Raw genomic sequence first — 288,358 nt, 5'->3', positions numbered from 1 at the left:
CTAAGTCATTTTAAGATGTAATTCTTTTTGTTTTTTAAAGTCTCAAGTCAAAAACAAAGAAGTCTCACCAAGGATAAATTGAATTGATCAGAGAATACAGTAAAAACAATAACATTATGAATTACTCTTACTATTTAAAATAACTGTTGTCTACTGTAATATATTTTAAAATGTAATTTAATCAAAGCTGAATTTTCAGCATCATTACTCCAGTCTTCAATCTCATGTGATCATTCATAAATCATTCTAATATGCTGATTTGTTAATTATTATCTGCTTATTATTATTATCATCATCAATTTTGAAAAACAGCTGCTAAATATTTTTATGGAAACAGTGATATATTTTTTCAGGACTCTTTGATACAAAGAAAGTTAAAAAAGAGCAGCATTTATTTTAAATGGAATTAGTTGTACAACATGATATTTATAATATATTTAAGTCTTGTCACTTTTGATCAATTTAATGCTTCCTTGCTGAATATGTATTCATTTCTTAAAAAAAGAAAAGAAAAGAAAACATACTTACCCCAAACTTTGTGAATTGATAAGCCCCTATAACATGAAAACAATAGCTATCTACTTTGTATATTGTGCATAATCTGCTACAAATATGTTAAATGTATCATGTAGAGCTTTAAGAGTTGTTTACATTTTAATGCCAGATGTGATGGTCATGATAAAATAGACATGAATGTTAAAAATGACTATGCAAAATGAGTAAAAGAAGGACTAAGATGGGAGGAGGGGAGACGTCCCTGCTGAATCTTTCCCCTGCTGACAACATACTGCTGACGAAGCAGACACAAGCACACACACACACACACCGCAGAATTCTAGAATAAAAGACAACAGATGCAGATTCACACCATATCCATATCTAAAGGTGTCTAGTAAAACCATCACGGCTTTATCCTTGAATTCCAACCACGGAAAGTAATTACAAACTGTGGGGAGAGACGCCAGTGTTTTATTAGCCATATCTGGGTCTAAAAGGCGTGTTACAACAGAAGTGATCTTCCTGGAAACTAAAACTTTAAAACACTCTATTAAAGCGCTTGCCCACAGTCAAAACTCCAATCCAGTTTAAAAAGACTGTAAAATGCACGCTAAAGTGAGCCAGTGACATATGTAAAAGTCACACCCATCTATGGATATGAAATATTGATCTGGATCGGTGCTTCCCATTATTTTTAATGCTTCCTGCGTATTGATTTTTTTCTCTCTGCTTTCAATTAAATGCTTTACAGACTCTTTGTATGCAGGTCAGGGATTTGGTGATGGGTGGATAAGAACGGCAGAGGAGTAGAGGGCTTCTTTTCTGATTTTATTGCGCCGACTGCCTTTCAATCACATAGCAAAGGACTCCTCATTAGAGAGAGCGAGAGTGTAGCAACAAAGACTGAAGGGCAAGGTAGAGCATTAAAAATCCAGTGTCTTTTGACAAGAGGCCCTTGATGGATACTGGTGTCGAGGAGAAGCTTCCTGTGGTGTCAGCCAGAAGAGATGATAGACACTACCCACAGGGGTCGGGGATCTTTGACCTTTTGCACGTGCCCACTGGTGCACACACTCGCAAAGTTACCACTTCACATCTAGGTTTAACACATCAACAAACGCCCAGGAGCGTGCAGCTCAAGGGTGCGCATTCAATTTTACACAAAACCTGCTCAGACGTGAACTGTCGACATGCGACTGACTGTGGTAATGCCCCTTGCATAAACACACACACACACGTATGTCTTCAGAGCTGGGTAGATACTGACAAATTGTAGTAGGTTACTAACTGCAAATTACATGACAAAAATGTTAGTTAGTCATATAATCTATTACAGTACATATTTGAGATAATATAATCGGACTACTTTTTTGACTATTTTTAAATTACTTTTGACCTACCTTATCTTGTAAAGTCTTGTACCATATCGATTTAAAAATACAAAGAGAATTTAGAGCTGCATTATTAATCGCTAAAAAAAATAGCGATCTCAAATTCAAATACCCACACGATCTCATTCTTAAATGACAATGATTCACTAGTGTCTATTAAACCTTTGACAAAATCACACCAGAACATTCAAATATGCGTTTGTGCTGCCATTGAGCAGTTTTTCTATCAAGGTATGAAACCGTCTTGTCATCCATCGCTATTTCCGTGTTCCAAATATTCAAATTATCACAGAAGCACTGACATAAAAGTTTGTCGTTTTTTTATAAATATATATACACTACGGAAGCGACCAAAATAGAGCAAATAACCTTTTAAAAGTAACTTGCTGCTTCAAACAACATTACATTGTTACGCCAGTAGGTGGCGACACGTGACTGTTCAATTTTTTATTTGTCATTGAATCATTCATACAAACTGATAATTCAAAAAAATAATTTATTCAAATTAATCAAACATTTCAGATAGACAGCAGACTCTAGTAAATTACATGTTATTTTGTTTAGTTGTCTGTTCAGAATCGTGATCTCTATTTGAAATTAAAAACTATCCAGAATCATGCAGCTCTAAGAGAAATAACATATATCCCATTCTTTGTTATCAACAACATGAAGCGCATTACGTCAGAATTTCGGAAACAAAATGGACCATCAATGTGCAAATGTGTTGTTAAGTTATTGACTTAAAGGTTGTATCAGCGATTTCAGGCCCAACCAATCACCGACAGGGGGCGGGTGTTGTGAGGTTTTGCGCTTGTGCACGGCTGCACGCGAAGACGGAGCTGAAGAGGAAGCCAGCGTCTATCAACGAACCCATGGTTTTAAGTGGTTGGTGAAACCAATTGTTTTTGTGTGCAGATCTCAGAGCCTAGGCTGCCTACAGAGACGCGGTTTTTGATGGCCTGCTTATGGGGCGGGCAGCTAGTGGATCGTTAGGAAAGATTAGATGAATGTGATCATTTATGTTTGGGCCTGAAATCGCTGATACAACCTTTAAAATCTCAAATTAGGTCAAAGATGTTCAAATGAATGAATAGTTTGCATTTTAATATATGAAAGACAAAAGCCTTCCAAAGACATAGTAATACATGGTTAAATGACTCTCTAAGTGAAAATTAAAATAATTATAATTAACACGAGATTGTCAGGAGGTGATTAGATATGCAATGTTGCAATGTTGAGAAAACATTCCTTATAAGTGAAATGATTTCTGTAAATTCATTGGTCAAATCATCTCCATTTTCAACGTAATTACAGCTACTTGACTATATGGCTGGTCTGTGTGTACAATTCCACAAATCTAAAAGAATTTCCAAACATACAGCGGTTGGAGAATGAAACAGAAACACCTGGTTTTAGACCACAGTAATGTATGGTGTAGGGCCTCCTTTTGGGGCAATTCATCTTGGGAATGACAGATACAAGTTCTTCAGTCATGGCCAGAAGGATATTGATCCATTTCTCTTGAAGAGCAGTGGCCAGGTCACCATGTGATGCTGGTGGAGGAAAATGTTTCCTGACTTGTTCCTCCAAAATACCCAAAAGTGGCTCAAAAATATTTAAATCTGGTGACTGTGCAGGTCATGGGAGATGTTCAGCCTCACTTTCATGACCATCAAACCATTCTATCACAAGTCTTTCAGTGTGTATTGGTGCATTATCATGCTGATACACGGCACCCCCTTTAGGGTACAATGTTTGACCATTAGGTGCACATGGTCCTCCAGAATGGTTTGTTAGTCCTTGGCAGGGATGCGCCAATCGCGCAAAGTAGAGAAATGCCATGATATAGCAGCCCAAACCATCACTGATCCATCCCCGTGCTTCACTCTGGACAGCAACAGTCGGGTGTTAAGCCTCTTTGGGGCCTCTCACACCGTAAGTTAACTCCCATGGAAGTGGGAAAGACAGTGAAGGTGGACTCATCAGAGAACAATACATGTTTCACATTGTCCACAGCCCAAGATTTGCACTGTTGCCACCATTGAACAATTTGGCATCGCCACAAGTGGCCAAAGGTTTTACTTAAGCTGCCTGACCACGAACAGCTCCCGACGAACCGTTTTGGTGGAAACAGGAGAGTCAAAGAGTGCGTTTAATTCTGCAGTGAGTTGGGCAGCTGTGGTTTTATGTTTTTTGGATACAACCTGGCTTAGTACCTGAACAGACAGCTTTCTCTTGCGTCGACAGTTACTCCTGTTGGATGACGTTCGTCCTACGTGGTGGTATGCCGACATTACCCATAGCTCTCGATACACCACAGAGACTTGCTGTCCTGGCCACAGGTGAGCCAGCGAGACGTGCACCAACAATTTATCCTCTTTTGAGCTCTGATATGTCACCCATTATGTTGTGTGGATTTCAATATTTTATGTACAGCTGTGCTATTTCTCTGCTGATTCAACCTTCACACTCTGGTCTTACTGATGGAATGTGAAATCAATGAAGATCGGCCACCAGGCCTCACATATATAGGCATGAAACCCCCAACACTATATTGGCCAGTGTTTCAGTTTCATTGGCCAACCCCTGTATATAAGCATTAAGCAATAGGCTTTTTTAGAAAGGAAAACTTAAAAGATAAATAAAGAAGAGTTATGGAGAATCGATAAATTATTAATAATTTACTGCCATTATACAAATATGAAATCATTTAATCAATACAAAAGTAACTGTAGACTGACTAGGCGCATTATACAACATATTTTAATACAATTAAGTACTCAATTTTTGGAACCTGATAACCTAATCCAGATATTATCAGTTACTACCCAGCACTGTTTGTCATGGTGGGGATTGGGAGTGGGGACCTTTAATGATTTTCTGCTTTTTTTAACATTTTCATCAAGACATTATATAGTATGTTTTAAGCAGCTATATATATTTGGTATTCACAATGCAAGCAAAATCAGAGCCACACAAACAATATATAATTCAAATGGAATTCAGAAACAAAAATAATTATATTATCGGAAGTCCCAACCCTTCCTGAAACAAATAATGAAGTGCCCTTTCATTTCTGAGAAGCTTGGGTGAAGACAATGGGGAACTGACTTGGGTCAGAAAGTTTGAACATTGAATGCTGTGATGCCCAGTGGCCAGCCTGTCTTCAATAAGAATAAAACATCTGTTCTGATTTTGATGTCAAATGTAACTTCTCATAAAACATTACCCAAGCTGATGTAACAGGCTGTTACCATTAGAGGTTATCTAAACGTGCAATTTAACCAGACCATCTCAATTTCTATAGAATATGATACCACTAATAGAAGTACAAGGACAGGATCTGTGAGTGTACAAAGGCGAGGTTCTGTATAACAAAAGCTAATGAGGGCTGGGACAGGAAAAGGAAACACTGAATTGTGATGTCCGCCATGTTTCGTTCATCTGCTCACCCACACAGGCTATTATATATGAGTAATAAAGGATCAACACATTTCCAAGCCTATATTTCAGTGCTGTTACGGCAGTGGTGAAAGGGTCTGTTTGTTCAATTTGTTATGTTCCATTTCCAGCCAGACTTATTGCTTGGGATGCCTTTTGCCATGCTCATTAAGCTCACATGATGTCAAGAGTGTCCAAGAGCAACAGATTAAAAGGGAAATTTGGCATCTGTGAAGTTTTAGCCTTTATAACTTCTCTCTTGGCTGTAATTGGTGACATGATTCATTATGATTCAGTACAATGGTAATATGATGATAATGCAATTAAAATCATATTCTCACATCATTTATCCAGAGATAATTATGGAATACAATAAAAGCGCATATTCATGGGCATCATCAAATAAATGTAATATTGGTCAACTACTAATCTAAATATTTAATAGTCCCCTTCAATGTCTATGATGGTTACAGCCCTGGTTAGGAAAACCAATTGATACAACATGGTAACTAAAGATTTACACTAAATATGTCACAAACATTTGAACACAGCAACTATTTACATGCTTAAACCAGCCTAAGATGGATTGTTGGTCTTAGCTGGTCTTCCCATCTGGTCACGATGGTCTATTGGCTGGTGTTTTTCACATGGTCAGACTGGCAGCTAAAAAACAACTTAGCCTGGTTAAGAGACCAGCTTAAACCATCAAGATCAGCAAACCAACTTATGCTTTATATATTCAACTGACTAAAATGGAAGACTTAATTTAAGGTATCAATTAAACAAGTTAAATCTAAGTGGTACTAAATATAAAATTAGAGAATTTGCAGGTGATGAAATGGATAAAAAACAAAGATGCTGTTGTAATGATAAAAACATCTACAATGCATCTGTTCACAAACTGGATGAACTTCTTAAAAACTTAAATGCATTTTTCTACAAATCAGATTAATTTCATCATATGCACAAGAATACAAGACATGCACGCGAATTAGGCTACTGAACGCTAATCTTCCAGCCTGATATAAAAAAGACAGAAATAAAATATAATTTAAAATTAAATTAATTAAAATAATCTAAATAATGGAATAAATAAAATAAAATTGTTAAATAAAAAAAAGAATGCAAACAAATTGCAAAAATAAAAAATAAAATAAAAAAGGAAATAAAACATTTCATTGATGGAAGTCAATTCTATGAGTTTCTGGATACCATTCATCATAGCCTGGATGACATCACCTTGGGAACAATCAAGTCCGTGAGACCAGACGAGCTATATTACTAAAGCCTTTAACGTTACTTCTGTCACAAAGCACTGCGAAACTGACCTTCAATCACATGTGCACCTTTTAAAAACAGTGAATTATAGCAGCTACAGTTATGATCCTTTTGCTTTGCAATGCACATATTTGCCCTAAACATTCACAATCACTCTTAATACCTTATGATCTCTGACGTGATCGACACGAATGCACCTGCCCGTTGAACATAACTTTTTGCAGAGAAATCTCCCACAATCACCGTTCCGATTATAAAATAATAAGCACAAAGGCCTCTCTTACCGGGATGACAGCTGATGGGTTGGATGAGAAGCGCTGATAAAGTCAAACACAACATCCCTAAACGACACGTTCCTCGCAGTCTCCACATGTCCAAATGCGCAATTAGAGCAACACGGAATGGCGGATCAAATTGAGCGTCAAGGAAGGAAACACACTAACTTGACAAACCAAAATAATTACGAGTGACCAAGGCGATTTTAATGACCGGCGACAAATCTTGTGCCTGTTTCGTGGGACATTTCGGACAGCCCACAATCCGCGCACACTTCTGCTCTCAGTGGCGTCCTTTACATTCTCTTTACATTCTCAACTTAATCCCAACCGGAGGCACTTTCAGACGCTCGTGCTCGTTCAGTTCCTTTGCTGTACGGGTGGCTCTCTCTCTCTCTCTCTCTCTCTCTCTCTCTCGCGCGCGCGCATCTACAAAGTCACTCGCTTCAATCACATTCAGCGCGGTCCGCTTCTCTATCCAGGAAGTTGTGCATAAGAGCGTTTCGTGTTTTGCCAGAGGAATTAGTTGAGAAATCAAAGCCCTGCCCTCTGGATCCTAGCGCCGAAGCCTGTGATTCTGTATGACTCCCGAAGAAAGACGAGGATTGGTTACTGGAAGCTGAAGCACAAGACTGTTCTTCTCAGTGTGTCTTTCTAAAACAGTTAGTTCCGGTCCTGTAATCTGATTGGTCAAAGCGGCGTTCCAGGCATGCATATTTAGTAGGGTCGATGACGTGACGCTTTTTTTTTATTTTGTGTCTGAATTAATGATTTAAAAAAACTTTTCTATAATGAAAATGAAGTTTTCGCTGGGCTTAATGTAAAAAAGCATAATCTTTATATAAATTATATTTATATATTTTTAATATATATATATATATATATATATATATATATATATATCAAATGTAATCAACTATTTTGATCTTTTTATGAAAAGGCTTGTTTTTCCAGGTCAAATTGAGTAACTAAAAACGTCTTGATAAATGTATTTACTCAAAAGTCATGATAAAGCCTTTTTTTTTTTTTTTACCATTGTTCATTATGTTAGTTACACCACTTCATATTTTGTGTCATTCAACCAAATTATTTGTTTAAAATGGTACAAAAAGGTACGAAAGCAGTATGAATATAGATCTATAAGAACTTGTAAGGCTTTAAGAGTTTCACATTCTCTGGATAGTAATTTTGGAAATGAAAATTCCAGACTGGAGCTGGAGCAGTGATTAGGATCCTTTGAGCGGGAAATCTTTGTCGCTCCACTCCACTCCTATCTACTGTTCCAGACCGGCTTTCAGTCTGACTGTGTGTTGTTAGTAACCACGGCCGGCATACCATTTCAGTGCAACAGCACTTTGAGATATTGCTTAATTGTACGCTTCTGTATAGGGGCAGCTCTTTATTTGTATACTGACATATCATATCAATATTTATTTCCATCTAATTTCATGAACCAAAGGATTTGGGGACATCGCTTTATATCATGTCACCGTCAGCAGAACTCAATAGACATTGCATTGTCATTCAGCCATGCACTCTTCACTGGGAGACAGGAGAGTCAAAATTGCCCTGCAATGTAGACAGGAGGTTTACATGGCATATTCTGTGCTTCTCAGATTTCACCGGTCCTCAAATGTCCCACTTGCCGACAGTTCAGTTAAAACATTGTACAGCTATATTCAGTAATCCTGTCAGAAAAGCCATTGCTTCCATCCCTGCTTCACAGCCTGGCCTCAGACACGGCTGCTCTCCAAGGTGCTGAAGGTTTGCCAAGCTGTCATGCATTATCCATGGTGCTGGCGACTCCCCTTTCATGACAGTGTCACTTATTAGGAAACTGTATGTATCATCTTTTGTAAATCACGGTGCAGTTGTTAACTTACAGAGATATTTTTTCTCGAGCTGACCTTTCTTTCACTGGTATGTCCTAATGTTTATTATTATTTTGACTAAATAAAAACAGTTTATTTGTATGTTACCACAGGAAACACATTTAAAGGTTACCTTAAATAGCTCTACATTTGAGTATTAGATGAGGACTTCTTTATTCACTTTACAATAAGATCTCCTTATATTGGCTTATTTTGTCCTAAAATAGGTTTACATGCATCAAAGGTAAAAAAAACACACAAAAAAAACACTTTCATTCTCTCATTATATACATTGCACATCACCTCATTTCTCAGTCTCAAACCGATTTGTTCGAAGATTCAGGCTCTCTAAACCCCTCCTAACCGAGAGCTTACTCTGCTCTGATTGGTCAGACGGCCCAGTCTGTTGTGATTGATCTACCGCTTACAGCACTTGTTGGAACCGAAACGCTATTACCATAACTGAATTTCAGCTCTGAAGGCTTCCTCAGGGCTTGATGCACAGCGATATGAACAATGCCTTCGGTTTTACCGTATCAATTCCTCGTCCGACAGCGTCTTCTCGACATGTCGATCACACGAACCAAACTCTTCCAGGCCTCAGCTACAACTAAGTTTGAGGGCGGGTCAAAGTAGATGTCATTCACAGGCAGCCAATGAAGACCATAGGCTGGCATTATGCAAACTTGTTAAATAAGTATGTAACAGGAAGTGAGACTGGAATTGCTTACGACTCGTTTCAGCAGTTCAGTATTGCTTCTTTCTTTTAGGAGACAATAACTTTATTTGTTGTGCACTTTGATCTTTAAAACTTCACAAACACTGCATGAAAGATAATAGGGACTTTAACATTAGTTCAAGTATTAACTGAACGGTAAAAAATAGTCTGTATTAGTAAATGCTGTAGATTTATTGTTCATTCTTAGTTCAATTTAACGTAGTTCACTAATGAAACCTTGTTCTAAATTGTTACCTTGTTTTTTTTTTCCAGAAAAACATAAAATTTTACATGAGAATGAATTAATTTTGTCATCCTTGTTGTGAGGTCAAGTTCTGAGAAAGCTCTCATGGGCCAATGGTTCTCCATCACCCTGTCAGAGCTGTGAGTTGAATGCTTTATCGCTAATTATCACTCCAAGGTTTTCTCACCAGTGCTCAAAGCCCATGTGTTTTTGTGAGACTCTGGTTTTCTCCTAAGACAGCCACAAAAACGGCTACGGGACAGGGAACAGCAGGGGAGTTTGGGAGAGCTGCCCAGCTGGACTTTAATTTGAAGAATCTGATTAAATTCGGTATTTAATTACCCTTCTCTCAGAGGAGCTGTTGGGGATTGTCACAGTGTTTTGAGCGTGTAGGGTGTGAGCCATCTGCCTGTACTTCTGGAGCGCTCTCTGGTGACCCCTGGAAAAAGAGGAAGAAATCATTTTCTCTTTCACTTCTCGGCTCTCTCTCTCACACACACACACACACTCACCCCCGGTCCTTTATATATAGCAACTCTTTATTATTTTTTTCAGTTGATTTCACATGTTGACAGTTGCTGCATAATATATGGTGGAGTGCATCAATTATGTCGCATTTATTCAGGCAACAACTATACAGTATGTGAAATTCATTGAATCAGTGCAACCCTGCACATTGTAAATCTCAGACATAGTCATAACTCACTGTTATGTACCCCAAATAATTCTTCCCAAAGGGGTCGTGCGCACATAGTTTATGGCACAGAGGGTAAAAAACATATAAAAGGATATAGAAAGTGCATGACTGGATTTGGTGGCATTCATAAAAGTTTTAAGACTCAGGTCAAAAAGGAAGTGCTAAAAAAAAAAATCAAGAGCCCACTTGAATCCAATGATACTTCATCCCATCATGCATTTTATATAATGGCATTTATTGATGAAAACTTCTTTGCGGCATGGCGCAACGAAAAACCACGTGCAGGCTTCGAGAAAGAAAGAAAAAAAGAGCTTGGCCATAAAAAGAAAAAAGCGATTGTCTGTTTACCTTGACATCAATGTGGCCTGCAATTAAAATATGAAAAAAGCTTTAAAAAGACAGAGAATCTTTTGAAGATGAGCATTCGATGAGGATCAGCACAGCGATTCAACACTAAGGTCATTATACAATTGAGAATGGCTCAAGTCAACCTAACAGAAAGGCATGTTAGAAAATTCTTAATGATGTTCGGATGATTCTGAAACCAAAGGGGGGCGGCTTGTTTTGTTTTTTCCATGAATTATTATCTTGCCTTTCCCTTAGTGCTGATACTAATCAAAAACAGACATGAAACCCTTATTAAGGACTTATCTGAATGTATCTTGGCAATCAGTCTGCCTCAACTCCGAGAGGGATATTTATGCAAATTGGATGCTTTGTCACCACGGTTTGTCATACATTGTTTGTGAACTTCATAAAGAGCGCGGTTGCGGATGAAAATGTCTATAGCTTCTGGACGGCTGCATAATAACGCAGCCTATTTGTGAAGCCTAAGGTATCACGGCAGCCAAGATAGGCATTTCTTCTGGTCTGAGATATGCACACATATCAGCTTAAACGGAAAATGCTCCATTTGCATATATATGCAATTTAACATATTGCATCATCACACCAGTGCATTCAACCCGCAGGAAAATCTACTTATCAGAACAGCATCCACAACCCGAGACACTAACCTGAGGAGGCTTGTCAAAATAAGTAGGAGATAAGAATAGGAGCTTTTCCTCTGCTTTCACAAGCCATAGCCCATAATTAGGCCATTTTGGGATTAGGGAATTTGAATTTCAGCAAAAATCTGCCGTGCCACTGCTGTTCCAAGACTGTTTTACATTTCTGCTTCAATGTGCCAATAGCCCTAGGCAGTGTGAGTTAAACATTTAGAAGGTACTGACTCCCAGACTTAGTCGTGATATGATATAGAGAGAGGTTAACCCAAAGAAGAAAGTATGAGGGGCAAGAAAGATGGCTTGGAAAATCAACAGTAATATACTGTGTCAGTTTAGAAGCTGTGTTGGCATGGTATTACTTTTTTTAACATAAAAAAAGCATTTGTCATTCAGACTATACAACATAGCTCTAGCAATTCCAAGGTCATGGGCTTGAATTCCAGTGAATGGATGAACTAATACAACGTCTACCTTAAATGCACTGCACGTCATTTTGGATAAAAGCATCTACCAAACCGGGCTGGGCAAGCTACTCAAAAAATGAAAATGGCTAAGCTACAAATTACTCTATAGAATCATTAGCTAAGCTGAAAGTTTCACTTGTATCTTGCTACATTATTTTGTGTGTGATCTATTAAATACAGCAAGATGGGATTTGTTCACATACCAATTACAGATATTTTATTGGTCAGGTCATTCACAGTCCACACATCACTGAAACAAATTCTACCATACCCTTAAGCCTAACCATAACCTTAGTATAGTGCTAGTAGCACATTCTTATAGATTCTATCAGATCCATCCATGCTTTTTCTGAAGTCTGAACTTTTGTTGCCAGATGACTGCATAATTGAGTTGACAAATGAAATTGGATACAGGGTGGGGTTTGTGCTTAACTGATTTGATGAGCACACTGATCGTGAATTTAACGGTAAAAGACTAAACGGTAAAAATGCTACAGTGCAAAACTGTTAATTGGTTAACAGAAAGTTTCCTTACTATATACGGTAAATAACTGTGATAGATCTAACGGTACATTTAATGTAATTTTACTGTAAAATACCGTTAAATTTACAGTTTTTGAAAGTGAAAAGAACAACTCATTTACTCAAAACTGTAAATTGACATTCCCACAATTCCCTGCATGACACTTCACATTTGATTTATTTTTGTTGAAATAACAATGTTTCTTCTTAGTTTTCTTAGTTCTTTTCTAATAAGTTATGTACATTAGGGTTTTGTTACATTTAATGTTGTTAAATTAATGTTTATTGCATTTTTAAAATGTCATGTGTGTTACCATGATGGTGTTTAATGTTTGTGTGAATAACACTGTGCAGCTTCAATATAATAGTATTAACTTTCTAGTGGAAGATTGCTTGTGATGAGCTTTGATTTATCATGTGACTCTCATCACTGTTGTGATGATTGTTGGTTGTCAGTGTATTACAATGGTACAAAACAGATATTAATACTTCAATAGGTTGGTAAATTGTCATTATATCAGATAATGAATTACGGTTTATTACTGTAAATTTTAAGTTAAGTCTGTAAAACCAAAGACGTTGATACCGTATTTTTGACGGTAAAGTTCTGGTAACCACAGCTGCCATTTTTTTTTTCGTAAAAACAACGGGATTTTTTTTACAGTGCACTAGCCAATGGGATTAACAGTTGTGCCGTAGTCCCGCCCACTGCTCAAATAGCCAGCTTTCTGATGCAAAATAAACATCTTAATTTATAATAATTTATCCTCAAAAAGTTGGGAGAACAATTCATTTAAATTATAATGGTTCCTGTGCACAAGATGTGCCCGCCCGATTCATTTGAACGAGTGAGTCGTTTACGCAGACATTACCTGATAACCTGTATGTCGATGATTCAGACTAGTTCAATTGAGTCACTGCTTTATAGCGGATTAGTTGATTTCATAATTGACGAATTTTGCAACATCAACACTTTTACTGAAACAACATTAAACCAACACAAAATGAATAACGACCCTATTCCCTTCTGTAGAGCTGCTTATAGCTGAATCACACTCATTTCATAACTGATGAACTGTACATAGTTATTGAAATTAACTGAAATGATTAAACACTGAACTGTCTTTTTTAGAGCTGCTTTACAGCAGAATTTGAATGTCTCAAATTTGATAAGGTTTCCATCATTGATCGTTATATAATGTTCATCACTGTAAAGCCGCTTTGAAACAATCTCTATTGTATAAAGTGCTATAAAAATAAAGGTGACTTGACTAAAAGAATCAATACAAATTTAGATTTTAGACACCCAACAAAGAATGCTTTATGTGCATCTTCATTGCTTAAATATTGTGCTTCATTGCTTAAACATTGAAGCTTTCATAACACTATCCTGCTACTTAATACAGTAGCTTGTATACTAAAAAGATACACGATTTAAAAAGTAGCAGCAACTGCAAATCACATCAATGATGCCACATGCATACATGTACAATGCACAATATAATAAAGCATTTGGCAGTGCACCACGGATCATTTAAAATTGCTACAGTAAATAGCCAATTGTGATAAAGCGAGAAACTAAAATTAGGACTATATGGACTTACAATAAATGCTTTGCTCTCACACAGAACACTTTGAGCCGGCTTTAAAAGGTCAGAGGTTTCATGAATGGTGGAACATCAATGAATCTATAAGCTCTGTTAGTGTCATCTCTTCCGAACACCCTTTCCTCTCTTTTCTCACCCCTCGCCACCCCTAAAGCAATCTCTCTGTTTGTCAATATCTGTAACCATCAGTTCTCCCAAGGACATGCGAATAGGGGGGTCAAATGCTGCCGCTCAACCTAATTATGCTGATGGCGGCAGGCAGCTAAAAGCCGGAAGGTTGTTAGCTTCCAGAAAAGTCCCTTTACTGTCCTCTGAACAGACACTCAGCATTGAGATTTCAATATGTTTGCTGTGCCAAATGGGCCCGCTGGGGCTGATATACAGTTTGAGACAACATCAGAATTATCAAAGGAAATGTCTGTCGAATGCGCAATCAAAAATGCTGAGCTGATTTCATTTTATAAACTCGAAATGCTGTGATATACATATTAATAAATCAATATGCATGTAAATGGAGCCATGAATATATATATATATATAAATAAATAAAAACAGTTACATTTGCACATTTTGAAAGCTGCGGCTCATACTTTCTGATGATAAACGGCCCATTTAAAAGAATCAGAGGCATTTGATACAACTCCACTATAAATCAGTTTAATAGCATGTGACTGATTGACCAAACCTTTGATGTATGACTACAGGACCTTAGCCACAAATCCTCCCTGTCCACAATGGGTTCAGTTTTCTGGATCTGTAGAACCGCACCATGACACGTACATTTTTGCGTTCTGAAATGAGAAAAATGATTCAGTGAAATCAAAATTGAAATGAGGCCAAAATGTTACAAAAAAAAGACTCGTGGTAAGAAAAAAAGCGTGGTAGTCTTTAGTTTATATATCTATATAAATCATGACAGACATTACTTGGTAATGTCAACCCCCCATGTACCGTATCTTGACCAGATTCATAACATAATTAAAATGAAGTAAAGTAAAATGAATAAATGAAGATGAATCATTCAATTGAATAATTCACTTTTCATTAACTGAACTCAATGTCTGCAATGATGTGATGTGATTTGCCTGAGCGAATTGGATATTGTATCTGCAAAACCATTCTATTTTACCCAGCCTTTTCCACTTTATCAGTGTATTAAGCAGAACTGATTGGAACACCTGCTTGGAGGTTGCCATTGTCACCATGACCCTGCCAACAAGGTCAGATGAAACCGTCAGTTCTTTTCCCTCCAAATACGACTAAAAGAAAGTTGTGGAAAGCCATGTTTATGATTTTTTCGAATCTAGGACATTATGCATTGTTAATGTGCAATCTATATTTGTTTATGACTGCACTTGGAGGAAATGAATAATGGATGTTGTACTTGTATTCCCTTTTGAAAATAAACAGCTCTAAAAACAATTAGCACCTCAAGTAGAGATGAGAATAAAATAGCCTGAGGGACAGTCATCACTGATTTTTATAAATACTTCTTCACTTTAGTTTAGCTGATATATTTCTGTACATTTATTTTAACTAGTATGTGATCAGCATCCATGTTTCCTAAAAGACATCAAACAATACAATTTTTTGGTTAAATTACTGAACAACACATCTTAACAACCATTTCCCTCCCTATTTTCCAGTGTAATAGTCGCCGTATTTATGAAAATTCAATGTGATTTGTTCCTGCAGGCTAAAAAAACTAATACTATACTAACATAATTCCCATATACCATTGCATTTGTAAGTGGCCAAAATTGAAGAACTTTGCTCTTTATTGTTTGATTTTTTTTACTTTCTAACATAATTCAGCATCCCTACGACCCTACTGTATAAGACAAGCAGTTTGGAAAATGGATGGACTTTAAACACCCAGTTTATCAGCAGAACTGAGCTTTTTGGCCTCATTATGGCACTCAGCAATAACCATTTTCTACCCACCATCCACTTTATTAATTATAAAACTCTATGACTGTATACTTTGAGAAAAAGCACCACCTGCTCTGATAGGATTTTTTTGTGGGCCAACACATTCTAAAACAAACTGTTCATCTCTGAACATTAGCCGTGGCAGTTCTTCAATAAGCTTATAATTATAATAGATGGTGTTTGTCTGTTCTGAATCAATTGATTAGTGAATTGTGGTGTATTGTATTAACGCAGGAGTGTGGCAGATGATAAATCACTGAAACAAGATCACATTTCAGGTTTTGCTGCCATATTTCCTCAGCTGAATTTTCTGTTAAGCACTGGGTAAGTTTTGCAGCAATTTAATATCAGTGCTGCATGGTTAAATATGAATTATTATATCTAGCATTTTAATATTGCTGTTAGAAGTGAACATCATACTGTAACATTATCCTGTCATTAAGAAGATGCAATTTAGGATCTTTACTTCTGATGCAGTGCAAGTACACCGTTTAATTTCTGATCTGACATTTTACTTTTGTTGTAAAGCAGATGCTAAAATTTAGCCACTTATAAATGAAGAATGAAGCACCCAAGAAAAGAAAACCTATACATTTCCTTCTAGCTTTATACTGACAGAAGAGCACTTCCCCTCTACCCCCATCTTTTAATCATCTAATTTCTGCCAGACTCTCAATTACATGTGACAGTTGGCTTTCTGTTTCAACGAGGGCCACTTTATCTTTGTATGTCATGGTTTGTTAATCACATCTTTCTTCTATTCATGTCCAACCAGTTGAACAAAATCAAGAGGGAGGTCTACACAATCAAGAAAGCTATTTCAATATTTAAATGGATTGTTAAACTGCATTTTTCTGGCTGCTTCTTTTGCCCCTTTTGCACAGGTGTCCATCACACCACTAAAAGCAATAGAGCATTCAAATCCCTTGCACATTTTAAAGGGGTGGTATAATGCCCCTTTTTACAAGATGTAAAAAAATATGTCTCTGATGTCCCCAGAGTGTGTATGTGAAGTTTTAGCTCAAAATACCCCACAGATCATTTTTAATAGCGTGTTAAAATTGTCCCTTTTAGGGTGAGCAAAAACGCGTTGTTTTGTGTGTGCCCCTTTAAATGCAAATGACCTGGTGCTCCCGGCACAGAGGGCGGAGCTTCAAGAGCTCATGTACTTCCTTAGCAGCTTGCAGACACGCACTAAAATATCAGAATCTTTTCTGCCTTTTATGTTCAAACTGGAGTCGGACAAAGATGGAGAGACTCAAGAAGAAGTGACAACATGTAGAATGCAACACAACATTTCTGAATGGTAAGTTGATGAATTTATGTTGCTGATGTGGAGTTAACTATCTCCAAGTCATTGATTAGCATATTCTGTCATGATAACCTATAATTCGCTTGTTTGGGAACTGTTGTACAATGCCTACAGAGCGACATGCTAGTGCATTTGTGTCTGTTTTGCAATAAATGTGTAAAGACGGATGCGACAGCTTGAGCAGACTCCCAAATGTGCTCTACTACAACAACTCTTCCTCTTCGCTTTGTTGCGCGTTCCCGGGGGCGGGGTTTATGAAAATTTTAGGGTTTGTGATGTCACTAACCCAGGAGGAAGCTATGTAGTCCCTATCAGCTGTTTGTTGTAGTCCTTAAAAAGCCATTTCTGTAAAAGAAAATATCTCCCTTTGCTTTGAACTTTGAGCGTTGTAACTTTGCAGATGTTGTTTATGCTCAAACAGCAACATTACACACTAACTAAAGTTAGAAAAGTGAAATCATAATCAACCACCGCTTTAAGTGCAGGAACAACAAATACATTGTGAATTTATACAACAGCTCAATAAACAAAAAAGTAATACTAAGAGACTTACATTTTAGAAACCAATATTACCATTTGCTTTGTCTAGTTTTTGCTCCGTCAATGAAAATATGACCAAACAAATCCACAACAGAATTAACCATTTCTGTATACACAAATGTCCTAGACATGTTTTAAAATGTGCTTATGGCAGTATTTTTTCTGCAGCACATTTCTAAAACTTCAGTTCCCTTTTTGAGTCACTTCATCAAATTTATGATAGTAATGTAAAATATTTTTTTAGGCTATTTCATACTGTTGCAATATATTTCTAACAACACACACAGTAGTGGTGTTCTTAAATTAATTTGTTTGAACGAATCGTTGAATGATTCAATGACTCGCTCATGAAAACAGTCGATTGATTCATTCCTGAATAAATGCGTTTTGTTGTTGTTGTTTTTTTAACTAATGATTTGTTTCATTCATTCCTAAATAAATTGGAATCAATTGAGTTATTCACTGACTCACTCATAATGTTTAATTCTTGAATGATTCAGCATGTTTAGACAAATTGACTCAATGACTCACTTATTAAGACGTCACTGGTCACCACCTACTGCGTAACAATAACCAGCAGAAAAATAAAAAAAAATAAAAAAATAAAAAAATTCACAAGGCCGTTTACTGCAAAGCCTATGGGTGAGGCTTGACGTCCCTCTCATCTTCCCCTCTCTGGATATAATGGGTGGAGCTTGAAGGTCCAGCCACACCCTATCCCTAACCCTATCCCTACATGTAATTAGGTCAAGCTCCAACCATTACGTCCAGAAAGGTGGAGCTGGACGTCATTTGGCTCTTCAGTGATCACCACATGGAACAATCACCAGCTCTAATGAACAGACTGACAGACAGCCTGTCTTTTTTAAACATTTTTTGCTAGGGTTTTGCTTACTCTCCCAAGAAAAGAGCCCACCCAAGCCTCTAGCTCAAGAACCACTATACATTCAAGACTTTATTCTTGAATAGAAATTATATAAAAATGCCACAAAAGAGCATTGCTTAATTATTGTAGTGCTAAGAAAACATATATCTTGGAAGAGGTAAAAGTGTCACATCAGACTTTAGTTCTTTATAAGAAAGCCTGCACTCATGGGAAGCTTTACTGAAGCTGAGCAAGTCAGCTGGATACTGGTCCATAGACCTCTGTATCTAATATCTCCTCAAAGCTTTTTTAAATGTACTTGCTCCGCAGTCACCAGCTCATGCTAATCTAATTCTACAAGCTCAATGTCTTCACTGAAGTTTGTGATATGCTGACATGGCATGCTGGTAATGATTTATGAACATGCCTTAATTGGAACCTTTGCTTACTCTCAATGCGCCAGAAATTCTGCTGGCATAAGCACATTTTAATCACCAAAACATGTATAAGTTGTCTGGGACATTTGATTGAATTGTTAAAGCTGCATATACTGTACATGTACTGTAAATACACTGTATTTTAAAAATGACTTGTGATATATCAAAAATGTAATCACTGTGGTTTAGAAAAAGTTTTTACTTGACATGAAAACCGTTGAGTTTTGCCATGACTATGTGCTGCAATTGTTAACTCTAGCAAAAAATCAATATTTATGGCTGATCTTATATACATTGTATTTTGAAACACCTAACCTTTAGGCTTATGAAAGATAAGACATAAGAGAGTTCTTTGCCTGAACAGGAGACTGAGGCAGGACACGTTTATGGTTTGTCTTAAACATGATGGATTGATGGGCAATGGTTCTGTTCACTTTTTAGTTACTTAAATTCATCAGATTTATGATATCATTATAAAATCGTCATTTAGTCTATATTTCTCACCTTTGCAATATATGTCTAACTTTTAACTTTAACTTTTCTAACTAAAACCCCATTCGTGTTTATTACCACGGTCGAAACGTTGGGCATCTTCTCCAGTTCTGATACTGATTGATGGCATTCAAAGTTATTTGCCAGTAAAATTGGTTTCCAAGATTACATCATCATTCTTAATTACACAGAGTCGTTCATGTGAGGTGGCAACAGTTAATTGAAAACTAATTCCCTTAAGTGGACAAGACTGATTGCTGCCGAAAGTGTAGGTCAGCAGAACTTCTAAACCCCTCTCTAAGTACAGTTGCCTTTGCCTTATAAATCACTTTTTAAACCACATACCTGAAATATAAGAGTGAAACTGGGTTCTGCAAAAGCTTTAGGGCGAATCTAGATTCTCTGTAGTGATCTTTTGTTGCATAACAACCCTTAAACTACAAAAGCAAAGTTTGTCAAGACTAACGTGTTCGATTTTAAAGTGTTGAATTACAGATGTTAGGGACGTCACTAATTGCTAAAGTGTTCTAAAGGCCCCAATACACTTCAAGCGGATTTTTTGTGAAATAATTTCAAAAGCCTCAGCCTTCTTTGACATTGAAATCTTCTCTGGTTCATTTCTTCTGTTAAGTCCGTCAATGTCAGACGCGAGTAAACATTGGCACACTGGAGAGTTGCTTTATAGTTGGGACTGAAGTTGTAATTCTAATCAAAAAAGTGATTCTGACACTTTCTCTTTCATGTTTAATACAGCAATGTATTGTATAGAGTGCTATATAAATGAACATGACTTAACTTGACAGGATTGCCGAATTGCAGAGCTTGTGCAAACATATCCGCATTGCTATGATCAGATGCTTTCATAACTGTGGTTTTATCACCCCTGTTTTTTTGTTGTGTTTATTCTGTTATTAAAGGGATAGTTCACCCAAAAATAAAAATAATGTTATTAATTACTCATGTCGTTCTAAACCTTTAAGACTTTAGTTCATCTTCGGAACACAATTGAAAATATTTTTGATGAAATCTGAGAGCTTTCTGTCCCTCCATTGACAGTGTAAGACTGGAAAAACTGGAAGAGAGGGCAACTCTCTGAGAATACAAAATAAATGAACATTCAAACTCTCTCTTGTGAAGTTAGCATCACTATTTGAGTCTCACCTCAGAATACATCTCTTTCCCTCGTCCCCCACTCCTTCTCTCTCATGCTGAGATCCCCCAAATTCATCCAAAAATCTATATGGTTTAATGTGAATAATTATCATACAGTATTATACATGTTTGGTATCGTTTGAAATGTCTCAGTGCGACTGGTACAAATGTCTCATTCCCAAAGAAGTAAACCAAAAGGTAATAAAGTTCTTAAGAGTTTAGAAGGTAACTTGCACAGAGGAGGGTGTGTCTTCCAGGCAAATGGCATTCTGCTCCCAAAAGGTGTAAACTCTGCATGCAAATTCCCATTGTTAGCAAATGTTTCCATGTGAAAGAAGTTTCTGTCTATAAAGAAATGCAACAAGAGGCTCAGGGAGATTCTATACCTCAGATCAGCCCATAATGTTGAAGGACCTCAAAAATTAAGCATTATGTATTTTCTAAATGTTGGGTTTAGCCTGCACCTTTTACTCTTTATCTCTGAGCATTACCTGACATAATAAATCGTTACATTTGATTTTATTCTGAATTACTCTGAAATTATTTTCTCAAGTAGATTACGTGAAGTCTAATGTTTCCTGTACTAGTCATAACCTGCGGTTATTGTTTGGGCTTTAACTCAGTTGTTATATGGGCGTCTGTAGGGGGCTACATGGGTACTTTTTAACAATAGCAAGCGTGTATGCGGCATTGTTGAATCGCTTTAGCCATAACCTCTGGTTATCTATCAGACTGGAGAGTTTGTGACTGTGAGATCCGTGTAAACGGCCAGCGCGAGACTCTCTGTGCGACATAGCTTCCTAATGAACGAGTTAAATAAAGTAAAGAGTTAAATAAAATAATCAAATGTATTACTAAACTATTATATAATTGACCAATAACCAATTGGGCTATCTAACCTAAATTCGAGGTCATAATAAAATGGAGTCAGATAAAAGCTTAAATGGAATTAAATTACTTTCCCATGCGGAAAGACAGTAACGCGCAGAGACCTTCACCCATCCTATCGGAAACCCCCATTTTGACCTATAAATGGGCTTACAACAGCTACGCAACTGACACTTTGACGCTTCAAAAAGTTCATAAAGAGGTTTAATTAAATATTTTCTAAAGAGACACGATCGCTTTTTATCATGAATAGAAATTTAGGCTTTTATTCACATACAAACATTCAACTCACACATCAGTTGTGGTAAACGGAAAGCTTAAGCAAGTTTGCCTGACGTGGTGCGAGAACCAGTGAGGATCATTCTCGTGTTACGCAGCACATTTGAGCTTCAGCAAGAACCAATGAGGTTCATTCTCGTGTTACACAGCACGTTTGAGCTTCAGCAAGAACCAATGAGGTTCATTCTCGTGTTACGCAGCACGTTTGAGCTTCAGCAAGAACCAATGAGGTTCATTCTCGTGTTACGCAGCACATTTGAGCTTCAGCAAGAACCAATGAGGTTCATTCTCGTGTTACGCAGCACATTTGAGCTTCAGCAAGAACCAATGAGGTTCATTCTCGTGTTACGCAGCACATTTGAGCTTCAGCAAGAACCAATGAGGTTCATTCTCGTGTTACGCAGCACATTTGAGCTTCAGCTAGAACCAATGAGGTTCATTCTCGTGTTACGCAGCACGTTTGAGCTTCAGCAAGAACCAATGAGGTTCATTCTCGTGTTACGCATCACGTTTGAGCTTCAGCAAGAACCAATGAGGTTCATTCTCGTGTTACGCAGCACGTTTTAACTTCAGCAAGAACCAATGAGGTTCATTCTCGTGTTACGCAGCACGTTTGAGCTTCAGCTAGAACCAATGAGGTTCATTCTCGTGTTACGCAGCACATTTGAGCTTCAGCAAGAACCAATGAGGTTAATTCTCGTGTTACGCAGCACGTTTGAGCTTCAGCTAGAACCAATGAGGTTCATTCTCGTGTTACGCAGCACGTTTGAGCTTCAGCTAGAACCAATGAGGTTCATTCTCGTGTTACGCAGCACGTTTGAGCTTCAGCTAGAACCAATGAGGATCATTCTCGTGTTACGCAGCACATTTGAGCTTCAGCAAGAACCAATGAGGTTCATTCTCGTGTTACGCAGCACATTTGAGCTTCAGCTAGAACCAATGAGGTTCATTCTCGTGTTACGCAGCACGTTTGAGCTTCAGCAAGAACCAATGAGGTTCATTCTCGTGTTACGCAGCACGTTTGAGCTTCAGCAAGAACCAATGAGGTTCATTCTCGTGTTACACAGCACGTTTGAGCTTCAGCTAGAACCAATGAGGTTCATTCTCGTGTTACGCAGCACGTTTGAGCTTCAGCAAGAACCAGTGAGGTTCATTCTCGTGTTACGCAGCACGTTTGAGCTTCAGCAAGAACCAATGAGGATCATTCTCGTGTTACGCAGCACGTTTGAGCTTCAGCAAGAACCAATGAGGTTCATTCTCGTGTAACGCAGCACGTTTGAGCTTCCGCAAGAGGTTTGTTCTCACGAGGTTCCATTGAGCTTTTGTTTATGTTCACTAATTGATGATTAATGTTCATCATATAAAGCAATCGTGTCTCTACAGACAATTTGGACTAAACGTCCAAACCAATTCATGTGGATTAGTTTTACAATCTCTTCATGAACTTTTTGAAGCGTCAAAGTGTCAGTTGCGTAGCTGTCAACGGAGGGACAGAAAGCTCTCAGATTTCATCAAAAAGTTTGGAACGACATGAGGGAGAGTAATTAATGACAGAATTTTCATTTTTGGGTGAATCATCCCTTTAAGAGAAAAATGTGCTGAATATATTTACATATTCAGCTAACAGTATACAGATGTCAGCTAACAGTACTGCTTGCATATGTCACACTTCTTTACCTTAAGCGTAGAACAATAATAAGAATTTGAGTATATTGGGGCCATCAAGTGGGTTCTTGGAGTTGCTAAGTGGAGTTGCTGGGAGGTTGGCACACTGATAGGGTCTGGAGGGGTCGAGGGATGTGGGTTTGGGCGCTGATAATGGACTGCACATGGACAGAGGTGATCTATAGTCCTGCCTGTTTGAATTTATGAGAATTATGTATGAAACTGTCATACTTGAAATGTCAAATTCCGTAAGACATATGCACGGAGCTATAATGCTCTAAGTGATGGATTTTAATGGTCATTCCAGGATTAGAAAGAACCAATTTTCAAGGATATGAATAACAGAAATGTTCACCAATAGAGAGGCGGTAAGACATAATTGGTGTCTTGTTTTCACAGCTAAGCTTGTGAACGACCAAAGCTGAGCTTGAGGACATAAGACACGGCCAGGAAGGGTAATAAATGAGACCATCTTACAAATGTACAGGTACATTTCTATGCTTTATCGACAATTTGACTCGGAGGCGTCCCTTACACGAGGCGGAATTAATTGCATGGATTATATTGAGACCAAAGTTAATTGAGGACGTATGAATGTGACATATCTGTTTTTGATCCAGAAGAAACAAAACCCTCTATCTGCAAACAAGTCATGAATTGTTAGATTAAAAAAACAACTGCATGGATTCAGGGCAAAAGCAGCACAGATAGCTTTCCCAGAGTACATAATAATAATAAAATAAGATAAATAAAAAAAAAAGGGCATGAGTCTAAGTGTGTAATTAGACAATTCTTAAAATAACAAAGAGACAGTCCATCATCTTGTTGTCTTCAGCCTCTCCTCCGTTCTGCATCGGCAAGACAGCTTATGTGGGAGTATTTGTTCTGTTGTCCATTCAGATTTTCACAGTGAGCACTTAGTGATGAGATGTTTGCTCTGCCTTAAGTCAGTGTGGCAATTATGAGGTTGTCACACAGAAAAACTGAAGGCGGTATGAGAAGAAACTTTCGTAGATATGGAGCCGCAGTGAAAAAGCCTATAAAAGATTGTTTTCCTGCTCTTCTGTCACATTTATGTCAACCAAGTGGAAATGTCATTGTGATATGTTTATTTAATGCCTCATTGTGCCTTTTTTTTTTTTAAGTTGTGCATTTTTCTTCACATTGGATGCTAATATATGTTGACGGATTTCAGACCATATGTCTCAGCTCTTAATGATCTGTAAAATGCATGAAGGCAGAATATTATGACAATGTCTTGATCTGTTAATTCTGGAATTGTAATTGGGATTGTCTAATGAAAGGTTGGTTGTGCTTCCCAGTGGCCATATTAACACACAGAGTATAAATTACTTAAACAATCTTCACAAATAACTACCATTTTAAAATGGGTTAAAGAACAATTTGTTTGATGTAAAAATAACTGTTCGGGATGGGGAGCTCATTAAAACAGGTGTGCTGATAAATTACAGTTATGCCTTTTCCGTTATCCAGCACATTAAGCAAAGTAATGCAAAAGCACCTTTTACCAACTGGTTTATTCCCAAAAATACTATTAAAGCGCAAAGGTAATATAAGAGGTTAGTTATTTTACATTTAGTAATGATAAATGGACCATATGAATGCAGAGTTTTGCAAGAATTACAGAAAAAATTATTGGTGTGCATTGGAAATGTTTTACCTATTATTAATCCTGTTATGGTTATGACAAATCCAGAACAGTGCAGTTAATTCTCATTAAAGCAGCAAATGACACAACTCTCTCTCTCTCTCTCTCTCTCTCTCTCTCTCTCTCTCTCTCTCTCTCTCTCTCTCTCTCTCTCTCTCTCTCTCTCTCTCTCTCTCTCTCTCTCTCTCTCTCTCTCTCTCTCTCTCTCTCTCTCTCTCTCTCTCTATATATATATATATATATATATATATATATATTTGTTTTTAAATACATTTTACCATTACTTTTGTAAAGTAATTATGCTTGTGGTTTATCTTTCATGCCACAGAAAATCTACACATCTTCCACCTTGAAGAATATCCTGGTTGTGTAATGCAAGTAAAAGGGGACTGGGGCTGTCAAGCTCAAAAAATGACAAGTAATGCAATAAAAATACATCCATACACATTGTGTGCAAAATTCCACATCTTCTAAAGCCATACAATAGCTTTGTATGATACTTCTATAGTTCCTTTGTTGTCACTTGCGAGCTTGACAGCCCTAGTCCCAATTCGCTTACATTATATTGAAAGGAGCAGCCAGGGTGTTTAAAAAATTTTTTTCACTGTGCCAAGATAGCCAATGATGGATAAAGTCTATCAAAAATGATGTGCTTTTTAGGTTACCTTTGAAGGTCATATATTAGAAAAGGCTATGAAATTATGTGCTTATAGATCAAAGTTCTCTGATCAAAGATCATACATAAATCATACAAAATGGGGTATACACTGTATGAGGCTGCATTACTAATTGTGGAAGCACATGTATTTGAACACATATACTGGAGTCCTGCAGCAAAGAAAACCAGAAAATATTGTTATCATAGTAAAACTATAACTGAATAATCTAAAAAGAAAGGACAGGTTGACAAAAATGCTGCCAGTACAGTAGCCTATCTTTGTATTTATTTCTTAAAAAAAAAAAAAAAAACATTTTCTATACCTATGCATTTATCTTGCTTTTCTATTTAAGGCTGTTTTCAATAAAAGTAAATATTTTTCTGAAAAACATCATTAAAGGAGAACTCCGGCGCAAAATGAACCTTTGGTCTAATTACACATTGTTACCTAGTCAACCGTTATCTGAGATTTGTTTTCATGATTATCGAATGTAAATAGTTTTATCTCTAAAAACAGTTTAGCCTATAAAGCTAGTATAACGCTAGTATATTGGGCATAGTGTAATGACAAATAAAAATCGCTTGTTAATACCACTAACAAGGCTGAAAATAGCCCCACACTAACACGGTAGCATAATGAGGCTCCCTACCTTCAAACCGAAGCATTGAGAACTTGGTAAGTGTACAGACAGTTTAATAAGAAGATATTTTAAACATACAGTCAACTTCGCGAATACAGGCAGGAGCCATCTTTGAAATACAGCCTTTACCAGTCGATCTACGAACGCCGATCCAAGTGCGCTGGTGAGATGTGAACGAGCTATAAGTTGTGATAAGGTGAGCGCGAACAGCAGGCTTGGATCGGCGTTCTGGATCGGTTTAAACTGTCTGGACACTGACAAAGTTCTCAATGCTTCGGTTTGAAGGTAGGGACCCTCATTATGCTACCGTGTTAGTGTGGGGCTATTTTCAGCCTTGTTAGTGGTATTAACAAGCGATTTTTATTTGTCATTACACTATGCCCAATATACTAGCGTTATACTAGCTTTATAGGCTAAACTGTTTTTAGAGATAAAACTATTTACATTCGATAATCATGAAAACAAATCTCAGATAACGGTTGACTAGGTAACAATGTGTAATTAGACCAAAGGTTCATTTTGCGCCGGAGTTCTCCTTTAATGTATGACTTAGGGTTTAACATGCATGCATTTTTGCTCGTGTACAGCTGGGAAAAAAATCTGGCAAAAAAAAAAAAGAAGCACTCTCATTACCAGAATGACCATGAGCTGTGTGAGCTTTGTGTTAAAGCCGATCAAATGCTTTGGTGAAGAAATCCAAAGGCAGTATATGGGTCATCAGCAAAGTAATTAGAGTGTGAAACAGTCCCTGAAAACAAATAAGGACTCTTGATCCTGTTCTCGCAGAGCTGCATTCCCAAACCAAGGTCTTTCATAACTGTGTTCTCATGAAAGGAACGTCAAGTTATTGTTGATTGAAAACCAGCAATAACATCTTTTTTATAAACTAGAATTTAATGACTTGCTTTCATATATCAGGTTGCAAAAAAAACAAGATATTGAAAACTTAGTTGTAGTCAAATAAATTGTCCCAAAATTGTAACATGGACAGTACAGTAGTGCACTGAAAAATGAAAATTCGGTCATGATTTACTCACGCTAATGTTGTTTCCAAACTGTGTGACTTACTTTCTTCTGTGAAACACAAAAGAGTTTTCCCACACAATAACAAGGATTGAGGACTAAGGCTTTCAAGCTTCAAAAAGGGAGCACTGTAAAAGTATTATAAGTGGTCCATTTCATACAATGTGAGAAACAGATCGAAAATTTGTGGGAAAAAAGACCTGAAACGCCACATACTTCAATTGGTGAATCTTCTGGAATTTGTAATTTAAAAGAATTGTCCAAACAAACCAATTTAATAGAACTAATTAGACTTTCCAAAGTTACATTTCAGAGAGAGAGAGGACCGTTTAGGATGAAGTGATTCGCCAGAATGAATTAGGTTTTCCAGAGCAACATATGAGAGTGAAGTTGAAAACAAATGTGACAATAAAACAGTGAGAGACCCTTTTCACATTTCAGTCAGGAGTCAGGACCACTTTTGTCAATTGTATATTTATTATAATGATAATGCATACAGTTAGTGTTGGCGGTATTATTCTGTTCTGGGCAAACTCCATGCGCCCGTCCATGCAGCCATGCCTGGACAGAACGGGGAGAGCAGCAAGTCAGATCCCACTTGGGGAAACAGACCAGATCCAGTTATCATGCATACATAATTACAATTCACAAATTTAACATGAGTTGTTGTAAACAAGCCAAAATACACGAGGAAGGATGATTACATTGAAATTTACTGTATGTTGAAGACAATAGCGAAACAGATATCCGATTAGATTACAGATTTCTAGCTAGGTGGATTTGGGGATGGAGGGGGGAGTTAGATGTAGCGTGCAGCCAACCAATAGAAGAGAGGCTGAATGAATGGGTATTTAAAAGAACCGCTGTGATAAGTGTTGAAACTGGATTGGTAAACGTCAGAAACGGCTGACTATTGGCTAATGCAAGCTTGACTGACATGGCTCCGAGCGGGATTCAAACCGGGGTCTCCAGAGTGTGAAGCGGGCGTGCTAACAAGAATGCTAAAGACTGCAGCCGCTACGTCAGTTGCTAGTGCACCTCTTGAGATTAGGAGAGTGAGGTTTACACGCACAGCTCTTACTGGCCTACGTCCGTTACACTCACCCCCCTAAACCACACTCCCATCTGGGTCACGGCACCATATGTCACCAGTCCTACTCGACCTGCCCAGAGCGGGATTCGTACCGAGGTCTCCGGCGTGGGAGTCGCTAGCACACCTCTTGAGGCCAGGGGAGTGAGGTTTACACGCACAACTCTTACTGGCCTATGTCCGTTACACTTGATTTCCAGGGTTCTAAGAAGCAGATGTCGTCATACTTGGGTAAACGTCTATAGTGGTGAACAAGAGACGACAGCAAATATAATTTTTGAATTCCCATTTGCTCCAATGGCAAACGAAAAAAAATCCATGATAGCATTTCCACGAATTTCTAAAACAGAGAGATTGATTACGGCAGTCAAACGAGAGAATGATGTGAAATTTGCCGTCACTTTATTAGAAGAACCCTTGCTGCAGGTTTAATTAGCTTTTTTAAAGGTAATATACCACAAAGTATAGGGTTATAAATGTATATTCAATTTCTTGAAAATAAAAATATGAAAAACTGTGGAATAACTGTGGAAACACAACATGACTGTGAAAAGGGTGTTTGGTCGCTACACTGCTAATAGTTGGAAAAAGTAGCTTGTTACTGAAAAAGCTATATTGTTCTGAAAGTGTTAGTCATGCTACTTATTTATGCGGTTGGAGTGTCACTATCAGTGTTGATAAGCAAAGTTAACCTAGTAGTACTTTGCCAGTTTGATTTGAAAGTTTTGATTGTGTGCATTTACATCAATCTGGTTGGTACTTTTATAGTGCTTTTAAAGCTTGAAAGCTTCAATTTCCGTTCATTGTAATTGTATGCAAAAGACCGGCCTGCAAAGTCTTCAGTATTCCTCCTTTAGTGTGCTGCGGAAAGTCATATGGTTTTGGAAAGAGTACACAATAACAGAATTATCATTTTGAGATAAACTACTCTTTTAACTCTATTGATTTACGAATTTAAAGTGACTAAAAGTACACCGGTTCACAGCATACAGTGCTCATCTTTCCTGGATACAGCTCTGATCCAAGGACATCTTCGGCACAGATTTTGCAATAATCCTCAGAAAGAGGTGGTCAGATGCGGCACAAGCTACTCTCAAACCACTCTAGCTGCCAGTCATCTAAAGATTATTCTCAAATAAAGCAATTCCATATACACTGAGCTGCAGTTACGTGTTTGTTCAAGTACTTTAGTTCTTTCAAAACGCTTTATACCCAGCCGAATGTACTGTTAATTGTCCGTTAATCTTGTTCAGTCTGCTTCCATATTCCAGTCTCAGTTATTTTCTGAAATTAATCATAATCTTATGCAAGTCTGGCAAAGAGTGTTAGGCCTTGAATTTAAGAGCATTATCTCCTTAGGTGCATACAAATTGCGAGGAAATATTTAAATGTTTCACAAGACAAAACATTGCGAATATAAATCATAGGTTAAGTGAGAGCCACATACCGCTCAAAATAAAGCAAATGAGTGACATAATGAGACCGTCAATAATAGGCTATATCTGGCAGCAGTAAACACACTGACCTATATATCACATATTGAAAAGTGATAAGGCAGACATGGAAATAACAGACCATGAACATCTCATGAGAACCAGAAACCCCATGAGATTGAATTTGCAGTTCAAAATGTCACTTTATAAAAACGATCACACCTCAGCAGCAAGGCTGCAATAAGACATTGGCAACAAGACCACATTTACAGAAATATAGGCTATACATGATCGTTTCTTCGCTTCTTGGTTGTTTATTTTGAGGTAATGCTAAACTGATATTTAAGTATATTTCTTTATTATTTTAATGTTTATTCTGATGTGTAACTCCTGTTATGTTTCTCTATTAGCTACTCCTGCCTTTTTAAAAGGGCTATGTGTAGGTTTTTACTTGTACAAATGAAGACTATCTTAAAGATTTTTTATTTATGAGCCAACCATAATGTAATAGAAAGAACGACACCTTGTCTGTCCACCACGGTTGCCTCTATCAGCCTGTAGGCTCAATTGTGTGTGGAGGAGTCGGGTCCGAATTTGCGTGAAAATTCACAAAATGTGACGTCATGCGCGTTCTCGTCTACTTGGGCTTACATCCGTACGGCAGCCATTACTAAGCAGCGGCAATCGCTAGCAGTAGTGTTTCAAATGGACTCTGCGGACGGAAAGAAGCGACCAGCCTCCAGCACAATCCAGATACCCACGGAAACTCCTCGTAAGTTTAAAAAAAAGCCTTATCTAGTGCGGCCAACGAGCATGCGCACCGAGAACGAGCATGAGACTGGCTGCAGTTTCTCTAACGGCCACTGGTGTCAGTAACGGTAAGAAATTTCAGAACGTCTGCAATGCTATGGCGTTATTTTCCTGTCAAATGTCGAGAGCGCATTATTGTAGCGCGAAAGTACATTAATTTAATGCGCGACCGCGAATCTCTCTGCTCGCACGCGGGAACTGATTCGCGATTGCACTGAACACGTTTTAAGTGCAGGCATATTCTCTGAGCGAGCCCAGAGAAAATTCTTACAAGAGCAGCGTGTATCTGGGAGCGCGCGGGAACTGGTTCAGAGAGATTTGTGCTCGGCACATTATATTCCGCGCGTGAGCAGAGATTCACGCTCGCGCATTATATTAATGTACTTATATTATGTACATTATATTAATGCTCTCGACATTTGACAGGAAAATAACGCCATACAATGCTCCTTTAAATAGACCAGTTTATACAGGTTGAGATCGGTTGAGATAAGAGTAAGAAAAAAGTTATCTTTCCGTCTTCCATCTGACTTCAGGTTTGAACTTTTGTTTAAGGTGTACAAGACAATGCAAGTAAAAAATATCAGGTCTATATTCGCATAGATGTAAGGAATGTGTGGTTTTGTTTTGGATTAAAGTATTACTCGTTCACTGGCTTCTGGAGAGTTTTGACTAGTAAGAACTTTTTCTCCTGCCTCAGGAGAAAAGGCCATTTGAACTTTTGATTTTAAAATATACATGGCACCAAATGTAAGGTTATACTGAGCATTGTCTGCAAAGGATATACAGAAATCATTAAGGAACCAATTTTCTCTAATGGGCGCCTGAGGCGGCCAGAGGTCAAATGGACAGAAATGTTGCTGTGTTGGCTGTGGTGTGGTGAAGAAACTAGCTGGAACAGAAGGTAACTGAGGTCAAAAACATTCTGTTCTTGTGTTTCTGCTTAAACAAAGTCACAGAAAGCTTTCAAGCAACATCTACACAGAAAGCCATAGAGATGAAGGGTTTGAAAACAGGCTAGGACGTACAGTCCCAGAATGCATGGGGTCAGTTGCATCATCCATGCATCATCCATATTCACAATGTAATAGTTTAGTATTATTACATTTTTGTATTGCATTATTCATGTTATGTTTTTGTTAATCTTGATTTCTCACAACTTGTGTGCTTTTTCTGGGTGAGACTGAGTGAACTGCAGTGCTAACAGTGTTTTTGTTAATCTTGATTTCTCACAACTTGTGTGCTTTTTCTGGGCGAGACTGAGTGAACTGCAGTGCTAACAGAGTCACACGAAAGCACACGCCGTGCAGAGGGGACCAACGTCCGTCCATGGTCAAGAATTTCGTTCAATAATACATTTCAGTTTGTTTTTCTCTATCGTCATAACCCCAGAACACTTGGAATATACGGCACGTGTCGCATGGGATCATTCTGTGATACGTTTGCGTCTTTTTTAAAAAGCTTGATGCTGGTCGCTATTCACTGCCATTATATGGACGAGCGTGAGTGGGGCATTTTTTTGTTCCATAAAAGAAAGAAGGGCATACGGCATTAGAACAACTCCAGGGTGAGATATTTTGAAGAATGTCGGTAACCAAACAGTTGATGTACCCCATTGACTTCCATCGTTTTTCCTACTATGGATGGAAGTAAATGGGGTACATCAACTGTCTGGTTACTGACATTCTTCAAAATATCTTTCTTTGTGTTCAGCAGAAGAAAGAAATTCATACAGGTTTGAAACAACTTGTGGGTGAGTAAATTGTGACAGAATTTAAATTTTTAAGTGAACTATTCCTTTAACGGTTCTACTGTGTATAGAACCTTTTCTTCTAAGAGTATAGTCACTGGATTATTGATAGGAACATGTCCCTCTACTAAATTCTACGCCCTTGCATATTCAGATTTAATTAGAACAGCCCCCCTCACTGTGGTGTAGAAATTTATTATTGGCTGTTGACTGATGTAATCGGCCCAGTTGAATGTGCTTTTGCTGAATTCTACACATTCTGCACCATCTCAAATGGACTGATGGGACATTTTAGAGCCTGAAGGGATAGTACATGAAATCCAATTAAGGCCATGCCTTAAGGAGGCGGGCCGGGGGAGTGGTGGACACGCTTCAATCTTAATGTGCGTTTTTCTCGAATAAATGTCTGCAGGTGGTGAGACAAGACTTCTCTTGTGTTTAGTAGAAATGGCGTGGTTGGTTCAACCACGCCCATGGGCAAAAATGCAAGAGTTAATTTAAAAGCCAAGCAAAAAATTCATGCCAATCCAAACTGCAAGGAGACTTGATCTACATTTGTTGTTTGTTGTATTTCCAAATGTTCACCTGTTGCCTTAGAATCAACATAATCAAATTAGCTGCCTCGCTTCTAGCAACGACGCTTTTTAAAAGCTGCATACTGATTGGCTCCCTGCACTGCGATTACCTTAGGTGAGTGTATATTTCAGAGGCTTCGTGGGATGTGATTTGCATGTGCGGGCCATCCTCAGCCGGACTCTAAAGACAGGTGCTCCACTGGCTGCTATTCTATTACTACAACAATATAGCACTCCCCCATGGTGTCAGCTTCTGAAGACTATTCATCTGCGTCTTATAACCCTGCATTTTGTCAACAACACTTAGCAGTTAGCTCCCAAAGGGCTTTCTTGCATCAAGCTATTATTAATCTTGTTTGTTCCATTCTTCTTTTTTTTTTCACTCCCTTCCCGGTACCACTGACGCTCAATTCCCAGAGGTCCCAGCGATCCATGGATCAGTGTAATCAATGATTTATCTGCATGCAGATGGTGACTGTGACCGATGTAGGACATGCAATAGAGGGTTACGCTGCTGTCCTTCAGTTCTAATGGGTTTCTTGTTGTCTGTGATCCTTGTATCACTCAAAAGATAGGCTATCGTAGGGGAAAAACTGGGGCCAACTGTAACGCATGCTAAATTTCGTCAATCATGGATAACTAAGAGTTCAAACTAATATGTATTTTATTGTTATGCTGTTGATAAAAATGAATACAAGATTCTAACACCGCTGCATGTTGCTGTTTTTTTAATGAAGTTAGGAAATATGACTGAACTGATAAAATATGACTGAAATTAATATTTTTAAACAGACATAAAACCATATAAAGGTAAAAAAAACTGCACTAAAGTACTAAAGCAATGATATTATTACTACATACTGAGATATGTGTGCTCTTTTTCAAATAGAGTTCATTAATATAATTTATTTTCAAGTGCTAAAATAGCACAACCGACACTCTTGTATTAAAGGCACAATATGTACGATTTTGGGATTAAAATATCCAAAACCACTAGAACAATGCTATATATTTTGTTGAGTTATAAATATTTTTGGAAACATTTGGAATAATGTTTTTATGCAAGTCTGCTATTATAAAGATTTCAATGATTTATATTACAAGCCATCAGAATCTCATTTTGCCATATAAATATCAGCAGTTGCATCAAATTTTTGGGACTCTGAAATTAATAAGACTGAGGTGTTTTTTTCCTCCTCAAGTATGAGCTCCATATTCTCCTATATCATGCTATATAGCCATACAAGCCTGATGTATAAAATATGATACTCAACAAACTTTTAAAGATTTTTTACAAATATTTTGTCCAAAGGCTCAATACATTGTTTCATTTTAAATGTCAGGCTTTACAGAGTTAAAAGAACCCTGCTGTGCTGATATGCCTACAGTGTTTTGCATTTCTATTAAATAAAACCGACTGAAAGCTGATATTTACATGATTACACACATTGTATTATAAAGTGAACAGTTATTTCCTGGAATCAAACACTATCGAATGTAAAACATTCCGAGACAACATGTTGGATGGCTGAATATGTGTATTAATTTTTTCAGCATTCATCTCAACAAGAATAGTAAGCTATACCTCGGAACATAATGCAGTCAGTGTTACCCACCGTTGTAGTTGCCATTTGAATACACTGACTTAATTTAAATATATTTGAATAATACATGTACGCATTTGATTTGCTGCTTTTACAGCGGAGGGAAAAAAACAGAATCCACAGGCACATGGATAAAATTGGTTTTCAGGTTCATTATAGTTTGCCTGTCACATCACTGTAAAATTAATAATGTGTATAATGTAGTTTGCTTATTGTTTATTCTGAACCCGCAGAACTAACAATACACAAAGGAGGAATTATTAAAATGTGAGACAACAGTGAACAGGTTGATTCGACTTAATTTTACAGCAAACACAGAATGAAGGTGTGATTCTAAAAACAGTTTTATTATGTACTAGATTAGACAATTTCTACAAAGCCTCAGATAAAATGTGTGAAAAAATAAGCAACCAAATACAGTATATTTTCTGCAAAAAGCAGATTATTCAAATTGTTCCATATCAATATTCCCTGTGTCCTCATTACAAATAAGTTTAAGGAACAGTCCACCCAAAAATGAAAGTCAATCGCATGTTGTTCCAAACTCGTATATGAATTTCTTTCTTCAATGGAACAGAAAACAAAATGTTTAGCAGGATGTTAATTCTGCTTTTTTCCCATACAAAATAACAAAAGCAGTGAATAATTGCGTAACTGTTGGGCTTTTCTTCACACAATAACAACCGCATGGCTTAAAATAAATAAATAAAACATCATGCTTGAAAAATGCATAAAAGATATTGGTTTTGAAATTACATGAGGGAAGTGCTGAGTAGATTACTTACAAATTACATGACAAAAATTGTAGTTAATGTAATCCATTACATTAAGCATTTTAGGTAATATAATCTGACTACTTTTTGATTACTTGTTTATCACATTGAATTGAATAGGGTAATATTGTACCATTTTAATGCAAAAATACAAAGAGAAAGAAAATATATTCCATTCTTTGTTATCAGCAACATGTAGTGCGTTAAACTTTACATTATGTCTGAGGTTCTTGAAGGAACTGAAGAGTTTAATGAAAGGCTAATAATTAAATAAATCATATATTTTTTTATAATAAATAATTAAAAAACAAAATTATAATGTGTGTATATATATATATATATAATAAATACATTATAACTATTTTATATAATGTGTAAATATATACAATGTTTGAAAGAAAAAAAAACCTGACTGACTGGTCTGTGTGAGCAATTTCACAAAGCTAGAATTTCTGAATGTATATAAGCAATATGCTTTTTAAGAAAGGAACATTTAAAACACGAAAAAGAAGAATTAGGGAGAATCAATACATTATGAATGATTTGCTGCCATTGTGTGAATCACATGTAATCATGTAATCAATAATAAAGTAAATGTAATCTGATCCCAAGTTTTTAAAAATGTAATACAATCTAATTACAAGTACTTCATTTTTGGAAACTGATTACATGCAATCAGTTATACCCAGCACTGCATGAGGGTGAGTAAATGATGGCAGATTTTTCATTTTTGGGTGAACTGTCCCTTTAAGAACAGACTTCACCACTCCAACATGAAGGACACACTTAATTAATTAATGGAAACTACTGACAATTATTCTCAGTTTCTTTCCTGTTACAGCAATGCGCATATCATAAACATACTGAATGCAAATTGCAAATTCACAAGAGAGGTACAAGCTGTTGCAATGTTCCAGTAAACTCTAAGCCCATCAAGGCACAAGGCTGTCTGTAAGTCAGAAGCCTACTTCTAGTGAGGGCTTTAATTAGCCTATAGTGTTATGGGGGAAAGCAGTTTTGATGGTCTGATCTAAAGGTAGAACTTGACAAAAAAGCACACAATTATTAAAACATGTCTGGCCCCAGAGAGAGCTCTTACGCAAGTGCATTTAGGTTCTTGACAGATGCTGTCGTCTCAGCTTAATGATTTATTTGAATTGCAGAAACACTGTAAAGTTGTAGTGCTACATATGAGTACCTCTATTGAAATAAAAGAAATTAACGAGGATGTGGCCGTCATTATCTGTAATGGTCACAATTACAGCCATCATGAGGCCTATTATTTGAAATCAAAATAGCAGAAAAACAAAAGCATTGCATAATAGGATATTTCCACTGCTGTGGCCTTTCATGTCCTTCTGTTCTTAGTTTTTATTATAGATAATTATTGATGGAATTACATGATATGCAGATTCATTAAATCAAATGAATCACAATTATTTGTTTTGTTATTATTGCAGAATATCAGACTCAGAGGGATTGATTCCAATTTTTATCACATTATTTATCATCAGATTTTTTGAAACCGACCACACTAACTGGACATGTTAAAAACCCTTATCATAATACAAACATCTCAGTATATTTTTATCAAGTCTGACGACCAACAAATCACGATGCTGTGCCACTCCGGGTTGGGGAACATTCCCGGCTGACCCTACACCTCTTACTGGGCTGCTAAATAAAAACCAAAGGCTCGTTATCAATCTGCACTTAATTAGTCTCCTTCACACAAAATCTGGCATGACAGATTGTGATGGGTAATTATGCATGCTGATGAACAAATATCACCCATGCCAAGATATGAGGAGACAGAGGAGCATGTCTGTGTATGAGACAACTCAATGAGAGAGCGACACGACACAAGGATCTCACCGTGGCCTATTCTCACAGTTTGCTTCACAAACTATTCTTCCAAAAAAATCTTCATAGGCTTTCATCATAATAAAATAACCTTTACAAGAAAAACGAAGCATGTTATTTAGAAATAACAAATATACAAAAAAGTATAATAATTACTATTAGTAAATACAGCTATATATATCTATACACTCACCTAAAGGATTATTAGGAACACCGTAATACTGTGTTTGACCCCCTTTCGGCTTCAGAACTGCCTTAAATCTACGTGGCATTGATTCAACAAGGTGCTGAAAGCATTCTTTAGAAATGTTGGCCCATATTGATAGGATAGCATCTTGCAGTTGATGGAGATTTGTGGGATGCACATCCAGGGCACGAAGCTCCCGTTCCACCACATCCCAAAGATGCTATATTGGGTTGAGATCTGGTGACTGTGGGGGCCATTTTAGTACAGTGAACTCATTGTCATGTTCAAGAAACCAATTTGAAATGATTCGAGCTTTGTGACATGGTGCATTATCCTGCTGAAAGTATAGCCATCAGAGGATGGGTACATGGTGGCCATAAAGGGAGTAACATGGTCAGAAACAATGCTCAGGTAGACCGTGGCATTTAAACGATGCCCAATTGGCACTAAGGGGCCTAAAGTGTGCCAAGAAAACATCCCGCACACCATTACACCACCACCACCAGCCTGCACAGTGGTAACAAGGCATGATGGATCCATGTTCTCATTCTGTTTACACCAAAATCTGACTCTACCATCTGAATGTCTCAACAGAAATCGACTCATCGACTCATAACATTTAAATGCTATAAGTAAGTACTCTATTTTTTTTAATACCTGAATATTCTTAATATTACATAAAAGATAAATACATGGATTAGGAAGTGAAAAGTTCATTTGCAAAAAAGCTTCTTTTTTTTTTATGGTGTATTCCCTAACCAATATGACTGTTTTGCATCTATCTGTAATACAGAAAGTTTTTGCAGAGCTACATATCAGCAGTGCATTGAATATAAATAAATGCCTTTTAGACGCATTGTTATTCTCGCAACCCATTGTAAATTAATGAACAACACATAATAGCTATCAGCACGTTTTCTCTGCCTAAATGTTTTGCTTCAGCTCAATTTTGCAGCAATTGCACGAACAATCAACTGTGGCCTTCAAATGGCATTTAAAGCTGGCTTTTATTTACTTCGTGCATAAACAGTAATTACACCTCACCACTTCTTCAAACAACAGCGTAGGCGAAGATTCAATACCAATCCAAGTAAATAAATAAATAATACTAGATAAATAATAACTGTAACTGAGCGAAAACAGAATACTGAATAAATAGATGTATTCATTAGTGAGTTTTAACATTTTAGTCAGAGTAGCACACAGAGCAAGTGACAAAATGATGTTTGCACTTCTTTCGCTATTCATTTGGTCATCTTATATTTTCTGTCTGAAAAACAAAAGCACACATGAATCATGGCTGTTTGAAACACACAGAGGTGTACAGCACAGATGTATTTAGGACTTCACACAGCTTGTGTTTCAGCTGAGCGCGCGGCAGATAGCCTAAGTCTCATTGATAATGTAATCCTTTAGAGGTCAGAAACATGCATCATGGCTAAGAGAACTGGTGTATCCATCATGTGTGCGCCTCAGATAAACGATCTAAGAGAGAGGCGCACTCTAATGGCTGCTTTTAATGGGAGTTCTCCCCTTTCTTACTTAGGAAATGCCTGGTACGAATAAGTGTTTCTGAACAAATTGGTTGAATGAATCATACATCAATACATCAAGCATGTGTTTTCTCTAAACAACGTCAAAACTTGTTCTTTCAAACTATTATTCAGGCAAAAGTTGTTTGGGACCCTACAGTAAAACCTAGAGAATTTTTGGAGGACATTTAAATAATAAAAGTCTCATCCCGAAATGTGATGATATTTGAACTTTGTTAAGTGTAACCTTGATTTGTTATGTTTAAGTGAAACATGGTTACATGATAAAAATTTAACCCTCTGGGGTCCTTCATTTCAGGGTCACACTCAGGGTCTTCGGGACCAAATGGTCCGGAAGGGTTTGATTCATATTTATTAAAAGAAAATCATATATATATTTTTTTACTTGTTTTTTATAAAAAAAAATCTTTTATTTTTTGGTGTTTTGAGAAAATTTTATGATTTATAATTAATATTTATGCAATAATTATGACCCATTTTTTCCCATTGAATATAATATAATTTTTTTATAAATATGTTTTTTTTTTTTTTTTTTTTTTTAAAGCTGTATTTCATTTTAGAGTCAAGCCTAGGCCTCATGAAAACAATTTTTGAAATGAGATGGATGCCATCTGCTGGACACACTGAGCATTTTTATCACGCAATAGCACATTTTTACCACTAGTGGATTTACAGCTCTCTGTAGAAAGGGTTCAGAATTCTTGTGAGTTTTGCACATCTTTGACAATTTTTTTCAGGTTGTTGATTTTAAAATATAATAACAGATTCTCAAAGACTATTTTTTGTCTTTTTTTTTGTTTGTTTGTTTGGTTTAAATGGTAATTTGAACTGCCAGTTTTACTTTATAATACAGTCAAACCTGAACATTGCATTAGAAAGAGAACAAATGGAAAGCATTTTGTTACCCAATGTTTAATTCTAACTTAATTCTAACTTATTTGATTCATTGATTTGATTTCACATATTTTCACATTTCTCTGTTACAGTTTCACATTACCCTATGTCTGTTTGTGTGTGTGAGTTTGTCTATTTTACAACCTTGATGGCTTACAGACTCATGCTTTCATTGCTGTGCACTTTATGTCTTACATTGATGAATAATTGCTTTTATTTCAGACATTTCCCAAAATTAGCTTTCATTTGTGTGTGTGTGTGTGAGTGTGTGTGTGTATGTGTGTGTGTCTGTTTTGCACTCTTGATGTTTTAGAGATTCACCCCTTCACTGTTGAGTCCTTTTTTCTGCATCCTGGCTGATTTGTAGATTGTATGCAAAAAAAAAAAACTCTGACAATTTCCCATTCATTTCCTATGGGGGTCATTTTTGACCAAAGAGCAGAAGTGTGAAGACCACTTAGCATGCTTGGATCATGACCTCAATATTTTTTTTTTTCTTCACATACCTAATACCATAAAAGTCACCTAGTTTCGTAACATTCCGATGAAGCTGTGATTTTTAAAAATTCAAAACATATTTATGTAATCTGAATTTATTAGTGTGTTTGTGTATAAAAGTGTGTGTGTGTGTGTGTGTGTGTGTGTGTATGTGTCTGTTTTGCACTCTTGATGTTTTATAGATTCACCCCTTCACTGTTGTGTGCTTTTTTTCTGGATCGTGGCTGATTTGTTGATTGTACGCACAAAACAACTCTGTATTGTCACATTTTTGTCAATTTCCCATTCATTTCCTATGGCGGGTCCATTTGGACCCGAAGACCCTGAGTGTGACCATTTTTTTACAACCACTTAGACTATTCAAATCCTGTCCCCAATTTTTTTGGGTGTTCATATACCAAGTACCAACAAAGTCACCAAATTTCGGACCATTCCGATGAAGCTATGATTTTACACATTTTTTTATTTAAATTCTTCGGGTCCATTTGGTCCGAAGAACCCCAGAGGGTTAACTAATATGGTTGATGTTCCAGAATATATGCGTTTCAGAAAAGATAGAGTTAAAGGTAGAGTTGGTGGTGTGTTACTATTCATTAAGGATTCATTTAAATCTATTGAGATCGTATTACTTGAAAATGTTTTGATAGAATGTTTGGGCATAAACGTTTCTCTTTCTCCGCATAATATAAATGTACAACCCCCCTTCTGGGTGTGCTGTTTTGTTTTATGGCAATATAGAAGAATTATTGAAGAGTTTTAAACGTAACTGTGAAGTACTCGTTTTCTGAGATTTTAATATAAATTGGTTAGACAAGCACTGTAGAAAAAAGTTATTTATGCATGGCAAAAATCGTGTGGAGGCTGAAGAAAAGTTAACAAGAAACCTAGAAAAAGTGTCAGCTTGGCTTGATGCCTCTTGTTTAACCTTAAATACTAAAAAGGCAAAGTCTATATGTTTTTCAATAAAAATAATTACCTGTAACAGAGTACTTAAACGTTAGAATTAAAGATAAGGTTGCAAATTGTGAGCAGCTTCTACCCATCATGTGAAAAAGATACGTAAAACGATAAAGGCAAATCTTGATAGCTTTAAAATAATAAGAAATTGTTTAACATGATCATGCCCTTCTGTTTTTAAACTCAGTGATATTATCACACGTCATCTATTTGGTCTGTAATTAATCAGATCGAATGTCTGAACCTAAAAGGGGTCTTGCCCCTCAGCCCGCCCCTCATTTAATTTTTTTGAGAGATTGCAGGGGCACAGCAGATCCACCAGAGTGGCTTCTAGTGGAAATTGTCAAAAAGAATTTTGTAAAACATCTTTTGCTCAGACTGCCTTCTCAGTGAAAGGTGTACAATTTTGGAATTCATTACCTGATTATTTCAAATCTGCTGCTAGTTTTAATATTTTTTAAAAAGCTACCAAGTCTTGGTTAATTCAGGAACAAACTTGTACTCATGTGTAGTTTTTTTCTCTCTCTCTTCTCCCTTTTTTTGTTTGTTTGTTTACTGTTGTTGTTATTGTATTTATAAAAGCCCTATAGGGACGTGTTGCAAATTAGCTTTAGCATACAATGGATGGCTGTTGTCCCAGTTTTATCTATGTTTATTGTATCTGTCCCTATACAAACAAAGCATTAAATAAAAAATCATTCAATGACTCACTCATAAAGAAGTCCACTTTTTTATGCCCTTCCCTTAATCTCGTTCACTCGGATGTACGTCATTGCTTATGCTGCACGCGTGCCCACTACTGGCGGATACCTTGCAATGGGTTTAAATGGAACGCCTTAAGCCCTTGATCACTTGTGGGTAAATTAAGTGCGAGCACTGCGAGTTTCTGTTGTGACGTCAAAATTGTGTTGCTTTGTGGTCTATGGAGCTGCAAGAAGTGTACATATGAGTGAACTTGCTCCCTCTGTTAAAATTGAGGGTCTGTCCAAATAAACTTCCCTCGTCCACTTGACGAAGTTGAAGGCACTTCAAAATGGCGGCGGGGATTCCCCCGAGGGGAAGCGCTTAGAGAAGTTTGCGAGTTAATCGCAGCCTACTCTTTCCCGTTATTTTTTGGGAGGGGATAAATAATTAAACACACTACCCTCTACTCCAAACTCCAAAGAAGTTTTTGCATCTCACAAATGTTTTGTTTGCTTCTTCATATTCCATCACCGACTTACTGGCAAAACACAAACGGAACTCATTAACTGCAAAGCCAAAGGTCCTTGAGCAGTAGGCACTCTCTTACTCCTCTGTTTTGTACAGTAATCTAAAAGTGTACAGTAATCCACGGGAACGGCAAAAGGTCAGTATGTGAGCGGGAGCCGTCGCAAAGCCTGAGGCTCCAGACAGAGGGATTAGTCATCGCTATATGAGAGCGAAAGCGAGTGAGAGAGACAGATTCGGCAGCTTGTTTCAGATGAGCGGGGGGACTAGGAGCTAGGAGTGAGAGCGAGGAAGAGAATTAGAGTGATGGACTTGCCGGCCTGCTTAATTAAGGTGGACGAGTGCAGAGATATGATACAAGCCTCCAGCAAACTGAAAATCCCATTTCACACAACTTGCAAAACATTTCGGTCACTTTTTCCTTCACTTACTGGTACTTTAAAGAGATTTTTTTTTTTTTAAGAAGGGAAAAAAAGCTGTGTTATTGCCAGGTACTTTTTCTTCTTTAAAAAGGCCCATAGTTGAGTTTGTTACATTAAATGTACTGTCTTAATAAATATTCCTGCTCACATTGTGCACATTTAATCAGGGTTCATTATGGGTTCAACAAAATGTTTGTTTTCATAACCTTTCAAAAAATATATAGTAACATAATATATAGTACAATTCTGAAACTAATTTCCATTTTGGCTGACATCACAGGCCGTATAGACGGGAAAAAAGACAAAGTTCTGTCATGAAATTTTAGATGGCGCAGGCTGTCCTTAACTCAATCTGCTTGCAATCACATCATTATCTATGGGGCAAAGCTGATTGGTTACTGCTGTATCATATTCAGTAGCCAATGAGCTCGCTACTCAACCTTCAAATACTGGTCAGCATTTTCTGTAGCAGTTGCAGCATGCTTTCAGAAACCCTCCACCTTCCCCAGCTCCACCTGTATGCGACGGGTAATTCATATATATTGTACAGCAGAAGCATGTCTTATTTGCTCACAGCAGCATGTTGTGTATGTGTTGGCAGTAGCAAGTCCCATACTTGCTCTGGAGCTGCAGAAACAGCAACAGCGTAGCAGATCTATTCCACAAATACAGCAAAAAAACAATATATAAATATTATAAGACAATCTTACCTTGAAATGTTACCTTGGCAACTAACTGAAATAATTAAACTAAAACTGAAATAAAGGTAAATCGAAATATAAAAATAAAATAAAAATGACAATAGCACAACAAAATACTAAGACTAAAATTAAAATGGAAAATATAAAAATAAAAGCTAATTCAAAACAGTAATAAATACATTTAGTTTAATACTGAAACAACACTGTTCTGACACCAAACTCCAAACACCGCAAAAAAACAAAACAAAAAAAGAAACAGTGAAAAATGGTTATAATTATCTAGTTTATTCCCACGTGCATTGGCAATTCGGGGTCAATCATATTATTGTTAAAACACTGTATAACAACATCCTTGAGTAAATTCAACCATTTATGTCCCTTCTGAGAGAACAGTGAGAGCTGTGTTTGTTACTGCGGCATATTTCATGCGAGTGAGCAAGAGTTTCAGTGTGTTCCTGGCCTGCCAAAAGGTCAGTTTAATTCTCCTTGAGAAATCTGTGATTAATGTCCTCTTCCCTGTATTGGTTTTTCGGTGACCTTTCCCGTCCTATTTCAGGAACTTACAAAATGAATCCTATATTTAGTCAGCTATTAATAGAGAACAATAATTTGCAACATTTATATGCATTGCTAAAGTTACTCATGCTCATGACTGGCGCTTAAAGGACAAGTTCGGTATTTTACACTTAAAGCCCTGTTTTAAGATCGTTTCTGATGAAATAGAACGGTTAAGATTGAAATTTGGACACATGCTGCTGGTGCTGGCCCGAGAGATTTACTTCATAAAACGCATTAAACTTTAGTTTACAAAGACGTGAAACTCACCGAGTGGTCTGGGGTGTTCACTGATATGCTCACACAAAAATCGGGTTTTATCGTAGTTTTTGTCCAAGTCAAGTCAATGGAGTTGGACAAAAACTACGATAAAACCTGTTGGAAAGCATCTTTTGCAGTGATTTTTGTGTGAGCATATCAGTGAACACCCCAGACCACTCAGTGAGTTTCACGTCTTTGTAAACTAAAGTTTAATGCGTTTTATGAAGGATTGTTCCAGTGCACCTATGCAACCATTGTGGAGGTGGGGGGGTGCAACCACAGAAAATTCTCGGGTCAGCAGCATGTGTCCAAATTTCAATCTTAACCGTTCTATTTCATCAGAAACGATCTTAAAACAGGGCTTTAAGTGTAAAATACCGAACTTGTCCCTTAAAACCGATGGAAAATACATTTGTATTTTATGTGCAACAACATGTGTTTGCATTCCCCCCCCCCAGTAAGATGAATGATAATAGTCAAAAGTTTGTGAGTTGAAAAAATCATTTAGATCATTACCATCTGGTTATTGTTCTCATGATTCTCAATACTGTACAAAGGTTGTTCAAACCAAACAACTGGTCTAGAGTGGGAGTTGGACAAATGGTAAGAGCTTGTCATTGTAATTCTGAAGTTAGAAATAACTTAAAAAGCAGCTTAGCTTCCCATATGTATAAATCGGTCCAAAAAATAATGCCACGGTTTCTGTGTTTCCAAGAACTGTTGCGTGAGCAATTCAAATAGTCTCGTAGTGCCTACTGTGGATTTCATGTGCCATGTTCAATAATACATCAAATTCCTCTGAAATGGAGAAACATTCTTGTAGTTCTAGTTTTCCATTCGGAAGGATGCAAGCTATTTTAGGATGCTACTATGAGGGGAAATCTCAGTTCCAAACTGTTCCCTTCTGTGTTTTCCTTCCAAATAATTTCTTTTTAAATTCTGAATTGTATGCTTGTATAAAAATAATCTTCTATACAGGGTTACTCTGACATCTGTCAGGCAGCTTTCATCTACACTCCTTCTCAAACCACAGAAATCTCTTATGTGTGTCTAGATATAAATCTGCATAAACAAACTGCTACAGCCGTAAATAATTATAGAAACATAAAATATAGAAATGTTCCAAATAAAATACTTTTATCTACCTTAAAATTAAATGACAGAACTGTAAATCTAAAACACAAAATGGAAGATAATAGGTGCATTCCTGGAATAATTCTCCAATACTGTTTACAAAGCTTGTATTTGCGTAAAACCCACCAAGACCAGTCTCTGTGTTCCATTATCACCCACAGCTATGTTAACATCACAAACCTAAAGAGATTTGAATGCATCTAATGAACAGAAACAAACATAATGTCTATACTAAATGACTGTAAACTGAAGTGGAAGCGGTTTATTGATTTTCTGTGCTTGCCAGACCATGCTAACAAAGGCAATCCAGAGAACTTTGGTTGGTTGAAGTACTGCACATTCACTTAATAGATTCCAGGTAAAAAACTCCAATGCCTTCTAAAACGGCAATTTTAGTTGATTTTTTTTGTTGGTGATGATTTTAAGAAGTTTTAAATGTGTACAATTACAAATGTTCATTATATCTCCAAAACACCCTAGAAACCACTACCAATGCCCTAGCAACCAGAACACCCTATCAAAACCACATAGCAACAAAGCCGTGCCGAACACCTTAGTAACTGCATAGCAATGCCCTGTCAAATAAATGCCATGTTCCAATTTGCTAGTTTGGATTTATTCATATTCATTATAGTAACTTGGGCTGTGTAAAAGACATCCACTGAATATCAGAATGCTTTTCCATAGCCTCTCCACAGCTCATGCTTTTGGACATGCTGTAATGGTATTGTCATAACAAAGAAATATCACACACTCACTCAGTGAGCAACAATGTCCATGACATGTGTCACAATTCATGGCAGGGCCACTAACATTGCATGTCAAGGCAGATTGCTTTCTAATGTATTTTGGCCTCTGAGTTTCACTCCATCGACTGAACCCTTGACATTTGCAGAAAAGTAGATCCGCTCAGCTCCCTTACCAGTAGACCTACCAACACATGCTCATATTTATTTAATAAAGAGGACCATGAATAATGATATTACAAATTAATGGAATTCCACAATGCATTTTCTGCTGTAATATTAGAGCTTTTATCTCATGCTTTAAATCTGAATTCAGAACAAAGCAAAATCAATATGAGCAAATCACATGGCATATAAAAGAGTATCCTAATTATCTTTTCCACTTTAACACGTCCAGACATATCTAGGTCATTTTTTGATAAAGAAGAACAATGTATGCTTGAGGAATCAGAAGAGATGTGATGTAGAAGAACGTCTCATTAATACTAGTTTAGCACTACTGGAGTCTTGACTTATTTATATCATAGTTTCAAACTGAACTCCTACACTTAGAAACACAATAAAGGCGCAGCCAGTCACCTTTACCTTTGTATAGGTACACCTAACACGAATATTACCCTGCACTGACTACACATCATATTCAAGTTTGTTGATCTTCTAACACACAAAGTCGCCAGGCTTACTAATATAAAGCTGCTTGGTTTGGAAGCGATCACTGAGTATGGTGTCATGCATCACTGCATTGTAGACAATTGACCTACTGTACTTAGCCAGTGAAATTTTGCCCAAGAATCTCTAATTTGATCGCGCTTTACATGTGCTGTTTTTATTATTAGATATGCCTGGATAAACAATATAAAGTTGGATCCCAAATGATTATACACTTAGGCCTACACATGCAGTCAGCACACTATGAACTATGTACGTAGTATACTATGTTTAATACTAAGTAAAAAACTGTATACAGTATAGGCCTAGTGTTATATCTTCTCAATTGGACACAGATGCGTAAAAAATGAAAATGGATTTCAACAAGAAACGCATTTGGTCTCGAGAGGCGTTTTTAAAGGCCCCCTGAAATCAAAATTGACATTTTTTTAGCTTTTAGTATGAATATGTTATTGTTAGGCTCTCTCTTCCGCTAAAATGGATCACGGATTTTAATGACGTCACTTCTGCTTCTCATCACATCTTCTGTCCAATCAAATGCTCTCTAGAATCTAAAGCGTCACGCTCCCTATGCTAATAAATAAATATCAGCTAAAATACCACCTGGCCAAATCGGCTGGCGAAATGTTGCGGAGCAATATGGGTTTTTGCCAGGGTCGATATTGTCCCGACCACTTTTTGAAACATTTCGCGGCACGGATGTAGGCTACATAATACCAATAAATAAAACATCTCCAATTAACTAGCAGGGCATTCATATTGTTAGTTTGTCAAATAAGAGGCGTTCTAGCGCTGAAATGTGTTTTTTTTTTTTTTGCAATCAAGCTGCTTTCGGTGAAATCACAAAATGCAGACAAACGTGTTCCTGCTTGATATAGGCTAGGCTACAACCACTGATTAATTCGGTTTTAGACTTAGACTTCGAAAACTTTAATGTCCCCGAAAGGCAATTTGTTGTACAATACAGGCATATTGACACATAATCCACAACACAAACATTATCCACATGCACAATGTCATAAGTAAATAAAATAAATAAAACCACTTCACATTACTTCACATATATTCTCCAATCATACCCCTCCTCCCACCTTATTTGATTGGGTTATTGCCATAGGAATGAATTAGTTTTTTGCTCGATTTGTTCTAACCTTAGGGTATCTATATCTACGACCAGAAGGGAGCGGCTTGAACTCCACTGAAAGTGGATGGGTTGTATCCATAGAAACCTTGTCTGCCTTCTGTGCCAATCTGGTCAGATATAGTTTGTACAGGTCTACCTGTTGTAGACAGGTATTTTCTCAGTTTTGATGAGAAAATGAGAAAAAATAAACTATACGAGTGCGGATTAGAACCCAGAAGGCTACCTCTGACACGCTTGGCAAAAGTTCTGCCACAAGCCCATGGAAGCACACAAGATAATTTTGTAGATCTTATTAAATGGCAAATTAAACCCAATTGTAGCCTACTATTGAAATTGGTTTCTGGACATCATAATGTTATTTTTTTTTTTAACAATTGTTATTGTACACTCATATATTGTACATATCTATTGTACGAGTACGATTGCAGTCTGTGAGGTAAACTAAACGCTATTGGCTATTTGAAAAGGGGGAGGGGCCATTTAATATGTCCCTCCTTAGCTTCCTGTTTCAGTGGAAATTACATAATACAAAGCTGCGCGTTCCAAGGCACTTCAGCGGACCCTTAAAGCAACACCAAGTAACTTTTCCTCTGCGGTCCCCCTAAAGGTTGGAAGCGGAATTGTCCATTACCGCTGTCGTAAATAATTTAGCCTACCGCAGTCTACTGTCACACGCACGCTCGTTGTTTATCCAGCACCGGCTTTGGAATGAACGATGTCCACAGACAAGGTAGAGTATGTTGCATGATTTCATGAAAGTATGATGTATTGCGACATCAGAAACGAAGAAAAACAAAATAATGACTATTGTAACGCTTGACGTAAAGCAAGTCAAATTTGTAGTTTTCTTATGTCTCATTAGAACTACAGAAACGCGACCCGATCTGGCAATCTTACATAGCGTGGTTATAGCAGATATAGGACCGCAAAGCGAATCCAGAAGTGCCTTTCACCCTGTTACGACTTAAAGGGTTAGTTCACCCAAAAATGAAAATTATGTCATTAATGACTCACCCTCATGTCGTTCTAACCCCTTAAGACCTTCGTTCATCTTCGGAACACAGTTTAAGATATTTTAGATTTAGTCCGAGAGATTTCTGTCCCTCCATTGAAAATGTATGTACGGTATACTGTCCTTGTCCAGAAAGGAAATAAAGACATCATCAAAGTAGCCCATGTGACATCAGTGGGTTAGTTAGAATGTTTGAAACGCGGATTGACAACAGAACCGGAAGACAATACAATGCTGAATAAAGTCGTAGTTTTTGTTATTTTTGGACTAAAATGTATTTTCGATGCTTCAAAAAATTCTAACTAACCCACTGATGTCACATGGACTACTTTGATGATGTCTTCATTTCCTTTCTGGACAAGGACAGTATACCGTACATACATTTTCAATGGAGGGACAGAAAACTCTCGGACTAAATCTAAAATATCTTAAACTGTGTTCCGAAGATGAACGGAGGTCTTACGGGCTTGGAGCGACATGAGGGTGAGTCATTAATGACATAATTTTCATTTTTGGGTGAACTAACCCCTGAAACGATTTTGGAAACATTATTTTAAGGTAAAAAATCTTACTTAGTGTTGCTTTAAAACCGACATGAAGCGAAAGTTGTGGTAGCATTTTCTTCCCTTTTTAGACGTTTGAAACGGCTTCTGGAAAAAGAGAACTTGATTTTGTCCACCGAGAATTGATTTGATCATTGTGGATCCCATGTGAGTGACCAGTTATCCCTACCTCGCGCTAGTAAATACGTCATCAGAGAAGAGAAGACATGTCGCTGCAAGAGGGAGGGGAAGTTATTTTGAAAAAAAAGGTTATGGCGGCACAAAAATGTAAAAACAAAAATGATGTGCACTGATAAATCATTTATAATAAATACTTAAATATTAAATAAAAAAAATTGAATTTTCGATTTTGATTTCATTGTGACTAAAAGTTAAACTTCTTTGAACTTGAGGTGACTCCTTGTCGCTCTCATTCGCGGAACTTTGAAAAGCAGTGTGACGGGGAGAAAAACATTATAAAAGCAGACAGTGCGGTACAACAACGCAAAAGCCCATTTCTTGAGGCTGAAATTGCATTTTCAATGCGATTAGATACAGCTAGCCATGCTGTAATACAGAGTAGTAGCAATCTGATTTCAGACCAACAGCATAATTGTGATTATTACTAGCCTACAGTTCACAAGAAGTTAATAAGTAACTTACACAATATTTGCTCCTCCAACGAAAATCGTACCTGAGTTAAAGCAGAATAAACCGCCTCCAAGCCACACACAAAGTAGTGGTGTTTTGATCCTGAATGAACTTGTTTTTGAACGAATCGGTTCGGTTGAGTGAAAAGGCTTGTTCGACTTGAACCGGCGCTGCTCAGACCGTTCGGTGAATGACATCAGAGTACCGCGAGAGCGATTAGAGAGCAGACGCGGCTCCGTATGCTTTTCAATCGCTCTCGCGGTACTCTGATGTCATAAACCAATAGGTCTGTGCAGCGCCGGTTCAAGTCGAGCAAGCCTAAATGCAATCCGATGCAATCACTCATAAAGAGGGCTTCGTTCCTGAGAGATTCCGCGTTTGGGAGCGAATCGGTTGAATGTTTTATTTAATGATTCACTCAAAAACGCAGTCCTTTGCTGCCACCTACCGGCGTAACTGTGTTAATGTGTACATACCAGCGCAGACTTAATAAATTGAAAACCATGTAATTCTGAAAAATATACTGTAAAAGTTTAATGTGTTGTTTTGCATGTATAGGTCATCAGGAACAGTTGCCAGAAGTTTTTTATTCATCATTTAATTACAGGGAACATTTACACCTCAATCAGAAAAACGAGACAGTGATTAATTGTTCAAAGGGACTTGATTCCCTGTTGAGCCACTCTCCTATTGCCTTACTGTCTGTGAATAATTTGCAGTTTATTAGCAGCTTGTTTACATGTGTATTGCAGAGAGTGAAAAAAACTTACTCTCAGTCTCTGCATAACACCAAGGGACGGACATTCTAAAATAGTTTTACAGCACAATTATTTTCTCTATAATTGGTTTACTTGGGAAAAAAAGCTGTTACACAGAAAAGTTGTCAAGCTGTTGCCACACAAAGAAATCTTCATATATCCATGACAGTGAATTGATGGTTACAAGTATATGGTTTATAAGTTAATTGCTGAGTCCATTCTCCACTGCAAAGACAATATATTATAGTCAAATAAAGGTATATTTAGTTATCCCATTCAGCAACCTTAACCTTAAGAGAAACACTTAATCCAAAATTGCATAATTTCATAATTTTCATTAAACACTTAATCCACTTAAACATTCTCAATTTTTCATCAGTAATGTGCTAGACTAACTGAATCAAATAGACTTCATTTTTTAAAAGGTCATTTTGTACTGAAAATAATATATTAATAGATTACAACCCATAAAAAAAAAAAAAAAAAAGTTAAATTTTGGCCTTCAGATAACCATAGAAACATTTCAGCTTTATCCGAGTATTAAAATAAACCTTTCACTGAGTAAATGTAAGCCTCAGTGCTCTCTGGGGGTTGGCCTTTACATTCCCATATTAATATATAGCAATGATAATAATGAATGATTTCTGCATAGCAGAGAGTTCTTCTTGTAACTGCTTATTAAAAATAGCTTAATTAAATGCTAAATGGAGTTATTTAACTCCTTTTTATGGAGTTATTTAAGTTATGAGATTTTTTTTTATTTAAAAAAAAAGCTTCCTAACCAATATGCAAAACGCATAACAGAATACACAACTCAACATTATTTAAAGACATCCACACCAAAACAAACTGATATATATTTTTTTATATATATAATTTTGACAGTCAGTGCGCAATGTTTCATTTACATGCTGAAATAAATTAACATCAGGAACAACACTAATTATAAGTGCATAGTTTAAAGGGACTCAATAAAAAATCTTATGAACTCTGCAAATGTATTAAGCCAGAAAAATTATGTAAATGCATGTTTTCATCCATAGACCTAAATAAGGCTATTCTTATAGGAAATGACAGCTCAGTGGTCATCTATCACCTAGGGAATTACAAAAAAATGGGGTAATCATTTTCAGTATTCAACAGATTGTACATTCATAATGAAGTGGCACTATTTGTGGTTTTGAATAGTGTTGTTAGCTTATTGATTGTAGGGTGTCTATTCAGGTATGTTTCAAGCTGCCATCAAATTACATATTTGACCTTCAGTGACAATGGCCTTAATTTACATTGCTTAGTAATAGACTTATTAAAAACTGTCCAAAATCCAATTTGGAGAGCAGTTTGCAGTTGCTGCATCATTAGTATTGAAATGCATGTAAAGACCCACCATCTGCTCAAAGTTAAACCTTGTCACACACAAACGTAAGACACGCTTCTCTCTCTAAATTATCATGGATAGGAACCTAACAGATAATATTTCTTTCTTTCTTTCTTTTGCACATTGCACAATGAATACTAATTCTCTGTTGGTCCCAGTCTCCATAGTCACACAGGGTAAAATACTGAAAGTTTAATCTCTGACTTACAAAAAACGCATGCATTTGACATTCACCATTCAACAATGATGAATGATTCACAATACACTTAAAGCAGTAGGTCTAAGGTGTTGCAAGACTTTGGGGAAGATGTTATTTCCAACACATGGAATATGGCACTGTCATTCAAACTTCACTAGTCAACTTTTGTCTACAATATTTAGACATTCTCCATGAGTAAAGAGCACTGTTCAGGTAAAATCAAGTTAATTAATAGCCTATACATTTATCATTTAGATGTACCCCTTCTATGTAAAGCGCTTTGAGTGCTGAGAAAAGGGCTATATAAATGTAATGAATTAATATAAAAAAATATATAATATAATAATATGGATAATTCATACTAAAACAATGACAATTATTAATAAAACTACACGTAGCAATTATATTAATTGCTTAGAATTTAATTCTATTTCAATTCTATTTCCGTAATATTCAAATTCACGTTACAGTTTTGCATAAGGAATTGGAATATAAAATGCTTTCTATTCCAGAGTGCCACGGTGATAGCGTCCCGTTGCCATGGAAACGACCTGCCGCTGCACTTGCCTGAGTATTAGCTAATCAGCTAACCAACTTAAGTGTTTTATTATTAAAGCGCTCTAACAGCCTAAATGACTAAACGAACCGAGAATTTTTAACACTGTTTTTCGTTCTGCTGTGTGAATGTGGTTAAGATGTGTTGTGCGCTAGTCTGATAGTTACCATTATGAAGGCGACTGCTAGCTGATATTAGTTCTATAGAACCGTCATTGTGCTGCAGTGGTTATGAATCATCTTTTGTTTATCTCGAAGAGGACATAATAAAGCAACCTTCACAATTCAATCTTTTGGCAGCATGTTTAGGAACGATTATCAGGTACTGTGAGTGGGCACTGAACTGTAATTCTATGCTGTATTCTGCAATTCCTTTCAATGCTTTCCATTGTGTGTGTGTGTGTGTGTGTGTGTAGGGTGGTCTCACGGTTGACATCTTCAGTGCACAAGGAAAAGATCCTGTGGCAAAATGGAAACTATATGGCAGGAAACCTCCAATAACTAAAGTATGTATGTTTCAATGACAGATTTTGCCATAATGAAAATAAGAAAATATGAAAGTGGTCATAGAAAACATATAGCCTACAATATGTTTCAATATATTTTGCTGTGTTTCATAATCGTTTTATTCTAAATTTATCTTAAAAGCCTACAATATAAGCCATGTAATGATGGCCTCCCATTTTGACAACTTACCTCATAGTAATGGGGGCATGTTGTCACAAAGTCAGCATGTGTTTAAATAACTGTATCCCCCCTCCCCCCCCCCCCCCCCCCCCCCCTCTAGGCAATTATATGTAGCCAAGACTCTAAGGCATGTCCATATAAAGAAACTGGCCTTCAAAAATAAACATAAAACGAAAAGAAAAACCTTGGAAAAAATTTATAAAAACCTTATTCAGTGGAGTAAACAGGGACTCGCATTCATAGAAACACAGTTTGCATTGCAGAATCTGCTAAAAAATCTCTTGAATTGGATGATGGCTATTATTTTACATTCTCATACATGAAAAATACCATGAGTAGCAGCAAAAAGAAGAACTAAACTAATACCATACCAGAGAAACCTGCACAAACGCTTGTAACTTTAAAACGACAATATCTGCAAAAAGTCCATGCATTGCTTTTATGTTTTTATATATATTCTGTATATGTTGAGATATCGTGGGTACATACAGTAATACTACTGAGGAGGATTATTTGAAGCATCTGTCTTATTATTTTATCTTCTCTTTGTTAACAGGTGTTTGATAAAGAAGTGAAGGGCTTTGTATACAGTCTTGAAGGCAGCAGTCAAACACACAAGATGCAGTTACCTAAGGATAGCAAGATGGCTCGTAAGTGCTGTCAAAATCAGAATAAATCAGATTCAGTGCACTTACATTTCACATTTTATATTTATAGCTTACGAATGGCTAGCTTTAGGGCTTAGATTCATTTTAAAGATGACTTAAGTATTATATTATAGTAAGGCCTAACGTTTTTTTTAGGTCTACTATAGTTTAATCTTTAAGATTAAAGTTAAACTGTATTCAAACATTCGTAAAAAAAAAAAAAAAAAAATGGAAAAAAAAGGCAAACCTCACAGAAAATACAAAAAGCTTGCATAATATATTGTTTGATTTTGGTTGAAAGTCTGAAAGTTAAGCACTTTCTTTCACTGACCCTTTGTTGAAAGTGCCAAATTCAATTTTTTGAAGTTTTAGCCTAGATCTGTTACTGTACTTAAGCATCTTCACAACATTGCTTTCTCATTGCAACAAAAATATCAGTTTAATAATGCCAAGTGTTACCGTATTGTCACATAGGGATTGATTATTGTTGAATTACCAATTATATATGTGTCTCTTTGTGTGTATCTCTTTCATAACTTAAAATCTCATGTTTCTTGTTCCTATAGTTGGTCTGATTCAGAAGTTTCTGATTCTACAGGTCAACATTCCTTTGGGAAAAGACTTTTCCACGGAGTTTCTGTAAGTGTTTCTTTCAAAAATTAATTTAAAATTTAGTGTCATTGTTAACAGGTTCATCCGACATTTATCTTAAAGCTACTGAAAATAATCTTGTTGTTTCTCTGCTGTGATATAGTTGAAATTCAGGGTTTATTACCATGGAGAGTGAATTAATTCACACTTTCATGCATGCAGACACCACTCCTACACATTCTTGTTCAAACACACACGAGAAAATGATTAAAGATCTTTCCATCTGCTTCACAGAGAAAGCTATTTAGTTAACTTTGCAATGCTGTCTTCTAGAGTGACTGACGAAGAGCACCTAAAGAGGAGACTCTACTTGTCGACCGTTCATAAAGAGCTCTCAGCAACCCCGTTGCATGCGAGAATACCTTTAACGTGGCTCAAACGAAATACTGTAAGTCCTGAAGAACATTATACGACTGTCTGCAAATGAGCAGTCAGATCATTCTGTCTTAGCTCAGTGAGATACTTTGTAACATGACCAAAAAATGACCTGTAAAAAATGTTCTGGAGCTAGTGTGATAAGGTACTCCTGTCTGTGTGCAGTGGTGTAATCTGTGTATCGATCTGGACTCCCTCACCACTGAGATATTCAGAGGGAAGCGCTTCCTGTCTCTGGATGGCATCATCATCTCCGCCTGCTGTAAGGTTCGCCGCATCTTCACGATGAAGAATGAACCAGCAGACTGCGTAGATGGAGGTTGGGGAAAGCTTTACTTGATGGATACCATTTTGTAGCCCACTTTTTAAAGTGTTCGTATTATGCTTTTTTTTTTTTTTACATTTTAGACTTTCTTTAATGTGTAATGTTTCTGTTTGAGCATGGAAAAGGTGTGCAAAGTTACAAAGCACAAAGTCACTCCAAAGTTGAGCTATTCTTAATATAAGTAAGCACTGTTTCTGAACTCCCTGAAACGCCTCGATTGTAGTCTTCTTCTGGAAACTCACACATCACAATATTCCTCATTTAAATAATTCCCCCCCAAGGCATATGCAAAAAAAAAGTGCAGAGGCCTGGTTGAGTTAGTTTGTGGTGTGTTGAAACTCACGGTTATGGTAAGGCACGTGAAATTTCCGAAACATACTCGAAGCGTTTGACCAATCACAACACACTGGCTCAGCCAACCAATAGGAGCACATTGCGCTTTTCGGAAGGAGGGGCTTCATAGAGACAGGAAATCAAGCCTAGCATTGGTTCTGGCAGGTCACGTCAGTCAAGCTCGCATCAGCAGACTCTTAGATGATCCACGTCTACCTATATAATGCAACCTCTTGCATCCCTATATAAGGTCCATTCAGTATTATTAGCAGCTTTATGGTGTTGCTCAGGAGCTAATTACCCTCCTCAATCCCTAGCTCCTCCTCTCGTCCAGACAGGACTTGGCCTTCTGATATTCCTCTTCGAATCAGACTAATTTATAATAATAATTTGTTGCATTTATATAGCTCTTTTCTGGGTACTCAAAGCGCTTTACATATGGAAGGGGGGAATCTCCTCAACCACCACCAATGTTCAGCATCCACCTGGATGACGCAACAACAGCCATATTGAGCCGGAACGCCCACCACACACCTGCTTATTGGTGGAGAGCAGACAGAGTGATGAAGCCAATCAGTGTATGTGGATGATAAGAGGCCATGATGATGTACAGAGGCCAATGGGCACATTTTTGGCCAGGATGCTGGGAACGCATTCTCATCCCAAAGCGTAATATATTGACTCTTTTGCCAAAGCGTCTATATCCAACGCATATGGCACCCTTTAGCGTCAGTATAACACGCTTTGGTTTTGGGTAGGTTTAGGTCTGGGGTAGTGTTAGGGTTAGACCACTAGGAGGCGCCATATATCTGCGTCTCATATGACGCTAAAGGGTGCCATGTGCGTTGGATATAGACGCTTTGGCAAAAGAGTCAGTATATTACGCCTTGGGATGAGAATGACCGTGCTTGTTACAGTACAGTGTACTCATCAATATACTGGGGCGTTAGAACTGGGGCCTCACTAACACCTCTTAAAAATTGCTCCCTCATTGCTTAAAAACATTTACTTTTTGTATTTTACTCTAGGTTTAGGTTTAGAAATGGGAAATGGTCCAAAAGAGGAGATTCCCAGGAACTGTCAGTTTCCTAGTGAAGTTCAGCATGTTGTCCAGCTGGTGAACATGAAGACACTGGGACAGACTGATTTAAAGGGAGGACCTGCGAATTCAGATACTGGTCAGTTCCACATGCAAATACTTCATCTTTCAATGTAATTTCCCTTCTTTGCTTAGTTTCTATGCATTTCTTTTTGAGTGTTTAACTCAACTGAGTCATAAAGTGTTGTGCTTTTCTCCTGTTCTTTGCTAAACAGAAGGTCAGTCCCCTCTGCAGAACTCTCCTGCTATTTGCTGTCTGTTAGTTTGCTGACAAGAGACACCTCTTGCCAAGAGAGCTCTAATCATCTCTCTTTAGTCACATACCTGTCCACTCTGCCACCCCAGTGAGACCTTCATAGCTGTTCTTAGGGCTTTTATTTATCCAGACATCTGTTAGCCTCACATCACAGTGCCAGACTGCTGTCATCTCATCTTTACATTCTAGAAAAATAATCAAATAATGCCCTAGCAAGATAATAATATAACAAGAGGTCAACTGGCAAGAGGTGTTGGACTGTAATGAGATCATATAAAATGTTTCTACATTTACAAATATTCCAACAAAAGACTGCAATCTCTAGTTGTACATTAATTATTTTTTCACTGTTTTATCACCAAGCAACAATGTATCAAAACACCGTGGGCCGTGTAAGAAACCGTGTAGTTGTGGCTTACAGCTTTGGATCCTGAGCTGGCTGTTATGCTGAAATGACAAATGGCAGTATTTTGTGTTTTGCTGCCAGGTTGCCATGACCTTAACACTGCTTTTTCTTGCAGCGTTGCGCTAAGTAACAATTGAAAATATGCCAATTCCAAACCAACAGATGGCAAGGGCCTCACAATTACAAGGATTATGAATATGAAAACAGTCGTATTGTCAGAGAATGTCGTGATATTGTTAGTTTAAATACAAACAGTATTACATTAACTATTTTAACACATCGTCACTTTGCTTGAATGGCAGATGTTAGAAGACTCAGGGGTTGATTTGGGTTGAATCAATCCACCTTTGAATAGAAATTCTGCTTGATTTATTAGAAGTTATGCAAGAACTTTACATAGACAAGAACCATAGATGCTTTTATTTTATTCTGATTTTATGGTTGATTTTTATCAGACATATAAGGGATAAAGTCTGACATATGGGGTAATAGTCAGAAAAATCTAATTTTTCAAAATTGAAAAGTTTATTGAACCTTTAGACATTATATGTTAATAATGTAAACAAATATATATTGAGTATTATATCTGATACATCAGGCTTTTATGGCTCATATATTATGATATTGTGAGAATTTGGAGCTCATACTCGAGGAGGATTTTAACAATTTTATATGCAATTTAATATGCATTTTAGTGCAGAAAGTAAAATGAAATTCTGTAAATCAATGTAAATCAATAAGATTTATAACAGTATAGAAGACTACTTACATAAAATGCATATAAATATCAGTTGTCATTCTATATCTCCCAATAATACGTCTTAGTAAGATGATTTACATGCTTAGTTTTATGATCAGAGCTCTGTAGTTTTAAGTTGTAGGGGCTAAACATATAATGCAGTGCAATACAATGATGATTTACAAAATAAACATTCCTCGAAAGCCTGATGTATCATATTTGATACTCACATTTTAATGATTTTTCTTTTTTTATAAAGTAAACGTAAGAATAACTTTAACGCAAGAATATATATATATATATATATATTTTTTTTTTTTAATCAAAGTGTTGATCATGTTGATAATTTAGAGGCCTTAGAAATTTGCCTGAGTGATGGGCTATGTATATCATCTAGGACTTGGTAAGCGTTTTATGCATGTCTGTTTACTAGAAGAGACAGGTGGCGTCAAGGCATCCATCACAAGGTGTCCTACAACCCAGGACTTCTCCCATATTGCTTTTGGTTCAAAAGTTATCGGACCTCCTCCGCTCACCGCCAGGAAGAGCAGCACATCTGCAAATAGAAAAGAAGAAAGATCCAAGTCTGAATTGAGCCTCAACATACCATCAGGCAAATACATATTTATTTATTTTCTTGACACATAACATCTAGGACCAAGTGAGAGTAATGAATATTTTAGTTCAGAGATTAGATTCTAGTAATGATACATGAGCTGATGTAGTCTGGGGAAAGCAATCATTTTTGTACTATTATATTATGTTTCCAAATATAGGCCGAGTTGAAAATGTACAACCACGACCTCCACATGAAAGGCCATCCGCTGAGAGAATGGGATCTAGGATACCACAGAGAATCCAAAATGCAAGGAGAGAAAAATCCAACACAGGTGACTTTATTAACATAATATTATATACCGAGCCTGTTGGAGCTACCACCATTTAAATGTTTGGGGTCGGGACGATTTTTTTTTTTTTTATGTGTTTGAAATGTGTCTCTTATGCTTACCAAGGCTGCATTTATTTGATCAAATATACAGTAAAAACTGTAATGATGTGAAATATTATTAGAAATTTAAAGTAACTGTTTTCTGTTTTAAAATATCTCTTCAGTGCCACATGATCCTTCAGAAATCATTCTAAAATGCTGATTTAATTCTCAAAAACATTTCTTATTATTATCAACTTGAACACCGTGATACATTTTTCAGGATTCTTTGATGAATTAAAAGTTCCAAAGGACAGCATTTATTTGGAATATAAATCGTTTGCAACATTATAAATGTCTTCACTGATCACAATAATGTGAATAAAAAAACTGAACTCACCCCAAACTATTTTTTTTTAAATATTTTTGGTAAGATGTTAGGTCACTCAGCTTTAGTATGTTCATGTTTTCGGGGACTTTAAAGATTCTTTGTTTAAAAGAGCACTTTTTATGTTTTTCAGTATTGATGTTTTGCATTTGGCAATCAAAATGAGCACTTTTTTTATTTTAAAAAATGTTAATCAGACAGATTCCCCCCCAGAATATAATTCCTTGTTGACTTTTGAAGTCTGTTGCTACTACAAAGTCATTGGATTTTATTTTAGTCTCATATGTTCTCCCTAAGATAAAGAAGGTGGCAAAATTAGCCTGAACCCAAAGGGGCCTGAGCTTCAAGGAAAAATTGCATTATCCTCACTTCAAACTCTGGGCTCTGATTTAACAGTAGAAGATGAATTAACCGATCCAATTCTACAAGGTGAGTCATTATGTTCATTACATGTTATAGTGCTGATAATTAAACGGAAGTAACTCATAACTTAAATAATACCTCAGTTGTTTGGCTTGTTTAGGAGAGGTGCTCTACTATTAAACTTATTAATTCAATTGTTATGTGATCAGACATGATTTTTTTACCTGATGGGTGATAAAATGTGTCAAAGAAAATATAGACTTGTAAGCCTGTAAACATCCACATAGCAATCAACCACCCAGAAAACCATAGCAATTAACTAGCAACACCCTGACAACTACCCAGAACACCCTTAATAACACATTGTTATGCCCAGACACCCACCCATTGTGATGGAAATTTGTGCACAAGAAGGCATCATTCAAATTTTCTAAAGGTAGGGTTGGCAATTTCGGAGAGGCTAGCAATAGCAAGCTAGCTTCGAAAGCATAGATCCGACTCTCTCTCCAGAGTGCCCTCCAAAGTCACGCCTCCTTCAAAACAGATGAGACCACTTCTATTATTAATTGCTATCAGGATTTGAAGAGAGTTACAACCAGTGTAACAAAAAGTGTTTATCAAAAACATTGCCTACCCTAGCTATAATGCACAGATAATGTACAAATGTAGTTTTACATTAATACAACTCCAATTATGGAATAGTTTGTGAACAATTAAGATCAATCTAAATGTAAATTAAACATGTATACAACTACAAAATGTTTCTAAAACTAGATTTGTGCATCCATCCTGATCTCTCAGAGTTCAGCTCTACTTGTCTTGAAGTACCAAAGGCCTAGCAAACTAAACATACCAAATGAGTGATTCTGGAAGCCGCCTTGATGCCAGCACTGAGAACACGAGCAGTTGTTCCACATTAACAATCCTTTCCTGCGGAGTAGGTCTAACTCTAACTTCCCTTTAGCAGAGGAAAGAGAGTTCATTAGTGGTAATGGGACATTAAGTACACTGTGTAGGTCAGAAAGAAGTCTCTGGGGTTCAGGCAAGCTTGCACCGTGGGCAATTAGAAAAGGTGATTACAATATAAGCCTGTTCAAAAACGTGCCAGGAATCGAAATATGCAAAACCCTTTGGAATGGCAAGAGCGAAGGCAACTCTTGAGAGGTGCTCTGTGAGCTTGCATGCTTTAATTAGATGAAATGATACTCTGTGAAGAGCTTAATAGAGCCTTTACATCACTTTATCTGACATGGCCATTATGTTGCCGTTTTCGTATTTCATCTTGTTTAGCTGACAACGTCATTATGATCCATGCATGTGAGCAAAACAAACAGAACAAAACGCAGGCCATTCAAAACAACCCATTAGAGCTGAATCTCAGTATCAGTTGTTTCTCTTAGACAGCAATGAAGATAAATGGAGACAAAGATGGAGATGGATGAAGTATCAAAGACCTTAGTGATAATTCATAAGTCTCTGCTAGACCTTCAAAAGTGTCTCAATAGTCTCAAACTGTGCTCAGAATCTTTGCCAAGATATCAGGTGAAGTCGGATTTCAATATAAACGTGAACATTTTTCACGTTTTCATACAAAAACCAGATTATTTGAAACATTTTTTATTAAATTTTATATTGTTATATTAATTGTATACCTCTGTCAACAGTTGTCCCATTTGCTTCTATATCTCATAAGGAATCTTAGGAAAAATAAGTTAATAAATTGTCCTATTATGCTTTTTTACATTTTCAAACTTTTTAGTGTGTAATGTTGCTGTTTGAAGATGAAAAAGGTCTGTAAAGTTACAAAGCACAAAGTCACTCCAAAGGGTGTTATTCTCTATATCAGTAACACTGTTTCTGAACGAGGTGATTGTAGTCTCGAAGTTGTTGACCAACCAAGACACAATGTTCCAACCGACCAATCAGAAAACACTGTGCTTTTAGGAAGGAGGGGCTTCATAGAGACCGGAACTAAACAGAGCATTACTGCCAGACTAAGAATAGAGGTGCTGCAACAATGTAAAAATAATGTGTGATATGTGAAAAATAATGTTTTTTTTTTTAAAATGCATGAAAACCTATTCTAGAAGACCCCAAAAAAACTAAATCAAGACTTTGAAAATCGAGCATAATAGGTCCTCTTTAAATGAAACAGCTTAGAAGTCTTATGAGCTGCAAAAGAGCAACCACTGAGCAATAAAAACATTTATTTGCTGTGATATGACATTGCATTCATCTAATAGTTCAGAAAACATTATGAGAAATGTAGTGTCATCTGTATGGCCTGTGCATTTGTCGTGGATGATGATAGTCATCAACCGGAGTAATTTAAAGCGCAAAACAATTTGTTCGGCTTTCCGATGCCCTTTATTTGTCCTTGTCTCTAGGTACGAGAAAGTACAGCTCAGGTTCACAGTTCACACAACTTCACAGCGGTTTAGTCAGACTTTTTGCTGCTGTGCATTTTGCTGAAGTAGATCAAAGCTCTGTACACTCACACAGCAAATTCATCACTTGGTCTCTGCGGTGTCTTTTGCTCCCTGCTCTCTGGGTGTCTTCTCTTTAGTATGAGGGCATGCAGACCCCACAGGCACACATCGCCCGTCTGAATTATGATCTTACTGTACCATTGCTCCCTATCTACTAATGATGCTGTTTTTGTGTCAGTGGGAAAGCCAGAAATTACCCCCCCCCCCCCCCTTCTCCCGAACCCACACACACACACACACACTGGCAAGTTAATACTATTTTCCCTTTATTCTCTTAGGACCGCACATGTATATTCATGCCATCCACATCTTTAAAATATTATTTTAATGTATCTCCCCCATTTATGTATATTTTAAGGCATAATTAAAGCATAATGCTGCAGTTATAAAATCCAGCACAAATGACAGAGGTTGGACGTATCCTATAAATTCCTACTCGCACACAGTTGGCAAGCGTAGTAGAATCTATCTCAATCTTCAAGGTTTCTGGTTCTGCTCTTATTTGCATATGCTCATTAAAATGAACGCAAGGCGAGGAACATGAGTGCCAGTATAAAAAATGAAAGACGAAACATTATGTTTAGTAATTACTAATTAGATCTCCATTATTGATCTTTATAGAGACAGTAAGTCAATGGAAAAAAGAGGAAGAAGTAGTAATTGTTTTCTCAACGTTATTACCATTGTTTTCAATTGGCCTTTTTTACAGAAAGGTTGCACTTAAATAAACAAGAAAATTCTCTCAGCTCAAATTATTTTCTGTTTCCTCTAACTGTTATTGTCGAAGAAATTGTAAATACCGTACAAAAATAATAATATATACACTGCCTTTCAAGCATCTGGGGTCGGTAAGATTTTTTTTTTAAAATCTTACCGACCCCAAACACTTGAAAGGCAGTGTATATATATTTTTTTGTTTATTTATTTGGATCCCCATTAGCTTCCACAATGTGGTTGCTAGTCTTCCTGGGGCCCATAAAAGTTCTGAAACATATATGTACAATTAAAATGCACAAATATAACATGCATAAATATAACATTCATATAACATTACCACATGTATACATTTATCCACATACACACATTCATACTCATACAACATTTGACAATATCAGTACCCATAAACAGTCACAAATTAACTGATGTAATACTATTAATTGTAATCTGTTTTAAAGTCTTCTTAAAATTACATATGTTGGATATATGCCTTGTTTTTAAATCCAATTTATTCCAAGCAGATGACGATCTAACTAATACTGTTCTTGCCATACAATTGGACCTTGCAGATGGAACCACTAACACACCTGAGCTCACCTGACGCGTAACATGTCTGTGACAATACCCACTAAAAACCAATTTATCTACAAAATTTTTTGGATTGTTTTTAAATAGAGCATTGTGCATATAACAGAGAAGACTTATATTAAGTTTTTCCTCCACCTTTAGCCAGTGTATATATAATTTGTATATAAAAGACTTATGCTCTTGTGATTACATAGCTGAATTTTCAGCATCATTGCAGTCTTCAGTGTCACATGATCCTTCAGAAATCATTCTAATATGCTCAAGAAACATTTCTTATTATCAATGTTGAAAACAGTTGTGCTGCCTAGAATTTGTGGAAACAAATATTTTTCAGGATTCTTTGATTAGTAGAAAGTTTAAAAGCATTTGTTTGATTTTTTTTTTAAATGACTTCCATTTTCTGTCACTTCTAATCAGTTTAGTTTGTCCTTGCTAAATAAAAGTTTTGAATGTAAGTCTATGCAGTTGTCTAAAAAGTATTAGGACAAGTTTGAATGCTTAAAGGGGTCATCTGATGCAAAATTTACTTTTACATGGTGTTTGCATATAAATGTGTCTTTGCAGTGTGTGTGGACACAACCACCATACGATGAAAAAAAATCCATTCACTCCTTTTTTTTATCTTCAAAAAGCCTAAACACTCAATAATCAAGCCGTTTGGATTTTCTAAGCAATATGATGTCATATTGCTCATGCTCCGCCCACGACCTCTGACGGACTGTCCCGTATTAGCATATTTCTGCCCTCAGCCATTTGTATACTGTCTGCCAAGGCAGCACTTTATGTGTCTTGTGTGGACATGCCCCATGGAAGAGAGGGGTGGAGTGAGCAGTTGCTCATTATCATTTAAAGAGGCATGCACCAAAACGGGTCGCTGTGAACAGAGCTGTTTTTGAGGAGGTAAAAGGGTGTTGTTTTACATAACCATTGTAGAATTTTAGCCAAAGTATGTTACAAACTTTACATGAAGACCCTAAAGAATCATACCAACTTGTGGAAAATGTGCATCCGATGACCCCTTTAAGTCACACAAATATATGACTTTCAGTGCATACGACTTGGTTTGACATCTTGAAAGTGTCCAAATACTTTTTGTCTTAATTTCAAACAATATATTGCTGTATCAACTTAACAAAACGTCTTTGTGAAATTATCACTTGAAAGGGGTTTCAAATGTATTTTTACTGTAAATTACACTTTTTATATATATAATCATATATATCTATATATGATGCACAGGCCTAAGACCTGTAAATCAGCCAAGTAAAGCCAGACAGAATTTCAGAACAAAATACTAACACATACAAAGTACAGCACATTTAAAATGGCAACAAATGGTGATGTTACCTGTAAATCTTCCTGTCATATTTCTGCAGACTGTGCTTCTAGTGCGGATACATCTGGGTCAGCCTTCAAGCCTCCATGTGCTGCTTCACCTCCAGAGCGTGTGCTGACTACAGATGATCCTGACCTTTGTGACACAGAAACCGAGCTCTCTCTCTGCGACGAGGAACACGAAGAGGAAGTCTTCACTTTCTCCTCATGCCCTCACTCAGCCAGACGGAATCAGGCTAGCAGCAACCCTGTTGAGGATTTGACCTTTGGGCTTAAAGGTCACAAGCTGGTAACCGAAGGAGAGCGCAAAGATGCACGTCTGGAGGATGATTTCGTGTGTAGTGAAAGTGAAGAGGTATGGGCACAGACAACTCACACAATTCAAAATGCAGAGACAGCAATACATTTATGGCTTTGAAAATAATTGATTTAACAACTTGCTTCTGACATGCAATTAACAGATTTCAAAACATTCAGAAAGTTGCTCAAGTAATTTGAGTATTTACTCTACTGGGTTAACAAGAGCGGCTAGCAGAGCTGCACAACTGATAATTAGAGCTAAATTGTGTACAAAATAAGTTTAAAAAGTAAAGTAAGCTTTTGGTCTTGTCCTACTCAGCTTATGAAATCACTAAGAAAGTTTCTGTCGGATTGGTTAAGTGAAATTACTATTTCAGAGAAATTAGACAGATAGATAGATAGATAGATAGATAGATAGATAGATAGATAGATAGATAGATAGATAGATAGATAGATAGATAGATAGATAGATAGATAGATAGATAGATAGACAGACAGACAGACAGATAGATAGATAGATAGATAGATAGATAGATAGATAGATAGATAGATAGATAGATAGATAGATAGATAGATAGACAGATAGACAGATAGATAGATAGATAGATAGATAGATAGATAGATAGATGACAGATAGATAGATAGATAGATAGATAGATAGATAGATAGATAGATGACAGATAGATGACAGATAGACAGACAGATAGATAGATAGATAGATAGATAGATAGATAGATAGATAGATAGATGACAGATAGACAGATAGATAGATAGATAGATAGATGACAGATAGATAGATAGATAGATAGATAGATAGATAGATGACAGATAGACAGATAGATAGATAGATAGATAGATAGATAGATGACAGATAGATAGATAGATAGATAGATAGATAGATAGATAGATAGATAGATAGATAGATAGATAGATAGATAGATAGATAGATAGATAGATACTAGATAGATAGATAGACAGATGACAGATAGATAGATAGATAGATAGATAGATAGATAGATAGATAGATAGATGACAGATAGACAGATACATAGATAGATAGATAGATAGATGACAGATAGACAGATGACAGATGACAGATGATAGATAGATAGATAGATAGATAGATAGATAGATAGATAGATAGATAGATAGATAGATAGATAGATAGATAGATAGATAGATAGATAGATAGATAGATAGATAGATAGATAGACAGATGACAGATAGACAGATGACAGATAGACAGATGACAGATAGATAGACAGATAGATAGATAGATAGATAGATAGATAGATAGATAGATAGATAGATAGATAGATAGATAGATAGATAGATAGATAGATAGATAGATAGATAGATTTTCTTTCTTTTGTGGAACATAAAAGATATTTGAAAATGTCCTTACCATGAAAGTACTTTTTAAGCAATTCAATAAAATAAAATAAAAAATGTGCATATAAGGTCATCTTAATTTTGTCAATCCTGTACACTTTTCCTGAGACACCTGAAGAAATGATCAACTCTTCCTTTAATGCCACCACGGATGCATGTACTGTAGACATATGCAACCACAACATCAGAAACAATTCCCCAACTCCTTAACACCTGTTGCCTGCATTGTTCCCTTTCCAAGTTTCCTCTCAAGGACGTACAATCTAGTGGAATCAGCTGTTAAATATACACACACAACTTGATTGTTCCCCCCAGGGTCCCTGCCACTCTGTTAAGTCAATAAAGAAAACCATCAGTTTCTTTCAGTTCAGTTCATTTCTGACGAGACGGCATTGAGCTCCAAGGTGCTCCTGGGTTCTGCGTCCAGTGAGAGGATCATCATTCATTTATTTGCAGTCTGTTTCGTCTCCTCTTGGGAAATCATTCTCATCTTTGGCATACATATGTTCTGCTGCACTTAATTAGAGATTTTTGATTGATACCACTGACAGATTTATTTGTTGTTTATTTCCCCTTCCGTTCCCGCCCTTGATTTTTTTTTTTTTTTTCATGGATCTTTGTTTTTCATTTTCCAAAAAGCAGATGTCTGCATTTGTCTACTTATTACTAAAGGGAGTTGAAAAAAATAAATAATGACTTGTTTGAACATTCTGAACATTATGTTTATGTTATACCTCTAAAACTTGCACCTGTGTGATATTAAATCATTTCCACTGGAAGCAGAGGTGATTATATTCGCCTAATGACTTCCATTAATGCCACAGAGTTGTCAAAAGAAGATAGATGAAGGCATAACATATTGAAATTCATCTGTAACACATCTTAATAACCACTAAACACCCTGAGAACATTCACTTTCTTAGATAACCTGCTTAGCTTAAAATAAATTCATTGCAAGTAGATATAGGGCCGTACCAGACTGATGCGTGTTTACCAGATGTCAGCACTACTCATGGTGAGAGGAGATGACACTTTTTTTTTTTTATCCAAATAAATGCTAAAATATTAAAACTGGTCCCTCCAGGGGATATGAAGATGTAAAGAAAGAAGACAAAAACTCAGGCTGATCTGATGGCTCGGCTGGCCGTGCCCTTTTAGTGAGGTTGTCATCATTAGTGTGAAGCTTGCTGTTTAAGACCATTAGTGTAGATCAAAGCCTCACTAGTTTAAAGACCTTATCTGTTCCAAAACAGAGCAGAGACAGACAACTTTCCGGGCACAGTGTCGCCCTGATTAATTACAGGTAACTGTGATGTTACCCCGCCCGCGCCAGACTGTCTCGCGTTGTGGCTATTAATGCGTTTCATCTGTGACAGCGTTGGCGTTCGTAGCTCTGAGATCCTTGCAAGAGATTTCATCATTCTCTTTATGACTCCATCACAAGTTTGTTGTTAAAATTGATATTTGTAGTTTGAGAAATTTGATTTATTAATGCCTTTCCTTCCTTGTGTTAATATCCCAGGCTGAAAGAAGATAACCGAACGGAGTGCCGTTATTAATCTCATGATTGCTAAGGGAATTTATTTTCATTTTAAATGAAGCCTTAAGTATCAAACTTCAGTGCATATAACTCCCCTAGTGAAAAAGAAATATACTAAAATGTAAATTAAATATATTTATTTTATGCTATATTTTATGTACTTAATATAAATACCCTGCAATTGTACTTTTAGTATACTAAATTCGTATACTTAAAGTCTGCTAAATTGGAACAACTCATTTTGTACCTAATGCACTTTAGTTATCTGGAAGTAGTGCTGACGTCCAACTAAAGATATGCTTAATTATATTTGATTGTGCTAAAGTGGAACTATTGCAAGTATACTTTATGTGCACTTTAAATATCTTGCATTTAAAGACTGATGTTATACAGAGATCATACTATCCTTATAGTGATATTAAAACACAGTGCAGGCTTAATATTAAGAAATGTGCATTGTGCAATAAAGAAATACTCCAAATAAAGTTTAATTATAATATTTATATCAGTAAGTCTCAAACGATATGTCAGTAAATATGTTAATGGATTTGTAGTACTTATGAAATAAATGTATTTTAAACACACTTTGGTATATTTTTTTCACTAGGGTCCTTTGTGCAACAGATATGAATAATACCTCAAATCGTGTTGTTTGTTGAGGACAGGTGTCCTATTACGTTCTTTACCTGGTGGATGATAAAACGAGCAGAAAATCCCATAGATTATTTTACATTAAAACCAACCGGGATATCATAAAGTCTTAAAGGAGCAGCCAGCAATTTCTGAGAAACGCTGTTGATATTTGAAATCACCAAAACAAACACGCCCCTATCCAAAAGGATCACACCCCTAACTTGATAAATCCGCCCCCAAATTCACGAACGCTATGCAGTACAGGTACCTCCCCCTCATGAGTAGACACGCCCCTTGCTGCTGATTGGCTACATGTGTCTTTTTGTGCTCGGTCCAATCCACTTTTTTTAGAAATCCCTTACTGCACCTATAAGGCCCATTCACAGCAAGGATGATAACTATAATGAAAAAAATGTAGTTCTAAAAATCGTTTTAAATATATAATAAGTCCACACCACACCTGTAACGATGACAGCACAGAGAAACGATATCATTGGAATCACTTTCAGAATGTTATTAACGATAAAAACATTGACAGAACACCTTTACAACCTTGTAGCAAGTCTAGCAACTACACCCATTTATCTAACATCAGCCTTGTATCCTGTTTTTTTTTCTTAAATTTTTTAAAAATGTCGTTATTTCATACAAACTATTTCTTATAATAACAATCAATTCTTTTTTCTTTCACAGGATGAAATGCAGACAGAGTTTCTCCATAGATGTGCAGTCCATTCCATTACTGCTCCCCCACCACCTCCTTCAATACAAAAACACACAGTCCTACCAGAGTTCTCTTATGAGCCAATTAAGACTCAGGCCTCCACAGTCCGGCATGTCTCTAAAGGACCAAAGAAGCATGAACCCATGCGAATAGCACCAACCCGCTGTCTCTCACCAAGTACCTCCAGTAGACTGGATCGGTCCGAGGCTGGCAGACCACTGCCTGATGGAGATACCAGCATATCTATCAACAGAGCATCTGTGCGAGAGATCTCACTGAACAATTCTGGGCTCCAAAAGGTGAGCCTGTTCACTTGTCTTAGTGTTTTTTTTTCCATAAAAAAAAAAAAAAAAAAAAATCAAATCTATATATGTACACAAAAGAAGACATTGTGAAAAATGTCTGTTTTTTTGTCTATACAATGAAAGTCAATGGGGTCCTATGTTGTTTAGACTTAACATTCTTCAAAATATCTTCTTTTGTGTTCTGCAGAAGAAAAACATACTTACAGATTTGGAATGACATTCATTGTTCGGTGAACTATTCCTTTGAGGAACTGACAAAAAGTTGCAAGCATAATTTAGGTAAGGTAGAGAAATGGGCCTCAAAATAAAGCATCCACATGGGTTTTGTGGAGTGAACCCACACAAATCAGATGGGCTGTGTTCATGTGGATGAAGCAAGCATTCAGGGTTAGAGGGGATCAAATCAAGCACATACTTCAGCTGAATTAGTGCACTCCAGCAGAGTGGCTTGTTTATGAGGGCCTCTGTTTCTTATTGTAATTTCAGAACTGGTGTGGTTCTTATCTTCCCCAGTGGCTGGATATTTTAATCTGAATCCATTCAGATTGAGGGGAGTGGGTTGTGCCCTTGTAATGCAAATGGCTTGGACATAATATTATTTTGTCTCTGTGATTTTTAAAGCATTTTTTTAGGGGTTTTGAACTCCCAGAGGAATGTTTTTGCTCAGAGGTCGCTCTTTCTTAGCTCAGGGGTTATGTTACAACAAAATTACTTTGCCTCAGACATTTGACCTATATAGAAATAGACACAAATGAGACAATTGAGTCATGAGTCAAAACTTTGGAGTCTTGATCAGTGGGACTTCACCAATATTGATGTACTAATGTGATCCTTCCATTGAAAAGCCAATGAAATAATAATAATAATAATAAATATATATATATATAGGTAAAGGAACCAATCAAAATTTTTTATTTTATTTTGTAAACATTTACTCACCCTATATGTCGATCCAAACACAAAAAGATATTTTGAAACACTTGCAGGAATAATCTACTCCCCTCTATCATTCGATGCATGTGAGCAAAACTCTAAACAAAAGAAGATATTATTTTTAAAAAATCTATTTTTTGTCCATTCAATGAGGTATAATGTTAATTTTGACTTCTGCTGTATGGACAAAAATGTTGTGTTCAAAATATCAGAATATCAAAATAATAGATGTTTTCGTTAATCCCGAAAAGCAGTATAGACTTCAGCAAAATCTTTATTTTCTCTCCATTTCATCTCATTGAAGCCTAGGAGAAACAACTAGGAAATCAAAGAGAACTCATTAGTGTTCTTTCCTCTCTTAGAGGTTGGAACATGTTTGTTAAACAGAAACTAAAACTGGTTCAAGCATTCAGCACAACTACCAGACTCTCGCCGCAGGTCTGAAATGGTGATTAACTAAATGGTTTAAATAGAGTTTGATGTGGGAATGACTGAGGATCATTACGGGTGCCCAATAACACTACTTTCCCCCATTTAAACATGGCTCATAACTTTGATGCTGCTGAAGTTTCTGGAAGGTCGCTCCTAGATCCAGGTAGGACTTCATATAAGTGGATTTCTAAGCAGCAGGCAGCCGTCCCTGCTGATGTCTTGGCCTTAATGGGGGTGCCAATTAGCTTGCGAGCTATGATTGATTACTTGCTAATTAGCTATACCCAGTAACGATTTGTCTCACTGCAAAGTGGCACTGATGAAGTAATGAGATTTTTGGGCTTTACAGGTGAGTGTCGATGGGAGAGTTCAACCTTTGGGCTCCAGCAGGTGTGATCTGAGGAGAAGTCAAGATGAAGAGGATGAGGATGAGGAAGATGAGCTACGAATATTGGCAATTTTGAAGAGAGAGCAGGAGGAAGAAGGAGATGGAGACATGGGCAGCCCAGGCCTTAGTGCATCACAGGTAGGATATTCATATATCACCCTAAAATCAATATTATCAATATAATTATTTTATCTATTTTTTTTATTTTAATATAAATATTTTAAATATTACCAAAAATGTGAAATTTAATATACACGCTATTCAAAAGTTTGGGGTTAATTAGGATTTTTTTTTTTTTTTTTCAAATACATATTTTTCTTTGGAACTTTCTATTCATCAAAGAATCCTGAAAAAATATATCACAAAAATATTGAGCAGCACAACTGTTTTCAACATAGATAATAATAAGAAACATTTATTGAGCAGCATTTTAGAATGATTTCTGAAAAAGCATGTGACAATAAAGACTGGAGTAATTGCTGCTTTCAATTGTAATAATTTGTTTCAAAATTTTACTTTATTTTTGATCAAATAAATGCATCCTTGGTGAGCAAAAGAGACTGTTTTGTTTTGTTTTTTACAAAACCCAAATTCCATATTTTTCTGCAGTTGTGTGTATAAATATATAAAATGGGGGTCTTAATGATACTAAAAATACTTTCTGTTTGCAATACTGATTTCCAGGTTTTGTGAGATTCAATCATATATTAAAATATTAAAAACACAATACCAGTAAATAAATACTTTTATTCTTTTAGGTTCACCACTGCAACATAAGTCTGAGTGCAAGCAGCGATGACACCTCAACCTGGACTCAGTGTATTCCTTTGGTGGGCTAACAAACACACACACACACACACACACACACACACACACACACACACACACACACACACACACACACACACACACACACGGAGGACAGATTGGAAAGGTCTAAATTCCTCCTTCATCATTAGGCCTCTCAGTTATCCAGAGTAATTTGTATGGATGAACTGTAGCTAGCGGGCAAATAACAGAGTGAATATTAAAAACTGGTTTCCTATAAAGAAGGGCAATCAAACAGTTTATATTAAAAAAAAACACACTAATTAGAGTGAAATAAACTCCCATGGCATTGCAATATCAGACCCTATCCATCAGTTGTTGATGTGGTTGTCGTCTGTTGATTAGAAAGATATGCAGCAACTGCTAATCATGCCTGGTGTGCCTGGTATTGAAAAACTGCAAATTATATGACCGTAAGATTGTGAAAACATAGCAATACTGCCACCATCAGGTTAGAAGAACTTGCACAATACTCAAGTGCTTATTAACTGGTTTTGCTGCAGGACCCAGATTTTACATTGTAACAATTTATTTGGCTGAAGTAAATAAAAATGTTCTTAAAATCAAACACTAAAATGTATCAGTATTACTATGAACTGCATAGGCCCAACAATATGCAACATTATTAAAGTGACACATGCTGAATTGGACAACTGACAATTTTGTACATGCATAAACAACAGCTGAAGTGCGACTCTCCAGCCTAACACATGGAACGACATTAGTATTAAACTCAGAACAGACCTGCAACCCGATTTTGATTTAGGACCCACCAGTTGAGAACCACTGCTCCAAACCATAGAGGCTTAAGTCATTATTTTACAGCAAGGTATACGGTTGTCCAGAACATATTATATTTTCCAACTAGACTGGAGCTAATAGTGGGAAGAAATGACCCCTGAACCAGATTATAAATACACACTACTTATTTTCTTTGTGTTTTACAGCCAGTGGATCAAGGCCAGCACTATCAGAAAGAAATGAACCCTCTTCTTCACTCTAATCCCAGGTAAGAGAAAAATACAGGGTTTTAGCCTCACTATGTCTGTACATTTCTGTATAACTCTAAGCCATTATTCTAAGCTCTTAAGTGTTGAGGCTCAGTCGTGAATGAGTCATTTCAGGAACTTTATCATGCAAGTTCATAGGAGAACTTTTGTCAGCCCTCAGGCTCATGCACTTTCAACAATTCGGACTTCTAAAAAGTGGTAACGAAATGTGATAGGAATAGGGTAGCTTTTGGGCACTGAACATTTTGATGTTTCTATTGACAATTTTATCCAGTGGTTCCAGGGTACTACTAAAAAGAACTTTTGAACATCAAAGCATAAAAAAAAGAAAGCATGTGGTGTGCTTCACAAAATTTGATGCCAGTCTTCAAACGATTTGGCTGCCATTCATTATATGATGAAACTGTCAGACTGTCTACATTACGGAGCATTGCAACTTTTCTCAAAAGTCTCCTCATACTCCTCACTCCTTAGTTTTTGAATTACTTGAGAAATTTTAATAATAACAATAACAATAAAACGTTTTTATTAATTATAACTATTAAGACCATATAAAGATATATAAGATAAAACTCAAAGAATAAAGAACCTACATTTAATAATGAAAACATAGATTAGGACTAGGAGGAAACTAATTCTGTTATAATAATAATTTTATTATTATTATAATAAAATTATAATATTATATTATAATACAATTATAATATACTATTATAATAGTAATATATTTTTGTTATTATTATATTTTATCATTAATAATATTTCATGAAGTATATAAACAAAATTATTATAAATAATAACAAACATTACTATTATTATTATTATTAGTAATAGTCATATAGTCACATGGTTTATGAGGAAACTAATTCTGCATAATGTAGGACCTTTAAATGTAAATTAACTGATAAAAAAAAAAAAAAAATATTGGAGGTCATTTTAATATTTTATGTACACATTTTGTACAATCCCACAGCATAACTATGGCTAGTTTCCTACGCAAAACTTTTCCTGTCAAGGGATGCTGCCCACACTGCCACGCCTCGGTGATTAATTAAGCATGGTTGTCAGGGACAATGAATAACCAGGAGTTATGCATGCGCTCAGAGGCTTGCATGTGTCACCTAGCTGTCACCGCTGCAGCAGAGCTCACTGGGAGGTCATCATCCACCTCCCTCCCGTCCCACCAGGGAGCCTGTCCATCAACACCACATGGTGCCTTGAAAAGTGTCATGTAAATGAGAGAATATGAAAGAGAGAGACATGCAGAAGGGGGGTCTTTCATTCACAATAAGAGGTAACCCGTTAGCGGCAGAGCAGGAGTTTCAAACATGGGCTTTGGTGCAGCTTCGTACAATGATTCCAAAAGCTTTAATATATAATTAAACTATATATATCATATACCATAGTGTAAGTGTACATATAATATAATTCATATTTTAATATTAGGACAGATGCTCATGCCCCTTCAAGAGCTGTTTTATTTTAATATTGTAATGGCTATATGGTTAACCCTCTTGTAGAGAATGGATGGATGTCCTTAGCCCTCCGATAGTTCATCCAAATCAACAGATGGCCAATGAAAAAGGAGACCACAAGGGCTCCACCAGAGGTATGACACCAGAAAAATCCACTTCCTGGGCGCATATGCTTTGTTGCTAAAAATATATCATGATCTAAATTTCACTCGCACAGAGAAGATTTGTGCTCACGTACAATTACTTTCATGATTGATATTTCCTTCATCTAAAACCCACAGTGATATTTCTTTGACAATACTAAAACAGCAGGGTCTTAAATTGCAATTGTTACTGCTCAGGAAGAAGAGATTTCATCTAGACTTTATACACTATATGGGGTAAATTCACAATGCGAACCTGCTATTAAATTGCCTATGAGAAATCATTGAATGGCTGTAATGTAAAAAGTAAAACAATTGTGAAAATAATAGGAGAAATGCAAAGGGTAGCATACATATATAAAAATATGAAAACACAGATAGAGGAACATAAGCATTTATTTTATTTTGTGTAATTGAACTTTTGACTCAAACCTTTGTAACAACTTCCAAGCTTTCCCTGACTTTATTTTCTATATGTAACTTGTTTCTCTATGCTATCCACAGGGTCTATGTTACACGACAACAGTGGAGAGGAAGAGTTTCTCAATTTAATGTATGATTCCTGCCTCAACTGTTACTTTGATCCACAATCTGGGAAATATTACGAACTGCTCTGATCCCGAGATGAGCAACATGTTGATCAATACTGCCACTATGTATGGTTTTAATTCAAGCACTATACTGTCCTTCCTAACAATGAATTTATGGGTGTATATTTCTTGTAACTGTTTCTAATGTGATATAGATTTTTAGTGATCAATTCATATTCAAGCATATTTGAGCTCATAACTGAAAAGTTAATAAACCATATGATTGAATCCATTTCAGAGTTTATTTTAGTTCCAACTTTTTATTCAAATTTATAGAATGGTTAGACAGTAAAATGTAAAACTAACTTAAATTGTAGATTTTTTGTTTTCTAGTTTAATCCACAGGTTTTATATTAATCTCACTTTTTAATTAAAATGAACATAAAAGCAAATCCACCATAATAATAATAAGACAATCTCTGTCTGCAACAAGTTCTGCAACCTTTAATGTTGACGGAAGTCGATCGCGTTCACGATCGACCAATCACACGCCCGTTGCTCCTTTACGTCATTTGACAGGTAGAATCACTAGTAGGAAGTAAACATCTATAATGGCGAGAAAGTGTTTGAAGCTAAGCCACTACTCAAATATGTTACTAAATTTGATTTTATATAGTGTTTTTGGGGAGCTCGCCTTTGCTTTTCCGTCATATCGCGAATCCAGACTGGCAGAAAGTTCGGAGAAACCCACCACAGCAGCACCAAATGTTCAACAGGTTCGTTATCGACTTTCTTGTAAGTCACTTCCCTGTCAGTTCGCATACCACATATTTACTCTCCCTGATGTCTTATTTTTCAGGTTATAAGACTCCATTCAGGGGTGGTCGCGTCTGTTGTGGTCGTTACTGTTGCTGCAATAGCAGCTGCTGTCTTCATCATACGAAAATACTGCTGTCTGAAGAGGTATAGAGATATAATATGTAACACTGCGTGCTAACCTTTCAATCCTTTCACCCAAAACATATTTTTCAATAATTTACACGAAAGTTAATAATAAACTTATTAGTCCCTACTAAGTGATAACTTCATTTTGTGGAACCTGGTTTATTGCACACACACACACACACACACACACGCACACACACACACATGCATACAGTCTGTCTGTCTATCTATATATGTATGTGTGTGTGTGTGTGTGTGTGTGTATATATGTATGTACATATACATATCTCAAAATATTGTTAATATGAGTATATATAGTATATTATATGCATATTTATAATATTATGATATATATATTTTTTTTCTTTAGTAATGCAACATATAGATACTCAGAACTGCGAGAAATAGAAGAGCAAAATGCAGCCAGAGAAGCGGACGATGATTCAGATGAGGTTAGTACGTTAACAGTGTGGCATGTTAACAGTAGTTTATAATGGCTTTCAAAACTATATATACTTAATCACTTTTTATTCTTACTCTAGCTTTTCTTTCCACAGGACCTTTTGGACTGAATCAAATAGCACAATCTATCCTTCAAGTTTCTCTTCCATTTTAATACTGTGACTTTATATGGCCAAAAGCATCACATGGGTCATTTAAAAACCACCAGGAGTTCCTGAAATATTTATCTCTGTTCCTCCATTTTTCAGCACGCATATGTCCACCAACCAGTTAAATTTAGCTGGTTACATTTGGGAGGATTAATAGGCCAAGATCCCCTACATTAAAGAACTATGGGAAAGGGGTTCAGAAACGTTAAGATGCACATTAGAGATGAGAATTACTGTGATTTAATTTCAGGCAAATAACTTCTGAAAAGAGCTGTGGCAGTTGACGGTTATGGTGCCCATCGCTTAAAACTTGGTCAGTAGTACTTTTTAAATGCACTCCTTGAAACATGTATTTAGTATTTTCTTGAATTTCTCAGTGAACGAGGGACATTGTACCAAAGTCTGTTACAATGGTTGTTCCTCTTTATTTATTGTGTGTGTGTGCCTGATCTTTGCTTGACTTTAAAACAGCTTCTCATTTTAATCTCAGGGTTGTTCCCACTGGATACTATGAACAGTGCCACTAATACCAGAAGCACATCTTAATAAGTGGTTAACTGTAAACTGTCTTATCAACTGTAATGTTGCTGTAGAGTTTGCACTCCAGTGCCTTACTGTGTAATTTAACTGTGTTATGTGAATGAACAATAGTCTGCTTTCCTATACTGGTAATGGTATTTACTAATGGCAGTGTTTGACTTTACCTGTTTGTTAAGGTGATAGTGTTGATAAAGCAATATTATGTGGGGCCCAGAGCTCCATAACTGTGTTTTTCAGTTCTTGATTTTTAAGTATTTTTGATGATTGAATTCTATATCTTTTGATTTTCATGCTTTCACCTGAGACTCAGATGTTTCCCCATTAATGTGGTTTATTTAACTGAGCAGGAATAAAATTATATACATTCATATTCCACGTGTGTTTGATAAGTATGCATTTGCTGTTTTGTCCACAAGAGAGCAGTACACAATTGTAAAATCAGTGCATGCAATGACACTTCTCATCTGCCTAGTTGACAGTTGGTTAGTTGAGAAATTAGATTGTTTGAAACAACGCCCGGTACATCCTGTTGAATCATGTTTCGGGCTATAGCCCTGTGAACTTTCAAACAGGTAACAACTCCAAAGTGTGAGAGAGAGAGAGAGAGAGAGAGAGAGAGAGATAAAACACATTTCTTGTGGTTTGAAATCATTTTAATGTTGCATCGGGCCCTTGAGAAGCCCAAGAGTATTCTGTGCTACCAAAAATGAGACTTAAAGGTAAAGAAAACGTTTTTGGCATTTCTGATTAATTTGTGTGATCGTTTGTGAGTATAATGATGACATATTAATTGTGATATATTCATTTACAGACTGTTTATGTTCTCGTAACAATGCTGATCATCTTACAATCGTGTTTCTCCGTCAAATGGTCAAAACAACAAGAAGCTGCCAAACGATCATGTAATGTACTGTATATGACAGCTTGTGTCATGCTGCATGCATGATAATCCATTTCAATTTTATTACTCTGTTATATTTTAATTTGTCTAAAATGAGGGCCTTTATATTTCAGATGAAATTAATGGTTTTGTGACAGACTGTGATAATCCAGGTAAAATTCATTTGTATGTTTTTGTGGGTGAGAGTTGCATGGGTGATTGCAGTACTGTATTTTTTCATGCAACTTGTTTATTTCTCTGTGCAGGTCTGTTTAAGACTCATTTAAATTGCTGTCCACTTAAACACTGCCCTGTCAACTACTTCCCATTCCACCTTTACAGCGGTGTAGCCGATGTAGTGACTGCAAAAATTTGCTTTAACAATAGAACCGTAAGTAAGAACCGTTACATCATGTAGCTTATTCATGAGAGATTAATACAGCGTTAAAGCAATAGTTCAATATTCATAGTTTATCTCATGTTGTTCCAAACCTGTATGAGTTCTGTTCTTCTGTTGGACACAATCTTTTATTTTAAAGAATGTTGGTAAACCAGACATTCTTCAAGTATCTTCTTTTGTGTTCAACAGAAGAAAGAAACTCATACAGGTTTGGTGCAACACGAGGGTGAGTAATTAATGACAAAATGTACATTTTTGGGTGAAATATCCCTTTTAGGAAGTTAAAAATAATAGTTCACCCAAAAATGGAAATTCTGTCATCATTTACTCATGTTCATGCTGTTTGTCCATTATTTGTTTGAAAGCTTACAGTGGTACAGCTTTCATATATTAAAATATTTTTGGTGAATATGCTAATTCATCAATTGCTTAGTTCATTGTGAAAACCGGTCAATTTAATCATTTAAAAAGTATACTGCTGTCTGAAGAGTCTTGTTCGTTTACTACAAATAATTATGCAGGATTTAATTTTTTTTCTTGTTTATTTCAAAACATTTGAATTTTGACATGGAAATAATACTTTACTATTCTTTTATATGTATTTTTTATACATGTTTACAAACAATTAATAATAATTATGGACATAAAATTAAATAATTGACTCTTTTTTTTTTCTTAGGTGGAACCGGTGAGGTTTTAAGAAATGATTACTTCAATGTGAAATCTAAAGGTAGGTCTCTTAAAGGATTTGTGCATGCAAGAAATTGTATCTATTAAATCTAAATTTAATTGAACAAATAAAGCTATCTTGACATACGGAAACACTTCTTTTATCCTTCAAGATCCCGAGGAATTACTTGCCTATCTAAAGACACTAAAGCCAGGAAATATAGTGCTTGTGGCCTCACACATCGACCCTACACCACAGTAAAAATCTGACAGCCTTCAGACACCATCAACATGATTAACTTGGGTTTTGAGTTGAATAATTCATACATGTCTGACTTCCACTGCCACCATCTCTCTTCTAGGCTGACTGATGAAATTAGAGAGATGTTCACTGCACTGGGCAACACCATGGTCACATCCCTGAAGCCCAGGGATAGCTGGGTATTCGCCGGCACCTTTGGAATAATGGAAGCTAGACCTTTTGAAAAGGTTGGAATGTCTTGTTCTTTTTTCTTCATTTTTAATTGCTTTCACAAACTGAGCAATGAGCTATTGTCTGTGTTAATTTCAGTCATGACAACTCTCGGGATAGTGTCAGGAATGTTATACCATGTTATACCATTACCACAACTTAACTCTCTCTCTCTGCACACACACACACACACTGTATGGTAAATACTGTAATGGTATAACATAGTATATTGCATAATACTAAAATAACACTGAACAATAGACGTTAAAGGAATTCTGGATTCTATAGAAATTAATAGTTCAGCCATGAATCTCTACTCGCATTCTGATTGGCTGCGGATGTTACAATGAAACAACAAATCAGAATGCGAGTAGAGATTCATGGCTGAACTATTCATTTCTATAGAATCCAGAATTCCTTTAACGTCTATTGTTCAGTGTTATTTTAGTATTATGCAATATACTATGTTATACCATTACAGTATTTACCATACAGTGTGTGTGTGTGTAGAGAGAGAGAGTTAAGTTGTGGTAATTTTTTTTATATTTTTAGTCATTTTTGTACTCTAACTTCAGCCTATTTCAGTTAGTTTCCAAGTCAGCATTTCTATTTTTGTATTTAACATTTCATTTAAATTCATTACATTTGTTTTCATTGACATTTTCATCTAATATTTTTATTTTATTTCAGCTTTATTTCCATAAATGAAAATGTTTTTGTTTTTTTAAATAGTTTTAGTTTTATTGTTAATAATATCCACTGCTATTGTGCAAAACAATTAAATAGGTTGTTTTCTGTTACGTTTAGTTGATTCAAAATGATGTGGGGAGAAACGCGTATGGAGACTGGCCTGAGTTGAGTTGGGGGAGGTCATTGGCTGCTTACCTAGAATAACTGAGACTGAATGAGTCTGCCACTTTAGCCAACCTTAGATCACCACACTTCTGGGACATTTGAAAATGGTACATTAACAACTCTTTTTGCTGACTTCCCTCCCTTAGCAAATAAAACTGAAGGAATAGTTTACTCTCATGTTTTTCCAAATCCATATAACTTCCTTCCATAAAACACACAAGGAGAACTTTTGCATATGTTCACATTGCTCTTTTCCAAACAAGAGCAACATTCTGTCATGATGATCATATTATAAAGCAAATAAAAATGTGAAAGATAATAACAGAGCTGATTCTTTTCTCATACTGAATTCCTTCACATTGGTTCTTTTATATGAAGGTAACACTGTTGCTGTTGATATTAACAATGAACGGAAAACGGGAAAGTGACATCAGTTTTAACACAATTCCTCTTTTTCTCTCCCCCTCCCTCTGCTGGATTGCAGTACCAGTTAGGGCACTGTATGCAGTCTGGGATTGCTAAAGTGTGTGTGTGTGTGTGTGTGTGTGTGTGTGTGTGTGTGTGTGTGTGTGTGTGTGTGTGTGTGTGTGTGTGTGTGTGTGTGTGTGTGTGTGTGTGTGTGTGTGTGTGTGTGTGTGTGTGTGTGAGAGAGGGGTTTGCTTGGAGGGATGTAATTTCCCTCCTGCCTCTCCTCTGGCTCTGCATGAAGATAGCAGGTGGAATCCCAAAGTAGTTGTTTCTGGGACAGTCCTGAGGCAGTGAGTGCTCGGCACCTTTGGAATCATGGGAGTGACCCATGGAAAGAAAGTAAGTAAGGATATTTTATTCCATTTTGAAGAACCGGTCTATTGCTATGCGTGTAAGAACGATAAAGAACTCTTATATGTGTTGATTGTAAATGGACAATAGACAACGTTTAAGACTTAAATTTGTGAAATGTATAAGTTGAGAATGTTAGTTTTGTTCTGTTTATGTTATTTTTTCCTATTTTTGTGGCTTCTAATCATAAAGTTTGAGCATGAGGCATTTAATCCAAACTAAAATACATGTATATAAGTTCATTAGTTTCAGTTCTTAAGAATATGTGTGAAATCAAGGCATGCAGTGTTGTTGTTTTATTATTATTAATATAGTTTTATAGTAATAGTTTTATTAATGTTTTTAATTCAAATGTAAAAAAAAAAAACTGAAAATGAAAGTTTTTTTAATATTAATTTTTTTTTTATTTCAATTCAACTTTTAGTTCAGTTTTAGTTCTTATTTATTTCCAATTAGTAATTGTAACTTATTTCAGTTAACTGCCAAGGAAAGTTTTTCAAATAAAAAATCTTTTTTTCTTCTTTTTTTTTTCAGATTCATGTCAGTGAACTAAAACGGCTTTTAGTAAGCCGTAATAGCAACTAAACCTGCATTCTTCTCGGCTCCAGACATGTTAATCTGCATAGCTTACATGTGACTTTTCAGTGTAAAACAGGCATATATTTGGTTGCAGTAACTTTAACAATAACTGATGTACTTTTCATTTAGTCCAAGGACTCCTCGTGACTTTCCTGACACGATCACATTCTAGACAGCAGATTATGAAGGGAAAATGGAGAGTTTGTTTGGCAGGCCCAGTAATGAGGTGGCTAAATGCCAGCTGGTCCCAAAACCATTTTAGTCCAATATGATCAACCCAGCATGGTGTTCACACACACACACACACACACACACACACACACCCACAATGCCTCCCTTGTGTTAGTGCAAGTTTCTCTCAACACACAGGGCTATTGTCCTCTTCATCAACAGCTTTAGTGATTATTTTCGATCGTTTGGATGGATAGATAAGGATGAGACAATATAGCGATATGCAATATAGACTTATTAACATAGTAATAGTGATAGCATGGTTTTTGGATACTGCTATGATGGTAATACCATGGTATTATTTGAAATACCATGCTATATAAATATGTTAATCACACAGTAATATGGTATATAGATCACTATACAGCTCTTCACTGTGAATAGCAGAAGGAAACTGCGAAATAAATGAAAGATTTGTCTTCTGTAATTTGTGTTGTGGTTAAATATTATGACTAAATATAATATCCATATCCTCCCACAGGCAGATCATAATCATCAGAGTCATAATTCTGCCTGTGCTCAACCACTTATTGGACCTGGTGAATCAGGTTTTCTGTTTTTTATATTATTTGTTGCAATTTCATGGACTAATGCACTGAAAAAAAAAGGAAAAAAAAGATGTGATCAATAAGTCAACATGTTTTTGCTATTAACTCATGAAAACAATTTAAACAAGTTTAACTTTTACAAACAAACAAAAAAAAGAGTTGAAATGACTTGTACAGCCAATTTGATAAATTAAGGCAGCAACTGAATAAAGTTGAATTATGTGGATTTTCGTTACACTGATGCTTTTCATTAATATTGCTCATTCTGTCTTAAAGCTGCAGTCCGTAGTTTTTCCTCTTTGTCGCCATCTCTGTTCGAAATCTGCAATTGCAGTCATTGGCGGAATTATCAACTTTACGTGGGTTGTGCCTCGGCTCGGCACTGAACAATGAATCCAATGTTTTGAGGGGAATGTGCAGCTGTCAGTCACCGCGCCAGTGTGGATACTGTCATTCGGAATCACAGATTCTACTTTTTGGAAGTATGACCAACATAAGAATTTTCACCGGAAAATATAATCTGAAAAAGTAAGTAACATCCACTTTTGTTCTGACCAACTAAGGGGAAAAAAGCATTGCAGGAAATCGCGCTGATTAAATCTAACGATCGCTTATCATATCACGTCAAACCATGCAAATTATACTTTTCTTAAATTGTTAATGTTCAACATCAGCATTACCTGACTACATTTAATGCCCTTCCGATATTTTTTGTGTTTTCGAGTGGGCCCGGTTGCAGTCTCTTTTTTTCTGTAGGCACTCAGAAGTCTTTTGCATTTTACAACGGGTGAGTCTCCAGTTGTCACTGGTGATTGTCGTTTGAACCTTTCTGGATCCGCGATCAAATTGATAAGTTTAATTATATCAAGTGCTGTGAGAAAAGGCTATAAATCTCCACCTCCAACATCCTCACACGCAATATAGCCTACTAGCCGAGACTCCTTCTTTATGTGTACAGATGTGACGTAATGACGCAAAGACGTGCTCGAATTCCACCAGTACCACTGGAATTAAAAACATTACAAGCTTACCGTTTTGAATCGAGCTAAGGCAAGCAGATAGTTTTGAACACTGGCTGGTTATGTACGTGCTCAAATTTATTTTGGATAATTTTAACCCAAAAAAGTTACGGAATGCAGCTTTAAACAATTTATTAAACTTTGGTGAATTTGATGCTTCAGTCATGAGAGGAATCCTATTATTTTTCGATGCAAATTGGCTTACGATTTTCACCTGGTGGATGATATTGGCTGTTTTGTAATAGAAGGCTCTCTTTTGCTTTTTTCCCTCCATTAGATTTAGTCTCTGATCTTGGATCAGTGATAGATCCTGATCAGACGTGGGCCAGAGAAGAGGATTTAGACCAGAGCAAGTTGCTTCCTGAGCAAACGGACAGTGGTTACTATGAGGAGCTCATCAGGCCCAAAAAGCTCCACAATCCCATCAAAGCGTCCAAGTGCCATCGGGAGCTCCAGCGAGAGCTGATTATTACACACAAAAGGTGCAAACTGACCCAGATTTTGAGCAGAAAGCATGTTCACATTTTGAGGCATGAACAATAGCTTAGTTTCAGCCTTAAATTATCACCTGACCTAATTTCTAATCTCACTTCAAACATGTGCCCGCAGCTGAGTGTATGTCTCCTTTGCATGTACATGTTCTGTCCAATAGATGTCAGTAAAGTCAAAGTTGTGCTTGCAGTTAAAGTCACCATGAAATCAAAATTGACAATATATATATATATATTTCATGGAATATTGCAGTTTTATAAAAGATTTTTCCATGCACATCATTTTTAAATGAATGTGCCCTCATAATCTTAAATAAAAATAACCTCCTCTCCCTCTTGCAGTGACATCTATTCTCTTCTCTGATGATGTGTTTACTGGCGCAAGGGCGGGGCAACCTGTCACTCACATGACATCACAGCAGTAACAAACCACAACCGTCCAATCAGTTTGCGATGGACAAAATCAAGTCCCACCCTACATTTTTTCTTGTTCAAGAAGCTGTTTACTCAGATATACTTCAGGGAAGAAAGACTATTTCAACTTATGTTTAATGCTGACTTTAAAGTAGTTTGTGTAGAGGCTTTTTGGCGTGGATACTTCCTAGTCCTAAAGCATTTTCTGAAAAATTATCGCTACATTTGGTGTAGGCTATTTGAAGTGAAAACAAATGATATCAAAACTGACACTATTTAATTCCTTAAAACACGCTCCTTATAGCAACGGTTCATCAGTACATGTCATTACGAAAAAAATAATCCATCAAGATGCCATAACTGGCTTTACCGCTGAAAAGGTTTCCTTTTTAATGATGTGTTAACCAATAGCTAATCAGTTGAGGTGCGTTCAATCCATATCAGAATTACCATAATTACAAGATTCCAACTTGTAAACAGTGTTTACGTGGTTCACGTCCTCATAGAATTATCTTCTGAGAGCTCCAACTGTTACCACATGACCGCTGTAGATCGTTTTGCCCTTGATAGTGTTGCCATAGAAACACATAATTCGAGTCTAAGGACTTGAATGACTTCGAGTTTAACACCATGCCTTGTCATCATATAATCAAGGCAATTACGACATGGCGCAAACTCAGTATTATTATTATTAGGCTGTATTTGCACCTTTATAAATTGAGATGGTCTTTTGTTCCCTATTGTGACGTATATCCGAGTTAAACTGCTTCTTGAACGAGAAAAAATGTAGGGCGGGACTTGATTTTGCTGTGATTTGCCCTGTAAAACTTTAAAGTAACTTCCCCTCCCTCTTGCAGTGACATCTCTTCTTTTCTCTGATTGACGTGTTCTTTGGCATGAAGGCGGGACAAGTTATATACATGGATAAATCACTTAAAATAAATACCGCCATATTCCATTAAAAACAAGAAGTGTCTATTTTGACTTCATGGTGACTTTAAGGATGAACTTGATCTTCAGCCTCCACATCCTGATCATTCCCTTTTTCAGCCAATTACAATGAATAAACTATTTCTATAAAGAAATATATATAAACACTATAAGTAACAATACCGTAATGTGAGATTTAGTAACACTTATCCTATCTATCAGAGGAGCAGTGATGGAGGAGAAGCCAGAGTTACAGCGAGTTCTTGAACAGAGGAATAGAGCTCAAGCTCTGAAACAAGAGAGAAAACAGGAAGAAGAAAAATCACCCCTGGAGCAGGAGTTACTGAAGAGGCAGATGAGGTTAGAGAAGGTAAACCCTGAAATAACACCCCTCAAACTAAATTGATATGAGTTTTCATATACAGTATTAATTAAATGCTAGGATGCTATTCAAATGACACAGAATATGCCCTGATTTTGTCCAGAAAATATTGATCTTTGGGGTTAACGTGATTTCACCAAGTAGAACATTTCAATCAACCAATCAGATTTGAGGGATAGTTTTTTAGTTTATGTCAAGTTTAGGCTTACAACAATGGTAAGGGGCTTCTACACCAATCCTATTCACCTATCATTTTCCTCTGATTTTAGGGATATATTCTGGGTAGGGAAAGGGTTAGGACTATGTTTTTGGACAGGAATGTTGATCCAGGAGCATGTCTTACTTGGCAAAATCACAGCGACCGATCTTTTGTTCCAAAAGTTGTATTATGGATCATAATGTATATGACCATTTTCTATAACTTGCTCCTGTAGACAGAAGTGTCCAAAAGTGATGTCTGGAGGGGATATTTGTGTTTAATGACCCTACAAGTTCAATTAAACCATCAAAATATGAGGAAAATATATTTGTTAAATATAGCTAATGTAAGAGCAAAACACTAAACTCGGTTAAGGTATTTATCTAACAAAATTATTTGACAAAAAAAAGGCAAACTACAGCTACATGTTTTATTTTACTATGCAAAAAAATGCATAGAAAAACAAAAAAGCTCACAGCAAAAAGTATACAACATATACCGACTACAACATCATCAGTTATTAATATTTAGTTGGTTCTCTCTTTTGTATTTGCATTTGTTCATAATTTCTTTGTGAGACAGCCTGACCAAAAATTATGTCCACACAATTTGGCATGTTTCATTGTGTTATCACCAAAAAAAAAAAAACTCCAAGCACAACTACACAATATGCTTCTTTAACACATTCTAAAGGGATGGTTCACCCAAAAAATGAAAATTCTGTCAGTAATTACTCACCCTCATGTCGTTCCAAACCCGCAAAACTTTCCTTCATCTTCGGAACACAAATGAAGATCTTTTTGATGAAATCTGAGAGCTTTCTGTCCCTCCATTAACAGCTACGCAACTACCATTTTGACGCTTCAAAAAGTTCATAAATAGATTGTAAAACTAATCCATATGAATTGAGACTCAATTGCTTTACATGATGAACAGAGTTAATTTAGGATTTCATTCACATATAAACACTGATCAGTGAACATAAACAGAAGCTGAACTGAACCTGCTTGACGGGCAAGAACAAACCTCACTGGTTCTTGCTGAAGCTCAATCGTGCTGCGTAACACAAGAATGAACCTCACTGGTTCTTGCTGAAGCTCAATCGTGCTGCGTAACACGAGAATGAACCTCATTGGTTCTTGCTGAAGCTCAATCGTGCTGCGTAACACAAGAATGAACCTCATTGGTTCTTGCTGAAGCTCAATCGTGCTGCGTAACACGAGAATGAACCTCATTGGTTCTTGCTGAAGCTCAATCGTGCTGCGTAACACGAGAATGAACCTCATTGGTTCTTGCTGAAGCTCAAACGTGCTGCGTAACACGAGAATGAACCTCACTGGTTCTTGCTGAAGCTCAAACGTGATGCGTAACACGAGAATGAACCTCATTGGTTCTTGCTGAAGCTCAATCGTGCTGCGTAACACGAGAATGAACCTCATTGGTTCTTGCTGAAGCTCAATCGTGCTGCGTAACACGAGAATGAACCTCATTGGTTCTTGCTGAAGCTCAATCGTGCTGCGTAACACAAGAATGAACCTCATTGGTTCTTGCTGAAGCTCAATCGTGCTGCGTAACACGAGAATGAACCTCATTGGTTCTTGCTGAAGCTCAATCGTGCTGCGTAACACGAGAATGAACCTCATTGGTTCTTGCTGAAGCTCAAACGTGCTGCGTAACACGAGAATGAACCTCACTGGTTCTTGCTGAAGCTCAAACGTGCTGCGTAACACGAGAATGATCCTCATTGGTTCTTGCTGAAACTCAAACGTGCAGCGTAACACGAGAATGAACCTCATTGGTTCTTGCTGAAGCTCAAACGTGCTGTGTAACACGAGAATGAACCTCATTGGTTCTTGCTGAAGCTCAAACGTGCTGCGTAACAGAGAATGAACCTCATTGGTTCTTGCTGAAGCTCAAACGTGCTGCGTAACAGAGAATGAACCTCATTGGTTCTTGCTGAAGCTCAAACGTGCTGCGTAACACGAGAATGAACCTCACTGGTTCTTGCTGAAGCTCAAACGTGCTGCGTAACACGAGAATGAACCTCATTGGTTCTTGCTGAAGCTCAATCGTGCTGCGTAACACGAGAATGAACCTCATTGGTTCTTGCTGAAGCTCAATCGTGCTGCGTAACACGAGAATGAACCTCATTGGTTCTTGCTGAAGCTCAATCGTGCTGCGTAACACGAGAATGAACCTCATTGGTTCTTGCTGAAGCTCAATCGTGCTGCGTAACACGAGAATGAACCTCATTGGTTCTTGCTGAAGCTCAAACGTGCTGCGTAACACGAGAATGAACCTCATTGGTTCTTGCTGAAACTCAAACGTGCAGCGTAACACGAGAATGAACCTCATTGGTTCTTGCTGAAGCTCAAACGTGCTGCGTAACACGAGAATGATCCTCATTGGTTCTTGCTGAAACTCAAACGTGCAGCGTAACACGAGAATGAACCTCATTGGTTCTTGCTGAAGCTCAAACGTGCTGTGTAACACGAGAATGAACCTCATTGGTTCTTGCTGAAGCTCAAACGTGCTGCGTAACAGAGAATGAACCTCATTGGTTCTTGCTGAAGCTCAAACGTGCTGCGTAACAGAGAATGAACCTCATTGGTTCTTGCTGAAGCTCAAACGTGCTGCGTAACACGAGAATGAACCTCATTGGTTCTTGCTGAAGCTCAAATGTGCTGCGTAACACGAGAATGATCCTCATTGGTTCTTGCTGAAGCTCAAACGTGCTGCCTAACACGAGAATGATCCTCATTGGTTCTTGCTGAAGCTCAAACGTGCTGCGTAACACGAGAATGAACCTCATTGGTTCTTGCTGAAGCTCAAACGTGCTGCGTAACACGAGAATGAACCTCATTGGTTCTTGCTGAAGCTCAAACGTGCTGCGTAACAGAGAATGAACCTCATTGGTTCTTGCTGAAGCTCAAATGTGCTGCGTAACACGAGAATGAACCTCATTGGTTCTTGCTGAAGCTCAAACGTGCTGCCTAACACGAGAATGATCCTCATTGGTTCTTGCTGAAGCTCAAACGTGCTGCGTAACACGAGAATGAACCTCATTGGTTCTTGCTGAAGCTCAAACGTGCTGCGTAACATGAGAATGAACCTCATTGGTTCTTGCTGAAGCTCAAACGTGCTGCGTAACAGAGAATGAACCTCATTGGTTCTTGCTGAAGCTCAAACGTGCTGCGTAACACGAGAATGAACCTCATTGGTTCTTGCTGAAGCTCAAACGTGCTGCGTAACACGAGAATGATCCTCATTGGTTCTTGCTGAAGCTCAAATGTGCTGCGTAACACGAGAATGATCCTCATTGGTTCTTGCTGAAGCTCAAATGTGCTGCGTAACACGAGAATGATCCTCATTGGTTCTTGCTGAAGCTCAAACGTGCTGCGTAACACGAGAATGATCCTCATTGGTTCTTGCTGAAGCTCAAACGTGCTGCGTAACACGAGAATGATCCTCACTGGTTCTCGCTCGTCAAGCGAACATGCTTCTGTTAATCATATAAAGCGATCGTGTCTCAACGTGATCAAAAAATCTGTGCATCATATAAAGCAATCATGTCTCTTCAGAAAATTTGGTCTAAACTGCTACATTTATATGGATTAGTTTTACAATCTCTTTATAAACTTTTTGAAGCATCAAAATGTCAATGGAGGGACAGAAAGCTATCAGATATCATCAAAAAGATCTTCATTTGTGTTCTGAAGATGAACAAAAGTCTTACGGGTTTGGAACGACATGAGGATGAGTAATTACTGACAGAATTTTCATTTTGGGTGAACTATCCCTTTACAAATATTTGAATAAAGGATGTAGATTTTCCTAGGCTGGACATCACTTTTGGCTATTACTGTATACCAACACCTCATATAGAGATGATTTCACTCTTTTAAGCTTGAGAGAGAGGCCGGTGAGCAGAGGGAAAGGTCAAAGGGCGCACCTGAGTTCATTAGGGTCAAGGAGAGTCTGAAGAGGACAGCGATCGCAAGTGCTGAGGAGAAAGAGCTGTAATCACACATCACCGTCAACATCATAGATCTACACGAGTGTTGATGCACCTCCAGATGATGATTTGACAGTTCTTCATTGTTTAGAAAGCTTGGGTTTGGATTTTGAATGAAATCAAAGAACGTGAAAGAACAATATTGAGGACAAGAAAGTTGAAAATGTTGGCTAATGATATGTCAGTGTTACAAAATGTTAGGTACTACTTATAAGTAGGATTTCATGTATTGCACATTAATTGCTGATTAAGCGGCTGTCATTTGCACACACAAGAACAGAATAATTCCAACTGGAACTGTATCTAGTGTTTGTGTATAGAAATGATTTGTCTGCCATATTTATAGATGATGCACTTTTATGCTTTTTAATGGAGTTCCTAACAAACCTTGGGCCATGTAATCCTACCAACACAATGCAATGTGTATGTGAATAGACAGAAGTCATGCCCACTTTTTCCACATGTATCTTTTGTTGTTTAAATATTTTTTAAATAATTTGGTATGTTCAAATACGCATACTAGTTTTGCGGTATGTATACAGTGCACAATATTCATGTTTTCTATGTGCACGTTATAACATGGATCTCCTACTACGTTTAACAAAATGTGCAGTATACAACCAGAGCATAGGACACTGTATCCCATAATACAATGCGTTAGACTTGATTTTCCATTTCTAGCATGACGAATGAATTGCCATTGTTAATTGCAAATTTTAATATTTCCTTTTCTTGACTTACCATTTGATCAGACAGGAAAAGTTTACACAAAATTAGATTCAATAAAAAAATAAAATAAAAAAATATATATTTTCTTATGGTATAATGCAAATTTCTTTACAATTAAGTCATTGTTGATTTATACCTTTTGTACAAGTGACTTTTTTACTGTTTTGAACGTCTTTTATCTAATTTACAGATCAAAAATGACCGGCCTCTTAAATTGCTTACCTCTCATAATGCAATATTATCAACAAATATTGTATTGAATCTTTTTGTCTACTTGTTTTCTTTCAATTTGCACAGGTATTGTATTTCTTTTTGAAACTGATTGAACGTAGGCCTCATTGATCTGAGCAGTTCCAAAAAGAAACCTGTGCAAAGTGAAAGTGAAAACAATTGATAAAAAGATTGAATCCAATATTTGTCAATAACATAGCATAAAAAAAGATTTATAAGCAATTTTTTTCAGCCATTCATTTTTGACTGGGAACAAGCTGGGGAATAAGTACGAAAAATATAAAAAAATATTGTGTTATATAATATGTTATACCCTAAGTAAAGTCAGTAAGTTTTAGTCCAATGCTATAACATTAAACCTAGGGTAGGAAATATCAGAGAAGTGAAAAATGAAAGGTGAATATGGATTATTGCATTTTTAATAATGAAAATGTGTTTTAAATGTTTTGCATTGAAATATTCACAGCTTAAATATTCAACCATGCTGAATTTCAGCCCATAAAAATGCAAGCCCTAAAAATACAATGCATTAAAATGCAAGCATGGTTAATGCAATGCATCTTTTTTTTCCAAGTATTGGAACAGGCTTTTTTGTTTCAAAAACATTTGGCATTATTTTACTTTTCCATTTTTTCAACCAGTATAACAAAAAGTGTTCATGAAAAACACTGCCTACCCTAGATTTAACTGGCATTTTCAGGAAGAAGATAATCCTCTCTGGGTTAAAACGACCGGAACATAACATGAGGGTTTGCTTAAGAGCTTTTCCACTCATATGATGCTGACATCATACAGCACATGATGTTGATCTCTCAAGGTGTAGCCTATGTTTTGGCTAACAACACAACATAGTTTTTTGTAAATATGTTTTGTACATTTTCTTAGTCTTTAAATAAAGAGATTTTGACATGTATTACAGTTTGAGTGTATTTTCTGAAAGTACCAACCACAGTCTGCCTTTGCATAGCACTTTGATGTGAACTTTATTTGCATTGTACACAAAGATTTTACTGAACACACACAATGCATAGACAAGGAGTGTTTATTCATAACGTGCTACTACCTGTATATCTTTAAGGGTACAAATCATTGGCTCTTCGTAACTCCATCGATAACACATGATGCATTGCATCCATACATTTGTAGCTTTTACAAAAAAGATATACAATATATGTATACATCTTCTTGCTGTATAATACACATACTGTATTTGTGTCTACTCTACACTTCCTGAACTTTCATGTGAAAATATAATGGAAAAAAAAAGGTCGGAATTGATCAAGGGAGGAATTATCTAGTAAAAAACCCAGGGTGTAGCTTTCTTTAGTACTTTTCAAAGCCAAAGTAATTCATAGATGACTTCTAAATGATATTTAATCAGCCCTTCTGAGGCAGTTTGCATAATTACCATAATTACTATAACTGATTGCTGAACTGCTCATTAGACTGATGCATTTTTATACTTATTAAATCACTTATAGCACTTGGGTTTTAAGCAGTTCTGTTCACAGGTTTAAGAGGAAAATGTCTCTAATATCAGGGATTAGCTAAATAAATACCTTGTTTGGTCACACTCTACATTAGGTGTCTTTAATTACCATGTACATACATCAAAAAAATAAGTACAATGTACTTATGGTGTTCATATTGTATTGCAAAACCCTTTAGCTGCTATTGAGGTGGGATACGGGTTAGGTTTAATTATAGATTTTAGAAATTAATTATAGCTGTAATTACATGCAGGCATTTAAAAAAAATATAAGTACAATGTAAAAACATGTAACATGTATGTGCATTGTATAAAATCATTCATTTAAATGTTAATACACAGTAGTTAAAGACACTTAAAGTGGGACCCATTGATTTTTCTATTATTATTTTGTTATTATTGTTGGCTTCAAGTAAGTCGTGGTCAAATTGGCACGCATGCTGTATACTGATGAACAAGGTGTGAATGTTCTTGCATTGTTCTTTTTTGTTTCAATCCAGTTTGAAAGTAAGGCCAGTATTGAGTTCTTAATATAATGCTAAATAAAAAAAAATTGTTTTTAAACATAACATGTATATATTTTACAAAGAAAAACCAGATCAAGTCAAGTGACAATAACTTGTTTCCTCCGATTTCAAAATGACATGACCGCATAGTCTGTCTCATTTTGCAATTAGCATAGTGGAAAAGATATGAATATGTATATTTTATCTGTATTATTTTTGATCATTGCTCTTGTAAACATATTTTTACGAGGTCATGCAAACATTAGACGTCTTCTGCAAACGAGAACAGTGCAGATTATAGCCAGCGACCCAAACAAAAGATCAGCTCACACAACATGCACTGGAAAAACTGATGATAACCATAGACAGATAAATCATTTTGGTTGCAAACTTAATCAGTGTCACGACAAAGAGTAATCAACAGCAGTTCCAAAACCTTCCAAGGCAGCATCCTAATTTAAATATAATCTCATAAATCACTGATTCAAAGCAACAAATAGAGTCTCTCATGTGAAGCGGATACAAAATACCAACTCACGATTGATTGAGGTTTGACGCCAGCATGTTGCTAAGCTAACTTTTAAAAAAGCATTAAGTCCTAAAGATAACTATATCAGCTGCAGTTTTTCGCTTTAAATGCTCTTAAAGCAGGATGGATTCTGATTGGCTATTTTTATCATTCATCAGCTGGACAAAATCATTCTGAAAGTGATTCAAACGATATTGTCTCTCTGTGCTGCTATCGTCATAGTTGTGGTGTTGACAGCTGCTATTCTTTTATATTTAGAAAGATTTTTAGAACCATCGCTAGTTATCGTCCTTGGTGTGAACAGGCCTTAAATCTAGATTGCTTTTCCAAATATTGGGTTAAATAGTAAGTACCCTCGAACAAAAATATAAGAATGGTTTGCTAATGTTCCCATTAAGTTGTGAAAACTTTATTTTGAATGTTCTCAGAATGTTCAGTTTAAAAAAAAAAAAAAAATTCATGGTTATATAAACGTTAGAGAAAACAGTATGGGAATATTTTTTAATGTTCTCTGAACCATCTGAAAAAATGAGTAAGTAGTAACTTTTAGTAAACAGACTAACATCTAACTAAAATGTTTCCAAAAGATGTTCCATGAAATAACATTTTTGTGCTGATGTTTTGATAATGTTATTAAAGACCGGATAACTTCAAATGAACATTCTATTAACGTTACTGGAAGAATTCATCACAACTTTAAGTTATCTTGCCAGAATGCCCTATCGGCCTGTTAGATGGGTATTTTTATTGATACTTTTTGGTATTTAATCAAATATATTTACTGAACTTGTTGCACTGCATTATGAGATTGCCTTCTCCGCAAAGATTCTTGTCCAAAATAAGGTGTCTTAAAATGCAGCATAATTTTGGACCAGGAGTGTTTATCTAATGCATCCTCACTAGGTTTTGAAATGGAGCTACAGACTACTTTTGCCCCCTAAAGTCGAAAACTGGAAATGAAATCTTATTTGAAAACGTAAATTATCCAGGTTTGATACTGCATTTAATCTGGGTGTAAAAAAAAAAAAGCTTTACTGTGGCTGTGACTGTGGCTCAAATCTCTTAACCCCATCACGATTAACCACTGTCCAATATGCAGTTTTTTTTACCACCAATTTGCACTACAGAGCCAGTCTGAACCAGAACACAAAATCAACGACATGGGCATCTACCCAACAGACTTTATAAAACAAAACCACAATGGATTAAGCCGTGAAAGTTTAGAAGCTTGTTTGAATAAAAAATAAAAAAGGTAATTGAGACTTTTTATCTCGCAAATCTCCGAGTTATAAAGTCTGAATTCCGAGAAAAAAAGTTAGAATTGTGAGCCGACTTTTATATCACAATATAAAATATTATATAACTCACAATTTATATCTCACAATTCTAACTTTTTGTCATAATTACGACTATTGTGATATGAAAAATGTCAGAATTGCGAGATTTAAACTCGCAATTGTGATAAAAAGAGTCTGAATTGTGAGATAAAAAGTCGCAATTGCCATTATGTATATTTTTTTCTCTGGTGGAAATATGAAAATGTATTAATGATGACTTTATCTTGACTTCAATGACTTTATCTTGTTTCCTCGTGAATTTATCGCCTGAGCAAGTGGGGCTTATTGAGACATTAATAATTATTAAGACATTGTATAACTAGTGGCTTTCCAAGAAAGTCCAAATTGCTACAGGGTACAGACCTGAACGTTTTCTTTAAAACAAATCAAATAAAATAAAATCATTAAACCTTACATAAAATATACAACTTAAACACATTTTTGTCTTTGGTCGGGGTACAGAAATATTAATCAGATCAAATTAAATAATGGTTTAAATAGAATTACATATATCTGTCAATGAAATACCCAAGTGTGAATGTCTGGAACAATCCCGCTCTCCTCATGTCATGTCCCACCAGCAGCACTAGTGCATGTTACCAGGAAAGCTCTGTGTTCCGGGTCAGACTGGAGCCGTAGACGTGCATGTGTGGGTTCCTCTGGGCTCAGAGTTCTGCTTCAGATCCTGCTGGTCGGTCGGCAGCAGTAAGCACAGCTTCTAAGACTATCCCGGTCGGCACTGCCTCGACGCCCGTCTGCACTGGGGGAACCTAAACATAAAAGTTATGTGAAAATGAATAGCAGTAGGATCTTATAGTATATAAAATAGCATTTAGCCCAGTGTTGTTATTGTAAACTATTAAAACTATTTACCCTCTGGTGCTGCTCGCTTTATTTTTATTTGAACCATTTGAACTATATTTTACTTCAATAATTATTTTTTATTTAATATTTTTAGGGGATTTTATGGTACTAAATTATATTTATATACCCGTTTACCACTTTTCGAGCAAACTGTCGTAAATCTGTCGTAAATCTTGAATGCTTTGGAGTAAAAAAAAAATCTTTAGGGATGAAACAAAAAAAAAAAAGTTTATTATTATGAAAAATGCCTAAAAATACAATCAGATGAAAAGCCTGCGTGCTAGAAACATAAAATGTGTGTGAGTCCACTATTACATTTTTTTTTGCATTATTTACAAAGCCTCTGGTGCTGTTTGGTCATTTTTGACCGAAAATGTTACGTTTTTTTTTTTTTTTTTTTTTTTACTTCATCAGAAACTTGATAAAGGTACGAAACTTGATAAAGGTTTTGGCACTTGCTTTGTGAACACACACGCACGCACACACGCACGCACGCACACACACACAAATCATGGAAATTATTAGAAAAGGTTAAATGGTCTAAAAATAGCCACGCATGTACGAATGTCTCATGTATGAATGGGAACTGGTGGAAACGTTTGCTACTGTGTCCAAACTAAATCTTACCGAAAGCTAATGTTTTGAGATATCAACCTCAAATTTGGAACACGACTTCTTTAGATTTATGGCTTTGATTTTCCCACAGTTTTAAAGTAAAAAAAACTGAAAAAAGCACACCAAAGCTCATAAATTTTAACTGGCTGATGGAAAAGTAGCCTATTCATTCTAAAAATGCATTCTAAAAATCTAAATAATTAATTCCCATAGTACCTCATATAAACGTCTTGCGGCAGATTTAAGACCATGTATTAAAATTAAATGCCTTGCAGAAAGAATACAAATATTAAAGACTTTTTATAGCCTTAAAATCAGGAGACTCTAATTTCAGATTTTCAGACTTTTTAATGCCCTGCGGGAACCCATTAATTCTTGCATACTGTTTGGGATGGATTGTATGCGACTTTCATTCGAGAATGATCTCAAACTTACTGCTCTCCTCTTCCTCCTCCTCCTCCTCCTCCTCCTGGTCGAGCTCTTTAGCGGGGAGGAGCAGGTGTCTGTGGTAGGGGCTGGTGCTGGTGATTTGGCTTGGCCCCTCTAGGCTGGTGCTCAGCTGCAGTCTCCGCATGTGTCGAACCACTGCTGTCGCGTTGAATGCTTGCTACAAAGACAACAACAAACGATAGCGTGCCTCTAAAATATGTTTACACATTAGATTAATGAGGACAAAACGTCACTAAACATGATTTGTAGCAGCCTATGATATGTTTCATGTCTCGTGTAATCAGTGTTTCAATCGCAAAAAGACAACAGCTTGTAAGCAATGTCACGTAACATAAAATTTACCTCAGGAAAACCATTCAAAGCCCATAGCTTGGTAGTTAGCTAGAAAAAATTACTCTAGTGAGGAGCATTTTGCTAAATATATGCAGTATATTACATATAATTATATTTTTACTTAACCTGTTCTTGAATATTTAATACATGTTTGAATAAATCCATCCAATGTAATTATTATATCATTGTTATTATAAAAACTGACTTATGTGCAATTTAAATGTTTGTATGCAAATCAGTTGTTAATTTAAACCTGAAATATTATAGTAATGTACCAACTGATATGGCTCCCTGTATAATTTACAGCATTAGTTGTTTTTAGAGATTAATAGATTTTTTTTTCCTTTAGAAAAACTGACAAGTACTGTACTTGATAATTATCCGGAATTGAATGAATTTCGAATGATTGCATGTGAATCGAAATCGAATCATATCGTGAAATTTTGTCAATGCCCAGCCCTAATAGTTATTCTTTCTCCTAAAATACCCTATGTTTATAGCAAGTTCTTCCTGCCTATTTCAAAGAACATCACCAGGATCTGTCGGGATGGAATTGCAAATATGGAAGAATTTAAAAGAATGATGTTGTGGGATTCTCACCTTCCATTTACTCTTTGCAAAGTTCTTCTTGATCTGAGCGCTGACAGACTCATGAATGTTCCTATCGAGAGCTGTGTCTCCGGAAATCCTTCAAAAGTAGAGATGGGGGATGGATTACTAAAGCAATTTTTGTAAAAAGATGTACCGATATAGTCAAAACACGCAGAACACTTATTTTTAGGTAATCCTACCATGGATGCTGTAAAGCCTGATCACATGTGTATCTCTGAGATGAATCTTTCTCCATCAAGTGACTGATGAAATCCTTGGCTGGAATATGATCGACAATATGTTGTCAAACAACATTCAAGTGGCCAGAATAGAGCTCAACAGCAGTTTCAAGAAAGTGTTCTTCACTGTCTGCACTCCTATTGGTAGACTCTGCATCTCAACACTGTTGCATCACTAATGGTATTTTTACTTCTGAAAACCTTCTGTTAAGCTCTATAGGTGCAGGATTTAAGCTTTTCTTTCACATCAACGCATCTCAAGATAATGATACTGGATTATGATTACAATTACATAGAACTACCTGAGTCAGAGATGTCGTCCCAGTACGGAGAGTCAAACTCATACTCTGCTTTGAGAATCTGCTCGAACAGCTTGGCATCGTTTTCATCGTAAAATGGAGGGTAGCCACATAAGCTGCAAAAGACAATGCTTTGTAAGACCAGCTGACTGTAATTTATCCCTCTTATAATTTGGCTATAAATAAATAAATATGAAATATTGATTTAGATTGAAATATTAATGTATGTTGATTCTTTATACATATCTAACAACAAAATGGTATGAATGAATACATAAATAAATGAGGACTGACAATCAATACTAATAATTCAATAAATAAAATAAAATAAATATATTTGTCAATGTAAAAAAATGTACCTTAAATAAACAAATAAATAAATATGTTGATTCATTACAAATATCTGTCTTTAAAATGGAATAAACGAGCAGTGACAATAAATACAAATAATTAAAATGAATTAAAAATTATGTTCGGAATTAAATAATTTACCATAAATAAATAAATAAATTCCTAAAATATAAAATATAAAAACCTAAAATATTCCATTAAATTAGTAATAAACATAAGTAAATCAATCAATCAAACAATGAATAAATGACTGACCATACATACAAATTTATTAAATAAATTCAATAATTAAAATTCAATAAATAATTATAAAACTGACAATAAACAAACACTCAAATAAATACAAACATCAAGAAATGCTTACAGAATATAAGAAATCACTCCTATGGACCAACAGTCTACAGCTTTACTGTATGGTTTTTGTGCCAAGACCTCAGGAGCTGAATGAAAAAGTGAGTGAGAGAGAGAGAGAGAGAGAGAGGTTCACTTTCCTTTTGAGCGCTGTACAGAATGAGGGCAGCATCAAAGAGGCAGTTTAAAAATGTAAACACTTGACATTGTGCAGCATTTCAAATGACTGAGAGCCTCTAAAAACAGACACATTACCTTACTAGAGACGGTAAGAGATTGAAAAGGACAGAAAATATAGCCCTCATTCATACCTACGTATCCAGGTGTCCCACAGGCAGTTGACATCACACTTCCAGAGTCCTCGATCTTAGACAGGCCAAAGTCACTGATCATAATATTGGAGTCCTCCTCTATACTGTAGTACAACAGATTCTCTGGCTGCACAGAAAGAGAACGAATTCACATTAAATCAAGTCATATCTTACTACATTTAATGCACAGCCATTTTCATATGCATAACACTGTGACCTAATCAGATGAAACAAACGATAAATCATATATATTCCATGTTTAATGTGCAATATAAACAGTGCCGCTGCTAGCCATTTTGGTGCCCTAAGTATAATTCCTTTACGATGTCTTTAATCCCTTTATGAGTCCTTTAAAAATGCAGCCATGGTGAGCTGCATTAAAAATCTTACCGACCCCAAACTTTGTAATGGTAGTGTACATATTGTCATATTTTCTTGACTGGGAAAAGTTTAAGAAATCTATTTTTAAAATACAAAATAATAGTTTTTATCTAAGAGCTGGTAACAGAACACAAAAATGTGGCGTATTACAGTTTAAAACTTTTATTTTGGCATAATGTGTACTCTGTTTAATATACTATAGTAAAAAAAATGCACTAAAGGCAGTATACAGTATGTGGTAAGCAATAGTATACCATTCCGAACAAAGCCTATTTCTGTCATATTGCTAAGCAATAATCGCCTACTGTTAAAATCTCATTGCTCTGAACTTCTGCTCCACACAGCTGAATATTAAACATTAAATACTTTCTAATTGGCAGTGATTTTGTCCCTTTGTGGCAGCATTTGGCTTTCACCGAGGACAGAAAAAACATTGCATGCTGAATAATTTGTCATATTGCGCCTGCTTAGAAAGGCAGAGTGTGATTATTGGGAAAGAATATGTAAGCATTACCTTCAGGTCTCTGTGCACAATGCCCATATCATGCAGATACTTCACTGCATCTAAAATCTGACGTATGAGTTTGCTGGCGTCTCTCTCAGTGTAGAAGCCCTTTTCAACAATCCTGTCAAAGAGCTCTCCCCCTGATACACTGTGAAGACCCACGCAAACAAACTACAATTAGCACCTCCACTATAATGACATAAGCATTCAAGACTGCAAATTAAACAACATCTTAATAATGTCACTATCATGGTTGGTGTGAGCTTGAGTGGTGAGATTTTAAACTCACAGCTGCATGACCAGATACAAATGTGACTGACTTTCGAAGATGTCTTCCAGTGAAACAATATTCTCATGTTTTATTCTGAAAAGAAAGAAGAAAATACAGCAATGATTAGAACTAGAGTTGTCAAAAAGTACCGACTTCGGTACCAAGTCGTCGGAACCGAAATTTACAAAATGTGACGCTTTGAGCGCTGTTGAGCGGAATCGTAAACACCTCTGATTGGCCATTGTGTTCACGTACTCATCGGATATGTCTGTGATTGGCTACAATGATCAGCACTTCAAAAACGTGTTCATATACATCAATGACACTTAAATACACACGGGAGCGTTTAAAAGAAGGCGTCTATCAGCTTGTGCTTTCAAACCTATGTTTCAAACGCTCCCGCTCCCGTTTTTCAAACACTTCCGTGTGCTCTCAAATGCTCCTGCGAGTTGATCATTGTAGCCAATCACAGACATATCCAATGAACGCGTGAACACAATGGCCAATCAGAGGCATTTACGATTCTGCTCAAAGCAATTTTACAATTTCTGTACCGAATTCATAGACAGTAAAAGAAATGGACACAGCGGCCCCATAGATTTCAACGGAGAAAGTTGAAGCCCATTAGAAGCACTCACTTCCTGATAGCCAAGCGCACTGCGCAGGCTCAAACTGAGCTTGAAGACGGAGATGTGCCGTGAGCAACCGTTCTGCCCTTCTAGTAGCTGTGCCGAGACAAATCTGAATTGAAATCTGAAACAAATCTGTTGTTGAATGTTTTGTCCCGGTGCTTTTATGGACTCTCTATCTATGGGCTTCTCCCTTGAATTTATGCCTCCATGTCCCCCCGATTGCCTCATATACAGTAAAAGATTGCCTACGAGCTTCTCCTTCTGTCTATACGGTAATTTATCTACTGTGCGACAGAGAGTCCCGTGGTTATGACGCAATCGTTAGCCTATTTTTACCATAGACAGTATAAGAAGTAGGCAGAGTCATCTCATTGGAACTCAGTTGAGACAGTTGAAGCCCATTTTTAGCGATTTTTGAGCATTTCCGTTCCTGACGCGCAGACTCAAACCGACTCAAACTAAGCTTGATGATGTGAGCAACCTGTCTGACAGACGTTAATCTTCTAGTAGCTGTGCGTGAAAATTGCCAACGTTAATCTTGCAGAGACGGGGAACTTGAGCAAAGAGTTCTTTGGCGTGAGTGAGCAGGAGTAAGTATTCCGTTGCTTTTATGGACTCATTATCTACGGGCTTCTCCCTTGACGGGACGTCCCCCCGATTGCCTGCGAGCTTCTCCTCCTGTCTGTACGGTAATTTCTGTACAGCGCGACAGAGAGTCGAGTGGTTATGACGCAATCGTTAGCCTATTTTTACTAAATCTGTTTCTGCGGGGCCATAATGTAACATAGAAGGAAATGGAGCCCTTTATACATTGTCGTGTTTCTTTAGAAATAAATAATGGACAAATGGAGTCTTTAAACGCCTCAGATGTAAAGTTATTCGCTGTCAAAGTGACGCCAAAATGAATGGGAGTCAATGGAAATGCTAACGCAAGTGAAGTTCTGCTACAAGATGGCGGCACCCGGCCGGCTTCAACTTCCGGTCGATGGATTACCCCCTTGATTTTTACAAAAAACCCAAGCGAAGCTTCAGTTTCAGGCTGGCGGATTACCCAAGGGGCTAATCCATCCGCCAGAAACTGAAGCCTCACGGGGGCCGCCATTGTAGCTGACTATCACCTGCTGTTAGCATTCCATTGACTCCCATTCATTTTGGCGTCACTTTGACAGCAAATATCTTTACATCTGAGGCGTCCAAAGACTCAATTTATCCATCGACTCTCCGTCGCACAGTGGAGAAATTACCGTATAGAGAGGAGGAGAAGCTCGCAGGCAATCGGGGGGACGTGGAGGCATAAAGTCCGATAAAGTCAAGGGAGAAGCCCATAGCGAGTCATAAAGTTGATCCTGCTGCTAGCTCATGGACAGCTAATACTCACTCTCTCCGTCTCTGTGAGATTCGGAAGGGAATTATTCAGATTTCACTCGGCACAGCTACTAGAAGACATACAGGTTGCTCACGTGACAGGCTCAGTTTGAGCCTACGCAGTACGCCTGGCTATCAGCTTTTAACGGGCTTCAATTTTCTCCGTTGAAATCAATGGGGTCGCTGTGTCCATTTCTTTTACTGTCTATGGGATTACCCCCTTGACCGAATTGGTACCGAAGCCGGTTCTTTTTGACAACTCTAATTAGAACAGAAAATTGGCATTTAGGCTTATCATATTCGCCGGACAGACAGTAAAACAGCTGAAGATCCAAAAATCGTTTAATGCTCTAAATATCTTTTTATGCTCTATCATGATGGCTTTCCTTCCGTCTCCCCTATTTTTATATCATTTTCTCAGTGTCTTTGATGAAGCTACACCAGCCATACTGTAATCAGACATTTATAATATTCTGCTCCATCTCCACTTGACTTCCACTCTTTTGGTTTCCTGCTTTCCATTTGATTACATTTTTTCACACCAATGGTGGAATTCTCTCTGTCTCTCTCTCTCTTTCTGTCTCTCTCTTTCTGTCTCTCTCTTTCTGTCTCTCTCTTTCTGTCTCTCTCTTTCTGTCTCTCTCTTCTCTCTCTCTCTCTCTCTCTCTCTCTCTCTCTCTCTCTCTCTCTCTCTCTCTCTCTCTCTCTCTCTCTCTCTCTCTCTCTCTCTCTCTCTCTCTCTCTCTCTCTCTCTCTGTCTCTCTCTCTCTCATTTCTATTTGTATTCCTTCTCTTTGGTCCCTCTCCTTCACATACTGCTGCAGGGAACCTCCATACCATCTCAGCCTCTGTGTGTGCTGTTGCCCTGGCAACAGAGACACTAAAAATAGGACTGTCTCCAGTACTCTTGACATTTCCGGTGCACACTTCTACGATTTCTCAAACTATAGCACATTTTTATAGGACATATAGCATTTACAAGAGCTTTTCTTCTCTCAAAGAGCAATCTGGCTCTTAAGAGGAAAAGGAAGAGACCTTTCAGGATCTTGACTGCCACTTATCCTTAACACTATACCTCACAAAGATTTAAGATCTCGGCAGCATCTGTCCTGGCTATAGACATTATTCACAGCAGCGCCATCTTTGATTTTTAATGGGAATGAAAGCGAGGCTTTGAGGGATAGACATACATCTCTTCAGTGGAGACACTAGAGGGACAAGTGAAGGCCAATCGGGGCTTAATGTTCACTGAAGATGAGTGTGAATTTCAACGCGACACTTTTAGTTTTTTACAGTGAATGAGTGGTAAGATAGAAGTAGCTAAACACTTCATATTTGTCAACTTTTTTTACGAAGGAAATGTTTAACGACCCATTTAATGTAATTTCGCTATTTTGAATTGAAAATATGCAATCATTTAAATATTTATATTAAAAAAAACATAATTGACCATAATTGTCAATGAAAATGTACTATTATAACGTTTTTATTGTGTGTATTTTAAATGTAAGTAGCCTACAAATCAGTTAATTGTAACCTTTAATATTATAGTGATGTACCAACTGGGTTTCTCTGTATAGTTTACAGCATTATTTGAGAGATTTTTTTGGCGAATCGGATCGAATCATGAAATTTGTGCCAAAGCCCGGGCATCCCTTATGAAAAAATGATCTGGTCTTCAGCTGGTTTAGATGTTTGGCATACCAGTTGCCCATCCTGCCAAACAAACCAACTTAGACTGTTTTTTTTATGCAGTACTTCATGAGAGAGTCGGTTCTGACCTGTGTAACACAGCGATCTCATTCTCAATGCTGTTCTCCTTTCCCTCCAATGCTTTCTTAGGGATGCATTTAATGGCCACGAGTCGCTGGGTCTTCTTCTCCTCAGCCAGGAACACCTCAGAGAACGCCCCCCTGGAGAAAAGCAAAGATGGAGTTAGTGCAGCTGGACATTTAACTTTCCCCATTGGACCCTAATGTTTTTTATACATTGACTTGAGAGTACGGAGAGTAACGATAACCCAATATATCAGCCAGGGCTGCATTTCTCAAAAGTAAATGCACCAATGGTCTCTATGATCTACTTAGGCTGCCAATGCTTTTGATAAACGCAGCTCTGGCTGACATATTGGACAATATTTGGCCATTTCAAGATGATCCACATCAGTCAATAATAATCAAATTCAAGAATTTTAAAAATATATACTTTTAATAATCGTAATTGTATCATGTATATCAATTATATTAATTATACATATACAATTTTAAGAATTGTAAATATTTATTGTAAATGGTAAAAACTGCAATTATTATATGTTCAGTACGAATTTTTAAATATTTGTGAAGAAAGTCTCTTCTGCCCACCAAGGCTGCATTTATTTGATTAAAAAACCCGGGAAAAACAGTAATATTGTGATATATTATTACAAATTAAAATAATTGTTTTCTATTTTAATATATTTTTAAGATTATTTTAAAATTCTTCACCATTCCTATGATGGCAAAGCTGAATTTTCAGCATCATTACTCCAGTCTTCAGTGTCACATGATCCTTCAGAAATCATTCTTATGATTTGGTGCTCAAGTAACATTTCTTATATTTATCAGTGATGAAAATCATTTGTGGAAACCATAAAACATTTTATGATTCTTTGATGAAATGTATTTAAAAAGACATTTTTTGTAACATTATAAACCTTAACTGTCACTTTTGATCAATTTAACACAACCTTGCTCAATAAAAAAAATCAATTCCTCTAAAAAAATATACAGGAAAAATGGACTGACTCTGAACAGTATGCCTAGTGTAGCTCTGAACAGCTCTAAAAGTTAATGCACATGTTTTTCTAAATCTGGAAAAAGCAGGGGGGAAAAAAGTACATTTTTACCCTTCAGCGGTAACTCAACCCAGGCTGTTGTTCAACACAACACAAAAGGGACATAAACAGTGCTAACACCTTTTTCCCGGTGTATTTTTTTCTTTGTGTGTTGTTTGTGCAACAGAAATATTGTGAACAGCTGATATTTTATCAGGTCATACTCGTCAGGTAGGGGAAGATGAAACAGTGTGCTGTAAGTCTGCACTCTCCAGAGGGACACAGGTTGTGCCAGAAAAAGACAAACAGCACAAGCTGTTTAATCATCCAAGCAATGTTTCCATGTGTTTAGGCATCTGTGTATGTTTTTGTCTTATTCAAGCATCCTTTCAGGTTTTTAGCCTTATATGCAGACAAAACACATTAATTCTCATACTCTTCCTTAAACACAAAGCCTGTGTGTTAAAACAAGCACTGTCATGTATAATCTAGCTGCCCCAAACACACACTCCCTAAACTGCCTTCTTAATCACAGAGGGAGCAATTAAACACAATTTGCCACTAAGGAAAAGAGAAATAAACAAGTCAGAGAATAAATGACAGTAGAGGAAACTTTTACTTCCTCACTTCCAAGGCTACATTTCATATAGCTGTTAAATGTTAAATATGATTTCAAACATTTGATTCATATTTTTAGAAATGTATCAAACTATTCAAAATTACCATCTCCTAAATATGAATACAAATAAGTACACCGAAGTTTTGCAGCACCATGATCTTAAAGAGGCCATATTATGCCCTTTTTCTAAGTCTTGATTTAGTTTTTGGGGGAAACTAGAATAAGTTTTCATGCTTGATTGTTCAAAAAAACGACTCGGTTACTAACGTAACCTCGGTTCCCTGAGAGGAGGGAACGAGTATTGCGTAATAGCTTTACGCTATGGGAAAACTCCTTTTCTCGAGAAATATTGAAGTCTTTATGTAAAACGCATTGCAGCTGCACAGCATACAGCAATGAGCGAGGCAGCTCGGTCATTGGCTGTGCTGCGGCAACTTGCACGAACCAATGACGGGGCGACTCTGAACCCGCTTCCAATGAGCGTGCTTCGCGCCCACGCGCGTCAGAGCCCGCCAAGATGGGCGTGGCCAAGGGCTATATATTGGGCGCCCCGTCGTCTGAGTTCTTTAGGTTCAATCGACTGAAGCAAACTGACCAAGCACAAGCACGGCAGATTACGCAATACTCGTTCCCTCCTCTCAGGGAACCGAGGTTACGTTAGTAACCGAGTCGTTCCCTTTCGAGAGGTTCCTCCTATTGCGTAATAGCTTTACGCTATGGGAACGCCATGTAAAACGCCGTGCGTGCTGACTTCGCTTCTATTAAGCCGGAGGCCGGAGCCTGAGCCTTTGAGCGAAGTAATTATCCAACGAGCCAGCCGAAGGCGGGTTTTATAAAGGACAACGTGGAACGGCCCGATGGGCGTCCAGAGACACACACAAGCACATTTTCATGTACTGTCATGTATGAAAAATCCTCCACATCAGTTTCAAAGATGTGATTCTATGAGGGAGGAGACAATGCTTAGCATGTACACACCCCAGCCTATGATAGCTAGACCGACAGTATGTTAGAATGCAATGAGGGGACCTGTAGGTTATAAAACCTGATAAATGTGGACGGTGAGGCCCAGCCTGCAGCCGCACAAATATCTTGAATGGGTATCCCACTCGACCACGCCCACGAGGAGGCCATGCCTCTCGTAGAGTGAGCTCTGATGCCCAAGGGGCACTGAAGGCCCTTGGCTTCATAAGCCAGCGCTATAGCATCAACTATCCAGCGCGATATTCTTTGCTTTGACACAGCCAGACCTTTAGTGCGGCCGCCAAAGCATACGAACAACTGCTCTGTCTGTCTGAACAGGGCAGAGCGTTCCAAATATACTCTGAGTGCCCTGACCGGGCAGAGTAAATTAGCGTCACTTTCGTCTGCTGGGGACGATAGCGCGGCCAAAGATATCACCTGTGCTCTGAAAGGAGTAGAGAGCACCTTAGGAATATACCCGTGTTTTGGCCTGAGGACAACCCTGCTGTCGTTAGGTCCAAACTCCAGGCAGTTAGCGCTTGATGACAGCGCGTGCAGGTCGCCCACTCTCTTGACCGAGGCGAGAGCCAGCAAGAGAGCAGTTTTGAGCGAGAGCTGTTTAAGGTGCACAGTTCGGAGGGGTTCGAACGGGGCACGCTTAAGTGCGTCCAGGACCGTGGCCAGGTCCCAAATCGGCACCGAGGGGGGGCGTGGGGGATTCATCCTCCTGGCGCCCCTCAGGAAACGAACAACTAGGCAGTTTTTCCCTAGTGTGCGTCCTTCGACCGGTTCATGTGATGCCGCTATGGCAGCCACATATACTTTGAGCGTGGAGGGGGTGCGGCCTGCCTCCAACAGCTCTTGTAAGAAAACGAGCACACTCGGCACTTCGCATGTCTCAGGATTCAGGTTCCTGGATTTACACCAGTCACTGAACACCTTCCATTTCTGGGCATATAAGCGCCTCGTAGAGGGCGCTCGCGCCTCAGTGATGGTTCTCAACACTCCACTGGGGAGGTTCCCGGGAATCCGTTGAGGGGCCACGCATGGAGGGCCCACAGATCGGGGCGGGGATGGAGGATCATCCCGTTGGCCTGCCTGAGGAGATCTAGCCTCAGTGGAATCGGCCATGGGGCAGATTGCGTCATCTGCATCAGTTCTGGAAACCACGTCTGGTTCTTCCAGAGTGGGGCTACCAGGAGCACTGCACATTTCTCTTCCCTGATCCGACTGATGACCTGAGGTAGCATCGCGACCGGAGGGAAGGCATACAGCGGTCGGCTCGGCCAGACTTGGGCGAGCGCGTCTGTGCTCTTTGAAAAGAAGAGAGGGCAGTGCGCATTTTCCTTGGAGGCAAAGAGGTCGACCTCTGCTCTGCCAAAGGTTTGCCATAACCACTGAATCGTCAGGGGGTGGAGAGACCATTCTCCTGGGAGAACTTTGTCTCTGGACAGCATGTCCGCTCCCTGGTTCAGAACACCTGGCACATGCGCCGCTCTCAGCGAGCGCAGGTTGCGCTGGGACCATAGTAGGAGCTCCCTGGCCATCGAGTGCAGGGAGCTCGATCTGAGTCCACCCTGACGATTTATATGCGAGACTACCGTCATGTTGTCCGTTCGGACTAGGACGTGCTCGTCCTTCAGGTACGGGAGCAGGGCTCTGAGAGCCAAAGCGACCGCTTTCAATTCCAGACAGTTTATATGTAGGCGCTTCTCCGGGTTTGACCACAAGCCGGAGACAGGCCTGCCCTCGTAAAGGGCCCCCCAACCTATTTTGGAGGCATCTGTCGTGATCATTTTTCTCCTTGTGTTCACGCCCAAACTCACGCCGGACTGATACCAGTCGACAGCTTTCCAGGGCGTCAGGGCTTTTATGCAGCCGTGATTTGCTCTGATTAAAAAGTGGCCCGAGCGCCATGCGTGAGTGGGGACACGGCTCTTGAGCCAGCGTTGGAGAGGACGCATGTGCAACAATCCTAGCTGGAGTACAGCTGATGCTGAGGCCATGAGACCGAGCATCCTCTGAAATCGCTTGACGGGGGCGCGCGCACCCGCTCTGAACGATGTTGCAAGGCGCCGAATAGTGAGCGCGCGCTCTGATGAGAGGCGTGCTGTCATCTGCACCGAGTCTAGCACTATTCCCAGAAAAGAAATATTCTGGCTGGGGGATAGCATGCTCTTTGCAAAATTGATTTTTAGACCTAGGCACTCTAGATGACTGATAATCCAAGACCTGTGTGTCACTAACTGGCTCTCTGATTGTGCTAGTATTAGCCAATCGTCGAGATAATTTAGTATTCGCACTCCCCGCTGTCTCAGGGGGGAAAGTGCTGCATCCATACATTTCGTAAATGTACGGGGTGCCAGTGACAGGCCGAATGGTAGTACTGTGTACTGGTATGACTGTCCCTCGAAAGCGAATCTCAGAAATGGCCTGTGATGAGGCGCTATTGGAATGTGAAAGTAAGCGTCTTTCAGATCCACTGACAGAAACCAATCCCCCGGGCGAACTTGCGCGAGGATATGCTTGGTTGTTAACATTCTGAACGAGCGAATCATTAAAGCTTTGTTCAGATGTCTGAGATCTAGGATGGGGCGGAGACCGCCATCCTTTTTCGGGACGAGAAAATAGCGGCTGTAAAAACCTGCCTCGCTCATAGAGGGGGGCACTGTTTCTATAGCGCCTTTCTCTATCAGTTTGAGCATCTCGGTGCGTAGAACATGTGAAACATCTTTTCTCACTTTCGTCTCTACCACTGCTGTGAAGCGGGGCGGTCTGCGAGCGAATTGGAGCGAGTAACCGTGTTTTATTATGTTCAAAACCCATTTCGGCATGTCGGGGATATTTTCCCAAGCTTTCGCTCGCACAGATATGGGCTGAATGCTGGCCGGGGGCGTGTCGCAGTGACGTATGGCCCCCGCCAGCGAATCGTTCTGTGTAAATACCGAGTTCACAGCTGTCAGCGGCGCGGGCGCGCGCTGAGCAGCTTTGTTGAATGACGAGTGCAGGGGTGCGTGTGAGATTACAGGCACGCTCGCTGTAATGCTCACAGAGTGAGATGGGGAAATGTTTAACACTGTGTGTATAGTGCTTATGGGTGGGGGTGCATAGACTGTGGTAGGCACGCGCGCCACTTTCATAAAACTTCCCGCTCGTGGCGGGAGGTTTTTGGCCATATAAACAGTGTTTGTGAGCTGGGGTGCGTGCATAACAGCGGGCACACGCGCTACTCTTACACAACTTCCCGCTTTTACTGGGGAAGTGTTTATAACTGTGGGAACAGTGCTTGTGTGTAGTGGTGCATACGTAACAGTTGGCACACAATCTACATTTATGGGGCGTCCAGCCTGAGCTGGGAAAACATTTGGCACTGAGTTTACAGTTTTGATATGTGGGAATGCGCACTTTGGTGTGGACACGTGACCCTTTAATGACACAGGCAGAAAATAGCTCTTTATGTGATTTCTGTGTGTCGCCGTAAAAACGGCGTTTGTTTGCAGGTGGGCGAGCTGTGTGGCTGGCACATTGGCTGCTGTATAGACATTTCCAGCCGCCTGTGAGGGGACTGGGTAATGCTTTAAACGTTTTGGAGAGAACGGTCCGGCTCTTGCGAGACACGCGCTCTCCCTTTTCCTCCCTGTAGCTAGGAGGACTTACGAGGCTCTGGGTTCAGCACAATCCTGGGCCGAGGTCCCCGTCGCTCGGGCGGCTGTTTCCTGTTGGCGGAGCGCGAGCGGCGTCGAAAATCCGTTTCAGGTTTGGGCTGAGAAACGGGGGGCGCCGTCTTAGCTCGCTGCTGCTGAGGCGGCCGTTGGCGGCTCTGCGACGAGCTAGATCGCTTGGGCAGGAAGTGACGCATAGCCTGTGAGTCCTTACGGGCTTCGGTGAAGCGCTCGGCGAACTCCTTCACCGCTGGTCCAAACAGGCCGCTTTGGGAGATAGGCGCGTCGAGAAATGACGCCTTATCTGCATCCTTCATTTCTGTTAGCGTCAGCCACAGATGGCGCTCAAGGACAGTCAGGTTAGCCATAGCACGGCCGATGGATTGGGCGGTGGCTTTTGTAGCTCGCAGCGCTATGTCAGTGGTGCTGCGTAGGTCCTTAAATGCCTCAGGATCGGGTCCAGACTCGTCCATACTGCGGAGAAGTTTGGCTTGAAAAACCTGGAGGACAGCCATAGAGTGAAGCGCTGATGCAGCTTGGCCGGCGGCGGCGTATGCGCGACCGGCGAGAGCTGAAGTAGATCGGCAAGGCTTCGAGGGATGAGAAGCTTTAGCTTTCCATCCAGCGTTGGAGGGTGGACACAGATGATTGGCCACAGCTTCCTCGAGGGGCGGAGTCCCCTCATAGCCTCTTTCTTTCGCGCCGTCCACAGAGGAGAGCGACAAAGAAAAAGAAGGCTTCAGGCGAGCGGAGCGACTTCGTGAGTTCGTCGTGAACTTCCGGGAAGAAGGGGGAGGGTCTTTGTCGAGGGGCCTGTCGGCGCCCCTGCAGGAACCACTCGTCCAGTCGGCTGCGGGCGGGTTCTTCCGGGGAAGACCAATCGAGCCCGAGGTCTTCCACGGCCTTAGAGAGAATGCGGACGATCTCAGAGTCCATGCTGGAGCCCGCGCTCGTGCCCGCTAATGTCGATGGCGCGGGGTCGAAGGACGAGCCCGGCCAATCGTCGGATGCAGCATCACAGGAAAAACTGTCATCCTTATCATCGTCATCCCCTGACGCGCCAAACGAGACGAGCCCCATCGCTCCGCTGGAGGGGTGCTGGTCCGCCTGTGTGAACTGGACTGGCGGCGGGGAGTCTTCGGGTGGTGGTGAAGCACGCGGGGATTGGCCCGGCGTGACATCACTGCAAACCGCGTGCTCCGGCGGCCTCTGTGAGCGGCGTTTTTTCTTTCGCGGCTCGACTAGAGGAGATGGCAGCACGGAAGAGGTGGGCTCTTTCGCGGTGAAAACGGCGAAGCGAGCGCGCAGCTCGGTGAGGCCCAGGGCGTCACACTCGGGACATCCGCCTCGAGTAAGGGCAGCCTCTGCGTGGTCCGGTCCCAAGCAGCGGGCGCAGATGATGTGACGATCCCCGTCCTGAAGAGGGCCTCGACACGAGGCGCAGGAAGGCATTTGAAACAACGCCTTGTGAAATTTGCTCTTTTAGAAAAAGTGTCGCGGGGGCGAACACTGAAGCTTTGAAAAAGGATATAGATGGTGCGCGCCGGATGGCTTAGCAGAAGGGCGATCGAAGGCGGCTGAAGGCGCCGGCGTCCTCGAAGCAGTCCTGCTGTAGGCTTGTCGACGGCGGCGGCGAAAAGACTCCAACAAATCCGGAGGATCCAGCGAAGAGAAGGTTCTTTGCTGAAGGAGATTAAATCTAAAGAACTCAGACGACGGGGCGCCCAATATATAGGCCTTGGCCACGCCCATCTTGGCGGGCTCTGACGCGCGTGGGCGCGAAGCACGCTCATTGGAAGCGGGTTCAGAGTCGCCCCGTCATTGGTTCGTGCAAGTTGCCGCAGCACAGCCAATGACCGAGCTGCCTCGCTCATTGCTGTATGCTGTGCAGCTGCAATGCGTTTTACATAAAGACTTCAATATTTCTCGAGAAAAGGAGTTTTCCCATAGCGTAAAGCTATTACGCAATAGGAGGAACCTCTCGAAAGGGAACACATTATTTTTCACATATTTTACATTGTTGCAGCACCTCTCTTCCCAGGCTGTCAGTAACACTCTGTTTAGTTCCTGTCTCCCAGTTCCTCCTTCTGAAAAGCAGTGGCAATGCGCCCTGATTGGTTGACTGGACTAGTGTGTTATGATTGGTCAACCACTTCATGCATGATAGAAAATGTCACACTCCTTACCATAACACTACTAACTCAACCAGGCCTCTACACTTTTTTGTGGGGGGGTATGCCTTGAGCGGGATTTATTTAAATTAGGAATACTGCGACAAGTTTGTTCCCGGAAGAAAACTGAAGGCTACAATCGAGGTGTTTCAGGGCAGTTGAGAAACAGTGTTCTTGTGCACTTTGAAACTTTACAGACCTGTTTTAATGCTCAAACAGTAACATTACACACTAAATAAAGCTGAAAATGATGTAATAAAAGCATATAGGTCCTTTTAATAGTATAAGAATTAACTAAAACTAAATAGAACACCCTAGAAAACGTCTCTGGTTACTTACGTAACCTATGTTCTCTGAATAGGGAACGAGACGCTGCGGAAAGCGCAGTGGGATATCCTCTGGATGTGCCGATTGCCTGAAGCCCTATAGAATCACGCCAATCCATTGGCTGATGGCGCTCGCGCAAAGCTGGCTCCGCCCCGACGCTCTTACGTCGTAGCATGATGTACGCGCGCGCGCCATCTTCTCCTCAGATTTCTCTGCCGAAAAGAAAAACTGTCGGCAGCGCGAGGAGCTTGGCAGCGAACGCAGCGTCTCGTTCCCTATTCAGAGAACATAGGTTACGTAAGTAACCAGAGACGTTCTCTTTCATAGGTTCACTCAACGCTGCGGAAAGCGCAGTGGGAACGAAATACCAAACTCGCCAAGCTAAGCGCTGCCATAACCGGTACCAGACCAAATAATAACAACCATGATAGGTTCAAGCAGATAGAACCTGGGAACCTGGAGTCATGTCAAGATCCAAATTATAGAACCTCACAAAGGTGTGCGGAGAGGACCAACCTGCCGCCACACAAATGTCTTCCAAGAGGGCCCCTCTAAAGAGAGCTTGAGAGGAAGCCACACTTCTGGTGGAATGCGCTCTGATGCTAAGAGGTGAAGGCAAACCACGCACCTCATAAGCCAGCGAAATAGCGTCCGTTACCCAGTGGGAAATCCTCTGCTTTGATGCTGCAAGCCCGCGGCGGCCAGCACCAAAACATACCAAGAGCTGGTTTGATTTCCTCCAACCGCTTGAGCGATCTACATACAACTTCAAAGAACGGACCGGGCAGAGCAAGTTAAGTTTCCTTTCTTCCTCAGAGGCAAAAGGAGGAGGGTGGAAAGCATTAAGGTTAACAACCTGAGAGCGGAACGCCGTGGAAAGAACCTTGGGTACATACCCCGACCTCGGCCTCAAGGTAACCCTAACCAGGCCAGGAGCGAAGTCCAAGCATGACTCACTAATAGAGAGAGCCTGCAAATCCCCTATCCGCTTCAGTGAAGATAAAGCTAACAAAAGAGCAACCTTAAGAGTCAGAATCCGCTCAGGAGCTGACTCCAAGGGCTCGAAGGGAGCCTCTGTCAAACCCTCCAGGACGACTGACAGGTCCCACGAGGGAACACTAGGGGGGCGAGCCGGTTTCAGGCGCCTAACCCCACGCATGAAGGCCGAAACTAACCTCAGCTTCCCCAAGGGAATCTCATCCGATTCTCTATGAGCAGCAATAGCTGCGACATACACTCTGAGAGTGGTAGCGGCCGCTCCGGAAGCAAACTTTTCCTGCAGGAATTCCAGCACTGAGCCTACTGGGCAGCTAACTGGGTTCCTATCATGTGCTAAGCACCACGCCTCGAACACCCTCCACTTGGAGGAATATAGCCTCCTCGTCGAAGGGGCTCTAGCATTCGCAATAGTCTCCTGAACGTCGGTTGGGAGATCAAAGCTTAAAGCTAACGGCCTCTGATAGGCCAAACGTACAGCTTCCAAATGTCGGGGCGAGGATGCCATATCCTGCCCTGAAGCTGGGAAAGCAGGTCCTCCCTGACCGGTATCTCCCAGGGGGAGGATTCCAACAGAGGGATCAGCTCCGAAAACCATGGCTGGGACGGCCAGAATGGGGCTACCAGAAGGAGGCGGACTCCGCTCTCCCTCACTCTGGACAGAATCAGGATCAGCTTGATGGGCGGGAAGGCATAGAGTTTCTGCATCGGCCAAGGGTGGGCGAACGCATCTAAAGCAGGTCCTCCCTGACCGGTATCTCCCAGGGGGAGGATTCCAACAGAGGGATCAGCTCCGAAAACCATGGCTGGGACGGCCAGAATGGGGCTACCAGAAGGAGGCGGACTCCGCTCTCCCTCACTCTGGACAGAATCTGGATCAGCTTGATGGGCGGGAAGGCATAGAGTTTCTGCATCGGCCAAGGGTGGGCGAACGCATCTATCCCCAATGGAGCTGGAGGGCTCAGAGAGAACCAAAGCGGGCATTGGGACGACTCCTGAGATGCAAAGAGGTCCACTTCCGCTTTTCCGAACACCTCCCAGATCAGGGCCACCGACTGGCGGTTCAACATCCATTCCCCAGACCTGAGCTTCTGCCTCGACAGAAAATCTGCTGCGAGGTTCAGAATCCCTGGGACATGAACTGCTCTCAGAGAGAGGAACTTGTCCTGGGACCACAGGAGAAGGTGACGCGCATGCCTGTCTAGGGTGCGCGATCGTGAACCCCCCTGTCTGTTTACATGGGACACTACTGCCATATTGTCCGTTCTGACAATGACATGGTGTCCTTCGAGGAAAGGGAGAAAGTGGCAAAGAGCCAGGAAGACAGCCCTCAGCTCCAAGCTGTTTATGTGCCACGAGAGGGTCTCGCCAGTCCAAACCCCACACGCTGGCCTGCCCTCGAAAACCGCTCCCCAGCCGGTCAGAGAGGCATCCGTCGTAACCATCTGGCGACGGAATACCGCACCCATACCGACTCCTTTCTGAAGGAAGAGGGGGTCCCGCCAGATTGACAGGGCGCGAAAGCAACTGCGCGACACCTTCAATAGGCGAAAGGCTGGCCCCGTGGGCCGAGCCCCTGAGAGCTTCATCCACCACAGAAAAGGTCTCATGTGGAGCAGCCCCAGAGGTAGCACAGGGGAGGCCGCGGCCATAAGGCCCAGAAGTCTGCGGCAGGTGCTCACGGAAACATGCTGGCCTAGTGCGAAACGGGACAGACATGTCACCAGACTGGAAATCCGTGCAGGAGCCAAACGGGCCTGCATAAGAACGGAGTCCATGCATACCCCCAAGAAAACCGTGTTCTGAGCTGGAGTAAGAACGCTCTTCTCCGTATTCAGCCTCAAACCGAGAGACTGAATATGACGGAGGACAATGTCCCTGTGGTGAGTCACCAACTCTCTGGAGTGGGCTAAAAGGAGCCAATCGTCCAGGTAGTTGAGTATATGGATGCCCTGGAGCCGCAGCGGGGCCAGAGCAGCATCCATACACTTTGAGAACGTCCTTGGCGCTAGAGCGAGGCCAAAGGGGAGGACCCTGTACTGGTACGCTTTCCCTCCAAAGGCGAACCTGAGGAACTTCCTGTGTCGCCGTACGACCTGGATGTGGAAATAAGCATCCTTGAGGTCTACCGTCACGAACCAGTCCCCCCGCCGGATATGAGATATGATGGCCTTCAGCGTCAACATTTTGAATTTTCCTTTGTAAAGAGAGAAATTCAACCGGCGAAGATCTAGTATCGGCCGCAGGCCGCCCCCCTTCTTCGGGACCAGGAAGTAACGGCTGTAGAAGCCCTGTTCGACTTCCCCCGAAGGAATCTCTTCTATCGCCCCCTTCAGCAGAAGGGATGAAATCTCCTGCTGTAGTACAGAAGCCTGAGCGGCGCTGTCGACTACAGTAGGAAAGACCCCGTTGAAGCAGGGGGGGTTGCGACAAAACTGAAGCGTGTAGCCGAGCCGAACTGTGCGAAGGATCCAAGGCGATACCCCTGGTAAACGCTCCCATTCTTGAACGAAATGTGATAGAGGCAGAGGAGTGTTGCAGTGCAAGGGACATACCTGAGGTAGGGTGTCGCGCTGGTTTCCATGGGGAGGCGCGGTTGACCGTGGAGGAGAGCGCTTGGCGTCCTGACACGTATTGGGGGGTACCACCACCTGGATAGAAGTAACTGGGTCCGCCTGCTCCAGAGGAAAAAGAACTGTGCCTCTGAGGAAGCGATTGGCGGGTGTAACGTGCACCGGGAGCGAGGGGAGAAAGCAAGATGCGTCTCCTTCCTCCTGCGCCGGACTGGGTGAAGAGAGTGAAACAGGACCTGCACTTCGAAACACGCTGGGTGGCGAAGGTGACAGGGTTGGATGAGGAGAGCCGGCTGGAGGAGGGCAGAAACGCTTGCGCGGTCTGTCCCAACCTCGTAGATCTGATGAGGCTCTCCTCCTCCTGCCCTGCGGGTCAGGAACGGCTCGAGGAGGCTGGAGCGGCCGATTTGTTGGACCGCTTCAGCTGAAGGCGCTTGTGAGGGCGCTGGCGAGGAAATGGACGACCTCGGGCTCCCCAGACAGTAGTTGGTGGGTGGCGAGCCGGGTCACTCCTGCTAGTAGGGAACTCAGCCCTATGAGCAGAGCGTTCTCGGGTTTGAGAAGGGGGAGGGTTGGAGTCACTGGGCCCTCTGACCCTCCTGGGCATAAACTGCCTGAACGCGGCCGACTGAGACTTAGCGGCGCGGAACTTGTCAACCACCGTGTTGACCGCCTCCCCGAAAAGACCTGAGTGGGAGATAGGGGCATCCAGGAGGAAACTCTTATCCTTGTCTCGGATCTCCGTGAGATTCAACCAGAGGTGGCGCTCTGCAGCAACCGAGCCCGCCATAGAGCGACCTACAGCCCGAGCAGTGTGCTTGGTGGCTCTTAGGGCCAGATCTGTGGCTTTGCGAAGCTCTTTGACAGCTTCGGGCGTCAGTCCCTCTCCTTCATCCATGTCCTTCAAGACGTCCGCTTGGTAGGCTTGAAGGATGGCCATGGTATGCAGGGCCATGCCTGCCTGACCAGCCGCCATGTAAGACTTCCCAATAAGGGAGGAAGTAGTCCTACAAGCCTTGGAAGGAAGAAGGGGACGCGCCTTCCAAGACGGTGCAGACGACGGGGCGAGGTGGTTAGCCAGCGTGTCCTCGACCGCTGGAATAGCGGAATAACCCTGCTCCACAAAACCAACAAGGTTGGTGAAGTCAGCGGCTGCCGCATTAGTTAGGCGTGCGGAGAATGGCTGCTTCCAGGATCTGGAGATCTCGTGATGCAGATCGCTGAAAAAGGGCAGCTTTCTTCGCTCTGGCCTAGAATTAGGGCCACGTAGGAACCTCTCGTCGAGTTTGGACGATTGAGACTCGCGGGGCTCATCAGGCCAGTCAATAGAGAGCTTCTCTGTAGCGCGCGACAGCACCTCAATAAGCTCAGTGTAGGCCGGAGTAGGCCGCGCGTCCTGGCCGCTAGGCGGGATAACGTCATCAGCCAAAGCAGGCCCGAAATCCTCGGAGTCGGAGGCTGCAGTGTAAATAACGTCATCCAGACCGAAAGAAACCGATTCGCGGGCTCCCGGGCTGGGACATAAATAATCATGCGCGAATTCAACCGCGCCGCGTGCGTGCTCGGGAGAGGGAGGGAGAGAAAGGGCGAGGCCCGTCTGCTCATACTCAATATCCTCGAGCTCAACATCCGAACCCCAGGCCGCGGATCCACGAGAGGCCTCAGCAGTCTCGGGAGCGCGACGGGGGGAAACGAATGTCTCCTTCTCAAAAACCGCGAGTCTAGAGCGGAGGGTTTTGAGAAGGAGATTGTCACAAAATTTACATTTCGACAATCCTAATACAGCCTCACGCGCATGCGAAAAACCCATACATTTAACACACTTACTGTGAGGGTCGTTGTTCGAGATAAAACGAACGCATGGCGGAGAGCAGCGTCGATAATCCATGACACTTCACTGTAAGGAGAACAGAGTTCCACTTATACCAGTCGCTGAAGTGTCGAGACGAAAGCTGAAGTTGAATTGAAGAATTCGGGCTCAGAAAAACCGCACGAAGGGCGAGATGTGACCGCTTCGTGAAGGCAGAGAAATCTGAGGAGAAGATGGCGCGCGCGCGTACATCATGCTACGACGTAAGAGCGTCGGGGCGGAGCCAGCTTTGCGCGAGCGCCATCAGCCAATGGATTGGCGTGATTCTATAGGGCTTCAGGCAATCGGCACATCCAGAGGATATCCCACTGCGCTTTCCGCAGCGTTGAGTGAACCTATGAAAGAGAACCACCTATAACATGCTAGCAACCGCATAATGATGCCCTGGCAACCATGGTTTTACACATTAATGTTTACATTACAATACACTGTTTGCATTACATGAAATGTATAAAAATGGTACAAGGGTGCTGAGAGACTTGACTTGAAAGCATTATTAGATTAGCCAAAATTATCAAAATACTAGCAAATATTCATTTAAAACTCTCAAAATATGTGTAAAATATATTTTAAAAAAAAGGACAAAAAAATAACATGCATTTTGAGAATGACAGTAAAATGTGTCTGAATGTGTGGGCCCAGTCATTATCCATCATGTGTGCAATTTTCAGTATTTAAAAACTATTTTTAAATGCGTGACTGTCTTATTGCATAACCCTGTAAGAGGAAGATTTCAATTAAAAGGACCTTATGATATGTTGTTGTTGAGATAATACAAATAAAATGGAGGACTCCAATGACCTGGAAGCCACACTAGTGAGTCATGGTCACAGCAGGGATGTTTATTGAGAGAGAGCATCTCATACAGCGCTGCAGCTGTCAACAAACTTTGTACTGGACTCGTATCACAGAGTTATCAAAGTGCCTTAAGTGGAGTGAGGGGAGTCTGTGTGTGTGTGTGGGGGGGGCCAAAAGGAGGTCGGGAAGAAAGAAAGAAGAAAAGAAAGCGAGAGCGAGAGGAAATGAAGAGAGCGAGAGCTGTGCTGTTGCCGTGAGACATGGTGTAATTAAGGCCTCCCATGGCTTCCTGTGGGTAAAGGAGGAGAAAGATGGGAGAGAGAATGGAGATTAGGAAATGATACAAGACAGCCTGTGTGGGTGTTTGGGTCTGTAAATAAGAAAATTGTTTCGCAGAGACATGATGGAATGCCTTACATATGTTATGAGGCCAATAATTTCCCAACAGCAGCTAAAATAGATTGAAAAAAATGCCCAGGGTGTAAAGTGTTTCTTTAGAGAAAACATCTACACTGAAAGGAAAATGACAAACATTCATATTCATAATACATGAATATTCATTATTCATATTTACATTACACTGTAGTGTTTACATTAGATCAAATGTTTAAAATTTGGTACAACAATGCTGAGGGACTCTTATTGGCAATTATTAGATTAGCCAAAGATAATACATTTTACCTAATATTTATTTAACATGTATAATGAAGAAAAACAATGCAAGGGCATTTTGAGAATGAAATTTGTCGGAATGTGTGGGCCCAGTCATTTTGCATCACGTGTATTTGAAAATCATACTGTTAAAACATAACATTTTAAAATAATTTTGCTGCTTCATTATTGTTATGTCCTAGTGCCGTGCTTTCCAATATACCTTTAAATGTTATACCCTTGCATCCCTAATCCATCTCTGGTTCGCAACCTTTATGGGGGCTCGTCCGGGATCTAAAATACCAATCCCAACTAAGACATTGGGAAAAAATTGTCTACATATGTTCATTGGAACTATGGCTTCGGGAAACACTGACTCATTGAACTATACTGATAATGACGAAACTTGCGGCCATAGTTGGCTAACGATGCTTTTGGGAAACGCACCCCTGGCAAATAATCTGTAGAGCAATAATACAATCATTCAAAGAGTTAGTGCCGAAACACGCGTTTAATGTCTCTCGTTATTATTCAAACCCCAGAAACAACTCAATTTTGTGTCTATTATGCTTTGGTCTTCCACAATAAATTCTCAATTTAATTTGTTTAAGTACATTTATTGAATACCCTTCGAATTATCTTAAATTAGTTTTTTTTTCCCCTTCAGCAAATATTGATAATTTATAACAAAAAAGAAAAACTTGCTTTATTAATAATTAAACAAAAATGCAGCATGTGGCCCTGTTTTCATTTTTATGGATGTCTTATAAAGGCTTGCTTGTTTGGGGAGCTTTGATTTAGATTAGATTTGGCTATAACTGACAAAAATTTTTTTTTTTTTTTTAAATCATACCAACCTGACGGAACTTGCTAAATAAAACTGGCTTCCTGATAAACTAAGCGTAGTCGATACAAATTCTCCTTTCAAAACATCGCCTCATTTTGTTTAGGAAGGTTGGGCATCAACAAAGGGACCTTCCAGACAAAAACAGCTTAGAAATGTCATTCATCCTCCTTCTGTGACATAAACTTTCATCTAAAAATAAAATATCTCATCCTGTCACCATAGCAACCAGTCCCCTTTGACCTCATGTGCCCACTTTGTAAATAAGATGAGCACTGTGAGCAGCTGAGAACAAAACAGCAAAGTCAAATGTTTGAATTCTGTAAGCTTTGAAAGAGCACAAAGATAAACCGTACTCACACGGTTTCCTAAATATCCATATTTTCAAAAACCAACAACTAAAGACTGAAAAAACACAGAAACACCATCACAAACCTGAAATACTAACCTCTTGTCTTACAAAAACATACCTTCTTCTTACAGAAAAAATATAAACAAACTGTTATTTGCATATATTAGTTAGCGCAATGGCTTACTTATTCATATCATGTCATAACAAAGTCTCCAAAGTACCACCCGTTCTTCATTATGTTGTTAACAGTCATGTACATTAGTATAAACTGTATAAATTACAATATGGAAAACAAGCAGACTGGATATAACTGTTAACACAACTCTTATCTCTTTTTATGGCTAGACAAAGTCTCTCATTATAATGTAGCAAATCCTATACAGTTTGGTTAAAATCAAACAAACTCTCTTTAATATTTACATTTGTGTCGATTTGTAAACTGTTCACCATGTTTTTAATCATCCTCTATTAAAATGCATGCTCCGCAGCGATAAGCCAAAGCAGATATAATTTCCCCAGAATAAATCAATTGACTCCACTCAAAGAATTCACGGATAAACCAATTACATAATCTACTTTAGAAAAGAGGCTTTCTGTCAACATATACAGTTAAATCCTCTGAACAACGCCTTACTGGCAAACTAGTCAAAACCGCATCACGCTTTGAAAACAAAGCTGGGTTACAGGTTTGCTTATGCACAGAAACCGTTGCACTTTCTGTCTATTCTTGCATTAATGCGAGATTAATAGTGCAGAACAGACAAAAGAACACCTTTTGATTAATAACCATACAGTGTGTGGTCTAAGAGTACAGAATGACAGAAACCTTTTGAGCGACCTTCCTAAAGATTAGCCTGCACATTTCCCACAACATTTACAAATACAGCTTCTGCATTTCTATTGGTAACATACATCAAGAAAGGTCTTCTTAAGGTTTTGGACTTTCCCATGATATCTCTCTCTCTCTCTCTCTGTTTATTTCTGCTGACGGGGCAGACAGGTCCCAGCTGCAGCAATTTTGCCTACTACACAGTCCGCTTTAGTTCATTCAGCTCTCTGTAGAATTTGTTGTTTGCCGACAAAAGAAAACATCATGGCCCGTGGCTCTCAGCACAAAACTAAAATTGCTCATTGACATTGAGCACGTTTACATGCACACAAAAAAACGCTGATAACTACCAAAAATCAGTTTATTGAAATAACCCGATTTAACTGTTTACATACAAATCAATAATATATTAATGAAAGTAAACCACGTTTACAAGACTGTATTAAAAAACAGGTTATCCAGTGGTGACTTCAAAACGTAAGCATATTTCACTCAGAGTATTCTATGTATTATGTGAGCTGTGGTGTTAAATAAAGCATTCAAAATGTCAATGAGAGACTTGCACAGACTCATTCTCCTCTCATATTTGAAGTTTCTACAACTGTACCACTTGTCCTTTGGCTACAGATGAGAACAAATTGTTAATATTAGTTTTATATTAAAGTCTGTCTGAGTTTGATATATTTCTCCTCCCCTAGCGCGAAACACTCGCTGTGGCTGGATGCGCATTAAAGGTCCACTGAAGTGCCTTGAAACGTGCAGCTTTGTTTGACGTAATTTCCACTGAAACAGGAAGCTAAAGTGGGACATATTGAATGGCTCCTCCCCCTTTTCAAATAGCCAATAGCGTTTAGTTTACCTCACAGACTGCAAGTCGTACTTGACAGCACCATGGAAGCGAAATTGTAGCCATTTCATTCTTAACCAACGTACAGTTGGAAAACGGAATAAAACTTGGACGTTTGAGCAACCGAACACACATCTCCTAACCCAACCCATAAGGTGTTTACATGCCAGGGTAATGCCGTAATGGGCAAAAATCTAGCTCTGTCGTTTGGTTTATTCTTAAGCCGTTTATGATCTTACGCCGATAAAGGAAAATGGTTACATGCGTTTACAATGACCACACGCGTTGTCGGCTTAAGCATAATCGGTTTAAGAACGTGCATGTAAACGCACACCAACTGCACTGCTCCAGTCCAATGCAGAACATGTAGTCATAGAATCAAGCGGCTTGTCCACAGACATGTTCACTGACCGTCTGATGGATGTGACAAGCAAGACTGATTGGCTGGCTTGGATAAAATTGTCTGCCAAATGTGTAAATAATATATAAATGTAATGTACTGCAAGTTCCAGAAGTCAGGGAGCACACAGGTTTTTATCAGTTTGGTGAGAAAAAATTCATGTTTCCAAGATACATATACAATAGCCTTAATTTATTAAAAGAATTTGTGTAAAATCATTCTACTGTAATTGTCACATTAAATTCAATGCACTTATTTATGTAACACTATGTTTACACTAGAAGCGACCAATGTCATATTGCTTAAAGGTGCATTGCGCAACTTTTCATGTTAAAAATACCTGTTTTTCTATCCTATACATGCTTAAAGAACTGCCTGATGGGCTGAATGAGCCCTTCTCTGCGCACTGAGATTGCCTCTATAATCCTGTACAGTAAAATATATAAGAGGGATTCGGGCTCGAATTTGAGACTGGGCGTGACGTCATGCGCGTTCACGCTCACCAGGCTATGTCTCGCAGGTTTGTGTATTCGCCGGCGCCGCCATTCTCCGCATCAGCGAAGACAACTCGTGCGTCAAAGGTAGAAGATGGATTCAAAGAGACCGGCTTGTAGTCCATTCTAAACCCCAACGCAAACTCCACGTAATGTAAAGAAAAGAAAAATTTTGTCTAGTGCCACCAAAAGGTCCAAATTGGAGTAAGACAGGCGTCGGAGTAAGACGAGAGTCAACCTCGGGAAGGCATTCAACAAATGGAGAGATCTCCGGTCTGCTCTTGGTCTCAAACGGGATCCTCAGTTGGCTTTTTTCTTGATAAAACGATAAGATATAGCCCAGTCTCTAATATTTGATACGGCAAATCTATGTATGACAACAAATGACGATGCGTAAAATGTGTAATGCTTTAGCGTAAGCTAGATACATGTACAATCAGAATTGGTTGCAGTTTCGCTTGTCGCCAGAGGGGGCGTAGTTCTGCAAAAACTCAGAGACTTGCGTTTTGCACCTTTAAGGCTGTCAGCACTGGAAGTGTCGAAGCTGAGTGTCACCTCAAAGCTTGACTTCAGGAGCAGTCACTTGTTTCCTACTTTATTCCATCGGAAATACATTAAAAATGCCTTTTTTATGGGCTATTTTATAACCACATTTATACATTATGCAAGTGTTGCATAAAATCATGGTTAGACTTGAATTAGTAGGCCAGAATATACGCTATACCTTTTGAAAGTTTAGAGTCAGTATGATTTTCTTAAAGTTTTTTGAAGAAAGTCACTTATGCTCATCAAGGGTGCATTTATTCGATCAAAAATACAGTGGAAACAGTAATTTGGGGAAATATTATTTCACTTTTAAATAAATGTTTTCAATTTTAATATCTTTTAAAATGTAATTTATTCATGTGATAGCAAAGCTGAATTTTCAGCATCATTATTCTAGTCTTCAGTGTCACATGATCCTTCCGAAATCATTCTAATCTGCTGATTTGGAGCTCAAGAAACATTTAATTTATTATTATTATTTATTATGTTGAAAACAGAAGGGCTGCTTAATATTTTTTTGTGGAAATTGTAATACATTTTTTCAGGATTCTTTGAATAGAGCAGCATTTATGTGTAAAAGAAATCGTATAACATTATACATGTCTTTACTGTTACTTTTAATGTATCCTCCCAGATTAAAAGTATTGATTTCTTTCAAGAAAAAAATCTTAATGGCCCCAAATTTTTGAACGGTAGAGTATAATGTTTCATAGCAGTCAATTGATGAAATTTGTACATAAATAAAGTAAAAAAGTTCCAAAGTGTCTGGAAAACCTGTTCCATAAATAGAAAAGTGGGATCCGTCAACTGAAGGTGCATTGCAATTTGCCACAAGGGACACTTATTTTCAGATTTAACCAATCCTAAACATCATAAAAATGTAAATAACTGCAGTTGGCCTCTTTATAAGTCATGAAGATGGTCTCTTTCTGTTGAAGTAGGTATTTCTTTGCCAGAATAATGTACAAAGTGGTTCATAATATATGCTGATAGTTGAACACAAAGGTATTAAAGTCGGCATGAAACAAAAGATGCAATAGTCTTATCGTATATCCGAGTGAAACGGCTTCTCAAACAAGAAAAAATGTAAAGCTGGACCCGAAGCCTAAATCCGAATTCAGAAAGGCATGGAAAATTAATAATGTATTCTACGGAGCCTCCAAAGGGACGCGGTTAGGCTTGCTGCGGTAGTCGGTTACATTACAGTACATCAGATTTTAATTATCACATGAGGATAGTAAGGAGAGGTGACTGACAGGATGATGTTGGAGGATTTGGTGCGCAACAGATCCTGAGCATCATTGACAAATATCTTATCTTTTAAAATGAGTGGTCAGTACCGCCGCTCCCTATAGACAGAGTACACGTGATCGCAAATTGGAAAGTGAAAGTGAAAAGCGGGAGGGCATTCAAAATATTTTTTCCCCATCACCGTGTCCCTTTAGGGGCTCACTAACGGGGCTCATAGTATTCGGCTTCCGGCACATCCCTATGTGAGTGACAGTTTGTCCCGCCCTCGCGCCAGTAAACGCATCATCAGAGAAAAGAAGAGATGTCGCCGCAAGAGGGAGGGGAAGTAATTTTGATTAAAGATTATGAGGGCACATGAATTTACCAAAAAAATTCAATAATGGTGTGCACGGATAAATCATTTATAATGAATACTGCAATATTCCATAACAAATACGAATTTCATGTTGACTTTAAGGACTGAGGTATTGGTACAACAGGTCAAGCTTAACAATTGCTCCACACAGTGATGCTAAGAATGTATCTCTGGTGATTGTGTAGCATGCACAGCTCCAAAGAAGGGGATTTAACATGAGGCTGGCCATGTGAACTCAAGCTGAAGTAAGCATGCCCAAATGATTATGTTATGCCATCTGAAATAGCAGTCATTCTGGCCGCAGGAGGGGAGAGACACTCATAACAACCCCCTGATGAATATTATATGCTTGTGTATGTGTCTGGGAATTCATCACAGCTCTTCACTAGTGACTTTCCCCTCAGCAGTGCCTTGGAGGTTGGCGATGTGCTTCCCACCCAGTATTCGCCGTCCTGTATCTCACATGCTTCGTGAATGTCACTAAGATCCGGCATGCCAGATCAGTCTGTCCATCTGTTTATCCCTCTCTCTGGCTTTCGTCCTCAGCCACGTCGCCCAAGATGCACCGAACGTGACAGTAAATGTACACACTACACCCACGCACTCTGAGGTATAAATATATCTGTGACATAAAAGGGCTAGTGCACTTAGGGTCGACGAACGCTCTACTACAACTGGCTTCAGATGAATAATAGAAGCGTTTTAAGGTCTCTCACTACATGACTTCAAAACAAACTGAAATTTTTGTAGTTGATTTTTGCAGGAAAGCAAGCAGGAATAATATAAATTTCACAAATTCCCAATATTGACAGCAAATGAAAGCCCTGCTGAGTGCCACACTGAGGTGTCATTAATCACACCCAGCAAAGTGAGAAAAAGAGGCAACTGTTCCAACAGAAAATGGTTTCTGATGACACTCAGTGCCAATATATTCTGAATATTGTTTTCATAATGCCAACATGACATATTGGTATTCTTAACAGACTAAAACAAATGAAGGAGATCTACAGAGGAAGAGCTACAGAAGAAGATTAGATATATAGGAATACTTGTTGATACCATAGTTGCGATTCAACGATGGTGGAATGACTCCCATATAGTGATAAAACACTAAAGATGTGATTTTCATGTAATCACGATGTCCTTTTATTAGATCTAATAGGGAAGTTATAAAATCAAATCATGTTTGGAGAATTATCGTTAACTACAAATGCAAAACATTTGCGAGAACACAAAAGCATTGACAAATATTTTTTTCATATTCATTTCCCTTGAGGGGCTTCGTACCTTGGCAACTAACTGAAAACATGTTTAAGTTAAAGACTAAAATTACTAACTGCAAATGAGTAAAAACTAAAACTGAACTAAACCCAAAACTGAAATAAAAATGAATAAAAAAACTAAATAAAAATATCAACAAAACTAACTCAAAACATGAATAAAATCGATAATAGCATATTAAAAATGCCAAGATAACACTTGACTCAACTGCCAAATGCAAAAGCAAATTGCATAAAGCATTAATCAAACAAAGCTCTGGGCACTTTCATGGTAAATCGAGCAATTCATTTATTAAACACTCACGTCCCCAAGACCTCCTTGAAATCGTAATTTTCCTTGATATCAGTTGTCTTCTTTTTCCATCCATTTTCATCCTCTCCTAAAGGCATTGTATAGTTGATTTCCACTCAGGAACTAAAAAAAGACAGAAGTAGAGGTCAATTAATAAGTCATTGAAAAAGAAAATGTAGAAGTTCAATACAAGACAGACACACAGAACAGAGAAAACATAATCACTGCCACTGACGCGTGCATGTGCGAATGGCGTCGTCACATGGTACCTGTTACTTGTCTCAATGCAGGGGAAGATGGGTCAAACCAATAGTTTGTGCTTGCATAATAAGATATTTTATTAAGCCTAGTGTTTGCAGTGACTGCTTGATCACATTGTCATCTGTAAGCCAGTGACCAATTTGGCTATTTTTAGATTATTTTTTAGAGGCAAACTCCAGTGACTCTATATAACTGACATAAATTAATCCATATTAAAATATTCATCGAAACTTTTAAACTATTTTAATTCCACAAGTCCTACCTTTAGTCCTCAAGAACTTCCTTTACATGAAACTATTGATGGGTCTAAATGGATTAATGTGATTCAGCAGTATTAATGCTCCTCTGAGGAGCCACTACTGACACACACTTATTGACATTTCTAACAAGCTAGGTCGAATTAGGCTACACAGAGTACACCATCACACTGCAGGTGTGTGTGTGTGTGTGTGTGTGTGTGTACCTACCTAGGGTTTCCCTTCAAAAGGTTTTTTATTTTATTCAACAAATAAACTCATACATTGTGTATATATATATATATATATATATATATATATATATATATAAACTGTCAAATTTACAGTAAAACAAACTGCCAACTATGGTTGCCAGAAATTCACTGTAAAAAAAATGTGGTGACAATCATGTTTCCAGTTTTACAGGATGTCTGTATATTTTACAATTTATAACAGTATATTTCATTAAGTTATATACATCCCCGGTTTCACAGACAAAGCTTAAACCTAGTGCCAGACTAAAATGCATGTTTGAGCTGTTTTAACTGAAAGCAACTTGCACAAACATTTTTTTAAATATGTCAGTGCCATTGTTTTGTCTCAAGATGCACACCAGTTTAAGGCATATAAAAGCTACTTAAATATTCTAATTGAACTAAGCCCTAATCCTGACTTAATCTAAGCCCTGTTTGTGAAACCAGGGCATCATGTTTATACACCTACTTTAACTACCAAAATCTGCCTTTTTATTTAAAAAAAAACAGATAACCACCACAATAATACATGATGAATCAGAGTTCATTGTAAGAGGCTGTTAATCTTCTAAAAATCTTTAGCCATTTTTAATTCATTGAAAACTTTGTCAGTTTTAAAGATCTTTAAAACAGATGATCACTGGCTATGTTGATGTTAAATTTGATTGTTGTAATTCTGGAACCTATTAAATACAGCTGTAATCGAAAATCAACTTTTAATGAGATGTATAAGAGATGTATAACCAGACACCAGCTTCTGGCAGCGTTTCTGAAGAATCTGCTTCCAACGGTGTCACTAGGAACATTTAGTCCCTTCTCTATCTTATTGTATCATGTTCCTTGTTTGTGAAGGGCGGTGATATCTTAACTCAACTTATCTCTTAACTTTTTGGACCATTCTTCTGACTTATAGCCATATTTCTAACATGCAGTCAAACGTGACACTCAACAAACATAGCCAGTTCAGATATGTCATGTGTTCAAGCTCAAGCACACCTGGTGCAACTAATGAAGCCCTTGATTAGCTGCATCAGGTGTGCTTGAGACAACACCGGTTTTGCAGATTTGTGCTGTTGTGAGGGATTCTATTTCAGGGCATTGAATAATTTTGAGAAAAAAGGTGTGTAAGCTTAAAAAAAGAAAAGAAAGTAAAAATATATATAGGTTACACACCTTCTTTCACAGACCATTTGTTTAAAAAACAAAACAAATAACATCAGCTTTATTTTGTACCCTGTTCATAGAAATTGCCAGGTCAGAAAAGCAAACCAGACAAAATAACAAACAACTGAGCAGATCCAGCAACCCATAACTCTCAAATATGCATATAGCATAACTTGTATGGTTTCAACATCTTCCTGTTACTTAGCGCTTAGCGTAATCCCATGATGTTTGAACGTAATTGCATGCTATTATATAAAGATCAGTAACTTACTTTTAGCAAAGGAACACAGGCTACAACAAAATAAGGCTAAAAATCAACTGTGAATCATATGATCATAGAAAAACCGCTGTTCCTCAGATAAATTGAAAACATACAATTCACAAAAACCCTTACCAATGTCTCAAAGTGCTCCGCATCTTCATTGAACAAGCAATGCATTATGCCAATGGGTGCATATTGTTCGTGTATGTGTATGTGTGTATTCAGACACTGCGCATATGCGCATGCAGGAGTCTGATGCCACCTGCACTATTAATCTTCTATGAACAGACAAGGAAACTATACATGAATTGACTGGGGAAAAAAGATGCGTTTTCTGTTTTAAATCGACGTTATCTTAGACAGACACCTAATGCAATGTCTGTATTGCCCACATCATGCATTAAAGCTTGTGTCATTGCAGAAGATTAGCCTATGCTTCTACATTTAAATCAGTTCAGACACATCAACCGCTGACTTCGAGGAAAACTTAAAATAAATGCAATACCTGATCGACTGCTCCTATGGAAGGATGGTCCTCTTCTGCCTCTTTATCTATCCGCAATTCTCTTTCGATGCAATAGTTGCGGGATCTACCCTGACGTCAAATAGCGACTGGAGGAGGCGTATTTTATTTGAATGATTCAATATAATGATACAATCCGGACATCATGATACTATTCCCGAGTACCATTCGCAGAACCCTATTGTTGGACCACAATGGCAAATGACTTAACATTAACAAATTACAGCCAATCCATTAAGTAAATAAATAAAAATCCCCCCAAAAATCGTTCAAAGTACGTACATACGGTACATACACATTTTTTTTTCATCTTGCATTTGCACATTTATATAATATTGGGTTAGTGTAATTCTTTTTTTTTTAATGAATTAATTTATTAAATTGGCGTGCCGTAGAATGTTCAGTTTGTGGCCAAAAGCCAGAAAAATAGCGTTTTCAAACAAACAATGGGTTCCCATGTAAATTTCCACCGTTTTTTTAGAATGCAGCATCTTGTTACAGTTCTAAAGATTAATCGAAAGTATTTAATCAATTAAAAATGACACTTTTAAATTATTTTAATTATTGTTTAGTTGATCTTTTTTTGTCTTTTTTAATAGTAATATATTTTATACTGTAAAATTATTATTTTTCATTATTATTATTTATTATATATCAGTTATTCTTAAAAAGTTTTTTCTTTTTTAAGCTCCATAATTATTTTTGTTCATCCTTTTGCACAATTCAGCACTGGCTATATAGGCTAAGTTTGCTTACGTTGTAATTTTGGGGAAAAGGGAATAAATAAAAAAAGAATACATTCTGGATAAAAGAATAATAGAAAATAAAACATTAAATCTGCTGAAAATGCTCATCTTAACTCTAATGCCGTTTGTTTTCATTTTTAGTGAGTAGAAATGAATGTTATTTTAACAATATTTAAAATATTCTACATTTTAGGAAGTGGGGAGGGGCTTCTTGAAAGCACTTCCGGTTTCTTATGACGAAGGAGGCAGGACTTTGTTAGCTGTCCTCCTACTTGCTAGCTAACAGTTGCCACTCTGTTGCTACTGAAGGATAATTCCTAGCTGCGCCAATAAAGTAGCGATTTTAATACGGGTAGGTTAGCGTATTTCTAAGGCCTTTTGTTCCCGAATACATTGATTAACTTCAGCGAGATTAATATAAGAAACCGAAGTGCGCTTAGAAGTGAGTGAGTACGAGAGCACACCTCGCGACCGCTCTTTTGTTTGATTGAAACACGAAGTGTCGATTGGCTGTTGGCGTTTAGGGATTGTTTACCGGAAGATTAGCACTCGGCTAAGTATGCTATTCCACACAACACTGTACATGCATACAGTTCATAGCATAATAGCTTCCGTTATAAGCTGACTTCAAAGCTGGTATGAAAGAATGCATATATGAGTGATGAATTAATACCCAAACCTTTCTTTGTCCTTCCTCAAGCAGGCGAACTGTAACGTTAGTTTGTTAATGACTAGTAGTTCGTATAGACATTGTAAACAACATCTTGTATTGCTGAATAATACATGGTGAGGTACAAATTTACAGTTAATTATGTTAGTTATGTAGTGGCATATAATACCATCTTAAACAACATGAAAATATTTTCCATTCTCTTTGAGCAAAGAGTTGCCACATTCAAATGTCAGGACGTTTTTGGTCTTACTGTATAGATAGATAGATACTAACGATTGGTGCCTACTACCTGACATACATCATGGAAATCTTCTCCACAAAATTATTTTTTTGTTTTGAAGATCTCCATCAGGAATGGATATTCATTAGTCAAAAGTGGTGGACGCCCTGTGTCTAAAAGGATGTTTGGGTTATAAACAGGTACTGTTTCAATGGGCTCCAAGAGAAGACGAGCCACCTCTCCCTCCAGCAGTGCCAGCGGAGGAGACTTTGATGATGCCACCTCATCCACCCCAGTCAGTGGGTGGAAGAGGAGGAGAGCTTCCACTGCTCCTTCTGTCGATCAAGTGAGTACATGGGGTTTAGTGTATTTACGCTGCTTGCTTTGGCACACACTTTAAATCACACTTATGCATCTTGTCTTTTTATGTGACTTTGAATGTATCCCATCTTTAGATTGCTGTATGCCATGAATTGTACAACACTGTCAGAGATTACAAAGACGACCAAGGCAGACAGATCTGCGAGCTCTTTGTTCGTGCACCAAAGAGGAGGTACACGTATATTCCTTGCCTTTGAGCGTAGTCAAATGTTTGGACACACCTACACCTTTTCTTTTTTTTTTTTTGGGAATTCATAAAACTGAATCTGATCCCATTCAGGGTTATTATAGTCAACGTAAACCAGAACAGACATTTTTGTTACTGAAGTAAAATAAGTTTTTTTAAGGTAGCATTTCTCAGACCTATTAAAACAAATGCCAAAAACCTCATAACAATGTTACCAAAACTTTAAAATTAAAACAAAAAATATAAAAATAAGAACTCATTTTCAAATGTTAATAAAAGCAATATCATTGATACTAAAATTAAAAGAACTCCGGCCCAATCCATTTCACAAAATAGTACTTTTGGGGAGAAAATTCCCCAAAGTGTTCATTAAACATATTTTGCTGGACTGTAATATTTTTACCCCTTCGAGGAACTTGTTTTATTCTGTTGGTACTTTTAAAAAAATTAAGTAAATCCAAATTAATTCTTAAGGTTTTTAGAATTTTTTGTTATCTTAAACATATTTTTATTTTTGAACAACTAAACTGGCTCTCACCATGAAATAGCCGTAGAAGCTGGCATTGTAATCACACTTCTTTATTCTGTTTAATTCTTTTTAAAAATGAATTTTACAATGTGATGAAATAAATCATACTGATTTAATGCATGCAATAGACACTAATGTGCGCCTCCACCTCTCTTCCTATTTTTCTTGTTTTAGGAATCAGCCTGACTATTATGAAGTGGTGAGTCAGCCCATAGACATGATGAAGATACAGCAGAAGCTCAGGGCAGAAGAATACCAGGATGTAGAGCAGTTCTCAGCTGACTTTCATCTGCTTATTAATAATGCCAAAGCTTACTATCAGGTGAGTTTGGATTTACATATTTAAGTGCATTTAATATTGAAGTTTCTGACACATGAATCAGCACAGTTTGTCCAGTATTTTAGACTGCTGATTAGCCATGAATACATTCCACGAGCAAAAATCTTCAGCATCACAGCCACCGTCAACTCAGAAATGCTAATATACCCGTGGGTCTCTTACAACAGGCTGACAGTGCTGAGTATAGAGCTTCCGCTAGGCTTTTGAATGTCTTCCTGTCCACCAAGAATGAACTGCTACAGGGAGGGGAAGGAGAGGAGGCAGATGATGATGAGGAAGGGGATGATGTGGAGAACCCAAGTGCTTCCATGGAGGAGGAGGTGAAGATGTTTCCTGTTTGTGGATGGCTAGTAGTTTTATTTCTGTGCACATCCAGACTGATATCATCTCTTTCTCCTCTGTATGTCTGCTCAACAGAGACCACCAAGCTATCTTAAAGCCATACTGGAGCAGCTCTTGGAGGCCATTGTGTCATGCACTGATTCAACAGGGAGGCTTGTTAGTGAGCTCTTCCAAAAACTTCCCTCCAAATTGGTGAGACCCAAGTTTGTCCACTCGCTTAATAAGGATAATCTAGTTTATAACTTTAATCAAATCTGACTTAAGTTCCACTTTGGTGTTACATGTAGTTTACTTTCATTGATTCATTTCTTCTTTTGCACATGCCTTTCTTTCCAGCATTATCCAGACTACTATGCTGTTATAAAAGATCCAATAGATCTGCGCGCTGTGGCTCAGAGGATACAGGTATTTGAGGCTTTGAAAGCATTCTATCTCACAATAGCAATGGAAATGTGCACATCTGGAGCTGCTATAATGATTTCAACCATGGCATTACTGTCAGAGGCTGTTGATGTAATATATCTGTCATAATTGTATGTAATAAATAACAATAATATGATGTAAATTTTAAAGTCTTTGTTTAATAATTATTATAATAACCTCTTGGCATCTTTATAATAGTAATGTTTTGTTCTGTTGTAGGCGGGACATTACAAATCCATCAGTGCCATGGCCAAGGACGTTGATCTTTTGACCAAAAATGCCAAAACCTACAATGAGCCAGGGTCACAAGTTTTCAAGGTTTGTGTTCTTGTGTACCCTTATCTATCCATCACATACATTGAGCTCATTTTTATATAACAAACTCATTTTTATCTTTCTAAAGGATGCAAACACAATTAAGAAGGTATTTTCCCAGAGAAAGACCGAGATTGAACAGGCTGAACCCACTAAATCCAGCCTCCGTATCAGGTGTGTCCTGTTTGCGTAAGCTTGTTGTTGTGAAGAGGCATGTTTTAGTCTGTAACACGTTTTGTATGCGTTTTGCTAGAAACCGGAGGTCTGCTCAGGGTGACCGCCTGTCTGCCATCACTATGGCTCTTCAGGCTGGATCTGAAAGTGATGAAGACTCCATTCTCACAGGTTACATCCATAGTTCCCCTTTGACATCCATTTTCTAAGATTACTCTATAGCAATCTATTTTAGAGAGCCTGCCAACTCTACTTATGCAAAAATATATTGGCATGGTCCGCTTTTGAATGATTGTTCTTTGAAGTACCTTTGTCTGTCCTTATACTCTGTCTCAGGCACTGTGCGTTTTGACACTGGAGAAACGGAGGCTGATTGTGGTCTGAGTGCAGGTGACCCAATCCTCCAGTTGTACCAGTCAGTGCGAGGAGCACGAAGCGTTCAGGGGAAGCTTCTCGCTGAACCGTTCCTCCAGCTGCCTGTGAGAAGGGAATACCCAGACTACTACCACCAGATCAAAAACCCCATCTCCCTACAACAGATCAGGTGTGGATAACACACATGAATATCTGATTATTTTAATCTTAAAGGTTAAAAAAGTCAAGTTTACTTTACACACTCTTTCCATGTTTTACATTTCTTAAAGGGATAAAATGAAGAATGGAGATTATGATGGAGTCGAGCAGATTGAGGCTGACCTTACACTCATGCTTGAGAATGCTAAACGCTACAACATGCCCAACTCCACCATATATAAACGTGCTCAGAGGTTACAGCAAATAATTCAGGTCCGTCTGCTTTGATATACAGTTCTGTTCCATAGCCTAATGAGCTAACTGAGGAATGATAAAATGACGGTTAATTATTTGGTTTGAATTTGTGTTCTAGCAAAAGAAAAGAGAGCATCGAGATGATGATGAAGGAGATGTCTCTACTGCAAATTCTGACGTAGGAAGTGGCAAAAGGAAAAGGTGAATTTCTTGTTGTTGACCACACTTGCATTATTTTCATCAATATGACTTGCAATCACTAATGAAAAATCTTTTTGACATTCTTTTCTTTTTGCTGCCATAATCTGATCCTAACAGCCATAAGAAGAACACCAAGAAAAACCGAATGAAGACACTGTGTTCTGCAGTGACTGAAGCACGCGAGGCAGGCACTGGACGGCGCCTCTGTGACCTCTTCATGGTGAAGCCCTCTAAGAAGGACTACCCAGACTACTACCAGATCATCCAAGATCCAATGGACATGCGTACCATCGAGAACAATATCCGCACTGAGCGTTATAACAATGAGGATGCACTTATGGATGACATGAAGCTTATGTTTCGCAATGCCCGCCACTATAATGAGGAGGGATCTCAGGTGGGCATTATGACTACTCAAACTGAATGCTTTTCAACTTTATTAAATCAACTTCAAAGTTAAAATAGACAACCGATCAAAAGTTTGGGGTCCATAAGATTTTTTCATGAAATAAATTAATACTTTTATACAACAAGAATGCATTAAATTGATCAAAAGTGACAGTAAAGATATTTTTAATCTTACCCAAAACAGCAGCAGCACAACCGTTTTCAACAATGATGATAATAAATTTTTCTTAAGCACCAAATCAGCATATTAAAATGATTTCTGAAGGACCATGTGACCCTGAAGACTGTAGTAATGTAGCTGAAAATTCAGCTTTGCCGTAACTGGTATAAATGATATTCTAAAATATAGAAAAGTTGTTTGAAATTCTTAAAATATTTCACAATTTGACTGTTTTTACTGTATTTTTGATCAAATAAATGCAGCCTTGATGAGCAGTACCTTCTTTTTGATTTATTTTACTTCTTTCTAAAACTTAGAGAAAAAAAAACTGTATCAACTTCAAACTTTTGTATGGCATAACAACATTAAGGGCTCATTCTTATCTTTTGCAAGTACGTCTGTGATAAGAATGAGACTTACGGAGGTGTTAAAGGAAGATATTATAAAGATCCAATAATATTGTGTCCTTAACTCATGCAGGTTCAAACCCAAATATAGTCCTAAAATCTAATAGTTTGAATATTTTGTGTGTCATTACTTTTTTTTTTTTTTTTTTTACCCACAGGTTTATAATGATGCAAATATCTTGGAGAAGATTGTTAAGGATAAACAGAAAGAGCTTGGCCCTCCCCTGGAGGAAGATGACGTTGGCTCTCCCAAACTCAAGCTTCGTATGTTTTTTGGCAAAAATACACTTTAATGCAAATACATTAATAGAGAGACGAATTTTAGATTTAACAAATGCCTCTCTTTTTTAAGGCCGTAGTGGAGTTGCAGCCTCCCCTAAAAAGGCTCGTACACAGACAACACCACTCCAGCAGAAGCTTTCTGATCTCTACGAAGCTGTGCGCAATTTCACAGACAATCGCGGTCGGCGTCTCAGCGCCGTTTTCCTGCGTCTGCCATCACGTTCTGAGCTGCCTGACTATTATGCCGCCATTAAGCGTCCCATTGACATGGAGCGTATACGAAGCTACATGGTACAGGGGCGCTACCAAGACATCGACTCACTGGCAGAAGATTTCATCCTTATGTTCAACAACGCCTGCACCTACAATGAGCCTGAATCTCTAATATACCGTGATGCTCTGCTGCTCCATCGAGCCTTTCTGGAAGCCCGTCGACGGATTGAGGATGAAGAGGATGGAGATGAAGGTGGTCTGGGTGGTTTGTCAGTTGCCTCTCTCGTGCGTGAGCTCATCCGTAACCTCTTCGTTTCAATGATGGGGCACCAGGATGACGAGGGCCGCTGCTATAGTGACTCTTTGGCGGAAGTTCCCGCCATTGACCCCACTAACTCGGAGGACCCACCCCTCAATCTAGAGATTATTCGTAATAATGTGGATCGCGGCCGCTACAGGAGACTGGACGTGTTCCAGGAGCATGTGTTTGAGGTACTGGAGAAAGCAAGACGTCTCAACAGGTAAGCAGTGAAGAGTGTGAAGACCAGCTTTTTTTGTCATCATTAAAAAAATGCTTAAATTGTATGAATATATTTCTTTCTGTGGATGGAATTATGGAAGTATGCTGCTTTTTTATAAACTGAAAGGGAATGGGGTTAGGCTTTAAAAATGACTAAAAACACCAAAGTGTCAAAAAAAGGCTCAATATGATTTGTTGGCTATGTGCCAAGTTTTTGAAGCCATGCGATAGCTAGCTGTGTGTTTGGTGAAAATCTTCCCTTCCGTCGTTTGTTTCTCAAACATCACTCCTCAATTCAGCAGTAAGTCATATTGGACCATCTTTATGAGCTGTTTGTTAATTTTCAAAAGTTCATTATGTGGAAAACCGTTGCCTGGACATTCTGTTAAATTTCTCTGTTTATGTTCGATGGAAAAAAGATATGTGTTTGGAATGACATGAGAATGAGTACATGACAAATTTTCATGAATAATTCATTTAAGCTCCATTTTGGTCTAACAGTGTGAAGTTTGATGGTAGAGTCAACATGAATTGATCTTAGAAAATGTAATCTGAGAATTCATAACAGCTATTGTGTGTTATCAGGACCGATTCTGAGATCTTTGAGGATTCTGTGGAGTTGCATTATTTCTTTGTGAAGATCCGTGACGAGCTATGCAAGAATGGAGAACTCTTGCTTACCCCAGCACTGAGCTACACATCCAAACATCTGCATTCCGACATAGATCAAGAGAAGCGAGAGAAACTGCCCCAAGAAATTGAGGAAGACCGGCTGAAACAGGAGGAAGACAAAAAAGGTTTCCAAAATTGCTTCCAGCATTTTAAAAGTTATGCATGTAACACCCCAGGCTACCTTTTAAAATCTTGCTGCTAAAATGACTCCCCAATATAGAAGTGTACTAATGTGTACTTTGCTTTTATGATTTTTAGCTCTTCCAGAAGAGGGCAAAGTAGAGGGTCCTGCAGGAAGCCAGTGGCCGTCAGGTCCTCAAAGCTCATATAGTCAGGACTGCAGTTTTGAGAACAACACCTACAGCGTGGGAGACTGTGTATATGTTCAGCCTTCAGAAGCAAATTTGCAGCCCCACATTGTCTGCATTGAGAAACTCTGGAAGGATGAAGCTGGTGTGCACATCCTCACTTTTTCTTTAATTGCTGCTCCTTGCTATTTCTCTATTTCTTTATTTTTTTTACAGATGTATCACCTCCATTTGCTGTGAACTTATGTCAAAACTCATAATTATATATTTGTTTTAAATCATTATTTTTTTTTGCATTAACATTTGGATGTGTTTGTTTTCTGCAGGTGAGCAGTGGATGTATGGATGTTGGTTTTATCGTCCAGGAGAAACTTTTCACCTGGCCACTCGTAAGTTCCTGGAAAAGGAGGTATTTAAGAGCGACTATTACAGCCGTGTGCCTTTCAGCAAGATCTTGGGGAAATGCGTTGTGTTATTTGTAAAGGTGAGTAATGAGCCACATTCAAAATAAGTTTTAGATAGATTAATTAATAAGTTTATCCCACAGTTTCACAGACAAGACTTAAGCCTAGTCCCAGACTAAAATGCATTTTAACTGAAAGCAACTTGTGCTGACATTTCTTAAAATATGTCAGTGTTATTGTTTTCTCAAGATACACACCAGTAATGTTTTTTTTTTTTTTGTAAGGCAAGGCATGTATATATAAAAGTTACTTGTCCTAATTGAACTATAATGCCAAATCCTGGCTTAATCTAAGCCATGTCTTTGAAACCAGGCCTGTATGACCAAGAGGTTCACAAAATACAGCCATAAGCCACAAGAGGCTCACAGGCTCTTAAAGTATTGTGCGTTTAAGTCTCTTGAATGTGGGATTTTTTTTAGGAGTATTTCAAGTTGCAACCAGAAGGCTTTAAACCTGAAGACGTCTATGTCTGTGAATCCCGCTACACTGCCAGGACCAAAACCTTTAAGAAGATCAAAATATGGTCAGTGCCGTCAAACTCTGTCAAACTAGTCTCTCGGGAGGTTCCTTTACCTGTAGTCAGAGTTGTGTCCATGTTTGTCAGTGCAAAAGACAAAGTGGCTGCTCTTCCTGATGGAGAGAGTGGTGGCTTCATCGAGAAGGTATGGAGGATTGATTTTGAGTACAGTTCTTATTTAATTCTTATTTAAATTGATTTAGCATGTAAAACATTTTTTTTTAACTTTAACACAGGAGCGAGAAGATGTTCCAGTTGAAGTGGCCAATGGGGAGCCGGGTTGCCAGTACTTTGAACAGCTCCACTACAATGACATGTGGCTTAAAGTGGGCGACTGTGTCTACATACGTTCCCATGGACTGGTGCGAGCACGAGTTGGCAGGTGGGCAAAATCATGCTTATTTTACCCAAAGTTCTCATTTAACCAGAAAGCTTTGACAGTAATGCAAGTCTACAGCAATAGTCTGAGTTGTTATGGTTGACATGGACAGGATCGAAAAGATGTGGCTGAGGGATGGAGCAGCATTCTTCTTTGGACCCATCTTCATCCACCCTGAGGAAACAGAACATGAGCCAACAAAGATGTTCTACAAACGTGAGGTGTTCCTCAGCAATCTGGAGGAGTCCTGTCCTATGACCTGCATCTTAGGTATGGGCACCAAGTGAATGAATTAATTGTAATGAAATCCTAGTTTTATATATATCAGATTGTTGTCCATCCACAACCCATAGCCCACCGAACTGTGGGTGTTCAAGCTGTGATAAAGAAATTTTGCCAACCATTCTTGTCACATGCTGGTGCCTCTGGGATCATTATCATACTGAGAGACTTTTTATTTCACAAAGACACTAAAAATACAATTAAGACCTACTACTTGTGGATGTCTGCTGTGATTTTATGGTATAAGACTAGCCACCTCAGAACCCTGAATTCATAATTGAAGCAGTGCAGGCCGGGTCACTTGGCTCGAGAAAAGAACAAAAAAAAACCCAAGTGAAATAAATGATAGCAGTTCCAGGAGCAAATTTATCATGTTGACACTTTTATGACTGTGCTTGCTTACAAATAGGATTTATACTGGTGATTAAGTGCTTGAACATTTAATTTTTAATTCCTCTGTTCCCTGCCTTTTCTCAGAAAATTCTCTATTAGAAAACTTACTATAGGCCAAGTTTTTAATCTTTGTCTTTTTTCACAGGGAAATGTGTGGTCTCTTCTTTTAAGGACTTCCTGTCCTGCAGGCCAACTGAATGTCCAGAGGAAGACGTGCTCCTGTTCGAGAGTCGCTACATTGAGAGTGAAAAGCAGATGAAGAAGTTTAAAGCACTTAAACGTTTCTCCATCTCAGCCAAAGTGGTTGATGATGAGATCTTCTACTTTAGGTGCATTTTACTTTCCTACCTTTGTTTCAGTGGGAAGTATCACACAGCCAGAGTGTGTTTATAGAATGTGAATAGGTTATTTAAGAGTTCTTTAGTAGTATGTCTTATTGCTGTTAGTAAAAATCATTGATTGGGTTTATTTACTAACTGTTGCTTTAAATTAATTTTCAGGAAACCCATCGTGCCTCAGAAGGTGCCATCTCCCCTGCTGGATAAGAAGATTGAGGAGCTAGAAGCTAAGTTTGCAGACATGGAGGATCTGGATGAAGACATGGACGATCTGGATGAAGATGATGATGAAGCAGCAGTGACGCCCTCAATGCCACCCAGTCAGGCATCCGCAACAAGTGACCTGGATATGCCTTATACACCCCCACAGGTAGTTTCATACTCCCTAGAAATCAGCCTTTGCACACACTGTCCAGTTTGACGATATTGACCATTTTCCGATTATGGATGCATCATATAAATGTTTTTACAAAATTGTCTTAACCAAGTTAAACATGAAAATAATTAAACATGAATTGATGCTCATTTATATTGTAGATATTGTGATTGCTGTCTGTTTTTTTTCCTGGTAGTTATTTATTGACTCTTATCCCTTTTTCAAATTCTTCAACTGTCTAATTTTAAGCTGATCGGGCTCAACTTTTATTTCCCATATTTCATATTTTTAACAGTAGCTGTCATTTTCTTTACACCCCTGTTTACTATGCACAGTCCACACCAAAGATAAAAGGTATGTCCAAGAAGGAAGGAGCCAAGCGCAAAATCAACATGAGTGGCTACATCTTGTTTAGCAGTGAAGTTAGGTCTATTATAAAGGCTCGTCACCCTGATTTCTCCTTTGGAGAGCTGAGTCGACTAGTGGGCACAGAATGGAGGAACCTGGAAGCTACTAAGAAGGTGGAATATGAAGGTACAGTGTCAACACTTTTGAGGGGTTGCACTAGTCTGTTGTTATCATAGTTACTAATTTCTATTAAGATAAATATCCAGTCATACTCAAACTAAGCAATTTTTACAAGACATTGCAATAAATGCAACTAATTCTATCGTAATATAAGAGATGCATTTGATTTTTGATTGTGTCCATGTCTGATATTTCTTTTCAGATTTTAAATGATACGATTATTTTTCTTTCTTAAAAATAGCCAGGAGTAGGATATTTAATTTTCCCCCCAAAAATGAATGATTAGCTAGCTATGGTAACTTGGGGTGTTTTTGTTTTCTGCTATGCTAAACCATGCACAATGCATAATGCTTTGCTGATTATATGTATATGGCAACTGTTTATCTTATGCACAACATTACGCATACCGAAGAATCTGTTATTCAGTTATCAATGTTTTTCCAGAACGGGCAGCTAAACTGGTAGAGCAGCAGGAACGGGAGAGGGTCCTTCAGCAGCAACATCAGCAGCAGCAGCAGGCTTCTCCAAGAGCAGGTACCCCAGTCGGCACAATAATGGGAGTGGTGCCTCCCCCAAGCACTATGGGAATGCTAAACCAGGCCATGCCACCTGTGCCAGGTAACGCCAAATCTCCCCCACCCTGGCTGAAAGAGACAGATGCAGCGTCCGGGCACCCTCCAACAATTCTCGTCCATTTGAACCATCTAATACCTCAACTCATCAATCATGTCACTATCTTCTCCATACCAGCGATGTGCCCTTGCCCTATAAATTCTGATTCAGTTAATTTTATTAAATGTCTTTTGTTTTGTATGCAAACTTGCATTTTTTTTGTCATGTCTTTTGTTTTTGAGTATTGCCACGGTCTTTTCTCCTTTTGCATGACAACCTTTTTTTTATTAACCAGTAAACATGTAGAGCTCTTTTTTTACAAGCCTGAATTAACCACAATTCAGGCCTGGTTTCACAAACGGCTTCGATTAAGCCAGGATTAGGCCTTAGTTCAATTAGGATATTTAAGTAGCTTTTATAAACATGCCTTATAAAAAAACTTTACTGGTGTGTATCTTGAGACAAAGCAATGGCACTGACATATTTTAAGATATGTCAGAGCAAGTCTTTCAGTAAAAACGGCCCAAACATGCATTTTAGTCTGGGACTATAAGCCTTGTCTGTGAAACCGGAGGTTGAATATTCACACTTGTAAAACTCTTTCTTTGATATTGATGTTACTTGGTTTGTAGTTGCATGACGTTTTAGTTGGCTGCATGTCATCAATGCATGGATTTTTTTTTGTGCTATCTCCTCACCCAAGGCATGATGGGAAATTATGGCCCGCCCTACATGCCTATGCAAGGTCCTTCTGACGGCATGATGGGCATGGGTGGCATACCACCTCATCCCATGGGGGTGCCCCAGCTGCCTTCCCAGCACTTCCTTCTACCAGGCATGGCCGGGTACCCTGGTATGCCCCATCCGGGTAAGAAGCACCCCGATTAGTCAGAAATCCCACCTGAAGATCTTCTGACTAGCTCCAATCCAAATTGAAAAATAGGAAATCTGTGTTTATCTTGGTTTGAACTCATGGCTTTGTTTCAAAAACTAGTGAGCTGCCTGGACAGCAAGGCAACTTATTTGTTTTGAAATGAAGCCCATTTTTGTACATTGTTTCAGTGAATGAAGAAATGCTTTGTATAACTAGATAATATATGTATTTCTGCATGATCTAATTTTAGTTATATCCAATTCATAGGGTGGGAATATTCACACAGCACCACTAACATGCTAATGTTTTTTTTTCTCCTCAATGTCTCACTTTTTCTTTACTCAAGATTTGTCATCTCCATTTCTCTCTGAATCTTTGTTTTTTTTAGAAACACCATTTGTTTGGGGAAAATGTAACTTATAATTTATAATATAATTAATTAAATCAGTGCACATTATTTGCAACCTTATTCATCGATGTTAAAATGTAAAGTTTCGTGCAGTCATACAGCATTTATATATTAAAGACTGTTTCCTTCTCAGGAGTGATGGGCCCAGGAATGAACGGTATGGCTGGAAGTCCTGGTCCTGGAAGCCATTATGGCATGCAGGTAAAGAACAAATTCATGCAGCTTTCACTAGTGACACTAAAGCAGATGCAGTTTGCAATCTCCAGCCATATTTGGACGGGACTAGTTTTCTAAACAACCTTTGAATTACAATTTATTTAGTGAGTTACAAGTTATCACTTTTCACATTTAATTTACAGATTCAGTCGGGACTAACATCTCCATGTTTATTACAGAAGCGCGAGTGTTTTTTTTTTTTTTTTTTTTTTTTGCATGTCTTTTAATTAATTTTTTGTTGATATGATTTTAATTATAAAAATTCTCGAGTTTATAGCAGTGGCTGTTTATAATAAATCAGTGAGCTGAGAAATCTAGACAAGTGGGCTTTTACCTGACCCTGATATTAAAATGGGCAGTCTTCGCATTTTCCGCGATTTGGCTTTATTAATTGTATATGTAATTTTTTTGTCGAATACCATCCATATTGAAACTAAATTAAAGCATGCCGAAGATTGTTGCACAAACGGTAGCTCAGGAAGGTAAAAAAACATGAGGAGAAGCATTGGGTAATACAACATCAGCCATCACAGACATTCGCATTTTGACGGGATAATATTTCTCAGAGGACCGTTGAGTTTGCCCGAAAACAGTAGGTAATTTGCCCTGGAATTTTTACAGAGGTTGTGTGAGAAAAACACAGACTTGGCAGATTCGGAAGGGATTAAAATCGTAAAGTACGTCTGTGAAACATTTCTCTAACGACCTCCTGGAAAAATAGTCCCATCCGCATTAGACCTATGTCTTTACTTTTCTCTTTGTCCTTTCAGATGGGTGGATATGGGCCAGGGCAACAAGCTCCACCACCATATCCAGGTCAAGGTCAACCAGGCCAGCATCCAACCCCACCTATGTTTGTCGCCCCACCTCCAAAACCCCAGCGTCTTCTGCATTCAGAGGCTTATCTGAAGTACATCGAGGGCCTCAGTGCTGAATCCTCCACCATCAGCAAGTGGGACCAGAGCCTTAAAGGTAAAAATCATTTGTGTAGAAATTCGAGAGTTGTTTTATTTTTTTTAAAGAATAATAGTTTTATTCAGCCAGAATGCATTAAATGTTTTATAACTGTAATTACATTATAATAAACATTCATAATGTTACAAAGGATTCCTATTTTAAATAAATGCTGTTCTTTTGAACTTTTTATTCGTCTAGAATCCTGAAAAAGTTTACTCGAAAATATTAAACAGCACAACTGTTTTCAGCATTGATAAGCATTTCTTGAGCAGCAAATCAGCATATTAAAATAATTTCTGAAGGATCATGTAACACTGAAGAGTGGAGTAATGATGCTGAAAATTCAGCTTTGCCATCACAGGAATAAATTACATTTTAATCGTTATTTGAAATTGAAATATTTTGCGATTTTATTGTTTTACTAATTTTTTTTGCATTGTATATTAAGTTAAAAGGGAAATTATATATTGTGCCTTGCAAAAGAATTGTCATTGTTAAAGTAATTATTTATGAATGGTTTAATGTTTTCCTCCTTTTCCCTACGCCACAGTTTTGTAGTATTTTTCATTGTATAATGTTGGTGTCTTGCACCAAAACCATTCATAATTAATGAGGTAATTTAAATTATAATTTTCTTTGACTGTTAGACTTAAATTGGCTGTAAGTCTTTTGTAAATGACTTCTGTGATGTTATAGCCAAAGCATCTTTGAATGATTCTTTCTGATTATCATTCCTTCAGCACAAAGAAAAGACTGTCGGCTCACCAGAGAGCAGGAGAGCCGTCTCCCTACTCACTGGCTGAAAAGCAAGGGTGCTCACACTACAATGGCAGACGCATTGTGGAGACTCCGAGACCTGATGATGAAAGACACGCTCAACATCCGGCAGGCATACAACCTTTAAACATTTATGTTCTACCCTAACTCTCAGGACTCTAATTTATGCAAGACTATTCTCCTACCAAATCTTTCCTATCATGACTCAAGATGTGATAAAGTATTATGTACTGTCAGAAATGTTTCAGCAATAAGTATATCTCCTAGTTGTGTGCATATGTGTGAAAAAATAAAGCTTTTAGCCACCTCTTTAGGTACGTATGATGCACTGGAATGAAGTCACTCATGAAGCAATTTAGAACTACTGAAATGGATTTGAAATGTGTCGCTTTGACTGTTACTTTAGATGAATTCTGGTTGAGTTTATGGTGTTTTTATATTGCTGAATACATCACCTCAAACAATTGCATCACTAATTCTCAAAGTTCTCTGGCTATGACCACTATACTGAGGCTTCAAATGGGCAAACGTTGTAAAAGATCACAGTAGCATTTTATAAATATAATTTCTTTTTATACTGAGGAAAAATAAGCTGAGTTCCTCTTTATTTTACTGATAATGTAATTTGTTATTTTTTCATTGTGTACATATGAAAAAGCCTGTGATAAATGCTTTGTTCTGCTATGCTTATTGAACACTGTTGCATTAAAAATGAAAAAAGTGGATAATTTCACCAATAAACAGCATTTTAAAAGGATAATGTACTTCAAGCATGTCCAAAACATGTTTGTGAGAAGATTGAGTTACAGCCCCTCCACCCACCACCAATAACACAAGGCCCGCCTCACTAAACCACAAATCTAACTGGGCAGATGCAGATTATGTTTAAATACAAGTAATTAAATAGCCGAATGGTAATTTAAATTAGAAAAAGTTATTTAAAAAAAAAAACACCTCTTATAATTTTAACCCCACAAATAACTGGCGTGATGTCATTTCCTGGCAGGGGCGGAAAAATATCGGGCTATTCTCTTTAGTGTTTGCCCTGTCTACACTCACCCTCTCTACCTCTTCCCCGTTTTTTCATACTAAACCAGTCCAGAACCCCTTAAAATAAGACGAAACCGAACTGACACTACGCTATAACATCGTAACTCATGGAGTAAATCACAACTGGGGAGAAATAAACTGAGGTGAGCTTTATTCAGCAGGAGCCTGCTGAGATGCGCGAGCTGCTAGTGTGTTAGCTCGAGCCATTCATATCAATGGATCTACTCGCATATTGTCATAGCTGCTTTTCACTGAAATCCACATAGAATATTATGTAAACGGCTGATTTGCTTATGTAATGTTTGGTATAAATGTGTTTAGTGGGTGTTTGTGTATCGCTGGCTTCGATACTTTGCTTTGCAGTGGTAGGAGGAGTCTTGACAGCTGATATTTATTTTCACCAGTTTAATGCGGTAGTTAAAAAAAAAATCAAATGTGTTAAAATTCAGTAGACTTTGCATAGTGAAGTGTATCAGGAGAGTGTATTGTACATACTAATTATATTTAAGCTGTGCTAATATCAAATATCTGAAATATCAGTTTAATCTAAGTGACTGCCTGACTGTACAATGTTAATGGATGTTTTAACCCCTAAGTTACTGTTATTGTCAACTTTTTTGCATGGGTGATGTCTTTTGTTCTTGTTATTGAGTAGACTTCCCGGAATTGTCAACCAATAAGAGCTCCTTGCCATGTTACTGTAAAATGCTATGCTCAAAACTTTGCTGAAAAAACCCTGTTCCATAGGCCTAGCCTTCTACATGCATTTTGCCCTCTGATTGATAGTCCATAGTTTTTATTAAGTAAAAAGCCTTTAGTATAAGTCTAAAAATGCCCACCCTCAGGTCGTAGTACGTGTAGTCCTTTAATGGTTTTTACGGAGTAAATGTCAGAATAACTTTTATATTTTGTTTGTAATATTTAAAATTGAACATTTACTGGACTAAAGCAACTTCATGTTAAAATGTAAGTACCAAATATGATATAACAGGCTATCAGAGACATTTATTTGTATGTCAATCATCATTGTATTGCCTGGCATTATAGGTTTTTCCACCAAAATCTAAGGGTTTAGGCTAAATGTCTTCTTAATAAGACATGGTATTGGGAGATAGAGTGACAACTATGTGTATATGCATTTTATGTAAGTAGTTTGTTATAAAAAATCTCTGTAATAAAAATGTATTTAAACTATAGCCTATTAGTTTCATATTACTTTTTGGTCATATTTTTGCTCCTCCAAACAATTCTGGGGTGTTTTTTTCTCTCTCCCTGAGTATGAGTTCCATATTCACCATATGAGCCTTAAAGACCTCATGTATTAAATTAATATGATACAAAACATAAAACACATGCAAACTTTTTAAAATATTTTTTTGTCTAAAGGTTCAATAAACTATTAGATCATTCTTAAATCCTTCTTTAAAAATTTCTGATAATAATTCAATTGAACTTAACTTGGACTCTTTTAAAACTTTTATAGATCATAACTACGTTTAAATCTGTTTACGCTGTTGGAACACCAATCGCCATTCAAAATCTTGACAACAGTTATGGCATCACTGGAATATTAAAATTAGTCTTATTTACTTTTAAACAAAACGGTATTACATCAAAAGTGCTTTGAAGTAAACAAGAACGATTAATTCACTTAACAAATTGTTCAAAAAACTGATTTGTTCACAGATTTTTCACTACTACTGTAGATGTCAAGACAGTATTGTGCTGTGATGTGTATACGTAAAGATGCAGCTTTTCATTTACTTTGTCAAATCCTAAAATCTAAGCTTACCAAATACGTTATTAACATTAGCCTACTTTTTTGCTTTAGCACTAATATTTCATTTTTTTGGAAATGCAAATGTAGATTGATCTTTTGGTTGATTACGCATTACATGTCTATGATAACGAATCTTGATCCTTTTCATTTTTCCACTCTGCAGGTAGAGCTTTGCAGTCTTCCTTCTTTCTACAAACCCACTCATCTCGTTCTCTCTCTTTCACATACAACCCTTCTTTAATAAAGTTCTCTTCCTACCTGACTGCAAAGTCTATACCTGGTCATTCAATCAACCCATCTTCCTACCAGCCAATCAGAATGTCACAGCTTCAGTTCCAGACGCCCGTCAACACTGCACCTAGTGCCGCCCCTTTACAGCTGGCCCCGCCCCAACCTGGGTTCAGCATTCCCTGTTCCACTGCTCCCTTACCCTCAGAGAGTGCCAGTCACCCGTTGCGAAACTCCGCCCTGCCTTCTGCATCCGCCACGCCCTTCTGCAACCCCACAGGTTGGTGAGAAAGTGCTTTGTGTGTTTTTAAACAAAAGGCATCCCCATGAGATCAAAATGTAAGCTTTTTTTAATTAATATGTTAGCCTTACTGTTATTGCTCCAAAACAATGACAAAATTTGCATTTAGTAGATATAAGCATTCAAAACTTAGTCTCTCATTTCCTCCAATATGGATCAATGATTTTGATTACATCACTCTGCACTTCAGCTTCTCGTCAGATTTCCTGTCCAAGCAAATGCTCTCTAGAATCTACATTGTCCCGCCCCCAAATATACGCTGAATCTGGGGCTAAAATCAGTCACTTATTTACACATTTACTATTTTCTACACTATAGGGCCTATATCGGATAGGGAACGATTCAGACAATGTAAATATGCTTTCCATTGAGGTGAATGAAGTCCGGTTTCACGTTAGTGTCACGTGAACCGCCGCAGCTCGCACAGTCTGCTCTGCTCCAGAGACACGATATCATACCAGAAACTTACGGACCCATTTGAATTCTGCACAGAATTCTATATTTTAAAGCTATATGGAGGATAGGAGAAATGGTTAGAGATTAGAAGGAAACTTCGGCTTTGCCGAGCTCAATGGCTCTGGCCCAGCTGTGATATGAAACGCTATTGGTTATTTTTAAAAAGGGGCAGAGCTGTTCAATATGTCCCATCTTGTCTTCCTGTTTCAGAGAAAATTACATCAACACATTGAATAATGCTGCGTGTTTCAAGGCACTTCAGTGGGCCTTTAACTGTTAGGACTCGAAAACTTGAACATTTGAATTCTTCAGCTATGCCCAGGACCACATGGGAATCTCAAAAGTTTTTGTAAAGATTACTTTTAATAACATATTTCGCATCCACAACAATGGTTTGAAACTGTCTATTTAAACCTGTTGAAAAACTACAGTTCAAAAGTTTGGGGTCGGTATGGTTATTAAAATAAATTAATAATAATTTAATACTTTTATTCAGCTAGGATGCATACAATTGATCAAATGTGAAAGTAGAATGGTCCCCGGAGGTCGAGGCCGAAGCTGCCACAACCTGAATTGATTGAAAGTTGATTCAGGTTAACCAGTGGCCCGGTTCTCTGGAGGGCGGGGTTGGCTGGGACAATAACCCCCGTGCTTAAGAATGGGCCCCCCGGGTTCGCCTGGTGAAAAGGTGTAACATTTATAATGTTACAAAAAAATTCTGTTTTAAAATAAATGCGGCTCTTTAAAACTTTTACTATTAACCCAAAATATTATGCAGCACAACTGTTTTTTAGCATTGATAATAAGAAATGTTTCTTGAGCACCAAATCAGTATATTAGAATGATTTCTGAATTTCTGGAAATTCAGCTTTGCCATCACAGGAATAAATTACATTTTAAAATATACTAATATAGTAAACGGTTATTTTAAATGTTAATATTTCAAATATTACTGTTTTTATTCTGTTTTTGAAACCTAAAAGTATTTCTTTTAGAAACATTAAAACATCTTTCCACCGACCCCAAACTTATGAACAGTCGTGTATTTTTCAGGCTTTTTTAATGCACATGCAAAAACATCAGTACATGGTTTTGGCCTGATAACAATATTATTTTCTTGGATTGGTTGAGTTTTAAAATGTTTTCTTTTTGATTTATTGATTTAGTATCTAACATGGCAAACCCTAAAGAGAAGACCCCAATGTGCTTGATAAACGAGTTAGCCCGTTACAATAAGATCCAACCTGAATACAAGCTACTCAGTGAACAAGGACCAGCCCACTCCAAGGTAAGACTTGGCACTTTACTTAACTATATACACACACAAAACTATCTCTTCCCACCTGTCTGAACTTTCTGATGATGTCTGTTGGTCAGATTTTCTCAGTGCGGTTATCTCTGGGGGATCAGCACTGGGATGCAGAGGGGACCAGTATCAAAAAAGCCCAGCACTCAGCAGCATCATGTGCCCTTGCCGAAACTACTCTCCCCAAACCCAGTCACAGAAGCCCCCGCCACCCTGGCAAGAACCCAGATGGGATCTACAAGGGCTCAGATTGTACGTCCAATATTTTTTCTTTATCTTCTCAAAAGGACTAGTACGGAGCCCTGCACATGACATGCATTCAAAGATATGTATATATATTGTGGCCACGAATTAAGAACTCGTTTAAGTAAGTTGTGTGCACAATATAATAATTAATTCCCTCATTTTAAAGGGATAGTTCACCCAAATATAAAAATTCTGTCATTAATTACTCACCCTCATGTTGTTTCAAACCCATAAGTCTTTCGTTTATCTTCGGAGATCTTTTTGATGAAAACTGAGAGCTTTCTGTCCCTCCATTGACAGCTACACAACTACCACTTTCACTCTTCAGTTCATAAAGGGATCATAAAACTTATCCATATTAATTGAGCGGTTTAGTCCAAATTTTCTGAAGAGACACAATTGCTTTATATGATGAACAGATTTAATTTAGGCTTCTATTCACATAAACATTCATCAACTCACACATCAGTTGTGGTAAACGGAAGCTCAAACATGTTCGCTTGACGTGTGAGAACCAATGAGGTTCATTCTCGTGTTACGCAGCACGTTTGAGCTTCAGCAAGAACCAATGAGGATCATTCTCGTGTTACGCAGCACGTTTGAGCTTCAGCAAGAACCAATGAGGATCATTCTCGTGTTACGCAGCACGTTTGAGCTTCAGCAAGAACCAATGAGGTTCATTCTCGTGTTACGCAGCACGTTTGAGCTTCAGCAAGAACCAATGAGGATCATTCTCGTGTTACGCAGCACGTTTGAGCTTCAGCAAGAACCAATGAGGATCATTCTCGTGTTACGCAGCACGTTTGAGCTTCAGCAAGAACCAATGAGGTTTGTTCTCGCGCGTCAAGCAGGTTCGATTGAGTTTATGTTCGCTAATCAATATAAAGCGATCGAGTCTCTTCATAAAATTTGGACTAAACCAGTCAATTCATATAGATTAGTTTTACAAACTTTTTGAAGCGTTGAAGTAGTTGTTGCGTAGCTGTCAATTGAGGGACAGAAAGCTCTCCGATTTCATTAAAAAGATCTTCATTTGTGTTTCAAAGATGAACGAAAGTTTCATGGGTTTGGAACAACACGAGGGTGAGTAATTAATGACAGAACTAACCCTTTAAGTAAATCGTGCGAATGATATAATTTGTTTCCTCGTTTTAAGTAAATCGTGCGCATTATGTAATAATTTATCCCCTCAATTTAGTAAATTGTGGCCACGTTGTACTAATTCGTTCCCTCATTTTGATTAAACTAAAACAAGGGAATTAACTATGACCTCAAATTCGTAAAACAGGGGAAGGAATTATTATATTGTGCACATGATTTAGTAAAACGAGAGAATTAATTAATATCATGCGCACACTTTACTTAAAACGAGGCAACGAATTGGTAAAAGGTGCTGAGTCTGACGCATTAGTCAAGTGTGGTAATTAATTGTTAATTTGTGGCCACGATATACATATTTTTTTCCTGCATGTCATGTGCAGGGCTCCCTAGAGTATCACCCAAAAGTGAAAATTCTCTCATCTTCACATTGCCGAAACCTGCATGAATTGGGCTGTCGAGCTCCAAAAAGGCAAACAGTATCGTAAAAGAAGTCCATATGACTTGCTTTGCTTTAGCCAGCTCTGTATTCTGCAGAGTTTAGCTCCAACCCTAATCAAACACACCTGAACCATCTAACCAATTCAGGATTACTTGAAAATTACTGGCAGGTGTGTTGGAGCAGGGCTCTCGAGGAGAAGGGTTTGCTACATCTGCTTTAGAGACTTCAAATGTACAGTCACATGAACTATTTGCATACATGGTGAGTAGATGATCTTTGATTTTTGGGTGAACTATTTCTTTAAAATTCCAAATAAATGTCCACTTTGTTTCCACTTATTTTAACCTTGAATATATCTGTTGGAGTTAATCTGTCTTTGAATTTAATGTAAGTTTATTGTAGTTTTATTCAGCCAGGATGCATTAAATGGATCAAAAGTGACAGTAAAGATATTTAAAATGTTACAAAAGATTTCTGTTTCAAATAAATGCTGTCCTTCTTTTTCCAGGATTCTTTGATGAATATAAAGTAGCACTATTTTTAACACTGATAATAATAAGAAATGTTTCTTAAGCACCAAATCATCATATTATAATGGTTTCTGAAGGATCATGGTAATGGCTGCTGAAAATTCCCAGGACAAATTACATTATTTTTTATATATATATATATATATTATCCCAAATTACAGTTCAAATGCTTGGGATCAGTAGGGATTTTTTTTTAATTGATCAAAAGTGACGGTAAAGACATTTGTAAGGTTACAAAAGATTTCTATTACACATAAATGCTTTTATTCTTAACTTATTATTCACCAAAACATATTAAGCAGCACTACTGTTTTCAACTTTGATAATAATAAGAAATGTTTCTGCCATTAAATCAGCATATTAGAATCATTATTGTAATGCTCATGTACAGGCTGCTGGAAATTCAGCCTTGCCATCAGAGGAAAAATGACATTTTAAAATTGTAAAAATATTTCACAATATTGCTGCTTTCACGGTAATAGATTAAACCCCATGTAGGTTGAACCCCATGAATGTTAGCAGTGCAAGCAACTGTTTGACATGCATCTTTCTCATGCAGATAACATAACCCACACTGTGGAGCTTAATGCACTTTGTATGAAGTTGGGCAAGAAGCCCATCTATAAGCCTATAGATGCCTACCATGGGATGAGACCAGCATTCAACTACAACATCAGAGCACCTGGCCCTTATGCACGCTCCATGCAGCAGTATGCACTCTCTATTTTAATCTTTTGCTTTGCTTATTGAATGATGTAAAATAGAAATGTTGGCTAAGATAGCCAGTTATTTAATCTAATGTTTTGGCAGAAAAACATAATATTATACTATTTCCCTTTTCTTCTCTTGATCAGTTATTACTACCCATTTCCTCCTGTGGGACCAGTACTGTATCATATGGAGCTGTCTATCGGTGGACAACAGTTCCATGGCAAGGGCCGCACGCGTCAAGCAGCCAAACATGATGCTGCGGCCAAAGCTATCAAATACCTGCAGAAAGAGCCAATAATGCAGCAACTGTCTGAGGTGAGTTCATATTTATAACATGATGAATTGGCTGTCAGTAATGCCGGGTACACACTACATGATTTTTAAGCCCTGATTTTCACTCGCCGACAGTTTTGTGGAGATCGCCGACGTATGCCCAAAATCAGAGGCAAATCTTGACAGTCATGTAGTTTGTATGATCAAAGACACGTACCCGCTGATGCCTGTGAGATATTTAGCATGCTAAATGTCTGGACTTGTCTGCAACTCAGTCACGCAGTGTGAAATGTGTTTTGACTGGAAATTACATTGGTGATGACCTACAGCCAATGAGAGAGCAAGATTCAAGGAGTCATAAACCTGCAACAAAAAAATCAGCATGCATGGCTTCTTTCCTTCATATTCTTCTTCTTTTTTTCACTGTAAATTGGTGCACAGACAACTTGGGTCACATGCTTCTTACATGCATCATTTTAACAAGAAGTCTCATGCATGATCTTACTACATTTATTTCCTGTATAATTTCTGGCGTTTGTTTGGGAGCGGAACGTAGTTTGTAGACCAGACGGAGCTGTCGGCAATTCTTCCTATTGAATTGTTGTGTAACATGTGACCCCCTGTCGCCAATCCGTCATGTAATGTGCACACAACAACAACTAAATGGTATTTCAGACAGTCGTGTAGTGCGAGAAGAACAACGATCCAACAATTTTGAAAATCGTGCTGTGTGTACCAAGCATTAGTCATTCTTTAAAAAGGGCTGCTTTCAATTCTTGAACCTAGTAAATACAAGCAAAATGCAATTATCTGATCTATTTAGTTGAATTGTGAATAACAACAATCCCTGTCATGTAGATGAAAGAAGAGCCAATACAAGAAAACCTTAACAAATCTGAGATCAGCCAAGTGTTTGAGATTGCACTGAAGCGCAACTTGCCTGTGAATTTCGAGGTATGTCACGATCCCGTCATGCATAGGCTACAAATATACAAAAAATACTTTCATGCACATTAGAGTTGAGCAAAATCTTGCATATCTCTTATGTCCAAACCACAAATTGTTCACTTTTCTTTAATTCTCCTCACTGTATACAGGTGCTAAAAGAGGCTGGTCCTCCTCACATGAAGAGCTTCATGGTGAGGGTTACTGTGGGCGAGTATTCAGGGGAGGGGGATGGCAAAAGCAAGAAGATCGCCAAGAAGCTAGCTGCCATGGCTGTGCTGGAGGAGCTTCGTGGACTGCCTCAACTGCCTGTCACAGACAAAATACCACTACGCATTAAAAAGAAAAGCAAGTCCATTATTAAGGTAGATGAGGACTTATACTTGGATGGGTTCATTTGATGGCTAGAGTGCTTTTCTATGAGTTATTGATTTGTAATAGTTTGGCCTATTGAAATGTTAAACATTAATGTAATTATTAAAGTACCAAGTTAGAGTGTTCTTTCTAGTTAAAGACCAGTACATCAGCCTAGGAAGTTAACAATCTTTTTTTATTGATTATATTTAATTCAGATAGTGTTTATTTGGCCAATAACTGCATGTGCCTGATTAGCTAAAGTGGTTTCAAAATTTACCAACTGCCTTAATGTATAAATCTTTGTATTCATATATTCTTTAGTGATTTTGTTATTCTACTGTTGAAAAGTTTGGGGTCAGTAAGATTTTTTAAATGTTTTTGAAAGAAGTCTCTTTTGCTCACCAAGGCTGCATTCATTTAAAGATACAGTAAACCTCTATTTTGATGAATATTTTGAAATATTACAATTTAAAATAATTTCTCTATTTGGAATTTATTCCTTTCAGCATCATTACTCCAGTCTTCAGTGTCTAATGATCCTTCAGAAATAATTCTAATATGCTGATTTGGTGCTCAAGTAACATTTCTTCTTATTATCAATGTTGAAAACAGTTATGCTGCTTAATATTTTTGTACAGATCGTGATATTTTTTTTCAGGGTTCTTAGTGTAGCTGAAATATCCCTAACCTAATTGATATTGTCTCAAATCAGGAAACGAGTGACGATACCAATGCAGACACTGGCTGTTATTTTTTGCTATGTGCTTTTTCAGGCCGTTCATTGAATGAATTAAATTATTGCCCCTTTCATCATATTCTCATTTATCTAAATGTATTGATCAAGTGTGTCAATATGTATCTCTTTCTTAATGAATCTTGCACCCGCTCTCAGCTGCAGACCAGTCCAGAGTATGGTCAGGGCATGAACCCCATCAGCAGACTGGCTCAAATCCAGCAGGCTAAGAAAGAAAAAGAGCCAGAGTACGCGTTGGTGACGGAGAGAGGTCTGCCTCGACGCCGGGAGTTTGTCATGCAGGTACTCCATCAGAGTGAAGGTTCTGTTCTCTGACTCCGCATTTTTATAATAGTTCAGTGCACATTTTTTGTGAAGGCCATGTTCTTCTGGCCATCATTTTTATATATAACCTGCAAAAGTGCTTCTTGTCAGAAATGTTCCCGGAAAAGTGATGTGCCCCTGTATCGCTTTCTCCTTTTTCTCTCATACCGAGTTACTCTGTATGGAGATGGTTTCTTAAAATGTTCATGCATTGTATACCCTGAAGAAGGCTCTTAAGCTGAAATGCGTTTTTTATTTTTTATTAAAGTTACCCTTACCACTAGTGTTGCTGGATTCCCTTTTTGTACTTTTTATGTTGTCTGCTTTCATACACCTTGTGAGCTGATAAAGTCGCCCCAGATCTAATCTTACAATTACTTGATGTATTTTTCTCTCGCTCAGGTGTCAATTGCAGGTCAGAATGCAGAGGGAATGGGTCCTAGTAAAAAAGTGGCCAAACGAAATGCAGCCGAGAAGATGCTGGAGCTTCTGGGCTTCAAAGTGCCTCAGCCACAACCACACAAACCGGCATTGAAAACAGATGAGAAAGTGAGCGTCTGCTTATTAGCAGCATTTACTTTGCATCAAAAACATGGTGAAAGTAGTTTCAGGGGTTTTCAAACTGTGGTCCTGTGCCGGAAGGGACTGAAAAGAGGGTTTGAGAGAGTAAAAAAAAAAGTTCATTTGATGATGATGAATGATAAATGAATGATGTTCATTTAAAAAATATATATTTTTACGGCTGTCAAAGTTAAGATGTCTACTTGTATATTAATGCAACATGTTTAATGTAATGGTTTATTTTTTATTACATTCCCCAAAGTTTACATTTACTATTTCATTCTTTGTAAATACTGGTCAGAAATTATTATTTATTTAAACAACAATATAAAACCCAAGTATTTAATTTGGAAAATAATAATTTACGTTTGTCTTTATAATGTGACGCCTAATAATTTTATCACCCAGCTGAAATTTTTGAATACAGGGAAAATTATTGCTGCTATATGGAAAGGGGTCATCATCATATTTAGGTCTCTTGGCATCAAAAAGTTTGACAACCCCTGAATTTATCCAGAAAATGATTATTATGATTTACTCATTTTCATCTTGTTCCAATTCTGCATAGCTTTCTGTCCACCATGGATCATAAACAGAAACATATGAGTGTCAACTAAAAGTGTTAGTGTAAAAAGTTAAAGAGTACTTTTTTTTCATTTATCTTTATAAAGGCACCTGCTAAGAAACCTGGAGATGGACGAAAAGTGACCTTCTTTGAACCGGGATCTGTGGACAAGGCTGGTCTTGGTATGTGTTGTCCAGTCTTTTGTCATATTCAGCTGCTATCATCAATATAGATGTGGTCATATCATATGTACATGGTCCTTGTATCATTGTTCATTTTAGTGAATATTATTGCTTGCGATTGACACTTGCGTTTCTCAAAGCAGTCAACAAAGAGGAAGATTTCCGATTTCCTTATCTCAGCCATCAGCAGCTTCCTGCTGGCATTTTACCCATGGTGCCTGAGGTGGCACAGGCGGTGGGTGCCAACCAGGGACCCCATGCAAAAGACTACGGTCGTACAGCTGCCCCCAACCCAGCCATGGCCACAGTAACGGCCATGATTGCCAATGAGCTGCTGTACGCTGGCACGTCCCCGACCGCGGAAGGTATACTAAAGACCAAAAACAGTTTGACACACAGACCCCATGGACCCCTTACCAGACCATCCGAACAGCTCAGCTACCTGGCCACTGTACAGGGATTACAGGTATTGAATATAATGATAGCACACTTATCCTCCCCAATGATCCTCGCTCAACCAATCTATTTTTTTTTTTTTTGTCACAGGTTGAATATAAAGACTTTCCCAAAAATAACAAGAATGAGTTTGTGTCTCTGATCAACTGCTCCTCTCAGCCTCCTCTCATCAGCCACGGCATTGGCAAGGATGTGGAGTCCTGCCATGACATGGTAAATCTTTTTTATTTTTTTTATTAATTAATACATTCAGCAAGGAGACATTACACTGATCAAAAGTGGAAGTTAAGGGTACGTTAACGCAACAATGATGTACTTTTTCGGCTACAGACGACAACATTGTCAAAGCGATCCCTGTTTCAAACGGACCCGCGACAAAAGACTAAAAACGCTGTATAGACCAATTTTCAGTTGGTAAACATGGTGACGTTTTTATGTGGGCGGAGCTTAGGTGGTGGCAGAACGATCCCTCTGGCCGCTTCACTAACGTAAAGTCTGCAAGTTTTGTTAGCTTGTTTTTAACAATGACTGGAGAAAATCCGATTTTATCTTAATGTGCAAGGCCACTCACTGTCCAGGACCGCGATTGTTATTTGCAAAAGTTAATTTTAACGGACAGAACCAGATTGGCCGACCCGTACTGTAGCCTACACGCTGGACGATCTGACAGGATTAACGTTAACGCTACCTCCGGTTGAGTGTCCTGACTTCTACACCTACCTGATAGAGAAACGGAGGGCATATAAATCTTTAGATGCCTATAACTATGTGCTGAATGGTCATGTACAAGTTGTGTGGTACGATCCGCAGTTCTGCCTAGCCAGCACCATGAAGACGACAATGTAAAGAGTGACATTATTACGGTGCAATTTTAATGAGGTGAATATTTTCTAGAAATAAAAAGTTGCAGATAAAGCATATTAATTTTTCATTGATTCTTGCACCCAACAACACAACAAGATGACATTTAATAATAAGAAGAATAATTTAAGATCCTTATTTTGTAGCCGAATCTGTGCTGGTTTGTATTTGCCGCCTCCAGTTTTCCCTTTGTTCTGCCACCAGCTAGCGCCGTGACGCAACTGTGACGTCGGCTGGAAATTGGTCTATTATGCTGCCAGACCAGTAGTTAGCGATGTCACTTTGTAAAGAAACAATGCGCACCTATAGACTGAACACATAATACGCATGCGCATTACAACACCATTTTCACAAATTCGCTTTTTTGTAGTTTACATGGAGACGATTAACGGTATTGTTTTCAAAAACATGCACTTTGAAACCCCGTTTTCAAAAGTTTGCGTTTTCAGGCCCTCAAAATGCTGTTGTCGTGTAAATGAACGACCAAAACGCTTGAAAAGTTTTTAGTTGTAAACTGTTTGGCCCCTTAGACACATGGTGGCAAATTTACTAAACAGGGCAAATTAGCGTAAGCGCCATTCCAAAAAAGCACAGATGGGGGTGGAAAGTTCTGCCCGTGATCGACTGACAATGCGCACATTAAAGAACACAGATGTAGCTAGATCATTTCCATAAGGACCAACGCAATCTACCAAGAGCTTGGTAATCGATATGTTCGGATGACATCTTCTGGCATTCCAAATAAATTAACACGAGTGGAGAAAATTCTCCACCCTCTACCACACACTCTCTCTGTTCTCTGCAATACGTCTCCAACTATCGTAGCCATGTCAAGCCTAAAATAGGTTAAGACATGCTTTTTTGGGCATTAAATAATTGCACAATTACTAGTAAATTGCCTACTGCAAACATTAATAAATCATGCTGCATGGTTCATTTAAATCTGCTCCCATAAATTTTGCATCTGAAAGTAAAAAGTCTTACAAGGTCAGCCACAAAAATAACTGTCCACACTTATTTTATCTTTGGTAAATAAAATGGCAAAAAAGGATTTGCGCTAGGTCTGACCCTAATAATAATGTTGCAAAATATTTCTATTTGCAATAAATGTTCTTTTGTACTTTCTATTCATTGAAGAATCCTGAAACAAAAAAATGTATTACGATTTCCACATAAATATTAAGCAGCACAACTGTTTTTAACATTGATAATAATAAGAAATGCTACTTGGGCACCAAATTATCATATTAAATTTACTTCTAACGGATCATGTAACATTGAAAACTGGAGTAATGGCTGCTGAAAACTCCGCTTTGCCATCACAGGAAAAATTCAATTTTAAAACATTAAAATATATAAACCGTTTCACAATATTTCACAATATTACTATTTTTAACCGTATTTTTGATCAAATAAATGCAGCCTTGGTGAGCATCAAATAATACTTTCCAAACCATTTAAAAGTCTTTTTTTATCTTGGTAGTGTACTTTAAAGATTACTGTGGAAGATCTATCTCTACTTGTATCTTGCTTACTGCAATGCCTCTCTCTCTCCGGACAGGCTGCTTTGAACATCCTGAAGCTCCTGTCAGAACTCGACCAGCAGTCCAATGAGCGCACAGCTAATGGACCAATGTCAGGGTCAGTATTGTATGGTCTTATTTATTTTACATGAACATGAACTAGTTGTATTAATATTGGCATGCATTTACAGTAATGTTCTTTGTAGATGCCTTCCAGAGTGATTTGAACACATTTTTTTTAAATTCTTCTCACCCGTCTCCCCCTCCACAGGTGCAACAAACAGGACCTAGAGGGCAGTGCATTATTAAAACCGGCTAACTCAAGCACCATCGGAAAGACTCTGGATGGCACAGTGTAGAATTGACTATTTGATTGGTTGTTTTATTTGCGAAACACTAGAGTCAGAACCAGAAGTCAGAACCAGAGTTTTGATTGGCTGTTCAAAAAGGCCTTTGAGTAATTCTGAATTTATCTTGGATTTAAATTAATTTAAAGTATTCAAAACTTGCAGATGAACAAGATTGAGAGATGTTGATGTTTAATGTGCACATGCGGTGATACATTTTTAAACGCTAAGGCTTTGGAGAAGTCGCCTCATCATATCCAGTGAAGTGGTGGTTTTGTTTTTGTTGTTAAATTGTACAATGGTTATTGTGAAGTTTGACCATTAGATTGGCTTTTCTTCATTGTTCCAAGGAAGTCATGTATTCAGTGTCATAATTGTATTTTATTTCCTCGCTTTTTTTTTCTTTTTTTCTTTTTTAACGTTGTATTATAGGAACCCATCGAGTTGGGTTGTATTAGCGCTGTTGTGAAGTGCAGTCTAAAACCCCGTTGAAGGATATGATGAAGCTTTCAAACACGTCTCTGCTGTGGCGGTTTTTCTTCAGTGCTTTTTGAGTTACAATGAAGACCATAACACTCAAAAAAGAATTCATCTACATTTTTATGTAGGTCTGGGAAAATGTTATTGTGACATCAGTGTAGAGCGTGTGGTGGTGTTTTTTGTTTTGTGTGTGTGTGTGTGTGTGTGAATGAGTGAATGTATGTATGTATAAAGCACGATATTGTTCAGTCATGTCAGTTAAACTGATGCATTCTCCTATCAGTGTTGACCCCACCCACTCTCTGCCAGTTGCATCCTGTTTTCCTCATGGAATATGAGTAAAAATGATGTGCCTCTTGCACAAAAAAACTGTGTGTGTGTTCTGTAAATGCTACAATAGGGGATCTCATGGTCATGGAATACCTGTAAAAATAAGGGAATTTTTAAATCTAGATTTAAAGGCCTAAAAAGGTCTCTGAAGAATAACTAGAAAAGCCTTTTTTTTTTTTTTTTAAGAATCTGTTTATTTAACTTTGAGTACAATTTCTGTTAAATGGTGTAAAAAAAGAAAAAGATGTGATGTACAAATGTGTGGGCATTCTATATAAATGGGGCCAAGAGTGAGCAGTGTTGGGGAAAGTTACTTTTAAAAGTAATGTATTACGATATTGTTACTTCCTAAAAAAGTAACTGTTACTTTTAATGGAAAGTAATGTTATATTATTTTTCTCACCTAGGCTAGGTTTGCTAGCTTGATTTTATCAACAAAAAAACAAAGTTCTCCCTTAAAGTTAAATGAACAAGCCTCTGGCAGAAGGCAATGCAAATTCACCCCTGTACAGTAGAGGGCGCATCTTAGACAAACCTTTCAGCTATGCTGCCATTCTGGATTGCAGAAAAATAGGACACAGAAGGAAGTTCAACAACACTCTTACTTGAGAAATAAAAAACAAAACAAAAATTAAACCCATGTGATGTTTAACTAAAGTCATTTTTGCTTATTAGTATAGTTGAATTGGATCAGCGAAGGCAATAAGGTGAGATTAAATAAAGTATATTTGGGTAATTTAACATTTAATTATTGCAGGTTTGCGTAATATTCTGTTTGCATCTCACTGTTTTTATTCATTTTTAGGAACACTGAATCTGTTTTTGAGCAAGTGAGAAAAGTAAATGCATGATCACATTTAGTCTAGAACTATAATAACTGACATGTTCACACAGCGCACACAACACCTCTGCACTTACTCATGATTTCTCTCAACACGGGGGCAGGAGAGGTGTCAGTCAATAAATGGGAAAAAAAGGTACATTTTTTCAAATAAGTAACATGTCACATTATTTTAAAAAATAAGATTGAAAAATGAATGTTACTTTACTAGTTGAAAAAAGTAATTGATTACAGAACTTGCATTACTTTTAATGCGTTACCCCAAACATTGAGAGTGAGTGTGTGAAAATAATTTTTTTTTTTTCATTAATGTTTTTTTATTTCAAAAAGGGACAGTGTACATTAATCAACATTCCTGAATGTAAATGTACCCAAATTGGCCCAAAGTCTAGTTTTCGTTGGTAGTCCCTTTGCCAAATGTTATCAGGGCTAAAAACTAAAGAAAAGAGAGAGAAAAACAACAACAATAATAATACAACCAGATTTGGAACTTGCGGTTTGTTTTTATGAACAAGTACAACAAGCAATCGTTTTCAATATAATTGGAAGCCACAGGGAAAAAAACACCTGTACACTCTTATTTAAATAGGTATTATGCCCAATGACTTGCTCAGTCCAGTCCCAATCCAGTTCCATAAAAACACATTTCAGATGTGAACCATATCAGTGGTTGTTGAACGGCTCACCCATGAGTGATTAGCCAGCCTGAAAAACAGAACACAGCTAAAGTGGGCCTAGATAACCAGAAGAAACCCATTTCACTTCAAACAGTGACATACCCTCACATCCATAATAATATAAACGAATTCAAAGAATATTGCACACATTATTTGCTGCAGCTGTTCAAAAAAGACCTGTCAAATTTGTAGTGTTCCAGATGTTTAAGCAGCCTTAATTGGGCCGTTGGCTGCTCTTTTCTTCCTCATGGACTCAATGAACGGGTACATGCACTGGTCTGAACCCATAAAGCGATATGTCGCCACATTGGATTCCCATGGAAACAGGCTGCAAAGACAAGATGTCATTCAAGTCAAATGCTGATGTGTAGGGCATCAAGGTTTGCTCTTTTAACAGCAAGAATATACCGGTATGTATGGTGTCATAAAGGAGGCAGAATTATTTAGTGTGATGCAGATGTGAATAGAAATAAGACCAAGCATGCTGATGTTGGTCTGTACTCACGCTCTGGCCAGGAAGGGCAGGTAGGTTAGTCTGGGGATGCACACTAGCGGCTGGTCTATGAGAATGGCATTCATAGCCTGCTGTACGCAGTACAAGGGCTCCAGTGGAGGCAGGATCAGTTCAACCTCTTCCCTGTAGGGGGAGAGAAACGGCAACAGTCGAGTACAAGGGCCATTTATTGTGATTTACACGTTCAGTGCAGTGTACTTGATTTCTGAAGGATCATGTGACATTGAAGACTGGAGTAATGATGCTGAAAATTGAACTTTGTATCATAGAAATATATTAAAACATTTAAATATTCAAATAGAAAACTTATTTAAAAAAAACATTATTTTTTAAATAGTTAAAAATATTACTCTTTTTATTGTATTTTTTAAAATCAAATAAATGCAGCCTTCTTCAGCATTAGGGAACAAATTGAGTGTTTTAACAGTAGAGTATATTATACACTGACCTAATCCTGCAGCCATCAAACATGCCAGTGTCCACAACATAAGGGCACACAAGAGTGGTCTTCACTCCATCCACGTCCTCTTCCGTCAGCAGTTCATGGGCCAGAGACTCATGAAACCCCACCGCGGCAAACTTACTGGCACAGTAATCCTAAAATTCACACATACAGACATCACTAGTTTAATGACATGAAAATTAGGAATAAAGCAAACATTTTTGAAAGTGGGTTTTGAATACTATGAAAAATGAGCCCTTCTCACCTCTACACAGGCTGTGCTGAAGAGTCCAAGTACACTGGCAACAGTGATGATGTGGCCATGATTATTGGCCTTCATCTGAGGGAGGAACGCCTTGACAGTCTACATGCAGACAAACAAAATAAAGCAGTTTGATATAGATATACCCTTAAAGGCATCGTTCACCTTAAAGTGGCCCTATGCGATTTTAAAGGTGTCTCCTACAATAGGTTTACATGCATCCAAGGCCAAACATTTTTTTATTTTCTCATAATACACATTGCAACATCACCCCTTTTCTCACAGTGTCGGAAACAGTAGGATTCAGTCTCTCTAAAACCCTCCTTTCCGAGAGCCTACTCTGCTCTGATTGGTCAAACGGCCCAGTCTGTTGTGATTGGTCTACCACTTACAGCACATGTTGGAAACTAAACGTACATTACCATCTCTGAATTTCAGCTCCGGAGGCTTGCTCACCTCTTAATACACAGTGATACAAACAGTAATGATGGCGCCAGTTATAACATATATTTAAGAGCCAAAGTCCTCATCCTTTGGAAGTGCATGCAAAGTGAATTTGCTTTCATAGCGCAGAAAATAGCGTCTTCTCGACATGTCAGGCCTCAGTTACAACTACAGTGTTTGAGGGCGAGTCAAAGTAGATGTTGTTCGCAAGCAGCCAATGAAGACCATAGGCTGGAATTATGCAAATTTGTTCCAAACTACGTAGGTTTGTACAGGAAGTGTTTACTTACGACTCGTTTCAGGCAGTTCAGAATCGGTTCTTACTTTTGGGAGACAATAATCCTACACTTTAAACTTTGCAGACCTTTCACAAACAGCTATATTACACACACTACATGAAAGGTATAGGCTTATTTCCGAAAAAGCATAATAGGGGCACTTTAAAATGAAACTTCTGTCATTCCTAACTCGCATACTGTACGTTTTTCTGTTGAACACAAACTGAGAATTCTATAAGGATCTTCATGCAGCTCAATGAAAACATCATAAAAGAAAAACACCATAACAGCACAATTAAAGTAGTCCATATTCGCTTTATTCCACGTCTTCTGAAGACATATGATAGCTTTGTGTGAGGAGGAGATTGAAATGTATGTTGTTATTCACTGATAATCCTCCCCACGGGCAAAGTTCTGAAATCTCATTTGGTTTGGTAAGAATTAAGATCTCTCAGACATTCAGTTATATCACAATCAAAAGCATATGAATGAGATTTCAGAGCTTTGGCAGAGGGTATTTGGTTTTGGATTTTGAGAGCCATGATTATTATGAATAGCTGCATGAAGGTTCTTAAAAAAAAAAAAAAAAAAAGTAAATACAATTTTTCCCACAGACAAATAACAACATATGTGTTTGGAACATGGAAGGATGATAAACAAAGACTGAAGTTTTCATTTAATAAATATATAAGCTGTGATCTTACACAGACCAAACTTACTACCATTTTCAAGGCACTAACAAAAAAGTAACACCAAGGATGTTTAGAAATGTACTATGGTAGTGCCATGGTATTCTTTGTACTTGAATAAGGTGATCATTAGCTTAAATGGTAGCGCATTGTGCTAAAATGGAAGTTTTATCCTAACAAATGCTCAAATTGGCTGCTCAACGAACATGATAAAATAAAATGTAGATGCACTGTAAACTGCCTTGGAGTAGTGTGTCTGCCTATTCAATACATCTAAATGCAAAGAACCATAGCATCACCATCACTGGTTGTTACGATGTCTTTTTGGCATCCAGTGCACACATCAGCTCAATGCTAACGTGTAGGCTGCTAAAAGATTGCTCAATGTAAGCATTAATCCACTTCGTATATGGTCACGGTTATTTGCATTAAGAGGATCAGAGTGAGACTTTCGCTTGGGAAGAATATGTTTTATCAGAGAAGGGCTGTAAATAAGGCTAAAGGGGTAAAATCAGGTAATTCCCATATCACGCATTCTATGCATATCAAGTATTACAAAGGCAAAGCAGCTTTATTTACTTCTAATCCATTTATTATTTGTCAAACTTTGGCATGCATGCGCAATGTAATTCAGTATTGTACAAGGTGTTCACGTAGCATTGTACTATAATTCTCAGCTTAGAAGATTCATTAATGTTGAGTCTTTGATTTATTTTATGCTATGCATCTTTATTTCTTCAAAGTCTATTGAGTTTTTTTTGTCACTCATTACATTAACATTTAAGCATATCCAAAGACCTTGAAACCTTGACCTTAGTGTTGTTAGAGCCGTGTTCTACTGTTACAGGAAAATTATAGGCCTATATTATTATTATTGAAAATTAATTATTACAATTATTTGAAACTAAAGTACAAACTTTTTTAAAATGAAGATAAACTTATTTTGGTCACCCCTCCAAGGTTGTCTTCCGGTAATTTTGACTAAGGATTTATCCCCCCAAAAAAGTTATATCATTGTACTACATACTGACTAGCATACAATTTTGCAATTTAAAATGCCATTTTAAAAAGGGGAATTCAAAGGTCATTAAAAAACACACACATTGGGACCAGGAAGATCATTGCAAAAACGGCTAAATAAATCGTTTGAGATCATTTGTTTGAACTTTGAGGGTACCATTTTTTTTATATTTTACTTCAAACTTACAATCTTACCCAGAAGAGGGCATGGCAGTTTACTTTCAGTGTCCTCTCCACCATGGTATCTGGGCAGTCCAGGAGTCTCTCACCGGCCACCACCCCGGCGTTGTTCACCAAGTAGGTCACATCCCTTCCCACATCCTTCCGTACCTGGTCGGCAGTGCGGTACACTTCTTCTCGGTTTGTCACATCCACCGTGTACCCGTGTGCCTGGCCCCCATGCGCCCTCACCATATTGGCTGTCTCCTCATTAGCGTCTCCGTTTATGTCCCATAGCACCACTTCTGCGCCGTGTTTCGAGAACTCCAGGGCGAACAGGCGGCCCAGTGCTCCTCCAGAGCCGGTTATTAATACCAACTCGCCGTCTATGGGCTTCGTACGTGGTCTCAGTACGATGCGCAGACAAGAGCGCAGGATGAAGTACACTATGTCCAGCATCATCATCTGTAAATCCATTAGGAAGATCATAGTGCCCAAGTAGATGTGTGTGATTGTTTGAGGGAGTGAGTGAGACAGCCAAGCTTGTTATTGGACTACCTTTCCCTCAGAGGCTGTTTAAATAGGCCTGATACCGTCCTCAGGATTAGGGGAAAATACCTCAGCCACTAATTAACATGCGCTGTGAGAAAAGGCCTACTTCAAGACGGTGCCCTAAGGGAACACGGTGACGGTGATGGAAAAATATGCAATACTCGCAAAAGTACTGTGTTCCTCTGAGAACATTTGCCGTCGCTTGCAAAATGCAATATCCTACACATCGAGCTGTCAGTGATTATTTCGGTAATCGGCTGATTATTTTGAAGATTATTCAAGTAATCTGTTTTGTTTTTGTTTTGTTTTTTTGTGGTAATAAAATACCAAACCAAAGGCCTTTAAGATGATTTAAAATACGTATAGTAACAATGAGGCATTCATATTTGGTTCAAATAAAGCATCAAAAGCAAGTAATGATATGGTTTCATAGAACAACACTGTTAAAATACATAATATAGGCTAGCCTACATAAAATAAACAATCATCTTATGTTGCCTACATTATGTATTATAACAAATGCCTGCAGCATCAGCATGCAGAGATGGAGTTTAAGACATGCTCCACCTAATGATAGTTCGTGTGGAGCAACATTTACTGTGAATGGAGCCGCTCTGAGATGCCAGTAAATTGCCTGCATGTTAATCGCATTAAACGCACGGGGCATATGCCTTTGTCAATTCACAATAGCACTATGATAGTATTGTTTTTAAATTGTTTTAATACATCGTGTAGCCTTAGAAAACGGTCTAATGTGGTTCATGGATTCTCGTAGGCCTACGTCCCAGACAGCAACATAGTTTCTGCCCAGATCCGGCCCACATCTGGTACACGTGGAATCCACAAGTACCAGATGTGGGCCGGATCTGGGCCGACACTATGTTGCTGTATGGGGTGGAATTCACCAGAGTGTCTGTAGCCTATACTGTAGGCCTACAGTACTGTGTACACAACCATTATAAAATTATATAAAATATAATGAAAATAATCTGATTCTGAATATGTTAAACAGAAGAGTGGCGCTGTTCCACTTCTATAAATCTATAGCAATTGTCATAATGCAAGTTTAGCAATGACTATAGTTTGAATGAACTATAAATCTCAGCATTGGTAATATTGCAATATTACATCAAAACATAAACCTCTAAACACTATGAATACCCACTTTCACGCATATTTATAGTCCCCACTAATCAAAGCAAACTCTGATTTGACCTTAGCTGCAAAGCATGCTGGGTGGGTAACCAGCAGTGCCACAAAATTATTGTTGATAATGTTATTGTTAATGTTGATAATGATAATCTCATACTGTATGCTGAAAAAGCCACTAAAACATAATGGAGCATCATTGAGTTCCCTGAACCACTAAAAACAATCCACTGTGGACATTTGAAAACCACAACTGATATATTAGCCCTAGCTTTCTGTGACTTTGGACAGAAATTTATTTTAGTAACCAACTCTTATTTTATTATTTAAAGTGTGGAATCATATGGGACTATGGAAGTGTTTGTGCCATAAAGAGATTATGTGTGCGTGTTAATCTGTGTTGGTAATGCATATGTAAGGCAATGTAATTCTTGCATGTTTTGAACAGTGGTAGTCTTGTTTAGTTAGGGACAAAGCACTGTAGTCATCCTGAATGGATCAAAGGTCTCCCCCAGGCATTGCAAGCTTTAAATCAACTTAACCTCGCTTTTCAAATTCGCAAATGTCAAATTAGTATTTATTTTAATGATATTTTGCATGGTTAAATCACATTAACATACTTTATACACACAGATACAGTATACCACATAGAAAAAACAGTGTTTTTTTATATGAAAAATTCAAATAATCACATGCCCCCCAAAAAACAGTGATGGGGTAACATTACAAGCAACGTGAGTAACGTAATCAGACAACCAAATACTACTTTTTCAAATAACACAAGCTACTTTGTTGTTCCATTTATTGACTGACACTGTCCCCAATGTTGAGAGAAATCGTGAGACGTTTTTTTTTTTATAGCAGTGACGGAAAAATCTGAAAGCCGTCTGTCATTTTGACAGATACACTGAGGGTGATATCTCGATCTGATTGCAACTTGTAACTGTAATTCTCACCCCTGTCCACTTGGGTGCGAGTGCTCTTTGCTGACCATCAAGTTAGGTAAACAAATGGTTTTTCTGAGTTACATGACATTGTTTACAAGCTGTTTTATTGGTTGAAACACTGATTGAGAGATTACATGAGAGACATGATACAGATTTCGGTAATATTTTCCATATTTTCGGATATTCATTCATGTTTATTTCGTTCTTTAACGTAGTAAAGAAGACTAAAGAGTAAGATCGCGTTCACTTGTGCCTCTTGAACCGAGGCGCGACAGTGATCTCTCGTGCCACATCAAAGAGCGCCAAAACGGTATTTATTGTTTGAATTTTGTGATAAAGTGGACAGAATTTGAAAGCTGAGACTTTGTTTCATATGACAAGTAACAAAGCACAAAGCTTGCGAATATATTGGGCAAACATTCATGATATAACCTGAAAAGTGACCCACAGTCTCTGTTTCAACTTTCCCTCTGTAGGCTACAGTAGCCTACACTGTAAAAAAAATCTGTAGAAATTACAGTATTACTGGCAGCTGGTTGCCAGTAACTTACTGTAGTTTTAAATTGATGTTATTTACTGGCAACAGTTTGTTCAAAGTTAAATGAACATTAAACATTAACAAGTCTTTATCTTTACAGAATAAAACTAAAATAACAGCCTCATGCAAAGCATTCTGGGAACCAAAATCTGAAGGAAAAAAAACAGAAAAAGGTTGATGAAGATTTCTGGTTCCCAGAATGCTTTGCATTAGATTGTTATTTTATAATTTTATTCTGTAAAGACAAAGACTTGTTAATGTTTAATGTTCATTTAACTTTGAACAAACTGTTGCCAGTAAATATACACTCACCGGCCACTTTATTAGGTACCCCATGCTAGTAACGGGTTGGACCCCCTTTTGCCTTCAGAACTGCCTCAATTCTTCGTGGCATAGATTCAACAAGGTGCTGGAAGCATTCCTCAGGGAGTTTGGTCCATATTGACATGATGGCATCACACAGTTGCCGCAGATTTGTCGGCTGCACATCCATGATGCGAATCTCCCGTTCCACCACATCCCAAAGATGCTCTATTGGGTTGAGATCTGGTGACTGTGGAGGCCATTTTAGTACAGTGAACTCATTGTCATGTTCAAGAAACCAATTTGAAATGATTAGAGCTTTGTGACATGGTGGAAGTAGCCATCAGAGGATGGGTACATGGTGGCCATAAAGGGATGGACATGGTCAGAAACAATGCTCAGGTAGGCCGTGGCATTTAAACGATGCCCAATTGGCACTAAGGGGCCTAAAGTGTGCCAGGAAAACATCCCCCACACCATTACACCACCACCACCAGCCTGCACAGTGGTAACAAGGCATGATGGTTCCATGTTCTCATTCTGTTTACGCCAAATTCTGACTCTAACATCTGAATGTCTCAACAGAAATCGAGACTCATCAGACCAGGCAACATTTTTCCAGTCTTCAACTGTTCAATTTTGGTGAGCTCTTGCAAATTGTAGCCTCTTTTTCCTATTTGTAGTGGAGATGAGTGGTACCCGGTGGAGTCTTCTGCTGTTGTAGCCCATCCGCCTCAAGGTTGTGCGTGTTGTGGCTTCACAAATGCTTTGCTGCATACCTCGGTTGTAACGAGTGGTTATTTCAGTCACTGTTGCCCTTCTATCAGCTCGAACCAGTCTGGCCATTCTCCTCTGACCTCTGGCATCAACAAGGCATTTCCGCCCACAGAACTGCCGCTCACTGAATGATTTTTCTTTTTCGGACCATTCTCTGTAAACCCTAGAGATGGTTGTGCGTGAAAATCCCAGTAGATTAGCAGTTTCTGAAATACTCAGACCAGCCCTTCTGGCACCAACAATCATGCCACGTTCAAAGTCACTCAAATCAACTTTCTTCCCCATACTGATGCTCGGTTTGAACTGCAGGAGATTGTCTTGACCATGTCTACATGCCTAAATGCACTGAGTTGCCGCCATGTGATTGGCTGCTTAGAAATTAAGTGTTAACGAGCAGTTGGACAGGTGTACCTAATAAAGTGGCCGGTGAGTGTACATCAATTTAAATCTACAGTAAGTTACTGGCAAACAGCTGCATAATTACAGCAATTTTTTTACAGTGTACATTTCCTTCAGCCGGCTTATTCATTTCACTTATGGTGTGAAAGGGCCTTTACATTTGCCAAAAATAGATTTTTTTTTGTTATAAAAAAAAAAAAAAAGCAAGCCCAACTCAGGTAAGACAAAGTAATACAAAAGTAATGTAACATTACACTCGACAAAAAGTAGCCTAACTAATTAACGCAATTAGTTACTTTTTTTTGGAGTAATGCAATACTGTAATGAATTACTTTTAAAAGTAACTTCCCTCAAAACTGGTCAAAACTAATTTTAAGATAACAGCATTTTTGAGTGTAAGGACAATTGTATTGTTTTTACTCTAAATGAAGCACAATTAAAGTACAAGGACCTAGACTATAAATTAATTAAACTTGAGACAAAAAAGCCCAGTGGAACTCTATAAACTTATGTGTATACATGCAAAAGTTTCACAACATCAAAGCTCCCTTTTTATTTTTACACACACATCATATGCACTTGCATGTGCCCATTTACCTCACATAACATTTAAGTCCCTCTTTCTCTCTCTTTGCATATGAGTCATGGGAATGTGTATATTTGAGGCCCTACATTACAGCAGTGGCTATGGTATTGTTCTTTCTGCATGAATAGCCTCTAGCTACAGGAATTAATTTAATCCTCCCTTTTCACGTGTTTCAGCATCAATGGGCAATACTGGCCAGCTAAGGAAACATTGAAGAGACACCTCAAACACAAAATCAAAACCAACTACTGTATATCCTAGAACTTATATCAATTGTATTGGCTAAATGCAAACTGTTTTAGGTAATCCGTTACCTGCAATCTTTATCATTTATACAGGCCATTCTTTTTATTTTAACTGCATAAAAAGATCAGTACACATTCTTCAAAATCAGAAGAAAGTCAGTCATGCGGGTTTGAAATGGCATGTAAATCATGACTTTTAGATGAACTAATCCTCTAATTTTGCTGCAATTCGTGAAGACAGGAGTGTACTCAAGAGACTTTGTAATGAGTTTAGCAACCTCTGACTGAGCGAAATATGTCACCTAAAACGGGCTGCGTAAATGTCACATGATAGAAGTAAATTACATGCATGAGTTCCTCAGATGAGGGGAGCAACATTCAGGCCGCTCATTATCATGTCAGCGTGCAGCTCCAGACGCTCATGGATGCTTTTCTACCTCGCTCTGCTGGTAACACTGGTGTCCCAGAGCGAAGGAGGTTGTCAGGATACGGGACTTTGTTGCTTTGGACAAAACCAGTCATGTATTACTGAAGACTGGAGGAAAGATCGCTCCTATGGGAAATGTTACTGCGACCAGGCATGCAAGACGACATTGGACTGTTGTCACGACTATGACCTTGCTTGTCCAGGTTTCTAGAATTTCATATTTTTCAGATGCCGTGTATTAAACTTATAAAACAGATTCAGGCTGCTTTAGGCCAGATTTCATCCACAGCTTCTTGAACAATTTTAACATCAAGGTTTCAAATTTTCTATGAAAATAAAATATTGTGTACAATATATTTTCGTTATGCTGCTTGATAATGCAAACTGGTATTTCATATATATTTTTTAATGTATTGTCCTAATTATAAACACACTGGCTTGTAGCGGAAATAGATTTACTGCACTTTGTTATTCTTATCACTGTAAAAAATTATTTTCATGATTTATCACAATATTTGTTCTTTTGTCAAATCAACTTAGATAATTGATGTGGTTCAGATAACTTGAGTTTCTGTTGATTAAACCAATCTCCTTCATCGTGTTAACTCAAATTTCTAATTTCAATGAACAATTTTAAGGAACCAGGTTACTTACTTTTTTAAGTTAAACCAACAATCATTTGGCTAGTGAATCTGAAGTCTTACAGACAATAGCTTACTTTTGCAGTGCAAAATGAAGTGGATGTTTTTATATGAATAATTTAGATGAATGCATTAGGGATGTGATGTAACTGTATTTAAAACACTGCAGGGTTGGAAAAAGTTTTCAAACATCTTTTAGTGCAGAATGTTTTGTGATCCTGTCACATTGTCGTGTGATGGCTCACTTAAAAACTACACTGGAGAGAGTAAACCTCATTTCACATCCACAGAAGCCTTAAAGGCACGGCAACGCCAACAGCCTGCCTAGTTTTAAGTTTTAGAGTGAGGGTGGAAAATGGTCATCCTAGATAACAGGGAACGTTATCAGAACTTTGGCTAACGTTCAAGCTAAAATTCTCTTACATTTTTGAACAAAATGTCTTCCAGTAACATTGATAGAACATTTGTTGTAAGTTATATGCATGGTCTTAAATAATGATGTTCTTAAAATTTGATCACAAAAACTATGTTTATACCACATTTTGAACATTCTGAGAACTTTTATTTTTTAACTGGATGTTTTGAAAGATTTTATTACTTAATGGGAACGCTAGAATATATTTTGTCAGCTGAGAATCTGACACATCCATGTGTGTGTTTTAGCCGTATCCTGTGTGGTGAGTGAATGGAGCGTGTGGTCTGGCTGTCTGGAGCCGTGTAAAGCAACACTTCGCACCAGGTGGAGGCAGGTGATTCAGGAAGCACGTAATGGAGGCGAACCCTGTCCCGCTCTACATCAGACCGCAGGCTGCGCAGAGTATAATGATCAACATGGTCCTTGCCTGCAGTCACTGGGTATGGTCATCTATAGCTATGTGAAATATCCTTTGCCATCCTTCAACACAAATGTCAAATTTAATAATCAACAGTGGATAATATCTTAGGTTTGAGGTCAACCCATTAGATCCATAATAAAAGCAACTGGTAGTAATGATTTATACAGCCATTATTTTTCCATTGAAATGTTATTCTTGGATGGACTCCATGGTACACATTACATCCCATTTATCTTATATAATTACATTATCAGTACATAGCCTGTTTCTGAGTGTAATCAAATGATGAACTGTAATCATCATCATCAGTTCATATGCTCTAAGCACTAAAGCAACAATCTAAATGCCACCTTTTACCCTGAACAACATGAATGAGCTTTTGAAAATGACTTGTATCTTCTTATGAGACTGCAGGTGGAAGTATGAGGGCAAATATGCATTCAAATCTCTCTTTCATAATCTTTGACCTACTCCTTTGTCTCATTATTTTACAGTCCCAGCTCTCATCACCACGGGTGGCTATGGAAATGCACGGAAAAAAAGGGAGATTTTTGACAACAACATCGCAAGGTAAGATCTGACAGTTCAACACTAAATTGTAACAAGAAGTTGCATGGTGGTATACATTGTTTTAAATGTACCATGGTATATCATAGATCTCACAAATCACCACTAAAAATAGTACACATACCCTGACAATACAATATTTATTTGTTTATAATGTCATGTACCATTGTAGCAACATAGTTGTCTTTGATAAGTACAGTAATGTTTAAAAGTTTGTGAACGGTAAGACTTTAATGTTTTTGAATGAAGTCACTTGTGCTCAGCAAGGCTACATTTATTTGATCAAAAATACAATATAAAACAGTAATGTTGTGAAATATTATTACAATGTATAATGTTTCTATTTGAATATATGGTAAGACTATTTTAATGACATAGTTACACAGTAAATTGTGCATAATTACAAGTAACTAACCATAAACCTAACCGTAACTCTATAGTAAGTACATGAAGTAAATTAATATTATGTATTTATTTGAGTAAGTACAATGTAACTACTTCACCTTGAAATAAAGTGTAACCGAATATTTTTTATTTTGATGTCAAAGCTGAATTTTCAGTAGCCACTACTCTTTCTTAGTGTCAATCTTTATCAATCTTTAGTGTCACATGATCCTTCAGAAATGATTGTAAAATACTGATTTATTGCATCCTTGCTGAATGAAAGTATTAATTTCTTTCAAATAAAAAATAATTTTTTTTTTTTACTGACCCCATTTTGTACGGTAGTGTGTATATGTCATTTCTGTGTGTCTGTATGTGCACGTCTTAGTTACTGTGTGGAGTTTGAACTGGCGTCCCTGTCGGCGGGTTGTCAACGCAGCTTCAGTCCTCACACACGTTGGATGCGGTACCTGAAAGAGGGGCATCAGGTGTGTGTGGAGTGCCAGCCACCAGCACTGGCCCAGGGTCAACGCTACTGCTCCGGGGACGGGGAGAACATGGGACAGGACAGGTAAGAGGAGAAAGACCTGGATATTTTTATTTTTTATTCCTGGCTCAATACAACTTAAGCACAATAATATAGACACTCCCCATAATTTATCCCCTGGTTTCACAGACAAGGGTTAAGCCTAGTCCCAGACTAAAATGCATGTTTCAGCAGTTTCAACTGAAAGCAACTTGCACTGACATATCTTAAAATATGTCAGGGCCATTGTTTTGTCTCAAGATGCACACCAGTAATGTGTTTTTCTAAGGCACGTTTATAAGCTACTTCAATGTCCTAATTGAACTAAGTGTAGCACTCGTCTGCAGTAATTTAATAGACTTTTTATATTACTGTTATAATACAGATAAAATTTGAATTCCGTCAGAAGAATCAGGGATCGCTAAGGAGACAGCGGGTTAACATGAGAAGTAACAGACAGATACAAGATTGAATTAGAAATATAATTGGTTTTACTTGAAAGGAAAAAATAGAAAATTTATAAATGTAAATTACAAGATCACATAAACAATAAACAATAAAATTGACAATGAAAATTTCCACCACGAGTGCACTCTTGTCGGTGTTTTCAAATATGTACCCACATAGTCAGTTCAACACTCAAAAAGAAAAGGGGAAAAAAAAAAAGTTCTTTAGATCGAAGTTGTCGTGTTTCCACGAGTAGCCCTGAAAACTCAAGGAAAGGATAACGGCCTCCTCTCCACGAAGTGATGTCTTCTCCCTTTCTAGAAACTGGGTTGGCTCGCCATCAAACACGGAGTCTACAGGATGTCACAGAAGGTTGTGCAGTCATCATGTCTCCAAGGTATCAAGAAGAAAGAAAAGAAAACGGAAAAAAACAAAGGAGAGAGAAAAAACCTGGCCTCTGAATCGATAGCTTTCTCTCTAATACAGACACGTGGCCAACAATGGCGACGGTGAACTCTTTGTGATCGATTTTTCTTTTGCTCTCACACAGGCGCAACTACAGGCGTGCGTGATCATAAAATGGGGTCGGTGAACAAGTAGAATGTATTCCTCAATTCAGTCGGCTTCTTATTCAGAATGGATCAAACTAATTAATTCTCAAGCTTTCTCGTATTATTTCAAAGATTTTCAATCAAAGATGTATAAAAACGGATCACGACGATCAGATTGCGTCTGCTCTTCTCAATCAAGCTCGTCTCTTCTGTCATCGCGCATGCTCGTTGACGCCCATGGCGCAAATGACAAAGAGCTCTCATTGGTTGATCACTAAGCTTCTATCTAAAATGAGTTCGCAAATTTATTTATTTTATATTTGTAACTTTTACATCTCTTATCGACTTTTATTAAGGGAACAGGATATTGCTAAATTGTGTATAAATTAAATAATTACTTTTATTTAACCTGTGTTACATTCTCCCCTCCTAAATTCATGCAAGTCCCTTTGCATGTTCTGCTTGGCTGACTGGTGACCACACTGTGTAAACCATTAGGCAGCAAGGGAAGGACATTCAGATTTTCATCTCCACCAAGAGATTTAACAAAAGCCGAATTCAGACCTTGGAACAAAGATTGGACCACATATATTAATGGGTTTCCTGGCTGAAAATAAGTAAGTCGCTCTGGTTCTCCTCTCTGTCTAACAGAACGCCTCGGTAAGGTGTCTATCTCATCTTCTGATTGTTGTTCTGCTTTTACAGGAACATCTGAACTTTCAACAACACTGGTTACTTCAACTTCATCAACAGAACTACCCATTACAGCATCGACTTGGCCCTTATCAGGTAAGTTACTTTGTTCAAGGACACCGGGAACATTAAGAGGTAAGTGTTCACCAGGTGTATCGAAAGGTAAGTATTTATCAGGATTACCCACTGGTAAGGCTTCAATAAGTAAATTATTACTCTGGTCGCCCTGCAAAGTTTCGCCGGTTGAGAAAGTTTGTTCGGCTGAGGTATCAGCAGAATCAGCGCTCACGGTCTCTTTTTCCGCACAGATATCATGAACTGTAGAGAACCGTACTGTCTCTATATTTGGAGTATGACTGTACTCACAATACGAATTTCCTTCTTCAGGATCAGAGAGAGAAGTGTCATCAATTAACTGAACCTTAGGATTCTGTCGTGTTCGAGGTCTTGAGATGGATTTGTTTAGAGTGGGTGGTTCAACTTCGGGAGACGGTAAAAACCCACACGGGAGCAACAGATCTCTGTGAAGAGTACGCAGAGGACCGTCCTTTCTCTCTGGACGAACAGTATAAACTGGCAATTCAGCTGCCTGACTCACCACAACATACACCTCAGACTCCCACTTGTCTGCTAACTTGTGCTTCCCGCGTATCCTAACGTTCCTCACTAACACTCGATCACCAATCTCCAAAGAACAATGAGTTACGGATTTGTCAAACCTAGCTTTGTTTCTTTCTGCACTTTTTGACATACCACGTGACGCAAGCGAATAACTCTCTTTCAGATTGGTTTTTAGATGCTTGACATACTCGGAATGAGACTGTCGCAGACCATCTTGATACGGCAACCCAAAAGCAAGGTCGACGGGTAACCTGGGTTGACGTCCAAACATCAATTCGTAGGGAGTGAACCCAGTGACCTCATGTTTCGTGCAATTGTACGCATGAGCTAAAGGTTTTACAAAATCTCTCCAACGAACCTTGTCCTTTTCTTCTAAGGTACCCATCATACTGAGCAAGGTCCTATTGAAGCGTTCGACCGGATTTCCCCTGGGATGATAAGGGGTGGTTCGGGATTTTTTAACACCTGCCATTTCACAGAGCTCTTTAATGGTACGTGATTCAAAATCTCGGCCCTGGTCGCTATGAAGACGCTCGGGGAACCCATAATGCACAACAAAATTTTCCCAAAGACATTTTGCTACCGTCCTTGCCTTTTGGTTGGGTGTGGGGACTGCCACAGCATATTTGGTAAAGAAGTCAGTGATTACCAAGATGTCTCTCGTGTTACTCTTGTCCGGCTCTAATGAGAGAAAATCCATACAGACCAACTCTAAAGGTCTTGTGGCTTGGATATTAACCAGCGGTGCAGCTTTTTGAGGCAATGATTTCCTCCTCACACAACGACCGCATGTTCGGATCTTTTGTTCTACTTCCGCAGCCATCTTCGGCCAATAGAAACGAGACCTTACTAAATCTAGAGTTCTCTCTACCCCCATATGACCCATACTGTCATGCAAACTGCTCAATACAGAAGGCCTCAGTTTCTCAGGTAGCACAAGTTGGTAAGTAACTAATTCCTCTACTTGCCGCTTCCGATAAAGCACCCCATCTTTTAACTCAAGACGGTTCCACTCTCTTAGAAAGAAAGGAAGATCTGGGAGTTCCCTCCTGACTGTTGGCGGAGGCTTTTCTCCCGACTCTAAGAAAGACACTACTTCTCGAATGACTGGATCTGCCCTTTGCTCGTCACAGAGGTTCCCTGACAGGTAAGATACAACAGGTAACCCCTCTAAATCACCTTCTTGTTCGTAACTATCAGGTACTGCATCAGGGTGAAGTGCAAGAGACTCAACAAAAGCAGCACCAGACCCAACGTCCGTTGGCGGTCTGACCAGATGCTTCTCACATATCGCCTGAACTACGTCACTTGCGGTGTCACACGAATCTGCAGCTTCCGCGAGATGATTCTGCATAAACTGTTGAATTCGTTCGTACTCTTTTTGCGATTGAGGATTTTCAGGCAATTGTTCCTGCGGTCGCCTTGATAGACCATCAGCATCAGCATTTAACTTGCCTGCTCTGTACTGTAACTTAAATGAAAAAGTGGAAAGGGCACCAAGCCACCTGTAGCTAGTCGCATCTAGTCTCGCCGTGGTTAGAACATACGTTAGAGGGTTACTGTCTGTAACGACGGTGAATTGGCTACCATACAAATAAACCCTAAACTTTTCAGTTACTGCCCATTTAAGGGCAAGAAACTCAAGCTTATGCGCCGGGTAATTGGACTCACTGCGGGATAACCCTCTACTTGCATATGCAATGACTCGCATCCTCCCTTCCTGTTCCTGATACAGGGCTGCTCCTAAACCCTTGGTGCTGGCATCTGTATGCAGGAAGTAGGTAAGTTTAGGGTTAGCAAAACCCAACACAGGCGCAGTAGTCAGGTTGTCGATAACAGACCGAAACGCTTCCTCACAAAGTGGGGTCCAACGGTCTCCGAACGAATCTTTAGGTTTATGGTATGAACCCTTACTCTCACTCCGTTTAACACTTTTCCTAGTCGGCGGATACCCTACGGTCAGATCGGTGAGTGGTTTCACAACCCTAGAGTAATCCTTAATAAAACGGCGATAATACCCCGAAAAGCCCAAAAACGACCTTAACTCCTTAAGGTTTTTGGGACTCGGCCAGGTTTTTAAGGCTTGTATTTTCTCCGGATCAGTCTCAACGCCGTGCTCAGACACAATGTGCCCTAAATAACGAACGGACGTCTGAAAGAACTTACATTTCTCAGGGGCGAGTTTTAGCCCATACTCTCTGAGCCGAGAAAGAACTTTTAACAGCCGTCTTTCATGCTCTTCCAAAGTTTCAGAAAATATGATTAGATCGTCAAGGAATACAAGTACTTCCCTGAGATTGATATCCTCCATACACTTCTCCATCAATCTCTGAAAAGTACTTGGGGCATTAGTGACCCCCTGAGGCATGCGATTAAACTCCCAAAACCCCAGGGGACAGACAAAGGCGGTTTTAGGTTTGTCTGCTTCTTCCACCTCTATCTGGTAATACCCAGATTTCAAGTCGAGTACCGAGAACCATTTTGATCCGGTTAAGGCGGAAAACGTCTCCTCGAGATTGGGTAATGCATATGCGTCTTTAACGGTTTGTAGGTTTAACTTCCTATAGTCTATGCACAACCGTACATCTCCGTTTTTCTTCCGCACTACTACGATAGGTGAAGAAAAGGACGACTCAGACTCTCGGATAACGTTACTTGCAAGAAGATCGCGCAGATGTTTGCGGACGGCTTCCAGATCTTGCGGATGGATCGGTCGCGCCCTATGTTTAAAGGGAGTTTCATCATTAAGTTGTATACGATGTTTCACTTTTTGTGTATGCCAACATCTAGATCGTGCTGACTGAAAACATCAGACATTTCTCTGAGTTTTTCTGAGATGCGGTCCCGCCATTCTTGTGGCACGGGGGACTCACCGAAATTCAAGGCGAAATTGGATTCCTGAGTAGGTAAGTGCTCACTAGCCGGGGAAACACTCGACTGAGGAAGCACGGACTCAACTGCATGCAGCTCTGCTATTATGCATCGTGGGGGAATGGTTATATCATGCTCTGTTTCGTTTTTTAGTACCACAGGCAACCAGACAGACTGACTACTAGAAGGGGTAAGTAAGCAGCGCTTCACAAACACACCACCAGGCAAGGAGGATTCAGACGGGTGTTCTACCACTACACAATTATCTATCCCAACAGGTACCGCAACAGAGCCTTTCACCACGACAGTTTGACCAGCGGACATGACCTCCGGTATGTTGCCTCTTAATCTCACATGACCCAGAACGCCACTCGTGTTCTGCTTTCGCCTCGTTTCAAGGGTTTTCAAAACCACTCTATACCCAAATAGAGATGGCTGGTGCTTCTGGGATTCTGCCTGTAACTGCTGCTCATAAAGGATGTCAAGAGCGTTGGTACCTATTAAGATCAACGGCTGAGCGTGAGACTTCACATCTGGAACAACTAAAGCTACCGTGGCCACTTCAATAGTCACACCCAAAAACTCTTCAGGGAACGTGATGTCTACCTTTACGTAACCCTCGTACGGAACGGACAACCCATTTGCGCCTTCTACCTCTAATATATCGTCAAGAGGGTTAATCGGCTGCTCTGAGAGGTGTTGTTCATAAAAAGACTTAGGCACAGTCGTGACCTGGGATCCAGTGTCTAGTAGACAATGACATTTCTTACCAGCTATGCTGACTTCGGCAACACACCTAGCACCAACTAAGCCCTTAGGTAGGTTTGCATTCTGCTTCCTAGAAGTTTGGCATTTCTTGAAGACACGATTTACAATGGGACCATTTGACTTTAACTCAGTTCCTGTATGTCCCACGACAGGAACTGCCTCTAGTTTAAATTAGAGCTAGTAGGGAGATTCTGTGACTCCCACTGTAACTGTTTCTCCCTTAACAGCCTACGTTTAGTAGCGACAAGCTCGGGATTTGGCTCAGAACTACAGGACGATGCAATGTGGCCATCCTCACCACATGTGAAACAGTACCACGGCCTAGGTCTATCAGTTGGCTTCCTGTTGACTGGAACTACACTCGCAGCAGCCCCTGACTTCCTTTGGTCAGGTGGTGCAAGCTTGTTGACTACCTCTCGCGACGGGGTTTTCTTTGGATATTTAGATCGGACTGCGAGATTAGCTAACTGACTCTGAAGTTTGACAATCTGCTTCTTTAACTCGCGCGTTTCAGTTTCAAGAGAGCTCACTCTAGGACCTTCGTCTTGTTCTAATTCAGCAGAAACCCACGCTTTCTGAGAGTGCATTAACGCGCTCTGCTTAGAGGACCCAAGGTGTTTCTTCATTCGAGTTGCTTTCGCAGTATGTTTATCCTCCTCTGTACGAAGCATAAGCAGAAGCTGTGCAAAGGCTGCGCTTTTGCTCTAGTCGTAGTTCGGTGATTAAATCATTATCCCAGCAGCCCCTGCAAAACTGCTTCAGAAGGTGCCTATCTGCCTCTGCTGGGACGATACCATCTCTTTTGACAGTTGCATTTAAAGCTGACTGTAGCCTGTACAGATAAGTGGACGGCCTTTCACCCGCATCCTGCAACGTGTTCATGAATTTGGCTAATAATTCATCCCCATCCTCCACAGCCCCGAAAGCGGAGTCTAACAGCTGGAGGTAAGCGGAAGGAGGAGATTCAGGATTCAGATGCTTTATAACATCTGCCGCAGGTGGCAAAAGACTGTCTAGTATTCGCCTAGACGCATGCAAATCGGACAAAGAGGGATCTTTCAAAATGAATTCGACACTAGAACGCCAAATGTCGTAATCTACCTCGTTGCCAGGCCTGGGGCATTTTCCTGAAAATACTCTGAGCCTGGGCTGTACATGCCCTTGAGCAACCACTTCACTGCTCCGCACAACATGTTCAACTACTAGTCTTTGGACCTCGGGCGGGTTGAGAAATTTGGACGACGTGCGAAGGGTCGGCTCAATCAAATCGATAGGAGTAGGTTGGGGCGCTACGTCATCTATCTGACTAGATGGATTACGAATTGGGTCGAAGTTCCCATCAGGAGATGCCCAATATGGTTTCTCACAGGTGTTTTCACCAGTACTACCAGAAACAGCGGGCTCTGGTGGGAGGTCAGCACTCATTTGCGACAGCATTTCACTCAGTATAGACTCAAAGTTGTTTCCGCTCAGTTCCGCTATTTCTTTTAATCTGTCCAGGTAGGACTTTGTTATGCTACTACCCAGTTGCTGTGTAAACACACTGGCTAACGCTCTCACATGGCACTTAGCACCGGGTTCGCTTGACAGCTGGTGAGTATACGGCAATGTTGGTCCAAGTGATTGCATCGCTTTATTACTGTTGTACTCAACGATCACGTTTTGGTAGAATTTGGATTCTTTGTCGTCGATGCGCACGGTTTTGACAAACGACCTGTGTCGTTTCAGAGCATCAAACAATTCATCATCACTCGCAACGTCGGTTAAACCACTGACTATTACGGAGTTTGGGATAATAATCCCTTCAGCTTCAATAATCTCCATTATCGTCGCTTGCTTGAAAGCAAAAGGGATATAAAATGTGTAGCTGTTAGTTCTCAACAACAGCGCTGTCTCCTGGCTGGCTCGCCAAAGTTTATGTAGCACTCGTCTGCAGTAATTTAATAGACTTTTTATATTACTGTTATAATACAGATAAAATTTGAATTCCGTCAGAAGAATCAGGGATCGCTAAGGAGACAGCGGGTTAACATGAGAAGTAACAGACAGATACAAGATTGAATTAGAAATATAATTGGTTTTACTTGAAAGGAAAAAATAGAAAATTTATAAATGTAAATTACAAGATCACATAAACAATAAACAATAAAATTGACAATGAAAATTTCCACCACGAGTGCACTCTTGTCGGTGTTTTCAAATATGTACCCACATAGTCAGTTCAACACTCAAAAAGAAAAGGGAAAAAAAAAAAAGTTCTTAAGATCGAAGTTGTCGTGTTTCCACGAGTAGCCCTGAAAACTCAAGGAAAGGATAACGGCCTCCTCTCCACGAAGTGATGTCTTCTCCCTTTCTAGAAACTGGGTTGGCTCGCCATCAAACACGGAGTCTACAGGATGTCACAGAAGGTTGTGCAGTCATCATGTCTCCAAGGTATCAAGAAGAAAGAAAAGAAAACGGAAAAAAACAAAGGAGAGAGAAAAAACCTGGCCTCTGAATCGATAGCTTTCTCTCTAATACAGACACGTGGCCAACAATGGCGACGGTGAACTCTTTGTGATCGATTTTTCTTTTGCTCTCACACAGGCGCAACTACAGGCGTGCGTGATCATAAAATGGGGTCGGTGAACAAGTAGAATGTATTCCTCAATTCAGTCGGCTTCTTATTCAGAATGGATCAAACTAATTAATTCTCAAGCTTTCTCGTATTATTTCAAAGATTTTCAATCAAAGATGTATAAAAACGGATCACGACGATCAGATTGCGTCTGCTCTTCTCAATCAAGCTCGTCTCTTCTGTCATCGCGCATGCTCGTTGACGCCCATGGCGCAAATGACAAAGAGCTCTCATTGGTTGATCACTAAGCTTCTATCTAAAATGAGTTTGCAAATTTATTTATTTTATATTCGTAACTTTTACATCTCTTATCGACTTTTATTAAGGGAACAGGATATTGCTAAATTGTGTATCAATTAAATAATTACTTTTATTTAACCTGTGTTACATAAGGCCTAATCCTGGTTTAATCTAAGCCCTGTTTGTGAAACCAGGCCAATAACAAACAGTACCCTAGTGAAAAATTAATTTACCAAAATGTATTTGAAATACATTTTTATAGTATACTTCACATACACTTACATATTTATGTACTTAATATAAAAACCCTGAATTGTACTTTTAGTATACTAAATTTGTATACTTAAAGTCTGCTAAATTTGGAACAACTAATTTTGTACCTAATGCACTTTTGTTATCTGGAAGTAGTGCTGACGTCCAACTAAAGATATGCTTAGTTAGTATATTAGATTGTGCTAAAGTTGAACTATTGCAAGTATACTTTATGTACACTTTAAATCTTGCATTTAAAGACTGATATTATACAGAGATCATACTATCCTTACTAATAGTGATATTAAAACACATTTTAGGCTTAATACTAAGAAATGTGCATTGTGCAATGAAGAAGTACTCCAAATAAAGTTTAAATATAATATTTATATCAGTAAGTCTCAAGCGATGTCAAAAATATGTCAATGGATTTGTAGTATACTTAGTATGAAATAAAGGTATTTTAAATATTTTTGGTGTAGGATTTTTTCTACTTGGGCAATCATTGGAATAAATGTTAAAATACACATTATTTCAAAAGTATAGCCACGAGACTAATGTGATCAAATTAATCTTCTCATAGAGTGAGAAGAAAAACAAATGCCCACAGGAATTGCCAGAAGCAAACTCCCACTGCAAATGTAGGATTTAGACATTCAAAATACGCAAAGAACACACTATTATGAATGGAAGAATGAATATACACTATCGTTAAAAATTTTGAGTTCGACAAAAGTCTCTTATGCTCACCAAAGCTGCATTTTGTTTTATCAAAACTACTGTAATACAGTAATATTGTGAAATATTATTACAATTTAAAATAGCTGTTTTCTATTTTAATATACTTGAAATCTTTTGTAACATCTTTACTGTCACTTTTGATCAATTTAATGCATCAATGCTGAATAAAAATAAAAATCTGTACATTTATTACTTGAGCTGTAAAGTTCTAACTGTAAATCGAGCTGTAAATCATTATGTGTTCCATAAAAAAAAAAAAAAAAAGCTAAAATTAATTTCATATGGTCTTGATACTAGGTCTTGGCCACTAGAGGGAACCATGAGACATCGTTAAATATGTAGCTTGTGTATAAAACATCTTGTACTGGTTTAAGGCCCTCATGACAGGCTTGTGCACTCATTTGGAGCACTCTAGAGCCTTATGTTTTTTTAATAAAAAGAGAGCAATTGCCTGTTTAATCTAGTCTACATTTAAAACCCTAATGATGCTGAGGTACTGTTTTTATATAGTATTTATAACCAACACATAAAACGCAAGCATTATCCTTTAGGTAGGGTTGAAACTCTTAACCTAGAAACTCAAGGACATCATCAGGCAGAGCAATACCCATCACTCTATCTGTCTTCCTCTATCATCTCTTTCCATCACATTCTCACTCTCTCACTCTCAGGAGGCTGTCTCTGCAGTGGCGGGCCGTGGGGAATTCTCAGTGCAGAGGGGTGTGGAGACGAGTCCGTCGACGAGACTCCTGTTCCTGTCCCACTGTACACAGTTTTCTCTTCATCTAACTCTCACACTTTAACCGGGTCATGAAATTTCAAAGAAGTGACGATAGAATGTGCAGAGACCGACTCAAAGCAGCTCTAGGCTTGTAATCCTAACTATACAGTTGATTACAGTACGTTATCAAGAACTGATTTAATATTAGTCACAGATAATTCACATTTCCTCATAAAAGACTCCTTACTAATGCTTGCGCCCGTTATATTATGATTAAGTAATGCGTTTTAAGAAGTAATTCTCCAATGCATGGATTAAAAACTGTACATTTATAAGTTTCCAAATGCTTTTTGTGGCTACTCCATTTGAAATCACGTGTATAAACTCTAATGACAACACAGAATAATTGGTAAAATTAATAATCTGTATCATTTATTTGATTTCCAGCCAACCAAGGGGGGAGGGGGATATCTCTTCTTCATACTGCAAAGAAATCTAAAGATTTCAGGACATTTTGACACATTTTTGGCTCTTTTTCCTATATAAGACAAGGAATTGGCTTTTCGTCACATACAGAACAAGTTACAGCTTCAGAGGTACGACATGCATTAAACAACATAACACACGTACAGAAACAACGGCATAGAAAGTCAACAGGTAGAAAGATTACAAACTTTAGACCTACAAACAACATTGTAGAAGATTTAGGGGAAGGGAGGGATTGTAAACAGTGCTCTCTTTTTTTAAAGTTCCCTGGAAATTCTATATGGATGCTTACAGTAATTTCTTTTCATCATGAAATGCTTCCTAAATTTCATAATACTAGTTACCACTGTTATTGTACAATTTCATAAGAAAACAACAAAAATCAAATAAACGAAAGATGTTACTTATTTGTGCTTTCTGGTTTGAATGAAATACACAAATCATAAAAAACCCTCTCATAAATAAACTGAATTAAAAGTCAAAGTGCCTGTTATATAATGCATGTTGCTGTAAATCTAACTTAAACATAAAACATTTTATTTTCAAACAGCGTCCATGTTGATGCTGGAATCATAGGTCGTCACAGTTTGACACCTTTGTGAGCAAATTTGAATTCCACTTAATTTAAAGGATTTTATAAATGTACCATGATGAATTGCAACCTGCACTGTCGTGGGGGTGGGTATTCTAGACAAAACACCTTTAATGCCATCAAACCATCCAATAAGACACTGACATTGTACTCAAACTACTGATTGTCATCACTGTTTTTAGACTGGAGTCAAAAAATATCCCCCAAAATAATCACCCATATATAATTCGCTCTAATCTTTGTTAATGCTCTAAGCACACTGGACTGCAAGTGTTCCCCGTGGGACGTTACAGAATGACATCAGCAGAACAATAAAACAACATATGCTAATCTGAGACATCTCCGATTAAGCGGTTAACATGGACTATATGGTGGTGAATCTCACAAAACCTGTCAGGATTAAGTATTTATATATATATTATATATTTATAGAAAATTAAACGTCTTGATGTTTTGCTTTTGAATATATATATATATATATATATATTGGGGGGATTGAGGGAAAACGCATGATAATTTTTTAAAGAAAATACACAAACTATTTTCTTTAGATTTTTGGGTCAAATATTCCAGACATTTCTTTGTGAGATTTACCCATGGATTATTAAAAAACCAGGGTTGACATTGACCTCAGGGCACAGCCTAACACAGATACACAGCAAAGAGAGTTTTGAATGGCTTCAGTAAGGTCACATTTTAGTGATAATGTTCTCTCCGTATGAATCTACTGAATGAATAGGGTATTGAATGTGGATCACACACCCGGCAGATCATGGATATTATATAATATCCACATAAAAGACCACAAATGGAGCAAGGGACCTTAGCACTCAGAAAGCAGCTTCCTCTCCACACCATTACAGTAAGCAGTACACATCGTTGCATTCATAAATTATTCTGTATAGAGCAGAGAGGGAAGATCCCTCTAACTTGCAGTTTTTTCTCTCCTCCCATACACACCCTCCGCCCGCTCTCTTGCTGAAAATTGGTATTCCGTTCACACCTCACTTCAACTCAGCTAAAATCGTTGAGACAGGGAAGGAAGCATACACACTCACAAGTCTCGGTAGAGGCCGAGTTTCCCCCCATCATCTTTGCACTCCCCAGATAACACATTCTAAGAGACAAGTACATTCTGACAATGTGACTTTTAATAATGGTACGGATGCAATTGAGTGTGTTTTTTTAGTCTAATTTAGCCCTCTCTATCCCAGTTTTCAAATTCAATATGAGCGCTAGAAGGGAGGGCTTGTGGTCACCATGGAAACTGGATATAGTCGTCTTCAGGACATCGTCTACATACCTGTGAATACATGCTGGACTATGTGGTTACAAATTGGTGAGGATGGCTGCGATGGCGATACGAATCAAATCTTTCAAGGATATTAAGTTTGTGCAGTGTAAAGGGATTGTATCAAATTTGGAGATAAACATTGCCATGCATTATATACTTTATTACAGAGCTCGCTATCAAAAGATAAATGTTTGGGATTAAGTGGTGGTCATCTTGGTCACATTGTGTATGTTGAGCCTGAGGACACAAAAGGTCCCATAAAACCTTTTATTAAATCAAATATCTCCCTGGCAATGCAAAAGTGTGAGACCATCTCTCCCTCATTTCATATGATCATCTATAAAATACTTTCAAAATATATATTTATTCTTATATTCAGAAATGTTTGTGTTTGAACAGTATCCACTGCTATGAGATTGGTAAATCTAACTGAAATCTTGAATTGACCTGAAGTTTTTCAGTAGTTTCTTTGTCAGATTTAATCTAGCTTTCCATCGCTTACCAATATCTGTTAATAACAGGAAGAGGTATGTGTTGTCTATTCGTTCTCAATGTTGCTTCTGTTTGGGCTGCCAATGTGCATGTGCTACGTACGTATATGAAATCATAAATATGGGCTTTTGTAATAAAACCTTACACATGTAAGCACAAGTGTATCTTCGGTAACTTTCTTAAAAAGGTATAGTTAACTTACAAATGAAAATTCTGTCATCATTTACTCACCCTCATATTGTTCCAAACCTGTACGCATTTCTTTCATCTGTGGCCCCAATGGCTACCCAATGCCCCCCAAAAATATATTATTTTGTGTTACACAAAATAATTAAATCCTCACCAGAATGAAAATGTGGGAGACTAAACAATGACAGAATTTTCAGTTTTTGGTGAACTATCCCCCTTAAGCGTCGCCATACTAGAAAAAAAAGATGAAACACAAGTAGGTACATGAGGGGAGGTAAATTTAAACAGATTTTGGTCTCTTCCAATGAAACAATTGACAATTTTTTCATACTGATGAATATGACAAGAAATTTCTACAGATAATCTTCATGTCTATATAAAAATAAATAAATCAAGTAGAATCACACAGCATGTGAATATATTTTGAAGAGGGAGCTTGTGTGAAGGAATGTTGGTTGTTATATGCGTGCACATTATCATACCATCAGCCCTCCCTATATCAAATACGCTTGCACACAAAACACTCACACTGTATGCAGACCCATAACTGCAGTTAAGTAAGGCCAGTTAATTAGGGGATAGGGGAGGGGTGCACTAGTAAACAGGGTATAACATGTCTCTAATGCTAATTTTTAAGGTGGGCTGTGGACAGTGGCTAGCTGACGTGGGCAGTGATGGACTGTCCCCCTTGATTTACCATACACACCTGGGCTTAAATGTCTGGTAAGTTTTCAGCCTCAAGCTATTTAAGCTTTAGCATAAATCCTGTTCTTTTCACAAACAAGCCCGTAGGCCAGATCCGCTCTGCCTTTACCTTACCCCTGCGATGCGCCAATGCAGGCTTGTTTACAGAAGAGGAAAAAGGGCAAGAGGTGTAGGCAGTGGTGCATCTTCAAGATCCTGTCCCTTAATGATGTAACATGACCACGGTTTTCCAGTTAACTCTCCCGCATAAAGTCACCAGGGTAGGCCCCCTGGTCAGATGCCTGTACAATTAATCTCCATTGTACATTAGTCTCCGCTTTCTCTAAAGTCTTTTACTGAACTTGGCCTTTTTTCTCTTCACTTTTTCTTTCTTTCCGCGTAGTCCAACTCACCACCCTGAGGCCTCAGAGGCCCTTATCAAAAGCGTTGGAATGTCCCCTGTCCCCTTTGGGCCTCCGTGAGTTCTCTGAAACCACATGGTTCTCATGGCTAACACTTGGGCTACTTCCCAGTGGAAATATGCAGTTCTGACCTAACAGCCTTTGGGCAGCTTCCAAGTGGTTGGTGGCCCCCTGGTAACCACTAATTCGAGGCTTGGAGCTGAGGCCACCAAGCAGGTGCTCTGATGGGCCACCCTCACGCAAGTGCTCCTCGTCATCTGTGTCGGCATCGATGTACTTGCTGATGGATGCATCGTGGAAAGTGAAAACTGCAGGGGTGAGTGCCTTCCTCTCTGGTGTCTTAGGTGGAGTCCTGCTGCTGGCTGTTGTGTAGACTGACACCTCTGGGCTTAGGATGGAGAGGTCAGAAAGAATAGAGCTGTCAGACAGAGGACCACCAGATGGACTGGTCTCACCACAATTGCGATGATTCACCCTAACCGCATGCATTTTCTGAGAGTTTATAAGCAGAACTTGTTGCCGCGAACCATCGGTGTTGAGAGGCTTAGCACCAGAACAAGGTGGCGTGAGCATGGTATCATGCTCCAGTGTGGTCTGCAGGCTTGGATTAGCACTGACTCGACAAGTGAGGCCAGAACCAGGACTGTGGGAGAACCGAGAGCTCTCTGGGAGTGACAGACCCCCTGCCGGACTGTAGGGGAATCGTGGGTTCTCTTGGAAGTCTGTTGCACAGCTGATATAACTGTCAATGCTTGACAGACTTTTCATGTCTACCACCCCTTCACGACCCCCATTCAGTGGGTCACCTCCTTGACCTGGCAAGGCTCCCAGCTCAATTTCATCCCTTCTATGGCCTGCTCGAGATAAATTTTTGTCTTTGGTGTTCAGGTTGGGCTGTGACTGAGTCTTTGCCATCTGGTTGTACATCTCTTCTAGTTTCTGTGCATTAAGCCTCTGTGGACTAGAAGCTCCCGCCTTGCTCGGTGAACCTTGGTCTGGGTTGAACGAATGATTGGAACTGGTCTCTGAAGTTGCCCTCTTAGATGACCATTTCCATCGACTGGGTGAGAGATGGTTGTCCTGGTTTCTCTCACCCTTGTCCATGACCACCACATCCAGAAGCTCTGCACCACGGTTAAACGCCTCTCTAACATTCATGGACACTATGCTGCCATTGCGTTTGGCTCGCTCTAGAGCCTCACGTCTCTTGATGGCCTTCTCTTGCCGTTTCTGTTCCTTGTAGAATTCAGAAAAGTTGTTGACAATGATAGGAATGGGTAGGGCAATGACTAAAACTCCTGCTATGCAGCAAAGCCCACCAACAATCTTACCCAGAAGTGTCTTAGGGTAAATGTCTCCATATCCCACAGTGGTCATGGTGATAGTGGCCCACCAGAAGGAGGCAGGGATGCTCTTGAACTTGGTGTCATCCTCGTCCTTCTCCGCAAAGAAAACCAGACTGGAAAATATCATGATCCCCATTGCTAAGAAGAGGATAAGTAGGCCCAGCTCATTGTAACTCCGACGCAGTGTAAAACCCAGTGATTGCAGCCCGGTGGAATGACGTGCCAATTTGAGTATGCGCAAAATCCGCATGATTCTAAAGATTTGCACCACCCGCCGTACGTTCTGGAATTGCAGCACACTCTTATTGGACTCTGTCAGGAATATGGTTACATAATATGGTAGGATGGCCAGCAAGTCGATGACATTGAGAGGACCTTTAAAGAATTTCCATTTGTTTGGTGAGGAAAGGAAGCGAAGAAGATATTCCATGGTGAACCAAGCGATGCACACAGCCTCCACATGGGCCAGCTGGGGATTATCAGTTGTCTGACCAAACTCGTCTGTGTCTTGAAGCTCTGGAAGGGTGTTAAGAGACAAAGCGATAGTTGAGAGCACAATGAATAGGATAGAAATGATGGCCAAGATCTGAAAGACAAAAAAGCAAACAAAAATACACTATTAAAAACAAGAAAAACCTTTATAGTAAAGAAATACTGAGATTTGTGTCTCAATACCTAAAAAAAACATTGTATATACTAGTGTAGTGATGGACTGGCAGATTATTTATACTTTGTGAATTTTTCATGTTCTAACCATAAGAGAAATCCAACACTGGTGCTTAAATAAAGAAATGCACAGTGGCAATGGATGTAACAATTCCACTGAGTTTCTCCTGTAATTTTTTTTATTTTATAGTTGACAGGATTAATTAAAGTGTGAGAGACAGACAAATAATGACTTTGAAAAAGTGACAAGTAAGGTCTAGGTAAATCATAGTAACTGACAATACATTTTTCTTTGTGACTATGAGCGGGTTGTTATACCACTGTTGTGATTTATAGAAAACTTTGTTGAAGCATGCTTTACACCAGAAAACCTGGTTAGACAGCCCTGTGCTAAACAAGTTGTTGACTACATTGTCAGTCAAATCATCTACATAAAATACAAGTCTTTTCACTCACTTCTGAGCAGTCGAACAGCTACACTGAATGCCAGGATATTGCATAATACTGGCTTTACCTGTGTAGCTTTTTGATTAAAATCCTACTAAAACTAAACTCCTAGTGATTAAATCACTCAGTTCATTAATAAACAGAACTAGCAACTAAAACAACTAAATTGGGTGAAGTATTTAATTTTCTAGCGATTGAAATAACAAAGAGGACTTTGAAAACATAAGATCAGATCTGCCCTGCTGTCTAAACACAAAAAAGTTCCCTGTGAAAGTTTCCAGAAAGAAAAAAAACTGTTAAGCTAGAAAATTAGAAAAAGATCTGTAAAGTTTTAAACCTCCCACAGAACAACATAATGTCTATTATAACAAAATGGCAAACACGTGGTACAATCCTACACCACTAAGCCAACTAAGAGGCTTTCGTACCAAATAATTGAAAGGCAGAGAAATTATCAAGACCCCAACAGTGGCCAAGGTCTTTGGCTGAGGCGCTGTTTACACGACACCGTTTTCAACTAAAAACGTAAAACTTTTTTATTCATTTTGGCCATTCGTTTACATTACGAAAACGCAAAGTTTTGAAAACGGGTTTCAAAGTGCAATTTTTTTTAAATGGTCTCTCTGTAAACAACAAAAACATGAATCTCTGAAGACGATGACGTCATGCACATGCGTATTACGTGTTCAGTCTATAGTGTTTCATCGCCATTTAATGGCCTGGCAGCCGAATACAGTGTTTTTAGTCGTTTTCGCTGATCCGTGTGAAGAGATCCATGTGAAGAGATCGTTTTGACAATGGTGTCGTCTGTGCGCGGAAAAACTTAAAACTCCATTTTAAGCAAATCGTTGTCGTGTAAACGTACCCTGAGATAAGAGAAACTTGGAAAAAGAAACTCAAAAATCGCTTCATAAACTCTTCGGGGGACTGGAAAGGAGGAGACCACTTCAGGAAAAAGCCTGGAACAACTCTGAATGCTATAAGCTAAAAACATGATGGTGGAAACATCATTTTGGATTCCTAAATTGTGAGTCGGTTTTGGGTGCATAATTCTAATGAGACACAGCCTATTTTTAAAGAGAAAAATTGTCACAGCCACTCTATTTATGAATCTCTAACTTCATTCTCTATTCCCTATTAGCCTGCTAATCTCTCTTTGTCCGTATTATTCACCTTCACATGAATAGTATGGAAATATTTGGTGACTCATTGCATTTGTAGGTGTTTCTCTGTGTGTATTAATGTGTCTAAGAGGAGATGATACCCTCCAGTCACGTGAGTCATGAGGGTAAGTTAGAAGCGCTAATAAGATTAAAAACATCCCATAACCTATAAACAGCAAAGATTAGCCTTTTATTTATAAGCTTGCCAAAGCTTCAGCGGCATTATTTCCACACCGGTATCAGCAACCACAATCTCTACTAAGTCATACTGGAGCTCCCACCCTGCTTCTTTTTTATCCTCAGTCTAATAAAAGGCGTTAATGTTAGCTGGATGTTTGTAATGTCAATGATATTCTATTGCTGCATTCCATTCTAAGGTATAAAGTTTTCCATTGGTCCTAAGTGGTTAGCAGTGGTGTTCTGGTCTTTAAAACACCTCTGTAAAAGACAAAGAATTATAATAGAACAACATGAGAATTCTCTTAAGAGATATGACAGATGAGATGTCTTTAATAGGCCCGTTTCAGTTTTTCTCCAAGAAAAATTTTGCTTCAATTCAAACATTTCTCATCAAATGTTTCCACGGCCAAATGGAGACCAAATTAATACCTAAAAGAAACATAACGGTCAACTCCATTACATCTGAGCTATGAAAGAGCAACCTCTGAGCAACAACAATTTACTACAGCTTTGAATGATTCTGAACCCTAAAGGTAAGAAAGAATCCTTTTGTAGGTCATTTTCTTGGCTTTTTACGTCAAACATGTGTGTGCACATGTGCGTTACAAAGTATTCTTAATGTTAAAAAGTGAAAAGGGCAACTAAAAAAAGACAGTCCACTTCAGTGACAATGAATGTTAAACGGGAAGTACATTTTAAATTGCTTCAGCACATATTCTCAGTGCACAATCAATTGAGCCATTGACCAAGTGATAATCTGTTAATAATGTCTGTACACACTCAAGCTGAGGAAGGTATAACAGGGTCAACTCCCTGTGTAGAGACAGCTAAGGATGCACAGGGAGAAATCCCAGCCTTTCTGCATCATCTCAGGTGAGTGGCTCATTATCACATCCAGTGAGGAGTTTCTACAATCATGTACAAATGATGTTCTCCTGAGACACACAACAAACACTCATATGCATACAAACACACACACTAGCGTGTGAAGGCTCCAAAAGCTGCACAGCAGGACATCCCATAAAGAGCAATTCAATCGCATGCAATCCCACAGGAAAGAAAAATCACAAATGAGAATCTTCTTTAACACACACACAGATATATATATATATATATATATATATATATATATATATATATATGACATACACTACCGTTCAAAAGTTTGGGGTCGGTACGATTTTAAATACTTTTAAAAGAATTCTCTTCTGCTAACCATGGCTGCGCTTATTTGATTAAAAATACAACAACAATCAGTTATAGTATTAAATATTATTCCAGTGTAAATCAGCTGTTTTCTGTGTGAATATATAGTAAAGTGTAATTTATTCCTGTGATCAAAGCTGAATTTTCAGCATCACCAGTGTCAGTGTCTTCAGTGTCAAATGATCCTTCACAAATCAGTATAATATGAGGATTTGATGCTCAAGAAACATTTATTATTATTATCAATGTTGAAACAGTTGTTGGTCTGTCAGTTGTACAGTTTTTTTTTTTTTTTTTTTTAGGATTCTTTGATGAATAGGAAGTTCAAAAGACTTTTGTGACATTATAAATGTCTTTACTGTCACTTTCGATCAAATTAATTATTCCTTGATAAATAAAAGTATTGATTTCTTTCCTCCAAAAAATAAAAATAAAATTCTCACTGACCCCAAACTTTTGAACGGTAGTGTATGACATAGTTTATTATGTTTTTTAAAAACATTTATTTATGTTTCTTTTTGTTACAGTTCGGTAATTTCATGATCAGGTTGTTACCTGCAGTGACATCACTCTTTTTTGCATGCCAACAGCTTGCCTGAAGCCTAGAAAATCACAGAAACGGTTGCGGATCTTGAATTAGTCACAATTTTCAACAACGTCTCTACGGTGCAGGGAAACTATACATTATGCGTCAGAGAGCGAGCGTGGTTTAAAAGCTACAGTAAATGCATAAAAGCAATACTCAATACTTTACCATACTCAAGGAATATGTGAACATAAAAAAATCGTGAAATTATTTTTCACTGTTTGTCTGCCAAATCAACATGAAGGAAGCCATGTTGTTGTTTTTACATGAGGTGTAACTCAAAGAACAAGTATTTAACTAAATAAAAAAAAATGAAAGAGGAATTAAAATATTTTTCTTTTTCCTTAAATGGATTTAATGTACAAAATGTACATAAAAAAATATATATTAATAATATTGTGATATTTATTATTAAATAGAGCCAATAAATTAAAGCGTATGATGAAAACGGTTTAAATGTCACCCTCCCCCACATACCCCCCCCCCCCCCCCCCAAAAACTGTATAAAACCAACATGAACACAAAGAGGAAATTGCTATGACCTTGCCACTTGTTTTTTTTTTAAGAGATAAAAAAGAGGTCAATATAATCCTGCATAACCCACACGTTCAGCAGATGTTTCTGTGACTCTTCAGTGAAAACTCCTCCTTTGACCTTGACCACTGACATTCAACCACTGCTGCAGAATTGTCATGGCAACCTTCTTCAAGCTCGGTAGGAGGCAGTCACATGAAGAGGTTTGTTTGAAAAGTGTAGAAATCTCTGTCCCTCTTATCATCAGCATCAACACCATGCTAGACTGGTTGCTACTTACAAACATACTGAAGGTGTTAATGGGGGAAATTACAGTTGCCAGTCCTGTACTAATCTATTCTGTAATTTTATCATGGGGATGATTCAGAGGTCATGCTGATGGACAGAGGCCAATGGGTATATTTGGCCAGGATGCCAGGGTTCAACCCCTACTCTTTTTTCGAAGGACATCCTGGTATTTTACCACACAGAATCAGGACCTCGGTTTAACGTCTCATCCGAAAGACTGTGCTTGTTACAGTACAGTGTCCCCATTACTATACTGGGGCATTAGGACCCACGCAGACCACATGATGAGCACCCCCTACACCTCTACCAGCAGCAACCTGGTTCCCTCGTTTCATCACGGTTGGGGATACACACGAGCTGTGCGTTGTTTGCATGGGAGGAGCATGCCCAGTCATCCCTTGAGAGGGCTGAGTGCAACCATAGTGAGAAGCTATCTTTGAGAACGCTTCACTCCCGCCGGGCGCTCTTCGAGGAGGGTGCTTCGGCACGCGTTTCCCACTGTTCGGATGCAACTTAGATCGTGGGGTTCGCAAATGGATCTGGCAGAGGGGTTTGAGACGGGCCCAGCCCTTTCTCTGCCCTCACATGGCAGGTCTAGTGCCTTATCTCAGAGGGAAGCACGCACTCCCGGTTTCTTCACCCCTGGATGAGGTACCGGTACTGCAGCTATCCAGCTCTGAGGAGCTGGATGTTGTTAGTATCGAAACAGGAGATATGGAGGACTCGCCACCTCATACTCCTGCATATGAGGAGCGTATGGAGGTTGTGACTTGTGCTGTCGCTAAGCTTAACATTGACTGATCAGCCGAGAAACAAAAAATACATCAAAAGAGTAAACTAGATGAAAGATTTCTACCATCTAGGCAGGGCCGTCGCCAGAACATATAGAATGGGGGGGCATTTCATTTTCATGGGGGGGGGGGGGGGGGGGGGCACTTTTTATGATCTACAAAACAGACAGTCACAAAAACAATAACATCCCCTATTTAGTCTAATATAACTGAAATAGACCAAATTCTATATTTAAACAACACCAAAACACAAAATATTAAGTTTCTGATCATAGGCGGAGGGTGAACCAACACCATGAGGATATGCGCTTCCCCTTTAAAAACATTTACTAGGCTATATGCAGGATTTGACATGGCAGAAAGCTCGCAAAGAGCGCCTATTTTATTATCTTTAAAAAGCGGTTATACAACTTCATCGCGATCTCACAAAGTTCCTAGGCTATCAAAGCTGATACACAATAATGCCTTATTTGCATAGCCTAACTGCTTATTATAACGAGAGGATTTGCACGCGCGTAGAACTAATCCACTCACCACTCAAAACACCGGAGTTTAGCCAATATTCTTTTATTACGGAGAAAACTGATCCTAGACCAGCATTAATGGACAGCCTTTCCCTCTAAAAGCAATCAGAAGTATATGGAAGCTTGTTTTCGCCACGGAATAAAAAAAATTAAAACATTATTGCGACTTTTTATCTCACAATTCTCACATGGATTTCTCTCAATTCAGAGTTTTTCTCAAAATTCTGACTTTATAACACGCAAATGTGACTGTATATCACTCAACTCTGACTTTATAACTTGCCATTTTGATTTTATATCACGCAATTCTGAGAAAAATTACCTTTTTTTTTACGTGGAAACAGTAGGCTGTTTTTAGCAGGCAAATGAATCAGAAAATTCAACAAGCCCGCTTGGCCAGGGGAAGGTAAGCCTTGCGCAGAGCCTTACACGCTCCGACTAATTTTCATATTTCTGAAGACAATGTGTTATTTAAAGTTACAGAGATTAGTGCACCTGTGTGCTAAATGCTGCTGACGACATTTCGTTATGGAATACGTGGATACGTTTTTTTGCTCTCAATAGTAAGTTTGCTCAATGACCATATGATTAGGGGGGCACGTTGTGTCATCTGGGGGGGCACGGCCCCCTAATGCCCCCCCTTGGCGACGGGCCTACATCTAGGTCACAACCTCCTCGTCAGGGAATGCCTTTTTTCCCAACCTCCACATTGAGGTGTCGAGGTCGTGGAAGAAACCTGTTTTCTATCGTGTTTTCAGCCCCCAGACATCTAATTATTCTAATATTTTGGGGCTGAAACACCATGGCTATGTGGCGATGCCCAGGGCTAAAAAGACACTTACGAGCTTTTGCAAAAGGAGGCTATAGAACGGGTTTCTCCTCCCAGCAGGGAGTCAGGGTTTTACAGCCATTACTTCATTGTTCCAAAAAAGGATGGAGGGTTGCGTCCTATTCTAGATCTGCGCCAAATAAATCGCACAGTTCAGAAGCTCAAGTTTAATAAGCTTACACTCAAACAGATCGTGTCACAAATCAGGTACGAGGACTGGTTTGCCACGATAGATCTCAAGGATGCATACTTCCACGTATCCATCCATCCACAACACAGGAAGTTCCTGAGGTTCGCTTTCGACGTTGAAGTGTACCAATATCGAGTTCTTCCTTTCGGCCTAGGTTTATCACCCCGCACTTTCACAAAATGCGTGAATACAGCTCTGGCTCCTCTGAGACTATTGAATTACATTGACGACGACTGGTTGATTCTACCTCAATCCGAGCACATGACGGTTCGACATCGAGATGTCATTCTTGCTCACATGAGAAAGTTGGGGTTGAGGCTCAACGCCAAGAAGAGTGTGCTTCTTCCAGCTCAGAGAACCACTTTTCTAGGCGTGGTTTGGGATTCGACAACGATGCAAGCACGTCTGTCTCCTGCTCGTATTGCGTTGATTCTCTCAGCCGTAAATGGGGTAAAACTAGGCCAGGAACTCACTACCAAACAGTTCCAAAGACTGTTGGGTCTCATGGCAGCTGCGTCCAACATGATACCTTTTGGCCTGCTGTACATGAGGCCCCTGCAGAGGTGGCTCAAAACCAGGGGTTCTCCCCGAGGAGAAACCCGCTCCACATGATCAAGGTCACGCGGGGATGCCTACATGCCTTAGCTATGTGGAGAAAACCTTGGTTTCTTTCCCAAGGCCCGGTGCTGGGGACTCTTTGTCGTCTCGTAACGCTAACAACAGATGCATCCCCCACGGGTTGGGGGCGATCATGAGTGGCAGCTCGGCTCAGGGTCTGTGGCAAGGCCATCTTCTTTCCTGGCACATAAATCAGCTGGAATTGATGACTGTGTTTCGAGCACTCACACACCTCCTCCCAGACCTGAGGGGCCATCATGTGCTTGTCTGCATGGACAACACATCGGTGGTCTCCTACATAAACCATCAGGGGGTTCTGCGGTCGCGTCATCTATACAAACTGGCTCACCAAATCCTCCAGTTAGCCCAAGGGAAGCTGCTTTCTCTAAGAGCAGTTTATATCCCATGGGCATCAAAACCACAGAGCAGACATCCTGTCGAGGCAGGGGCTCCTGTGGGAGAAGTCTGGTCAAGCGGAAGTACCTGTTTGCAACTCAAGAGACAACACACTGTCCGATGTGGTTCTCCCTCACTCATCCAGCTCCTCTCGGACTGGATGCCATGGTACAGACGTGGCCAAGGCAGTTGAGGCTATTTCACTTGCTTATGAGTTTACTTACAATATATCATGTTGACGTCAATGGTTATTTTTTATTGTAAATGGCAATCATCACTATCTAAATGAACCCCTAACCCTAAGTACTTGCACATAACTCACCCTGCACCATTTCTGCTATGGACATGAATTATAGCACAAATAATACAAGTTGAGGAGAAGTGTGATGTGATATGACTTTTACAGCCCATCAGACTTCTTAACAGATGACAAATCAGGTAAAAATATTTGGATCTTCATTGAAGAATGGACTCGAGCCAAATCTAGAGACAAGAGTCATATTGACTTGGGCTAGAAAGCAACCATTCAGAAACATAGCAATGATTTTGCAACCGCCCAAAATGACCTAGTAACATGGCCAGGAGTTTTGCTTCTAGATAGTTACATTCCTTCATTTACATAATTTACTTGAATGTGAGCAATCATATAAAAAGTTGCAACAATGTGAGAAGCCAGACAGACCCAGACTTGAGGGTTGATATAAGGGGAGAGGGAGAGATGAGCTTCTGATAGTGTTGCTGAACACGCCTTCACGTCCCTCTGAAAGTGACACTGTCGCCATGGTTACCAGAAGAGACCATGTCTTCCACATTTTCCACCAAACGATGGCATGACAAAGCACTCAAACACACAAACATATTCTCCTGAATATCAATGTGAAATGAGATAAAATCCTTAATGAATCGTCCAGTTTTTAGTACTGCCCTTGAAGAAATGTCCTCGTCTTTATCTTCTATTTCTCTCTCGAAACAGCTCTGACCTGATGGTGGAAGACAAGGTTCGGCTGTATCTGTAAAGCCCTTGAGATACGGAGGCAACAGCTGTGTCCTTGTGCGTGCACACACACAGACACAGAGCTAGATGACCTGAGGGACTGGTCCTTGGCAGAGCCCTATTTTTTTCATTCATTATTCATTTGTCTGCAATGAGAGGGAAAATCCAGTCACATAGTCTATATATAAACCTGCCCAGCCCCTCATGTAGTTATTAATAGCTCCAGTCGGGCAGCTTTGGGATCCTACAGGAGTGCTCTCTTAGAAAACACACACACACACACACACACACACACTTCATATAGTGGAAATTTTTCATGCTCCAATTTTTATGTTGTATTTCATTGTAGACCATCAGATAGAATTTATAAATAACTAGATTTCAACATTTTCTGATAGCTGATACCACAAGTCTCTATGATGTTCAGATCACTACATAGGCTATGACTCAAGTTCCTCCTTCAATGTGCGGCTATAGGATATATTCACGTTTTAATGTGCACAGGTTCAAATTGTAAGTCTGATTGCTTTGAAAAGTAATAGCACAGCCCTCCTCAACAAAGCTGCATTATTTGAGGAATCATTCGTCTTTAACAGAACTGGTACAGGATGATTTACACACTGAAATGCAATATTAATGAAAATTCTGTCATTACTTACAAAACACAAAAGAAGATATTTTGAAGAATGTTGGTTACCAAACAGTTTTGGTTCCCATAGACTTCCATTCTATTTTTTTTAGCATATAATGGAAGTCAATGGGAAATGGAAGCTTTAGCGTTAAGTTCTGCCGGGAAGACTCAATTGCTACGTCACTTATTACCTTCTCATCTATCCAATCGTGTCTAATACTTGCGGTATAAAAAACCAGTACTTACACATGTCTGAGTTCGCAGATGCTGACGCTTTCATTCCCCTCCATCCTCCCCACCACCACCAGGATGGTCCCTTCCTATACCTCACAGGGGGTCGGCTGCGCCCCTGCCCTCGTCTTCAGGCAGGAAATGCAGAGTCCGGACCCTCGGATTGCGAGCTATGGACGGGGCCTACGCCAAAGAACTTTATTGCTTGCTGGGCTATCAATAAATGTATTTATTGTTACAGTATTTATTCTCCCGAGTCTTTCTGGTAGAACTGTTTCGTTAGCATCATTCTTCAAAATATCTTTTTTTGTGTTCCACACAAGGCAGAAAGTCATACAGGTTTGGAAACACATGAGAATGAGTAAATGATGACAGAATTTTCATTTTTGGGTGAACTACCCCATTAATAGTTCTTAAGTATGAGCAATAGTGATAATTCTGCATGCAGTGTATCTCATCTCTCATTTGTGTGTCATTCAAGAACATCTAATGATGAGAAATCAGACACGTGGTATCTATGACAAATACGCAGTTATGCACCAGTGACTCTCTGAGACACACCCGACCACACAAACTTGCTCATACATTTAACATTAGACGCTGGCACAAAGAATCAAACACTAACAAAAAACAGCGGTACACAAAGTAAACACATGCACATACGCACGCCGCTGCTTATCCTGGCAGAGACAGCTGTGAGTTCAAGCGTCGCCCAAGACACAGTTGCTATGGTGACAATGACGACACACTTTTTAGCATTGCAGGGATGGGAGAGAGAAAAGAATGCGTATGTGTGTGTGTGTGTGTCAGTGGAAAATTAGACAGTGGCGAAAGCATTTACAGAAACGCAACAAGCTAAAGATGAAAAGTTGAGATGTGGAGAGCAGCAACACATCCTAATGTAGAAGAACTAAACGATTGACAAGACGTTACAATATGAGCGAACAAAAGTCAACGAATCATGTAATTTGACTCTTGACCTGAATGTTTAAAGTTTAAAGGCAGTAACACCATGCAACAAAGAGACAGCGTTCAGGATTACACTTAGGTCAAGGGAAAGGTAATTAAGAGAGGCGTACCGCAACCGCAGCAATCACATTATTTTTTAATGTATCTCAGAGAGTAGTCTCAGTTATTTTCCACATGGAACCTACATCGATTTCACAAGAGTAACTAACAGTATAATGCCCATTTTCAAGAAACTGTGCTATTTGCTGACTTATTTAATATTTAATTTACAGCATACTGAAAATAGTCACATTATTTGATAGTTTTGACGTCTTTTGCTTAGTTTGGTGCAAAAAACAACAACTTGAAAATAAAAATAATGTATTATAGAATTGTATATTATTAGAATATCAGCCAATGCTTTTTGAAGGGTAAATTTTTTTTAATTCTACCTAATTTTCTACCTATTTTGCCTTCATTGCAATTACATGAAACATGCATTCACTGTCATTTTAGTTTAGAATTTATTCAACCACGTTATGCAATGTCTTTTAAAAATAATGGTTATATCATACTTGGGACTTTTAAAAAAAAGTTCAGTAATAATTTCTAATGATATACAGTACATTAAAGTTTGGGATCGGAAAGATTTTGCATTGTTTTTGAAAGAAGTCTCTTCTGCTCACCAAGCATGAATTTGATAAAAAAAAATACAGTGAAAATGTGAAATATTATTACAATTTAAAATAACTTTTTAAAATTGTATTTTAATAACATTTTAAATTCTATTATTACAACTTAAAATGACATATTTTAATATATTTAAAATGAATAATTAAAAAAAAAAAGTATTTCCTGTGATGATTCCTGTGATGCCAAAGATGACATTTTTCAGCTGTCGCATAATCCTTCAGAAATCATTCTAATATGCTGATTTGGTGCTCAAGAAACATTTCTTATCACAGTTAAAAACAGTTGTGCTGCTTAATATTGTTGTGGAAACCATATAGATTTTTTTTTCCAGTATTATTTGATGAATAGATCAATTTAAAAGAAGAATAACTTTTTTTGTAACAATGTAAAAGTCTTTACTGTCACTTTTGAACAATTTAATGCTTGTTGAATAAAAGTCTTAGGCCTGGTTTCACAGACAGGTCTTAGATTAAGTCCAGGATTATAGGCCTTAGTTCATTTAGGACATTTAAGTAGCTTTTATAAATGTGCCTTAGGGTTCGTTCACACAGAATACACGTCCGTCTAGTGCGTTTACATAGAAAAACAATGGAAAAGTAGTGCATTGGAATGGCAAAACGCGTTCTGTATGAACGGCCCCTTAGAAAAAAACAATACTGGTGTACATCTGGACATATTTTAAGATATGTCAGTGCAAGTTAAAACAGCTCAAACATTCATTTTAGTCTGGAACTAAGCCTAAGCCTTGTGTGTGAAAACGGGGGTCAGCGTAACTTGCTGACCCCAAACCTTTGAACAAATGGCACCATTTCTTCACCATCTCTTTCTCTCTTGCATCTGCCTTAGAATCACACACCCATCCTTGAGTGCCATTTGTTTTGTACCCCTGGCCTTTGCTTCCCTGTCAAATCCATTCCAGCAGCAATCCAATCTCTGACACCAAGAGAAGGGTCTGCACTAAAGATGCTCTCCGTGCTTCAGCGGGTCTTGTGTAGTGTGTTTTACGGTCGTTTCTATTGATTGCACTGACTATAACGTAGCATGGTGAGAGCTACCTGTCACTATAAACATGACAAGCCAAGTGGCAGGGACAGAATAAAATGACAGCATTGGAAACGGTTGAAGCTTTCTATTTGCCATTTCTGTGATTTATTAGCTTGCTCATTCGAATGGAATTTCTATGCAATGGGAAAGAAATGGATGGATTTTCTCAAAACAATGGATTTCAAAGAATACATCACTTAAAATTTAAATTGAATCGAGCCATATTCTCATTAAAAATTTGAAGTAATCATAAATGATAATGTATATAGCAGTATTTGCAGAGAAAAGACATCACTGTGGTAGATGAATAACAACACACCTTTAGAAGTTAGTATTTCCATATCCATTTATGGGGGGGGGGGGGGGGGGTTTGGGGATGATTGAATGTGTACATTTTTATTAGGGCTGGGCAACAATTAATCGTGATTAATCGCATCCAAAATAAAAGTTTGTTTTTACATACTATATGTGTGTGAGTACTGTGTATAATTATTTTGTATATATATAAATACACACACATGCATGTATATATTTAAGAAAAATGTGTTATTTATATATAAAATATTTATTTACAATATAAATTATGTATAAAAATATATATATATATACAGTATATACATGCAACTATTTCTTAAAAATATACATGCATATGTGTGTATTTAATATATACAAAATAATTATACACAGTAGCCTACACACATATTATGTAAACACAAACTTTTATTTTGGATGCGATTAATCGCAAGTAATTGTTGCTAATTTTTTGATAGTACAGTCATTATGTGATAACTGTTCCATCATTAATGAATAAATAGACAGTAACAATGCAATATCAACATTCTAGTAACTACTAGGCTAACTAACAATAAACTCTGATTAATGAATTAGTAAGCAATAGCGCTCAGTTCAAAAGCAGTTCTCGGGAGAATAAATACCGTAAAAAGTATACATTTATTAACAGCTCAGCAAGCAAAATTATGATATAAAGTTATTTGGCGTAGTCATGGTTAACTGGCATTCCGAGGGTACGGAATCTGCATTTCCTGTGGTGGTGGGGAGGATGTAGAGGGATGAAGGCGTCAGCATCTGCGAACTCAGACATGTGTAAGCTTCGATCTTTTATATAACAAGTATTTAGAGCACGATTAGATAATGAGAATTATAAGTAAAAAAGTAATCGGTGGCGTAACGATTCCCCGCAGAACTTACGCTAAAGTAAGCTTTCATTTCACTATTAGCTATTTTTTTTAAAAATAAGTAATTGCATGGTAAACTGACAGTCCTGATTTCATTTGTTTCTTTGACAGCAATTCGCCTTTGGCTAAGCCCCACCCCCCTTAGTTACTGTTGCTACGTCCGACAAACAAACTTCATCTGGGCTCTGGTATCAACATGGCTTATGCTGTGACAGCTCTTCCTGCTGAAATTTTATCAAACTTTTATAAAGCAGCAAATAAAGTGTCCGATAGAAGTAGGCAAAAGGGGCTGCAATATACATTCGAAGGCTATATTCACGACATACAGGTGAAACGCAAGGAACAAGGCATCCAAATAGAGGCAAAAGCATACCGGTCACAGTCAAAAAATGAACCACCGCATATCCTACTAATCGAGACGGACGCTGGGACTAACAATATCAAGGAGCAACACTGTTCATGCTAGCTGGGTATAGGTCTCTATTCACTTCTATAATCGTTATTACAAAGCAAACGAACTACGCGAGTATAACGTTGTATTTATTATAAGCGTGTGCTAGACGACACTGGTCAGGATTTGACTTCGGTTTTGGGAAGGGAAAAAAATGGACGGGACACCCCCCTCCAACCTCTCTGGGAAACGTGTATCTGTGTTACAAATGCCCCAGGCACAACGTTTAGCATATTTTTGATAAAACTACGACGGTAATAGCCTGCCGAGACCAAAACTATGAGACGCCTGTGTTAAAGTCAATGGAGCGCTGTGAAAAAGTGTCGGACCTCTGTGGGAGCTCGTTCTTGGCTGCGCTGTGATTGGTCAATCTACATTCTAGGGTGTGGCTTAGCCAAAGGCGAATTATGAGACCAAATGTAGAATTGTCAAAGTCTATGTAGCTCCTCCCCTTTTCAGCGCTGCACTCGTTGTGTTCTGTCTTCCGGTTTGTATTTCCACAGCAGAAAGGTAAGTTCAAACACAAAATTCAAAATTATTCTGGGGCATAATATCAGTAATGTAACAAAATGTGCTCAAAATGGCCAAGACGGCAAATTTTGCAATAAAAGATTTCAATATGAACACTTTAAGACCAAATTACCCCTCACACGTACACCTTCCTGTTTATCACACGCTCAGTCTGTTCCTGTTTCAGTCAAGCTCATGTCTCGATGGAGTATTAACGGCCTGGGAAAGACTTCAATTGAATGAGACACCATGTTCCTCTGTGATACGCTGACAGAAACCATCTTTGATTATCTCTCTCTAGATTAGCCTTCTCTTGTATGCCGGAACTTTCTCATCATTTCATAATCGCTTACATACAAGATGTGTCTGCTAAATTAGCCAGAGCTCACATCATTTTTCTTTTAGCTTATCTATACAGCTGTTTCAAACCTTGTGAACCAGTCTAAAGCAGCATTACAAGTATAAATTACAGAAAAGGCAATGTATTGAGAGTAGTGGAATATGTTGATTGCATCTTTATTATGAAAATAAAATATTTATAATATTTATAAAATTATATTAAGCAATATAAACAAACAGCATTATGAAAATATTATTAAATAATATATTTGTAAAATATAATAAAATTATATAATAATTTTAATTGGAAGGCATTTTCGTTAGGTCTTGGAACAGAGGATGGATTAATGGATTTGAATATGCTGAATATTACATATTTCTGTTCTGATGCTGACCATGTAATACTACATATTGACCGGGCTAAACCGCATACATTTACATTTATGCATTTGGCAGATGCTTTAATCTAAAGCGACTTACATTTCATTTCAAGGTACACATTTACATTCTTATCAGTTCTTGCTTTCCCTGGGAATCGAACGCACGACCTTGGTGTTGCACGCGCCAACACTACAGTTACAGGAAAGCTGTATCGCATACCATAGTAATACCTTTGGGTAAGATAATGAAGGCCAGTAAAGGGACTCAATGCATCAACATTACATAAACCTTGTGTCTAATGTCATGTGAAAAGGTTAAATAAGATGGCGTGAAAGAAAATTCAAACCATGCCAGAGAAAAGCCCCGTTATTTTATTGTAGGTCTGCTATTACTTATTGCTCTTGACAGTAATATAGTTTTTTAGAGGGCACAAAAATTACTCATCAAATCATGTTAATTAAAAGCTGAGCGCCTGTTTCGGATTTGCTGGCTCTGTTTATTTTCATAGGTGATTTACACATTACGAAAGAAGCTTATGCATTATGCAAGTGCTCACATTTCTGGAGGTGGCAGATAGTTCTTGTAAGGCAATTAAAGGTGTATACTGTAGGCGTTTTATTTAGAGTACCACGCACACATTGTCCCTGCTACCTGACAGATCACTCAAATGGGTGTCCTGAGACATCATGGCCAGTTACAGAAACTTAGCCAATGTAAGACTGTGTATTAAGAACTAGTTCGACAAACTAGCAGTTAGTAAAGACGTATTCTTACTATTCCAATTCAAATTAGACTAATCTACCTTTTTTATGTAGCTTACTTTAAGGTTAGGACCAGTATTGAAGAAAAAAACGTAATGACGATAAATATTCAGTTGCCATTCAAAAACACCCACGGCTTGTCAATTTGCGCTTTCAGGGTTGATTACAGCAGGTTTGCTGACATGTTTTTGGAGGGTGGGTTTAAGGGAGTGTAGATTAAGTTAGCCAGGCAAACACTTCTGTAGAACCTTTTTAGAAAAAAAAAATGGTAACATTTTACAATGAGGTTCATTAGTTAACATAAAAAAAAATTAATATGACGTTTAATTTCCAATGATTCAGCTGTCAGCAGTATAATTCATGCTCTGGAAGACCGTATTGATGCTGTGAAAAAGATATGTGTAAAGTTAGCCTTTGAGAGTTAAATGTTAGCTGATGCATCAAGCAAACTAACAAACAAATGACACAGTAACTCAACTTGATGAACTATGATGAACAGTCTCAGCAGGTTTCAATGAGAGGTAGTATTGGAAATAGACTGGCCAGGTTGTGTTGTCCTTGGGCATTGCAGAAGCTAAAAAAGAAACCATGAGCCCAGCCCAGTCGACAGAGATAGCACAGTATTGAGATAGCATAGTATTGACATATTGTCTCTGGGGACAAGGAGTACAGGGCGACCAGGGCCGATTGTGAACATGAACCTCTGCTGATTCAGTCTTTCTTCATTTGTTACGTGTCGGTTTAACAATGCTGTCTAGCACAGTATCAATACCCTGTACATGTGTATGCTGTGAAGACTTGGCAGCCTTTATCAGTATTTCATTATTTTCATACTAATACTGCAGCGATCATATACTGTAGGTACAGTATAACGATCAATATTTTATGTTATATATACATACCTATACTCAATATTCAATATTTATTTTTTTTCTGTAAAATATTGATTGCTATACACATGTTATATATATATATATATATATACAAAACTAAACTTGGTTAAGGTATTTATCTGATCAAAATAATTTAATAATAAGGAAAAAATAAAAACAAAAAACCGCCAGGAAAAAACAATACATCGACTGCAACATAATCAGTAATCAATTAATTTTTTTTAACATTATAATACTCTCTTGTTTTTGCATGTGTTTATAAATTCTTTGTACCGTATGATAGACGCAAAATGTGTCATGTTTAATTGTATTATCAGAAATAAAACAATTGACTCCAAGCACAACTACGCAATATGCTTACAAAAATCTTTAACACATTTTTAATAATATTTGAATAAAGGGTGAAGATGTCGATTTTACTATGCTGGACATCACTGTATATGTTTATATGTATATCATATTTATCTACAGTATATATCTATTGTAAGATATTGATCACTATGCTTTGTGCCTGATTTACTGTGTATACACACACACACACACACACACACACACACACACACACACACACACACATATTATATATATATATATATATATATATATATATATATGTGTGTGAATTCTGAATGAGTACACGTGATAGAGACAAAATGAAAATAAGATATTAACTGACATCTATAATCTACATAATCTTCCAGATGTAAGCACTTAGAAGGTTAGTGACTATATAGAAAGGATTAGTGCCTATATATGTAACGCATTAATCATTGGAAAGTGGGAACAGGTGCATTAATATGATTCATTACAGTACCTAAGGATCATGATTACAATGGGAAATGAATCATGAATAATCTCTCCCCCCCAAAAAACCTACTTTGGTTGCTATAGTTTCCCAAAATTGCATTAGCTTCTCTTAACAAGCAAACACTATTGAGAAAGAAGAACCTGACACTGACTGACAGTGGCATTTCATACACAATTTCTGAGTCTGCTAAGCATGCTGGTCAAACTTGCAAGTTTGAATGAGGAAATCAATGTGTGCTTCATTATGGACTCACTGCACACTACATACTCTTACTTCAACACAGAGACACAAGCCATTGCCCTGGAAACCGATGGAGTTTGCCATGGCAACAGAGGCTCTGCTGCCAATTGTGTAGGTGAATGGGAATGCTGTGATTAGGGATGGATTAACACTTACTGTATGTAGACCTATCCGGTTGTTAAGTCGTGACGTAACCACTCTCCGATAATACTGTTTCCGGGTCCAAAGGCCGGGTCCTCTCTACCTACCTACCGCTTTCGCCCGAGTTTTAACGTGTTCCCGTGTTGTTTAAATAGATCGGAGTTAAAAAACAAGTGACATTCAACTGTCATTCTACCGCTTTCCCTGTGACGAGAAAGATAAGAGAAAATGGCTGCAGTTGATAAGGTAAGTTACAAATCTTAAACGAATGAAGAAACTTTGGCGCCAGTGGGTGCTATCCCTTAATCCCTAGTAACACCCACTGGCACTGAAGCGAAAAAAGCCCTTAAGAAAAGGGTTTATTTAGTCTAGGATCTGGAGTGGACGAGCGGAGCGCTTGGGCCCGGAAGAGGCTAAACGTCACGCGTGACGTCAGACTTAACAACCGAATTGAGAGTTAAACAATTTATCAGAAATGTTATCATTTTTAAATTGCTATCGGACTACAGCACTAAAAGTAGCCTATATAGGAAAGTAACTTCTAGAAAGCTTTGATTGTGCCTAAAAAGGCTAACAAATACAATTATGTGTGCAAAGAGGCAGAAATAGGCCAAGATTCTGCAATAGGTGAAATTAGTTGTTAGCTTTAAAGGAGTAGTTCACTTTAAAAAAAAACTTTTGCTGATAATTTACTAGGGCTGTAACGATACACCAAACCCACGATTCGATTCGTACCGCGATTCTATCACGGGGGCGGGGCTTGTGGTGAAAAAAAGAGATTTTGAAAGAAGAAAAAAAATACCGGTATTTTTATTAAATAACATTAGGAAAAACCTATATAATCTAAACACCAAAGAACAATAATAACTATGCAAATTATTAAACTATACTAGGCAGTGTAGGCTGCTGCTTTTGGGTTGTGTTCTGTACTCCAACTAAATTGATTCCGGGATGGTGCCGTGGGATATGCATCTGCATGTTGGACGTGTTGCCGGTCAATTGAGGATTAATTTAATTAGGGGCATTTTTTCCAAACAAAATTATTACATTTATCTTGCCTAAATGTTTGCGCTCATTGCATTTTTACAATGGGGTAATATTGTTGTTAAGAATTTACACATCACAAGGAAGCTTGATTTAAATTGTTTAATTAAATTGAAAAAAGTTTAACAGCACAAATAAATACAATAGAATAAAGATACAAATAAAGACAATTAAAGAGAAAAGTTTTGAATAGGTCTAACTGTGCGTTCACACCGGACGCGAATAGCGCGTAAAATTCGCGTCTACCGCGTCTAGTTTGACGCTTGACCACTTTGTGTTTATCCGCGTGTCAATGGCGAAATTGACGCGCGTAAAAACAAAAGTTTGAAGCGAAATTTACGCGCGTCAGAGGCGAAATCCGGAGGCGAAAGTTTCGAAACCCGTTGGCGGCCATCTTTTTACATGTTTATCGAGCATTAGCATTATTCGAGAGAGTCACCGCTCGTATATGCTCTGGAGAGCAGAAACAGCTCCGTAGGGGACATCGTCGCTGTACTCGGGTCCACCAGAACCTCCGGAGGGTTTCAGGAGTTTCACAATTTGCTCCAGGAGCTAGGTTTGGTGGAACTAATGGTGAGGACGCTGACGAGGACAGCGTAGGCCGTATAAGCCCTCGGCCTCGAGTGGTCTAGCTATGCCTGTCGAGCCCGCGCTCTACAGCCCGGCGCGAGGTTCACCCTCGCCCGCATCCACCTAATCTGTCATTTATTTTTGTTTTGATAATAAATGAAGCCAGCCTCCAAAAGTGATTAATCTGTCCTGTGATTTTTCTCTCTCTCTCTCACACATCACTGTCCAGACACGAACTTATATGTTGGTTGTCTTTACATTATAATAATATTTCATATAATCTAGATATGGAATAAATAGCATTCAATGCAAAATGAATATGTCTCATATATTGAAATCAAGTTTTATGTGATAAAATATTTCCTTTGTTGTGCATTAGAACCACAGTCATATATTACAAAATAATTTATTGAAGCATCCAGATACTTCACCACGTGACAGCAGCAAGCAGCTAGGCTCCTGATTGGTTAACGCGGCGCGAATTGACGCAGAAGTTCAGATTTTTCAACTCGGACGGCAGACGCGAATTCGCGTCAAACGCGTGAATGCACAAATAGCACTAACTAAATAATTTGCGCGTAACGCGCTTAACGCGGCAGACGCTCAATTCGCGCCATTCGCGCGAGCTTGACGCGCGAATGAGGCGTATTCACGTCTACCGCGCCGCGCTCTACGCCTCATTCGCGCCGCAGGAATTTTTTACACGCGTAAAGGGGCTTTCACACAGGACGCGGAATGCGCTGCGCTGGCCGCTGGGTTCAGCGTTGCCCTTCAGATACAACGTGATTTGCGCTGCGCTATGCCAGACCAAAGTAGGCGGAGTTTTCAAAAACTTTAAGCGGGAGTTCTACAAGTCAGTATAATAACGTTAGTTATTTTGATTTTTGTTCCTCCTTTCGGTCAGCAGTAAACTATTTATCTGTCCCGTGCACAGTGCTAGCCGTTCATCCATTTTGATTTCCGTGTTTGTTTGGATGTCCCTTTTCTATTGGCCGCGCTGGTAATCGTCACAGAGCGCAGCGGCAAAAGTTGAACTATTTTGAACTTTGACCGCGGCATGCGCGCGAGCTGCGCACCGCTGCGCTTGCGCTTTGGTCGACGCAGCAACAAAACGTCTTCGCGCGGCGCAAGCCATTGAAATGAATGGGTTTCATAGCGCAGCGCAGCGCTTTCCGCGTCCTGTGTGAAAGGCCCATTACGCGTCTTTGCATTGAAATCACTCGAGCCTGACGCGCTATTCGCGTCCGGTGTGAACGCACCATAACACTAGTATTCATATACAGAAACTGAATAAAGTAATCAAATGGAAAATAACACTGGGTAGTATTTTAGTCCTGAATAAATTAAATACATAGGCTATTAATCCTGATTCCTTTAACTTAAAGCCATCTTTTGTTGTTTTGACAACAAAATTAATGACAGACACATGGCTGCCGTCACTTTAAGAGCTAGTGCACGGTTCCTGTGTTCATTATACTGGCATGCGTTTTATGCTTATTAAAGACAAAACCGAGCCTACTCACAAAGACCGAAATTGACAATTTTGCGTGTTAAAGCAATATAATCCGCGATAAATAGTTACTAGCCAGCTGTTTTTGAGGCGGATTTTCTATGAATGTGCGCATAGAAAATAATCTCAGAGGGCCCTATCTTGCACTCGGTTAACTAAGAAATACACTTGCGCTCCCCGGGGCGGTTCAGCGCAAAGAGGAGGCGTGTTCCGGCGTAAACTTTCCCTCATGCTATTTTGCTGTTCTATAAGACAATTGCACCACTGACCAGAAAAAACCTAGTCTAAAGTCAGTGGCGCGTTGCGCGTTGTTCATAATGCTATTTTAAGCGCGCATGCTTAGCCATAATCAATGTAGCGTGTGCACAACGCGCATACACTTTGATTCTCTCATCTAAGCAGCAGTTTTCATTTTTGCAAATCATACATTATTACGATAGATAGATAGATAGATAGATAGATAGATAGATAGATAGATAGACAATTTATTATAAAAGCATACATGTAGCTTACACATTTACCCAAATTATCATACGCCTGTTTAACAGAGTTAATTTGGGTGGGTTTCTCCATCCCCAATGTCACTTCTCTGTGTTTTACGGCCCTGACGAGAACGTTGCACTCCTCGGCTGTGAACCGCTCCTGGCGCGCGCCTGGCAAATCCGCCGTTATAATAGGAATCCGCTTTAGAACAAGCGCGCCTGCTCTTAAAGGGAATGTGAGATGACGCTCTGATTGGTTTATTTCACGTTACACCCAAACCACACCTATGAATAATGAAGCTACTTCAGACAACCCCTTTTAGATTTGCGCCAGGCGCAAGAGGCATTTATCCCGCCGGGAAAATAGCAACAGCGCCGAGATCCGCCCACAAAGTTACTTGCGCTTTGCGCTTTGACACTTGCGTTTCAGATCGTTAAAATAGGGCCCAGAGAGCGCGCGAGCACTGATTAGTTTAAAATCGCTTGAATGTTTAAACTGGTAAGACTTAAAAAGACTTCAATCACGATGCACTGCTGGCCCGGTTGTGCAAGTGAATATTCCGTCATGTCCCGACCTTACAGTCTATGGTCCCGACTCCAAAACGCGAGTGTGTATTATCGCCGCAGCGCTTGATGCCTGCCTTGCACAACACATTATGAGAAGAGATAGAAGACGCGCGGTACCGCTGAACACTCACGCTGTTTGTGAAATTGCGTCTGGAAGATAGTTGTTAAAAGAATGATTTGATTTTATTATCTGTGTGGATTACGATTGCGGGAATTTCCCGCATTATAAATGGGAGACCTACGGGAATGATTTGAATTATGCGCAATACCCGCAATCCCGCGCCGAAATTCGAGCCCTGGTTCTGGACAGGAAGTTGGAAGGGGTGTGATCGCGATTCTGCCTTCTCACATCGCGATACAGGATCGTGGACCTGAGTATCGCGATTTCGATTTTATACCGCGTATCGTTACAGCCCTATAATTTACTCACCCCCATGTCATCCAAGTTGTCCATGTCTTTCTTTCTTCAGTCGAAAAGAAATTAAGGTTTTTGATGAAAACATTCCAGGATTTTTCTCCATATAATGCACTTTGCTGGGCACCAAACGGTCCAAGGTCCAAAAGACAGTTTCAGTGCAACCTGCAAACTGTTCAAAGGTCTTTAAACGATTCCAGACGATGAATAAGGGTCTTATCAAGCGAAACGATCGCTCATTTAAAAAATAAATAACAACGTTTAAGTTTTATAAGCTCACATGCCCGCCTTGCTCTGTTCTGTGTGACTCTCCTGTTCGAACTCGTTCATCAAAATGAACAAATCTTTTTTCGAGTCATTTGATTCATTTAACGACCGAAATGAACGAATTGACTCGGAAAAAGATTTGTTCATTTTGATGAACGAGTTCGAACAGGTGAGTTACACAGAACAGAGAAAGGCGAGCATGTGAGCTTATAAAACTTAAACGTTGTTATTTTTTTTTTAAATGAGCGATCGTTTCGCTTGATAAGACCCTTATTCATCGTCTGGTGTCATTTAAAGCCCTTTGAACAGTTTGCAGGTTGCACTGAAACTGTCTTTTGGACCTTGGACCGTTTGGCTACCATTGAAGTCCATTATATGGAGAAAAATCCTGGAATGTTTTCATCAAAAACCTTAATTTCTTTTCGACTGAAGAAAGAAAGACATGGACATCTTGGATGACATGGGGGTGAGTAAATTATCAGCAAAAAGTTTTTTTAAAAGTGAACTAATCCTTTAATGGAAAAGCCTTTAATTAAAGGGACAGTTCACCCATAAAATCTTAATTCTGTCATTTACTCATCTTCATGTCCTTCCAAATGTATGACTTTTTTCTTCCGTGAAGAAAATAAATTCTAAAGACTTTTTGCTCTTTTCCATGCAATAACAATAAATGGGAACTAAAGGTTTCAAGCTTCAAAAAGTGGTCTTACTTTACTCCAAATCTTCTGAAACCAAATAATATTTCTGTCAGAAACAGGATATCATTTAAGTCTGTATACTACGGTGGCCCAGTAGTGCACAACACAACGACATTTAAAAAGCAAACATAAGTTCACAACACAACGAAATGAATCCACAACACAACGGAAAATGAGCCACAACACAACGGGAAATCTACAACACAACGGAAAATCCACAACACAACGGATATGAGCCACAACAGAACGGAAAATCTACAACACAACGGAAATAAGCCACAACACAACGGAAAATCCTCAACACAACGGAAAATCCACAACACAATGGATATGAGCCACAACACAACGGAAAATCTACAACACAACGGAAATAAGCCACAACACAACGGAAAATCCTCAACACAACGGAAAATCCACAACACAACGGATATGAGCCACAACACAACGGAAAATCTACAACACAACGGAAATAAGCCACAACACAACGGAAAATCCTCAACACAACGGAAAATCTACAACACAACGAAATAAAGCCGGAACACAACAGAAATGCTCCCGACCACTAGAGGGCTCTCGGGCGCGATAAAGTTAGTTCCCTTTCGTCCTGGGAACTCCAACGTGTCGTCGGGGAGTTCCCTGACGAATTGGGATCACGCTAGGGAGACCAATTGCCTTCGAGTGAATTAAAACGAGCCAATGAAAATTGGCATGCAAGGTTTGCATTCCGCGACCCGCCTACCAACGCGGGTATAAAGGGCGGAAGTAAACATTGCGCAATGCTTTTAGCTTCGGAGCCGTCCGATTGTGTCCTCTCTGAGTGAGTGAGCTTTAAGAAATGAATCTTTCTTACAACTACCAGTCTGCTGTTTCGGGAGGGGATCTCTCTGTGTTGGTGAGATGGCGTTTCAGCGACCACGCGGTTTCCTGTCTGCCGGCTGCGTCTATATGCTGTTAATTCAAAAAGCTGTTTTCACAGCTGGTAAACGGTTGAGTGCGCACAGCGGGCTTGCAGTTTCCCCGCTGTGTTGCTGCGTTGGGTCCCTGTGTGCTTCAGCACGATAGAGAGAGCACTTTCTTCCTGAAAGAGCAACACGAGTGAAGATCGCGTCCTTTTCAGGATGACGTTTCACTTGTGTGTTTCTGGATGCGATCATTTTCTGTCCTTATTTGACGGCCACGTTCATTGTTTCACATGCCTAATCAGTGTGTGAGACTATGTTCGTGGGTGGTTCGTGTTCTCTTAGGAGTGCATGACCATGTCGGCACGTTGTTCGCCTCCCCTTTCTCGTAAAGGTTGGAGCAGCTCAGCGTGCCGTGTGCCGTCGAGCGCCGGCTGACAGCGCGGGTTGTCACGGCAACCCAGCGCGCGTCATTCGGCGCTCAAGATGCGTGGTCAAGATCAAGACTCGCGTGCCTCTATGAGGTGAGTCCCTTTGCTTATTTCCCGATCCAGTTTCTCTTCTGGTGCACCAGAGGAGGGCTGCTTTGGCGAATAACATTGGTGATCTGAGGGTTTCAGTGAGCACGAACCACTCACTCCTCTAGCGCATCGTAAACATGCTGAGATTGTGTTCGTGGGTGGTTTATGCTTTCTTATGAGAGCATGACCACGTCGGCACGTTGTTCGCCTGCCTGAGGGCTTGAGCGTTCAGCGTGCAGTGTGTCATCGAAGCGATGGCCACGTTCACTATCTTGCATGCCTGGTTGACGGCCACGATCACGGTTTCACATGCCTAATCAGTGTGTTGAGACTGCGTTCGTGGGTGGTTCATGTTCTCTTAGGAGTGCTTGACCACGTCGGCACGTTGTTCGCCTCCCCTTTCTCGTAAAGGTTGGAGCAGCTCAGCGTGCCGTGTGCCGTCGAGGCTTTCGAATGGGTTTCTGGTCCTTCTCATGAGGGACCAGGCATTTCATTCGGGGCCCCAGGGAGGACAGATGTCGATCACTACATCGGAGAGAGGGCGGTTATACTCTGAAAATGATGCTGAGTTCCTACTATAATGGTGTGTTCTCATGCTGAAGATTCAGACTTAACGGCCACACTTTCCTGGGCTGTTCTAAAGCGCCTGGATGTGTGTGAAGAATTTTGGCAGTATGGAAGCATTTTGGTGCCAATATGGCAAGCCAAACATGCCTAAATCTGCAGAAGTTTTTCCTCTCTCACTACCACTGCGCGTGTGTAGTTCTAACTCGGGGTTGAGCTGTGCTTAGTGACTGACCGTGATTAGTCACAGCGCTGGCCCTCGGTTAGACGATGTCCACACTGGTGGTCCAGAAGCACCTCAAAGTCAGCCCGCTCGGAGTTTGTTTTCCCCCAGCAAAGGGAAGGGAAACAACCCTGAGAGGAGCGACCCAGAGTATGTGACGTTCTGCTCTTTGGGAGTGCGTGTCATCACCACTCCTTCCCCCGGGGGAGGGCCGGGTGGAGAATTTCGTTTCTGTTCCGCCGCTGGTTATCCTGTAATCAGCGGTACCCATGAGCAGTCCACTTCCTCTGAGTCGTTCACGGGCCCCAGCGCTCAGATGGCAGTGAGGGCTGCGGCCTTGTCACTCTCGTCTCTCGCTGGGTGAGGGGAAACCAGGACTCGATGCCCCCGGGCCTTGTTCCTCGTTTCCCCTCACGGTCGAGACTGGCAGTCTAATAAGACCAGTTTCCTCCGTCCGAGAGGGTCAGAATGGCAGTGCGTGCCGCCCCCGAGCTGCACCACTCCCGTTCCCCTCTCCCCAGCTTGCAGATAGCAGTGACGCAGCCTCGGCTGCGTCGCTCCGGTCTGCAGCTGGGCCCGGAGGCGCAGAGACCAGGATACGAGAGGTCAGGGCCTCGTTCTTCGTCTCTCCCCCTCCCTTCGCCACCGGGCAGCCCGCAGCAGAAAGCCTACAAGCTCTCTCTGCCGTCTGCCCCACGGTGGACCGCCCAGACCCCGCTTCCAGTGGCTACATTGCCACTGGAGCCGGGTCCCGGCCTTCCACCTCGCTGCCCCTCCGCGGGTCCCTTACAGAAAAAACACATGAATTTCACATGTTATCACATGTTTTCCACATGTGCCCACATGTGACCACATGTGACCACATATGCCCACATGTGACCACATATGAACAACATGTCATCACATGTGAACAATGTTTCACCACATGTGAACAACATGTCACCACATGCAGTAATGTTCGACCACATGTGAACAACATGTCACCACATGCAGTAATGTTCGACCACATGTGAACAACATGTCACCACATGTGAACTTAATGGAACACGTGGCACATGTGGAAAACATGTTATAGGTAATAATGTGGAGCTCATGTGAAATATATTTGCACGTTGTAATAGGTTTTAACATGTGAATTATGTTACCACGTCACAAATACTGTACATTTTTAGCTTCAATAGCCTTTTTCACACAAAATGCATAGAACATAAAGCTTATAATGCATGTGTATATACTAACACTTATATACACGTATAGTTTTTAATGAGTTTTTGCAATACTTTTATTTCAACACTGTTTACCATTTCTAAAGCTATATTGTAAATATATTTTACATAATCAACAGTATATTATATTTGATATAATCAATAGGCTACTGCAAGCACGTTTTCAAATAAAATAAAGTGGATATTAAACTTTTCATTTTAAGTGCTGCATGATTTTGACGTGGTTTAATCAATGCCGTGCGCGTGAACTTTCGAGTATTTCAAACACTGGAGCGGCCGGCGCGCAGAGTTGCCATGGAAACGGCGCGGGACCACTGCTACTGGTAAGCAACAAAACTCCCTCTCTCGATGTTGTTTAAACTTTTCACGGCTTTTTCCAGGTGAGATTAGTCTCTAAAATCACACGAATAATACTCACAACTGTTTTTGACATTTCTCTTACTTGTAATTGACACGATTCTGTTAAAAATTTACATGGTGTAGTGTCTTCGGAAAAAGTCCGTTAGGATCTCAACCGTTTTCTGAAGAGGTAGCAGCTAGCTAGGCTAACGTAATGTTAACTCGGTTGAACTTTTATTTATTAAAGTTTGGGCTTTTAATCACCTCTTATGTGTAGATGAGAGGTTTTGTAAAGGTTTTACTTGGAAGTGAGCTAATTTATTTAACACAAACGTAAACATAACGTATCGGTGATGTTACTTTCAGGAGCAAGAAAATTGGCTGAAACTAACGTTAGCTCAATGGTAACGTTAAACACATTTTGATTAAAAAATGTTCTGTGATTTCAGTAGTAACAAAATAACCCATAACAGAGAGAAAGCTCCACGACTTCAACATTTCTGGAGAAAGCTGCTGCCGGAGAAGTAACGTTAGGACACAGGTGAGCCGAGGAAGCTCATTAAATAACCTCATTTTATTTCTCAATTTGTTTTTTTAAATTGTTTATTTTAAGAAGGTTTTGACATCCAAACGAAGTTACACCGTATGAGCAAAATTAAATGAATAAGTAAACCCAAAAACAAATTCTGTTATCCTAGTTAAGAAATTATATTCTGTATATTCTTTAAATTCTTTCTCTTTTCTGCATTTCACCTCTGCTGTAGCTTCTTTCCTTTCAATAAACCTGGCATTGCATTGTTGGCTCAGTGACAAATGGCTTGTTGTGTTCTTAGATCCTTCAGTGCTGATGCCCTTCAACGGAGCGGAGTGGAGCTGATCTTCATCTCTAAAGCACTATTGATGAACCATATGATTAGTAAGTAAAACGCCAAACATACACTAATGTCAAACATACACTAATTGTCTTGGTACAAATGTTTATGTCTCTTTCTCTTATGTTCACCAAAAAACATTAAAAACAATAATATTGTGAAATAATATAAATAAATAAAAACTGTTTTCTATGTGAATATATTGTAAAATGCAATTACTTCCTATGATCAAAGCTGAATTTTCAGCATCACAGCTTCACATCATCCTTCATAAATTATTCTAATATGACGATTTGATGCTCAAAAAAACATTTATGATTATTATCAGTGTTGAAAACAGTTGTGCTGCTTCATATTTTTGTGTTTTTCAGGATTATTTGATGAATAGAAAGGTTAAAATAACAGCATTTATTTGAAACAGAAATCCTTACTCTCTCTTTTGATCAATTTAATGCATCCTTGCTGAGTAAAAATATGAATTTCTTCTTTTTTTTCTGTTCATTTTTAAATCTATCATTGACCCCAAATGTTTGAACATTAGTGTAAACTACCCTTCATATGTTTGTGGTCTATTTAACAATGAATCCTGGAGGGGAAAAAATGGTTTAAACTGTTACAATGGTTTACACAAACACATTAATCAGCACAACTGTTTTCAACATTGATAATAATCAGAAATGTTTTGGATGTTTACATGGTAAGAATGTATAGAATTCAAATATAAAAAACACTGACTCGTTAGGTCATGTTTACTCATTAAAGTCAGATGATTTCCTATTAATTCAATAGAATATGGTGACTTCAATTTACATGACGTCATGAGCAATCAAGTCATTTATATAGATCAGTGAGTAGTGCCCAGCATATCCAAGTCCACTAAAGGAGATTTCTCGCATTTTACCCCTAAACTCTGGAATATGAAGGTAAAAGAGTATCAAGACTCGAGCATGAACAATAAATACTTGTATGCTAAAATTTACACTCACAGCTCCAAAGTGAAAACCTCACCTAATATGCAATAACGTTGAAAAGATCACGGTTTCTGTCCTGACGAAAATGTTCTATTTTTTATTTTATTTTTTGCTTTGCAGAACAAGTCTGTGACTGACTTAATGAACCCAGTTGCTTTGGATCATGCTCAAAGATGTAAGGGCTACAAAAAGTTAACCAGAACTCTTATGGACTCCATCTTCTCTTTCGAAGAGATGGCAGCATGAACGGAAAAAAAGGGGTTGTTGGTGAAAAAAGAGCCTTGACCTACAAAAGGTGCAGCTAATAATTGGTAAGCATGTCTGAATATCTTTTATCAATAGTTATTATATATGACAAGCGCTGAGCGCGTCCGTCAGCGCCAGCCATAGCGCGGAAAGCACAGTTTGAATCTGACAGTTATGTCACTTCATGTCAAACTTGTTTTCAAATTTTAATGTAATCAATCTCATTTCTTACAGACCATGTCAAAAAGAGGCACCCAGGCATCGGAGGCACTGAGATCAAGGTCTGCATGGCACAAAAGTTAAAAGATCTGAGGAGACGAGCAGAAAGGTAATATTCAGACGATCCAACATCCAAGTGTGATCCCCATGTGGTCTGTTCACATTTGCGAAACCGACATGCGCGAGGACTGATGACTCAGTTTATTCCTCAGTCTACATTGTGATCTAATCACAAACTGTCAATAGTTTTTTTTATAAATGAGACGCACCACTCGTCTTATACAGTTGTTTAAGCAAGATGTATTTCCATAGCATATTTACGTAAAACGTTTAATGACATAATAACATTACAAATGAATAATAATTAATTATTAAGCCCCATAAAAATGCTTTTCAGAAACCTACGGGGTGACGTCACGGACACTACGTCCATATTTTTTTTTACAGTCTATGGTTTGCACTGCCCTAATCTTTGATCTTTTTCTATCCCAAAACAGGATGCCTGCTGCAGGAGACACAAAGGACTGAGACAACACACTTTCACAAACGCACACCACACACACACACATGCGCGTATACCTGCGTTTTTTGCGGCTTTTTATGTATAATTTTAATTTGGTTTTGCTTTGTTTGTTTTAAACATTCAATTTGTATTGCATATTTTGAAATGAAATAAAAAGTGAAAAAAATTTTTTTTTGAATTATTTGTTTTAATGTTGGGAAACATTAGGCTATAGAGCCTACACAAGAACATGGTAGGCCTACCGTTTTCTGTGGTATATTGCTTAATGATTTTTACATGGATTTCACATGAAGTTACAGGTTTACATGGTGTGTAGCTTTAACATGGATTGTTGATGGGTTTCAAATGTCATTCTATGGGTTTCACATGAGATATTTTACATTTCACATGATATCTCATGGGTTTCACATGTGATTAAATGTTTCACATGGGAATTTTACGTTTCACATGTAAGCTCATGGATTTCACATGGGAATTTTGGGTTTCACATGCAATCCCATGGGTTTCACATGTAATCACATGGGTTTCACATGCAATCACATGGGTTTCACATGCAATCCCATGGGTTTCACATGTAATCACATGGGTTTCACATGCAATCCCATGGGTTTCACATGTAATCACATGGGTTTCACATGTAATCACATGGGTTTCACATGGGTTTCACATCCCATGGGTTTCACATGTAATCACATGGGTTTCACATGCAATCCCATGGGTTTCACATGTAATCACATGGGTTTCACATGCAATCCCATGGGTTTCACATGGGAATATACATGGGTTTCACATGAAAATGTTCCAAAACCACACGTTTCCCATGTGCAAATTACCTTTAACATGTGCAAAGCACATGTGTTCCACATATTTCACATGTTAAATTTCACATGTGCAAAATCACATGTCCACGTTGTCACATGGGATCACATGTGTTTTTGCACATGTGAAACTCATGTGGTTTTTCTGTAAGGGGTACGCCGGTGGTTTGGGTGGGCTTGTTGGCTCGGTACCTGGAAGCCTGGCTAGCGCTTCCAGGTCTGTCTCGATGGCTCGTCCGCACCATTCGGTTCGGCTATGCAATTCAGTTTGCACGCCGGCCTCCCAGGTTCAGGGGCATCCACTTCACCCGTGTGCGGTCAGTGGATGCCCCTGTCCTGCGGAAAGAGATCGATGTCCTGCTGGCGAAGGACGCGATCGAGCCGGTCCCTCCTGCCGAGATGAGGTCCGGGTTTTACAGCCCCTACTTCATTGTACCCAAGAAAGGCGGTGGGTTACGGCCAATCCTGGATCTGCGAGTTTTGAATCGGGCCCTGCACAAACTCCCGTTCAAAATGTTCACGCAGAAGCGCATTTTCGAGTGCATCCGTCCCCAGGATTGGTCTGCAGCGATCGACCTGAAGGACGCGTACTTTCACGTCTCGATTTTTCCTCGTCACAGACCGTTTCTACGGTTTGCTTTCGAGGGTCGAGCGTATCACTACAAGGTCCTACTCTTCGGGCTGGCCCTGTCGCCCCGTGTCTTCACGAAAGTCGCGGAGGCGGCCATTGTTCCCATGAGAGAACAAGGCGTTCGCATTCTCAACTATCTCGACGACTGGCTCATTCTGGCTCTCGCGAGATGTGTTGTGCGATCACAGGGACATGGTGCTACGGCACCTCAGCCGGTTGGGGCTTCAGGTCAACTGGGACAAGAGCAAACTCTGCCTCATGCAGAGGATCTCTTATCTCGGTATGGAGTTGGACTCGGTCGCACAGACTGCGCGCCTCACGGAGGAGCGCGTCCAGTCAGTGCTCACCTGCCTCAGGTCTTTTCGAGGCAGGACAGCGGTTCCACTGAAACAATTTCAGAGGCTCCTGGGGCATATGGCAGCCGCAGTAATGATGCTCGGCCTGTTACATATGAGACCGCTCCAGCACTGGCTTCACGATCGAGTCCCGAGGTGGGTGTGGCAGAGCGGCACGTTCCGGGTCAAAGTAACCCCGCACTGTCGCCAAACCTTCTCCCCGTGGTCGGATCCTGCGTTTCTACGGGCCGGAGTGCCCCTAGTCCAGGTTTCCAGGCATGCTGTGGTTTCACAGATGCCTCTGCCATGGGGTGGGGGGCCACGTACAAAGGGCATGCAGTCTCGGGTCTGTGGACGGGGCCCCAGCTGCATTGGCATATCAACTGCCTAGAGTTGCAAGCAGTACGCTTGGCTTTGTGCCGCCTCAAGGGGCTTCTCAAAGACAAGCACGTTCTGGTCCGTACGGACAGCACTGCGACCGTTGCGTACATCAACCGACAAGGTGGTCTACGCTCCCGCCGCATGTCGCGACTCGCCTCCCACCTCCTCCTATGGAGTCAGAAGCATCTGAGGTCGCTTCGCGCCACTCATGTTCCAGGGGAGCTCAACCGTGTGGCAGACGAGCTTTCACGGTTGCCTCCCCTGCCAGGAGAATGGCGACTCCATCCCCAGGCGGTTCAGCTGATCTGGAGTGTTTTCGGAGTCGCACAGGTAGACCTGTTTGCCTCTCCGGACACGACCCATTGCCAGTGGTTTTACTCCCTGTCCGAGGGGACCCTCGGCACGGACACCCTGGCTCACAGCTGGCCCTGGGGCCTGGGCAAGTATGCGTTTCCCCCAGTGAGCCTTCTTGCACAGACACTGTGCAAGGTCAGGGAGGACGAGGAGCAGGTCCTGTTAGTGGCGCCCTATTGGCCCACCAGGACTTGGTTCATGGAACTCATGCTCCTCACGACAGCCCCTCCTTGGCCGATTCCTCTGAGGAAGGACCTTCTTTCTCAGAGACGGGGTACTCTATGGCACCCGCGTCCAGACCTCTGGAAACTCCATGTCTGGTCCCTGGACGGGACGCGGAGGTTCTAGGTGATCTACCACAGGCAGTGGTAAACACCATCACTTCTGCTAGAGCCCCCTCTACGAGGCGCCTCTATGCGTTGAAGTGGAACCTATTCGTCGAGTGGTGTTCCTCCTACCACGAGGACCCCCGAACTTGCCCGATCAGAGTCGTGCTTTCCTTCCTACAAGATGGGTTGGGGCGAAGGCTGTCTCCCTCCACCCTCAAAGTGTATGTTGCCGCAATAGCCGCACATCACGATGTAGTAGAAGGTAAGTCCGTGGGGAAGCACGACCTGATCATCAGATTCCTCAAGGGTGCTAGGAGGTTAAACCTCGTGTTTTGCGCTCTGTACCCTCTTGGGACCTAGCTCTGGTACTGAGAGCTCTTCAAAGTCCTCCCTTTGAGCCCTTGCTGACAGTGGAGCTGAATATCCTGTCCATTAAGACAGCGCTCCTGTTGGCATTGGCCTCTTTTAAGAGGGTCGGGGATCTGCAGGCTTTTTCGGTCGACGAATCGTGCCTAGAGTTCGGGCCGGGCCTTTCTCGCGTGATATTGAGACCCCGGCCCGGATATGTGCCCAAGGTTCCTACCAATCCCTTCGTGGATCAGGTAGTGAACCTGCAAGCGCTGCCCCAGGAGGAGGCAGACCCAGCCCTAGCTTTTCTCTGTCCAGTCCGCGCCCTGCGGGTTTACACTGACAGAACGCAAAGCTTCAGGACCTCAGATCAGCTCTTTGTCTGTTACGGAGGCCAGCAGAAGGGGAAGGCCGTCTCCAAGCAGAGGTTAGCTCACTGGTTAGTGGATGCTATCACCCAAGCGTATGAAGCTACGGGTGAGCCTTGTCCTCCCAGGTTGCGTGCTCACTCTACGAGAGGTGTTGCCGCCTCCTGGGCGTTGGCTCAAGGCGCCTCGCTGACAGACATTTGTAGAGCTGCGGGCTGGGCGACACTGAACACGTTCGCTAGATTATATAGCCTACGTGTGGAACCTGTTTCCTCCCGAGTACTCGCTACGGCCAGTGGTGAGAGGGAATAGGTTGTGTCGGCTTGCTACGCCACTCCGTGCCTCAGCCGGATACGTGCGTCTTTCGCTCCGTTGGCGCCCTACGTTGGTTAGCCTCGTGAGTTGCTCCATCACCCCTTCGGTGCCTGGCGTGGCGGACCGCCGGCGCCAGGTCTACTACCTCTAAAGGAGTTGTTGTGTAGACTGGGTGTTATGTCCTGTGGTCTCTTCGGTGACCCATTATGCCACGTGCAGTCCAGCCGTGTCTTCCCCCTGACAGACTCATTCTGTCGTCCCTGTTGAGTACTCTCCCACTCCCCTTGGAGGGGACTACCTCAGGGACTGCCATATGTTTCACTATCCCCCTGGGTTAGTACATATGTGTATTCCAGGCCTTCTTCAGGCATCTGGCTTCCGCAGCGTTCCCTTCCCCCTTTTACGGGTTGGGCACGCTTTCCCAGTGTTATCCAATCCACTGTGTGGGTCTTGCGGAACAGCAGTGTGACTCCCTTGCTAGCTCCCGTAATTTGTGAAACTGCTTAGGGTAGCCAAAGTCCTTTTAGGCAAGTCGTGCCACTCGGCCGCCATCTTGGCAACGCCTCCGGGCAGCTATTTCGGACTAACAAGACCAGGCTCCTATCTAAATGAATGGGCAGAGAGTCAGAACTGCACTTTCACTGGTCACCGGGACATAAAAACTGCATGTATAGAAACAGCAGTAAAATATGATAAAAATCGCTGAAAAAGTTTGATGACTTTGCCCCAAAATAAGGTTTAAAACGCCTTTTCCCCCACAGGTTATACTTTACTACGCATGCGCAAGGGTTCTCTCCCTCTGACGTGCGCGCGTTGCACGGTTTGAAACACAGTATGTGTGAGCTCTCGCTCGCTCGCTCTAGTTTCCGGGAGATTTGAACTAATTTTGGGCATCAGGGAGCCGCTATAAATATGCGGTAGACACTTGGGGATGTCTGATATTTACACAACGCACACATACACTGCATATCAAATCTGCCGCCTTTTCAAACAGTAACGTATTTTCCACTGTCGCAAACCTCAACTGTGCGCATGCGTCAGTGGAACCAGACGATAGGCTTAAATGTTTCCCGGCTTGACTGTTAAAGGCAGACGATTGGCTTTCCAGCGGGAGGGGCGGGACATGTGCATACAACCGCCATCTTTGGCGTTACGGGTTTTCACTATATAGTTGTATTGAGGATTGAGTAAGTGCCATGTCTCTATATAAATAGTCTCTGGGGTAGCTTAGCTGGGCGCTGGAAGGGGCCAGCATCATGGCGTTTTGTTAGGGATCCCAATTCGTCAGGGAACTCCCCGACGACACGTTGGAGTTCCCAGGACGAAAGGGAACGTCTCGGTTACGTATGTAACCCTCGTTCCCTGAGTACAGGGAACGGAGACGTGTCGTCCCTTCGCCATGTTGCTGTACCTTCGCGGAGGACTGGACACCGTCCGGCTCCTCAGCGAAAAGCATTGCGCAATGTTTACTTCCGCCCTTTATACCCGCGTTGGTAGGCGGGTCGCGGAATGCAAACCTTGCATGCCAATTTTCATTGGCTCGTTTTAATTCACTCGAAGGCAATTGGTCTCCCTAGCGTGATCCCAATTCGTCAGGGAACTTTCCGACGACACGTCTCCGTTCCCTGTACTCAGGGAACGAGGGTTACAAAAGTAACCGAGACGTTTTCCTTGCCATTGTTCAATAGAGTCAGTCAGCAGTCTAAATATATCAATACCACGATTAGTTTTAAGTGTAACCATTGTATATCGATATAAAATATTACTTCAAAATAACCTACATGAATTATATCTGCGTATTTATACACGAGAATGCTTGGACGCGCTACCACAGCGCATGATCCCTAAGGGAACGTCTGCCAATTCCACCAAGTGGTTAAAACGTATAATTTATTATAATATTATTTGATAAATACAAATAAAAACCATTTGGCGAATTGCAGAATTACAGGAAAGTAATGGCACAATTCCACCTGTAATAAGTCAGTCTGGCCACAATAGGAACTAGGGTTGCCGCGGTGAGGAAAATTTCCCACCGGTTAATCGACGTTTGACAACACCGGTAATCCCGGTGTCACCGTGGGGTGGGGGGGGGGGGGGTTAAAAAGCTTTTACAGAGCTGCCAACTCTCACGCATTGGCCGCGAGACACACGCATTTGATTGCTTTCACACGCTCTCATGCCACACTCCCGATTTCTCACGCAGGAAGTGTCAACCTGGTCGGTCAAATGCCTGGAAGATGAGTTTATCTATATATCTACCTGTTGAGCCACTCGTGATCGACTAATTATACCGCAAAATAGTTAAAATCTCCTGGAATCTAGAGCGAGCGCACACGCGAGACAGAGATTATGCTTTAAACCGCGTAGCGCGCGCGTACGGGAGAGAGGGAAAGCGAGCGAGAGACCTTGCGTGTGTAAGTGTAAAACCTAAACTCAAAAGTTGGCAGCTCTGGCTTTTACATGCGTGCGCGTTATACTTTCACTTTCGAAATAAGCTTTTCTGTTATTTGACTCGTTCTCATCTCCACACGTGCTAAATGGAATCCTGATGCTTGCTGATCTGTGACGTGACTAGCTCTTGGCACGCACTGTGCAGTTCAGTTTTTAATTATAATGTATGCTCTCTTCTGAACTACATAATTGATAATTATTATTTTTTAATTAATTCAAATAAATATTTTTAGCAAAAACGAATACTTTAAAAAAGTCAAGACATCGCGGTGTCACGGTGGGAAAGTGATGTCACCGGTGATGGGGCTTAAAACCGGTAACACCGTCAACACCGTCTATCGCGGCAAGCCTAATAGGAACCACACGCTTTGTGACATTTAAAAATATTTTTTATTTATTTACAGTAGGCCTAATGTTTTTATATATATATATATAAAAATATTTTACTGTGCATACAGGGAGCTATTGGCACACTTTCAGTCTGGTTAATAGGAACTACAACCGTTGAAACATGAAAAAAGAAAAAAAACTTTTACAGAAATCTCCTAAAAAATAATTGTTTACTGTAAATACATGAAGGGTATTGGTAATTTTAATTAATACAAATGATATGTTTTAACAACTTGGAGGAATTGACAGACGTTCCCTTAGGGATCATGCGCTGTGGTAGCGCGTCGAAGCGTTCTATAAATATAATAAATATAAATATGCAGCTATAATGCACATAGGTGATTTTGAATGATTGTTAGCTATACATACTGTTAAGACCAATCGTGGTGTTGATGTATTTTTATAGACTGCTGACTCTATTGAACAATGGCAAGGAAAACTAACTTTATCGCGCCCGAGAGCCCTCTAGTGGTCGGGAGCATTTCCGTTGTGTTGCGGCTTTATTTCGTTGTGTTGTAGATTTTCCGTTGTGTTGTGGATTCATTTCGTTGTGTTGTAGATTTTCCGTTGTGTTGTGGCTTAATTCCGTTGTGTTGTGAACTTATGTTTGCTTTTTACATGTCGTTGTGTTGTGCACTACTGGGCCACCGTAGTATACTATTCACTGATAGTCTTCCATTTCAGAGAGTTGTTCAGTCAGCTAAGTCAATGAGTCAACTTGATTCATGATTTTGATTCATGTTGGAAAAAATCTTTTTTTTTTTCTACGATCACTATTTATCACTCTTAAATGTTTTTTTTAAACAAAGCAATCGTATGGCTTCAGAAGACTTGACCCCATTTTAATGGGGTCATCCCCCCCCCCCCCACCCACCACCACCACCACCACCACCAAAAAAGAAAGTTTTTGTAATTGCATGGAAAAGAGAGACCAGCCCATTCTTCAGAATTTCTCGTTTTTACGTTCCTCGGAGGGAAGAAACTCAGACTGGTTTGGAATGACATGAGGGTGAGTAAATGATGACAGAATCTTTCATTTTTTAGGCAAACTGTATCTCTCACTGTAGCACGGACCTGTTCTTTAATGTCAAAGCCAGACACGCTGCTCCAGAAAAGTCGCTTCTGTTATTGCCGAGACACTGACATGAGACTCTCTTTTTTTCTGACTCGCGGCATGTTTTTGGTAACTGTGCGCGAGAGAGAAAAGAGCGAGACATAGCCGAGCTTGAAAACAGCCATCTGATTCATAACTATTCTGGTGTATGATGGTAAATTTCTCTAGAGCTCTGCAGTCACATCTCATTTCAACAACTTGCATTGATGGGTCTGCAAACATAATGACACTTCTCTATTCATTAGATTCCAAGACTGCCTAGCCTCCTAAATGCTACAAATCACCTCCTAATGAGGTTTAATTAAAGAATGATTAATTATATATGCAGAAATATGGCCTGGTATTAATTAGATGGGGCCCAAGCGCCAAAGAATGTCATCTTAAAAACGACAACATCACAATTTTGCTCTCATTGCTCGGCAATGCATAAATTAAAATGGCACCAGTTAAATGTGTTATCCTTTTATGAGATCATGCATTAAAAAGGCACATTATATGATATCTTCCCCAAAAGTGGCCAGTTCAACATCTTCAACAACGACAGACACTTTACTCACCCACTTTCACAAATAAGGCGAACGAGATGCGATAGAAAGGCGATTAGGGCTGATTGCACAATAACAAGCCTCGTGGCTTCCTAGCATTTAGATACAAAGCTCACAGAGCATTAGATGATTCATATCACACTGATGTGATTCTTGATTACATGATTCACAATAAAAAGTTCACATCACAACTTCTGTGTCACAGGTAATTAGGAGATCCTAACCGCAGCAAACCACAGGTTAAGGCCTGCGCACCACGACGAGCTCCGCGGAGCAGCTGCCGAGTGCAGCACCGTAACTGCAGGACACCTTCTAATAATGAGTATCAAAATAATTCATTGTTATTTTGTAACAATAACAATAACAAAGCATAATTACAGGCTGTTTTGCTAAATTATTTTGTTACATCTCGTAAATAACTCATACTCTGCACTTATTGAAGTACAACATGGACACTAATGTAAATGAGAAGTCATGGAAAATATATTTCAATTCTATATCTTTGAATTAAATTATCCGCATTCTCAGGAAGTCAGGATATTACAGGAAATAACAGGAAGAGGAATTTACTAAATTGCTATTTAAAAAATTCAAGATAGGTAATGCATTCTGTTCTTCCACCCTGGTCCAAAAAATTTATAATTAATGGTAACACTTTATTTTAAGATGACGTGTACTTAGTAATGACAGTAAATTATGCATAACTACAAGTAACTAACCCTAAACCAAACCCTAACCGTAACTCTAAGTAAGTACATGTATAGTTAATTAATATTACTCTACTTATTTGAGTAAGTACAATGTTACTACGTCACCTTAAAGTAAAGTATAACCTAATTAATAATTGAATATTTTTAATTGTGTAAATGTATTAGTTGCAAATTTCTATAAGTGGTATTTCATGCCATTATATCTGAGAAGACCAGGTTGAGATTAAAACCATTTCTAAGTCTTTTGTATTTTGAGAACTATTTGAAAAAAATAAAAAAATAAAAAAGTAGAACACTTGCACATGTGAATGTTCCCAGGACGGGTTGACCTGCTGAAATTCTCTCATCCAGGAAAGGATTACAAAAGATGGTAAAAACACCCTAAGAGCTGCTGGCTTTTCAAGCCTTTGCTAAGGTCCTGACCCCTTATTCAAAAGTAGCACAAATCCTGTAAATTCTGTTCTGTTTCTGATTCTTTACAAGAATGCAACGCTGTCCATTCCTGAATTGAAGTGTAATTTGGATTTGGGTCATGAAGAAAAACAGCAGAATCAGAATGGTTTCAGAAGCAGAATCAGAAGCTAAATTAATGTTTTAAAATACAATGCCAACTTAGGTCTGGAACTGAACCAGTGGGTTAAGCTGACAGAACCTAAAACAGGCTAGGTTTTCTGATAACATTGTATACTGTTTGTTATTAAATACAATTTAAGTGCATCATTACATCATCACTTTCACCAATATCTCCAATATTTGTCCAATATACAAAAAAGCATATCATATTAAAAAAATTATATAAATGCTCCAAAACATAAATATTGTTTGCTGTTTTGTCAATATATTAATAAGCCACAGTTCACCCGAAAATCATTTACTCACTTTAATGTTATTCCAAACCTGTACGGATTCAAAATATCTTCTTTTGTGTTCCACAGAACAGAAACAAGAAATGTATACAGCTTTGGAAAGAAAATAAGGTTGAGTAGACTCTTTCTGCAAGTTACATCGTTACAACAGTTGGTGGCGACAAATGACTGTCTTCATGAGTGAATCATTGACTCATTGATTCAACCAATTCCTTCAAAAATGCTGATTCATTCACTAACTAATCACAGTGTGTTGATCGGTGTGACAACAACGGTTACGCTTCGACTTAGCGTCTACCCGCTGTGGATTTTTGCAAAACAAATAACACGCTTCTGGGGGCTGTTCCATAAATGAAGCTTAGAAAAGCAGCGATTAAACTCCAAAACCGGACTTGAATCAGCCTAACAAATAAGTTGGGGCTAAAGTGTTCCATAAAAGGTAATTGAAGTTCACCCAATCTCACTAATTTGATCCAGGTTTTTATCTAGTCTAGATAATTGCGTGTGCACGCGTTTCTGAAGCAGCCCTAGAGGTCGATCGTGGATCAAATCGATCCACCATCAAACAGCGTATATTTTGTGCTGTTTTATGCGTTTGTGACATGTTTTTTCCCCCCTCAGTGCAAAAATTACATTTAGCAGTTATATTCTCCATCTGTAAATGTTAGAAAGTCGTGCAAATGTATCCATTTTGCTGCTAATCTTCATATCGAACGAGCGATGCTGCGCGCATGCGCGCCAAACAGGAGCGCAATAATTCTGACTAAAATATACATTTTGCTTGGATATTTTATAACACTAGAAATATCTTCTAATTATAATAATTTCTCTTTAGGATGTTGGATAAGTTGCAGTGTACTTCTATCTCATTACACTCATATATTTTATACTTCTAATAAAAAAAGAAATTGAACAAAAGTAGCCTCATTCAGGGAAGATTTTTTTTTAAGAAACTAAATATATAAAGATACTAAATATAGTTTTGGGTATAGGACCTATGCTTCTTTATAAAGATGATATATACTTATTTAGAATGCTGAGAATTACAGCTTTTAATTAGGGCTGTCAAATGATTAATCATGATTAATCACATCCAAAATAAAAGTTTTTTTACATAATATATGTGGGTGCACTGTGTATAATTATTTTGTATATATATAAATACACACACATGCATGTATATTTAAGAAAAAAATATTATTTATATACAAAATATTTATATTTATATATAATATAAATTATATATAAATCTATCTACATGAAAATATTTCTTAAATATATACAAGCATGTGTGTGTATTTATATATATATAAAATAATTATACACAGTGCACCCACATATATTATGTAAAAAAAACTTTTATTTTGGATGTGATTAATCATGATTAATCATTTGACAGCCCTACTTTTAATGCAATAATTTTTTTGAGAAAGCAAGAATCCCCAGTTTTAAATGAGTGGTTAGATTTAGTTTCTAAAGTACATTATGGAAAGGATAACATTAAATTAAGAACAAATGTATACATTTTGAAAAGATATGTGCAACTCTAAAATCAAAGAATATTCCATAAAATAAAGGAATATATATTGGCCTACATTAACTACATTTTTATGTAACCTTCCCTTTTATTTCTAGTGATTTGTTATTTTATTTATTTACTTATTTAATATTGAATATTTGATATTTTAATAACATTACTTGAATAACTATTAGGAATTATGTGTCATTCATTATAAGAGTTTGATATATGTGAATGTTATATTTTTATTAATATTTATTTATTGTTTTATTTATATGTATGTGTTGGTATTATCACAAAAGAAAAAAAAGTAGAAGGAAAAATAAGGGAGTATTTATTGGGGGAAAATATGATGTCTTTAAAGGAACTGTCCATTTGTATAATTGTGTTAAATGTGTTTGAATTGAAAGACATAATAAAGTACATAAATATATATATATATATATATATATATATATATATATATATATATATATATATATATATATATATATATATATATATATAAGAGACAGTGTAGAGAAAGAATTCTCTGATAACCAAGGCATTCCTTAATTAAAATGTCTTTATTACAAAAATGACATGTCCTAAATGGACAACTTTAAAACGCCTCATATATGTGTCTATATTGTAGCCTTATTTAAGTTGATTTTCTGTATACTGTGTATTTATAAAGTCCAATAATGGTATTAGAGACTGTCAGTGGTAATATCATTGTGTTCTTGTCGGTCAGTGTTGAGGATCTGTGTAACAACTGAGGCTTAGCCTGACAGTTAGCCTGCCCTGGACCAGGCTAGTTTCCCAGCATAAGTTGCCAGGGTAACTGAGTTTGAACTTTTTTAAGTTTGATTTATGAAACCGAATCTACCAAAAATAAGCCTGACTAACCGAAATAAGCCTGGCTTATACTCTAATCTTGGGAACAGCCCCCAGGTGGAGTTAGAAGCTCTGGTTTTTTTTCTAAAACCAATTTATTTATGTTGTTCTGTCGGATTATAGTGTCGATTTCACTGAATATGATCAAAAAAATGTTGCCGACGGCAGCTCTAACTTCTTATTTATAGAATTATTTGATCACACTTTAGTTTAGGGTCCAATTCTCAACATTAACTGACTATTAACTTTTGCCTCAATAAACTCCTATTACTGCTTTCTAACTACTGGTAATATCATATTTCGTTAAAATATCATTTTGAGTGGAGCTAATATTTTAGCTTTAGAGTATTTTAATGCATATTTGCCACTGTATGTAATATTTACAATGTGTTGTAGGCCTACTTCTTACCATTTATCACTTTCAGCCGGCTACAAACTGTTACACTGTACCTGCTATAGTTTTTATACCTTTTTTCTGCAATATCAATTTTGCTACTTGGAACTATTATTAAATTAAACTCTTACTCATTAACAATGTAGTTTCAAATATTACACAAATGAATCATTTTCTGTTATGTTGACTATAGGATTAATGAACAGGGTGGAGCTTTAGAAATGATTAGTAGCAATTTCAAATTCATTTAACCTCATCCAATCCTATCAATTCATACACCGAGATATACATTTCTCTTTTATCATCTGAACTGCAAAATAATTGATTCCAGCCCTGGTCACAAAAGCGGAGTCTTTCCGTAGTTTTCTATTTTTAGGTTAGACATCCTGACATTAGACACCTTTACAGGCACTAGTCAGATATCTTCATAAATGTTGCATTGATAGAATGGATGGCCTATTATCTGTATCCCTCATAAGAATTAATGTCCCTTGAACATAATAGTAATAAAAATGCAGTAGTATTAACTAGTGAAGGAGAAAGGTTGTCTTTCTCAAAATAAACAGGGTCACCTTCATTCGTTTTTGAAATGCCATATGGTGTTTTAATTTTTTAATAAATCAAAGGCATGATAATAATCAATGACACTTGAACTAGATCTGTGGAAATGTCCTTTATCAGCTCTCAGGTATCGCAGAAGGCGTTAAAAAGCCAGAAGGTAACTGCCACTATCTCAGCAAGGGCTTCTAGAAGGACAATGGCTGTAAATAACTACTGTACATCCAGTAAGTGATTACTTCCTTTTATACCAAGTAGAGACAGTAAATAAGACTGGTGTTTTGTGACATCTCTGAGAATTAAGAAACATCCACATCCTCAGGCACAGGGCTGGGCTGGAACTGTGGGTCTTCAATAAAAGTGATGCGCTAAATCATAAATGAGATTCTTTGAAAAGAACATTTGCTAATTACTCCGTCTTGACATGTTCGTACTTATAGTCTGAACTCACAGCACCACCTTTAATTGGGATTAATCTTGGGTGATCTGTCATTCTTTGCATTTGGTAAGTATTCTAATACTAGCAGGTTGTCTGTCTCCTCCAAGTGCAACACTTACAGCAATACATTTTTAAGATGTTAGGTTAAAGTCCTTATGAATTTATAAGGTAAATATATCTCAGATTTCACTGCATGGCCTTATCACACAATACTAAAAAATATTATACTGTATTAGATTGCCATCATATAATTTCAAGTTACTATTTCAAATCTAGAATGCATGTGTATACTGTATATCACTGTAAGAAATGATTCATAGAAAAACAGAAAAGCTACTGGCCCTTTTCTGCCAGGACATTTTCTCAGACATTTCCTTTAACCCTAAAATGCAACACAATGCTATGCGTAATTTAAATAATGTGGAAAAAATCTTTCATATTATATTATATATTATATTCATACTGTATATGCCGAAGTTCATTTTAAATAAGCATGTGGTGTGAATAATAAGTTAACTAATTATTATTTTAATAATTGTTAGAGAATTTGAATATTAGAGAACATGTTGTTTAAAATATTTTAACACATCACACCCAAAGTATTCCCCAAATGCATTTCATGTTATCTACGCATGTACTCGAATCTGAGGACCTGCGCTTAAAACTCAGATTTACAATGTAGTTAGTCAATACCGGTAATAAATGGCACTGAACATATAATAAATTGCATGTACAATTGAATTAATTAATTAATTAATTCACACACTTTTTATTGTTAATACACTTTTAGAGTCAACTAAATAGAATGGTAATGCAGGGCTAGTAAATGCAGATAAGGTGAAGTCTAGCTTTGAAATATGACCGGGCGGTAATTTGCAATGATATGACGGCGGTCTGGCATAATCTCATTGTGCGGTAGGGCCATGCAGCGAAATCTGATTCGAGACAGATGTAGACAGAGCCCGTTCGAGTGAGAATGAAGGGGAGGAAGGAGGGGCTGAAAACAGAATGGGACACAAAGTCTCATGGAGGATAATTAATGTGACATTTCCCTGACATTTAGCCAGAGGTGCAGTAAAGGAGGCTGGAGAAAGAGAGAGGGAGGGGGAAGAGGAAAAAGCCAAAAAAAAGAAGCCTGACTCTTTGTTCAGTTCTTAACGGAATACAAAAACATGTGTGCACATGTGCCTAAACAATGGTCGAGTTCAGCCATAAACCACTCAAGCACTAACTTTGTCCTCTAGTGACATAGTTCTTCCTTTCAAAGTGATAGAGTCATCTCTCTGTTGCCTGGTAACAGGAAGGACAGTCTTACGCTGAACTGTCCCTCCCAATCCCATGTGACATATAAACACAGGTACACAATTATAGAATTAGAGCACATTAAATAGATGGCCAACACAGAGTGAGAATACAAGTTTACAGAATAAGCATTGCATCTCTCACAATATCATTCGACCAAGATGCTGTTCTTAATCCAAGACCAAAGATGTCAACTAAAAATGATGTAGATCATAGAGATGTCAGACCTGCAACTATGATCGACACATAGAAGGTCTGAAGTCTGAATGTTTACATGGAAATACTGAGTTTTGAATTGTGTGAGAAGCAGGAGAGTGCCACTCTGTTGTGATTGATTACAGGACTGAAGCAATTTGGTTAGAGTCCAAAGGCTTGAACTGCACTTTTTACATCTCCCTTTTAAGCTAATTGAGTGTTGTTAAATGCTTATGTGGAGTTTTTTTTTACATTTGTTTTTTTTTTCTGATATCTGAAAATCTATTTCTAATATCAATAATTGGGAGAGTAATTTCAGATATCTAAAATGGCTTTGCAGTAACAATCATATTCATGATATCAGAAATGAACATTGTCATAGTGACAATCAAATGATCAATATCAAAAATGAATTTTTTTACTAGTAGCAATTCAATTGTTGATATCAAGAACAAACAAGGTTTTAACTAGTAAGAATTGTATTTCTGGTATGTGAAATTGGAATTCCAACTAGTAAGAAATCAATTCTTGATTTTGAATGGCAGGCTGTGGTGACATTTAGTGAAAAGAGTGATGATACTATAGAAATGTATTTCCTGAAATCAAAAATTGCCATTGTCACTAGGGAAATATAATTCCCTACATCAAGAATTAGCATTTTAACTAGTGAAAATTTTATTGTTGATATCAAGAATTCCTATCCTGCATGGAAATGAATAGGCCAATATAGGCTTGCCATAGTTGTGTGTTTATGTTTGAATCTTGGCCTGTTTATCAGTCGGGTAAGATGCTGTCAGTGTATGTAGTGATGCATACCTTGGCTGCTACAGATGAGCCCGGTTTCTCTAGTAGGTCCCAGAGTTTCTTCCTTTTCTCTGAACAACACGTATTATCAAATTCTTCGCCCTCCCGGTCCTTCATAGTATCCGCTTCCCGCTTGAGCTCCTCGTTCATCTGCTCTTTCTTTTGGTGGTACCGGGCCTGGCAACACGACTCCAGGTAGATCTCATCCACCCCCCAGTAGTCTAGCTCCAGGCTGAAGGACAGGGCACACATTTCCTCCATCATGTGCAACTTCCCAGTGCGGTAGAAGTTCAGAATAGACGTGAACGCCCCTGGGTGCCGGTCAAAAAAGTACTCGTTGTCGTCCAAGTTGTAGTCGTCGCATATGTCCATGAGTGATTCGTGGGTTTTGCAGTCTCGTAACTTGCCCAGTCGTGTGCGCGGCAGTCGGTCCAGGGTTCTCCACAGGACCTCGTGCGGCAGACCCCCTACGTTGAGTTTGACACGCCGGTAGCACGACATGCTCCGGATTATATCCGCAGGCTCCGGGGGCAGAGAGGCCGTCGAGCGAGAGCCAACTTTACTCATTCCTGCGGAGGGTTTATCCATGTTGTTGTTTTTTTTGTTGTTGCGTAGACTACCCTATGATTTTGGCCATGGGACAGGCGGTACCAATGGTTCTCCGAGCTGTTTCATTCTATTCGGGCTGTTGAAGAAAGGAGAAGCAAGAACTGAGTTGTGTGTTTTCTGAAGTTTTATCAGTTCTTCTAAATAAATAAATTACCAACAAATTACCAGCATGAGCATATTTAATTAAAAGTCTGACTGCTGAACAGGTTAAGGAACTGAAAATCAGAAAAAAAATCAGTTAAATTTGAATGACTTTTGATTAACGGTTCCTGGACGCGCATCGAATCTGCGCGCGCCATCCGTGTTGTTCGATTCTTGAACGAATGACTCTTATGAGTCGGTTCTTTTTAGTGAATCAAAACCATGTAGCAGGACTAGTGTAATCTGATTCTTGCAATAAACGTCTTTTATGAGCCGGTTATTTTCATCGAATTAATAATAATATCCACCTTATTTTTCAGGTAAGCGCGGGCGCGGCCATTTGTATGCTAATTTTAATGTGTCTGGCTTCCGTTGTCATTCGCTTCCATTTATTTTTAAAAAACAGCTTGCTATGCTACTTGATATTGCAAACTGGTATTTCTCACCATATTAATTTAATATTGTCTTAATTACAAACACGCTGGTTTGTAGCGCAAACAGTTTTACAGTTTACTGCACTTTGATATATTATTCTTATTTCACTAAAGTCTCGCACATTCACAGAAAACACCTTAACTTCCGCGTTGAAAAATAAGGTAAATAGCGCGACCAATATGGTTCGAATCCTAAACGAATGACTCAATTCGATTCTTTTCAGTGATTCAGTAAGAGAGCACAAACAGTGTGGCTAGTCAGAGTTTTTTTGTGTGAATCCAAACATAGCCTACAGCTCGAGCATAGTTTAGTGAACTGCATTTACTTTAAAAAGTGTGTGAAAAGTCATTAAAATATCTGTGTAAGCCCACTTTTTTTAAAGAACTGTGTTCAATTAATTGATGCCCTGTTTTGGCATCTGAAATGATCTAGTATTTTGACAACAGGCTATCGAGGGCAGTGAATGCAATTCGAAGTTTTAAATATTAACGTTATGCTACTAAATGAATCTGAAAGAGAGTCGTTAACAGAACCGTTAAGGAAGCGGAATCGTTAAGATGAATCGCAATCGTTAAGATGAATCGCAATCATTCAATTCCTTACGAATCCCAAAGCCTTCGAGGTCGCTGTCCACCAACGTGGTGCTGAATCGCCTGCTGCTTTCCTGAAGGCAGTTTTTGTCGAAGTTAAAGGCCCTCTCGTCTCTATAAACTCACGAAAGATAACAAACATTTTAATCCAAATATATTGGAACGCACGTGATCCACCTGTAAACTTTTGAAAGGAACAGGCTATTTAATCATCAACATCATCTCGCTGGGAGTGAGAACTCCCCATATTCCTTTTGCTGTATAGTATTAAAATACTCCATAAACTATGAAGTAAAAGACTTAAAGGTTATATTTAATTTCCATACCTTGTAACTAAAGAGTTAAGTGTAACGTCGGCTGGAGCCCAACCGTAACCTACATCTGCAGCAGCAGCAACAACATGCAAAATAGGAGGAAAACATGATGACATGATAGACGTTTTGGTTTAGCCTTACACACTGCGAAGCTAATTAAAATGGATTTTAATGAGCATCGCACGTCTTTTCTTGGATAAAATGCTATTAGTTGCATAAGGCAGTCATCACATCAATGTGTCAATGCAGCTGCGCTTATGATATGATTTCATTGATCTCGTGCACTTGAAGAAAAAAGTGACGCTAAATACACAAAGCACGTTATTCGGGACCAACAAAGGACATATTCAAAACATTTTGGCAATGTGCTATCATAAAGACATTAAATATAATTTAAACGTTGTAGGAGTGGCATCTAGCAGTATTGATCCTGCATCATAAATAGAAAAAATGCATCTTCAGACGTGTTAAAACAGCATTATAACCTAATTGCAGCTGTAGTTATTAGTATGGCATGTTCAACTGCATAAAATGCAATTGAATAGTATTTTTTTTTTAAAGCGTATAGCTCATCTACACATCATGTCACACTTTTCCCATTAGGTTTTCGGCAGAAATTTCCAATGTGATCAATAGGCTAATACTTATTTAAGCATACGGTAAATATAAAAACAGGGTAGACTGATAAATATCGGTTGAAAGAAAACCCACCTTAATTTGTGAAGACTTATTGCTGACAGCGGTGAGAAATTAAGCATTTAAATGGGCGAAAACGCAGGGACGCCAGTTTAAATAAGCCAGTACACAGCAGCTCGATCATCTTCTCCAGACATACACATATCGCGCCGCTCGTGGAAAAAGATCAACAAGTCTTGGGGTGAATCCACACTGTTTTCGTTCACTGATGTCTAACATCTCTTGCGTGAAGGCGACAGCTGCTTTCCTTGCAGATGTCTGGCTCGCCGTAGTCTCGTCGCCCAATGGCAGAGAGACGATCGCGCTTAACCCTTGCCGCCCGACACCAATAGGCTCTTGGAGCAGCTCCTTGTGTGTGGTTAAGAGGAACCTGCGTGAAAATGGCGCCTGGAGATAGGGCAATACCGAAAACTAGCCACTAACTAGTCATATGCGTTCGGAAACACATCAGCTTTTTGGGGCAGTGCTCAAGCAACCTATGAGTCAGTTCAGCCATAGCTGCAGCTCCCTGAATATGCGAGTTTGATTTAATATTTTACCAAGATGAAGCACAGCAACGGTACTAAGATGCTCTTGGGTCTCCAATCATTCGATTCAAGAAGACCTTATATTGAATTTCAGCAAATAGAGCAAATTATCTATCCTAATTATTTTGAGGGTAAATATTAACCTTGATAATCTGTTGAGATTGACTTTTCTGTCTTTAAATTATAGTGATGTAGTGTAGATAGGTGCAAGCATGATTTGTTACATTTACTTTAAAAGATTGCAAGAACATGAGAAGCAAGTCTTTTGTCTCAAAATAAATGTGATCATTACAGGGTTTTCCCACTAGAAACCTAAATCTGCAAACAAAATTATATTATATTTTAGAACATATATTAAACTAGATTTTTTGGTTATTGCACATAATGGATCAATTTCCCATTAGAGAAAAATAAAAAGTGGATTTTACCCTGGGGTAACCTATGTTCCTTTGACCTAGTCAAAAGACTAGACAGATCGAAGCTTTAACTTTGTTGTATAACAAAGTAGACATGCATTTTTCCAAAATCTGACCATTATTCACTGTAGTAGCACATTTACTTCGGTTTGGCATCAGTTTGACCCTGACGAACAAAAAATTGCAGAAAAATATAATACAACATCTGCGAGGTGATTTAAAGCAGGTTATCAAAATTAAAATTGCATTAGAAAAGTGATATGTAAATCCAAATGACATCATGAATGACTAAACCAGAGTTTAAAAAAATACAATATTTATTATTTCAAAAAGTATTTAAAACATTGCTAAAACATTGTTGTAAAAAAGAACATTGTTATCTGTACAGTTTTAATAAGATTTGGCATATTAGCACGGTCAAGATCTGATTCTGTAGCGGATCTCTAGATCTCCCGCTGGTTGAAGAATGCCAAAGCCATATCGGCTGGGGTCTACCAATGGCAGCGTTGCATTCTTGTTACATAGCTCCAGATCAAACCGAGCCAAGATTGTGAACACAAGCCTAAAGGGATTGGAAAAATTAGAAAATAATTCCAAATGTCATTATAAGTTGCTAACAGACAGAAGCATTTAATTGGCAAAATCTTATGGATGTACATGTACTTAGAGCAGGTGTTGATAAAACAAGGACTAAAGGTGTGGTCAGATTAGTCAAATTTTGGTAATAATTTTGCGAACAAAAAAGACCCATTGATTATTGTCAATAGTCTAGTAATGTATGAAGCACTGTTAATACATAAGGCACTTTCAAATTAAGCAGCATTCTGTTGGTCAACGCGATGAATCTAAGTAACCAACTTGAACACAAGCAAACTTGTTCGCCCTCATACGATACTCCCAATCGTGTGGATTCCTATTGAAATGATTGGAAAATTTTGCGCAGCAACAGTAAATGTGACTGCACTGAGGATGTATTATGCTATGAGGCATATACAGAGGACCTATTATGCCATAATTAATAGTTTTTCAGGCTTGAATGTTCAAAAAACACATTATTTTTCACATATTTTACATTGTTGCAGTACCTCTCGTCCCCTTCTGTCAGTAACACTCTGTTTAGTTCCTGTCTCTATGAAGCCCCTCCTTCAAAAATATTACTGTACTTTGATTGGTTGGCTGGACCATTGTGTTGTGATTGGTCAAACTCATCGAGCATGTTTCGGAAATGCACCTTACCATCTCCACGAATTTCAACACGCTACTAAGGCAACTCAACCAGGCTTCAGATTTATTTAAATAAGGAATATTGTGACGTGTACTGAAGAAAATTCAAGACTACAATCGAGAGAATAACTTCCCTTGTAGTGACTTTGTGCTTTGTAACTTTCCAGACCTTTTTTAATGCTCAAACAGCAACATTACACACTAAAGAAAACAGCATAGTGGGTCCTCTTTAAGTGTTGATGTGTTGAATGCTATTATACTCACTCTTTAATTGCACTAACTGCAAAATACCGTCCTGGACACAGGTTGTCTTGTGTCCCCCAGGGCACAGAGGGATATTTCACCCTCACCCCTTCCTTAAAGAAGTCCTTCCTCTCTGTCCCATCTGCATTAAGGAAGCGGTCAAACTGGAACATCTGTTGCATTACGAGAAGACAGGCAGAGTTAAAATTTTGATTATTGTGTCTTTGAGTGTAAAATTAATACATCATAATGGTATTAGTAGCACCTGCCAACAACAACATTAAGATTGTCTTGATGAAACACTGTAAAGCAAGAAACTGTGCTTATGTGATATGTTTGTGAGACGTGTCCAATGTTTGCTTGCAAGAACAGCATCTTGCTGTGCTGTTAATCAATTTACTATTAATCAGTAGGGTTGACATATAAGATTGGATCAGATCTGTAGTTCACAGTGCCAACACACAGCACTACGGTGTGCAACGTCAGCATTTTGGCCTACAAAGTGGTGTGTGCGTCTGTTTCTCACAGATAGTAGGAGCAGCAGCAGTGTCTATTAACTGTGGCCCCCTTCCCCCTATTTGTCTTTGTGCCAATGACAGCACTTGAATGGCTAATCCCAGATATTTTACTAGATTAGCCCTTTGACCTGTGCAGAATGTAATCCAAGCTTGATCATAATAGTGGACGTCAATAAAGATAAATAGGTTTAGGTTATGTCAATAAGTGAGGCGTGTTAATAAAGCAATACACCAGCCTTTCTCAAACTTTTTTCAGTCAGGGCACCTTTCAAAAGTGCATAAAATCTCAAGGCACCCTAGTGTAAAATATAATTTAAAAACACTGCATAACCCAAATGTAAATGCAAATGTCCTGTTTATTTAGACAGAACAGTAATGAACAGAGCATAATACGAACTGTAAATAACAATAATAATAACAATTTTATAGCACCTTTTGGTATATTGTGGTCAATAAAAACAATTATTTGCTTATAATTAACATGACAATGTGTACAAAACTAAAGTGGCCTAAATTCACGTTTATTTTTACGTTTCTGTCAGTCTGAGGTGTTGTTGCTATAACGCGTTGCTATGGGTTGCCGCTGCGTCACTTGCGTCAAGTTGTGTGTGTGTCTTGCTTCGGTCTTGTGAGACGGATTTTTATGGTTAATTTTATATACCGTATTTTCCGCACTATAAGGCGCACTTAAAAGCCTTTAATTTTCTCAAAAAACGACAGTGCGCCTTATAATTCGGAGCGCCTACTACATGGATGGTGAACACACGTTCACCAAGACGGGGAGACAGCGCCGGGCGACTTACGCCACTATCTGCCAATGGATCGTGGATGCCTGGGCTGATATATCAGTCTTAACTGTGATCCGAGCTTTCACGAAGGCAGGGAATATTCTCTTTATCCTGTTTTCGGTCGAAGTCCACAGTAGTCGATTGTCGAGTTCGCGTGCGCGCGCGCGCGATCAAACCTCCTCCGTGTGTTCAACATCTGATCCGGATGAACTCTCCATTTGAGCTGATATATTCTCAGAACACCACACAGCACCGTCATCGGCTGACAGCTGACAGTCTGAGTCTCCACTGTTGCTTAGTTACCAATGATCGCGCGCGCGCACTCGACAATCGCCTACTTCGACCGAAAACAGGAAGAAAATACGGGTATGTGAGCAGCTGGCTGAATAAACATCATTTTTATTCATATCTTTCACATTTACTGCAGTCAGATTCACCGTGTTGCACCCGTTTAAGTCAACAGGGTGCAAATTTTAAAAAGAGGATAACACGGTGTAGGCAACACCGTTTTTTTTCCGTATATATTTCCGTATATATTTATCTAAAATGAATTTACAATTTTATTAATACGTTCATACGTTTAAAAAGAAGAAGAATGTATTTATTTAAATATATTTATATATGAAATGTCAGATTTTTATTTTATTTAATTTTTTTAGCCTACGTCATTTTTTGGCGGCACCCCTGACACAGTCAGGGGGCACCCCAGTGTGCCGCGACACCCACTTTGAGAAAGGCTGCAATACACAATACCTTATCTGCCCAAAAAAAAAAAACTCTTAGCATTGCATAGCAACACTAAACATCAAAAACATTTAAAACAGTCAGTTACATCTAAAAAATAAGTTAACATTTTAGAAACGTGAACTTGACATCTTGATCCTAAAGAAAGTACAGAATAAGATTAAATTAAATATATATACTTTTTATAATTTTGAATTATATTTTAATTTTAAATGAAATATATATTTTTTTGCTATATAATTGCAATGTTATTAAATTGAATATATATATATATATAAAAAAAAATTATTTCCCCCCCCATTTTCTAATTGGTACTTATCAACCACATCCTGTTGGTGAGTTCTTAAGGTGTTAAATTAAATTCACATACTGTATATTCCTTCCATTTTATAACAGTTTTTTTATTTTTCATTTTCTGATTGGTACTTGCCCATGAAAAAGTCACCAACACGATGCCATGGTGTTGCTGTGTGATTGTTAAGGTGTTTGAGTTGTTTCTAACATGTTCCTATGTAGTTGTTAGAGTGTTGTAGTTGATTTCTATGGCATTGCTATTTGGTTGCTGGGGTACTCTGGCTTGCTCTGGGTCAAACATTTGAAAAGAGCCAACCACCAAGTCTCTATTATATTCTAGATGTGGTGTGGTACCTTTATGTGAGTCTATGAAAATGTTTGGCTGTAAAATAAAGCAGTGTAAGCACTTGAGTCTATTTGAAATGCACCTATTTTTGATCAAGTGAAAATCAATACACGTTTCAAATTTATCTCAAATCTCGCACAGATGTTCTACAGGTAATAAATGATTTCTCCCCCAAGTGAATCTCATCTTTCTGCCTGGTTGAGTTCAGGAAGTGGAATCTGAGAGTGTACCTCTGGCTGTTGGTGGATCTGCGGGTCCATTTGAGGGCTGATGAGGGGGAAAACGCACAGGCGATCGCCCCGTCGGAGATGGTATTCTTGGCCATTGCTTAAACGAATCTTCTTATCTTGTATCACTTCTCTAGTGATTAGAGCAGCTGCAGTTAGACGCAGAGTCTCTCTAAGAACACTATCTGTAAAAACAAGTGACATTAAAGAAAAAAATTTATTTTAATTTGAAATGGAATTGACTTTGTAATTCCCATCTTGCAATATATATATATATAAGCGCATGAACAAACAAACACACACACACACACACACATAAATATTAAGCTGTAAAATATAAAATAAAAATATAATTAAATACAAATATAGTGCTGTAAAATCCACATTATTATATATTTACAAACTTTTATGTTACTGACACCCCTAATATATATATATACTGCATATAGCAGTGCTGTAAAATACACATATATTTACAAACTTTTATGTTAGATAGTGACACCACTAATATATATATACACACACACACAAATTTTAATCCAGGATTCAAAGGCAGAAATAGATGTGCATTTACATAAGATTTTCTATATGTATTATAGGATGATAAGCTATCTCACTGATGTGACCTACCAAACACTGGAGTGTTTTTCTGTGTCTCTTCTGGACGGAGGTGTTTTCCACCTTGGATTTCCTTTCTCACAGCCCTTAGCGCTTCAGGGTGGGTGAGTAAGTAGCCCAGTACCCAGAATGCAGCGGGACCTGCGTTCCCCTGAGGACATAAACATACCTTAAATTACTTTCAAACCAACCACTAAAAAGGTTCTTCTGACACTGAATATTTTTTTACATGAAATGTCTGGCTTTACTTGATCTAAAGTAAACTTATTTAATAGCCTGAAAACCAAGAGAGAGTCACCTGCCACACTGACGTGTCACAAGATGTATGACATTTTTATATAAATATACAGCAGGGTCTAACCTACACCATATTGCTTCTCCATAAGCGGTTTTATATCAATACTGCTGTCAGTGTGTGCAGAGCAATGCAGTTAAACCTGTCATACAACAATTGCTGTGGGGTCAGAGAGACTCCGCACTGACAGTCAAGGTCAATGAGGGATGAAGACTCTGAAACAGACTGTTAGGCGAACCTGTCTGTCAATAAACCTGACACAAAGCTTTCTGTGTGAGGACATTACCATGTGATTACCATTACTTTTGAACTACATTCAAAAGTTTGGGGTCAGTAAGATTTTGAACTGTTTTTGAAAGAAGTCTCTTATGCTCACCAAAGCTGCATTGATTTATTTGATCAAAAATACAGTAATATAGTGAAATAGTATTACAATTTGAAATAACTGTAATTCTATTTGACTATATTTTAAATTATAATTTATTCCTGCGATGGCAAAGCAGTCTTGGGTGTCACATGATCCTTCAGAAATCATTTGTAATGCTAATTTGGTGCTCAAGAAACATTTCTTTCTATTATGAATGTTAAAAACAGTTACGCCGCTTAATTTTTTTTTGTGGAAACCGTTATAGTTGTTTTCAGGATTGTTTGATGAATAGAAAATGTATTTGACATTTATTAGCATTACATTTTTTTTAGTAATACAGTAAAAGTCTTTACTGCCCTAGTGCATTTGCTAGGGCATTGTTAGGTGGTTGCAACACCACAACTATATAATGATAACGGCACAGAGAAACATTATTGTTGGAATCACTTTCACAACAATATTTTTCCAGCTAATGAACGACAAAAACATTGACAGCCAATCAGAATCAATCCTGCTTAAAAGAGCTCAAGCATTTAAAGCAGCACGTGCTTATAATAAACAACAATATTGTTCGTTGATGCTAATATAGTTATTGTTATAGGTATCTTTATAATTATTGTTCTTGGTGTGAAAGGGCTTTAAGTCTTTTATATTCTATTTGATAGATTTGTCTCTTTCTTCCATCAGTGGGGAAAATTTAGGCCTGATTGCTTAGAAATGTAATAGCACACTTCTCTTAACAAGCCACATTATGTATTTGCAGTAGCATTCATGTGCAAAACACAAACTATAGGGGATGGGTTGTGTGCCAAATCTTAATATGTATGGCTAGGAGTTTACCGAACCCTAATCCCTAACCCTAAATATGAGCAATGGTATTATTAGCAAGCACCACAAAGTATGCAGTGAAGCTATTTCTCTTTTGTTATACTGCTCTCATGTGGATATATTGGAGTACTGCTGCATGATGGCTTATACAATGTAAATCCATGCTCAAATTTAAAAAGGAATAGGTTGTCATTCTAAACCCATCTAACACCCTTTATGTTTTATGTCCCTTTTAGAGCTTGACAGCATACTGTATGTTTTCAGTGTATGGAAAGAGCACTGTGAAAATGTCTCTGTCTTTGTGTTCCATAGAATGTTATATATACTTGGAACAATATGAGTGCGAGTAGATGACGGCATAATTTTTTAATTGTTGGGTGAACTAATCATTTAATTGTGCCTCAAGGTGTTGATTTAGATATTTTATACTGTCAAGCTTGAATAAAATTTCTCTAATATGCACGTAATAATTCTGTCAAACAAAAGGGAAGCATGAACACCTCCTTTGCGTAATTCCCTTCAGTTACAATAGAATCATTCAGCAAATGCTGTTTGGCCTCAGGATGTAGCGTTTAGGTGTGCTTTGGGCAGCTTGTCAAATTTTGTGTTCATGTACTCTGGAAATGTCAGGAACTCGAGTGAAATCAAACACTTGTGCATTCCACAGGTAACAGCCTCTTTTGTATGCGGTAAGATCACAACGAGTCCAAAACCGCCTATCCCTATGGCAACTTCAAGGTGTTAGTATATCACCACTATGTAGTTATGAATGATATCATTCGAAAATAATTCTAAAAGGAATAGTTCACCATAATGTTCATGACGATGAACTTCTACTTTACCCAATAGTTCATGTTATTCCAACCCTGTATTTATTTTTTGTGTTTTCTAAGTAAAATACAAAAGGAGATCTTCCATACAAGGAAAGTGAATAGTCATTTGAACTGCCAAACTCAAAAATAGACACCATAAAAGTATCTATATTTGAAGTCTTCTGAAACCATATGGGGTTTATTGTTATGGAAAAGAACAGGGAATTGAGGTATACTATTCTAAAGTTTGGGTCAGTAAGATTTTTATTTTAAGAAATTAAAACTTTAATCCAATAAGCATGCATTAAATTGATTGAAATTAACAGTATAGACTTATTACGTTGTCATAAAAAATAATTATTTCAAAGAAATGCTGTTCTTTTGAACTTTCTATTCATCAAAGAATCCTGAAAAAAAGTATCATGGTTTCCAGAAAAATATTAGGGAGCTCAAATGTTTACAACATTGATAATAATAATACATGTTTCTTAAGCACAAAATCAGCATATTCAAATTATTTATAAAGGATCATGTGACACTGAAGACTTGAGTAATGATGCTAAAAATTCAGCTTTGCATCACAGGAATAAACTACATTTTGAAATATATTAAAATAGAACCGTTATTTTAAATTGTAAAAATATTTCAAAATAATACTGTTTTTGCTGTATTTTTTATCAAATAAATGCAGGCTTGGTAAGCATAAGAGACTTCTTTCATAAACATCGTAACTTTTGAATGATAGTGTATGTTTACTATTACAGAATGTGTTCTTGTAACTATTTTGCGCAATGCATTTGGATTTATATGCCAGTATGTGTTGTGAAAGGACAACTAAGTGATACAGACAGGGAGAAACTCACCTGTGTGACCCATAGCTGAAGCAGCATTGCTCTCCTCTGAGTCTCAGAATCAAGGCCTTCATCCTGAAGTTGCTCTACATATTTTCCCAACCATGACTGTTCTTTTGGTTTTCTATCTAAACATTGTGAAGTCAGGCATTTCCACAGTTTTTCTCGTGCTGAGTTTGCGATTTGTTTCTCCGCTAATGAATGCATACAAAACACAGGTTAGTTATGTAATTATCATCTAATGAAAAATTAATTTACAAAGAAAAAATAATGTAAGAATGAACATCTGTTTTTCTTACCAATTTCTTTCAAATGAAACCTGCATTACCTTTGTTTACAGTAGTTCGAGCCAGTTTAGGCAAAAGCTTGTCAAACCGGCGAAACTCCTCGTAAACTTCTGTTAGTGCTGCACTATTGTTATTCTCTACTCCGAACACAGTGAGATACCCAGTCCTGCAGAGAAAAAAAAAGACAGGAAATGAGAGGTATGAGGATATGCAGCATAAAAATAAAAACTAGAAAGCCGATTAAGTGGGCCTTTTGCACTAAACCCGTTTTTTCGAGACTGTTAAAACAACATTTAAGCATTTGATTGGTCACCATTGTCACAAAATGCCACGTTTTACTGCATGACCTAAAGGCATATATGAAATAATTAAACTGCACCTTGTGGAGGCATGACAGTCTTATCTGTACAATAGCAAGTGATAATTATTGTGCCAGCTTTTGGGTGGGACAGTTCTGCTAGCTGATGGGTACAGAATGATTGCCCAATCAAGTATTTAGCCAATCAGTGTGCAGGTGAAGCAGTTTCTCACAATGACACAATGATGTTTTTAGAACACTGTGTGATGCACAAGACGCGACTGTAATGGTTAAAGACGTCAGTCTAGTTCGTGTTTACATGATAAAACATTGGAAAAGTTGCATAGAGGAATGGAAAAACGTCTTTTGTGTGAACAGCCCCTTATAGTCTTAAGGGGTTTCTAATATGTTGATTTTAGAGGATGTCATACATACTTGAAGAGCAAGCTGTAGCAAAAATTAAAGAGTCCATCTTTTTTCCACTCAGATATCTTAAGGTCCATTTCTAAAGAGTCCATGAGCAGGAGGAGGTTGTTCTGCATTGAGCTGCAGAGTTGGGTCAAAGCGGTCCCCTGAAAATGCCTAGTCAAACACACAGAAACACATACTGTATATGTATATGACAGCTTTAATATTTTTAATGTTATCAAAAAATCTATTTAGCATTTAAAACAATTTAAAAATATTTCTGTCATGACAACTCTCTGTATGTTTGGCATGGTAATGGATATGACAATGTTAATATGTTTGGTCTTGGGAGAGTAGATCTGTTATGCTGCTGCTGCTGTTATTGCTACTGCTACCTCAGGGTAAGTACAGGACTTGCTACTGCCAATACATACATGAATTACCCGTAGCAGATCTATACAGGTGGAGGGTTTTTAAAAGTGCGCTGCAAACTGCTACAGCAGACACAGGCCAAGTATTTGAAAGTTTAGCAGCAAGCTCATTGGCTACTGATACAGCAGGAACCAATCAGCTGTGCCCTATTGAAAACGATGCCTGCCCTGCACCATTCTAGAGTTTCATGACAGAACTTTGTATTAAAAAAAAAATCCCCAGGTTGACATTAGTTCAGAAAGAGCGATTTATCAGAAACCTACATCTTTGCTCTTTCCTTCTCAGATTCAGGGTTGTGATTGGGCAGATTTAGGCTGAAGATTCTCTTCATTAGGATATGAGCATAGGCAGTCTGGTCAAGCGTGTTCAAATCTGCCAGGACTTCATCATAGCAGTTCGAGTCCAGCAGAACAGTGATGTATTTTCCTGCTGCACGCACCTAGTTCACAATTAGATCAGTGGTTAGTGCTAAATATGGAAGTAAGATAACACATGAAATGTCATGAAATAGAACAAGATTGTTATCTTAAAACCACCCTAATACATGTAGCCTATGTAAAATCTAGATAAAGATTTATTAAGAAAACAGCCATCTAAGGATAGTTTATGCGTAAAATACATTTTTTTTTTAAAAAGTAACATTTTGTAATAAGGCGAATTATCACAATTGCTTATATATTGCATATATATATATATATATCACTAATTGCTCACAAATATATTTTTTAGCCTATATTTGCAACAAAATGTCTAGTTATTTGAACCTTGGATTTCAGAATTAAGATTCTGCAAACCTGTATGATTTCATTAGCCACATATGACACATTGCATTTGTAAAGTGTAATGTTAGGATTATAAGAAGGTGTCATTGTAAATCTTAGTTTTTCGGGTAGCATTTTTAAATATAGTGTCGCAACTAAGTATGTCAAAGTCAGCAAGAAAGACCCTGTGTCCATAACCATGTAAACTGTATTTAAGGTAGTTGATTGGAAATTTAAAGCAATCTAACATGCTTTACTTCATCTAAAACTATTAAAAACAGCATTTTTCTAATTTGAACTTTGATCAGTTGATTTGAAATGAACTTCAAAAATGCTAAACGCGATTAAAACTGAGTAAAATGCTAACCTGTATTCCCTGTTATTCAGCTACATTAACAGAACAAACGCCCCCTATGATAGACTGCTGAATGAATGCTGCTGTTATTTTACTGTACGAAGATATGACCTAATATGAACTCACTGTAAAAATGTCTCCGTGCTTCTGTTTCATCCGAGTCAGGAATTTAGCAGCATCTTTTCCAAACTCAAGCGCGTGACCAAGCCAAGGAATCATTCCTTTATCAAGAGGAGGTTCATTTCCTCGTCTGCAAAAACATGTTTAATTCGTAATTGTTTGAGATGTGTATTTTTTTGTAAAAAAAAAGTTTAATTCTCTATGAAAGTATCGTTCTTCAGACTCGAGAGCTGTCTGTCTCACCTTGTGCGTCTCGCGTACAAAAACAGAACAACGAGTCCCAGCAGGAGAAGCGCAGTCCACATCATGATGACGAGTGTGCCTGATCTACTGCACTGCTTTCCAGAAGTTAAATACTCAACTGAAACCAACACTAACATACGTCACATCTCATTACGCAAGTCACAACTGTCGAAGCGGTGGGCGTGTAAATGTCTGAATATGACATCTGTCTGTCACGAAAGTTTCAGAAACAACATGACTGTTCGTCACGATGATTAGCGATAAAGCATTCAATACCTATTAAACTGATCATAAACACGATTTCATCAGTTTGCGAATTATGCAACGACCTTTGAGTTGTCAGCTTTTTAAAGGATTTTTCTGTTGTCGAAACGGTGTTTATCTCACATTTATTTTCCTTTTGCCGCCTTTACGTCGAATAGTAATACTTTTGGTGACACGATAGGAATATTAAAATGGCACGGAAGTACGCGATTTCGGACGCAGCCGATATGGCAGGCTAGGCTATGTTTGGCCAAATGTTGCCTAAGCTATTCCACAAGTAGGATATTGCCCCAAATCATTGTTTCGAGGTTAAGAAGTCTAAAATGCAGAAGTTTAGCAATAAATATTTAGCAACAATTCATGACTTCTCAGCAAATGATTCATCATTAAATGGAATGTCAAACAAAACAAAACCATCCACATAATTTTCTAGTTTTCTTCTCACTTATGATTTATTGACAGACACTCTTATATTTGATAAGTGTTTGCTATGGCTTCTTCATTATATTCTGGAATTAGTCTATACATGGGTATAAGATGATGTGTATAAGATCATACTTCACCAAGTGAATATGGGAAATCTTTTGACATGAATCATGATAGGTGTATGGTTTATTGTCCAGCCATTTTCAGAGATTAAGGGTGTGTGTGCTGTCTTCATGTTCATCTACTGATGACGAAGGTCATCATTGTAGATGTGTTTGCTAAATGACAGGTGGGGCATTTTAACGATTCAACTTGATCTGTCTTTATAAATGTAAGAATGGATCTGGTATACTCAATTTGCTTTATGGGTATCTATTTATTAATACAACCTACAGTTTGTCATGATAATTAATAAGAATAATTATATATATAAGTATTATTATTCTCTCTCTCTCTCTCTCTCTCTCTCTCTCTCTCTCTCTCTCTCTCTCTCTCTCTCTCTCTCTCTCTCTCTCTCTCTCTCTCTCTCTCTCTCTCTCTCTCTCTCTCTCTCTCTCTCTCTCTCTCTCTCAACTCAGAAACAAAGAAGAGCTGGATCCAAATGCTGTGAGTTTAGTAATAAAATAAACATAACAAATCCAGAACAGAGAACCAGGGAACAAAATGAGTGCACCAAACATAACATCAATGTAGGACAAGACGCAACAAGGAACATAAAAAAACACTGGGTTTTAAAAACGCAAGGGGTAATTACCAAACAAGACACACCTGGGAACAATCAAAGAACTAAACAAGAAAAACTACAAAGGACTACAAAACATGGCGCAGAACAGTCCACACAAGACCAGGAGAACACATGGCAAGATCATAAATTAATATAAATACAAATTTAGAGAGTAGCCTAAACAATCAAAATTACAGTTTTAAATCTAAGACAAATGCTTGTCAGTTTCTGACTTTCTAGCCTGTCATGCCTAGGCTACATATAGGCTAAAGCAAGAGGCTAAATTATTTACAAAGAGTATTTGTAACAAAGCTAATTCTGAAATCAAAAGCTTTTACACGAGGAGTATGCATATTCAAGTTACAAGTCTTTAGAACAGAATGGCTGACTACAGTCAGTTGATAAGCTGTTAAAAAAGCATTGCTTAAACAGTCCATAAGGTGGTGACTGAGTCACACTGATAAGCTACTGAGCTTCTATAGTCCAATGTTCTGCTATGCCAATTCTCCGAATGGTATGTAATTTGAGAATTTGAGTTAGAAAGAATTCTATTGTGCTAGTTACATTACAGGAAGAAAGAATTAACTTTGTGGTCATTTTCAATTTGCCTACTACCTATTACCTAAGTGTAATAGGCATTGAAGAATGTAATTTTAACTCTTTCCCCACCAGCATTTTTTTTAAGTTGCCATGCAGCCACCACCAGCAATGTTAATCTTTTTCACAAAATTCCACTGCCCCCAGAAAATTTGTTGAATGAATAACATGCAATAGGCTAAAAGAAAAAACAGAGCATCTGCAGACATCCCAACCTGCAAAAAGTCATTTCAGGGAGGTGAAATGACTTTTTGTGACTCCCCATAACGTAAATTTAAACATAAAATAAACAAACTACAAAATGAAAGGAGTGGCAGTGCCCGACTGCGGCATATTAGCATAATAAAAACAGCAATGTAAAATGTCCCAGGCTTCCAACTCCCATTCAACGCTCATTCACGCCATCATCAAGCTACGCCTTTGTTATTGTTTTGAATAAGCGACCTCTAGCGCCGAAACTTACATACTGTGCCTTTAAAGAGTCATTTCATCTGACATGCTAAACAAATTTTCATATTGACTGCCCAAGTCCCAAAATAAAAGCCGTCAGTAATGAAACAAATAAATCCTTATTCAAATGTTTAAATAAGTTTAAATATTTATTCAGGTTACAGAATTGTATTTATTCCCATGAATGCCTGCTCGCATTATGAAAGTCTTGATGGGATATTGCTCAATATTTCACACTTAATTCTATGCCTTTTCTCCGCTTGCCTGCCAGACAAGTCTGATAAGATTTGTAACAGGGCTTATGTACCCAAAATGATCAGGCCACCCATGCAACAACGGACTGCAATGTTTTCTGGTCCCAGCAGTTCAAAGGCCACACAAACTAATGAGGCATTATGCACAGAGGTGCACTAATCGATGTGACAAAAGCATCGTTTGACTGCCGTGATCTCTCTAAGGAAAAAAAGATATTTCACTGTGAATAAGCAGAAGAAAGCTGAAACCTTGGCACCACTCAGGATATTCACTACTTAATGTCTATATCTATAATGTCTCTATTCAGTCGGCTCAAAAAGAATTTGTCCACACTTTGACCAAACTTAAAATATGAATACCACTGCATTCATCATGACAAAATATGAGGTACTAACCTAAGTTTAACGAAGGTTTGAAAAGTTTTGACAGAATTATGCGCCAATATGTTTTAATAGACTGTGCAGGGCTGAAAGTTTGAAAGGATTCCCTGATTTGAAAGGGTTGAATGAATACTGACACGAGCACAAATGCTTTTACTTCAGAGATATTCTCAGAAAACTCTCATTCAGTTAAACAATTAAATACTTGAAAACATTCTGCAGAACACTACAGAAGACAAATTATGATGTATTATTTGAAATAAAATCATAAATAGAAAATGAGAATGTGAATGTGACACTTAAACCTTCAGCAACTGGGTAGGCTAATAATATATATTACCCCCTCGAAAAAAAACATAAAAAACGAATGATTGAATTTTGCTAACTTGCTGTAATTAATTTGCAGTTTGTTTGTTTGTATTTTTTCCTGGGAGTTAACAGAAAGGGAGACAAGATTGAATTTAAAGTATTTCAGTAAACTTGACAAATTATAATATTAACATGATGGAACACATTCACAGCCTGCTCAAAACATCTACAGAACTTGTATTTTGCAAACTTTTACTCCACTACAATTCTGTCAAGGTCCTTGAGTAGAAAGTAGTAACGTCAGTCAGGGGATGACTTTGGTTGCAGGGGTTGCATTTTGGTTGGAAATGAAAGTCGGGTTGACGTCAGAACCCGACTGATGTTAAATATATCATATTTATGTTATCACTGACGTCAACCCGATTGAAATTTTCAATCACAATACAAACATCTGTCCAACGTTGGAGATTAAATTCTGGCATTGGATTCTGACATCCACCTGATTTTCATTTTCAACGTTCGGTTTGGTCTTCTAAATGCAAATTTTGTCATTGTTTTGGAGCACACTAGCTTATAGATAACAGTAAGGCTAACATATTCATACTAAAAGCCAAAAAAACATTAAATACTAAAAAAATTACACTATTCAAGGGGAACAAACAGCCATTTGGGTGTCCGAAACCATTGTGGACGTTATTGAGTGCACTTATTCAATCTCACATTCAATCCCACTACTGGAACTGTGTTCTAATAAATTTGATATTGATATGAGAGTAGGCAGAAATAGATTCAGAGACATAATGTACTGTAAGTGTTACGTACAACAATGCAACAATAATAAAACAATGCATTCACATTTACTTTTTACTTTTGATACTTAAGTACTTTTGAAAACAAGTACTTCTGTACTTTAACTTAAGTAAAAATCTGTCTTTACAACTTTTACTTGTAACGGAGTAATATTTGACCAGTAATATCTGTACTTTCACTCAAGTAAGGAAGTTGTGTAATTTGTCCACCTCTGTTCAAAAGACAAGACCTGACTTGTTTACATTGTGGCCACATAGAAATTCCAGTTTTTCAGTTATTCAAATGTCCTCTCAACTTTCTACTGAAGAATTTCCACTGCCTCAACAAGCTAGATATGCATCTCGTGGGCAAGGAACTCATTTATATTTGTCACAATTGTAACATTCAATGGTAAGGCATTTAGATTTAAAATACAGATAGGTAAATATTTTACTCTTTTCCAGGCTCAGGACATCACTGATAAACGTGGTAAATCATCTGTTATTGTCTATAGCTAAATCATTGAGTTCACAGAACTAATAGATCATACCATGACAGTTTTATGCAATTTAGTCATTTTTTAAAAATATATTAAGTTTATATTACATATATATATATATATATGTAGGCCTATGTGTATATATATATATACTACATATCATCTATCTTTTTTTAAACATCCTTCTTTCAAAATATATTACAATTTTTCAAATGGCTTTATATAGATTGTGGCTCTCTTAATATCTAGACTTTTATCCCAGACCAGACCTTTATGTAAAGAGTGAAAACAAACCATTTTAACATTTATTATGTAAAATGACTCAATAAATTATTTTTACACCAAGACTTAGTTTTGCCCCTAGTGATGTTTTATCAAAAGGTACATGAATGTACTTGCTTACCAAAGTTGGCCATTTTATTAAAAAAAGAAGAAGACATTTCTCATGTATAACCACTGTTGGACACGGTTTGTTTGAGGAAGTTCTAAAAGCCCATAGGATCAAAAGTATGAAACACTCTTATCATACTATAACTCAATGTAGCCTACTGCAGCACGGATTCTCAATTTGACTGTCTTACTGTGAGGCAGCTACTAGAGGCTTCAATTTGCAGCTTGATAATTAAAAACATCACCATATTGTGCCCTGAAATCAGCATGCAGACAATGAAGCAATCAAATCATTTAAAACCGATGATAGAGAATTATGTAAATACAACAAATTGCATATGAACATCCACCACATGTTCACACTTGAACACATAGGCTTCATCGGACATGAAAGAACATTTCCTCATTAGCTCTAGGCTCCCCGAGGATAAAAGAATTGGGAGAGAGCTTGTCTTTTAATCCTGCTAATTGAATCAGTTGCCAAAAGAAATGGTGGGGAAAGTTTGACCTGACAGATTCTGTAAGAGAACTTGAGTGCCCCCTTTTACCCTGAAAGGGGTTAAGATAGCTGTAAGCTAAGCCAATATTGTTGACTGACTGTATGTGTGTATTTTGCTAATTTTGCCCATACTGAACAATTTTTAAATGAGCAATTCAAAAAAAAAAAAAAAAATGCGGCATCGGAAAAGTTTAAAATGATTCTCTTGGTTAGCACACTAATGTTTCCATGATAATAAGCTCCTTTGCAAAACACACAGAAGCAGAACCATCTTCCCTCAGTTCCTGTATTGTTTGGCCAAAGTTCACATTCTTCTATCAGTCTGAATATCCAGCAAGCTGATATGAGAGCTTTGAGTTTCTCTGGCAAAGTGCTGCAGTCACTCCTTATTGCCAGCAAGGGATGATGGGTGGAAAAAAGAAGTGTAAAACGTAGAATGCACAAATGCTGTATTCCTTTTCAGAGTGTCCTGCTGATATAATGCGATAATTCCTCTATTTCAGATATATCTGGTTCAGTTTCTGAACATTTTGACCAGTTATTACTCACCCAGCAGTTCAAATTACCACGGCTTGCATGTTAACTGTTCGCTCTCCATAAGCAATAGCAGCTTATTCTCCTGTTGGATATTTTTCATTTTATAAAATCAATAATACGCTCAAAACACGATAAGTGCTTTCACAGTAAAAATTGTCTTTTTGACTGTCTGGATTTAAAAGAAAATAGAATAAAATTAATTCCTTTAGTAAGGTTTTTTCAATTATCAGCGATCACATTAGCCTGGATGCCAGCCCGAACCCCGCCCACAACATTTTTTGGTCGGGAAGTTCGGTCCGGACTCGCTCCATTGAGGAGTAATTATGATCGGTTCAGAATTAGTCGGGCCAATCAAATTGCCAGGGCGGGCTTTATACGATGATGGACAGATGATCTGCAGGTAATCATCACGTTATCAAAGAGCGCTTGGGTTGAACTGGTTTCCCTCAGAGATGACTGCAGCTGGAGAACTGAGATGTATAGATTCCGCTATCGCGTCTGTTGTAAAATAAATCGACAGCGCATTCATTTTAAAAGACGAACAGAGAACTGCAATCAAAGCATTGTCGATCGGAAAGAAGTGTTTGCCGTCCTTCCTACGGGATTCGGCAAAAGTTTAATTTATCAGCTGGCTCCGATGGTCACTAAGAAGATGGGACGCAATGAAAACCCTGTGGTAGTTGTGGTTTCTCCTTTGGTCGCACTCATGGAGGACCAAGTAAAAGAAGCAACACTCATTATTTTACTACTTCTTCCAGCGTGCGTGTAGTTGAGGTCTGTTGACAATTTGCGTAGCTCATAAAAAAAACACTTACTGCGTTGCTCTGATTGGTTATAGGTCTATCCAATTGAGTGCAGAGTTTGTTTGTTTTTCTGGTTCGGTTAAGACACGCCTCATAATCAAAGCCTTATGGAGCAGTATCAGACTCACATTGTGACTAGAATATGAGTATGACGAAGTCAGGCTAGGATCACATACCAACCTGTAGAGATCATTTAAGCAACAGTTCACTTGTGAAAATCATGTTATTATTGACTCACTCTCATGTTGTTCCAAACCCATATACAGTTTTTTTTTTTTACATGGAACTGGAACACAACAGGACAATCTTCGTGCAGCTCCATACAGCATTTTCCATACAGCAATTTCCATTAATTATCTATCAAGCTTCAAAAAGACATAAAAGCAAAAAACACAATGAAAGAGAATGAAATTTGCAAGCTGCAGCAAAGTGTAAGATTTTCAGTGAATAACTTATAATTTGGCCTATCATGTGGCTTTAGAAGACTTGAAGAATATAGACTTGAAGCTTGATAGACACGTTCACTATGAACACTAAGACTGTCAACTGTCTAACAGACTGTTAAATATTGTCCCTTTGTATTTCACAACAAAAGAACAGTAAACCGAAACAAATTGTTTTAATTTCAAGTGTTGCTCCTGTAAAATGATTAAAAAATATTTAAAATAATATAGCCTACAATGCAGGCAGAGTTCAGTGTAACTAAAGCTAACTGTAATTATTATCTGAGGATGTTAAAACATATGCTACATGACTTTCAGATTACAACTTTGTTCATGTTATAGCTTCTATTTTACCTTTAATCCTTTTATAATTCACACTTCAGTTTATTCAATTCGTTCTTCCTCTCCAACCCTTATCTTTCTAAAAAAAATTCACCAGGTCATGAATAGTTTAATGACTATAATAATATACCTGAAAGTTAGTTCATTTGAAGCAGCAGGGCACACATTAGGATCACCTCATGGTCATTACAGGACTGCTGGCAAGAACGGGCAAGAAAATGAACTGAGCCCTTGCCTGGTGCGACCTGCTGAAAGACTGACTTTAGACTTTCCTCACTGGAGTAAAAAGTTCAGGCAGCTATTAATTACTAGCCAATTACATATTCAACAGTGTAATAATTGCATTATCACCAGATGTGGAAAAAGTACTTCCTTACTTGAGTGATAGACCGTACAGATACTGGTCAAATATTACTCCGTTACAAGTAAAAGTTGTAAAGACCAATTTTTACTTAAGTAAAAGTACAGAAGTGCTCGTTTTTAAAAGTACTTAAGTATCAAAAGTAAAAAGTAAATGTCAACGCATTGTTTTATTGTTGCATTGTTGTACAGAACCTTATGCCTCTGAATCTATGCCTACCTACCCTCATATCAATATCAAATTTATTTCTAACAGAGTTCCAGTAGTGGGATTGAATGTGATATTGAATAAGTGCACTCAATAACGTCCACAATGACTGTTCCCTCAAATAGTTCCCTATTTAAAGTTTTTTGGGTTTTAGTATGAATATGTTAGCCTTACTGTAATCTATAAGATAGTGTTATCCAAAACAATGACAAAATTCGCATTTAGAAGACCAAACCCAACATTGAAAATGAAAATCAGGTTGATGTCACAACCCGACGTCAGACTGACGTTAATGAATGATGTTGGAGAGACGTTGTATTGTGGTTGAAAATGAAAATTGGGTTGACGTCACAAACCAACATCAGTCGGGTTCTGACATCAACCCGACGTCTGGTTCTTCAAACTGATCAAATTTCCAACCAAAATGCAACCCCTGCAATCAAAATCATCCCCTGACTGACGTTACATACTTTCTACTCAAGGACCTTGAATGAAATGTAGTGGAGTAAAAAGTTTCCAGAAAAAATAATACTCAAGTACAGTACAGATACTCAAAAAGTGTACTTAAACAAATGTACTGTATTACTGTCCACCTCTGCTTATCACGAATTACTTTCTAAATCCCATATTAACCTCGACCAAAACAATACAAGTTTAGACACGAAACTGCTCTTTTAATTCTTTCAAAGAAATAATATAAAATTGCATAAATTTGAACTGACCAAAGTATTTAAATAGAGAAGGTTACATTAAAACAAACATTTTAACATTATACGAGATGTTGCATTTTGATGTTGAATCCACTATTGTTTTATAGCCTATACAATAGTCTATAATGCAATTACATCAGAAGTAACTGTAATTAAATTACAGAAAATATAAATTTTTTATTTCTTACTTTACTTTTTCAAGGGAAAAATTATTAAATTACAGTAATTAATTACTTAGTAGTGCATAACACCCAACATTGAGTTCAATTACCTAAAAATCAGTGATACAATACACAAAAAGAATCAATGCACTAAAAATAAAGTGTACCATTTAAAAAGTATTCATCATGTGTTAAGATAGCAAAACCGTCTTTTGAAGCATAGGTGTCGGAACACCATTCTGGATTGTTCTGGCCTAACTGAAGATGTAGATATGGCAAAATCCTGTTTCAGGAGAGAGACTCCCTTGTGGTAAAGTAACTTTAGTTCAAATGGCCACATAACTAGATTAGTCATGGATCATAGATAATTTAAAATGCCAGTTGCATTTGTGTAGAGACCTTGTATGGAACTGACACATGGATTGAGTTTAATAGAACGTTTGCTGCATTTTTTTTTTTATTTTTTTTTTTAGCAGGGTCCATGTTATTGCCCAGAGATGGCCGTTTCGTTTCTTGGTTATCAAATGCAGATGAACATGCTGTTTTCCCACGTCAGACTGGGAATATTGTCGGCATAAAGAAACATTTATTTGTTTGTTTTGTCATCATCCCGTTTCTGGTCCCACGGCTTTGAAGAAGGAAGCTTTTAGATTTACTTTGTGTGTTTCAGCAATCCCAAATGCACTTGCATCTACACACACAGGCCAACACAGTATTTTGCATATTTATTTATTTATCTAATAAATGTTAGGCATTACAGCATTTATTATGAACTTTTTTTTAAATATGTAAATATGTATATATTATATATATAAAACTATATATATATATAGTTTTTATTATTTTTTTCAAAGAGCAGATTTAGAACAACATGAGCATGAGAAAATGATGAATTTTCACTTTTAATGGTTTGACTATGATCCAGATTCAAAAATAGCATTTTTCTTAACAATTCTTGACTCTTTTAATTATTCCAGCTTATCAAATGCCCCTAACCGACCTCGTTCGCATGGCCTCATTTTTGGGAAAAACAGTCTCATTTATAAGTTTAGATCTGAGACGTCGTCTGGAAGTTAAGCTTATAGTCATGGGATGGTTATTTTAATCTGAATTCCACAATTTTCCCATTTACTGAGTAACTCATCTGAGAAAAAGATGGTATACTATGTTTTCCCCCACTTTTTCCACAACTCTCCTCCTGTATTTATCTAGTAGCATTCTCCTCAGTCAATGAAAGAAAACTAAAACAAAAGTAAATCAGTTGAACAACAATGCTAATTACTTGTTCTTTAAAAGGTCATCTTTCCCTTTCATGGAGTTAGCATATGTTAGTTTATATTTGCCTGCACCCTGAGTTAGTTTCCTTGAAATTGTTTCAAATAGCACAATGATGCTGTACTTTAAATCAGAAAATAAAACAAGCAAATTTCTTGTGAGTATAGCTCTAAAGTCAAGCCTTGTTGATTACAACCTATTATTGATATGCACCATACCCAAAAAACATCTGACTTTGAATTATAGGTTTTGAATCCTAATTTGCACTTTTTACAACTGCTTTGAGGGCAGAACATGCAGTTCTACACTTAAAAATTGTACATATTATAGCATAGCACAGAACATATAGCATCTCATCCTACCTAACCCTTCTTCATGTATCACTTCCTGCTTGTGTAAACTGACATTGAACATCGAGAATCCTGTATGTTGTCCTCAGCAGGACATGTGAAAAAATGTCCATTGCATCCTACTGGTATGCAACAAACAACATTAAGAAAGTATATGCAATGAAAAGAACAAAACAAAAACTGTGAGACATCAATATGCCTAAAAACTAAACTTAAATTTCTTGATAAAAATACCATGATGTGCATAAGAATCAACCCATAACGTGTATTTGACTACATGAGTTTACACAGCAGTGTAAAGGCAGACACGGATTGCTATTAGATGCAAGAAAAAAGAAAAGAAAAAAACACTATTCAAAATAAAGCAAATAAATGCCAGAATACCGCTGCAACACAACTATTTCGAATAAAACATTTCAAATCAAGTTTTTTTTTTTGTCAAACTGGAGAAGATGCTAAATTTTTTCAGGCACTTCTTTTTTTGCAGCCTCATGCCGGTAGCTCCTCCTCCTCCTACACCGGAATAATGGACAGAAGTAACGCGCGTCGTTTTAAAGGTACACTGTGTAACTTTTGGTTCCAGGGTGGTTTTTGGAAATTTCGTACAAACTTCATTCTCCCGTGCATGTCTTGTCATATCCATAAATAGATCAAAATTGCTCCAGTTACTTGCCGCGTGTGGTGTGGGAGGGAGTGACGGTTAGTACTAGTAGGCTAGTCACAACGATCAAGGTTGACATGGAGCACGCTAAGTCTCGAACCTCCGGGGAATCCCCCTTTTACAAAAACGCCAAACAGAGGAGAGACTGCGGGCAAAAAGAGAACGAGACAGCACTCGTAATAAAATGAGAAACAACCTTGGGCTGGATTTTTGAAGATGGCGAGAACTGAGCGATTTCAAATGTTGTGAAGTGACACGGAGATGGTGTTTTTATTACTCAACAGCAGGTGAGTAAGGTATTTTATTGAACAGATAAGTTGCCATGTCGCTCTTTAACAGAGTTCATTGGAAAGCTTTATCTTTTTCTTATGGTTGTTGTAGGGCTGTAGGCCTACTGGAATTGAGCTTCGATGGTTGATGATGAATAGTACAAGAACAAAAGGACGCAAGATTGCTTAAGGCTGAAATCTTGCAAACACTTGACAGCTCGTCTAAGTAGGCTAAACATTGTGACTTCAAAATTTAAATAAAGTTATAAATATCTGGAGAAAGCCTGCAGTGGCATATTTAAAGACCCCCAGTGGTGAAAATCAAGTTTTTAATGTAGTTTATGTCTATGCGGTATCCTCTAAGACAATATCCTCTTTAATATTCTCTTAAGACAAAATATATGCAAATTCATGGTTCAACAACATTGCTGAGTATGTTCTCCTAAAAACTGCAATGAAAAAAGTCTCAAAAACGTGGTTTGAAATTCTTATGTCACAAACTACCTTGTATAGTAACCAATTATGTAAATGTGCTGGCGGGCTTTTGGTTTAGCTTTTATTGCATATTAGCATCATTAACTATGCTCTGAAGCAGGGAAATCTCAAGAGTAGCCACTGCCAGGTTATCCTGCTATATTTTTCTATTGATATGAAAAATCAGGTGCATTTAGCAATATAGCGGTTGATTTTTGTATAATGTTACAATGTTATGTTGAACTATGATTTCTCTACTGATGTTTCTAAGTTGTAAAAAGCATTTCTAAGGATAGCCTACTGGTTTTCAGAAGGCAGCTGTCTGACTCCGAGATGGCGAACGGGAACATGGTTTGTGTAACATTAGAAACACATTATTAGCTGTTTGATAATGTAGTCAAGCAAAAGACTAATCATATTAATTACCGTTATGTGTCCTATGTTGTAAAGATCGATAGGCCTGCATAAAATGCATTACCATTCTGATACATCGACTGATACGAGTGAATTGACAAAATTCACTCTTCCACTTCTTCTTCTGAATCAGTTTCTGGTTCAAACAGACATAGCTAAATTAAATCAGTATTTTCATTGTGCAGTGTTTACTACAGTAAAGTTGACTGAGTGGATCTCTGAGTTAGTGGAATTGAGGCGGGACTCATTTGCATATTCATGGGTCTGCCTATACTAAATGAATCAAGGGTGTTACATTCAAGCTGTTTTAAGGGATGAAGAAATGTTTTCACTGGCAAAAACGTTTAAATATGTAATTTTGGTGATCAAAGATGAGTTTTAAGGGGTACAATTATTGACTGCAGGGGAACTTTAAAAGAATCTTAATTTTAACAAAGCGTAATATTAAAGATACATACTTATTTACACAAATACTAAGTAAATACAGTATTTTAATAGGTTATGACATCTACAATGTTGTTTTATTTATTGTGCTTTGGATGGTGCTGTCCCACTGCCTAATATGCTGAACGGTCAGTTCTCATAGTTCTCACTCAAGATGTGTTCTATGTCCTTGTGTTCCTCCGAGTTCATTCTTTCAAGGTAACCTGGCAAGACCGCTCTCCACAAGAACACAAGTCTTTGCCTTCTTTGCATTCTTAGAATTGAGAAACCGCCAGTGTAAAGCTAAATTATCTAGACAAAGTTTAAACGGGGTCTGTACTTTCAGATGATCAGCATGGATTTGTTTTTCTTGATAGCTTGCAGGTGTTTTCAAGCCAGCCATGCTTGAACTCGTAATTGGTGATCGCTGTTGCTCAGGGTGATGCTGACAGGTGCACACTGCTAAATGACTCACATCCCTCCCTCCCCTTCTCTCCTCACTTCTCTGTCCACTCACTTCTAAAACAGTCAGGCATTTTCAAATTGTCCTGGAATGACCTTTACTTCATAAGACTGATGTTAAATGGCTCAAATTGAACCCCAAGTTTTATTGGATTAGTCAGTGGCTAGAGGGTTGGCCGTGCTTACCTTGATTTAATACAGATTGATTTTTCTTATTCTTTAAAATTGTTATGCAACAGGGACAATATATTCCACACCACTATGCAGAATGTGAAAAAAATAATAAAAAATGGCCAATAAATGAGTGTTGATAAATGCATGTACACCCTTATGGACTGACATACTCTATGATTAATTATTAATTTGATACAATAGATGAATAGCCAGTTAACAGCAGCAAATCGAAGAAAAAATAAGTATCATATTGAAAAATGTATTGACAAATCGCACCATTTAAAGAAAACAAAGTGTAGCTCCTTCATTATTACTGACTGTTAGACTGAGTGCCAATGCCACTAAAATTCCTTTGGTAACTATAAATGAGATCTGTTTAAGCAGGCGGAGATGGTTTCTCCTCTGTTCAGGTGTAAAATATTGTTTATTTTTTGGGGGGAAATATTTTAGATTAAATGCAAGATGTTTTAAATTTAATAGTATTTATTATAGAAAGTAGTAAAATATAGAAAACATTCCATTCTCCTATTGAAAGCATCATTATCATTATGCATGTCTTACGTCGTTTGCGTGTGGTATTACAAATTGATGATGGAATGGATCACATTGAGAGGTGAATGGGTCAGATTGTTTAACACCATCTCAGCCCTTTTTCATAGTAAATTACCCATGGTGTGAAGTGCCAGCAGAGATTGTTTTTCATGGATATGGGCAGAGATAAGGAATAGATCGTAATATCTGTTGGCTTCATGAGGCTCATCATGCCTTGCATTCTAAACTGGGCTTAACTTTGAGTATTTCTGCAACTGATAGGCTCTTGTTTCAGCTCTCATGGAGATGTTTATCCAATGACCTTCCCCATGTATTTAAGCTAACTAATGAGGTGTCAAAGTCATTAAAATGAGAATGAATCCTTATGGGCCTTTTGGGACAGGAGGTGACATGATGTATTGCAATGGTTAGTTTAAGGTTTTATTTTTTGCTTCATGTTGTCACACAGTAACAAATGGCACATATGCCTTATGAAAAGGATGTGCATTGGTGTTTTTTTTTAATGCCTGATCATTGAGTATAATGGCTGGACTCAAGATCGTATCTGATTGCTGGAGAAGAGTGAGTCATTCTCTGCAGGGGAAGATTGATCACACAGGTTGGCATTGATTTATGTGATACAAACAAAATAGCTTAATATATAGCCTAAACATGTAAACAAACAACAACTTCGTTGGTTACACATTGTGTTGCATGCTGTGGTTCATTGATTGTTGAACTGGCAGAAGAGTCATCTTTTGTAGAACATGTCAATGGTCAAGAATCTGTCATTTCTTTATTCTGTATATTTCTTCTGTGGAACTTACAATGAAAGTCAATGGGGTATAAAGTTGTTTTGGACCCCAGTGACTTTTAGTGTATGGACAAAAACATTATTCAAAATATTTCATGAGCGTGTTACATGTGTGTCCTGTGTTTCCCCCCGTCATTGTGATTTGGTTGAGTCCTGTGTTAGTTTTCCCGCTCCTCGTTAGTTCTCAGTTCCTTCACCTGTCTACCTGTCATTATCAGTTCATTTGCCCCAGCTGTGTCTTGTTCTCATTATCCGTTCTAAGTGTATTTATACCCTGTGTTCTCCCTCACTCCTTGTCGGTTCTCGTTTATGTAACGTTTGTGTATGGTGTGTTGCTGTTTCCCGTGATCCTTGTTTTGTTTGAGTAAATTATATTTGAATTGGACCTGTTGACTGCTGCCTCTTCCTCTGCCTGCACCACACCCGTAACAGAAGAACCGACCACAAAAATGGACGACCAGATGGAGGCTTTCCTCTTTGACCAAAATGGGGCCTCACTGGAGGAATTCACAGAGGTATATCTTCACCTGCACCAGGACGTATACTGGGAGGAAGATTTCCTTAAACAGCGGTTCTGGAGAGGTTTGGATGATCCCTTAGCCCAGATACTGTTGCTCGATGACCTACATCTACCATTCTCGGAGTTTCTGGACAGGGCGCTTTGGGTCTGTGGTTCATCCCTCACGGTAACATCAGTCCAGCCAGAGACCGTCCAGCCAGAGACCGTCCGTTCAGAGCAGCCTGCACCGCAGCTTCACGTCGCCTGCCCGCCAGAGCCTGAGCCCGTCGCCTGCCCGCCAGAGCCTGAGCCCGTCGCCTGCCCGCCAGAGCCTGAGCCCGTCGCCTGCCCGCCAGAGCCTGAGCCCGTCGCCTGCCCGCCAGAGCCTGAGCCCGTCGCCTGCCCGTTAGAGACTGTGCACACCACACGTAAGTCCACTCAAGAGGAGACTGCATTGATGGTGATGTCTACGGCGATTTTGTGTGTGTGGGCTACACACACATCAGTTCTGGCCCATGCATCCAGTCCTCCCGAGCCTTCTCCGCTGGTTCCGTCCAGCCCAGCCGAGCCTTCACAGCCGGTTCCATCCAGCCCAGCCAAGCCCGCACCACTGGTTCCGTCCAGCCCAGCCAAGCCCGCACCGCTGGTTCCGTCCAGCCCAGCCAAGCCCTCATCGCTGGTTCCGTCCAGCCCAGCCAAGCCCGCACAGCTGGTCACGTCCAGCCCTGCCGAGCCTGAGCTTCCCTGCAGCCCTGCCGAGCCTGAGCTTCCCTGCAGCCCTGCCGAGCCTGAGCTTCCCTGCAGCCCTGCCGAGCCTGAGCTTCCCTGCAGCCCTGCCGAGCCTGAGCTTCCATGCAGCCCTGCCGAGCCTGAGCTTCCCTGCAGCCCTGCCGAGCCTGAGCCTCCCTGCAGCCCTGCCGAGCCTGAGCTTCCCTGCACGCCTGCCGAGCCAGAGCTTCCCTGCACGCCTGCCGAGCCGGAGCTTCCCTGCACGCCTGCCGAGCCGGAGCTTCCCCGCATGCCTGCCGAGCCGGAGCTTCCCTGCGCGTCTGCCGAGCCAGAGCCTTCTCCGCTGGTCCCGTCCAGTCCTCCCGAGCCTTCTCCGCTGGTCCCGTCCAGTCCTCCCGAGCCTTCTCTGCTGGTCCCGTCCAGTCCTCCCGAGCCTTCTCCGCTGGTCCCGTCCAGTCCTCCCGTGCCTTCTCCGCTGGTCCCGTCCAGTTCCCCCAAGCCTGTCTCTGAACCCGTCACTCCCCCCAAGAAAATTTTGGGGGGGGGATATAAGCCACCCGAGGGACAGTCTCCACCCTGGCCACCTGAAGTGGCCTCTCCACCCTGGCCACCTGAAGTGGCCTCTCCACCCTGGCCACCTGAAGTGGCCTCTCCACCCTGGCCACCTGAAGTGGCCTCTCCACCCTGGCCACCTGAAGTGGCCTCTCCACCCTGGCCTCCTGAAGTGGCCTCTCCACCCTGGCCACCCGAGGGAAAGTCTCCACCCTGGCCTCCTGCACGTCCTGCTCCGCCCTGGCCTCCTGCACGTCCTGCTCCGCCCTGGCCTCCTGCACGTCCTGCTCCGCCCTGGCCTCCTGCATGTCCTGCTCCGCCCTGGAGGCTTCCTGCTCAGGGTAGGCCACGCCCTCGTCAGCCTCCAGGGCGCCCGCCCCCCCACCCCTATTGAAGTTATACGGCGCGAGGACGCGCCTTTTTGGAGGGGGCGTTATGTTACATGTGTGTCCTGTGTTTCCCCCCGTCATTGTGATTTGGTTGAGTCCTGTGTTAGTTTTCCCGCTCCTCGTTAGTTCTCAGTTCCTTCACCTGTCTACCTGTCATTATCAGTTCATTTGCCCCAGCTGTGTCTTGTTCTCATTATCCGTTCTAAGTGTATTTATACCCTGTGTTCTCCCTCACTCCTTGTCGGTTCTCGTTTATGTAACGTTTGTGTATGGTGTGTTGCTGTTTCCCGTGATCCTTGTTTTGTTTGAGTAAATTATATTTGAATTGGACCTGTTGACTGCTGCCTCTTCCTCTGCCTGCACCACACCCGTAACAGAGCGTGAGTAAATGATGACAGCATTTTAATTTTTCGTGGGATGCAAAGCCTATCAAGGAATTTCTTTGGAGATTAATTACTAAGCCATAGACTTTTCAAAGCAATCAAGTGATAAATGCTATGCTCTGCAAATAAAGCTGGCATATTTTAACATTGAAAAAGTACATCACCTTTAAGCCTTAAACTGAGCCTAAAGCCTAAAATCTTCCTCTCTGTTGGACCACTCCAATTTAATTCACGCTTCCTTTGACACCACTATGCAAATAATTGCCTAAAGGATTTGAAAAACATGACCAGAAATGAGATTTAAGCCGAGGGGATTTCGATCTGTTCCTCACAAAAAGCCAGAATATGTTGAATATAGTGAATGAAGTATAGAAGCTTATCTGCATAAGATAGATAGTGTTTCACCTTTTGTGTTTCACAGAAGAAAGAAAATAATGTGAGACAAGAATGTTAGGGGAGTGACTATTTTTAGTGAATCAGATATTAAAAGTCACTTTCATACTCCCTCTCATTTATCACTGTCTACTGTATTGAATAGATTTGAGTAATTGTATAATTCATAATCTGTTTTCTAAGGTAGCAACAAAGAATGTTAAGCACGCATTTGATCATCTGTTATGAATCTGATAATGAGATAATTATAATATATGCATTTATTGCAAAGGAATGTGCCGCTACTGTAGAGTGTGTGGGGCTTTAGTTCTGTCGCATCTACCATCCGTCCCAATAAGAGACCTAACGACTATGGTTTTGGTCTGGAGAATAAATCCAATCCCGTCCCTGTGACTCGATTCGGCTTTATATTGACGTCGTATCAGGGTGTGGAACATGTTGAGGAAGACTGATGATGAGCCCTTAGCCACTGCATCTCATTTATCCCAATTACACAGAAGACTGCTTGTGTAGGCAAGCTAGAACCAGAGGGGTTACATTGGTGCTGTCTGTCACCCAGATGGGAGTAAGGTTTAGGGGGTGAGTTTAATGGAGGCCAGCTAGTATCAGCTGTGCAGTAAACCTCACTCCTCTGGCCTCGCACTAGCGACGGAGGCTGCAGTCTTTGTCCCTTTTTACACCTGGTATTAAGAGGCATTTTGGTCGTGGATCACAAGTGGATGACGCTAAAAACAGGTATAAATGGGCTCTAAAATATTTTGAGCTTGTCCACTTTGACTACTTCCAGATGTAGCCGGAAAACGCATTTGACGGGATTGGTTTCGTAGTGTAGACGCTCATGTGGTCGGATGTGTTCGAACAGCCACAAAAATCCACCTCCTACTGACCTAATGCGTAACATAATGGGAAGGGTGCTAGCCAGACGAGATTAAATCTTTGTCGGCTAAAGACACAAATTTGTTTTGAAAATTTGTCACCAAGCACAATATTTTCTGGCCATTTCTGATTTCAAAGCTGATTTCGTCCATTAGATCGAACGATCTGAAAAAGCCCATACATTAACCTGCCCATAGACCCTTCCATCGAAGAATGGCCTGGGGGAGCCAACACGGCGATTACATTTAACATCAGTTCACTGTTAGCAACAAATAGTGCTGGGCAGTATACTAGTTCATCCGGTATACTGATTTCAATTTAGCATCCGATAAATTTAATTTTTTAAATACCGCCATAGCGGTGTGTAGCTGAAACAATTGCTGGATCTATTCAATGGCCACAAAGAGTGCTCTGTAGAGTGTATTGAGAGGTGACCCCTATTAACGGCATACTAATGGTTCTAACATTGTTATTATTATTTAACACAACAATAAAAAACCACACAACTAACTATATTTAACATGGCAAATACCACGTAGAACCCTATGATTTCCACAATGCAGAAATCACAGAATCCAGTCTCAAATGAAACTTAGCGGAATGTCACGGAATTAGGCAATTTTGGATGAATAAATCAAAAGTTGGTCTGTACAGTGAATCAAATCGCGCTATGTACTAGTGTCTTTGAATATTAAAGCTCAAAAAGACTTCTATTGAACCGCTAGTATACGCAGTTTCGTCTATACACACACATACTGAAAACACCAGCATCACTGCCATCTCACTTTATGAGGACATGAGCACATGAACTTCATCTGCTCTGAGTCACTTCACTAGCATTTCACCATTTCATTTGATAAAACTATCATGATATCATATACACACAGAAAAAGATCTTCATTTAGGTGAAAATAAAATCAAAAGCATCTTTAACTCGGGGTGTCTTTAGCCCTGTTGGGTCTTATTAAAAAAGAAAAAAAAGAGATAATGCCATCATACCTTTTTGTTTCATTGTTGTTTTTGATCCAAAACTGGTTCAGATCTTACCTTTTGTGAAACCTAAAGCATTTAGAATTCAGACTTCATATGCCTGACAACAAGGAAGCAAACTCTGCCAAATATTTTACTCATTCTCTCATCCAGATGAAAACAGCGGCCCATCATCGTCTTCCCATGAGAAAACAACTGCCTACTAGTTTCCCATAACCAATTTTCCAGGAGGTTTAAACTTCATCAAATGCACTGCTGATGGTCTGTTTAAAAAAATATATATGAAGGACAATACATGTCATGTGTACAAAGTACGCTTGTCGTGACTTCAGCTCTCAGTTGTTCTTATTTCTTCTGACAAACCAGATATGCTTCTAAAATGCTTCTAAAATCCCATCTTGATAGAAATTAAATGGGACCTCATGTGAGTGTTGTGTAATTTGTGGCTAGAGTCTTCCACAGTTTTCAATTTTGTATGCTAAGCTTTGAAAAGCAGACAAAGACGTTGAAATCTCATGAAAATGAATTATAAAATGAAGCGTGAAAGCTGTAGTCAGATCAATGGGTCTTCACCTCAGCAGTGGTGCAAGAAGGATCAAAATCTGGGGAGAGCTTAGCTGGAAGGGAAAGCCCTGCAGTTTATTTAAAACAAATCTTTGCGCACACAAAGTGTGTCTAAATAGAGTCATGCCATTTCAATTTGATATGGGGGGAATAGGATGTTGGGAATGATGATTGGAAAGGTTGGTGGTTTGTGTGAGAATGTGAGAGAGTATAATAAACATCTAAAAATGTTTTGACCATGCTTATATAAATGTGTATTTAAATATAATAAGGCAATCCCTTATTTGCAGTAAATCAAAAACCGTCTGGGTTATGGAACCGATTATAAAGTTTCAGGCCATTCTAACTTTGAAATAAGGAATTAAGAATTAAGGATTTTAAAGATTATTCAACAATGATAGTGACACGATTGCTAAAAGTTTCTCATCTATTTTATGATACAATACAGCTTATGAAAACAAATCAAAATATCTCGTGTGTTCACACTTGGCATGTTTGGTTCGATTGAAACGATCTCTGGTGCGATTGCTCTGTTAGTTCGGTTCATTTGAACAAGTGTGAACGCTGCCATTCGAACCCTGGTGCACACCAAACAAACAAACCAAAAACAGGATGTGATGTCACAAGATTGGACCCTAAAAAGGACAGAATGCTCAAGTTGTTTTCTCTTGTCATAGTCGCGTTGTTGCCCAATACAGTTCGGTACAGGCATCAGAACCGCGTCTCCTCGCAGCAGATATTCGTTTGCGTGTGTGACGGAGGGATTCCTGCCGCTGTTTTGACTCTTTCACACATTTTATAAGCTCTTCACAAGTTCTCAGCTGGTCAAAATACTATCATACGTAGGCCAAGGACATTCAATGAGCGTATTTAGCGTGGTTTGTGCATGTGCAACGGAGGGATTCCTGTTGCTGTTTTGACTCCTTTGCACATTTTATAAGCTCTTTGTGAGTTCTCAGCTGGTAAAAATACCATCATACACACATACAATGAGCATGTTTAGCCCAACACACAGCATTGTTATATGATGCAAAATATATGTCATAAAAGCCTGTATATCCACTTTGTATATTTACTTTATTCTTTTTTTTAGTCTTCAAATGACAGCATACAAGGACTATATGTATAAAAAAAATGTGTTGGTCTGGAACAAAAGAACCAAAAGAAAACTACAACTAAGTGTGAACATCCTCTGAGAACAGCAAAATGTTTCAAACCAAATAAGGTCTTCATACTGTAACGCACACAGATGGAGGTTATTTAGTTGAAATATTCCCTCCAGTTTTTTTCATAATGTGTTTGTCAGAGAATAGTTTTTTTACTTCTGAGTTCACTTTTGACTACACTTCAAAATACCGTATATATATGTATATATATATATATAATTGTTTTTACCATTACCAAACTGAAATAGGACTGCATAATTTAATAACATTAATATAAAAAAAGGAGCCATTTTAAGTATAGAGTTTACTCACACACACGCACATTATTTTTATGTATATAAATCCTTTTTTTTTACCTTGCTGTTAATTTCCTAAGGTATTTGAATGGCTTAGAATGATAAAAATTGTTCCACTCTTTCCAATTACACTGATTGCTGTCTATTTAAGTGGTGGTTTGAATGTTTGTTTTAATATAGCAAACATGGATTAAAAAACAAGAAAGACGAGAAAGCCCGACTGGTCAGAAGAACCGGGTTTACTGTTTGCCCAGTTAGTGGATGAACACTAGGCCATCATTAAAGGAAAATTCGGGCCGGGTGTCACAGCATGGAGCAAGAAGCGGACGTGGGAGCTTATAGCGCAAATGATTAACGGTTCATTCCCCTGCTTGTGCGCATCAGGGAAGCCTGCTATTCATAACTGCAGTTCCCTTTCGAGGGAACTCGCGATGCGTCATCGACGCTTTGGGAACGCCCCCAGCGTGAATGCGTCTGAGCATCAATGTCAACTAGTCCAATGGAAAGAATGAGCGTCACGGGCGGGTGACGTCATGACCAGGAAGGCATAAGAGCACATCCGGTGAAACGCGGCATTAGCTTCTGTGTCTCAGCAAGCGATCTGTGTCATTTTGTCTCTGTCTATTTACTGTTGTCTGTTGCGGAAAAGGATGGAAACTAAACAAGTGTACAAACAGTGTTCTTCTCCCTGCCCGCGTTATTTAACGGGTGGGGACACACACGAGCTTTGTGTCATTTGTTTGGGAGTGGAGCATGCGGTCTCAGCCTTCGAGGGGGCTGAGTGCCAGCATTGTGAGATGTTACCGCTTCGCATGCTCCGCTCTCGCCTGTCACTCTTTGATAAAGAGAGTGGGCAGGCTCGCGATCCGCAGGGATCAGGACCCGCGTCTGCCGAGGCAGCGCGGAGAATGCATTCCTGGGGATCGCAAAAGGATCTTTCGGAGGGGTTGGAGACGGGTCCGAGGGCTCTTTCTCCTTCCTTACCCGAAAGATCCAGCGCTCCCCCCCCGGTGTCGGAAGCACACTCTGCGGTTTCTTCCGCCCGGGGAGAGAGCCCTCCATTACTTCATTGCTCTTCCTCCGAGGAGGTCGATGCTATGAGTTTGGAGAGTGAAAGCACACACATGGGGGAAAGAGATTCACAATTTATTTCCCCAGCATATGATGAGCTGGTGGATGTTATGTCGCGGGCTGTAGATAAATTAAAGATTGAATGGCCATCTGATAATAGGGGCACTCGTCCTAAGAGTAAATTAGATGAGCGCTTTTTATCTTCTACTGCTTCATCTCCACCACGAGGGCTTCCATTTTTTCCTGATCTTCACAATGAGATTTCTAAATCATGGAATAAGCCATACTCATCACGACTTTTCAGCCCTCAAGTTAATATTTATTCAAGAATTAGAGGGCTGAAAGAGTATGGTTATGAGGCGATGCCCCAGGCGGAACAGAATTTAGCCAGCTATCTTTCCCCTGGTCCCGCATCGTCTCTGAAAGCCTCGGCTTTGCCCACTAGACCGCTCAAAGCCACGTCGGTGTTAGTGGGCAAAGCTTATACGGCAGCAGGTCAAGCTGGAGCATGTCTGCATACTATGGCAGTGCTTCAGGCTTATCAAGCTGACCTGCTGGGGGATCTGGATAATAGTGAGGGAGTTAGTCATGACGATATTCGAGAACTTCGTCGGGCTACCGATCTTTCTCTCAGGGCTACTAAAGAGACCGCCAGAGCAATTGGGCGGTCTATGGCAGCTTTGGTAGCTACTGAGAGACATTTATGGTTGAATCTTTCGGAGATTAAAGAAAAAGATCGTGCTTTTTTGTTAGATGCTCCGCTTGAACCTTCTGGTCTCTTTGGTGACGCAGTCCACACGGTCGTCGAGAGATTTCAGGAATCAAAGAAGCAAGCGGACGCTTTCAAAAAGTTTATCCCTCGCCGTGTCCAGCCCCCTGGGGCTGCTGGGCGTGAGCAGCCCCAGCCATCAAGCTCATCATATCGTGTGCATCAGAAAGAGAGTGTTCATCAGGACCTTTTTTTTTTCTGAGCCGAAGTCTTCTTCGCCTGAAGAGCGGTCCTCAGATCCGGCTTCGACTTAGAAGACTTCGGCTGAGAGGGTTGCGTCTGTCTCCAGTTTCCACGTGGAGGTGCACGAGACGCAACCCTCTCAGCCGAAGTCTTCTAAGTCGAAGCCGGATCTGAGGACCGCTCTTCAGGCGAAGAAGACTTCGGCTCAGAAAAAAAAAAGGTCCTGATGTTCATGCATCAGGCCTGTGAGGACAGCCCCGACCGAAATAGAGCGGTGTACACCTCATTATACGGTGCCCGTTCCATTTCGGGGTCCTCACGAGCCCGTTCTGCCAACCCTGCCACCCTCGGTGCTTCAGGGCGCAGCGGTCTCCAGCGAGTCGCTGATGCTATGCTGCGGCACAGCATCGGTTTCGCGCCCTCTGAGGGGAGCTTTAGAGCGGCCAGTTCAGGTAGTTCCTGCCATTATGTTTCAGGCTCCGGAATTGGCTGTCTCGATAACACCAGAGACCAGCCTCGAGAGGCTGGTTCCCTTAGTAAATTTTCTGGCAGCGTGGAAGCTTCTGCCGAATATTTCTCATTGGGTCCTGCAGATTGTAGAGAAAGGATACAGAATCCAGTTTGGTTCTCGTCCTCCTCGTTACAACGGGGTGCTGCCCACAGTGGTGCATCCCGAGCAGGCTCTGGTAATGGAGCAAGAGGTAAAGGCCCTGTTAGCAAAGGAAGCTATAGAACAGGTGTACTCACCCGACAGAGAGTCGGGTTTTTACAGCCGTTATTTCATTGTTCCAAAAAAGGATGGGGGGTTGTGTCCCATTTTAGATCTTCGTCTGTTGAATCGTTCAGTACAGAAACTCAAGTTCAAGATGCTGACACTCAAACAGATCGTGACTCAAATCAGATCCGAGGACTGGTTTGTCACGATAGATCTGAAGGACGCTTACTTCCATATTTCCATCCTCCCTCAGCACAGGAAGTTCCTAAGGTTTTCTTTCGGGGGCAAAGAATACCAATATCGGGTTCTTCCTTTCGGTCTAGCTTTATCACCCCGCATGTTCACGAAATGCGTGGATGCAGCTCTAGCCCCTCTCAGGCTTCAGGGCATACGTATTCTGAACTACATCGACGACTGGCTGATTCTGGCGGAATCAGAGCAGTCGGCGGTTCGGCACCGAGGTGTCGTTCTCGCTCATATGCAGATGTTGGGGTTGAGGCTCAATGCCAAGAAGAGTGTTCTTTCTCCAGTACAGAGAACCACTTTCCTTGGTGTGGTATGGGATTCAGTGACGATGCGGGCCACTCTATCGCCCGTTCGTGTAGCTGCTATCCTGTCAGCCACCAAAGAGCTAAAGCTAGGCCAGTCACGCACTGTGAAACAGTTCGAGAGACTGTTGGGTCTCTTGGCGGCAGCGTCCAACGTGATACCTTTTGGCCTGCTGTACATGAGACCTTTACAGTGGTGGCTAAGGACCAGAGGGTTCTCCCCGAGGGGAAACCCACTTCGTATGATCAAGGTCACGCGGCGGTGCCTTCGTGCCTTAATTATATGGAGGAAACATTGGTTCTTAACCCAGGGTCCGGTATTGGGAGCTCTTTGCCATCGTGTTACGATCTCGACAGATGCTTCCCTCACCGGCTGGGGAGCGGTAATGGAAGGCCGCTCGGTTCAGGGTCTGTGGAAAAGTCATCATCTTTCGTGGCACATCAATTGCCTGGAGATGATGGCTGTCTTCAATGCGTTGAGACAGTTTCTCCCAGACCTGAGGGGCCATCATGTGCTTGTACGAACAGACAACACATCAGTGGTCTCTTATCTGAACCGTCAGGGGGGTCTGCGGTCGCGTCCGCTTTGCAAACTGGCGCACCAGATCCTCCTGTGGTCTCTGGGGAAGGTACTCTCCCTGAGGGCAGTGTATATTCCTGGGGACCAGAATATGGGGGCAGACATCCTGTCGAGGCAGGAGCTGAGGCCAGGGGACTGGAGACTCCACCCCGAGGCGGTGGAGAAAATTTGGGAGTTTTACGGCCAAGCAGAGGTGGATCTGTTTGCGTCTCAGCATACGACGCACTGTCCACTTTGGTTCTCCCTTACTCACCCAGCCCCCCTGGGGCTGGATGCTATGGTGCAGACGTGGCCGAGGCTACGTCTGTACGCATTTCCCCCTGTTGCTCTGCTCCCAGGAGTTCTGGAACGAGTCCGCCAGTACGGAATAAGCCTACTGCTTGTAGCACCACGCTGGCCGAGTCGGATCTGGTTTGCGGACCTGATCCATCTCTTAGACGGTCCTCCCTTGGAGATCCCGATCAGGAGAGACCTTCTGTCTCAGGCCGGGGGCACAATATTTCACCCTCGACCAGAGATTTGGAACCTGTGGGTTTGGCCTCTGAGGGGGCCCAACTCATAGAGAGTGGTCTCTCAGCTGAGGCTGCTGAGACCATCCTAAGCTCCAGAGCTCCAGCTACTAGGAAACTTTATGCGCTTAAATGGAGAGTTTTTTCTGTATGGTGTCACCGACATCAGTGGGATCCAGTTAACTGTTCTGTGAACACAGTACTCGAGTTCCTGCAGGAGCGCTTTACGTCAGGTCTATGTCCTTCCACGCTCAAGGTCTACGTGGCGGCCATTGCGGCTTACCACGCCCTGGTGGGGGGTACATCGTTGGGTCGAGACCCCCTGATTACACGTTTCCTTCGTGGCACATTGAGGCTGAGGCCTGCAACTCGCACTAAGGTGCCAGCTTGGGATCTTGCTATAGTACTAGAAGGCCTGTCTAGGGCTCCGTTCGAGCCCTTAGATTCGGTTTCAGAGAAATTTCTTACCCTCAAGACTATCTTTCTGCTAGCTATTTCTTCCCTTAAGAGAGTTGGAGACCTTCAGGCCCTTTTGGTTTCCCCCACCTGCCTTGAGTTTGCACCGGGGATGGTCAAGGCATTCTTATATCCGAAACAGGGATACGTCCCTAAGGTGCCGACCTTGATTCCGAGGCCTATTGTGCTGCAGGCTTTCTGTCCTCCTCCTTTTACATCTGCGGACCAGGAAAGGCTGAACCTCTTGTGTCCAGTGCGAGCACTGGATACTTATGTTCATCGGACATCTTCAATGAGGAAGTCCGACCAGTTATTTATTTGCTTTGGATCACCTAAGAAGGGTCTTCCTGCTTCTAAACAGACGGTTAGTAAGTGGATAGTCGAGGCTATTTCACTTGCATACGAGTACTCTGACCATCCGTGTCCCTTGGTGGTCAGAGCTCACTCTACGAGGGGTATGGCGGCCTCTAAAGCCTTGTTATTTGGGGTTTCTCTCCAAGACGTTTGTGATGCGGCAGGCTGGTCCTCACCGCTCACATTCGTCAGGTTTTACAGTTTGGACCTGGATGCTGCCCCAGGTTCTCAGGTGCTTAGTGCTTAGTTCCAACAGACTGACACTCAGGTACTTGGAATTCTGGCGTTTTGGGTATTCTCGTTCCCAAAGCGTCGATGACGCATCACGAGTTCCCTCGAAAGGGAACGTCTCAGGTTACTACTGTAACCATAGTTCCCTGAGAAAGGGAACGAGACGATGCGTCACCCTGCCATACTTCCTGCATCCCTGTGATCGGCTTGCTTCGACTTTTTGAAGCTAATGCCGCGTTTCACCGGATGTGCTCTTATGCCTTCCTGGTCATGACGTCACCCGCCCGTGATGCTCATTCTTTCCATTGGACTAGTTGACATTGATGCTCAGACGCATTCACGCTGGGGGCGTTCCCAAAGCGTCGATGACGCATCGTCTCGTTCCCTTTCTCAGGGAACTATGGTTACAGTAGTAACCTGAGACGTTTTTTTGAGCCTGCAAGGTGGGAATGTCCAGTGGAAACTAAATGAACTGCAACACAATAAGAGGTTCTGAAAGTGCTGTAATGTTTGTGTGATCACTGCTTACAGAAGGTTGTGTGACAGACCCAAATCACTGCTGCTTTATTGCATTTTCCCATTTGCCAAATATCTTAATGTAGTGATTACTTTCATTTCTGGCATTATGGCATTCCTGCGCTGTGTCGGAGATATTAGCGTGTCTCTAATAAGATCAGTCACAAACATGATCCCTGCACGATCTCATCTATAGCGTCTTATTAACTCAGTCATCTATTGTCTGCATCACATTTCTTCTCCCTCTTCATCGTTCTGTCATTTTCTCCTCTGCTAAAGAAACTCTTAAGCCTCTTAAAAGTCCTTGTCCATACTCCTAACAATTTTGACCTTAAAACCTCTTTTAAGGGTTAAGATGCTTTCTGAATATACTTTTTTCTTTACTAGGATTTTTTCTTTAATTTTAAGAGTAAACACCCACATTTCTAAGAATTTTCTTAGAATTTTGTCACTAGGAGCTACTCTTTGCATTAAGATTCTTTATGAATACGGGCCCTGATCTTTATCTTTGTTTTGAATCATAGGGTAGTAAGTAAATGATATCCACAAGCAAAATTCTACACTTATTTGCAGCAATATTTTCAGTGCATGAACCAACATTACAATTGTCTGTTCATTTTCTCCTCTGTGCCTGTTTATTATTGTGTTTTATAGGTTTCATATTAACTGTTCACTTACTTTACACATTAGTCTGATGGTCTCTTGCTTTTAAGTGGTTGGTTTTTAGCCATAATGAAGGGAAGCCAATTCTTTTATATTGTGATTCAAGTCACCATAACACAAGCATAAAGCCATTACCGTACTTGTAAAGACAAATGCACAAGACAAATGACTTCCCATGTGAACAAACTAGAACAAGCTATAATTAAACACACAAACTGGCTGAGGAGGAAGTGAATTACGTGTTTCGACCATGTGGGGCTCCACTTACAAATCAGAAGCTGTGACCTTTTCTTCAACTTAGTTACATGCCATTTAGCAGATGCTTTTCATTCCAAACAACTTAAACTAATTGCTCTGCTTGAAGAAAACCTACTTTAAGTGGCTTGCAAAATGGCTATAATAAATAGGCTACTCGAACTCATTAACTGAATTGCTCTTTACCAAGCTCGTTCCCTGACAAAATAATTTATTGACAAGCAGTTTATAAATTGCATATATTTTATAGTATGTTTCACCGGACTTTTTTTTTACCGTCTACTGCATTTGATGTCACAGCTCATGTTTAATAAACAAGGAACAATAAATCAGATTCAGTTCTGGGTTTTACACACTACAGGGATGGGAAGAATAACCAAACCCAGATGAAGTCTCAATCAAGGCAAGCTTTGTCAGTTTTAGGAACTACTTATCTTTACCTAAATCTGCTGAACTGGCTCATAGCTAAATAAATCACTTTGAAGTGATTACTTGGATAACAATCAGTTGTTGTGTTTAATTTTCATTTGCTCTTTTAGGATGCCCAGTATTCACTCTGAAATATCGACGCAAGCTTTGTTAACCTTAACCAAACATTATTTCTAGACAAGATAATTGTTTCTGCTTAACTTTTGCTCCAGCTCAAAAGACAATTACAGTAGTGATGAACTGTACCAAGGCCTTGGCCACCATGTAAGGGTCCAGCTGTCTGAGCTCCATGTTTTCCTGGCTCATTGAATCTTCCATATGAATGTCTTCATTCCTTCAGAACAATTTGACTCGATTACCTTTATGCACCAATGAAGCAGCATGTACTGAAGTGCAGTTGGTTATACGGTGTAAGTGCTGACCTCTAAGATCAAGCGAAGTCTCTCTTTGCTCAGTTTACTGTGGTTTATACCACACAAACTTCTCGTTTGATCTCCACATCATAGGTCATGAACACGTTTCTGAGCCCAACTCCACGTAAAACAGGATTTGAAATCTAGAATGCAGCTTGATGTGGTTTAAGTGAATAGCAGATGGGTAATGATGACATTCACATCAGTGTTTGATGAAGCGTGTTCTTCATTACTCCGATTACGAGGTATAGTTAAAATGCTTTGGCTTGTAGGGCTGTCAATTAATTAAAATTGATTTGTGAACAAATAAACATTTAATTGCATTTGTGTACTGAGAAATCCCTTATTACAAACTTTGTCTCATTCTGCATAATTGTTTTTTTTTTGTCTAGTTAATTTAAAATATATAATTTATTAAAAATATATGTTATTTTTTATATTTTTGATAAATCATGCTAAATTAACCTGCAATATTGACAACTCTCTGGCCATTGTAATTCAATTTTGAGACTTAGATCTTTGAAATGGGTTATTCCATAAGTTAACATAAAAATTGCATTTCACTTTTATCAGTTGTTTTACATTAATCCACATTTAAAACCATCCAGTGCCTGTTCTCACGTAAATGCGTCTCTATAGCACGCATTGTGTATTATCGTGCAATTTATACGCGAAAATGAGTTTTTACGTGCATATGATACGCAGTTTTCGCGTGCATTTGATACGCAGTTCATTTGCGTGTAATACACACGCACCCCACACCACTAATTCTACCCAAACGTATAATACACACGCACCCCACATACCCTAACCAACTCATGCGTATCCTATGCACGTAAAAAAACTCATTTTCGCGTATAAATTACACGATAAACACACTGCGTGCTATAGAGACGCATTTAGTGTGATCGGGTTGGTCATACATATCTCCATATTTACAAAGACAAATGATTGCAATAAACTGAGGTAAGAATTTGTCAGTGTAACTGATCCCTTGTTTTTTGTGTGTATGCTTGTGGTCATTTTAATAAAATTTGATAAATGATCGGTTGTTTTAATATGTAATTGATTGAAAACGGCAGACTTTTGCATACTCAATATGTTATTTCTTGTGATAAAATGCAGGGCAGTATGAGGGAGTTGAGCAGGTTGATGATGACCTCACACTCATGTTTGATAATGCCAAACATGTTCAGACACTTGCAGCTGATAATGCAGATCAGGATTAACTGATTCATTTTGACACTAAATGCTTGTATGATAGACGCAGTTTAATTCTTGACAGTAATTTAATGTTGCAGAATGTATCCATATAAAAGAAAGTTTGTAGGTGTGGTTAAATCTGAGCCTGCACAATTTCCATGACATCAATTGACATGACCTAATTTGAAGATTGAGGTTTTTGTGGTCACAGTGGTATCCATTTGAGGTATTGTACTTAAAAATGACAAGTCGACAATAGAACAAAAGGTTGGAAATGCGCATATTATTGAGAAGTGCTTTAGAACAACATTTAAGTCACACTTTGACAATGTGACTGAAGGTAATGCATGACGCAGAGTATTTGCAGAAGAGGAAAGAAAGGCCCTTGACATTTTGAAGATGATTGTTGAACACTCACGTATCAGGTTGAAATCTGTAGCATTCCCAGAAAAGGAAAAGTAAAGCATAAGTGTTAGCTAACTTCATGAGTCAGAAGAAGCATTCTCTGCTGAATCACGGGAAGATAAAAGACAACCATTAAAGAGCAGATATAATACAGAAATTCATTAGAAACATGACTGAGATCAAAATGTGATTCACAATGATAATGCAAATGGCGTTAAAAGCTACCGAAGACCACATTTTATTTATCAGAACACTGAATGTCATAACATTTCATTTTTATATGGTGTAGATGAAAACCTTCACATTTTGTCTGCAAAAAAAAACTTTTCTATTGCTCAATAAAGAAAAAAGGCTTTTTGTGACAACATGCCCCAATAGTGGCGCGTGAGGTCACCCTATTCTGAGGTTGTCACATATGGAAACCTGCCATTAAACAAGCTTTTAAAAAAGCAAGCTGTGCCTTACCTTTTGAATGAAGAGCTTTTGTGGCTTCATGTGGGGATTTCTTCATGTGACAGACGAGTGCTGCATTAGCCACTTCCATTTGTGTTGAGGGTTCTTGTTGTATGTGAATGATTGAGCGAGCAAGTTCCCTGCTGTTTCAATGCTAAATGAATGAAATGACAGACCCATGACCTTTATATAGCACTTTTCCACTCAACGTATTTGAAACCTGCAAATGGAAGATGAGTGTTTCATTAAAAATCTGGGACGCTGCTTGTACTTGTTAATTGGTTTCACTTCATACTTAAATATAATGTGACCAAATAACCAATTAGGGTATTAAACATTAGTTTTTAATCATATCTTGATAAACCCTCTTGCAACCAGATTGGATTTTTAGTTTTTTTGTGAACTATTCCCAGTTAAGCCTGAATTTTCTGACTTAAGATCCTGATAATAAGGTAGATAAATTATGTAAGACAGCAAATGCATAATGACACGTATAATATCAGCATTTCAACAATGCATAATTTGCATAAAGTCTGCAATATTTTGCTAAGTTAGTGAAGAAAAAGTGTGATGGGTATTTCATTCCCCAGGCAATTTTTGAAAATTCTCCAAAGATATTTTGATTTTGTTTTTAAAGAATTGCCTCAGTAAGACTGCTTTGACAGAAGAGACAAACACATTGAAAGTGGAAGATGGCTGATTGATATTCAGACGATTGCTTACACGAGTTTGAATAATGACCGTGACGATACATCGTTTAGCTATTCTGTGGCCATGAATTATTTAAGTAATATCCTCTGTAGGGGAATTTACATTTAAGTCCCGATGCCGCTTCACCTCTTCGGTACTTAGCCGTTAAACTGGCTTTTGACCTGCATTTAGGTATCTGATACACACTTGCATGTGTTCATTTTGTGGACATTTTAACGTAAGCAATTTCATCTAGCTGGTTATCCAATTTACCATATTTTACTGTTCATTATATAGTCATTAGCAAGACCTTCAAGCATTATATGAATCATTAATTTGTTATGCTTAAGTAATTGTGTGCTTTTTGAGCCTAATGGAAATATGTTAAGACATCTGCAGTTTTAATGTGTCTGACCTCTTAAGGGGTTTACTTTAATTTACAATAGTAACTTGCATACAAATGTGCTGAATGATACACATATCTCTAAGTGTATCTTTGTCTGCTGAGATAAAAAGTCAAATTGCCAATATGCCTGCTAAAATGCTGTTTTTCATTTTATCGCTCTATTCCTTGGTAACTACATTAGCAAGCCTAAATATACAGAATATGAAGTCTCTCTTGAGTTTCCTTTAGGCAATGTCAGTAATAATGTCATGTCTCATCACAGCTGGATTTGAAACAAAGCATTATGTACTATTACAACGCCTCAAACCAGAGGTATACATCACAACTTTGAGGCTTTGAGTGATAACCGTAAGTCGCCATCATTTGCATCCTAATGGTAACAGTTTCAACATGCATTTACCAAATATAATTTCTATATATCCTGGGAGAAAGAGGTATTTCTATAAGACAAATGATCTATTCTCCTGCCATTAGTACTCGCAAATGTCATTAATACATGAACCCTCGAGTAAATTAATTGAAATACTGAATGCATCCATTGGCAAAAACGCATGAATAAATAATTGTTAATCAACACTGTCAAATATAGAAATTTATGATTAAGAAATATTTGATCACTGAGTGCCACGATTGACTAATCAGAATCAAGTATTCCAAAAGAGACACTTCTACTGGCAAATTCCGCACTTTAAAATATTTATTGTGTGTTCACTGAATTATTATTATTTTTATTTGTATTTTCAGGGTAGTAACAGAGGACGTTCAGTAGTGCTTTAAATACTTTAAAGGGGTATTTCATCGCTGGCAAAATGGGCTTTCAATAAAACCTGGCTGCGTATGCGGTA

The 288,358-nt window shown here is 38.9% G+C and overlaps 11 protein-coding genes and 1 long non-coding RNA gene across 21 annotated transcripts in view; 7 read left to right on the top strand and 5 right to left on the bottom strand.

Annotated features, from left to right (window-relative positions):
- The window catches only part of ca16b (carbonic anhydrase XVI b), a 117,429-nt gene extending 110,157 nt beyond the window's left edge, over positions 1 to 7,272 (bottom strand). For both annotated transcript variants that reach the window (XM_056256185.1, XM_056256187.1), the window contains exon 1: positions 6,893 to 7,272. In XM_056256185.1, the coding sequence (XP_056112160.1) occupies positions 6,893 to 6,980 (88 nt within the window). In that variant the 5' untranslated portion in view covers positions 6,981 to 7,272. The remainder of the gene's footprint in view (positions 1 to 6,892) is intronic.
- A 46,210-nt stretch (positions 7,273 to 53,482) lies between these two features.
- Positions 53,483 to 76,797, top strand: cfap20dc (CFAP20 domain containing). The gene is made up of 17 exons (XM_056256184.1): positions 53,483 to 53,811; positions 53,906 to 53,995; positions 54,733 to 54,826; positions 55,390 to 55,462; positions 55,748 to 55,862; positions 56,015 to 56,168; positions 57,542 to 57,685; positions 59,441 to 59,620; positions 59,784 to 59,897; positions 60,621 to 60,752; positions 65,857 to 66,170; positions 70,374 to 70,703; positions 72,424 to 72,600; positions 73,221 to 73,292; positions 74,238 to 74,299; positions 75,821 to 75,909; positions 76,423 to 76,797. Exons 1-17 carry the CDS (start codon positions 53,791 to 53,793, stop codon positions 76,533 to 76,535), a joined length of 2,274 nt encoding a protein of 757 aa, XP_056112159.1. The 5' UTR covers positions 53,483 to 53,790; the 3' UTR covers positions 76,536 to 76,797.
- Positions 76,798 to 79,151: 2,354 nt separating this feature from the next.
- LOC130089093 (uncharacterized) lies at positions 79,152 to 79,807 on the top strand. Its single transcript, XR_008807538.1, has 3 exons — positions 79,152 to 79,446; positions 79,559 to 79,597; positions 79,691 to 79,807. It is a non-coding gene; the product is annotated as an uncharacterized LOC130089093 (long non-coding RNA).
- Positions 79,808 to 79,902: 95 nt separating this feature from the next.
- si:dkeyp-67f1.2 (uncharacterized protein LOC556106 homolog) lies at positions 79,903 to 81,890 on the top strand. Its single transcript, XM_056256165.1, has 5 exons — positions 79,903 to 79,918; positions 80,504 to 80,554; positions 80,667 to 80,751; positions 80,856 to 80,982; positions 81,773 to 81,890. The coding sequence occupies exons 1-5, from the start codon at positions 79,903 to 79,905 to the stop codon at positions 81,857 to 81,859; spliced, it is 366 nt and encodes a 121-aa protein (XP_056112140.1). The 3' UTR covers positions 81,860 to 81,890.
- Positions 81,891 to 82,420: 530 nt separating this feature from the next.
- On the top strand, positions 82,421 to 91,914 carry LOC130089091 (protein FAM107B). Of its 2 annotated transcripts, none has more exons than XM_056256182.1 (5): positions 82,421 to 82,627; positions 83,931 to 83,988; positions 85,294 to 85,498; positions 87,074 to 87,221; positions 91,339 to 91,914. In XM_056256182.1, the coding sequence occupies exons 1-5, from the start codon at positions 82,604 to 82,606 to the stop codon at positions 91,453 to 91,455; spliced, it is 552 nt and encodes a 183-aa protein (XP_056112157.1). In that variant the 5' UTR covers positions 82,421 to 82,603; the 3' UTR covers positions 91,456 to 91,914. The 2 variants fall into 2 exon arrangements, with proteins under 2 accessions (XP_056112157.1, XP_056112156.1); XM_056256181.1 differs by having other exon boundaries at positions 83,931 to 83,997.
- Positions 91,915 to 96,651: 4,737 nt separating this feature from the next.
- camk1a (calcium/calmodulin-dependent protein kinase Ia) lies at positions 96,652 to 131,625 on the bottom strand. Of its 2 annotated transcripts, none has more exons than XM_056256179.1 (12): positions 131,444 to 131,625; positions 128,774 to 128,884; positions 105,608 to 105,739; positions 101,848 to 101,922; positions 101,568 to 101,706; positions 100,673 to 100,799; positions 100,375 to 100,450; positions 99,663 to 99,775; positions 99,322 to 99,400; positions 99,131 to 99,218; positions 98,183 to 98,354; positions 96,652 to 97,038 (listed from the first exon to the last, which is right to left on the bottom strand). In XM_056256179.1, the coding sequence occupies exons 2-12, from the start codon at positions 128,857 to 128,859 to the stop codon at positions 96,947 to 96,949; spliced, it is 1,179 nt and encodes a 392-aa protein (XP_056112154.1). In that variant the 5' UTR covers positions 128,860 to 128,884; positions 131,444 to 131,625; the 3' UTR covers positions 96,652 to 96,946. The 2 variants fall into 2 exon arrangements, with proteins under 2 accessions (XP_056112154.1, XP_056112155.1); XM_056256180.1 differs by lacking the exon at positions 131,444 to 131,625 and adding an exon at positions 131,071 to 131,399.
- A 799-nt stretch (positions 131,626 to 132,424) lies between these two features.
- On the top strand, positions 132,425 to 147,169 carry pbrm1l (polybromo 1, like). Of its 5 annotated transcripts, none has more exons than XM_056256174.1 (30): positions 132,425 to 132,559; positions 133,301 to 133,446; positions 133,556 to 133,653; positions 134,372 to 134,519; positions 134,705 to 134,857; positions 134,955 to 135,071; positions 135,216 to 135,284; positions 135,522 to 135,620; positions 135,706 to 135,791; positions 135,871 to 135,962; positions 136,128 to 136,335; positions 136,436 to 136,577; positions 136,678 to 136,760; positions 136,878 to 137,157; positions 137,894 to 137,999; positions 138,088 to 138,751; positions 139,336 to 139,547; positions 139,681 to 139,875; positions 140,057 to 140,214; positions 140,614 to 140,856; positions 140,948 to 141,093; positions 141,203 to 141,360; positions 141,911 to 142,094; positions 142,266 to 142,473; positions 142,815 to 143,013; positions 143,452 to 143,541; positions 144,323 to 144,487; positions 145,036 to 145,103; positions 145,889 to 146,090; positions 146,816 to 147,169. In XM_056256174.1, the coding sequence occupies exons 2-30, from the start codon at positions 133,312 to 133,314 to the stop codon at positions 146,977 to 146,979; spliced, it is 4,872 nt and encodes a 1,623-aa protein (XP_056112149.1). In that variant the 5' UTR covers positions 132,425 to 132,559; positions 133,301 to 133,311; the 3' UTR covers positions 146,980 to 147,169. The 5 variants fall into 5 exon arrangements, with proteins under 5 accessions (XP_056112149.1, XP_056112153.1, XP_056112151.1 ...); XM_056256178.1 differs by having other exon boundaries at positions 143,452 to 143,625; XM_056256175.1 differs by lacking the exon at positions 132,425 to 132,559 and adding an exon at positions 132,580 to 132,764.
- A 692-nt stretch (positions 147,170 to 147,861) lies between these two features.
- stau1 (staufen double-stranded RNA binding protein 1) lies at positions 147,862 to 162,975 on the top strand. Of its 2 annotated transcripts, none has more exons than XM_056256173.1 (15): positions 147,862 to 148,045; positions 149,846 to 150,190; positions 151,834 to 151,955; positions 152,045 to 152,225; positions 154,849 to 154,999; positions 155,144 to 155,315; positions 156,132 to 156,227; positions 156,371 to 156,583; positions 157,468 to 157,611; positions 158,035 to 158,181; positions 158,865 to 158,940; positions 159,084 to 159,406; positions 159,487 to 159,609; positions 161,819 to 161,898; positions 162,052 to 162,975. In XM_056256173.1, exons 2-15 carry the CDS (start codon positions 150,001 to 150,003, stop codon positions 162,137 to 162,139), a joined length of 2,106 nt encoding a protein of 701 aa, XP_056112148.1. In that variant the 5' UTR covers positions 147,862 to 148,045; positions 149,846 to 150,000; the 3' UTR covers positions 162,140 to 162,975. The 2 variants fall into 2 exon arrangements, with proteins under 2 accessions (XP_056112148.1, XP_056112147.1); XM_056256172.1 differs by having other exon boundaries at positions 159,081 to 159,406.
- Positions 162,976 to 164,286: 1,311 nt separating this feature from the next.
- Positions 164,287 to 168,772, bottom strand: rdh20 (retinol dehydrogenase 20). Its single transcript, XM_056256161.1, has 5 exons — positions 168,300 to 168,772; positions 165,677 to 165,775; positions 165,418 to 165,566; positions 164,961 to 165,092; positions 164,287 to 164,783 (listed from the first exon to the last, which is right to left on the bottom strand). Exons 1-5 carry the CDS (start codon positions 168,750 to 168,752, stop codon positions 164,660 to 164,662), a joined length of 957 nt encoding a protein of 318 aa, XP_056112136.1. The 5' UTR covers positions 168,753 to 168,772; the 3' UTR covers positions 164,287 to 164,659.
- Positions 168,773 to 174,133: 5,361 nt separating this feature from the next.
- On the top strand, positions 174,134 to 187,754 carry si:dkey-7k24.5 (somatomedin-B and thrombospondin type-1 domain-containing protein). Its single transcript, XM_056256171.1, has 5 exons — positions 174,134 to 174,389; positions 175,491 to 175,682; positions 176,158 to 176,233; positions 177,003 to 177,185; positions 187,613 to 187,754. Exons 1-5 carry the CDS (start codon positions 174,155 to 174,157, stop codon positions 187,728 to 187,730), a joined length of 804 nt encoding a protein of 267 aa, XP_056112146.1. The 5' UTR covers positions 174,134 to 174,154; the 3' UTR covers positions 187,731 to 187,754.
- A 3,316-nt stretch (positions 187,755 to 191,070) lies between these two features.
- On the bottom strand, positions 191,071 to 243,318 carry kcnb1 (potassium voltage-gated channel, Shab-related subfamily, member 1). Of its 2 annotated transcripts, none has more exons than XM_056256168.1 (3): positions 242,848 to 243,318; positions 240,060 to 240,732; positions 191,071 to 193,753 (listed from the first exon to the last, which is right to left on the bottom strand). In XM_056256168.1, exons 2-3 carry the CDS (start codon positions 240,633 to 240,635, stop codon positions 191,825 to 191,827), a joined length of 2,505 nt encoding a protein of 834 aa, XP_056112143.1. In that variant the 5' UTR covers positions 240,636 to 240,732; positions 242,848 to 243,318; the 3' UTR covers positions 191,071 to 191,824. The 2 variants fall into 2 exon arrangements, with proteins under 2 accessions (XP_056112143.1, XP_056112144.1); XM_056256169.1 differs by lacking the exon at positions 242,848 to 243,318 and adding an exon at positions 242,149 to 242,193.
- A 756-nt stretch (positions 243,319 to 244,074) lies between these two features.
- Positions 244,075 to 254,934, bottom strand: ptgis (prostaglandin I2 (prostacyclin) synthase). Its single transcript, XM_056256167.1, has 10 exons — positions 254,835 to 254,934; positions 254,598 to 254,721; positions 253,619 to 253,794; positions 252,951 to 253,097; positions 252,259 to 252,383; positions 251,943 to 252,124; positions 248,790 to 248,928; positions 248,163 to 248,344; positions 245,264 to 245,415; positions 244,075 to 244,337 (listed from the first exon to the last, which is right to left on the bottom strand). The coding sequence occupies exons 1-10, from the start codon at positions 254,897 to 254,899 to the stop codon at positions 244,193 to 244,195; spliced, it is 1,437 nt and encodes a 478-aa protein (XP_056112142.1). The 5' UTR covers positions 254,900 to 254,934; the 3' UTR covers positions 244,075 to 244,192.
- Between the last annotated feature and the right edge of the window lie 33,424 nt (positions 254,935 to 288,358).

The sequence above is a fragment of the Rhinichthys klamathensis genome, unplaced genomic scaffold, assembly GCF_029890125.1.
Source record: "Rhinichthys klamathensis goyatoka isolate OS25496 unplaced genomic scaffold, OSU_Roscu_1.1 h1tg000124l_1, whole genome shotgun sequence".
NCBI lineage: Eukaryota > Metazoa > Chordata > Actinopteri > Cypriniformes > Leuciscidae > Rhinichthys > Rhinichthys klamathensis.
Note: the sequence above shows the minus strand (reverse complement) of the source record. Positions and strands in the feature narration are given on the sequence as shown.

Bases quoted from the DNA above. Each gene is read 5' to 3' on its own strand.
- cfap20dc (XM_056256184.1), top strand. From the start codon at position 53,791: ATGTTTAGGAACGATTATCAG. The intron at 54,827-55,389 runs GTAAGTGCTGTC...TTGTTCCTATAG, and splicing joins TAAGGATAGCAAGATGGCTC to TTGGTCTGATTCAGAAGTTT. The intron at 60,753-65,856 runs GTGAGTCATTAT...ATATTTCTGCAG, and splicing joins AACCGATCCAATTCTACAAG to ACTGTGCTTCTAGTGCGGAT.
- si:dkeyp-67f1.2 (XM_056256165.1), top strand. The intron at 80,752-80,855 runs GTAAAAATCTGA...TCTCTCTTCTAG, and splicing joins CACATCGACCCTACACCACA to GCTGACTGATGAAATTAGAG. The intron at 80,983-81,772 runs GTTGGAATGTCT...TGTTACGTTTAG, and splicing joins AAGCTAGACCTTTTGAAAAG to TTGATTCAAAATGATGTGGG.
- rdh20 (XM_056256161.1), bottom strand. From the start codon at position 168,752: ATGATCTTCCTAATGGATTTACAGATGATGATGCTGGACATAGTGTAC. The intron at 165,093-165,417 runs GTCAGTGTATAA...CTCCCCCTACAG, and splicing joins TTTGATGGCTGCAGGATTAG to GGAAGAGGTTGAACTGATCC. The intron at 164,784-164,960 runs GTGAGTACAGAC...TTGTCTTTGCAG, and splicing joins CTGCCCTTCCTGGCCAGAGC to CCTGTTTCCATGGGAATCCA.
- kcnb1 (XM_056256168.1), bottom strand. From the start codon at position 240,635: ATGGATAAACCCTCCGCAGGAATGAGTAAAGTTGGCTCTCGCTCGACG. The intron at 193,754-240,059 runs GTATGCATCACT...TTTGTCTTTCAG, and splicing joins GCTCATCTGTAGCAGCCAAG to ATCTTGGCCATCATTTCTAT.
- pbrm1l (XM_056256178.1), top strand. From the start codon at position 133,312: ATGGGCTCCAAGAGAAGACGAGCCACCTCTCCCTCCAGCAGTGCCAGC. The intron at 136,336-136,435 runs GTGTGGATAACA...CATTTCTTAAAG, and splicing joins ATCTCCCTACAACAGATCAG to GGATAAAATGAAGAATGGAG. The intron at 138,752-139,335 runs GTAAGCAGTGAA...GTGTGTTATCAG, and splicing joins AAAGCAAGACGTCTCAACAG to GACCGATTCTGAGATCTTTG.
- ptgis (XM_056256167.1), bottom strand. From the start codon at position 254,899: ATGATGTGGACTGCGCTTCTCCTGCTGGGACTCGTTGTTCTGTTTTTG. The intron at 254,722-254,834 runs GTGAGACAGACA...ATGTTTTTGCAG, and splicing joins TTGTACGCGAGACGCACAAG to ACGAGGAAATGAACCTCCTC. The intron at 252,384-252,950 runs GTATGTATGACA...TTTTCTCTGCAG, and splicing joins TGCTACAGCTTGCTCTTCAA to GACTGGGTATCTCACTGTGT.
- LOC130089091 (XM_056256181.1), top strand. From the start codon at position 82,604: ATGGGAGTGACCCATGGAAAGAAA. The intron at 82,628-83,930 runs GTAAGTAAGGAT...ATCCTCCCACAG, and splicing joins GAGTGACCCATGGAAAGAAA to GCAGATCATAATCATCAGAG. The intron at 87,222-91,338 runs GTAAACCCTGAA...CACTCTTTTAAG, and splicing joins GGCAGATGAGGTTAGAGAAG to CTTGAGAGAGAGGCCGGTGA.
- si:dkey-7k24.5 (XM_056256171.1), top strand. From the start codon at position 174,155: ATGTCAGCGTGCAGCTCCAGACGCTCATGGATGCTTTTCTACCTCGCT. The intron at 176,234-177,002 runs GTAAGATCTGAC...TGCACGTCTTAG, and splicing joins TTTGACAACAACATCGCAAG to TTACTGTGTGGAGTTTGAAC. The intron at 177,186-187,612 runs GTAAGAGGAGAA...TCTCACTCTCAG, and splicing joins GAGAACATGGGACAGGACAG to GAGGCTGTCTCTGCAGTGGC.
- stau1 (XM_056256172.1), top strand. From the start codon at position 150,001: ATGTCACAGCTTCAGTTCCAGACGCCCGTCAACACTGCACCTAGTGCC. The intron at 152,226-154,848 runs GTACGTCCAATA...TTTCTCATGCAG, and splicing joins GATCTACAAGGGCTCAGATT to ATAACATAACCCACACTGTG. The intron at 157,612-158,034 runs GTACTCCATCAG...TCTCTCGCTCAG, and splicing joins GCCGGGAGTTTGTCATGCAG to GTGTCAATTGCAGGTCAGAA.
- camk1a (XM_056256179.1), bottom strand. From the start codon at position 128,859: ATGCCTTTAGGAGAGGATGAAAATGGATGGAAAAAGAAGACAACTGAT. The intron at 100,800-101,567 runs GTAATGCTTACA...CTTTCTGTGCAG, and splicing joins TTGTGCACAGAGACCTGAAG to CCAGAGAATCTGTTGTACTA. The intron at 99,219-99,321 runs GTAGGATTACCT...CTACTTTTGAAG, and splicing joins CAGGCTTTACAGCATCCATG to GATTTCCGGAGACACAGCTC.